This window comes from Elephas maximus, chromosome 12, assembly GCF_024166365.1.
Source record: "Elephas maximus indicus isolate mEleMax1 chromosome 12, mEleMax1 primary haplotype, whole genome shotgun sequence".
In the NCBI taxonomy this organism is placed as follows: Eukaryota; Metazoa; Chordata; class Mammalia; order Proboscidea; family Elephantidae; genus Elephas; species Elephas maximus.
Window position 1 is genome coordinate 72,317,276 of NC_064830.1, and position 265,061 is coordinate 72,582,336.

A 265,061-nucleotide genomic window follows, 5' to 3' on the forward strand; every position below is an offset into this window, starting at 1 on the left:
ACGTCCAAATTATGTAAGATGAAGTCTCGCCATCCTGGCTTCTAAGAAGCATTCTGGCTATACTTCTTCCAAGACAGATTTGTTCCTTCTTTTGGCAGTCCATGGTACATAGAGCTGAATTAGAACCCAGGATTGTATGATCCATAAACCCATGTTCTTTCCAATACATTGAACCAGTTGCTATTGAATTAATTCCAACACATAGCGACCCCATGTGTGTCAGGGTAGAACTGTTCTCCATAGAATTTTCAAGGCTGACTTTTCAGAAGTAGATCACCAACTCTTTCTTCCAAGGTGCCTCCAGGTAAACTCAAACCTCTAACCTTTCAGTTAGCAGCCAAACACATTAACCGTTTGTACTGACCAGGGACTCTTTAATACCTTGCCCTTTCTTTAAACCTGCAGCGTCTCTTTAAGAAAAGAAAGGAGGGAAAAACAGCAGCTCCTGACTTCTGAATTCCTGCCTGTAATACCTCGGATGGGGGGGAATCTATGGAGCATTATTGTTCTTGGACTAACATGCCAACTGGCGTTTACCTCCGAGGAAGCGGTATCCAAGCTAATATCCTGAACGGGAAATGTGTGCCCAGAAGATTAGCTTCATTGTGTGGGGCTGGACGCTTTCCACTGGCTTTGTTTATAGGACAGATTGTTTTTGCGAAGTTGTTTGCTCCGGTGAGTCTCCAAGCTCTTGGGGCCCGCTGGCCGTTCAGAGGGTCAGATTTACCGGTAGGCCGGAGCTCGGGCAGGAAAAGCCCGCCAAGGACCAGGTCCCTTGTGGGGTATTTCTGGAGTCTTTCTGAGCCTCCCTCAAAAAGCAAAATCGTGGCCCTATGTTATTTTATTTTAAAAATTGGATATATAACTGGGTGTTGACTTTTCTCCCTTCTTGGCAGTTGGTGCTGGTATTTTGGTGTTACCGTTTATGTGCAACGGCACTCGCCTCTGCACACTTCCATATGTGTTGCTTGGATTTTGAGGGAGTTGTTCTCCCAATTCTTTCCCCTGGAAGCATCATGCGCCTAACAGCACCAGCTCCCATGTGCCCATTTGTTCCAAATCAGTTAGCAGATGGTGCTTGTAGAGCGAGCTGTTAGCACACCCTGATTTGAGGCCACTGGGCATTTCTCCTCGGGTGGTCTCAGCACTGTGGTCCCCCTGTGCAGGAGAACACATTGTGTGTGGCATGCAGCACAGATGCCAGCTGCTAACATGTGCTCTTTCTTCGTTGTTCCATCTTCCTACCCACCCAACTAGCCAGCCGGCCAGACCACCACATCACCCTGGGTTTGCTGACTGTTCCCAAACCTCAAGAATTCAGGCCAGGCACTCTGGCAAGGGAGAAGGTAGAAATCAGGGAGAGACAGCAGGCTCCTTAGCTTCTTCAAGCCTCAGCTTTCTTATCTGTACAATGGCATGATAACGCCATCTGGCTTCTGAGGTTGAGGAAGTCAAGGACATTGGTAGCTAAAGCACTAACTGCGGTGACAGGTACATCGGAGCCCTCAATAAATGGTTCCTAAGAATCCGTGGGTGGTTGGTCTCTATTTGCCTGGAGCAACAGAGAAAGAAGGGTCAGGAATAGGAGGAGGAAATGGAATGTTGGCTAATTGCCTCCATGAACAAGTGCCCCCTTTGCCATGAGACCAGAAGAACTAGATGGTGCCTGGCTACCACTACTGAACGTTTTGATCAATGATTGATTCTATAGAAGAATCCTGCTCAAAAGAGGGAAATGCAGAACACAACTTCAAATTCTCATGAAATCCAGACATTCTGGAACTGTGGATAAATCCCTGAAACTGTTGCCCTGAGATCATCTTTAAACCTTAAACCAAAAATATCCCCTGAAGTCTTCTACAAACCAAGCAGTAGTTTAGCTCAACTAATAAAGAATGTCTGCCTTGAACATTATGCTTGTTTATGAACTGTTTACACGGGATCAACCTGACAGTAGCAACTTGAAAGATTAGATAGAAACTTTAGGGGGCAGTGAGTTTATGTTAATGGGGGAGGAACAGCTCACACAAGGAGGGTGAGGATGGTTACACAATTTGAAGAATGTAATCAATGTCACTGAATCGTACATGTACGAGCTTGTATTGGTGTACTTTTTGTTGTGCATATTTTCAACAACAACAAAAATAAAATAGTTTTAAAAAAAAAGAATCCCTGGATGGTACAAACAGCGAACATGCTCAGCTGCCAAGTGAAAAGGTTGGAAGTTCAAGTTTACCCAGAGGTGCCTTGAAAAAAAGTCCTGACAATCTATAGGCAGTCCCCAGTTTACGAACGAGATTCGTTCCTAAGCCTGTCTTTAGGTTGACTTTGTAGATAAATCAGGGCAAGCACATATGATTCTTATTTAATGTCAGTTAGTCAAATGTTTGTCTTAGTATATAGTATATATTTTACCTTCCTATGCATATAAAATGCTTAAGAAAGACTTCCAAACCACTCAATGATTTCATGAGTGCCACAAAGTAGTGCCTGCATTCATTCCTAAGAACCATTGTATTTAACTCAGATTTGTAATTAATAGGCTTTATGGCAGTCCACTGTGTAAGTCGGACATTTGCAACCCAGGAACTGCCTATACTTCTGGAAAAGCAGCCATTAAAGACCTTATGGAGCACAGTTCTACTCTCACACACATGGGGTTGCCATGAGTTGGAGCTGACTCTACGACAACTTGTATGTATAGTGCAATGATAGAGAGAAAAACATAGCAGGCCCCTAAACCAGTCTGGGGGTACTAGAGGAGTCTTCCTGGAGGAGGTGACATTTGAACTGAGTCTTAAAAACGACTTCCTCTGCTATTTGGGTTTCCTACGAAAGCCTCACATGACACCACTCAGTGTCCTTGTCCAATGGAAGGTCTTTGTATCTGCTCTGGCCCTTGCTGGCCTCCATGATGGGATCTGCTATGAGTAACCAATCAGTTGAAAGGGATTTTCCATGGGGGTGTGGCCTGCACAGAATATAAATGGACTTTCTGGCAAAGCTTTTGGGCTTTTGCTTGCTCTGGATCCTGCAGCTGGCTTCTGTTCATCTGACCTCTGGTTCTCAGAACTTGAGCTAGCAGCTTACCTGCCATCTTGCCTGCCAATCTTGGGATTCATCAGTCTTCACAGCTTCTGAGTAAGAGCCCTGCTGTCTGACTTGCCAATCTTGGGTTCACGAGCCATTTCCTTGACTATAGGGTCACTATGAGTTGGAATGGACTCAACGGAACCTAACAGCAACAACAAGCAGATATTTTATGTGCTTTACTGGTTTTGCTTCTCTAGAGAACACAGCCTAAGACACTGACCTAACTAATTTTCCTCCCAAGCGTCATCCACTGGGTGATCCTTGGTTGACTGCCAAGCTGACTTCACAACATGGCAGCCCCACGTGTGTCAGAGTAGAACTGTATTCCACAGGGTTTTCAATGGCTGATTTTTCAGCATTAGATCGCCAGGCCTTTCTTCTGAGCTGCCTCTGGGTGTATCTGAACTACCAAACTTTTGGTTTGCAGCCAAGCGTGTGAACCAGTTGTACTACCCAGGGATCCCAGCATGACACACAATAGGTGCTTAATAAATATTTTGCTGAATGAATGAATAAATAAATGAACGAATCCTTTAATTCCAGTGGGCTGTGTCCTCCTGTCATGGATTGAATAGTGTCCCACAAAAATATATGTCAACTTGGCTAGGCCATGATTCCCAGAATTGTGTGGTTATCCTCCATTTTGTGATCTGAATGTAATTTTCCTATGTGCTGTAAATCCTAACCTCCGCCTGTGGTTAATGAGGCAAGATTAGGTTATGTTAAAGAGGATTAGGGTGAGATACAACACCCTTACTCAGGTCAAAACCCTGATCCAATGTAAGGGGAGTTTCCCTGGGGTGTGGCCTGCATAACCTTTTATCCTACAAGAGATAAAAGGAGAGAGAAGAGAGCAGAGAGGGAGGGACCTCATACTACCAAGAAAGAAGTGCCAGGAGTGAAACACATCCTTTGGATCCATAATCCCTGCACCGAGAAGATCTTAGACCAGGAGAAGGTTGATGGCAAGGAGCTTCCTCCAGAGCTGACAGAAAGAGAAAGACTTCCTCTGGATGGGCACCCTGAATTTGGATTTCTAGCCTCCAAGACTGTGAGAGAATAAACTTCTGTTTGTTAAAGCCACCCACCTGTGGTATTTCTGTTAGAGCATCACTAGATAACTAAGGCACCCCTCCCCAGAGCACACGTTGACTCTCTGTCCCTATAACTTCCAAATGATCTCTGCGTGGCTTTTGTCGAGCACCAGTTGCATTGTGCAGTTCTGACCTTCTTCCCACGATCCACACCAGCAAAACCACAGATTAGATTTCATTTCCGGCATTTCCTGGCCTGCAGTTTGGAATACGCCAGGCTCTATACACCTTACCCTTTTGTGTATCAGTGTCTGCCTCCCTCTCCACCCGCTCCTCCCACCCCAGGTGTTAATCTAGCAGCTCACTGTAAATGGTATGAATTTCTTCCAACTGCCATGGTCAAGTTTCTTAATCAATAGCCTGACAGGTAAACACAGCTTTGATTTGAGGGGAAGGAGGAAGCCAAAGGACACCACTGCAAAAGCACACAGAAGAAGAATCCTTTCTTCCATAAATTAATTACTTCATTAAGTCAACAAATAACAGCAACTATTTGAGCAATTATTATGCACCAGCCCCTCTTCTAAGCACTACACGTGCATCATCTCATTTAATCCTTACACTCTTTCAAGGTAGGGATTGTTATTATCCCTATTCTATATGGGAGGGAACTAGGGCACAGACAGGTTAGTAGTTGTTGAACTCTACTATGGGTCATGCCCTGTGCCTAGGGGATGAAGATGTAGTAATGAATAAGACATATGAACTTAGAGTCTTGTAGAGGGATAGGAACAAAAAGCAAGCAGCTAAACTGACACAATAATTTCATATAGTGATTCAATTAGGGATGCTTTTGATTACAGGTGACCCAATTACAGTGACTTAAACTCTAGGTGTTTATTTTTCTCCCCTTAGCAGTTGGTAAGAGGGTGCTGGTGCTGGTTCTATGGCTCAAGTGTCAGCCATTTGTGTGGCCTTTCCCTATGGTTATTGGATGTCTAAAGAGCTCCAGCCAGCATCTCTGTAATTCAGTAGGAAAGTAGAGGAAGAAGGAGCAGGGCCTGTATCAGGCAGTGCCAGCAGATTTCTGTGTCTCTCATTGATCAGGTCTGCGTCAGATGCTGCCTCTGCCTGGGTGGTCACTAGGGGGAAGGGGGCTACCAGCAGTGGTCAGGTCAGCCAGCCAACAGTGTCTGCCCCAGGTAGTGCTGTCAAGGAAATCAAACAGGATAAAGAGAGAACCTTTACATAGAGTGGTTGGGGGAGGCGACATTTGAACAGATACCTGATGACAAGAAGGAGGCAGCCCTGCAAAGATCTGAGGACACAGCATTCCACACCGAGGACGTTGCAATGCAAAGAGCCTCATTTGGGAACAGCCTGATGAGATATTGGAAGGGAGGGACTGGGTGGCTGGAGCACGTGAAAGATGTGGAGCAAGACAAGAGAAAGCCAAAGAGGAAGACAGGGCAGGTCCTATAAGGAGTTTGGGTCTTACTCTAAGTATGATGGAAAGTTTCTGGAGGCTTTTAGCCAGGGGAGCGACATGATCTGATTCATGTTTTAAAAAGAATTATTGGGGCGGAAGAGCTGTTGTGAAAGTCTTGGGACTTAAGAAGACTTAATTCTGGGTGATGGTATAGTTTTTCCCAGGTCCTTCATCTTGAGTTTACTTTTTCTGACTCTTGGACATATCCCACCCCTTTTTTATTTCACAGAAGCTCCTGAAGAGCAGGGGCTATGTTGTGCTCATCCCTCTCTCCCCAGTTCCTAGCAGAGGGCCAGGCACATGGCAGAACTTGGAGAACATCAGTTGGGCTGAACTGGACAGAGGTGAATGCTAAAGTTGGAATCCAGGGTTCCCAAACTTCCATCCCTCACACACCACTCTCATGGTTTTTTACTAGATCGGTGATTCTCAACTAGAGGCGAATTTGCCCCCAGGGGACATTTGGTAATGCCTGGGGACACTGGTTAAGAGCTCAGTGGCTAACCAAATAGTTGCCAGTTCGAATCCATCAGCCACTCCTTGGAAACCCTATGGGGCAGTTCTACTCTGTCCTATAGGGTCACTATGGGTCGAAATCGACTCAACGGCAGTGCGTTTCTTTGTTTTTTGTGTGTTTTGGGGACATGTTTAGTTGTCACCATTGGGGAGGAGGTGCTCTTGGTATCTAGGGGGGAGAGGCCAGGGATGTTAAACATCCTACAATGCATAGGACAGCTCTCGTCGCAAAGAACTATCTGGCACCAAGGAACCCTGGTGGCACAGTGATTAAGTGCTCAACTGTTAAATGATGGGTCGGAGGTTCAAAACCACCAGTGGCTCTGTGGGAAAAAGACGTGGCAGTCTGCTTCTGCAAAGATTTACAGGCTGGAAACCCTATAGGGCAGTTCTACTCTGTCCTGTAGGGTTGCTATGAATCAGAATCGACCCGATGGCAACAGGTTTGGTTTTTTTGGTTTTTAAATGTCAGCAGTGGTGAGGCTGAGAAACCCTGGGTTGGATCTACATATCAACTCTTCTATTATTTCCTTTATATCTTCCTTTAAATTAGTTCACTTTTTAAATTAAATCTTTTTTAAAGAAACCATGCATCACTACCATAAACAAGAGACCAGTGTCACCTGCCATGAACAGAAAATAATTAGAAATATAAGCACTTAGAAACCAAAAATGTATAACATCCTAGTTGAGTATTGTTCCTAGTTCAAGGCTCCCAGCCTGAAGCTTGCTTGCCCTTTACTCAAAAGGCAGTTGGTCAATGTCATGAAAGGTAAGAAAGATTGAGGTACGGTTCTACATTAAATGAGAGATAAGAAAGATGGCAGCTCAATGCACTGTGTGATTATGGACTGAATCCTGGATTGGAAAAACTAAAATTAGTGAAATGGACTTCATTGGGACAACTGGCAAATTTTGGTTACGGATTGTATATTAGATAATTGAGTAGTATCAATATGAAATTTCCTGAATTTGACAACTATTGTGTTTTTAGTTGCCGTTGGGTGGGCTCTGACTCGTGGTGACCCCAGGTACAATAGAATGAAATATTGCCTGGTCCTGTGCCATCTTCATCATAGTTGGTATGTTTGAGTCCATTGTTGTGGCTAATGTGTCAGTCCATCTCATTAAGAGCTTCCTTCATTTTTGCTGACCCTCTACCAAACATGACGTCCTTTTCTACTGATTGGTCTTTCCTGATGATGTATCCAAAGTAAGTGAGCTGAAGCCTTCCCATCCTCACTTCTAAGGAACATTCTGCTTGTATTTCTTCTCGGACTGATTTGTTCTTTCTTCTGGCAGTCCATGGTATAGTCAGTATTCTTTGCCAACAGAGTTGTTATATAAGGGAATGTCTTTGTTCTTAGGAGACACATGAAGTATGTAGGAATCAAGGGTCATGATATCAGCAATTTACTCTCCAATGTTGGAAAAAATGTGTATGCATGTATATGTATACATATGTATGTTTGTATATATGTGTATATACGTATATATGTGTATGTGTTTACGTATGTTTATGTATGTAGAGTATGCATGTATGTGTGAATGTATGTATGTATGTAGAGTGAGGGGTTGAGGGAGAAAGAAAGCAAATGTAACAAAATATGAACAATTGGTCAATCTAGGTAAAAGTATATGAGAGCTTATTGTATTGTTTGAAAACTATTCTGTAGGTTTGAATTTTTTGCAAAATAAAAATTAAAAACAAGCAAACAAAAAAAGGAACTTCTGATATTACCTGTAATATCACAAAAGTCTTGAATTTTATAAAAGCTAGGAGGGCTTCAATGTTAAATAGTTTCTAATGAGTTGAATGCTTCATATTTTACTCCCCCAAAATAATTAATAAGAATTAAAATGTCTAACAAATGATATCTTCCATGGCATCATATTTATGTAGATAAAATAGCCAAATTAACCAAGCAATGATCCTAGAATTATTTTCTGGGCATTCTATTATTGTCGTGAAATCACACGTCTGGCTGCAGAGCTATAGTCACTTGGTTATGTGTCCATAGGAGAATACATACCAGTGACAGTGCCTGAGGTTGTGATGCTCTTAAGAGATGCTGACTGACACCAAAGAAAAATATATTTTGTCTTTAAAAAAGATTAGCAAGTGTTAAAGAGGCGTTATAGATAGGCTAGTACCAACCAGAGGCTTTCTCCTTGAACTTAGCAGAAGGATTGAAAGCAAATCGAAACGGGAATGATTTTCTCATTCTTTGATTCAGCTAAGGGTCAGTTGATCTCAGAGCCTCTGGTAGGTCCTCCGTCATTGCTTCTCTGCAGTCTTATAAAGTACTAGCTGTGAGGCCTGCTTTTCTCAGCAGCGAGACAAAGATAATACTGTGCCACCCAGGTGCTGATTTGGGGGCAGGTCATCCTGCCCTTTCAGGTCTCCGAGATAATGCGGCTTGCCTCACCACCCCTACCCGCATTCCAAGTCTTGGGGAGATTCCAACGCCCTTGCAAAGATGTCACTGCATTCCTGGGGCCTTACATTTTCACTGTTACCTAGTGTGCTGACTGCCTCCTGTCTTGGCTGAGTGCTTGTTCTCCCTCTGGATCTTGTGGTCATTTACTGGTCTTCACCCTGGCAAAAGTTCAGTCCCTTGCTGTGGTTTCCAGCACACATACAAATTTACCTAGACAGAAACAGACACAGACACACCCAGGTACAGACACATGCAAACTCATAGACACAGGCACAGACACAGACACGCTCAAACATAGAGAGCAATACACACACACTCAGAGAAAGAAATACTCACAATTACAGATACACAATCACACACACACAGATGCATACAGAGACACACAAAAACACAGTCAGACAGACCACACAGACACCGAAACAGACACACACACCCTGACACACACACTCAAACACAGACATAGTAATAAACACAGACTAAAGCAGAGGAAAATATTCACAGTCGCAGATACACAATCATACACACACAGATCCACATAGACACACTCACGCACATACACACCAACACATAGACATACACATACAGACACACTCAAACATAGACAGACGCAGCAATGCACACAGAGACGGAAATATTCGCAGACACTCACAGATACACAGACACAAACAGAGAGGTGCACACAGGGACACACACATAGAAACACTCATACAGATACAAACACAGATACAGGAACAGACACACGTGTGCACAGAGACACACTGTATACACACAGACACCAAATGCACTTACACACACATACATCCCTGTGTGTGTTGCAGACTTTATGAGATTCTAGAGCTATGGAAGGAGTTGGCAATGCGAACAACTTACAAATGAGCATTAAATACCTTCTTCAAAGTCCCCTGGACCTTCTGCCATCCTCCTTTTCTGCTTCTGTCCTCTTGCCCAAATATTCTTCTCCACCTTTTTCTTAGCAGAGCAATTCATTTCTTTTCAACTTCCTAATTTCAGACTCTGCTCTGGACTTCTCTTTGCATATCTCTGCTCCCACTGATGTGCTCTGCTAAGAAACAGGCCTTCCATTCTCTCCCCTTCCTTTCAGGCCAGGTTTTACAAGGGGAAAGAAGCACACTAGAGATTTATTTCCCCCACTGATATGCCACAAGGAGCCCTGGTGGCACAATGGCACAGCTATGGCTGCTAAACAAAAAAAGTTGGCAGTTCGAATCCATCAGCCACTCCTTGGAAACCCTATGAGGCAGTTCTACTCTGTCCTATAGGGTCTCTATGAGTAGAAGTTGGCTTAATGGCAACAGGTTTGTTTGCTTTTTTTTTTGATATGCCACATGTCCTCGCAACAACCTTAAAATGCTGGTGTGGTTACACTCCATTTTGTTATTACTATTCAGAGAGGTTTTTGTATTGGTGGTGGTGGTGGTTTCATTTATCTTTACTGGTAGAACTGTTGGGAGAACTACACAGAACATGGTGGTGGTAATGGAGGTGGTGGTGATGGTGATGGTGGTGGTGGTGATGGAGGTGGTAGTTGGTGGAGGTGGTGGTGGTGGAGGTGGTGGTGGTGATGACGCTGGTGATGGTGGTGGTGGTGATGGAGGTGGTAGTGGTAGTGGTGGTGGTGGTGGTGGTAGTGGTGGTGGTGGTAGTGGTGGTGATGGTGGTGGTAGTGGTGGTGATGGTGGTGGTAGTGGTGGTGGTGGTGGTGGTGGTGATGGTGGTGGTAGTGGTGGTGATGGTGGTGGTGGTATGTGGTGGTGGTGGTGGTAGTGGTGGTGATGGTGGTGGTGGTATGTGGTGGTGGTGTTATGGTGGTAATGGTGGTGGTATGTGGTGGTGGTAGTGATGGTGGTGTGGTGGCGGTCATGGCATGTGGTGGTGGTGATATGTGGTGGTGATGGTGGTGGTAGTGGTGGTGATGGTGGTGGTGGCATGTGGTGGTGGTGTTATGGTGGTAATGGTGGTGGTATGTGGTGGTGGTGGTGGTGGTGGTGTGGTGGCGGTCGTGGCATGTGGTGGTGGTGATATGTGGTGGTGATGGTATGTGGTGATGGTGGTGGTGGTGGTTTCATTTACTTGGTAGGTCTACTGGGAAGACTACTGAAACGTAGTAGTAGTAGCAGAGGTGGTGTATACTATGGATTTAGGATTCTATTCTAAGTCAACTCATAGAGTAGTATTCACGGCGATTGTGCTACATCTCAAACATGCCAAACTCTTTCCTGGCTCAGGGCTTTGCCCATCTTGTTCCCTCTGCCTGGGATTCTCCTTCCTCCACTCTTGTTACGTTTAGTTCCTTTTCATTTCTCATTTCTCTAGGTATCACCTTAGAAATACTTTTTCTGACTTCCTTATTGATTTTTTCCCCAGCATTTATCACAGCTCACAATTATTTTATTTTTCTTTTCCTTTTTTACTTATTTTTGGTCTGTTTCCTCCCTTAGATAGTAAGCTCTCTGAGGACAGGAACCATGCCTGTATGTTCACCACTATATACTCAGAGCCCAGCACAGTACTTAATAAGCATTTGTTATTAAATGAAACTACCCTTCAAAACTTCCCCCAAGAAATGGATAGCTTTTGAAGGCCCTGGTGGCACAATGGTTAAGGGCTTGGCAGCTAACTAGGTCAGTGGTTGAAACTCACCAGCCACTCCTTGGGAGAAAGATGTGGCAGTCTCCGTCCATAAAGATTACAACCTAGGAAATCCTATGGGATAGCTCTACTCTGTCCTATAGGGTCACAGTGATTCGGAATCAGCTCGCCAGCTTACGGGTTTAACAGATTAAGGACCCTATTTCTCACACTAGTTTTAGAACCAAGTTCTCGCTGCTTCTGGAAAATCCTATCAGCAATAAATAGGTAAATTCAGTACTTTGGTGTGGTTTTTAACTTTTTATTCTGAAATAATTTTAGATTTATAAGAAAGTTACAACAGCAGCTGAGTATTCCCATATATACATTCTTTACCCAGCTTCTCCTAATGTTATCCTCTTCCATAACCATGTACAATTATCAAAGCTAAGAAATTAACATTGCTACAATACAACATTTGGGTTTCACCAGTTTTTCCTCTAACATCTCTTTTCCATCTGGGATCCCACATTGCCTAGTTATCATCTCTCCTCGAACCTATGGTCATTCCTAGTCTTTCCTTGTCTTTCATGATCTTGACTCTTTTGAGAAATACCAGTCAAGCATTTTGTAGAATGTCCCTCAATTTGGATTTGTCTCATGTTTTCTCATGATTAGGCTGGGGTAACAGGTTTGGGGAAGAATGCCCCATTGAGAAAGTGCCCTTCTCATTATGTTATATGAGGAATACGAATCAACATGACTTATTGCTAGTAAAATTAACTTCAATCACTTGGTTAAAACAGCATGTTGGGTGTCTAGGCTGTAAAGCTTCTATTTTTCCCTCTGTAATATATATTTTTTCTAATTAGTAAATATCTTGGGCTAAACACTTTGAGACGATATGAATCCTTTTTCTCCTCAAGCATCCATTGGTGGATCTTGCCTGTGGCAATGATTACTGTGCTGTTCTAATGGTGATTTTTTTTCTCTCGTTCCTTCTGTAGTTATTAGGTGGAATTTTTAAATAAGAGTTGGCCTTGCTTCCCTTCCCTTCCTCCCTCCCTCCCTTCTTCCCTTTCTTCTTTTCTTTAGATCGGTATAGACTCATGAATACTTATTTTATTCTATGGTTTATAATCCAATACCATCACTATTTATTTTGTTACTCAAACTGTTCCAACTTTGGTCACTGGAAGCTCTTTCAGGCCCCTGTGTCCTTTGACAAGCCTCTATCCTTTTCTGAGTACTCACTTTTTAGTTGAAGAGCTGATCTTTAAATCTTGACAAATTATTTTAAAAATCTCCCCTTCTAACTCCTTCCCTCTTCCTTTCTCTCCTAGAAATGGCTGACACATGAACACAATATTGAACGTTAGATGTTTCTGTCAGACACTGGACAAAAGAGAACCCAGCAAATTTCAGTGCTTCTTAGTGCAAAAAGCACTAATTACACACTTTATACTTCATCGGCAGTGAGGTGCATGAAGGTCAGCACAGGGTCTGGAATGTGAGCTCATTGTTCCAGCCAAATGCATCAATTGAGATGGGAATGCAAAATTTATTTGAGCAGTTGTGTGTCAACGGGGCTTTGGAAGAAAAAAAAAAAGGCCCATTTTTTGCAACTACTGTGCTTCCTAGGGTTGCAGGGCTGTGACCTTTTAGAAGCACATTGCCTGCCAGGCCTTTCTTCCAAGTTGCCTCTGGGTGGGTTTGAGCCACCAACGTTTCAGTTTTAGTTGAGTGCTTAACCGTTTGGCAACCCAGGGACCTTCTTGCCTCTTACCTGTGCCTTTTTCTTTCCTTATTGACTTCTGCCCTCCCCCCATCTGCCCCCTTTTCCTCTGACTTGCCATCTTTACTTCCATTTTCACAGACCCTGTGAATTTTCACCTAAAAGAAGATCCTAGCAAACACCTTCCATGACTAGGTCTTCAGAGGCTTTTCAATCAGAAAAAGCCAAGTTTATGTCTTCCTTTATTGTGTTGTCTGAGGTTTGTTTTTTCTCTCAGGTTCCCTGTTCTTGTAACACTTGGGGTGTGGGGAAAGTTTCTGTGTTTCCTTCCTTTCATAATAGCTCGGAGCTATTCAGCATGAAACCTCAAGGAATGTTCTCTGAAAACCCAAATGTTGCCCACCGTACTCCGGATGTGTGGAAGATAAGTAAGAGAAGGCCAAATTTGCTCACTCTGATGGCAAATGGAGCACTTGTTATTTGAAACTCAAAAAAAAAAAAAAAAAAAGCCTGACTTCTGGCTCCTGGGAAGAAAGAAAATAAGCCCATTCCAGGTATTATTCCTTGTTGCGTTATCAATGATTTCAGAAGCCCGTGGGCCTGTTTGGCTGGAATCCTGACATTTCCGTAGCTAGAAGAGGGGGCCACCCTCACAGTGTCCTGGGCTGACCAGGAATGAACCCAGAATACCCCACAGGGGGAAAAGTCAATCAGTAAGAGAAGGAGCCTCAGGAGAGCCCAGTTTTTCTTAGCTGTATCCAGGAAGCCAGGATATAAAGGCCTTGGCAGCCACAAACTTCCCGAGGAGCCATCTGGGCAGCTTCCCGGGGGTATCAGGAGTGCTAAATCATTGGTGGGGCACCGAACCGTCACCAGACAATGAAGAACTCATTCCGAGAATTCCAAGAATACTATCCATTCTTGGAAGGAATGTTTAGCAAAGACACTTAGGCTTGGTGGGAAGGGAGGGAGGCTGTGGTGAGTAATAGTAATAATAATGATAGCTGTGGGGGCACGCTGAGTAGTAGCAGTGAAGAGGAGGAGGAAAAGGAAGCATCCGTGGCAACACTGGAATTTATTCAGTTCTTTATGAGCCAGGCTGTATGGGTAAGTGCATCACACCTTCTCCTCGCTTATCAGCTACCTTGTTATCCGACATTTCATATTTCCAACAATAGTAAAAAATCTACTATTTGACAATTTTACACATTGACAACGTAAGTCTGGTAGTAATAAATGCTGAGGTGCTGGCTTTGATGGTTAAGGTTATGTGTCAACTTGGCCAGGCGATGATTCCCAGTGGTTTGTCAGTTATGTAATGATGTAACTTGGCAGTTATGTAATGATGTAGTTATCCTCCATTTTGTGATCATCCTCCATTTTCACATAACACTGATTTTGCGTAGCAACCTGATCTTTGGAAGCTAACCATGTTTCTAAGTGAGAGGAGGGTGTACACACATTATATATCATTGAATTCTCATAACAACTTTGCGAGGTAGGTACTGTCATTATTCCCATTTTACATCTGAGAAACTGAGGCTCAGAAGAGATTAAGTACGGTGTTTATGAGGTGTAGGGAGGAGGGGAGATAAGAACTAAAGCTGGGGAGAGAAGCAGGGGCCTTGCATGAACCATTGAGCCCATGGGTTAAGAAGTTTGGCTCTAGATTCAGACAGACCTGGGTACGAATTTCAGTTCTGCCGTGTATTAGCTGTATGACCATGGGCTAGGTTTTAGAACTTCACTGAGCTTGAAATTTCATATCTGGAAAATGGAGAGACAAATCATACTCAATATGTTAGGATGAGGAAATGGAGGCTCAGAGAGCTTAAGTATCTGGTCTCAGGTAACACAGTTGGTAAATGGATTTGTCAGGATGCCCACCTCTTTCTATTACACATAAAGCTTTATAGTTCATAACCAAAAAAAGAAAAACTAAACCCATTGCCATCAAGTCGATTCTGACTCATAGCGACCCTATAAGACAGAGTAGAACTGCCCCATAGGGTTTCCAAGGAACGCCTGGTGGATTTGAACTGCTGACCTTCTGGCTAGCAGCCTTAGCTCGTAACTACTATGCCACCAGGGTTTCCATAGTTCATAAAGCTCCTACATATTCTCACTTGACTTTGTAGATTTCAAATCACTTTTTACTATGTTTGTAGGAGTCTCTGGGTGGCACAGATGGTTAAGTGATCAACTACTAACTGAAAGACCAATGGTTTGAACCCATCCAGAAGCACCTTGGACAACAGGCCCGGTGATCTGCTTCCAAAAGGTCACAACCTTGAAAACCTTATGGAGCAGTTCTGCTCTGCACACATGGAGTCATCAAGAGTCAGAATGGACTTGATAGCAGTTACTTTGGTTTGTACCATGGTGTGATAACGTTTGTATTGTAATTTTTCTGTCTCTGCGTCTGTCTTCCTCCAGTCTATGTGGCCATCAAGAGTAGGGATCATGCTCTACTCTTCTATCACATAATTGGCCCATAGTAATGAAAGTGGGCACGTTATCAGGAGGGAGCAGTTCCTGGAAAAGGACATCATGCTTGGTAAAGTAGAGGGTCAGCGAAAAAGAAGACCCTCAACGAGATGGCCTCACACTGGCATTAAATGCTCTGGCCAGGAAGTGACACTCACTCTCTCCGTTTGCACTCCGTGGCTAGAACGTGTCACATGACCCTACCAAGTGGAGCAGGAAGTGTAATCCCACATGTGCCCAGTGTGGGGGGTGGGGGGAGCCAGAAAGAATTGGTGGACAGCTGAGATGACTACCAAAAACAAAAACAAAAAAACCCGTTGCCGTGGAGTCGATTCTGACTCATGGTGACCCCATGTGTTACACAGTAGAACTGTTCCATAGGATTTTCTTGGTGGTAATCTTTATGGAAACAGATCACCAGGCCTTTCTTCTGTGGTGCCACTGGGTAGCTTCAAGCTGCCAACCTTTAGGTTAGTAGATGAGTGCTACCCAGGGACTTTTAGATGACTACCAGACACTATGAAGCTGGCCTTATTAACTCCATTTCACAGTGATATTTAAGAAGCTTGTTTAAGGCCATATACCAAATATTTGGATTTGAGCTCATTTTTTTTCCCCCGGCTCAAAGCCATACATTAGAAAAACAAATATGTAATGACACTGGATGGCACATGGCATTAAAGTTTCGTTGTTAAAGTCTGGGATTTGCCTTCAGATCTTCTGCTTTGCCGCTTACCAGATGTGTGAGCTGGGCAAGTAACAGAACCACTTTATGCCCATCAAAGAGTAAGTCAAAGGGTAGGAAGGCTCCAAGAAGGATGTATTTTCAGAAGCAAAGTGCTTGGAACTGCGTAGGACTAACCTGTGTATCATAATGGTCCGATTGGCAACTGATCATGGAATAGCACAGGACTGGGCGTTTTCCTTCCGTTGTACATGGGGTTGCCATGAGCTGGGGACTGACTCAACAGCAGCTAACAACAAAGAGCTTACATGGGGGCAGGGGTGGTTCAGTGGTGGAATCCATGCCTGGAGACTCGGGTCTGAATCTCCACCAATGTACCTCATGCGCAGCCACCACCCATCTGTCAAGGGAGGCTCGCGTGTCGTCATGATGCTGACCAGGTCTCAGGGGAGCTTCCAGACTAAGACAGACTAGGAGGAAAGGTCTAGTGATCTACTTCCAAAAATCAGCCAATAGAAACCCTATGAATCACAGCAGTGCAATCCACAACCGCTCACCGGGATAGTGCAGGACCAGGCAGCATCTTGTCCCATTCCATTGTGCATGGGGTTGCCATGAGATCAGGGGATGACTCAGTGGCAGCTAACAACAACAACAACAGAGTTTACCTGAGAAGAACTTATACGGGAAGAAGGAGGGAGGTTGAAAGAGTTGCACAGGATTTGGGGCTGGCCCTTGACATAGCCAGGGAGCAGGCACGTTTGTGCCCTCTAAGTTGCTTCCTTCCTCCGTGTACCACTGTGAATGTTGGGGCTGCAAGGAACAGTGAGCCCAGCTCAAGTTGGCTTAAGTACCGCCTTAGCTCAGGGAAGGGGAGATCCAGCGCCCTGTGGGTCTGGGGTAGTCCAGCAGCTTGGTGATGTCAAGAAGTCAGAATCTATTGGCTTCTCTGCTTTCCTCTCTGCCATGCATGCCCTCACCTAAGACTCGGTCTCATCACAGTCCTGAGAAAAGCCATTGGTGGCAATTGATGCTCCATGTAGGCAGGGGAGAACGAGCTGGCTTCCTGGGACTCTCTTACAGTAGAGAAGTTTTCCCTCCCAGCAGGTCCTTCTCGAGTCTTGTTGGCTCCGATTGGCTTTGGCCTTTGAGGGGTCCGCACTCTTGCATAGCAGTACTGGTTAGTGTAAGCAGAAAGTGGAATATATGAAAGGTTGCTAGGCATCCCACAGAATCATTGGGAGGGCTGAAGAAAAGAACTTGAGGCTAAGCTTCTAGGAAAAATGCCCCAAACCACACTGCTGGCCTGGCAGAGTGAGCCAACCACCACGGCTGCTTTTGCCACCCTGATGTGTAAGAGCCAGGAGCTGGCCCCACCACAACCACTGCTGCTGTCAGTGCCAATGCCCCTCTCCCTTGGGAGCCTGGCCCTGCATCCGCCATCCCAAAGCTGCTACTTCTACCACTGGTCACATCAACAGAGCGGAGGCCTGCATTGCTCACTTCCAAATCCAGTCCTCCTGTGGTGCCTCCAGCTGGCAGGGCTTGCGTCATATCCCTTCTCCTGGTTGCTGATTTCTATTCCAGGGTGCTGGGGCTTATAATGAGAGACTTCCTCAAATAAATATATTTGTCCAGTACAGCCTTCCCATCCTCAGAGAAGCACTGGTGGGGTAGAGGGGGGAACCAGTTGTTATGGAGTCGAATCCGACTCAGGGTGACCTTACATGTGTCAGGGTAGAACTGTGCTCTGTAGGGTTTTCAATGGCTGATCTTTCAGAAGTAGATCACTAGGACTTTCTTTCGAGGTGCCTTTTTGTTAGCAGCTGAGTGCAGTAACTGTTTCTACCACCCAGGGACTCCAGGGCAGAAGTGGTAGAATTCCATAACGAGCTTGGATTTATCCACAGGGCAGGATGAGTATCGCCAACGGTATCTTCCACAACACATTTTGCCTCCATTTTTGTTCTTTCCTCTCCACTTGTTTCCACGTGCTAAAGGTGCATACCTGTCTGAGAGACACCTCTTAGGTCCTGGTTCAGGCCTCCCCTCCTTGCATGGTGCAAACGGTTAACAGGCTTGGCTGCTAACTGAAATGTTGGAGGTATGACTCCACCCAGAGGCACCTTGGAAGAAAGACCTGGTGATCTCTACTTTCAAAAAACCCAGCCATTGTGCCTATGGAGCACAGCTCTCCTCTGAGACACATGGGGTCACCATGAATCAGAGTCAACTCGACAGCAACTGGCGTTGGTTAGTCCTCACTGATCCGTGCCCTCCCCATGTACGGGAGTGCCCTCCCCTTTCTTCTTTGCCTAGTCCCTGCCAAGGCATCCTTCAGAACTCAGTTCAACCAGGTTGCTTCCTGGTCCTCCATCTAGCTTTTTTTTTTTTTTTTTTTGTCTTTTTCTCTTCTTTTTCATTTTATTATCACATTATATTTCAACACTTATTTGTTTAACATCTCTCTCTCCCACTAGGCCATACATGCAATGACAACATGGATATATCTGTCTTGTTTACTGATACTAACATAATAAAAAAAAAAAACTGTTACTTAAGTGCTTAAGTGTAGGAGACCCGGTGGTGCAGTGGTTAAAAGCTTAGCTGCTAACCAAAAAGTTGGCAGTTTGAATCCACCAGCCGTAACCATGTGGGACAGTTCTACTCTGTCCTATAGGGTCATTATGAGTCAGCATCGACTCAACAGGAATGGGTTTGATTTTGTTTTTTGGAAGTGCTTAATAAGGAGCCCTGGTGACACAGAGGCTGCTACCTGAAAGGTCAACAGTTCGAACCCACCAGTCACTCCAGGGGAGAAAAATGTGACAGCTTCTTTAAAGACTTACGGACTTGGAAACCCTGTAGGGCAGTTCTACTCTGTCCTGTAGGGTCGCTATGATTCGGGCAACAGCTTCGGTTTGATTTGGTTAAGTGCTTAATAAGTTTTTATTCAATGAAAGAGCATTACAAAAACCCTATTACAGGCATTTATAAAATTCCTGTTGAATTGACCGGCCTTTCCATAGTGCTTTTTGAAAACCATACCTTAGGGCCTTAGGAGCGTGAATTTGAATTACCTTATTTTTTTGTCAAACACTAATGCCCCCTATGGATTCTCCTATGCCTACGCCTGCCCTGGGGAGACTCATTTTCCCAGCGAGCCATTGCTATTGATGGGAACATATAACATGCTTTGTGTCAGGGTAGAAGCATGAACTTGGGGTACATGGCCTGAGGGTGGTAGCAGCTGCAGTTCCTATAAAAACCGTCCTCCCAATCATGGTATCACTGTGGTATTAACTGCCCCCATCTCGCCAAAATTATCTTAAAAAGTTTCAGCTTAGTTATTATTTTCTTTGTCTTTGTTTTTGCCTATAAAGTGACTTTCAGGAGTCACATCCTCAGAAACTGTTTGGGTGGCTTTTCCTATATAAAGGGAACCCTTTATAAAACAGACTGCCAGTCTCCCAGAAAAGTGAGAAGTGACTGCCCATCAGAGCTTCAGAACGGTCTCCTTCCACAATTTGGAAAAAGTGGTAGGGTAATTTTTTCCATTTAAGAAACATTTATTGTTTGCAGGATGTTGGAAACATATTATTTCCCATGTCTGAGCAGATAAGGTCACATCCTCCAACTTGATTTGGAGTTTATATTGGGAAATGGGGAAAGAATAAAATACCACAAAGGACCCACCCATGGTAATAACAGCTGTAATTTACTGAGTGCTTAATCTGTATCAGGCACTTTTCTACATGCTTCACATATATAGTAAAACCTGTGAGATCCGGAACTCAAGGGGACTGTCTTGTTTTTACAGGTCTTGCAAGATTTCTGCCTTTGACAGGGTGTAGTCACCACTTTTCTGTCGCTCTCTATTAGTGGAAAATATTTGAGTTTTCCTTCTCTGACAGGTTTCCGTCTTACACAGGTTCTAGTTTTTACAGGTTTTACTGTGTTAACTCAGTTAATCCTCCCCCAAACCTATTAATATCCTTATTCTAGAGAGGGTGCTGAGGCCAAGTCCTCCAGATGAGCACATACAGTACCTTAGGCTGGAGTCCTGACCACAGCGAATCCCTAAGCTTTTATAGCTTCACGAAGACATAGGCTGTCCTGGCTGGGAAGAATCTTGGAGGTCACTAAGGCCAAAGTTGGTGGTTTTGGGGGCAGGCTGACCCGGGGTCAAACTCCAACCCTGCCACTTACCAACCCTGTGCCCTTGGGCAAGTTATTTCACCTCTTAGGCCCTTAGTTTCTTCACCTATAAAATGGCAGTGCAGTGGTTAAGAGCTCAGCTGCTAATGAAAAGGTCAGCAGTCCAAATCCACCAGCCGTTCCTTGGAAACTCTATGGGGCGGTTCTACCCTAGGGTCGCTACGAGTTGGAATCGACTCAACGGCAACAGGCTTGGTTTGATTTTTTTGGTACCCCCCACATGAGTTGTTGGGAGGACTAAATGAGTTAATATGGATAGAACCTGGAGCAGTGCTTGGCACCTTGGAGCTGGCCATTCAAGGGTGTTGTTTCCCTTCTTCTCTCATTTCTCCTATGGGGGGGGCGGGTCAGGTGATGTTGGCACATGCAGGGCACCCGTAGCTCTGGTCTGTAGAGAGTGGGATTGTTTCTGGAGGGAGTGAACATTTTAAAGTGGGGCGGCCAATGTTTGCTGACATTGCTGTGACTGTCAGGTGGGCTGATAAGCCCTTACGGACCCTGGTGAAGGGATAAGTACAACCTCCAGTGCTCTCAATTTGACAGTAGCTTGTCAGCCCTCATGAACTAGCCGGCTCGTGGAAAATTAGTGCAAGGCAGTGCTGGGCTTGGGACTCAGACCGAGGTGCAAATACTGTCTCACTCTGGAGTCCTTGGGTGATGCAAACAGTTAATGCACTTGGCTGCTAACCAAAAGGTTGGAGGTTCGAGTCCACCCAGAGGCACCTTGGAATAAAGGCCTGGTGATCTACTTCTGAAAACTCAGCCATCGAAAACCCTATGGAGCACAGCTGTACTTTGACACACACAGAGACATATGAATCAGAATCAACTTGATGGGTGCAGGTTTGGTTACGGAACCTTAGGTCAGGTCCTTCATTTTCCTGAGTCTCTGTCTGCCTATTGCTTAGTGGGGAAGAAGATTGGTAGCAATCTTGATGGGCCCTCAATAAATGCCAGCTTTTCTTTAGAAACAATTATTTGTGCATATTATAAGATTCTACTCCCAGAAGGAAGTCACACCTTTCTCTCTGGTCCCTACCATCATGTGCGTCTGGTTCCATTCTGTGTCCCATTCTATTGTTCTCACTACCATCAGTCTGAAGTGGGGGACAGAACGGAATAAAAATAGTCACATCATTTGTAGGGGCCTGCATAGGTCTGGCACAGGGAGGCCTTACGAAGTTGGTGCAGAGGGATTGTAGACCTTTGTGGAGAAGTGAGGATCAGGGCCGAGACACCGCGCTCTCAGGTGACAAGGGACAGAGCTTGGGGTTGTCAGTGGAGGCGGGAAAACAGGGGAGCATTTGGCTAGGGCGTCAGACAACCCCGGATTCCAATCCTGCCTCTGTCAACTCCTAGCTATGTGACCTGGAGACAGTTACTTAACTTTGCCAAGCCTCCGTTTCTTCCTCTCTGGAATGGGGAGGATGTTAAGGGGATGGTGAGCACCAAAGGAAATATGTAAAAGTGCAGGGCGCGCTGTAAATCCTCAAAGGCAGGCTGCTGCGATTACAGTTGTCATTGTTGTCAAAGCTTTTGCAAAGCCTCTCAGGTCCCAGGCCCCGGGCATGCGCATGCGTACCCCGCCGGCCAGGTGAGAGGAGGCGGCCGTCTCGCACCTGGGTTTTAACCCTTTGCTGTCACGGGGGTGGGCAGAATGGATGCAGGGGCGAGAGCGGGGTGTCGTCGGGCCGGCTAGGCCTGCCGGTGAAGCTGGAGCGGCGTCTGAGGAGAGGGCAGAGCCGACTCCAGGCCGGGGTCGCGCGCGCCGCGCTGCGGGGAGAAAGGGGGAGCGCGGGGGAGCGCCGGGGAGCGAAGTCTCGCGAGATCGCGCGGCGGCGGCGGTAGCGGCGGCGGCGGCGGCGGCCCGGGAGGTGAGCTGCGGGAGGCGGCGGCGGCCGCGGCAGTTGGGGGCTGAGTCGGGGGTGAGAGCGGCGGAGACCGAGGGGCGGACGGGGAAGCGGGCCGGGCGGGCGGCCCGTGTCCTGGGCGGCCGCCCCAGCTCGCCCTGCGGCGCGGCTGCAGCGGAGCCGCCCCGTCCGCGCCGTCCGGGACCCGCGCGGGGCGGGGCGGCCCGGCCGGGGCCGCAGGGCTACCCGGGCCGGTCCCCCTCGCAGACCGGCCCGCGCTCGGGGGCGACCCGGGAGCCCACCTCAGTGTCTCCCGGCGGCGGGGTTAGCGCCGAGGAGATGGTGCTGCTGGCCGTGGCAATACCACTTATTGAGCCCTTACTGTCTCCCAGGCACTTTACTTGCTCGATTTCACCCTAATGCTGCACAGAGAGGTCAAGCGCTTTGCCCAAAGTCACACTGCTGGGAAGTGGTGGGATTGGGGTTCAAACCCAGGCACACTGACTCTGGAGCCTGCACCCATTCCTAGCTTCCCATCCTGCTCCCCACCCCCACTCCGAGTCTCTCAGGGCTGGAGTTCTTTTCTTGGGAATCCAGTTCTTTTCCTGGGCTGCAGAGGGTGTGCCTGGGAGCCCCATGAAATCGGATGCGACATGTTATGTGAGTTTCATGGTGGTGGGTCTGCGGCTTTTGTCAGATTCCCAGAAGGGTCCCTGACCCCAGAGTGCTCAAAAACCATTGTTTCGCTCTGTGCCAGAGCAGAGGTGGGCTTAGAGCAGTAGGTGTGCGCAGTGGGTGGGTGTTTGGCCCAATGCAAGTGGGATCACTGGAGCCCAGGGCTTGCCTTAAACAAAGGGAACTTTTAAGTTTGATTTGTGTTAAGCACTGATTTCGTTCTTTAAAACCATGGTTCTCAACCCTGTCAGAACTCCCCCCCACCAAGCCTACTTCTTACCCTGAAATGAAATTCACAAATAATATAACCTAGCTGTACACATAATTGGAAACCCTCGTGGCGTAGTGGTTAAGAGCTACAGCTACAAACCAAAAGGTCGGCAGTTCAGATCCGCTAGGCGCTCCTTGGAAACCCTATGGGGCAATTCTACTCTGCCCTATAGGATCACTATGAGTTGGAATCGACTGGACGGCAATGGATTTGGATATTTTGGATACATATAATTGGGAGGACATCGGTGGTTCAGTGGTAGAATTTTCCCCTCCCATGTGGGAGACCCAGGTTCCATTCCCAGACAGTGCACCTCATGGGCAGCTACCACCCATGTGCCAGTGGAAGCTTGTGTGTTGCTGTGATGCTGAACAGGTTTCCTTGGAGCTTCCAGACCAAGATGGACTAGGAAGAAAGGCCTGGCAATCTATTTGTGAAAATCAGCCAGTGAGAACCCTGTGGATCACAATAGTCTGATCCAAAACCGATCATGGGAATGGTGCAGGACTGGGCAGTATTTTGCTCCGTGGTGCTTGGGGCCTCCATGAGTTGGGACCAACTCTGGCAAACTAACCACAGTGCAGTGTGCCCATAATTAAAAATCAGTATGATAATTAAAACCCACAGCGGTCAACTTGATTCCGACTCACAGCAACCCCTTAGGGTTTCCAAGCCTGTAAATCTCTACGGAAGCAGAGTACTACATCTTTCTCCCAGAGAGCCGCTGGTGGTTTCAAATCGCTGACCTTTCTGTTAGCGGGCTGTCGCTTTAACCACTGCACCACCAGGGCATCTAACTTAAATATAAGGGAGAAATAAAAGGAGAACAATATATAGCGTGCATTGCTGTATGTAAGTGGTTAGCACCACTGTGGTAGAAGACAACATGTACTAAGGTGCTTGCGTCAGCTTTAGTGAATATGTTTGGGTTGAAGAGGTAAAAACTATTTCAAACAAGAACAAGAAGATGAAAGAGCAGAGAAATAGACACTGGGGGAAAAAACCTGGTGTTGCAATAACCCATTTATGATAATTTTTTTTTTGAAAAGGAACGTAAGTTGAAGTAGGGATAACATGTCAAGATGAATTACAGACTGTCTCAAACAGCACATAAATAATATTCATAATAAACCACCCATGGATGCCATATTTCATACTACATTGTAGAGCATCTTTTTGTTTTGTAAACTTTACGGGGCTGTGCTACTTTGAGGGAATTTGCTGAATTCCTACTGCCTATTTTTTTTTATTGTCAGTAACAGTGAATAAACAGTAGTTTATTAATAATAAATAATAATAAACAAGATTGAAAATTTTGGATGCAGTACCAATATCTCACTCGTTTATATGTACTGTAACAGTTTTGCACTTACAACGTTGATTGAGCAGAAAATGTGGTGTGGCAAAATGGTCACTAATTTTCAGTTTCCTTTTTCTGTATACGCTTCCCATGATTTAGCTGCTGTTACTGTTTGTTCCTGTTGAACGAATTCCAACTCATGACGGTCCCACGTGTGCAGAATAGAACTGCAGATCACTAGACCTTTCTTTCGAGGCTCCTCTGGGTGGGTTTGAACCGCCAGTCTTTCAGTCGAGCGCTTAACCGTTTGCACCACTCAAAGATTCCTCGCTTTAGCTACCTTCTCCTAAATTACTGGGGCTTTCCCACAATTTCTTGTAAAGACTTTCCAGTTTTCTAAAGTCGGAAACCCTGGTGGCGTAGTGGTTAAGTGCTACGGCTGCTAACCAAAGGGTCGGCAGTTCGAATCCGCCAGGCGCTCCTTGGAAACTCTATGGGGCAGTTCTACTTTGTCCTATAGGGTCGCTGTGAGTTGGAATCGACTCGATGGCACTGGGTTTGGTTTGTTTTTTATTCTAAAGTAATGCCAGTTTGTAGTGGGCTTGATCTGGCTGGACATTCGAAGGACTCTCAGGACTGGATGAGTCTTCATTATGCAGATGAGTCCTATGCAGTGTATGAAGTCTAGCATCCTTCGCTCACCAACGCTAAATGCCAGGGGTCCCTCAGTCATTTGATGACTAAAAATATCCCTTAGGAGACAGTACCAGCCCCCTTGAGAACCCCTTTACAGAATAATCTCCGTTATTTAGCCAGGTATAAAAGGAAAGGGGGCAGAATTTAATGGACGCTAAAATTTGTTGGCGAAAAAAATTTTTTTTCCTATTCTTTCTGAAGTGTCTGACATACAAAAAAGGCAGGCTCTTGTCTAGTGACATTTTTATTGATTATTCTACAATCACAGGCGGAAAGGCAAGATTAATACCCTTCCTGAAGCCTTTGATGTGTTTAATGGAAATTCTTATTAGAAATGTTGACAACTCAACACTTGAAACAACTAGCAATTTGAGATTAGCGTGGAGCTGAAAGCGACAGCAGTAACGTGTAGAATAACTGAAAAGTCTGAGTTCAGTATGATGCAAATTAGTATAATCACTTTTTAATTGCTAGCGTTCATATTAGAGAATTTGGGAAATGCAGGTATGTACAAAGATGAAAATTAAAATAATCTATAATCACATATGCCCTCAGTCTTCCTGACTTGTTAGAAATTGTCTTTTCATTTAAAACTTGCCTAGTCTTGCTGCTTAGGGGAAAATGAAAATTGAGTTAAGGTTTAACTTATGGTATGATATAGACATAGTTTAACATTATATGTTTCTTCAACTCTTGTTTAAATTTGGAAAGGAAGTTTATTTTCCCCCTTTTTGTTGAATGGATAAATTGCTTGTAAGATGTTTGTTTATTGTTCATTGCTTGTTATTTTTGAAAGGTGCTATGGAAATAAACATGTAATTAAAAGGCTGTTGTCAAAGTAGAAGAATATATTGTCCAGAGATAGATATATCAAATACTTTGGAGTTGGAAGGCTTTCTGAAGTAAGAGTAATTTTTATTACTTTGATCAAGTAGTATCATGTTTCAGGGTAAAAGAGGTCACTTTTTTTTTGTCGCTATTTTATTTTACATTCACCTGTATAAAAACGAACCAATTATGTATGAATTTCATAAATGCCAAAACTGTTCCAGTTTTCTAGGCATGGGGGATACATTGTTGAATGGGTAACGATCTTTACCTTTATGGAGTTTGACACTTGAGAGGCTCAAGACCTTAACTAGAATAAAAATAAATCCAATTAATTTACTACACTGTTCTCTCTGGAAAACCGCGGTGGTGTAGTGGCTAAGAGCTCCAGCTGCTAACCAGAAGGTTGGCGGTTCGAATCCGCCAGGCGCTCTTTGGAAACTCTATGGGGCAGTTCTACTCTGTTCTGTAGGGTCGCTATGAGTCGGAATTAATGAAAAGGCAATGGGTAGTAGGTAGGAGTATACTCTCTGATTTGTACCCAGAAAACCCAGTGCCATCGAGTCGATTCCAACTCATAGCGACCCTATAGGACAGGGTAGAACTGCCCCATAGAGTTTCCAAGGAGCGCCTGGCAAATTCGAACTGCCAACCTTTTTGTTAGCAGTCGTGTCTGATTTATAGTTAAGGTATTTTGTTGATTTTTAAGATGCACATCTGAGATGGGACGGTATCTTAAAATTGGCATGTTGTGGTTTAATTGGCAGCTTTTCTTTTTAACATCACAAAATAATAGTGTGTCTTGAAATCGATGGCATCTTAGAATCGGTGAAATGGGGTATATATGAAATTTTCCACACGTTGATTAGTGTTTGACCCCAAAAACCTTATCCACTGGATAACTTTCAAAATGGAGATATACAGTATTTTTAGATACTTGCATCTAAGGTAGAATGCTGTACTCAGAAGATTTCTGTAGAGCACTCCTCCCGCTCTCCGCCCCGGGTAAAACAAGTGGAGACTCAGTGTTTGTAAATATAAGGACCATTTTTTGAAAACGTTCAGAAAGAAACAAACTGCTTCGTGATTTTTTGTGGCGAGCAGATGGTGTGGTTAACGTGTTCGAGGTAAAATTAATCAAACAGTATAACCAGGCAGTTTACGAATATGGTTTGGTTTTTATTTTCATTCCGGGAGGCTTGTAAGTCCACATGTAAATGAAACTTTTCTGAAATGGCACATCCTTGAATTAGATTTTAGCAAATCAGAGTTGTTGTTTTAATAAGAAACGTGTTTGAAAATATATTTACTCTCTGTAAAGCACGCAGTTTATATGGGAGGCTACATAGTATCTCTTTAGGAGCCCTGGTGGTGCAATGGTTAAAGCGCTTCTCTGCTAAATGAAAGGTCGGCTTTTCAAACCTACCAGCCACCCACGGGAGAAAGATATGGCAGTCTGTTTCCATAAAAATTACAGCCTTGGAAACCCTGCGCGGTCGAAATTGACTTGATGGCAGTGGGTTTGCTTTTTGGACTGACATGGTATCTCTTAATATACAAGGAAACCTGTGTAAGGAGTTTTTCAGAGTGATATTGAGGGTAGGTTTTGTAGGCAGCTCAACCCCATGAAAGCTGTTTGCGTGCCTTCGTCCTCAGGTGGGTTTCAGCTTTGCCCCTCCAAGTGTGGTCCCCAAATCAGCAGCAAGTCAGCAGCATCCTGGGGCTTCTTTGAAATGCAGACTCTGGGGCTCACTCGGGTCCTATTGAACGAGAATCTGCATTTTCACTAGGTCCTCACCCAAGCAATTCATATGCTTGTGAAAATTTGAGAAGCGCCGACCAGATCAGTGGCTCTCAAACCTGACTATTAGAATTACCTATAGGGTCCCTGTGAGTCGGAATCAGGATCCACTTGATGGCAATGGATTTGGAGGGCTTGCTAAAACAAGGATCGCTCGCCTACAGAGTTTCTGCTTAAGTAGGTGTGGCTGGGGCCTAATAATTTGCATATTCTCCAAGTTCTCAAAACCCACTGCCTTCCAGTCGACCAAGTTCTCAAGTGGTGCTGATATCTGCTGGGCCTGGGACCACACTTTTTTTTTTTAATAATTTTTATTGAGCTTTAAGTGAAAGTTTGCAAATCAAGTCAGTCTGTCATACATAAGCTTATATGCACCTTAGTACATACTCCCATTTACTCTCCCCCTAATGAGTCAGCCTGCTCCCTCCTTCCAGTCTCTCCTTTCGTGACCGTTTTGCCAGTTTCTAAACCTCTTTATCCTTCCATCTCCCCTCCAGACAGGAGATGCCAATACAGTCTCAAGTGTCCACCTGATACAAGTAGCTCACTCTTCATCAGCATCTCTCTCCAATCCATTATCCAGTCCCTTCCATGACTGATGAGTTGTCTTCGGGAATGGTTCCTGTCCTGGGCCAGTAGAAGGTTTGGGGACCATGACCGCCGGGATTCTTCTAGTCTCAGTCAGAGCATTAAGTCTGGTCTTTTTATGAGAAATTGGGGTCTGCATCCCACTGTTCTCCTGCTCCCTCAGGGGTTCTCTGTTGTGTTCCCTGTCAGGGCAGTCATCGGTTGTAGCCGGGCACCATCTAGTTCTTCTGGTCTCAGGATAATGTAAGTTTCTAGTTCATGTGGCCCTGTCTCTTGGGCTCGTAGTTATCGTGTGACCTTGGTGTTCTTCATTTTCCTTTGATCCAGGTGGGTTGAGACCAATTGATGCATCATAGATGGCCGCTTGTTAGCATTTAAGACCCCAGATGCCACACTTCAAAGTGGGATGCATAATGTTTTCATTTATTTTGCCAATTGACTTAGAAGTCCCCTTAAGCCATAGTCCCCAAACCCCTGCCCTTGCTCCGCTGACCTTCGAAGCGTTCAGTTTATCCCAGAAACTTCTTTGCTTTTGGATGGGACCGCACTTTTGAGAACCACTGGACTAAACCATCCTTCCCATTGTATCTTCATACAGTCTCTTCTAATTCCTCACCCCTCTAAATAGCTTTGTTATAACCACATGCTTTAGCTTGATTGAAGGGAAAAAATACATGGCGGGGGCGGGTAATAGCGACCCCATGTGACAGAGTAGAACTACCCCATAGGGTTTTTCTAGGCTGTAATTTTTACGGGAGCTGATTGCCTGGTCTTTCTCCCATGGAGTCACTGGGTGGGTTTGAACTGTCAGCCTTTCAGTCCAGGGCTCATTATCATTTTGTATAGGTGTAAGTATGTCTGCAGAATGCATTCCTAGAAGTGAGATGGCTGGGTCAGTGGCAATGCATTTATAAATTTTTTTAAAAAATTTTATTGTGCTTTAAATGAGTTTACAAATTAAGTCAGCCTCTCATACAAAAATTTATATATACCTTGCTGTATACTCCTAATTGCTCTTCCCCTAATGAGACAGCCAGCACCTTCCCTCCACTCTCTCTTTTCGTGTCCATTCCGCTAGCTTCTAACGCCCGCTGCCCTCTCATCTTGCCTCCAGGTAGGAGATGCCAACATAGTCTCAAGTGTCTGCTTGATCTAAGAAGCTCATTCTTCACCAGCATCTTTTTCTCTCCCATTGTCCTCTCCAATCCCTGTCTGAAGAGTTGGCTTTGGGAATGGTTCCTGTCTTGGGCTAACAGAAGGTTTGGGGGCCGTGACCACCGGGGTCCTTCTCATCTCAGTCAGACCATTAAGCCTGGTCTTTTTATGAGAATTTGAGGTCTGCATCCTACTGCTCTCCTGCTCCCTCAGGGGTTCTCTGGTGTGTTCCCTGTCAAGGCAGTCATCAGTTGTAGCCGGCCACCATCTAGTTCTTCTGGTCTCAGGCTGATGTAGTCTGTGTTTCATGTGGCCCTTTCTGTCTCCTGGACTTATAATTACCTTGTGTCCTTGGTGTTCTTCATTCTCCGTTGCTCCAGATGGGTTGAGACAAATTGATGCATCTTAGATGGCCACTTGCTAGCATTTATGCATTTATAGTTTTGATAAATTCTGTCAAATGGCCCCACTTCAGGGCTGTACCGTTTTGTATTCCCACAAGCAATGATAGCAGCTCTTTCTCTATAGCCTCTCCAGAAGACTGTGTTTCTTCTCGGTTGGATAGGTGAAAAAGGAAAACTCAGTGTAGTTTTCATGTGCATTGCTCTCATTATGAATGAGGCCAAGCATTTTTTTCTGTGGTTACAGGCTACTCGTGTTTTGTTTTCTGTGAGCTGTCATGCCCTTTGTACATTTTTCTTTTGTATTGATTTTTTCTTATCAATTTCTAGGAGGTTATAAACTAGGGAGATTAACCCTTTGTAATGAGTTGCAATTTCCCCTAGCTTGTTGGGTTTTTTTTGTTCGTTTTAATTTAATTTATTTTGCCATATAGAAAGTTTATCTTTTTTTTCTTTAAATTTTAGGTAGTCAAAATATTAATCTTTTATAATATCTGAATTTTGAGTCATAGTTAGAAAGGCCTCCAACATTTTTTGAGCCCCCCCTTTTTCTTTTTAGTGCTTTTATAGTTTGATTTTTGTACTTAAGCCTTTAATCCATTTAGAACTTATTCCTGTGGTCAGGGTGATAGATACAACTTTATCTTTTTCCACATGGCTACCAGTTGTCTTTACACATTTGTTTCAAAGCCCATCTTTTGGGTATGCTTTTCTATGATACAAGCAGTCCCAGACTCACGGTGGGGTTCTGTTGCAGTGGCTCTTTCGTAAGATGGTTCTGATGTAAGTTGAATACCACATTTTTTTTTTTAGTTTGTATTGCCTTTTTTTTTTTTTTTAAATCAGTATCTTTATAAATCTGGCAGTGTTTTGAACAGTAAATCATAAAATTGAAAACCTGTATCTGAGAATGTGACATCAGCAAATGATGTGCTGCAGCATATTATTACTGATAAAATGTACCAGCAGCAACAACAACAAAAACCACTACGTTCATAAGTGCGTTCGTTATAACTTGAATATGGTGTAAATTGGACTGCCTATTCTGAACTTCTGGATGTACTGGGGTACACCTATGGACTTCGCAAAAATGGCATGGTGGGGGCATCTGACCTCTTCTGACTTTATGAGGAGGGGAGAGAATCACTGTCAGCATCAGCCCAAAGTGGATCCCTATGAGGTGGCGGTCACACACACCTCCCTCCACCTTCCAACCTTTTTACCAATTCTGATCCCAGCCATCCCTCCCATGGCACTGTCTACATCTCTCCTGGGTTTGATAATTCCTTGCAGTGGCCACACAGAACTCACAGACAGTTCTCACCATTATGAGGTTTATTAGGGAAGTAACAGGTTAACTTCAGGATCAGGATACAGTACTTTGATTAGGACAGCCTCTTCTCAGCCATGCCTGTAGGCAGGCCTCTCTCTGACCCTCAGCCCTCAGGCCTGGCCTCTGCCTTGCTTGGGCAAAGGTTAGAAAGCTCTTTAGCGCCACCGATAAGTGCCCAGAGGCACCCCATTCTTCCAGTAAGCCTCCTGCCCAAAGGCGCTCAGCTCTCTTGCTCCGTGAGACCACAAGCCTAGCCCTCCTGACAAGTGCCCGGAGCCACCCCACTCCACCAGCAAGCCTCCTCCCTGAAGTCTCAGCTCTCTTGCTCTGTGGGTTTGCACACCCACTGTAACTGATTTGCACCATGGGTGGGGAAGCCCACTGTGCTGTCTCTCACTGGTCACTTGGTTCTGCTGCTGCTGTTTCTGTGTTGCCACTTCTCACTGTCTTGCACAGTCTCTGCTGTTACAGCTCTGTCTCTCTCTGTCTCCAGGGTCTGGGAGGTTATCAATGCAGGGACCCCAGTCCAAAGGACGTGCTCCACTCTTGGCTCTTCTTTCTTGGTGGTAGTGAGGTTCCCCCCACTTTCTACCTCTGGGGTGACTGATTTTAAGCCTGGTGTGATGGCAGAACTGACCAGTTCCCTCATTAGGATTCTGTACACCTTATTTGTATGGTTCTATCCCCACAAGGATGCCATGCACTTAATTTGCGTTATTAGCAAGCTGTCCAATCCTGTTGGTGGGCCACAAGCACCTTATTTGCTTAGTCCCACCTAGTCATTTGGTGGGAGTTACAGAAACTTTGTCTAGAAGGGTCATGTCTTAGGCTGGGTTCTCTAGAGAAGGAAAACCAGTAAAATGTATAAATATAGAGAGAGAGAGGTTTATATCAAGGAAATGGTTCACATGGTTGAAACATCCCAAGCCTGTAGGTCAGCATAGAGGCTTCTCCTGATTCAAATAGCTGCAGGGGCTGGCGAACCCAAGATCAGCAGGTCAGAGAGCAGGGCTCTTGCTCACAGTCTGCGAAGATCGACAGATCCCAAGATCAGCAGGCAAGACCACAGGCAAGCTGCTAGCTTAAGTCCCCAAAATTGGAGGTCAGACGAACAGGAGCTAGCTGCAGGAACCAGAGCAAGCAAAAGCCCCTGAGCCTTGCCAGAATGTCTACTTATATTTGATGCAGGCCATATGCCCAAGGAAAAACCCTTTCAACTGATTGGCTGCTCACAGTAGATCCCGTCATATATCAGATCCCATCATGGAAGTGGTCACAACATCATAGAACTGCCAGATTACATCATAACTGCCAAACCACTGAGAATCGTGGCCCAGCCAGGTTGACACACAATCTTAATCATCACAGTCCACCCCTTATCAACTTGGCACCTGTACACATCTCCTGAAACCATACATAATCTCTGAATAAAGACAATTATAAATTCATACTTTTGCCTAACACGATACAACAAACATACTTACAACCAAAAATGGACTAGCCTTGTTCACATCTTGTATTCTGTAAGTGAAGAAAACAAAAATATTTGATGAACACACTGGGTATACAAAGCAGACACACTTGTAACAGGCCACATTAAGTAATTCACTGCACCACAGACTTTCTGTTCAATTCCATTAGTCTTTCTATTCATATGCCAGTACTACATTATTTGTTTTATAAAATGTTTTAATATCCTTTAAAACTACTTTCCTCTTGTTGCTCTTCATTTTCCTGCCAGTTCTTATTTATTTTTCCGTGTGAACTTTGGAATCATTTTGTCTAGTTCCAGAAAAAAAAAAAAATGGGGAGGGGGAATCATGTTAAATTTATAAATTAACTTAGGGAGAACTGATATCTTTCTGATGTTGAGTATTCCTAGCCAAGAACATTATATATCTTTTCATTTGTTTCGTTTAACTCTTGAGTCCTTCTGGAGCATTTAAAATTTTTTCTCATATAGATTTTGCCTATTTCTGGTCAAATTTATTCTTATGTATTTTATCTTTTTGTTCCATTTGAAAGTGGGGTCTTTATCTTATCAAAATCACAAGTGGTTTTGATTGTGTGTATGAAGGCTATTTATTTCTGTATATATACAGAAATTTATATACCCTGAAGTTGTAAGTGGTTTAAACAGACTTTATATTTTGCAAAATCTCATGTCTGTTTTTGCTAAGAGGAAGAAAGCCTTGGGAGTCAAGCTTGCAGTTTAATTCTCTGTCTGCATTTCTAGCTCAATGCGCATCTAATAGGAGCCCTGGTTGTTAAGTGGTCAGCTGCTAACCGAAAGGTTGGCGGTCAAACCCACCAGCCATCCCGTGGGACAAAGATCTGGCAATCTGCTCCCAAAAGATTACATCCTTGGAAACCCCATGGGGCAGTTTTATTCTGTCCTGTTAGGTCGCTGTGAGTCTGAATAGGCTTGATGGCAACAGGTTTGGTTTAGGTTTATAGGATGGGCATCAGGGAATGTATTTGACTACTCTGAGCCTCAGTTTCCTAATCTGCAAAAGGAACAATACTGTCTTCATGAGAATGCTGGGAAGATGAAGGGAGGAAACATGAAACCTATCACATGGTACCTTTTCCCATCTCCACCACCTTTCCTCCCACGGCCATCAAGTTGGTTCTGACTCATAGCGACCACCATCATTATTGCACCCGTGCCAACATGAGTCAGGTTGCTGTTTTCATTTCCTTTTTCCTACTCTTAATCCTCTTACCTTTACAAGAGAAAAAAGGAAAGACAGAAACCATAAAGAGTAACAAAAGATATTAGAATTGACCGTTAAAAGAAGCTCTTATTCAATTTAAGCAGGGTAATTAATGTACTTGAGAATAGAGAACAAACTAAGCCTGGCATTCAAGGCCTCCCACCTACTTTCCTATTTTACTACTTACTGCTCTCTTGGATGCATCCTAAAAAAGAGGCTACTTAGCATTCCCCAAAAGCCCTGTGTTCCCTGTAACTCAGTTCCTTCTACCTGGAATATTCTGCCTAATTCTGCCCATTCAGATAGGTACCCAGTGTCCCAGTCTAGTCAAAATAACATCTGTCTTCTTGTGTAGCTTGTGTGTCATGTAGCTTGTGCCTTGATAGCCTAGAAACTTTTTGAAGAGAGAAACGTTATCTGTCTTGTGCACGGAAGAATCCCTAGCGCCTAACAAAATACCTGGCAAAGAATGGGCATGCAAATATATGTTAAATAAATTAATGAATAATTGACATTGACCTTTCTTCTGCCTTATAATACATATCTCATTATCTCTTATCACACCCTGTAAATTGAAAGCACTTTGAAGACAAGGATTATGCCCCATTTCAATAATAATGGGTGATGAGAGGCATGGGGATTTATTATTATACAATAATAGCATATAACAATAAAAAATAATAGTTAACATTTACTGAGCATTTATTATGTGCCAAGCACTGTTTTAAAGTCTCTGGTGTGATTACCTCATATACGGTGGTTCTCATAAGAACCCTTTGAGTTGGGTACTATTATTATATGTATGGGGAAACTGACTTGCCCAAAGTCACACAACTAGGAAGTGGTAGAGCTAGGATTCAGATGGGCATGTCCTGAGTCTAGCGACTCAACTCTTAACCTTCTGCGGAGCTTCAAATATATTTGTCAAATACAAGCATTTATAGGTCCTTGAACAATTAAGGAAACGTTATTTGCTTAAACTTTCAACTTCTCACTTTCTTTCCCAATCATCCCATTTTAGTGACTTTTCTTTTGTTCTTTATGATTTATCTGCGTCTTCACATTCTTCAAGGAGCCTTGGTGTCACAGTGGTTAAGCACTTGGCTACTAACGGAAAGGTCAGCAGTTCGAACCCACCAGCCGTTCCACAGGAGCTTCCTTAAAGATTTACAGTCGTGGAAACACTTCAGGGCAGTTCTTTGTCCTATAGGGTTGCTATGAGTTGAAATCAACTCAATGGCAATGGATCACATTCTTTAGAAGGCTTTTTCTGACCACTCGGCCTGACATGAAGTAGTTGTTTAATACAAAGTAACTATTTTTATTTTTATTGTCCTTTAAGTGAAAGTTTACAAATCAAGTCAGGATCTCTCATATAAAAATTTTTTATATACCTTGCTATACACTCATAGTTGCTCTCCCCCTAATGAGTTAGCACACTCCTTCTCTGCATCCTGTATTCCCCGTGTCCATTCAGCCAGCTTCTGTCCCCCTCTGCCTTCTTATCTCCCCTCCAGACAGGAGCTGCCCACATAGTCTCGAGTGTCTACTTGAGCCGAGAAGCTCACTCCTCACTAGTATCATTTTCTATCCTGTAGTCCAATCCAATCCCTGTCTGAAGAGTTGGCTTTGGGAATGGTTCCAGTCTTAGGCTAACAGAAGGTCTGGGGATCATGACCTCCAGGGTCCTTCTAGTCTAAGTCAGACCGTTAAGTCTGGTCTTTTTATGAGAACTTGAGGCCTGCATCCCACTGCTCTCCTGCTCCCTCAGGGGTTCTCTGTTGTGTTCCCTGCCAAGGCAGTCATCAGTTGTAGCCGAGCACCATCTAGCTCTTCTGGTCTCATACTGATGTAGTCTGTGCTTCATGTGGCCCTTTCTGTCCCTTGGGCTCCTAATTACCTTCTGTCTTTGTTCTTCATTCTCCTTTGCTCTAGGTGGGTTGAGACTAATTGATGCATCTTAGATGGCCGCTTGCTAGCGTTTGAGACCCCAGATGCCACTTACCAAAGTGGGATGCAGAATATTTTCTTAATAGATTTTATTATACCAATTGACCTAAATGTCCCCTGAAACTGTGGTCCCCAGACCCCCGCCCCTGCTACTCTGGCCTTGGAACCATTCCGTTTATTCAGGGAACTTCTTTGCTTTTGGTTTAATCCAGCTGTTCTGACCTTTCCTGTATTGTGTGTTGTCTTTCCCTTCACCTAAAATAATTCTTGTCTACTATCTAATTAGTGAATACCCCTCTCCCTCCCTCCCTCCCCGCTCTCGTAACTATCAAAGAATATTTTCTTCTCTGTTTAAACTATTTCTTGAGTTCTTATAATACTGGTCTTATGAAATATTTGTCCTTTTGCAACCGACTAGTTTCACTCAGCATAATGCCTTCCAGATTCGTCCATGTTATGGAATGTTTCACAGAGTCATCATTGTTCTTCAGTGATGCATAATATTCCATTGTGTGAATATACCATAATTTATCCATTCATCCATTGATGGGCACCTTGGTTGCTTCCATCTTTCTGCTATTGTAAACAGTGCTGCATTGAACATGGGTGTGCACATATCTGTTCATGTGAAGGCTCTTATTTCTCTAGGATATAATCCAAGGAGTGGGATTGCTGGATCGTATGGTAGTTCTATTTCTAGCTTTTTAAGAAAGCACCAAATCGATTTCCAAAGTGGTTGTACCATTTTTACATTCCCACCAGCAGTGTATAAGTGTTCCAGTCTCTCCACAGCCTCTCCAACATTTATTATTTTGTGTTTTTTGGGTTAATGCCAGCCTTGTTGGAGTGAGATGGAATCTCATTGTAGTTTACAAAGCAATTTTTATTTTTTTCAGGTTCACAATAAAGGTGCTAAGAAAGAGAATGTAAGACAGAAAAATAATTAAATACTTTATCGAGGTAAGTTTTCTTTTTATGATTCAATTAAAAAGAAAAAAGAAAAAGATTTTTTTCCGTTCCATGGCCTTCTTTCTTAAGATGTAAGAGAATGGTTGTTTTAGGAGCATTTAAGTTCATAGGACCTAGAATTATTAAGGTGTATGCCAGTAACACAGGCTATTTGAGTAAGGCCACTTGGCTTTCCCATCCTCATTGCCTCTAATCATTAAATTCTTGCTATCTCTTTATTTTAAAACATGGTACTGAGAAGGAGGTCTAGCAAGTAGAAACCCATACGGTGTTTGGTGGTATATACATTTGAATATGCTTTCAGCGAATACTTTCTTTTTAAAATAGGCAGTTGAAAGAACTTAAAACCACTTCTGGTAAATTAGTAACACTTCTTTTTCTTAAATGAAAACTGTCTTTTCTTATAATAATGAGAAAATTTTCCATCAATATAAAACAACATAATGAAAAAAGTAAGTACCCGAATCTGCCATCCAGAGATGACTGCCATTAATACTTTGGCGAGCATACTTCTGACTCATAGCCACCCTGTGTAGAAGTATTTATATACAAAATTTTAAATAAATTGGATCACACTATTCATGTTATTCTTTTTTTTTAATTCAATAATATGTTTTGTGTGAATTGAAAAGACAAGCATAGTCATACATAATGACTTTACCTGCTGTATAATATTTCATTGTAGAGCGGCACCATACATTATTTAACCACTCCCTTAATGACCATTTAGATTGTTTCTAGTTTTTCTTTCATGTGGATAATGGTGTGTTGATCAACCCTGTATTTAAATCACCGTAACTTGTTTGTTTGTCTTCTTAGAAGTATAATTGCTGGGTCAAAGATTATACACATTTTAAATGTTGGTACGTGTGGTTAAACTGTCCACTGTAAGAACTACCAACCTGTACTCCTACCCAAAGTCCATGAGAGTCCTATTCCAGACCTCTGCCAACACTGGGGTTTGTTGATTTGTTAATCTTTGCCACTCCAACAGGAGAAGAATGGTATCTTTTTGTGATAGCAAGATTTTTGATTGAAAGAAACCTTTTATGTGTACAAAGGCCTCTTTCTCTTGATGTTCTCACTGACGGAAGAATTTCCTTATTGAACATGCCTGTGGTTCTCATGTGTGAGTGAGATACTTCCTTGAACTTTAAATGCGCTGAAAATGTTAAAATATGTTGATTTATTTGTTTTTAGGTCTATTGCCCTGATAACTCATTTTGAATATTTAAAAATTATTGGTCAACTAACAGCAGTTGTTTTGAATACTGAAAGTTTTCCTCTATAGAGAACAAGACCTTTGTTTTTTATACATGTATAGGGGGAGCTCAAAGAAGCATTAAAAGCAAATTTCTTAACGTCTTTCAGACACGCATGTTGTCTTAATTATCTAGTGCTGCTGTAACAGAAATACCACAGGTAGGTGGCTTTATCAAACAAATTCATTTTCTCACAGTTAGGAGGCTAGAAGTCCACATTCAGGGTGCTGGCTCTAGGGGAAGGCTTTCTGTCTCTGTCAGCTCTGGAGGAAGGTCCTTGTCTCTTCTGAACGTCTGATCCTGGGCGACCTTCATGTGGCTTGGCATCTCTCTTCCCTCATATCTACTCTGCTCATTTGTTTAACCTCTTTTATATCTCAAAAGAGATTGACTCTGTTAGGGTAGGGTGTATCTTGAGTCAGTCTCTTTTGAGATACAGTAAATCTGGGAAAGCTGGAATCTGTGTAAGGCGGAAACCTATCAGAGAAGGAAAACTCAGATTTTTTGCTAAAACAAGCAATAGAAACGTGGTAAGACTGCATCCCGTCAAAGGCAAAAAACTTTCGAGACCGAGAAAAACAAGGCAGCCCCCTTGAATTTCGGCTCTCACAGTTTTCACTGTATAAAAGGAGCAGATTAAGAAAGGAAGCAGAGAAAGAGGAAGATAGATGCCAAGCCCCATGAAGATCAAAAAGGAACCAAGGAACAAGGACCTTCCTTCAGAGCCAACAGAGAGAAAGCCTTGATCTAGAGCTGGTGCCTTGAATTCAGACTTCTAGCCTTCTAAGTGGTGAGAAAATAAATTTCTGTTCTGTTAAAGCAGGGGGGTGGGGGGTGGGGGTGGTGTTGACTCAAGATACACCCTACACTGATCCTGCCTCATTAACACAACAAAGACAGCCCATTCCCATGTGGATTATAACCACAGGCATAAAAGTTAGGATTTACAACACATATTTTGGGGGGACATGATTTAGTCCATAACAGATACCAGTTTCAAAATAGCATATAAAATATGACTGACAAACCTAGGAGTTTATGGAATATTGTGAAGTATTTGAGTTCGCGTGTAAATTTATGTATACTGACCTTGAATCTCTTCTTGCCAAACGATTTTACCATTTTCTCATATGAATGATCTCTAATTTTATGTTTTAGATTTTATTTCAATCAAATAAGAATTACTTAAGGAAACTCTCACACTTGTTGTCGACCTACTGTTTGTTCTTTGACTTAATAAAAAGTCAATTACAATCGACCTCTTTTTCCCAGACATAAAATACATGTTATTATAATGTAAATTAACCCTTCGTGTGGGTGCTTTTCTTTTCCCTCCAGGTTAATACTGTAGATGGAATGGTACTGAGGCAGGACCAAGTTTATTTATTTACCAGTTTATATCCAGTGCCTAATACCGTACCTGGCATGTATATGGCAGATATTCAAATCATTTTTGAAGGCATAAATGGTTGGTATATATTGTATCATTGTTAAATTAAAATTAAGATACACTTGAACTCACTAATTATTTTTGAAATGCTTTTAATGTAAATTAAAAGTGTTTAATTTTTAATTTGGAGGAGAAAACTAGCATCTGTGATTTTTTTTTTTTTTTTTAATAGGCACCTACATCTAGACATATGTAGTTGTAGTGACATTTGCCACCATAACAGCTTTTTATGATATTCTGATTGGACTGTTGGTTTGGACTACATCCCATTTATTTTCAAAATCATGTGTTTAAATCTGCTTTGTTTGTTTTTGTTGTTGCCGTTAAGGGTAAAGTAAGAATCTGAACTAGGTAAGATACTAAATCTAGTTAAAGAGTTCTATGTGTGCTTCATATAGGAATTGTTTTCACAGTTATTTGCAGCCTAGGAAAAGGGAATGCCCCAAAATATATTTTTATTTTTAATGGAGAGAAACTGAGCTATATTTTAATTACATGGTTCAGCATTTATTAAAAATAAAAGTAGAGAAATAGGCTGCCAGCCCTTGAGAAGGATGTGTATATTTTTGTCCAGTACCCTGTCCATTAAGCTTTTCTGACTCCCAAACCAGTTTTTCACAGCCAAAATAAGCAGAGCAGAGGGAACAGTTATCTGGTAGATTTTAAGCAGTGTCGTGGTCTCTTGTTTAATACATTTTGTTTCCTCTGGATGCCAAGGAAGGCGTGAGCTAGTTTTAGTTAGTATTTTAGCAGCAGTTATTTGCATGCAAAATTTTTTGAGTGGCTTAAATAACCTGTTAGCAATTTTTATTTGCACTTTAAAGTGCTTGGCAGCTCCTTTCTTAATAGACAGTCCAAAGTTAAGCCTGGGCAGACGTGAAAGACAATCACGGAGTCTTCATGAGTAGGGTCTAAATTAATGAGGTTTTCCTGGGCTAGTCCTCTGATACCATATTTTCTGAAATACCCGAAGTTCTGGGTTCTTGAATCTCTTTTGCAGCAGTATGGGAATTTGCCTATATGTTGTTGTGGTAGCATTTATTTCAATGATGAGTTAATTTCTCCAATCACTTGCTTTAAAACCCAGGCTCTAAAACTATTCTTGTAAAGTAAAGAATTGCTAATAGTAGTTGAATAGAAATCTTCATTAAAACTGAGGCTTTATCATTTATTTCTCCTCTAGCTTATATTAGTAAAAGAAATTCTATGCTGTATTTAAACAGAAGATTTTAAGACATTCTTACATAGGTTAATGGGTTGGAATTGGTACATTCATAGCAGTTTTTTCCTATTTTAGACATAAAGCTTAAAGTTTAGACTGGCAGTAGAAGTGGTTATTTGATTGGAAAGTTGGGCAGAGGGAAGAAGTTCTGTCTTCGTGTAAAGGCTTTGTGGTGGTAGAATATTCAGATGAAACTGTTTTAAGATCAGAGTGAGAGTACTGAACTGGAATAGGAGGGAAAAAATTTTAAGTGATTTTATGCAATATAGATGATATATTGTTAGCAAAGCCAACACTCAGGTTTTTCTTCTATCATATCTGTAACTGGGTTGATCTCTTCCAGGGGTATCATTAACTCAGAATCTTAAGGGTAAAGTTTTAGAAAGAGGGCTGAAGAGTAACCGCTGTGAACCACAAGTTCCATAATAAGCTCAGTGCTTGGTGAGACTCCCTAGAGATATCCCCAACCTCTGGATGTCCCATTCCCCTTGAGGAAATTTCTGTTTTCCTAATCCTGAGAGCTTTGCCTGATGTTGTGGCATGATGGAAATTTCTCTGGAGCTGGGCAGAGTGAGTCTGACCCTGTCTGTTACTGCGGAATCTGGACTCTTTTTAAATAGACATCAAACATGTAACTATGTAAAGGAGCCCTGGTGGCTCAACGGTTAAAGCGTTCGGCTGCTAACCAAAAGGTCAGCGATTCAAACCTACTGCTCTGCAGAAGGAGAGACCTGGCAGTCTACTCCCGTAAAGATTACAGCCTAGGGTGGCACAGCTTATTAATGTAATTGCGATCAATAAGTTGTATACCTATAAAAGGTTGAATTGACAAAAGTGTGATATATTTAAAACAACGAAAAAAAAAAAAAAAGGGTAGCTGCCGAGGCTGCTTATGTACAGCCAAACACCTCATGGGATTTGGTTCCTTGGTTTGGCGGTTTAGGGTCATGGTTTCAATACATCCCAGTTAATTGGCCTAATAATGTGTTCAGTGCTTCTGTTCTACCTCTAGTTCATTGTACAGTGTCCAGAGTCTTAAAAGCTTGCAAGTGGCCATTCAAGGCACAACAATTGGTCTCTATATTCCTGGAGCAACAAAGGAAGGAGAGTCAGAAATAGGAGGAGGAAATGGAATGTGCCGCTACTTGTCTTCATGAACAACTGCTTGCTCCACGAGACCAGAATTGAATGATGCCTGGCCGCCATTACTGAACGTTTTGATCGAAGACTCCCTAGAACAATCCTAATCAAAAGGGGGAAAAATGCAGAACAGAATTTCAAATTTTCATGGACTCCAGACTTTCTAGAGCCATGGAAGCTGGATGAACCCCTGAAATGACTGCCCTGAGACAATATTTAAACCTTACACCAAAGATATCCCCTGAAGTCTTCTTAAAACCAAACAACAGTTTAGCTTAACTAGTAAAGAATGTCTGCTTTGAGCATTGTGCTCTTTTAAGAACTATTAGCGATCCAATTGACAACAGCAACTTGAAAGATTAAATAGGAGCCTTAGGGGGCAGTGGGTTTATGTTAATGGGGGAGGAACAGCTCAGAAAGTGAAGGGGAGAATGGTGGCACAATTCGGTGAATATTATCAGCGTCAGTGAATTGTACATGTAGAAACTGTTGAATCGGTGTATGTTGTGTATGTTTTCAACAACGACACCAGAAATAAAATATTTTAAAAAACAGCTACTGACAGATTATAGTTACTCAGACTTGAGTATGTAGCAGACATCTTCTTGAAAATGAGAACAAAGTGAGGCTAGATACACTTCAGGGAAAACAACTGAAATGTTTGTCACCTGCTTTCAAGCTAAAATTGTCTGTTGGAATGCTGTGTCTCCTTCTCTGAGCTTGATAGCTCCTGTGAGCTTAAAGACTCTTCTGATGAGATCAGTGATATTAACAAATGTAATACTTTGCTTTGTTAAATGGAATATGTCAATATTTGGAAGACCTGCATAACTCAAGGAAATAATATTTTCCATATGACCAATATATAAGGTTACAAAGTCATGCACGAGTAAAAAGATCCATTCAAAATGTTCAAAAGAAAAAAAAAAAATTATTGTGATCTAGGAAACCCTGTGGGGAAGTTCTACTCTGTCCTGTAGGGTGCTGAGTTGGAATCAACTTGACGACAGCATACAACAGCAACAACATAGCTATACAATGGTGACTATTGGAATTTCACCCAAGCTTTTCCTTCCTGTCAGTTTGTTCAGAGGGGACACCTGTGTTCATGGTGTGGGTTAAGTGTTTGTGTATGTTAAACCCAGTAAGTTTTTGTTTTAAATATACCCCAGTCTATTCTAATGTAACAAAGTTCTTCACAGTCTGAATGTTCGAGCAGCCATCACTCAAATGTTAATTGCTGTCAGTAGGAAAGGATATCCTCCTACATCTTTTCTGGAGTGCTCAAAACCATCCCACTTCCTTTTTCTTTTACCTTAAGAACTGATTCCTGACACTTGGGAATTACAATCAGATTGCATCAATCTTTATGGAAAGGTTACCAATTACTGCGCTGCAAAATATGCATTTGCCTCTAATAGTAAGTGTTTCTTTGTGTCATGCCCTGATTTAATACGTTTAAAAGAGACTTTATTGATGGCTTTCTCACCTTCGGTTCTGCCTGGAGAGGTGAGAGGTAATTTATTTAAAATGAAATCTGCAGAGGATTTTTTGATTGTTTAGATGTCTTTGGGTTAGAATAGGAATGGCTGATGTCAGTTACTTATACTTTGATGCTGTTGTTGTTGTGTGATGTCAAGTCAGTTCTGACTCATAGCAACCCCATGTGGCAGAGAACTGCCCCATAGGGTTTTCTAGGCTGCAGTCTTTACGGGAGCAGATCGCCAGGTCTTTTCTCCTGTGGAGCAGCTGGTGGGTTTGAACCTCAGACCTTTCGGTTAGCAGCTGAGCACTTAACTATTGTACCACCAGGACTCCTAAAGGTTACATTATTGCACAGTTAATGAAATGGTAAGGGTATGGAGGATGGGAACCAATCCTCAATCACATTAAATATGAATTCGTGTTATGTGGTTTCACTGTATTGAGCACAAGCTCAGAAATGAGCATTTGCTTTGTAGAGTTAAGAGCAATGAGAATTTTTTTTTTCTAATTTTATTTTTGATGAAAATACACATAACAAAACCTATACTCATTCAACATTTTCTTTTTGTACAGTTCAGTGACATTGATTGCATTCTTCTCATTGTGTCACCATTCTTGCTCTCATTACCCATATTGTTTCACCATCATTAACTTAGACTCTCTGTCTCCTTAACTTCTCCTCTGTGTTACAGAGTTACTGTTGTCAGTTCGATCTCATAAAGATAATCCTTTAAAAGAGCACACTGCTCAAGGCAAACATTCTTTACTAAGTTGAGCTAAACTGTTGTTTGGTTTAGATATGACTTCATGGACTAGTTTCGGTTAAAGGCTTAAAGATTGTCTCAGGGCAATAGATTTGGTGGGTTCCCTCAGTCCCAATGGGTCCAATAAGTTTAGTTTATATAAGAATTTCAAGTTCTGTCCCATGTTTTTTTCTTTTTTTTTTTTGATCAGGATCCATCCATTGAGTCCTTGATCAAAATGTTCAGTCATGGTAGCCAGGTGCCATCCTGTTCTGGTCTCATGGCAATGGTGGTAGTAGTTAGCAATGAGGATTTTTATGGGGGCAGAGGGGGGATGCACACATTGAACTTTGCATGCATTACCCAAGTTCATCCTCAGAGTAGCCCTGTGTTGATAGTTATAATTACCTCAATTTCAGAGAATAGAAGGGCTGGTAAGATTGTGAAATTTGTTCTTGGGCATGCAGCTAAGAAGGTAAAAAAACAAAACAAACAAACAAAGAACATCTATGGCTTGGATCCAGATCTTCCTGGCCCCAAAGTCTATGTTGCCTTTTTATTCACACTGATAGAGAAAAGGGTCTCATAGTTGTTCGAATTGTCGCGTTATTGTAGATAACTGAAATATTGCCTGGAGTGAAGACAGAGCTACTTCATCCTGCTCATCACCCTCTTTATTTTGAACGCTCTTCGGCATCGACCGAGGGACCTTAGAAGCCTGCCGGGTGTCTGGCTCACTGTGTTCAGCACAACATAGGCTTGTTTAATTTAGCAGAGATCCTAGATGAAAGGTCTGTTCGTGGCTGCCAAGCACAGACAGACCTTCTGTGGGCTGTTAATTTTGTTATAGGAGAGAATGCTTATTTTTCCTCGCTCTGTGCTAATAAAGAAGCTGGCACATTTTCTCATGAGTAAAAAGGACTTTGACTTGTTTAAATCTGTGTAATCAAAGGGAAGTGAACAGTTCTGATAAACATTTTTCTTTGTGCAGCCTTTGCTTAATTCCATTCCGTACCTGCCAAGTAATTGCAAATTGTGTGCTCTTTTGTTCTTTCAAGGAGCCCTGGTGGCACAGTGATTACAGCACTCAGGTGCTAACTGAAAGGTCAGGAGTTCAAACCCACCAACCACTCTGTGGGAGAAAGATGTGGCAGTCTGCTTCCATAAAGATTTATAGCCTTGGAAACCCTATGGGGTAGTTTTACTCTGTCTTGTAGGGTCGCTATGAGTCAGAATTGACTGAACAGCAGTGGATTTGGTTTGGTTGGGTTTTTGTTCTTTCTTCTTTTTACTTTGGATTTGGTGTTACGATTGGTCACTGTAGGGATTTAGCGGTAGGGAAAGCTATCATTCCCATGTTTGAACGGATGGTGTGTTTTTATAACAGATTGTCCTATAGCAGGCAGAGTGATTCTACCAGGCGCCCGCCTGGAGGTGTCACTGTATGACTTGGTGCGGTCATTTTTTTTATAACAGCCTTGTTGAGATATAATTTGTATACTGTAGAGTTTACCCATTTAAAGTGTGTGATTCAGTGGTTTTGAGTGTATTTACAGATAAGTACAACCATTGTCACAGTCAATTTTAGAATATTTTTATCATCTCACGGAGAAACCCCATACGATTTAGCTATCACCCCCCATCTCCCTGTCACTCCCCGCAGCAGCCAGTAATCTACATTCTGACTATATAGACTTCCCTATTCTGGACTTTCATGTGAATGGAATGATGCAATAAACATGTGGACTTTTGTGGCTGATTCCTTTCATCCAGCATAATGTTTCTAAAGTTCATCCAAGTTGTAGCAGGTATCAGTACTTCGTGCCTTTTTGTGGCCAAATGATAGTCTGTCATATGAATAGACCACATTTTGTTTATCCATTTGTTTGTTGGTGGACATTTGGTTCGTTTCCACCTTTTGGCTGTTATGAATAGCTAAAAAATTCTTGTACAAGTGTTTGTGTGGACATATGTTTTAATTTCTATTGGGCATATGCCTAGGAGTGGAATTGCTGGGTCATATGGTAACTCTGTGTTTAATTGTTTGAGGAACAGTCCTGCTGTTTTCCAAAGAGGCTGAAGGATTTTACATTCCCACCAGCAGTGTATGAGGGTTCCTTTGCTCATTTTTAAATTGAGCTATTTACCTTTTTACCACTGAGTTGTAATAGTTGTTTCTGTATTCTGGATACTAGACTCTTATATATGATTTGCAAGAATGTTCTCCAATTCTGTGAGTTGTCTTTTTGCTTTCTTGATATCTTTTGAAGCACAAGTTTTTGCTTTTGATGAAATATAATTTACTTTTTTCTCTGTTTGCTCATGTAGTTCTGTATTTGTGTGAAATTTTCTATAAGTTAAATCATATGTTATCTCTAGACATCTCTCATTTTAAAAAATTGATGCAAAATTAACTGTGCAGTAGATTAGAGGCATTAAACATCTTTTGTCCTTTCAAATAGTCCCACCTGATTCAATGAGGGAAGAGCAAGTTTCGTGACCTAATACCCAATGTGCCTTTTTTCTTTACTAGAAAAATGTCTTTCAGTGTTTTCTGCCCAGCTCCGGATGAATGCTTCATTCCACAAGCTTTTATAAGTACTATACAACAATAAAGCAGGTGTGTTGGTGCAGTGGTTAAATCGCCCAGCTGCTAACTGAAAGGTCGGCAGTTCGAACCCACCAGCCACTCCGTGGGAGAAAGATGTGGCAGTCTGTTTCTGTAATGATTACAGCCTTGGAAACCCTGTGAGGCAGTTCTGCTCTATCTTACAGGGTTGCCATGAGTAGGAATCGACTTGATGACGGTGGGTTATACAATTATAAATATGTACTGAGCACTGCTTGGTTTTGGAAGTCCAGAGGTGAGTAGGACATGGTGTATGTGCCGTACTGGAAGCTTCCATAGAGGACAGTGGAGGTATACAGAAGGGAGGAAGGAGTACTCTCTCTGGTAAAAATGCCTCATGAGAGGGTTGGTGCTGGGACTCAGTCTACAAAGATGGGTAGGCCATCAGAACTTTTTGCTAGGGTCAGTTCTCTTCCAGTTACTTGCTGCTGTGTATGTCATGTGCACTGGCACCAAATACCTTATAGCATCCATAGGTAGAATTATTGGTGCAATAAAATGTAGGCATAGGTGAGATGACTCTGATGTCTAGAAATATGCCTAAAGAAAACTGAAAATTTCTTCAGGTTTTCAAAAAAGAAAAATTTCGTAGTTACTAATCAGCTCATCATGGTGTGTGTGTGTGTGTGTGTGTGTGTGTGAGTGTAAGCCTGAAAAACCAAAACCAAACCTGTTGCTGTTAGTTCATTCCAACTCGTAGGTATGTAAGCCTAGGTAGTTCCATAACCTGTTGCTGTCAAGTTGATTCTGACTCATAGCGACCCTATAGGACAGAGTAGAACTGCCCTATAGGGTTTCCTAGGAGTGGCTGGTGGATGCCATAGTTACAGATAAAGCATGAGGCAGGGGATGATAACAAGCTTGGCTGGAGAGGAAGGAGCCCTGGTGGCGCAGTGGTTAATCCTCTCAGTTGCTAACCGAAAGGTCAGTGGTTCAAACCCAGCAGTGGCTCTGCAGGAGAAAGATGGAGCTGTCTGCTTCTGTAAAGGTTACAGCCTTGGAAGCCCTATGGGGCAGTTAGTTATCTGTCCTGTAGGGTCGCTGTGAGTCAGAATTGACTCGATGACAACGGGGGCTGGGGAGGAAGAGTGATTATGGAGCATTGATTATGCCCTGTTAAGGAATTTAGATTTTGTCCTTCATGGCACAATACAGGCTAATACAACAGTGTTTTGAACAGTAAATCATAACATTGAACATCTGCGAGTGAACGTCCGAGAAATTACATGCTCCAACATTGTGTGTAGTATGTATTACTAGCGATAAGCTGTACCAAAAAAAAAAAAAAATCACACAGACGGTCGTAAGTGCAGTTCGTTGTAATTCGAGTATGTCTAAGTCCAGGACTACCTGTATTTAGTCAGGACTCTTGGCTGCAAGTAATAGAAACCCTGATCAAACTGTCTGAGGTTGAAAAAAAAAAAAAGAAGGGGGGATTAGTTGGAAAGTCATTAGATAAACTGGCAAAAGGAATGAAATCCCGCAGAAACCAGAGGAACTTCAGGGACAGGGACCTCAGGGATTGGAAGTGGTACTTAAAATCGCTAGGACCCTTTTTCCTATCGCAGTTCCCTGAGGCTTCTTCTTGGGGCTGAGGCCATCCTCACACTCCAGTCAAGAGGAAGGAAAGAGCTTCTCCCTCCCAGCTTTAGTTTTTAAAATCTCAAGGGCAGCTTGCCTGTGATTTGTACCCTGCGGCCAGGCACCAGGGTCTTTGTTGGAAGATCACTGCCACCATCACAGAGGGAATTCCTAAGAAATAGGGAAGCATTTTTTTGGTAAAGCCAGCTATGCTTGTCCACTTAGGTAATACAGGCCTTGTCGGTGATTGGCAAGACCTGAGGAGAAAGGGAGAGGTCTAGAATGCCCCCAAAGGGTGTGGCTGTGGTCACCTGGGGTGGCATTGTTTCTGTCTGAGAGCAAAGATTCTGGGGACAGCAGGCTGGATTGTAGTGAGTAAACTGAATTTGGTTTTAGACAAGCTTAGTCTGGGACATAGGGCTAATCACAATCTGTATGTTAGGTATTTTGTGTGATTGGTTGATCACTGTTAAGCTCCGCGAGGGTACACTGTACTTGGCACGTAGTAGATATTCAGTAAATATCTGTGTGGATGAATGAACTCAGATGGACATGTCTAGCAGGCAGCTGGATCTCAGATGAGCCTCGGAAATACAGACTTTGGAGTTATCAGTGTAGGGCTAGGTGGCAGACAGCCTTGAGAGTTATTCTTGTTGGCAAAGGGAGGTTTATAATCGAAAAGTTTGGATGTTTAGAAGATTATTATTGTTTGTTGGCTTTCTTCCTAGGTCTGTCTGAAGTGTGGAAGCTCTGGTGAAACCTGTCTACCATGGGTGACCTGCTGGTATTTGAAATACTGGTGGCATAGCTACCAGCATCATAGCAACATGCAAGCCACCACAGTATGACAAAGTGACAGACAGGTGGTGGGGATATTGTATAGACCTATAATTTTCATGTCAGGTAATGAAATTGTACCTTTTTTTTTTTTTTTGCCTTGCCTTGCATTTAATGCCAGTATCTGCTGACAATCATGCCAATGACTTTTTCTTTTAATTTTGTGACAGATGAGAATTAGGCTTGTGATAAAACAAAACCAAAAACAAACCCATAGCCGTCGAGTTGATTGCGACTCATAGTGACCATATAAGACAGGGTAAAACTGCCCCATAGGGCTTCCAAGGAGTGGCTGGTGGATTCAGACTGCCGACCTTTTGGTTAGCAGCCAAGCTCTTAACCACTGAGCCATCAGGGCTCCGGGCTTGTGATGGGTAGGGAAATAAAGGTGATAAAGAGAGGGAGATTCTATTTCCTTTTAAGAATTACTGACTCATAGGATGAAACCTTGGAAATGATTTCAGATCACTCCTGTAAACTCTCAGAAAAGATGTTTATAAAACACTCGGAACAATACGGATTGTACTAAGAAAATGTGCTTTGATCAGCTCTGAAGATACAAGGCAGGGAGCTTAGTAAATCAAGTCCTGTTTGTGAATGGAAAGGATTTAAAGTTCCTCTTAAAAGTAAGAATTCAGTTAACGTTGAGACTTAAGTTTTGTATTCTGAATACAGATATTCACTTGGTTTCGTCTTTTATATAAAAATAAATGAATTGGCAGATTTCAAATTTTGGCACCTTGAAACTTGCCTCCTGTTTCCTATCTCTTAATAACTATTGGAACACTAGTCAAGAAATGGAATTTGACTTTGAGTTTTTACCCTTTCATTTTGAGGTGAGTGAGCTTCCTGCTATGTCTTCCCTATGTAGTCAGGAAAACCAAACCACTGGTAGCTTGGATATGCCATAATTTGTATTATTGAAATAGTAGAAAAACATAGAAACATAGTGGTGTTTATATAAAGTAATAGTATGTTCACACTTGAGGGGTTTTTTTTGGTAATTTTAATTTGTTAAGGGAGATTTTTCATTTCTAGTTTTTAAAAAATTTAAAGGCATAAATACACTTGTATTACTTTTGTAGACTAAACATGCTTCTGTCCTATCCCCCGTCATACGACAAGACATTGTAGTACATTGTGCATACTTTTAGTGTCTTGTTTATTACGTAGGGTTTTTTTTTCCTGCAACAGAGATATGAGTCATCTTTATTTATTTATTTATTTTTTTCACCAAAAAGCTTTTATTAAATTTGCCTGGCTCAGGATGCAGGCCAATGTCTTCTAGCAGGTTGTAATTTAATGGAGTACTTCTCCTTATCTAAGAAATCAAATTGAGTAGATTATGGCACCTCAACTTTTTAAATTACTGTAAGAGATATATAGATGTAAATGATTAGTTAAAAAATAACTGTTACTTTTCAGTTGGATTTTAGATTAATGCTTCTTTCAAGTAGAGCTTCAACAAGTATTTATGTACTAAGATTCTGTGTATTCTGAGTTTTATCCATAAGATGGGGAAAGAGAATGTATTTTGCATGTTGATGCTAATGAGATCAAAATCATGAGTTTGATTCCTACATAGAGTAGTTAAGTAATTACATGAAAAATCCCTGTACCAAGGCCATAAACCCCTGTGAATTACCTCACGTTTGAAATCTGTTGTTGTTTGTTGTTAGTTGCTGTTGGGTTGGCTCCTACTTAATGGTGACCTTATGTATAACAGAACGCCGCATTGCCTAGTCCTGTGCTGTCGTCGTTATCGTTGGTATGTCTGAGTCCGTTGTGGTGGCTGTTGTGTTATTCTGTCCTCTTTTTCCCTGACTGTCTACTTTACCAAACATGATCTCCTTTTCTAGTGATTAGTCTTTCCTGATGACGTGTCCAAAGTAAGCAAGCCAAAGTTTCACCATTCTTACTTCTCTCGAGCATTCTGATTGTGTTTTTTCTAGCAGAGCCCAGATGAAGGAACAGTGAGTTCTCGAGCTACCTTTAATCAGCACCTGGGGAAAGAAAATGAAAGTGCCTCTGATACGGTACAGCATATTCTATATTCTGAAATTATTACATTCTTTAAGAGGCGGTCAGCTCCATTCTTTCCTAGCTAATTCTTTAAAGGTAATATCTTTCAAAATAGAGAGAAAAGTTCACAACTTGGACGTCGAGGGAGAGAGTACACAGATCTTACAAATAATGGTGAACCATGGTCCTGATGGAAGCAGCCTTCACCCCTCAGGCCCTTGGTCACTGAGCTTGTCCTCTGTTGCACTGCCTGCAACGCAGGATCACGTTCGCACACCATGGCTGTGTTCATTTAATTTTTGGACATTTCGGTGACTGGTAAATATAATTCAAGAAGGATCACTAAATAATGGAGGTGGAGGAATGCAAGCCCAACTGTTTTATCTCTACCTAATTGAGGAAGAAATTTGTCTGAATTACGGAAAGTGTAAAGCAATTGAAATGCACTTCCATTTAAATGTGTGTAGAATTTAGGCTAATGTGTTGCCTAGCAGATATAAAAACACTGATAAGTGATTCTAAGTAATATATACCTATTCTGTATGTAAATAGGCATTTCTAATGTACTTCAACCATTTCTGTAGTTTAAATAGGTAACAAGTCTTGTTTATGCTTTCTACTGAATAGTCTTTGTTAATGGACAAAGAAAATGCAAAGCTATTCAACCAGCTCCAGTTCTTATAGTTCTCATGTTAGTAAGATCTGAATTTAAGTTTTATTCTACATCCAAAGATAGCAAAACAATGTTTAAAAATTCTGTAAAAATTGGAAGTGTGCAGTTTGTAAACGTCTTTTATGTATGTGTTATCCATGAAACCCCAGTAATGTAAAGCAGGTAAGATAGGGGCTGTGGCCAGAGAGGCAGTGGAAGGCCGGGCAGGCACTCTCCCCTGGGGCTCCAGGAGTACTATTTGAAAACCACTGTTTCATGCTGACATTAGTGAAACAGAATCTTTTTGGAGGAGTGAAGGATAAGAATAAATTCCTCATTTATGTATCTTGTTTGTTTTAATTTTATTCTCCATTATTTGCTTGTATGACAAATACCGATATAGTTTTAGCCCATATCGTGTTAAATATTTAAAGCCACTTTAAACCTGATCAGGAGCAATAATCACACTACTGGTTTGGCTCCCTCATAGCTCTAAAGTAGCCTTTCTCTTCTTACAAAAGAGACTGGGCCTGACTTTACAAGATGAGGGTCGCAAAGGTGCCTGAAAGCCAAAGCATGGAAGATACGGTGAATTGTGCTGTACACCTAGTCCTGTTAACTGTCTCGTTTCTCTTCCATGTTAAGGCGTACGGTTAGATTAAAGTGTATTAGAGAATAATCACCACAGTGAAAAGAAATAAGCACAAAGTACTCATGGTCAGATGAGTGCACATTCTTAGGCAGGTATGGTCCCACTTGGGGTCTGTCTTGGAGACTCGCTGCAAAAGCGTTCAAGATTACCTCTGTGCTTTTTTTTTTTTTTTTATTAGCATTACTACCACTTCCCGCTGAGTCAGTTTCAACTTATGGCGACCCTGTGTGTTTCAGAGTAGAACTGTGCTCCATAGGCTTTTCAATGGCTGATTTTTTGGTGCCTCTAGGTGGACTCAAACCTCCAACCTTTTAGTTAGCAGCTTAGCACTCTAACCATTTGCACCACCCAGGGATGCCTTTGTGCTGTTAGTAATGGGAAATAGCTCTGTGACTTTAAGGAAATTACTAAAGTCATAAACAGCCCACCCAACTGTAAAATGCTCCATCATAGGGTTGTTGTGAGGGTGAGCTGGGATGTTACCTACAGAGTGTCTAGCACAGATAACTGGCACATTTTAGATGGCCAGTAGATGTCAGGCAATGGAACGATATCTTCCTCCAAAAGGAAATTGAACAGTAGAACCATAACTGACAGTGAAGGTGCTATGAAGAAACACGCATTTGGTTCTCAGTTTGAGTTGGCCTTAAGTCACAGCAGGCGTCATTTCACCAGCTTAGTTAACATAAATATTGTAGGAAAAGATCTCTGAAATTGACTGTTAGCTGTTGACTGTTTCTGCTTTTTGAGTACTTTTACCATTTTAGCTAAAAAAGAATCATTTTCTTCTGAAGAACAAAAAGCAGAAGGTGAAATGACTGAATACTGTGGTTTGTTTTTTCTTTTGCTCTAATGGTTATGGCTTCTGTATGGGAATGAGAATATCTACAAACGCTGCTGGCAGAACCCATGGTCTGAATGCTATGGTCACGGGATACTTAGAAGATTAACAGTGTTTAATGTGGATGTGAATTTGGGCATGATATGTTTAGAACATGTAACAGGGAGTCATTATGTCAGTCAAAATTCACTAAAAGCTTATAGCTTAGTAAAATTTTTCCTTTGAGAACACAAAACATGACAGTTTGGAGGCAACCTGAAAATTTAGAAAAGGAATAACAAGTTCTAAGGGAACCTGAAATACAATGGCATCAACAGTTATCTCTAACAAAGGATATTTATGGGTCTTGTATATCCATTGATCAGATTCTTTTATAGAAAACATCTAAAAATGAACAACCACTGCAGGGAAAAAGATAGTAAAGGGGTTTCAAATGGACACCTTTGATGAGCAGTAAAATACCCTGTGTATTTGTGGAAAGAGATGTGGGCCTTTGGGATCTTATTTGTGATGAGTAAATAAGCTTGTTGTTAGTTGCCATTGAGTCGGCTCCAACTCATGGCAACCTTCTATATAGCAGAATGAAGTGTTGCCCAGTCCTGCGCCATCTTCATGATGAGTCCGTTGTTGTGGCTATTGAATACGCTTACATCTTCTATAAAATATAATTACCTGACTTGATTTGTAAACGTTCACTTGAAGCTCAATAAAATGTTAATAAAAAAAAAATGTAATTACCATCCTAGTTCAGTTAGCATAGAATTCTCTAAGATTGGCAGTGAAGACTATGTATGCTATGGCACAGAATGTTATATTTGATACCAACCTTTATGGAGTTCACTTAATACTTCCTAGTGTGTCTGTTACTTATTTTTTTCTTAATCATTTTGATTTGGTTTACATAAGCTTTTCACATTCTTTTCTATTTCCAGAAGAACCTCTTGGGAGGTGACAAGCTCCACTCTTTTGGCCAGGCATGGAAGTCCCTTTTTTAAAATATTTGTCCTGAATTCATCAAGGTTCCAAGAATTACCTTTTATCAGTGTACAAGTCTTTGGTCATCTTACCATTTGGCATTTGTTGTTTAAACTTTGTATTAGAATCACTGTTTCAGTCTGTTTCCATTGATATTCTTTAGTTATGTTATATGTTTAAGTGCAATGGCTAAAATCTTAAAAATTATCCCAAGAGTAGATGCAGAATGGTTTTGTAATTTGCTACTGACCATTCTGCTTGAAGTCCAACAACAGTGCCAGATGCAGAGAACATGTGCAGTGTTTATTTGAATTAATGAATTGCTGTTGGACAGCTTGTGGTTATAATATTTTCAATATTAAGTGACCAAGCATTCAGTACTGGTAGTTTAGCTAAACATTCAAGCTTCATTTGAAGCCAGTAAACAGACCACTGTGCAATCCTGGGAGACCAGTTTGTTCACTTTTCCATCTAATAGTAATTTACTTCTACAGTTGTGTTTATATAGAGTAAAGGTCAAAGGAAAAGGTGTGTTGGAGGCAGTTACATCAGTTGCATACTGCAGTAAAGATTTTCAGTATGCTGATTAAAAAGGGATAATTTAAGATGCATATTATAAAATTGAGGCAGCTTTTTTTTTAAAAAAAAATAATTTTTATTGTGCTTTAAGTGAAAGTTTACAAGTCAAGTCAGTCTCTCACATATAAACTTATATACACCTTACTACATACTCCCATTTACTCTCCCCCTAATGAGTCAGCCTGCTCCCTCCTTCCAGTCTCTCCTTTTGTGACCATTTGGCCAGTTTCTAACCCCCTCTACCCTCCCATCTCCCCTCCAGACAGGAGATGCCAACATAGCCTCAAGTGTCCACATGGTGCAAGTAGCTCACTCCTCATCAGCATCTCTCTCCAACCCATTGTCTAGTCCAATCCATGTCTGACGAGTTGGCTTCGGGAATGGTTCCTGTCCTGGGTCAACAGAAGGTTTGGGGACCCTGACTGCCAGGGTCCTTCTAGTCTCAGTCAGACCATTAAGTCTGGTCTTTTTATGAGAATTTGGGGTCTGCATCCCACTGTTCTCCTGCTCCCTCAGGGGTTCTCTGTTGTGTTCCCTGTCAGGGCAGTCATCGGTTGTGGCTGGGCACCATCTAGTTCTTCTGGTCTCCGGATGATGTAGTCTCTAGTTCATATAGCCCTTTCTGTCTCTTGGGCTCATAATTTCCTTGTGACCTTGGTGTTCTTCATTCTCCTTTGATCCAGGTGGGTTGAGACTCATTGATGCATCTTAGATGGCCACTTGCTAGCGTTTAAGACCCCAGACGCCACACTTCAAAGTGGGATGCAGAATGTTTTCTTAATAGATTTTATTATGCGAATTGACTTAGATGTCCTCTGAAGCCATGGTCCCCAGACCCCTGCCCCTGCTTTGCTGACCTTCGAAGCGTTCAGTTTATTCAGGGAACTTCTTTGCTTTTGGTTTAGTCCAGTTGTGTTGACCTCCCCTGTATTGAGTGTTGTCCTTCCCTTCACCTGAAGTAGGCCTTATCTAATCAGTAAATAACCCTCTCCCACCCTGTCTCCCTCCCCCCTCTCATAACCACAAATGAATGTGTTCTTCTCAGTTTGAACTGTTTCTCAAGATCTTATAGTAGTGGTCTTATAGAATATTTGTCCTTTTGCATCTGACTAATTTCACTTGGCATAATGCCTTCCAGGTTCCTCCATGTTATGAAATGTTTCACAGATTCCTCACTGTTCTTTATCAATGCGTAGTATTCCATTGTGTGAGTATACCATAATTTATTTATCCATTCATCCGTTGATGGACACCTTGATTGCTTCCATCTTTTTGCTGTTGTAAACAGTGGAGGAAGCTGTTTTTTTTAAACAGCTTTATTGGAGTATAATTGTTGTGCAGTAAACTGCATGCATTTAAAGTGTGCAGTTTAATCAGTTCTGACATATGTACGCACCCATAGAACTATCACCACAAGAAGGATAATGAACATATCCATCATCCCTTTGTACCCCTTTGTAATCCTATTCTCGTGTCCCTCCCTATTCCCTCCTCGGGCATCTCCCCACCTCGTCTCCAGGCAACCACTGATCTGTTTCTACCACTATAAATCAGTTTGCCTCTTCTAGAATTTGTATACAGGAAATCATACAGTATATATTCTTTTTTGTGTGACGTCTTTCACTCAGCATAATTATTTTGAGATTTGTCCATGTTGTTGGGTGTATCGATAGATTATTCCTTTTTTTTTTTTTTTTTGTGTGCTGAGAAAGATTCCATTGCGTGGATATACCACAATTTGTATATCTGTTCACTGTCACGGCCACTTAGGTGTTTCCAGTTTTTCATTACGAATAGAACTGATCTGAACATTGGTTTCTAAGTCTTTGTATGGACAAATGCTTTCTTTTCTCTTAGCTAAGTACCTAGCAGTGTAATGGCTAGATCATATGTGGTAGGTACGTGTTTAACTTTTTAAGAAACTGTCAATCTATTTGCCAAGTCATTGTATTCTTTTACATTCCTACAGTAAAGCATGAGATTTCTAGTTGTCCCACATCCTTGTCAACACTTAGTATGGTCAGTCTTTTAAATTGTAGCCGTTCTAATAGGTACGTAGTGGTATCTCATTGTGGTTTTAGTCTACATTTTCTTAATGACTAATGGTGTTATCATATTTCATGTGCTTATTTGCCATTCTTTGGCGAAATGTCAAATCTTTTTGCCTGCATGTTTATTGTAATGCTTGTTTTGTTTTTACTGAGCTTTGAGAGTTCTTTATGTATTCTGGATACAAATTCTTTATCAGATATATGATTTTTGCAAACATTTTCTCCCAGCCTGTGACTCATCTTTTCATTCTCTCGACAGTGCCTCATAAAGAGCAGAAGTTTTTAATTTTGATCAAGTTCAGTTTATTGGTTTATTCTTTGATGGATTGTGGGTTTGGTGTCATATCTAAAAAGTCTTTACATAACCCACTGTCACAGAGATTATCTCCTATGTTTTCTTCTAGAATTTTTATAATTTTACTTTTAGGTATGTGATCCATTTTGAGTTAAATTTTGATTGTGATATCTAAAAAGTCTTTACCTAACCCACTGTCACAGAGATTATCTCCTATGTTTTCTTCTAGAATTTTTATAGTTTTAGGTATGTGATCCATTTTCAGTCAAATTTTGATTGTGATACAAAGTATGGATCAAAGTTAGTATTTTTTATACATGGATATCTAGTTTTCCAGCACTATTTGTTGAAAGGACCATTCTCTCCTCACTGAATTGTCTTTGCAACTTTATCGAAAATCAGTTGTCCATATATGTACCAGAAGTCTTGAAATCAGGTAGTGTTTGTCCTTTTGAGAGTTGTTTTGGCTATCCTAAACTCTTTGCATTTTCATATGAAGTTTAGAATCAACTTATTAATTTGTACAAAATAGTCTGCTGAGAATTTAAGGTTGTATTGAATCTATAGACCAATTTAGGGAAAATTAATTTCTTACTGATATCAAATCTTCCAATCCATGAACATGTTATTTCTCTCCATTTATTTAAGTCTTCTGTAATTTCCCTTAGCAGTGTTTTATAGTGTTCATAGTACAGGCTTTGTACATCTTTTGTCAGATTTGTCCCTAAGTATTTCATTTTTTTTGATGTTTTTGTAAATGGCTTTAAAAATGTTGATACACAGTTGTTCACTGTTAGCATATAGAAGTACAGTTCAGTTTTGTATGTAGGTCTTGTATCCTACACGTTACTAAAATCACTTTTTAGTTCTGTAGCTTTTTTTGTAGATTCAATTTGATTTTCTACATAGATGATAATGCTGTTTTGGGGTCTGGTCTATCCTCTGTGGGGTTCATTGAGCTCCTTATATAGTCAGCTTTTCGTCTTTGAGGATATTTGTGAGGTTTTTTGCCAGCAAACCTTCAGCAGTCTTCTCTGTGTTTTCCATCTTCTCCCCCTGCTCTGGAACCTTGATCACATGCAAATTTTTGCTCTTGATTGTGCCCCACGTAATTCTTAGGTTTCCTTCATTCTTTTGTCTGATTTTCCTCAAAGTGGCATCCATGAATTAGTCTTCAGTCTCGCTGATTCTCCCATTGTTTCAAATTTGCTCCTAAAACCTTCTGTTGAGTTGTCCATTTCTGAAATTTTGTTGTTTATCTTTTGGGTTTCTACTTGCTACTTTTGTATGATTTCTGTTTTTTTATTTTGACATTTTTGTCTTGTTTTATTTCTCTGAGTTCTTCTATTGCTTTATGTTTTCCTTCATTTTGGCTGTTTTCAATGATTTTGCCTATTTTTTCCATTGGTTTTGTCTGTGTTTTAGTTGATCTCTTGGAGAGCCCTAAATATCAGTCTTTTGAATTCCATATCAGGTAGTTCCACTGCCATTTCTTCTATAGGACAGTTATCTGATTCTTTGTTTTGGTCACTTGCTGGAGCCATCTTGTCCTGCTTTTTATATGTGTTTAAATAGTGTCTACTGTCTCTGAGACATTAAGGTATTTTCTTTATTTACTGATTGTATGTTCATCTTTTTTATCCTGATTTTTTGTTTTGTTTTGATATGTCAGTGCAGACAGGCTGGGTGAGCTTTACTGCTTGCTCATCTGTGGGCACAGTAGCTTTCACCGTCTTGTCTGAGTGGGCAAGGCAGAGGGTAGCAGCAGTAAGGGTGAGCCTGCTTTGCGCTGTTCACGGGTTTAGTGAGGTTGCCGAGAGCGAACTGGGCACGTGTTATCTGCCTCCCGATATTGGTGCAGCAGCGTGGGAGCATTCACAGCCCCGTGTCAGATGGACGGAGGTGTCAAATGGGGAGTGATACGGGCTCAATTCCAGTGTTCAGCAGCTGGTTGAGTGGGAGAAGCAGAGGGGCGGTGCAGATGTGGTATGGCAGCAAGCCTGAACACCGGGGATGCTGTAGGCGTGGCAGTGTGGCAGAGGCTGGCAGGAAGGGGGGAAGTTGGTGTATGGGGCTAGGTGGGAAGAAGAAAGAAAAGAGAGAGAAAGAAAAAAAGGGGCAGCTTGGTGGTAGCTGCTGGGTGAGGGCAGGGCAGACTTGGAGGAAGTGGAAAAGGGAAGAAGGTGGCATATGGGGCTAGGTGGGAAGGAGAAAGAAAAAAATGGCACTGTGGTGGGGGGTGGCAGGTAGAGACAGGGTGAATCAGGGCCAGCGGCTGACCAGTGTGCTGGTGGCACTCTTATCTGCAACAGCACAATGGGGACCGTTGGGAAGGGGAGGAGGTAGTGTATAGGGCTAGATGGGAGGAAGAAAGAAAAGTAAGGAAGGAAAAAAGAAAAATGGTGGTGCGGTGGGGGCTGGCAAATGGGCACAGAGTGGATGTAGGGGCTGGTGGGAAGGTAGGGGAGGTGATGTACGGAGCTAGGTAAGAAGGAGAAAGAAAAGAAAACAAAATACAAAAAAGAAAGAAAAAAATGGCACCATGTGGGTCAGCGAGTGGTGGCAGGGTAAAGCTGGGGCAGTGGAGGGCTGGTGTGCTGGTGGATCTCTAGCTGCGGGGGCTGGTGGGAAGCGGGGGGAGGTGGTATATGGGGCTAGGTAGGAGGGAGAAAGAAGAGAAAAAAATGGCAGCACTGTGGGGCCAGCGAGTGGTGGTGGGGCAGACCTGGAGCCAGTGGGAAGGGAAGGAAGGTGACGTATGGGGCTAGCTAGAAGGGAGAAAGAAACGAGTGGGAAAAAAAATGGCAGTGCAAAAGGAGCAGACACATGGGGTGGGGGTGACCCAGGGTGGCAGCAGGCTGGCGATTCTACAGCCATGGCAGTGTGGCAGAGGCAAGTGGGAAAGGGGAGGAGGTGGCGTATGGGGCTAGGTGGGAGGAGGAAAGGAAAAAAGAGAAAGAACGGTGGTGGCCATCTGACCAGAGCTGTAGCAGTAGTGGCAGTTGTTGCTGACAAGATTATTTTCAATAGGAGGTGTTATGGATTGAATTGTGTCCCCTAAAAATGTGTGTCAACTTGGCTAATCTGTGATTCCCAGTATTGTGGGATTGTACACCATTTTTGTCATCTCGTGTAATTTTCCTATATGTTGTAAATCCTACCTCTGTGATGTTAATGAGGCAGGATTAGAAGTAGTTATGTTAATGAGGCAGGACTCAGTCTACAAGATTAGGCTGTATCTTGAGTCAGTCTATTTTGAAATATAAGAGAGAGAAGTTAGCAGAGAGACAGCATACCACCAAGAAAGTAGTACCGGGAGAAAAGCACGTCCTTTGGACCTGGGGCTCTTTCACTGAGAAGCTCCTAGACCAGGGGAAGATTGATGACAAGGACCTTGCTCCAGAACCAACAAAGAGAGAAAACCTTCCCCTGGAGTTGGCACCCTGAATTTGGACTTCTAGCCTCCAGACTGTGAGAGAATAAATTTCCGTTTGTTAAAGCCATCTATTTGTGATATTTCTGTTATGGCAGCACTAGATAATTTAACACAGGGAATAAACAAGCAAACAAACAAAATGGCAGCACAGCGGGAGCCAGCAGGTGGGGGAATGGTGGACCCAGGGGGCGGCGGCCTGGTGGCTTTCTGGCCACAGTGGTGTGGTGGGGGCTTAAGGAGGGGGGAGGTGGTTTACAGGGCTACATGGGAGGGAGAAAGAAAAGAGGGGCAGGGGGAGGAACCATGCACTGGGAGAGGACAGGGTGGCCCAGGGGTAGGGAAGCTCCTATTTTGGACTCTGATGGTGGGTGCTGCTAGAGGGGTTCTTGCTGTTACTCAGCAGAAGGGTGAGGGGTGGGAAAGTGTGTTTCTGTGGTTACTGGGTGCTCTGTCTCCTGTTGGGAGCTCCCTGAAGTTGCCTTCCCACACGCCCTGTCTGTGTTTGTTGTTGGCTATTTTCCAAGATGACGATGATGTGCTGTGTTAGTTGGCAGGGGACTTCTATATCTGTACCTCTCCTTGTTCTGTTTTCCATCAGTTTCTTCTTTCATTTGGTGTTTGATCTAGTTCTTTATCCCTTCATTTGATTTTTAGGGTTCCAGGGTTGACGTTTGTGTCTATTTTACTTAGTTTTTCACTTCTTTGCTGCAGACGGATGGCATGGTGTGGCTGTTTAGGGCTCCATGTTCAAAAATCAACTTTCTCTGCCATTTTTGAATAAAGACAGTTTTACTTCTTCCTTTCCAGTCTGGATGCCTGTTATTTCTTTTTCTTGCCTTATTGCACTGACCAGAGCCTTGCTGTAATGTTGAGTAGAAGAGATGTCTTGTTCTTCATTTTAGAGGGAAAGCATTCAGTCTTTCACTCTCAAGTGTGATGTTAGCTGTAAGGGTTTTTTTTTAGAGGCCCTTTGAAGAAGTGTTTTCCATTCCTAGTCTGCTAAGAGTTTTTATTAGGTATGAATGTTGGATCTTGTTAGGTATTTTTCTTTATCTATTAAGATGATTCTATGGTTTTTATTTTTAGCTCATCAATATGGTCAGTTACATTGATTGTGTTCCAAATGTTAAATGAGGCTAATACTTCTGGGATGGACCCCACTGGTCATGATCTGTTATCCTTTGATTTGCTAAAATTTTGTTTAGAATTTTACATCTGTGTTCGTGGGAGATGTAATAGTCTCTTGTAATATCATTCTCTGGTTTTGGTGTCAAGTTAACACTGGTTAACACTGGCCTCATAGAATAAATTGGGAAGTATTCCCTCCTGTTCAGTCTTCTGAAAAAGTTAGTGTAGAATTGGTTTTATTTTTTCCTTTAATGTTTTTTTAGAACACACCAGTGAAGCCATCTGGACCTGGAATTTTCTTTGAGGGAAAGTTTTAAACTACAAGTTCAATAACTTTAATAAATTTAAGGCTCTTTAGATTATTTATTTCTTTTTGAATAAGTTTTGGTAGTTTGTCTCTTTTAAGAAATTTGTCCATTTCACCTAATTTGTTGAATTTATTGCTGTAAAGTTTTTATGACATTCCCTTTATCCTTTTCATATCTATGGAATCTATGGTGATGTCATTTTTCTCATTCCTGACGTTGGTAATTTGTGTCTTTTCTCTCTTTTCTTGATCAAGCCAACTGGAGATGTATCAGTTTTAAATTACCTTCTACCAGCTTTAGTTTGATTGCTTTTCTGTCTCTTTTTTTCTGTTTCATTGATTTTCTGCTCTGATCTTCGTTATTTCCTTCTACTACTTACTTTGGAGCCCTGGTGGTGCAGTGGTTAAGAGCTTGGCTGCTGACCAAGACGTCGGCAGTTCAGATCCACCAGCCACTCCTTGGAAACCCTATAGGGCAGTTCTACTCTGTCCCGTAGGGTCACTGTGAGTTGGAATCGACTTGATGGCAACAGGGTTACTGCTTACTTTGTGTGTGTGTAATTTTAATAATTTTTTTCTTTTGCAAAATTCCTGTAATTTTAAGGGTAAAGTAGGTTTTTGAAAGGTCTTGATTTAAACTGTTTCCTCCCCAAGACAGATGAGGATATTGAGACTCAGAGAAGTTAAGATAGACAGTTAAATGCATAGCCTTACATCCGTTTCTGACAATGCTGTGATAGAGACAGGTGAGAGTACAAGGAGGATATTTAAGAAATGTGCCTAGCCTGTAAGGAGTGGGATAAGAGGCCTTCCTTGGGGAAGTTGATGCCCGAGGTATCTTATTTTGTCAGATTCTGTGGATAGATCTGAGACGAAACCCAAAATGTTAGTTCTTAAAGTTTTTTTGCGTTGCCTTCAGAACTCTTTGTTACTGTATTGTGAAAAACGAGTTAGAGTATTCCAAGAGTAATTCTGCACACAGTTAAATGTTACCTTGGGTATGATAGACAGATCCACTTTTTATTTATGTTATGACTGTTTGTGGCAGTCACGGTGACCAGAGCTGTAACCGTAGTGGCAGGTGTTGCTGACGAGATTTTGAATAGTAGGAAAATCTGGGAGCAGGATATGGTAGAATTGTTATAAAGATTTACGTCAGTGTCTTATTGAAAACTTTATATTTCTCTAACAAACTGTTTCTTGTTTAACCCAAGTTCTATGATTTGTTAAGTTTTAAAAAAGTATTTTTTAATCGTTAAAAAGGCTTAATCCTATAATTATTTTATAGATGGATCGAAACAAGCAAAATGTAATAACATCTTCTCAATGTCCAAATTAGAAGGTTGAGTTCCTCTCCAGTCTGTATCAAGACACTATATTTAGGGATTTTGAAAAATACATAACATCCGTTTGCTGGGAGGCACTAATATGGCTGGTGGTCAGTTGCAAAGAAGAAATAGAAAAAAAAAAAAAAATTAGAGGAATTATTTTCAAGTGGCCATGAGGGTGAAGAGTTGTGTGTATTATTATAGTTCTACTCTTTTTTTTTTTTTTTTAAGGCAACCTGAGCTTCTTTTAAAACGTTAGTTGGAAAAGCAAGCTACTCCTTTGACTGTTCAATTTTCAAATTTTAGCCATCCCTCCTGCCCAGCTGTGTTAAAGCCCTTCCCTCTTCACCTCCCGCTGTGCTCCCACAACACCTTACACTCATCTACTATTCTTTACCACACTATGTTGTGGTTGTCTGTTTTCCTAAAGAAACCTTAAAGTCAGGAAGAGGTCTTATTCATCTCTGTATCCCAGCACCCAGCAATGCTCTTGATTAAAGGTCCTCAGAAGCCTTGAGCTCTGTGCATTAAGTTCAGAGAATGCCATAGTAGTATTTCTTCTACTTCTAATTTTTTCCCTGAGGAAACGCATGAGCTACAAGAATGAGCGCAGGGATTTCCTTAGTGCCATTGACACTGTTCATGGCATTGCTCGGTGCTTATTAGATCCAGGGACTTTTGTGAAACCCTGGGATACACCCAAGGATTCCTGTTTTCACTGCAGAAATCGGAACAAACACAATCTCACAGTAATGTGACTACCAGTAGCTACGCTTTTGCGTTAGACACACCGGCCAGTTGACTATAAGTATAAAAAAAATAGTCTGCTTTAAATGCTTTTACAAAGCCAGTCTAGCAAAAAAAAAAAAAAGCTGGAATAAAATAATTATTAGAATTGAAGTTGAAATTATCAAAATTCAAAGAGTAGCAGTGGAGAGGCAACTGGTCCCTGCTTCTCCTTTCTGTAATACAGAATATAGTAGAGAATTTAGGCTATGTACACAGTAGAATATTTGCTGAAAGCGGAGAGGACTTGAAGCACTTAATGACGATGTATTGCATTGGGCAAATCTGCTGCAAAAGGCCTCTTTAAAGTGTTAAAAAGCAAAGATGTCACTTTAAGGACCAAGATGTGCCTGACCTAAGCCATGGTTTTCTTCAGTTGCCTCATATGCATGTGAAAGCTGGACAGTAAATAAGGAAGACCAAAGAATTAACGCTGGTGTTAGCAAAGAATATGGACTATACCATGGACTGCCAACAGAACAAACAAATCTGTCTTGGAGGAAGTACAGCCAAAATGCGCCTTAGAAGCAAGGATAGGAAGACTTTGTCTCACATACTTTGGACATGTTGCATGTTATCAGGAGGGACCAGTCCCTGGAGAAGGACATCTTGCTTTGTAAAGTAGAGGGTCAGCAAAAGAGAGGAAGACCCTCAACGAGATGGATTGACACAGTGTCTGCAACAGTGGGCTCAAGCATAGCAATGATTGTAAGGATGGCACAAAACTGGGCGGTGTTGTGTTCTGTTGTTCATAGGGTCGCTGTGAGTCAGAACTGAGTTGGTGGCACCTAACAGTGGCAAACAGAATGCATAGATCACTTAGGCTCTGCTGCAGTCGATCAGGTAAATACTTCTACTCTGGAGAAGCTCTGCCTACTTACTGGCTGTTGAGGCATAGAAACCATGATTCAGTATTGGCTGATATTGGAGGAGAAAAATTATCATGGAGTTGTCGTTAGGTGCTGTCAAGCTGATTCCAACTCATAGTGACCCCATGTGACATAGTAGAACTGCCCCATAGGGTTTTCTAGGCTATAATCTTTAGGAGAGCAGATGGCCAGGTTTTTCTCTGTGGAGCTGCTGGGTGGGTTCAAACCACCAAGCTTTTGGTTAGCAACCAAGCACTTAACCATTGTGCCACCAGTGTTACTTGTGATGACATTACGTATGTATTAAGGCGTAATCTACCTAGTTAATGGATGACAGTTTCTTTTCAAAGGATGCTTTTGAACCAGAATGAAAAAACTCGTAGAAGACAAATTGCAAAAGAATTTTGTCATGGTGTAGAGTAGAGAAGGAGCCCTAGTGGTACAGTGGTTAAGTGCCCAGCTGCTAACTAAAACGTTGACAGTTTGAACCCACCAGCCACTCTGTGGGAGAAAGATGTGGCAGTCTGCTTCCATAAAGATTACAGCCTTGGAAATCCTACGGAACAGTTCTCCTCTTTCCTGCAGGGTCACTATGAGTTGGAATTGACTCAAAGGCAGTGTTTTTTTTTTTTTTTTTAATAGAGTAGACAGTTCAGGTATGAGTTGCTAAACTGAACTTCAGCTAGAAAGACTGAAGGCTGTCCATTTATTCAAATAGGAAGGACTTATAAAGACCTAAATCTTTTGAATGCTCGAACCAAGCATATTTTTTCATTCTTTTCCTTTTCACCATTTCTTAGAGTTTCTCATAGAGACATCAGGAAGCTATGTGACATCGTCTCCTGGTTCATTTCCGAAGTTCATGTCACCAGATGCCGCTCCAAAGCAGCAGCAGCACTGACAAGTAAACACGATAAGGGGAGCTCATGAAATAGATTGACGTCTGTCGATTTTGCGCTCAGGCAGCGTAACATAGTGAAGTTCACTTAGTCTATTCTTCTAGCTGAATCTTACCTTTTAAACCTGCCAATTAATCTAGTATTATTTGAAGGTTTCATTATCTAAATTTTTGAACTTTCACCTTACAAGTCAAAGAACGTTCCATTTATCGTTAAGAATCAACCCCCACCCCCCCCCAAAAAAACCCTGAGAATTACTTCCAGTACTAAATTTTGAGAAAGATATTTGTTTTTTTAAATGTGAGCTTGAGATACTTCATAAATTTCTAGTAAGACGTTCTACTTTAGGATTTACTTAGTTAGCCTAGCGACTTCGTCACCACGGTCCATTTTCACTGAGTACCTCCCTCGTTCACTGGACAGCTGTTCCCAGGAGGATGTGTGGTATCTGTTTTGTTGGCCTGCCATGCTGAAGGACTTACAGCTGGGCATCATTGCCCTACGTTTGAGCTGAGGCCTATTTCCATGTCTACTTTTTTATCCTTATAAGAACTTGGTGCGGTCAAGATGCTCTCAGTGTCTTTTTATTAGCCTTATAACTGGGAGTGGAGGAAGTTCATGGACAAAAGGAGGCCATCAATTTTAAAAATGTGAACTAATTCTCAGATTAAAAATTGAATATCATGGAAATCAGTAAACTTTGAGAGAGTGAACACCTAATTAGGAATGAAAAGTTGAACCATTTTTACTTTCCTTTGAGTTAAAATTAGGAAGCTGGTAGAGGCTTTAAGACATGTTGCTATGATGCTGAACAAGCTTCAGCAGAGCGTCCAGACTGAGATGGCTAGGAAGAAAGGCCTGATGACCTACTTTGAAAAATCAGTTGATGAAAACACAGTGGATCACAACAGTCCAGTCACAGGGATGGCACAGGACCAGGCAGCGTTTTGCTCCATTGTGCACGAGGTCGCCATGAGTCAGGATCTGCCATGATGGCAGCTAACATCAATAACAACAGCAAAAGGCCTTGAGAAGTTGTCTATACCAGGCCTTACCCGCCCCCCGCCCTCCACCCTTCGCCAAATTTAGGGCACATTTTAAATTCACTAGAGAGGTTTCCCCTCTGAGCCCTTTCTTATAGAACTGTTCATAACATCTTTTATCAAAGGTCAGTTGTCAGAAAGGAGTGATGTTTACTTTAAAAAAATAAAACGTCACAATTTATATCTTTAGGGCTGTCAGTCTCTGAGATATATCTATGGGCTGATTAGACATAATGCTCTCTTACGGATAACTTGGATTTGTGAAGTAATATGGTACCATCCTTTTATTATAGGAAGTTGCAGTCTAGTTATGGTTGAAAAAATAAGTTTTAATTTATTGGTATTGGTAAAGTTAGAGAGTTCTTAAAGAGAAAAGAAGTTACAGAAAGTTAAATGCTGTCATTCTGTCTCTTCATACTAAGAACAAAAGCAAATGATTGTGAAGTATTTCAGTGGGTTGAACGTTAAGTTAGAGCTTGCCTTTCTCACCATTATAAGGAGCACTTTGCCTAGTTGCTATGGAAACAAATTTAAATTATCAAGTTGAAAGTTGTGAAGTAGTTCCTGATTCTGTGCTGTGAAAGATAGGAGATGTTGCAACTAAAAATCTTAATGCTACTCCAACAAATGTTTCAGGAACAAATACCGTTTATGTGCTGTGTGCTAGATAGATACCATGCTGGAGACTTGAGGCACACAGCTGAAAAGACAGGATTCTCTGCCTCAAGGAGCTTAGATCCTCATGGAGCAATAATAAACAGACACATGGTCTGGAGCAGCACAGTCGATATAATGACAATATATGTGAGGTGAAATGGATGTTGAGGAAGGGAGTTAGGGAATACATGAGGTGGCTTCAGGGATGCGTAGGAATTGGCCAGATAGACAGGGAGGTGGGACGAAGATGCTTTTTCCACAAAGGGAGCCACATGGGTAAAGGCTAGGAGTTGAAGACTTATTTTAAGCCAGTTCTTTAAAAGAATCACTAGACTCTCTCCTAGCCTTATCATTAGGAAATAGCTGGAGATCTTCAATTTTTGAGTTCTTGTGCCAGTTGAGTGCAGACTGCCAGCTTCTCCACTAAATAGCTGTGTAACCATGAGTGAGTTATTTCGCCTTTCCAAACCTTACGGAGTTGTTAGGAGGATTAAATGAGAGTCTCACTCCAACTTTGGCATTTAGTTAGCTCTAAGCAAAATGTGAATTACTTTTTCATCATCATTCATTTTAGCTTTCTGATCATTTTGAGTGCTTTTGTAAGAGTATACGGAGTATACGTACTGTGTTTTTTAAAATATGTCCCATGCTTGCTGAATGACAAGTCTTATTTGTAGTAGCCCATTGAATACCTACTGTGTGCTCCACATGTACATAGCTCTTATCCTTGGGCAGCTTCCAACTTAGCTGAGAGCAAAAATGGACAAATAGGGCGTAGAGTAATTATATGCCAAACTGTACCACACATCTTTGTGTTTAGTTGTTCAGTGTGTTGATTAAAGTTGTGTAGTTGCTTGTATGGCTCAGTTAGCGTTTTCCAGGGGGTCTAGGTATAAGTTACCAGAGAGAGAACCAGGGAACAGAGATAGCAATTAGACAGAACCAAAGGAGCCGAATACTCAGGAAATAAATAAATAAAGAGGTGGAAGCTTTGCACTGTGGTAGGCCTGACGATGTACTAGCGAAGCGGTTGCCCCTGTGGTGTGATTCGGGCCTGCTGCCTCGATTATCTCTTCCATTTACGTCCAGGCAATTGAAACACCATCATCTTCAGGATCATTAAGAGAGATCAACCACAGCCATCATCTTCCTTTTAGAATGAAGGGGTTTATCAGGTCCTTTCCTGGTGGCAGTTTTTGATTGGATATAAGGAATGAGAGCACTAGGCATAGAATCCAAGTGGGCACAGTTGGAAGTGGTGGACATTTTAGAAGACAAACTTTGTTTTAGTCTGACATTCTGCAACAAATGCTGAAGGACCACCTGTGCTAAGTATTTTGCTAGAAACTGGGGATAGATACCTAGATGAAAAGATGAACTCCACCTCAGCAAGCCTAGAATCTCTTGGATAGGTGAAAAGAACATAAGCAGATAAACAACGCACTTGGGGTGGCAGTTGCTGGAGAGGAGGGGGTGCAGAAAGGCCAGTGGCAGTATAGTGCAAGGTGCACTAGGGAGCGTGCACAGGAATGCTTATCGGGAACTCTAGAAGTCACACCTACATCTGGTCTAACTCAGCTTCCTGGTCTTCTGTAAGTGTCCACATCTCAGTAGTCCAGATACCTGCCTCCACTACCTGCTGTTCTCACTATGACTTTTTCTCCAAGGACCTCTTTATTTCACTGGGTCCAGGCCACATCAGTGAACTGTGGTTTATTCCCAAGGTTGGAGCTTACAATGAGTCGAGCTATTTTCTGCCTGGCTTTGGTCTTCTAGACAGGGTCATACACTTCTCTGAGCCCTGAGTTGGAGGCAGCTGCTAGGCTGGGTTAAAGGACATCCAGGGAACCTGGAAATATCTGTAGTTTTGTTTTTTTATTGCTGTTTCCTAAGCAGCGCAAATACGTGGAGTTCTCTAAATAAAAGTTCTCTAGCACACTTAAATCTTGAACACTTGAGTACAGTTTAAGATGAAACCGTGAGAACGAAAGGTTGAATTTAATTATAAGCTTAAAATTAAGTTCATTTAACGACTCTTGATAGAAAATGTCTAAATACTTAATAGTAACACACTGAATTGTCCACGGAGAAAATTTAGAGCCTCCAGACAGCGTAACCATCTTTCTGGCTGTGCGTCTGCTAGCTATTAGGTAATCTGTATGATGAGAGGTGGCAGTGGAAGCGGACTGCCTGGGTAACTTGGCCACCTTGTAGCAGTGTAGGAGAGGACATTATTTAAGGCCTGTAACTCGAGGAGGTTAATTCTCTGTCCGCTGAGATTCAAGAATCTAGATGCTTTTTATTTTTTTAAGAGTACTGATTATTTCTGTTTCAGTTAGAGTCTAAAAAGCTGTGTTTAATGACAAACTTGGTGTGTGTGTGTTTTCTGAATTTTATTTATTTTGATGTGTTGTTGAGACTATACGGAGCAAAACACACCAATTCAACAGTTTCTACATTACAATTCAGTGACATTGATTACATTCTTCGAATTGTGGAACCGTTCTCACCCTCTTTTTCTGAGTTGTTTCTCATTAACTCACTGCCCCCTAAGCTTCCTATCTAATCTTTTGAGTTGCTGTTGTCAATTTTTAATTTGTTTTAGGTGAAGTATACAGAGCAAGTTAGTTTCCCATTCACCAAATAGTACACAAAGTGTTTCATGACATTAGTTGCAGTCCCCACACTGTGTCACCACTCTCCCCATTTCTGCCCTGGGTTCCCTGTTTCTTTTCGTTGGTTTTCCCACTCCTTCCTGCCGTTTCATCTTTACTTTTGGGCAGATGTTACCCTTTGGTCCGTATAATTGTTCTGTGAAGCACGTTCTTTTTGTGTTGTTATTGTTTATTTTATAGGCCTGTCCATTGCTTGGCTAGAAGGTGGTTTCCAGGAATGGCTGCAGTTTCAAGTCAGAGGAGTGTCTGAGGGCCATAGTCTTTTGGAGGTTCCTCCTGTCTCTGTCAGGCTAGTAAGTCTGATCTTCTTTAATGAATTTAATTTTTTGCTCTACACTTTTCCTACCACTCTGTTTTGGGACCCACTATTGTGATCTCATTCAGAGCATTTGGTAGCGGTAGCTGGGCACCATCTAGTTCTTCTGGTCTCGAAGTCGTATAGGCTGTGGTGCATGTGATCTGTTAGTCCTTTGGACTAATTGCTCCCCTGAGTCTTTGGTTTTCTTCACTCTTCTTTGCTCCTGACGAGAAGAGACCACTAGTTGTATCTTAGATGGCCATTCACAAGCTTTTAAGGCCCCAGATGCTACTCACCAAAGTAGGGTATAGAACATTGTTTTTATGCACTATGATATGCCAATTGACGTAGATGTCCCCCAAGTCTATGGTCCTTAGCCTTCAAGCCTAGTATGTTCATCCTGGGAGTGCCATTGTCAGTTTGATCCCATACAGAGAGTTCTTGAAAGAGCATAATGCTCAAGACAGGCCTTTTTACTAGTTAGGCTAAACTACTGTTCAGTTTTAAGATGACTTCACGGGATATTTTTGGTTTAAGATTTAAAGATTATCTCAGGATAATAGTTTCAGGGGTTCATCCACCCTCCATGGCTCCAGAAAGTCTGGTCATTGTTAGGTGCCATTGAGTCAGTTCCGGCTCATAGCAACCCTGTGTGCAACAGAACGAAACACTGCTTGGTCCTGTGTCATCCTCACAGTCCTTGTTATGCTTGAGCCCGTTGTTGCAGACACTGTGTCAGAACATCTCATTGAGGGTCTTCCCCTTTTTTCCTGACCCTTTACCAAGCATGGTGTACCTCTTCAGGGACTGATCACTCCTGATAACATGTCCAAAGTATGTGAGACATAATCCTGCCATCCTTGCTTCTAAGGAGCATTCTGGCTGTACTTCTTCCAAGACAGATTTGTGTGTTCTTTTGGCAGTCCATAGTATATTCAGTGTTCTTCACCAGTACCACAATTCAAAGGTATCAATTCTTTGAGCTTCCTTATTCATCATCCAGCTCTCACATGCATATGAGGAGGTTGAAAACACCATGGCTTCAGCCAGGCACATCTTAGTCTTCAGGGTGACACCTTTGCTTTTCAACACTTTAAAGAGGTCTTTTGCAACAGATTTGCCCAGTGCAGTGTGTCTTTTGATTTCTTGACTACTGCTTCCATGGGTGTTGATTGTGGATCTAAGTAAAATGAAATTGTTGACAACTTCAGCATTTTCTCCGTTTATCAGGTTGTTATTTATTGGTCCAGTTGTCAGGTTTTTTGTTTTCTTTCTGTTGAGGTGTAATCCATACTGAAGGCTGTACTCTTTGATCTTCATCAGTAAGTGCTTCAAGCCCTCTTCACTTTCAGCAAGTAAGGTTGTGTCATCTGCATATCTCAGGTTGTTAATGACTCTTCCTCCAATACTGATGCCTGTTCTTCTTTATATAGTCCAGGTTCTCAGATTATTTGCTCAGCATACAGATTGAATAAGTATGGTGAAAAGATACAACCCTGACGCACACCTTTTCTGACTTGAAACCATGGAGTATCCCCTTGTTCTGCCTGAACGATTGCCTCTTGATCTATGTACGGATTCCTCATGAGCACAGCGAAGTGTTTTAGAATTTCCATTCTTTGCAGTGTTATCCATGATTTGTTATGAAAGTCTGGAGTCCATGAGAATTTGAAATTCTGGTCTGCATTTTCCCCCTTTTGGTCAGGATTCTTCTGTGGAATCTTTGATCGAGATGTTCAGTAATGGTAGCCAGGTACCATCCAATTCTTCTGGTCTCATGGCAGAGGGGGCAGTTGTTCATGGAGGCAATTAGCCACACATTCCATTTCTTCTTCCTATTCCTGACTGTCCTTCCTCTGTTGCTCCAGGTGAATAGAGACCAATTGTTGTGACTTGGATGGCTGCTTTAAGCTTTTAAGACCCCAGGCACTATGCCAGGAGCTAGGAGGTAGAACGGGAGCAGTAAACACATTATTAGGTCAGTTAACTGGGATGTCGCATGAAACCATGACCCCACACCTCCAAACCAAGAAACCAAATCCCATGAGGTGTTTAGTTGTACATAAGCAGCCTCAGCAGCTACTCTTTTCTTTCTTTCTTTTTTTTTTTTGCCATTGTAAACAAGTCTGTCACACAACTTTTGTCAATTCAATTTTTTACAGCTTATTGACGGCAATTACAATAATTGCCTGTGCGATACCCTTAATGTGATTTTTCCATCACTATCAACTCCCTTTTCCTCCCTCCTCCAATCCCTGTTAACCACTAATAAACTTTGGCCTCTGTGCATTTGCCTTTTCTTGTCTTTTATTGTAAGTGAGATCGTAATATTTGCCCTTTTGTGATTGGCTCATTCACCCAGCATAATATCTTCAAGCTGTATCCATACCATAGTGTGTATCAAGACTTCATTTCTCCTACTGGCTGAGTAGTATTCCATTGTATGTATGGACCACATTTCTTTTATCCATACCTCTGTTGGTGGAAACCCTGGTGGCGTAGTGGTTAAGTGCAATGGCTGTTAACCAAGAGGTCGGCAGTTCAAATCCGCCAGGTGCTCCTTGGAAACTCTATGGGGCAGTTCTACTCTGTCCTGTAGGGTTGCTATGAGTCAGAATCAACTCAACGGCAGTGGGTTTTTGGATTTTTCTGTTGATGGGCTTTTAGGTTGTTTCCACCTTTTGTGTGTTTGTATGTTTTAATCAAAAGAAATTAATAACAACAGTAGCAGCAGTAACAGTAACAAAGAACATCCACCCTCCTTCCGTTATCTCTCGTACCATATACCATAGCTAGAAATATGAGACTTTTAAAGCCCAAGGTCTTAATGTCTGCCATTTACTGGAAGAAAATGTGCACCCACCCTTCCATAAAGCAATGTAAAAATTGTATAATCGATCTTAAACTTTGTACCATGTTTCTATTTTATGTTATTAGTCTTTCTATTTCTAGTTCAATTCAATATCAAAGTTATTTGGAAGAAAGTGTTTGCATTTTAAAGGATGAAGCTTAACTGTCTAAAGGCTTAAGTATAATTTCTTCATTGTTTCTTAGCAATTCCTATAAAAATACAGTATTATGTTCATACAGGAAGCTGAAAAAGCAGGCTGTTCTAAAGGAAGCCGTTGTGGAGTTCCTTCCTTTCCAAACTTTAAGCCGAATGCTTTTCCTCACTTCAAGTTCAAGGGCTTAGTTTACGTGCATGAAAATAAACTGAATAGCACCTGCAGCTTAGTCACAAAAGAGGATGTCTTGAAGCTGCTTAGCAAACAGATGTACCCATGAAGCAGTTGAAGCTTTTGAGATGCTCAAAGCATGTGGTAGAAAAATTAAATTTCAAAATGAACACTGTGTCAGGAAATACAGTAAGAAGGAAACATAAACCAAAGGTCCAGGTTTGGTGCCTGAGCTTTGTACATTTTAATCACAGTGTTGTCATCACTGTGGTGACAGTTATGTTGAAGATTTGTCCTTGAAAACACGGAATTGCCAGTGTTTTCCCAAAGAAAAATTTGGTGTATTTTATAGGCTTATTTACTTATTTATTTTTAATTTGTTGTTTCAATTCTTTGGAGTAGCAAGAGGAGAAAAAGTCAATAATACTAAACACTTCTGTTATCAAACTGGTCAGCGTTACCTTTTGCTTTGATTTAGGCAGCTATTAAGTTCAGATAGTTCACGACAGACCACTCTACATACCTGTTTTAATGTGGACAGTTGGCCCAAGTCAGCAGTACCTTGTTGACACTGATGGAGGAAATGAGATTGCCCAGTGGTCCATTTTTATTCAGTGTAAATACAGTAGCCCCTCCCTTCCCCCAGGGCACAGTTTCATTTTCTCTGGTTTCAGTTACGGCTTGAAAATGTTAAACGAATTGCGTCGCATGATGAAACCTCACGTTGTCCCGCTCTGTCATTCACATAACTTTTATTACAGTATATTATAATTACCCAACCCACTGCCGTTGAGTCGGTTAAGTGCTACAACTGCTAACCTAAAGGTCGGCAGTTCAAATCCTCCAGGTGCTCCTTGGAAACTCTATGGGGCAGTTCTACTCTGTCCTGTAGGGTCACTATGATTCGGAATTGACTCGACGGCAATGGGTTTGGTTTGGGAAACCCTGGTGGCATAGTGGTTAAGTGCTATGACTGCTAACCAAAGGGTCGGCAGTTCAAATCTGCCAGGCGCTCCTTGGAAACTCTGTGGGGCAGTTCTACCCTGTCCTATAGGGTCGCTATGAGTCGGAATCGACTCGATGGCACTGGGTTAGTTCTGGGTTATATTATAATTGTTCTATTTTATTGTTATTGTAGTTGTTAAACTCTTATTGTGCCTAATTTAGAAATTAAACTTCATCATAGGTATGTATAGGACGAATCATAGTATATATAGGATTCGGCACTATCCAAGGTTTCGATCATCCACAGGAGGCCTTGGAACGTATCCCCCGCAGATAAGGGGGGACTACTGTAATCCTGCTTGGTTTCTATAAGAACAGTGGAAGCTATGTTTGTGTACCCTTCTGTTAAGGCTCAGGGTTCACTAGGACATTTTCTAGAAACTCCTCTATTTTACTAATGGATGTGTTCGGGAAAAAAAGGTAGAATCCCTCTAGAAATTTATAGATGACTTTATGTTACCAGCAGAGTATCATGAGCTGACAGTATGAAGAATGGCAAACACACATATTAGTCTTTGCTGGGGAATCACTCACGGCTCAAGATTTTCATCAGCAATGAGCCAGACAGCATTTTAACTTCTGCAACTGAGCAGGAATAGGAAGAATGAAACAGGCAGAGGTCAGTACGGATTGCCCTTTAATCTCAAGAGGATTTGATTGTTAGAGTAGAGCTTCTGTTTTATTCTATTGCCTTGGGGCATGGGCTTATTAGAAACCTCAAAACAGCTTCTGGAGTGGTAATGTCTGGGCTGGGCTCCCATTAAAGGGCAAAACAGGCCGAACTCCAGGAAGGTCCAGGGGTCAGTCCTGCAGTTTTGCAGCAGCATTGTTGATGGCAGACTCCTGGACCGGATGCTTGCAGAGGCCAGAAAACAGGTGGCCAGTTCCATGGTTTATTTTTTGTCAGCGGAAGTGCGGCACCTGAGGAGCTGAGTGGGTAAACTGGACACTTAAAATGGATTCTTGGAAAGGCAGCAGAGTGGAGGAGAAGGCACTCTGAAGGCAGTCAGGAGGCAGGGCTCTAGCCTTAGCTGTGTTGCCAGCTTGCTTTGTGACTTTGGACAAAAATCACTTCTTTGGGCCTTAGCTTCCTCATGTAGAAATTGAGAGAGCTGAGTCACGTGATTTTAAATGTCCTGTCCCCTTCCAGCCTGCAAGTCTTATGGTGCTAAGAACTTTACCGGCAGTGCAGTGGCTCCCCTCTGGTTGTAAGGATTGCAGCGCTTTTCCCTGGGACTCAGCCTTGAAGTTCACCCACACTATGCTGTCAGTCGCCAGGTTCTGTCCGGTTTTCTCTGGAAATGTCTTCCGCCTTTTCTTCCTTCTCACTCCCCCCACATTTGACCAGCTCTTATTATACCTGTGGGGACAATTGCCTCATCCTTTTGTCTTCTGCCCTTCCTGCTCCCTGCACCCATCTTGTCCTCGTTCCAAGTGTAAAACCCTCCTTTCCCAACCCAGCCCATGTCCTGAGTCTCATCTCCCTTAACCACTGCCTTTCATCATGAGTATTTCTTTGTCCAGAAATCAGCGACGACTCTGTGTGGCTTTTAAGATACTCTGTCGTCTTGTCTCAGCCTATCCATCTTACTGTGAGTCAGGATTGACTCGATTGCAACATGGATCCATCTTACTTTATTTTCTGTCACCTTCCAACACATCCTTCACTGTAACAATGCCATTTTTGTCACTGTTTTATAAGCATTCCATGTGTTTTCTTTTCTAACTTTGTTCATTTTGTTTCTTTCATCTGGAGTACCTGTTTCTCCTCACAACCTACACATGTAAGAAAGTCAAGATGCAAGAGAGATAGGGTAACTGAAACTCTGCAGATTGGGGAGGTAGTGAGTGGTAGAGACGGAGGTAGGGTTAGCCACAGAAAGAAGGGAGGAATGTTTGGGAGCTACCAGGGAAGGGCAAGTAGGTGTTAAACATGCAGGAATTTTGAATCATAGAGAAAGGGAGTTTTTAAAGAAGCTCTCTTGTATTAAATGGTCTTTGCCCTCAATAAAGTAGAAGTCAAGCTCATCTGTACAGAGTGATTGGGGATGGTGTTAGGGACATGAAGAAAGTAGGAAATCCCCACTTGCTATGGGCATTAGGATGGGTGTTAACCAGAAGTTAATAAAAAATTTAATAAGAAACATTGAGAATCCAGTTAAGTGATCTAACATGAGTTTACAATGGACTCATCTCAGTTTTCTGAAATTTGTTCAGGAGTGCTTGGCTTTGGGGATTTGGATAGGGAGAACCAGATGGTGAGTTTTACCCAGAGTTGGGGATTGGTCTTATTGACTTCCCTATAAGGGAAGGCAGGAGAGGACACTAAGAAGAAATTTGCTAAGGCGAAAGAGAGGTACCAGGTCCATTCATTCTTCCATGCTCCTATTTTCCCCTCAATCCTCTAGCCTCTCCTTTCCCATCTCACACTTGCTGATGATCTGGCTTCCCAAGCCCTGAGAAAATAGAAGCAATCAGAAGAAAACTTCCACAAGTGTCTGCTGCATCCTCCATCCTGGCTAGATGTGTGCCCATGTTCTCAGTGTTCTCTTCTTGTACTACGGACAGGAGTTCTCTGCTCCTATCTAAGGCATCTCTTCTGTATTGGACACCATCCCCTCTTACCTACTTAAGGACAGTGTTCCACCTACTTTCTCCTTCCCCTCCATCACATCACTTTTCCCTGTGCCAAAGCAGGTGTGGAGTAGGGGTAGGGTAGAATTTAATCAGTGTTGAGGTTCTGCCAAGCAGGTCCACAAAAGCAATGGAATTTAAGTGATTGACCATGAAACAGAAGAGGGGAGAGGGAGATATGAACAGGCAAAACACACCCCATCAAGGGCTAAGGGACAGTAAAACGGTGATAGGATCAGTGATTTGGAGACCCTAGTGGGTTGAAAAATGGACTGTTAGATTCAAAATTTGAGAGAACAGGAGCTGGGAACAGAGGAGGCAGTGATTCCAAGGGTAGGTGCATGAAATTGCAATGATGAGGTAGTTGTTGGTTTAAGGAATGACTAAGGGGGCTAGCAGCTGAGGAAGGGTGGGGGGTTGTTGGATGATAGCCACAGTGAGGAGTGATAGAATCTAATGACGCGAGCTTCAAAGTTGAGGATTCGGAAGAGAGGAAGGAGGGATAGAAAATGATTTGGAAACAACAGGGATGACACCTACCCCACCTCCAAACCCAGTAGTACGGGGTTGTGGGAGAAAAAAAGCACCACCATTTGAAAGGGCTGCAAAGGAAGCAGTGTGTTCAAGGTAGGAGTCAGGTTTTCCTGCTTCTGCTCTTATTTCCCTACCCAGCAGCCAGAACGATCGCTTTACAAAAGTCAGATTTTTTTCATCCATCTCATTCAGAGTAAAAGGTCTCTGTGATCTGACCTCTCGCCATCTCTACTATGGTCTCCTTCACTCCTTCTGCTCAAGGCACACCTGCTGCCCTGGTATTCCTAGAATGCAACAGGAATGAATATTCCTGCCTCAGGGTCTTTGTCTTTGCACTTGCCATGGCCTCTGCTTGGAATATTCTCTCTCCAGATATCTTTATAGCTTGTTCCCACACTTTAGGTCTTTGTTCAAGTGTCTCCTGCTCAGGACTTCTCTGACTACCCTATATAACTACTTCCCTTGCCAACCACTGTATAACTCCCTTCTCTGCCCTGTATTTTTTTATAGCACTTATCACTGCTTGACATAGTATATATTTTACCTATTTGTATATTCATGAGGGCAGAGATTCTGTCTGAGTTATTGTATATTTATTTTTTTAATATTGCTCTTTCTCCTGTACCTAGAACAGAACTTGACAAAGAGTGGGTGTGTAATAAATGAATATTAGTTGACTATAGAATGGATGAATGAGAGAATGAATGGATGAATGAGAGAATGAATGAGTGAAAGGACCAGCAAACAGGTACAGGAGGCATCAAGAAGGAGGAAACGATGTATTCACAGTACGTCATTTCAGAATTCAGGGTCTAGGATGAAGTCTAGGATGTTGATCATTGTTGTGAGAGGTTGAAGTGGAAAGAATGGGAATGTTCCTCTTGCTGAGGAAGTTGGATTACTGGAACACGTTGGGTAATTAGAAGGAATTTTGACTCCTCTAGCATGAGGTAGGTTTTTTTTTTTTTTTTAGCATGAGGTAGGAGGTTATGTAGAGAGGAGAACTAGGAATCAGGCCCAGAGTCACTGAGGAATTTATGAGAGTGTCAGGGCTATCATAGCGGACTCTAAAAAAAATTGAAGGAGGAAATGGTTAAAAAAAAGATGACTATGTCCATGAAGAAAGAAAGTACCAGTTGTGTACCCCTTACATGAAGCTTGGCTCTTTTCCAAACTCTCTGGGGTGCATTTAATTGAATATGAGCTCTTCTGGTTGAGAAGTAAAATGTGCTAACACTAGTTTTTAAAAGTCTGTTACTCTGGCACGGTATTAACCACAGTCTGTCAATAAATATAGTTGCTATGGATTGCTAGTTCCTTCAGATGGGGGGGGGGCGGGTAGAGCATTTGCTTTTCAAGCTGCCATGGGTTCAAAATATGGAGTATGATTTATACTGATATATTTGTGGTTGGAAACTTTCATGTTGCCAAAATCTTCTCCATTGACATCTAAATATCTCAATTATGTTTCTGGTAAATTTATTATTTTAAAATACCCTGCCAGACCATAGTACTTTACGAAGTTGGCAGCATATTGCTGATGACCTAATTTATCGTTCAAAGCCATGGTAAGAGTTCTAAATGTCTTAATATTAGCTATTCATTTTATCCATTTAAAGTGTGTAAAAATGACGTGGTGGAGGCGTCTGACCTCCTCTAACTTCAGAGGAGGGGAGGAGAATCAAGATCAACAGCCCAACGCTGATTCCTATGAGATGGAGGTCAGACATACCTCCTCTCTCCGCTGTCGTTACCGATCCTGACACCAACTGTCCCTGCCATGGCACTCTCTACTTCTCTGCTAGGTTTGATAATTCCTTGCAATGACCACACAGCACTCATAGACAATACTCAAGATTATGAGGTTTATTAGAGAAGTAACAGGTTACAATTTCATGTTCAGGAACAATTCAGTTTACAGTTCTTATACCTTATTTGCATGGTCCCACCTCCACAAGAATGCCATGCACCTTATTTACATTATTAGCAAGTTACCCAGTCACCTTGGTGGGCCTTAGGTGCCTCATTTGCTTAGTCCCACCCAGTCATTTGGTGGGAGTTACAAAGACTGTGTCTAGAACGGCCATATTAAGTAATTCACCGTACTCCAGAGTACATTTAGGTATGTTTTATTACATGGAAAGATTGTTTTTCCCCAGCCTAAATAAGCTTAAAGTACATTTTTAAGCATTTTAAATCCCACTTCCCACATTTATTCTATTTTTATGTGTGAAGTACCTTCCAGAACATCAGAAAAAGTAGTCCAGTTGCAAGGAAGATTTCTTGCTGGGTAATAGCTCCTTTCCAGCCTACACTTGAGGCTGTGTTCCACCATATTTGTGCTGCTTCTAAGTTTCAGTAAACTTTACCTCCCACTCTTAGCTTTCAATGGTTATTTTCTCCTATTGTCTAGTTACCTTTAGTTCACTTTCTTCCTCTCTTTCTAGTCCCTAATTCCTAGTTATGCTTTGTTGCATTGTTGTTGTGTGCTGTTGAGTTGATTCTGACTTATAGTGACCCTGTTGGACACAGTAGAACTGCCCCACAGGGTTTCCAAGGAGCAGCTAGTGAATTTGAACTGTGGACCTTTTGGTTAGCAGTGTGAACTCTTAACTGCTACACTACTAGGTCTCCATTTGGGCAACCAAAACTGAACCAAACCCATTGCTGTTGAGTCGATTCCAACCAGGGCTCCTTAATTATCCTTTATACCTCTGTTTAAATATCCCTTTCTCAGGGAGTTCTTCCTAGAGTCTTTCCCTCCTGTTGCATTAGGTCCCTCTTCTGTGTATTGTCGTCGTTATGCTTTCCCATCATAGCTTTTCGCACCTTGTTGTAATTGTATGCTTAATGCCTGTGTGCCCCTGCAACCCACACCTTCAAGGAGCCATGTCTATCTGGGGAATCTCTATATTCTCAGCACCTAGGATAGTGCCTGGCACACAGAAAATGCTTCACAGATATTTGTTGCATGAAAGAATGAATGAATGAGAGTGAGTTCTCAGCCCTTCTTCTTGCTGCCGCAGTCATAGCTGCTGCTGCTGTTGTGTGCTGCTAACTTGATTCTGACTCATAGCGACCCTGTAGGACAGAATAGAACTGCCCCATACAGTTTTCTAGACTGTAATCTTTCCGGGAGCAGATTACCAGCTCTTTTCTCCCGTGAAGCAGCTGGTGGGTTCAGACTGCTACCTTCTGGTTAGCAGCAGAGCACCTAACCATTGCACCGTCAGGGCTCCTTATAGCCATGGCTAGTGACCATTTTTATTTTCAGCACCACCACTTAGGAGGAAGAGACTTGGCTTTCTTATTCCCCGACACAAGTAAAAAAAGGGCCAGGTCTTATCTTCCCAGAAAGCTTCCCGTCACTGACATGTTTATGGTTGTGGTAACAGTGATTGGTAGGGTGACAGCCAATCCCATTCAGCTCCTAACTGGCTTTACTTGGAATTGAGAGGAAGACCTGGACCTTGATGCTGTTGTACCTCTTCCCCCCCCGCCCCGCCCTTCTATGTAGCCATCTCTGGAGCAGGAATTAATGAAGTAAATAAGCAAATTTCTACAAAATAACTTTTAATCTTCCCTCCAATCCCACTAATGCTGGGATCATATGCCCAATTTCTAGGTTTTTAAGGGAAAGGTCCATACAATAAATCATGTGGTATGTGAATATGTAGTATCTATAAGTTTCGTACCATTGTTACTACGGGTGCTGTTGCTGTTAGCTGCCGTAAAGGTGGCCCCGACTCATGGTGACCATATGCACAGTGGAACAAAATGCTATCTGGTCCTGTGCCATCCCCATGGTCATTTGCGGATCAGAGTATTGTGGTCTGTAAGGTATTCGTTGGCCGAAGTAGATTGCCAGACCATTTTTCCTATTAGTAAGGATACTGACCTAGAAAAAAACTTGGAACAAAGAATCATTCAGTAACCCACTTTGCCCAATTCAACCCAGTTCAACCAAAGTTTACTCAGTACATTGTACAGGTCTTCAGTCCCTAACCTTGGGCCCAGCTGCGTTTTGGAATACAGAATTTCTTGAATTTTAAAAAATTAATATGTTACCCAGTGAGGCCTGGAGCAGCACCCCATGATGAAACATTAATATTGCTGCTTTTAAATATTCACATTAAATAGGATCAATGTACTACAGATAACTTCAAGTCAGTTCCGGTTCTGCTACCAAATAATTCTGGTCAGGGTGGGACACAGATGAGTTATAAAAAAAACTTAGGTTTTGAAGGTTGTGTACTTTGGAACTGCTGTGCAGAGAACTGCATAGGCACAAATCCTGGTGTGATGACTACCGTCTGAGCACCTCTTGAATGCCTCCCTTCTTTCTGTCCTCAGAACCACCATCAGGTCACTTCATGGCTCTCTGTTGATTTGATCACCGCAGGAGCCTTCTCCTGGCTAGTCACCTTGTTCCTTAGCAATCCATTCTGCACACTGATTGTCCTAAAACAAGTCTTGATCATGTCACTCCCCTGTGCACATCCTTTTAGTGGCTTACTATTGCCCTGAAGATGAGGTCCACATTTCTTAGCCTGGCATACAAACATCGTGATCTGGGCTGGTTATTTCTCCAGCCCTTCAATAGCCACTCCCCACTTTTCCATCATACATAAGATTTCTGTTCTAAATTCCTACTTGCATATTACCTACACTTTCTGTCTGGAATAGCCCCTTTTTTTCTGGCTCCATCCCACATCCCTTTTCTAACTCACTTATTTTCAGGTCTCGAATTAGATGCCACTTTCAAGGAAACGTTGCCCACTTGTAGTTCTAGATGAGGCACCCCGCCTTTGTATTTGGGTAGCACTTTATGCTCTGTTGCACTATGATGTAATTGCATTGCTAATTCTCTCCCAGCTGGTTTCCCAACCTCAGCATTATTGACATTTCTTTTTACATGCTTATCTCATGCTTTCATGTTTAATACCCTGCTGGGTCTCTGACACTTGATCTGCTTTGGCCTCTGACTCTTGGCCTCTGATATTTGCCCTGCTTTAGCAGTCAACTTCTAGACAAGGTTCTAAATAATCCAGATCAAGGTTTCTCCACCTTGGCACTATTAACATTTTGGACAAGATAATTCTTCTTGTGGGGATTTGTCCTGTGCATTGTGGCACGTGTAACAGCATCCCTGGTCTCTATCTACTAGATGCCCTTAGTGACAGTAGATACGTGTAGATGCCTCTCCAGATATGACAACCACAAATGTCTCCAGATACTATCAAATGTCCCAAGTGGGGGGTAGTGGAGACAGTGAACCCTTGTTGAAATCCACTGCTCTAGAAAGAAAGCTCCTTGAGGCAGGGACTCTGCTTGTGCAGTTCTTCATATCCCCAGCCAGGCACACATTGGTCCCTTTAAATGTATCACATTAAAATAATAAGGTGGAGATGAGGGTCTGGGCAGGGAAGGTGAGAATGGATGAATAGACAGACGGCGGGATGATCAGGCAATGGTTGGGAGGACAGAGGAACAGATGAAAGGAGAGTCTGGCTTAGTTAGCTCTCTTTGTCATGACGTGGGCATGAGAGAATTTATAGCAAATGATTGTTAAGAAATTGAAAAACCACACACAATGGGCTCAATCTCTTCTGCCCTTTGACTGGCTACTCCTTTTGCCTGTTGGGCCAGCCCCCAAGGAGTTCTTTCTACCTTAGAGCTTCAGGTCACATAATCTGATTGCTTAGAGGCTGCTGTGGAATCAGCCTGAAAGCATTTGTTGAAGTGCTGTACAAGTAGTGGACACATATGAATCCAGTGCAGTCCCTGCCTTCAAGGTGCTTCCATTCTAGTGAGAAAGGCACTTGTGTGCAGACGATTATAATAGAGGTCAGGGTTTTTCTCTCTGTCTAGAAGGCCCATCCACCCTCCCCTCCCTAGCATGCTCCTACTTGGGCTACCTATCCATTTGAGACTAGGCCTTCCTCTTATATGGCCCCATAGCACAGACTCTTTCTTCATAGCATTCCTCATGATTTTAATTATATAGTTTTTTTTTTTTCCTACATTTGCTAAGTATTTCTGTTCCTTGAGACTCAACTCCATGAAGGAAGGGACTGTGTCTCTTTTTTTCGTTTGTGTCACTTGCTGCTGGCACTGTAAGTGGCACGTGGTAGGCATTCAGTACATAATTTATATAAATGAAAATGCATGTGGTAGTCCCTGCAAGACCCCATATCCACAGGAAGAGACAACCTCTACTGCAATGCCAAGTCCTGCACCAGAGGAACAAGAGAGTGCAGTGCTGGTTTGAGGAGTAGGATGGGAGGATAGTTTGGACTGGAGGTATCTGGGATAGTTTTATGGAAAAAAAAAATTTATAAAATACAGAAGAGTAAAAAGGAGAAAAGCTACTCACTGTCAGGCTCAATATTAGGAGACACCTGTTTTGGTAAATATCAGCCTTTTTCTTTAGAATAGAGATTACTTCATACTTTGAAATATTTCAGGAATACAGAAAAAATGTAGAGAATAATATAATTTCTGCCCAGCTTAGTAAGAATTTAACATGTGTCTGCTTTTCATTCATATTAAAAGATAAAAATAATAAAATAAATCAACACAGTGCACATATAGCTGATGTTCTCTGTGGACCCCTCCCAGGTGCCACTGACCTATCTTCTTTCTTCTGCAGAAAAACCATCCTCCTCGAGTTGGTGTTGTCATTCCCCATGGCTTTATACTTACACTACATGTATAGGTATTTATAAATATATTTAGTTTGTGGATCTTGAACTTTGTACAGTATGATGATGTCATACTGTCTGCATATTTCTGCAGCTTGCTTTCTTCAGTTAACATTATGTCTGAGATGTGTTCACGTAGATGTGTGTAGCAGCAGTTCCTCATTTTTGTTGCTATCTGTTATTCTAGGGTTGTACTACAGTTTTTTATTCTTCCCTCAAGGGGAGTTTTGGTTATTTCCGTGCTTTGTTATTAAACAATGTTGCTGGCAACATTGGGGTACATGTCTCCTTGTGTGCATGTTTGATACTTTCTGTAGGGTTTGTACCTACTCCTAGAGGTAGAATTACGGGTGCATAGGATATGTGCCTTCCTCGTCTGCACTAGATATTGCCAGGTCCTGCTGCAAAGTAGGTGTACAAATGCCCACCTTTAACAGCACTGTATGAGAGTTCCTGTTACTCTGTATCCTTGCCAAGCCTCAGCATGGTCAGACTTTAGAATTTTGCCAATTTGAAATATTTCATCTCCTTAGTTTCTAGTGAGTTTGAGCATGATTTTTTATGTTGATCTGGCTATTTCTGTTTCCTCTTTTGTGACTTGCCTGTTTGTCCTTGGCATGTTTTTCTATTGTATTGTTTTTGGTTTTTTGTTATATATGTTTAAGTCTTTATGTGTTCAGTTCTTTATATATCCTGGATACTAATCTTTTGTTGATATTTTACATTTCAAATATATTTTCCTAACGGCTTATCTTTTCACTTTCTTTATGGTGTATTTTGTTGTGTATAAGATGTACGTTTTAATTAAGTCATACTTATTTGTTCATTTGTTCATTTGTGGTTCGTACTTTCTGTATCTTGTTTAAGAAATCCTTCCATACTTTGAGGTTATAAAGAGCTCCTGTCATGTTTTCTTCTAAATGTTGGTTCTGCTTTTCAGCTTCAGTCTCGAATCCACATGGGATTTATTTTTGTGTGTCAGTATGAAATACAGGGTAATTTTCATGTGAATAAACTGGTTAATAGCAGCCCATGTAGTCCACCATTCCCCCTCACTGATTTGTAATGCCACCTTGTCATGTATTGGGATTGCCCACACACACGAGTTCTGTTTCATTGGTCTGTGATCTATTCCTGGGTCATTTCTACACTGTCTTAATTATTGTGGCTTTGTATTAAATCTTGAGTGTCTAAGGCCCTGTGGGAAGAATCTTGCGTAGATGATCATGCTTGGAACTTAGGATCTGGAATCAGAATAGTGAGTGGTGGCATCAGAAAGTATGTGGACACGATGTTGTGGAGAGCTTTGAGGAGAAGTTCAAGGGTACTCAGAAGGGGTCGCTGGGTCCTGTGGTGATGGTAGAAGCCACTGTGGATGTGACCTTTCGGCCATAGTCAGTGGTTTTTTCAGAGGTGGCTGAGGATCCTGGGATGTTACTTGTGCATTCCCTATAAACTTGTATATATACCGTATAGTTCTTCTAAAGACCTTTCTGTTAACTCTTCTTTAAAATGTTACCCTCTAAAAACCTCACCAGATGCTCCAAACTTCTATTACATCACAAAGCCTTTAGGAACTGGTTATTAGCAACACTCTTTGCTTCATTGTTAAAGTCTTCATCTGAAAACTGGTTTTTAACATTACCATTTTCTTTTTCAGTTAATGTGACTTTTTTTTTTTTTTAAGCTTTAGGCTTAATTTTTTTCCCCTACTTTGTGCTGAATTGAATCAGAAAAAAAAAAAGAGAGAGAGAATGCTATTTTTAAATGCTATTATTCTTTTGAAGAAAAGCCTCAGTTTAAAGTGTTTGTCTAAACCATGAGGGCTTTCTATCAACAGCGTTTGCTTCTACTAAGAATGAGTAACATGACCTTTTTCGATTTTAGAGAACGAGAGCAGATGTCACAATGCTCCAAATGTATGTCGTTGTCTTTCTTAGTTTGGTGGCATTTGAACTCTTGTTAGGTAGAACCGAGTTAGTAAGAATCAAACAACTTAGAGGAAAATGGGCTAGTAGATAGGTCATTAAGCCCTTAGAAAACCTCTGTTGTTTCTGAGATGTTTGAAAAAGAAGTATTAAATGAAATGCAGGATGGGGGAAAAAACCCTGAAAACCTTTTTTTTTTTTTTGTCAAATTGAGAATGTCTTTATTCTCTTTGCAGACCATAAAAGTACTGGACTCTGTAAAAATTTTACACAATACAAAAGGGTATGGAACAGCACTCCCCAGTAGAAGTTTCTGCAATGACGGAAATGTTCTGTTGTGCTCTGCCCCAGACAGTAGCCATAAATACTTGAAATGTGGCTAGTGTAACTGTGCAGTTGAGTTTTTAATATTGCTTAATTTTAATTAAACTAAACTGAGGTAGACACCTGTAGCCAATAGCCGCTGTATTGGACTCTTACAGAGATACCAGTTATGTATTTTCTTGTCTCTCTCCACCCCCCGCCCCCGGCTCCCTCTGCCTTCTGCCCATTTCCTGTCTTTGTCTCTTGCCTTATCTCTTTTTCTCTCACCTTCTCTCTGTCTCTTTGGCCTGCAGCCAGTCACGTGTACACTTTCCCTGCCAGCCAGCCTACCTGCCACCCTCTCTGCCTGCCTCTGCCTGCCACTTTTCCATGCTTGCCGCATTCTTTCTCATAGTCCTGTATATACACATTCTGTTCAATAACGAAGGGTATCTACTTAGTTACGTATCACGGACATTTTCTCTTTTCAGTACATACACCAAAACTATCGTCAGGCCGATTCCAACTCACGCCAGCCACATGTATGCCAGAGTATAACTGTGCTCCACAAGGTTTTCAGTGGCTGATTTTTTGAACGTAGATTGCCGGATCTTTCTTCTGAGGCACCTCTAGGTAGACTCGAACCTTCATCCTTTCAGTTAGCAGCCCAACGCATTAACCGTTTGCACTGCCTAGGGACTGAGTACATGTAGGTCTGTCTTATTTTTTCAGCCATAGCATAATTCCAGTGGACTGACTGTACCTACATTTACTTAACTTACTAGTGGTTAGTAGGTTGTTTTCAGTTTTTCTCTGTAAGTATTTATTTTAACCACTACACTTTTCCTGCTATATTTTTTTCCTGGTGTTCTTTGAGTGCACTACTGATGTCCCCTGGGCTGGGTTGTTAGAAACCTGCCTTTCCTTTCATATTGACCTTCAGATAAAGACCCCACCAGAATCACTTGCCTGCAACCTCAAGGACCACATTGAGGGTGGAAGTCTTTTCACAGTGCAGTGATGTGGTTCTGACCACTTGCCGTCCAATGTGCTAAGGAGAAAGAGACTGGGATTTTTTGTTAACATGAGTGTTGCCAGCTGCTGTCTATCCAGACAGCTCGGCTGGGTGCAGTTGCCTCTACCATTCTTGTGGCCATCTTGGTGAGTGCGTACGTGGTGGCAGCACTAACCTCACATGCCGCGTAGGCTCTCTGGAGATGCCATCTTTGTTTCATGGTCAGAATCCCACTGGGGAGGAATACTTTGGGCTTGAGGTCTCTCTTAGTTTCAAAAAGAAATCGTAATTCCTGCCCAAGGTTTAATGGAAATCTTGGCCTAGCAGAGAGAACGGTCATGTCAGCCAAAGGGAGCAGCTAGGAGGAGAGACCTCGGAGGAGTGGAGGGTCATGCTGGGGGGGGGGGGGAGCGGGGAGCAGAATTTTTCTCCGGCTCACTCCTCAGTTCTGTCCAGTTGGTATCCCCCAGAAATTTTCTAAAAAATTCTGTCTCCATTCACCCGATAAAAACCCATAAATCCTTTTCTTTTTGGAGCATCCTGTTTATTGAAATTCTGTGTCATAGTTGCTTTTCTTGTTTGGTAAATGGTTTGCCATGCTTTAAATCTGTTTTAGGAAGTTTATAATATGCTGAGGTCACTTCCAAGTGATGTCCCAAGTGATGGTTAAAGGCCTTTAATCTTTATCTGAAAAAATATCTTCTTTAAGGATAATGATGTATTTATAGGAAATAATTAAAGTAATAAAACCAAAAACCAACCCATTGCCATTGAGTTGATTCCGATACATAGTGACCCTATAGGACAGAGTAGAACTGCCCCATAGGGTTCCCAAGGCTGTAATCTTTACGGAAGCAGACTGCCACATCTCTCTCACCAGGGCTCCTTATTCTTCTTGAAAAACAAAGGGTTTACAGAACACAGAAGCCTGAGTTGCCTTCCTCTTCATTAGTTAGTCATTTCCAGCACATAAATTGTAACCTTCCGTAGTTACTTTCAAGGACTACATTAAAATCCTGAATGTCTCTGGCTATTTAAGAAAGAGCTAAAGAGACAGATATGTAATAAGGAATAAAGAGTACATGGAGAGATTTTATTTTACTGATTGAACTTAAAAAAAAAAAAAAAAAGCAACCCTTTGGAACATCCTTATAATCCACTGAGATTGATGTGAGTACCTAATTTTTAAGGGGCCCTGGTGGCGCTGTGGTTAAAGCACTCATTTGTTAACTGAAAGGCGTATGGTTCAAACCCAACAGCTGCTCCACGGGAGAAAGATGTGGCTTACAGCCTTGAAAACCCTATTGGGTGGTTCTGTAGGGTCGCTATGAATTAGGAATAATACCTATTTAAAAAAAAAAAAAAGATTTTGTTTTTTAGAAAAGCTCAATTTATACATATAGCCATATTATGTTGCCAAATACTTAGAAATTAGAATGTCTGTTGAATCCTAGATGTTAGAAAAAACAGTGTGACTATAAATGTTCATTTCAAGCTCTGTTACTTTGGGAGTTAACCTGTGTTATGCCTGTGTTAGAGAAATTTAAAAATCCCATCATCGTTTCTTCATCAGAATATTTCTGTATGTGTGTCAGAACAGTTGGTAGGAATAAATTTTATTTGGAAGTTTGAAGTATAATTAGAAAGTCAAGGCAAGCTAGAAATGAGGTTTTAAAAAATTTTTTTTTAAATAATTTTAATACTTTTTATGTTATTTCACATAATAGATACAGGGAAGCAGGGAATGATGTAGACGGAATAATAACACTAATTGGCGACGTTTATTGACTACATACCATGTGACCAGAGCTCTGCTGTGCGCCTTGCATCCGTGAAATAAGTACAGTTGCACTCCATTTTCCACTAAAGGTCCTGAGGCTGTGAAAGGTTAAGTGGCTTGCCCAGCAGCTAAAAAATTTCAGAGCTGGAATTTGAACCCAAGCAGCCCGACAACAGAGTAGGAACTCTTCACCGCAGTTCTTACTTGACAAGGTCTCCCATGAAATACGGGCTGAATAGCATGAAATACGGGCTGAATAGCATCACAGTGAGGTGAATACATCAGCCAGGAAACAACCAGACCTGGAAGATAAGTCAACAAGGAATTCTTTTTTCTTTTTTTTTTAGTTTTTATTGTACTTTAAGTGAAAGTTTACAAATGAAGTCAGACTCTCATACAAAAATTTATAAACACCTTGCTGTATACTCCTAATTGTTCTCCCCCTAATGAGACAGCACACTCCTTCCCTCCTCTATTTCTTTTCGAGTCCATTTGGCCAGCTTCTGACCCTCTCATCTCCCCTTTAGATAGGAGATGCCAAAATAGTCTCATGCGTCTACTTGATCCAAGAAGCTCATTCTTCAACAGTATCATTGTCTGTCCCATAGTCTAGTCCAATCCCTGTCTGAAGAGTTAGCTTTAGGAATGGTTCCTGTCTTGGGCTAACAGAAGGTCTGGGGATCATGGCCTCTGGGGTCCTTCTAGTCTCAGTCAGACCATTAAGTCCGGTCTTTTTACAAGAATTTAAACAAGCAATTCTTGAATGTCTTCTCAGTGCCAGACATGATTCCAGGTACTTGACATGTCTCATTGAATTTGCACACTGCAAAGGAGATATTATTTGCGCCCATTTACAAAGAAGCTCAGGGAGGTTAAGTAATTTACCCATAGTCATGCCTCTTGTATCTCGAGAAGTTGGGATAGTGCTGACTAATGGCTTATTAACACCAGTGTAAAGAAAGATTTGTATTAGCTTATTGATTTCTCTAGTTTGGTTCAGTTTAATCTTCTGCTCAATGACTAAGATAAATACACAAAAGGCAAGCAAATTTCAGATGACACAAAACTGAGAGAGTAAATATATTAGAGGATAGGACAATATTCAAAACAGTCTTTTTGTTTTGATCTGCTTCCTTTTTGAAAAATAAGTAATGTATCTACATTTTCAAAGATAACACTGTAACAACACTACAAATCCACTTTGACCTCTGCCAGCATCCACTCCTTCACGATACCCCCTCCACACACACACAGATTGAGAACTGCTGTACTACTTTCTCGTGTCTTTATCGAGAGGTTCATTTTAACAAAATTGAGTGTATTCTTCTTTCCCCCTTTTCTAATTCACTGTTTCACTTAGCAACATATCAGTATTACATAGAGAGCTTCCTCATTCTTTCTTATAGCTGCGTAGTATTATATTGTATGGATGTATAATAATCTCATTAGCCTAGCTCCTATCAGTGGTAACTTGGGTTGTTTCTAGTTGTTTGCTATTAGGAATCATAACTACAGTGGATAATCTTGTACAGTGTCATTGTTTTACATTTATTTTTAATTTGCTGGCTTTGGTGTACAGGTCTGAGGTTTGACAAGTACATGGAGCCATGTAACTACCACCACAACAAGAGACAAACAGTTCCATCACCCAAAAAATTGCCTTGGTTGCTCCTTTGTAACTACTTCTGCAACCACTGAGCTGTTCTTTGTCCCCGTAGCTTTGCCTTTTCCAGAATCAGACCATGTTGAAGGCCTTTGAGTATGGCTTCTTTCACTTAGCAAAACATATTTGAGACGGACATTTCTCCAGAGAAGATGTACAGATGGCCAGTAAGCAATGGAAAGATGCTGAACATTGTTAGTTGCCATTGAATTGATTCTGACTCATGGCGACCCAATGTGTGTCAGAGTAGAACTGCTCCATAGGGTTTTCAAGGCTATGACCTTTCAGAAGCCTATCACCATGCCTGTCTCCCCAGGCGCCTTTCGGGGGTGGGGGTGGGGGGTTTGAACTGCCAACCTTTCAGCTTTAGTCAAGCACTTAACCCATTTGTGCCACCGAGGGACTCTTTCATTAGTCATTAGGGAAATGCATATCAAAACTACAATGAGATACCACTTCACAACTACTGAGATAGCTATAATTTAAAAAAAGGAGGATGTGGAGAAATTGGAGCCCTCATATAGGGCTGGTGGACATGTAAAATGGTGCAACTATTGTAGACAGCAGTCGAGCAGTTCCTCAAACAAACATTGAGTTACTATATGACCCAGCAATTCTATTCCTAGGTATATATACCCAAGAGAATTGAAAATATGTATCCTACACAAACAGTTGTGCACCAAGGTTCATAGCACAAAGGTTCTTAATTGTCACGAAGTGAAAACAACCCAAATATCCATCAACCAGTGAATGGATAAGTAAAATGTGGTACATCCATTCAATGAAATATTGTTTAGCCCTAAAAAGGAATGTAGTACAGATACACGGTGCGATGTGGATGAACCCTGAAAACATGCTAAGCGAAAGAAGGTAGACACAAAAGGCCACATATTGTATGATTCCATTTATAAAATTGTCCGGAATAGGTAAAATCCATAGGGACAGAAAGAAGAATAGTAGTTTTCCAGGGACAGGAGGGAGGGCTGAATCGGAAGTGACTACTGATGGATACAGGATTTGATTTAGGGGTGAGGAAAATGTTCTGGAATCAAATAGTGATGGCTGCATGCCTTGTGAGTGTACTGAATTGCGTACTTTAAAATGGTGAATTTATGGCATGTAAATTATATCCCAATTTTAAAAAAGAATACCTTATTCACAACTATAGTACAACTAATAAAATTTTCACAGGTGATTGAAATTGCCATTTTATAATATATGCCAAAGTGTGTTCAATGTAGAGAATTCACAGATATTTTGAAGGGCTGTGATAAAATCAAAATATGTGATTTCCTATTTAATTAAAGCTCTTAGAAACATATTTATGGTTGTACTGCTTGCTGGGGTGCTGTTACAAAACTCTCAAGGTGAACTCTTATTTGTTATGTTACCTATTTGGTATGTACTCTGAGCTGTTGTTTCAGAGTTCAACATTAATGTATTTTGCATGAAATTTAAAAGTACTGAAATAATTTTAAACTTATAATCTGTATTAACAGATTCCAGAAAACTTTAAAAAGACTCAGCTGTCTAATTTGAGATGCTCTTGGCATCAGCATGGAACTTGAAGACGCTCTGTGGTACAGCCCCTGCCCTCCTCCTCCACGTAATCAGCTTGGTAGATCACCTGCTTTCTCCATTGCCTTTGTCCCCGGCGTCCTGAGTGATTATGGCTACAAGGCGACATTGAAATCTGCTGATGTGTTTCTGTTCTCACTAGTTGAGTTGTTTGCCAACCAAAAGCCAGCTGTATTTGTTCCTGAATTTGTTTACAGCAGTCGTAGTAGTTATTATAATTGTTTAGTTTAAGTATTTTACAAACTGATGAAATACAAGTGCAAAAAAAGTTAAATGTTTGAAAACATATTACTTTTTAAATATGCAGAATGCATACTGCTTAAGCAATCTACTGAGTAGAATATGGGTGAAAACAAAACAAAAAAAAATTGGGGTTAAAACTGTAAAAATGTAGATGCATTCTAGACTCAAAATCCTGTAAATTTTTGCTCCGCTTTAAGAAACAGAACCTGGAAATCATAGGCAGTGGTCGTTTATACCAGAAGTGCCACGGGCAACTACAGACAGCTGACACATCCTCAGAGACGGACCTGTGTCAGACCTAGTGATCCTATATCAAAAGACTAGCTAAAAGATTGACATTTGTGGACTCTAATTTAAAAGAAGTTGCTTTAAGATTTATGCATATCGTTTTTAATGACTCTTGAGTTTTTCTTTACCAACTAACTACCTGGCATGGCTGCCTCAGATGATTAACTCAGGGTTTCGTCTCTGGTTAAGTACAGAAGAGCACGCTTGGGATTGTTGCTGAAAAATTCTGTTACAAATTAGGAAACTCACGGCCCCAGCTGTGCTCCTTCACTAGTCATGATGTCTTGAAGAAGTAAATCAAACTTCAGGGTTTTTTTATTGTTTTTTCGTTTTTGTTTTTTATGTATTTTGGAATGCTTTTGAATTTAGCACATTATCTTTGTTTAAATTACGTTGATTCCTAATATCAAGAAGAGGTGTTGTTAGGTGCCTCAAGTCAGTTCCAACTCATAGCGACCCTACGCACAACAGAACGGAACACTGCCTGGTCCTGCGCCATCCTCACAATTATTGCTATGCCTGAGACCATTGTTGCAGCCACTGTGTGAATTAATCTCATTGAGGGTCTTCCTGTTTTTCCCTGACCCTCTACTTTACCAAGCATGATGTCCTTCCCCAGGGACTGATCCTTCCCGATAACATGTCCAAAGTATGTGAGACGTAGTTTTGCCATCCTTGCCTCTAAAGAGCATTCTGGTACTTCTTCCAAGACAGATGCGTGTTCTTTTGGCAGTCCATGGTATATTCGATATTCTTCGCCAACACCCCAATTCAAAGACGTCAGTTCCTCTTTGGTCTTCCTTATATATTGTCCAGCTTTCACATGCATGTGAGGCAATCGAAAACACCATGGCTTGTGTCAGGCACACCTTAGTCCTCAAGGTGACATCTTTGCATTTCAACACTTTAAAGAGGTCTTTCAAGTCTATAAAGTGTTGAAGTGAAGAAGAGGTAAGAGTTAGAAAACAAAAAGAAAAGGCTTCACCCATTTTAGTATCCTTTTCCTTCCTTTCCCTTTTCCTCTTCCTTTCCTCTTTCCTCCCTCCTCTTCTCCCTGCCTAAGAGATCTTGGAAATATATATGTTTTGTCTGTTAAATGAAAACATTTCTTGTTAAATCTGATTACAAATATTTAGTCGTTATAATTTAAAGATAAATGCTAATTATGCTTTGGCAAAATTAGAGTTTAATTTTTTTTTAGTATTTTATTGTGTTTTGATGAAAGTTTACACAGCAAATTAGGCTCCCATGTAACAATTTCAATGCAAATTAAGTGACAGAGTGGTTACATTTTTCACAATGTGTCAGCATTCTTGTTATTTCCATTCTGGTTGTCCTCTTTGCATTAATCTAGCTTCTCTGCTTCCCCCTTACCTTCTCATCTTTGCTTTAGGGCGGATGTTGACCGTTTGGTCTCATATAGTTGATTTTTTTTTTTTAAAGCAGTATTCACAGGGGATGTTGTTTATGTTATGAGCTGATCTGTTATTTAATTGAAAGGTGACTTCTGGGAGTGGTTTCAGTTCCAGGTTTAAAGGGTGTCTCAGGGCAACAGGATCGGAGGTTCCACTGGTCTCTACTGGTCCAATAAGTCTGGCCTTTTTTTAAGATTTTGAGGTTTTTTCTACATTTTTCTCCCATTCTATCTAGGACCATCTGTCTATTGTGTCTCTGGTCAGAACAGTTAGAAGTGGTAGCTGAGCATCATCTGTTTCTTTTGGTCTTAAGACAGATGAGGCCATGGTTCGTGTGGGCTGTTAGTCCTGTAGTTTCTTGAGTCTTTGATTTCCTTCTTTCTCTTTTGCTCCAGACAAGTAGAGACCAATAGTTAATATCTTAGACGGCCACTTTCAAGCTTTTAAGACACCAGATACTACTCATCAAACTAGGCTGTAGACCATAAACTTTATGAACTACGTTATGCAGTTAGTTGACCATGTTATCCCACGAGACTATGGTCTTAAGCCTTCAGATCCAGTAAACCAATTTTGTGAGGTGTTTGGTTATATCTAGGAACTGTCTGTAACTGTGCCCCCTTTTTGCTTTATTATATGTGTAATTATGTATGCAGTACAGACAAGCACGTATATGGCTATGTCTGTGGGTACACCTATACATGCACATGTATGTATACGCATACACCTTCCTATACACATATATGCATACTTATCTACCTGTGTCACCACACATATCGTTTTTGGTTGATATTGCTGTTGTCGCAAAATTGTATATGTTATAGCATTTACAAAAAATGTCCCTTAAGGCTATTTCCATCTTTTTGCTATTGTGAATAATATTGCAGTGAACATAGGTGTACATATGTAGAGTTTGTTTTTAACGCAGTGTTTGCTAAATATGGAAATCATTCCCATTTCAAATTAATTCTCCAATCCTTGTTCTCTGAGAGTCATTCATTATAAATAAACTTGGAGAAGGAAAACCCAATCGTTCAAGCTAAAATGACTTAGTTTTGACCATTTTACTTGCAGAACAGATAAAAATTTCTAAATGTTTATGTCTTTTATATAGTGATTTAAAAGCCACATGTATTTTAAAACTGCTAATTCAAATTTTTTATTTATAAATGAATCATAATGAATATTTCAGAACTGTTTACTTAAGTAGTAGAGTACCTATTTAGAATGCATCCTTTTGGAGGGTGTTGAATCTATAATTCGTTCCATGTTATGTTCATTTGAAACAAATTTACTGTAAACAAGGGGAAAAATTAATCATCACATTGACATTTTTAGAGCTGTAGCAGCCACTTGCAACATGGGGAACAGTTATATAACTTTTCTATACAGTGCGTTGTCAGTATTTGATGTATTTATAGTACATTTTTGTTATGTGTTTAATGGCTACACATAAAAAACCAACTGCTACAGATAACACTGCTTAGAGGTTGTTTATTTGAAAGAATTTTAACCTAGTGTCAAAAAGATGTCCTGTTTATGTTTCTATGAACCTGCTACTGTAGATTTGATTTTCTTCTGGCCTGGAGTTGAATTCCAGTTACACTTCTAACGCGTTGCTAAAACCGAACAATAGGAGGAGCGTGTTCATTTACATCTGCCGTGAAGCAGGCATGACGTGCTTGCTGCTGTTTACAGCACTTACGTTGTAGTTGCCTGTTTGACAAGGCCATTACCTCCTTGAGGGATGGGGTTGTAAGTGATTTGACATTGGAACCCTGGAGCCCAGCCCTGTGCCTAATGCGTATGGGCCTTCAGTACAAATGTTAAAGAAGTGTATGAATGGATCTTTTCACAACTTCGTCTTCCCCATCCCCACCATTCCCCCAACCCCCACATCTGTCTCTTCCAATTTTTTGCTCCAACTCATTTCCATTTGGGCACATAAATGTCGTGTTATCATGGAAGGAATATGGGCTCTGAAGTCAGACAGACCTAAATTTAAATCCTGGCTTTGATGCTCGTCAATAATCTTCTCACAGAAAAGTCATCAGGGCAAAATTAGGGAACACATAGAGTGAACTTAGTGCCAGGAGTAGAGATGCAGCAAATATTCTTCCCTTTTCTTCCTTTCCTTTGTTATTAAATTAGGAAACTGGGTGCACAGGAGGTTAAGCAATTTGTCTGAAGTCAAATAGCTGTCTCACAAACCATACTCTTTTTTCAAAGCCCCTACCTAGGGGACCTATGTTGTTATTGTTGGGTGCCCGCGAGTCCATTCCGACTCATACAGCCTCCCTGTGGCAGAATAGAACTGCCCCACAGGGTTTCCTAGACTATAGTATTTACGGGAGCAGATGGTCAGGTCTTTTTCCTAAGGAACCGCAGGGTGGGTTCAAACCACCTACCTTTTGGTTAGCAGCTGAGCACTTAACCGTCGTGCCACCAGGGCTCCTTAGGGGACCTAGCCAAAAACAAAAAAACCTGTTGCTATCGAGTCAATGACAGAGTAGAACTGCCCCATACGGTTTGCTAGGAGCGCCTGATGGATTCGAACTGCAGACCTTTTGGTTAGCAGCCATAGCACTTAACCACTATGCCACCAGGGTTTCCTAGGAGACCTGTAGTTTCTCAAAATGAACAGTCCTCACCTTCCCCTCACTATTCATCCCTGACCTGTGTAATGATACCAGCAGCCTTTTGAACCCCCAAATCTAGAAACCTCAGTCACCGTCATTTCTTTACCTTTCCAATGAGCCAGTCATCAAGCCTTTACGTTTTGCCTCTTAAATCTTACATGAATTCATTCTCTTCTCTACGTTTCTGCTATCTTAACTCAGTCCCTTTACCATGTCGTCGTTAGACTTCATCAGTATTGGCTTTTGCCAGAATTATCTTTCTAAAATACAAATCTAATCACATCACTATTTTTTAGGGTTCATGATTACAGTTGCGCTTTAATTTCCCACCTTAGCCTTAACTTCTACCACTCCATCCATGCCATCTCTCCACTAGCCCCCGTCAAGGTTTTTGCTCTTATCTGATAACTGTTCATGCTGCTATGTTCTTACTGATGAGAAGAACTCTTGTGCCTGGCAAACTCCGACTCATCCTTGAAGATTTTCCTAACTTACCCAACAGAATTAGACGTTCAATTCTCTAGGGTCTCCTAGCACCTTGCACCTACCTGTATTGTTCTGTTTTTCATATATGCTGTTATAATTTGCTTGTTTTCTGTTCTCGCTCCTTGACATGAGTTTATCCCCTCTATAAAATGATAGGATTCCACTAGATGAGTGATTCCCAAGCAGGTTACACTTTAAAATCACTCTACCCCGGACCAATTGTATCAGAATCTCTGGAGATGGGGGCCCCCAGCATCAGAGGTTTTTTTTAACCCCCTCAAATGATTATTGTGCAGGTAGTCCCCAGCTTAACGACGGGGTTCCATTCTGAAGACTCCATCATAAGTCAGTTCTGACTAAGTTGGATACCTCATTTTTTTTTTTTTTTTTTTAGTTTTCATTTTTAGTGCCCTTTATTATCGGTATCTTAATGTATCTAATCTTTGTCTTTTGAGATTGGAAACATGACATATAAATTTACAGATACATTTTAACATTGTATGTAGTGATCTGTATGTTTTTACATTGTATATAAAATTACATTGTATATATAGTTTAACATTGTATGTAGTAACATTGTATGTTGGAAACCTCAGTGGCTTAGTGGTTAAGAGCTAAGGCTGCTAGCCAGAAGGTCGGCAGTTCAAATCCACGACAGGCTCCTGGGAAACCCTATGGGGCACTTCTCCTCTGTCGTATAGAGTCGTTATGAGTTGGAATTGACTGGACGGCAGCGGGCTTGGTTTTTGTTTTTTTGGTATGTTGTACATATTGCTAATGATAAGCTGTACCAAAAAAACTCTGACAGCCCTAAGTAGCTCATCACAACTCGAATATGTTGTAAGTCAGGGACTATCTGTATTATAAAACTAGCGGTGTATTTTGTTTATGTAACAAAATAAATACATTTAATACTGAATTCTTAATACCCTTAAGAAATTTCATTTAGAATAGGATAATAAGAAATACCAATATGTTATTAAGAAATATTTTAATATATACTATTGACAATTTTGTTCTTACACTAGTAAGTACATCTCGAACTGTAGCATCAGATGCTTAACAAATTGCCGTCCAGGTGTTTTGGGGGAAGAACAAAGAACAGATAACATAAAGTAACCCAGGATTGACATCATTAATTTACCTAATCCGGTAGCACGAAGTTCTGTTTCTCCAAAGTGCATTTGACTTGAAAATTTGGTCTTGTTTGATCATAGGACTTAAGGATATACCATAGTTTTACGCAAATGATGCACACTTTGTACGTTTGTTTGCCAACCACACTCTCCCCCATGAGGTATTTTCGTAAGCACCACCATGCCAATTTTTTTTGTGTGTATGTTGCTGTAAAAAACAGCGTAGCACATTTATGAAAATATCTCATGGGGGGGTAGCATGGTTGGCAAACATATGTACAAGGCACACGTTATTTGTGTGAAAATACAGTAAATACTTTCAAGTGTAGGGGATTACTTTGGGTGTATGATTAACTTTGTCTTTGAACTTCTTGATCCAAGTCTGCTGTTTTATCTTGTTTGAATTTAGAAATTTATTTTCACTGGCTGTTAGCCAGGTGTTTTCCTATTTGTAATTCAGTGGAGCTTTACAGGTAGGGACAACAGTTTTACTATCCTAAAACATTATTTGTTGCGTATATTTGGATAATCTGCATTTGGCCAATTATGTATTAAACTTTGATGTTTGTCAGTGATACCCTCTGAACTCTTTGATTACTTTGAGTCTCTTGTATATAGCAGTGATTGTATTTCATCCCTTTCCCTAGAATTCCATGTAAATTAATTATTATGGGCAGTAAGATCCAGTGGAAAGAGATTTGGCTTTGGACTTACATTTGGTTCAAAATAAATGTTAGCACTAATTTTTGGACAACCTTAGCCCAATAGCCTAGCATTTTTTTTTAAGTATAAATTATTAATCTTGATATTATCTTCACTCTATTCAGAAAAAAATGAATGACGAAATAGATGAACAAATGAAAGTGTGATTCCTCTTTTTTTTTTTTTTCTTTTTCCTTGTCTCTGGTAAGATAATATCTGACAGTGAAATGGCTTGATTTTTGAGAGCAGAAACTATATCCCAGGTTAGTCCAACTAGTATTGTGCCATGCTTTTACTTAATGCTGGATAAATGTTGGATTAGTTTCCCTTTGGAATGTAATATGTTATTGGGATTTGTAAGGTGTTAACATCATACTAACATTAATAACGTATTCATTCTATCAAATTTGGACAAAATAATATTTGATCCTGGGTCTTCCAGTTAAAGCTAAAATGATTGCTTTACTTTCATAACTAAATTATGACCCAGTGAAAGAATCAGTTCCAATGCCATTTCTTCAAAATCTCAATTAGAGACTACTGGACAGAGAGTGTTTCTTTATGTTTGATGTTGGATTTCAGTTTCAAAAAATTAGCAAGCAGCTAAGAAGACTTGAGGTGGGAGCATGCAAATTTTGTAGTAGAATTTCAGAAGATATAGTCTGTAATCCATAAAAAAAATTCATGAATAATAAGTTACATTTTTTTGAGCACTTACTCTTCTCCATTGCTACATTTTATAAAAAATTTTCTTAGCTTATAATTTTCTTAATTTGTAGAGATGTGTAGGAGTTTAAGGTGAGCATAATGCCAACACATAATGGGTTGAAAAAAATTCTTTAATATGAAGAACAGATAATACTGCATGAAAATGTTTTAATATTGTATGCATAAAGGATTTTCCAAAACATTATCACTAATGTGCAGAGTTTGTACATTTTTTCATGATAAGGGTATTATGGTACTTGTAACTTAGAATAAATCTGGTGTGAATAGATTTTATTTCGTATGAATGAATACTTTGAAATAAAAATTCATAGTTTTGAAAATATCTGACAGTCATATTTTAATATTCCATGGTGAAAGAAATCGTTTTACATGGAAATTCACCCACCTAAAACTACTTTTCTCTTCTTTTTTATTTTATTGTGGTATACCTAACACATCTTTTTAAAATCTGTCTGATATTAATATACTCATCCCAGACTTTTTGGGCTTACTGTTTGTATTCTTTATCTTTTTCCTTCCATTTACTTTCACCCTATTTGTATCTTCATACTTAAAATATGTCATTTGTAGACATACTTTTTTTAAAAACCCACTCTGCCACTCTTGCCTTTAATCAGATTGTTTAACCCATTTACATTTAATGTAATTATTGATAAAGTTGGATTTAGGTCTACTATTTTACTATTTGTTTTTCCATACGTCCTGTCTCTTTTTGGTTCCTTCCTCCTTTACATCTTTTGGGTTGAGTATTTTTATAATTCCATTTTGATTTCTGTAGGGGCTTTTCAGCTATAACTCTTTGCCTTTTTTTTGTTTTTTTTTTAGTGATTGTTCTAGGGATTACAGTATGTGTCCTTAGCATCTCAGTCAACTTAGAGTTAAAATTGTATTACTTCCCATAAAATGTCAGTGCCTTGCAACCATATAGGTCCATTTACCCCTCCTTCATCCTTATGCTATAGTTGTCATATATAGCACATCTGCATACGTTATTAACCCTACATTACAGTGTTATATTTGTGCTTTGAATGGTCATATTAAAGGAATTGAGGGAAAAGCTAGTCTTTGATATTTATCTGCATGTTTTGTATTTCTGATGCTCTTCATCTCTAAGATCAAGTTTTCCTCTGATATCACTCCTCTTAAGCCTGAAGAGTTTCTTTTAATAGACAGTGTGTGTGCTACTGATGACCAGTTGTCTTACTTCTCTTTTATCTGAAAATGTCTTTACTTTGCCTTCATTGTTTATGGGCATTTTCCTTGGATATAGAATTCTGGAGTTACAGTTGTAGAGACTCTGGATTCTGTTAAGTTCTTTCACAAGGCTTCATCTGCTTCTCACTTATCAACTGTCCTGGTATCCAACATTTGCATTTACAGCAATGGTAAAATATCTACTCTCGTACTATTTTGTGTATTAACAAGACGGTGGGCATAGCAGCAACAGCTGCAGAGCATCCCCTCCCTTGAGGAATATCTCCCGGTGGCCTCTGGGGAGTTGGGCTGTGCTGCCCAACACCACTGCTCCCTCCTGCTGGTGGGGGCACTGCATGGGGCCGGTTTCCTCTGTGGTCACAGCATCGAGGCAGTGGCTGCCTGTTCTGGCTTCCCAGCTCCTATGTGGCATGAGGCCCTGCAGCTCACAATTGCTGTGGGGTGGAAAGGGAGGAAAGAGGCATTGGAGAGGGCATTTGGAAGAAATGCGTGCGAGTTTAATGACATCCCAAAGTAAGCTGAACTGGACCTGAAGCCTCTGCCTTGACAGAGTTGAGTACTTCTCCAGCCTCCCAGCACCCTCAAAAGAAGCCCTGAGGAGGCGGAGCCAAGATGGCGGACTAGGCAGATGCTACCTCGGATCCCTCTTACAACAAAGACACGGAAAAACAAGTGAATCGATCACATACATAACAATCTACAAACCCTGAACAACAAACACAGATTTAGAGACGGAGAACGAACTAATACGGGGAAGCAGCGATTGTTTCCAGAGCCTGGAGCCAGCGTAACAGTCAGGTACGGCACAAGCACAGAGAGCTGCTCCACCCCCCTGAACTAACCCCGGGAGGGGGACCAGCCGGTTCCACGGGCGGCGTGGGACACAGCCGGTAGGAGAAGTCCACGGGAGGCAGTGACTGGTCTTGGAGCAGAAAGAGCAGCATCCGAGCCGGGGAACCGTCCCGCAGGGATTTGGACTGGACGCAGCGGATTTTCTGGAAAAACTAGTTTCCCAGTGATGGCTCGGAGACAACAATCCATATCAAACCACTTAAAGAAGCAGACCATGACAGCTTCCCCAACCCTCCAAACAAAAGAATCAAAATCTTTCCCAAATGAAGATACAATCTTGGAATTATCAGATACAGAATATAAAAAACTAATTTACAGAATGTTTAATGATATCACAAATGAAATTAGGATAACTGCAGAAAAAGCCAAGGAACACACTGATAAAACTGTTGAAGAACTCAAAAAGATTATTCAAGAACATACTGGAAAAATTAATAAGTTGCAAGAATCCATAGAGAGACAACATGTAGAAATCCAAAAGATTAACAATAAAATAACAGAATTAGACAACGCACTAGGAAGTCAGAGGAGCAGACTCGAGCAATTAGAATGCAGACTGGGACATCTGGAGGACCAGGGAATCGACACCAACATAGCTGAAAAAAAATCAGATAAAAGAATTAAAAAAAATGAAGAAACCCTAAGAATTATGTGGGACTCTATCAAGAAGGGTAACCTGCGGGTGATTGGAGTCCCAGAACAGGGAGGGGGGACAGAAAACACACAGAAAATAGTTGAAGAACTCCTGACAGAAAACTTCCCTGACATTATGAAAGACGAAAGGATATCTATCCAAGATGCTCATCGAACCCCATTTAAGATTGATCCAAAAAGAAAAACACCAAGACATATTATCATCAAACTCACCAAAACCAAAGATAAACAGAAAATTTTAAAAGCAGCCAGGGAGAAAAGAAAGGTTTCCTTCAAGGGAGAATCAGTAAGAATATGTTCTGACTACTCAGCAGAAACCATGCAGGCAAGAAGGGAATGGGACGACATATACAGAACACTGAAGGAGAAAAACTGCCAGCCAAGGATCATATATCCAGCAAAGCTCTCTCTGAAATATGAAGGCGAAATTAAGATATTTACAGACAAACACAAGTTTAGAGAATTTGCAAAAACCAAACCAAAGCTACAAGAAATACTAAAGGATATTGTTTGGTCAGAGAACCAATAATATCAGATATCAGCACAACACAAGGTCACAAAACAGAACGTCCTGATATCAACTCAAATAGGGAAATCACAAAAACAAATTAAGATTAATTAAAAAAAAATACACATAACAGGGAATCATGGAAGTCAATAGGTAAACGATCACAATAATCAAAAAGAGGGACTAAATACAGGAGGCATTGAACTGCCATATGGAGAGTGATACAAGGCGATATAGAACAATACAAGTTAGGTTTTTACTTAGAAAAATAGGGGTAAATAATAAGGTAACCACAAAAAGGTATAACAACTCTATAACTCAAGATAAAAACCAAGAAAAACGTAACGACTCAACTAACATAAAGTCAAGCACTGTGAAAATGAGGATCTCACAATTTACTAAGAAAAACGCCTCAGGACAAAAAAGTAGGTGGAAAAATGAAATTGTCAACAACACACATAAAAAGGAATCAAAATGACAGCACTAAAAACTTATTTATCTATAATTACCCTGAATGTAAATGGACTAAATGCACCAATAAAGAGACAGAGAGTCACAGACTGGATAAAGAAACACGATCCATCTATATGCTGCCTACAAGAGACACACCTTAGAGACACAAACAAACTAAAACTCAAAGGATGGAAAAAAGTATATCAAGCAAACAATAAGCAAAAAAGAAGAGGAGTAGCAATATTAATTTCTGACAAAATAGACTTTAGACTTAAATCCACCACAAAGGATAAAGAAGGACACTATATAATGATAAAAGGGACAATTGATCAGGAAGACATAACCATATTAAATATTTATGCACCCAATGACAGGGCTGCAAGATACATAAATCAAATTTTAACAGAATTGAAAAGCGAGATAGATACCTCCACAATTATAGTAGGAGACTTCAACACACCACTTTCGGAGAAGGACAGGACATCCAGTAAGAAGCTCAACAGAGAAAAAAAAAAAAAAAAAAAAAGAAGCCCTGAGCCTCTGTGACTCACCAGGCCTGGAGAGCAGAGCAGGCTCCAGGATTGTGAATGCAGGGCTTGCGGGAATGAGAGTAGAGCCCTCAAGGTGGTTTTAGGAGGCAAGAAGCTCTGACCCAGCGCAGGAGGAAGGTGAAGTGGCTAAGCCGTGGGCCCCCAGTCACACAGCCCAGCTTTATCCAGCTTTGTCTCCTCTAAGCCTCCTTCTCTGCAGAAGAATAATGTGTAACTGGACTTGTCACAGGGATAAGCACATCAGTAAATCTTAGCTCTTATTATTTCTATGTTCATATTTTGTAAACTAAAAAATTCAGACACACAGATTGAAGACAGAAAAAAAAATTCTCTGTTTTTGTATAATGCCAATTTTCACATATCGATCTGGTCTTTGGAACCTAACCACGCTGATAAGTGAGGAGTAGGTGTATTTTTGTTTTGTTTTAGCAGGCAGTGAACTTTGCTGAACTCAAACAATAAGCTCTCTATTTCCTACAGTGGGCAGTAGCTGAAATCTCAATTCAGTTCTTTTTGCTTTAGCTGGATTACTTGGAGTCTGCCTTGCACTTGTGTAGTTTAGAGGTCAGCCAGGGATTTGGGCAGAGTTTATACGCAGAATTTAGGGCAACCCCTCTCTTAGTCTCTCCTCTCTGGGGACAGAATAGAAAGTCAAGAAATATATCCACGTATACATGGTCAACTGACTTTCAACAAAAGTGCAAAGAGTTCAGTGGAGAAAAATACGAGTCTTTTCAACAAATGTGCAGGGCAATTGAATGTCCATATGTAAACAAAACCAAAGCAGAAACTTTGATCCAAACCTCAGAGCATATACAAAAATTAACTCAAAATGAATCATAGACTTAAGTGTAGAACCTAAACTATAAAATATCTAGAAGAAAACATAGGAGATAATGTTTGTTACTTCGGGTTAATCAAAGATTTCATAGCCACAATACCAAAAACACTATCCATACAAGAAAGAAATTGATTAATTGGACATCACCAAATTGAAAACGTATCTGTTCTTCAGAAAATTACCGGTAAGAGCATTTTTAAAAAGCTGTGTTGTTATTGTTAGGTGCTCTCGAGTTGGTCCCAACTCATAGTGACCCTATGTATAACAGAACTAAACACTGCCCAGTCTTGTACCATCCTCATAATTGTTGCTGTGTTTGAGCCCATTTTTGCAGGCACTGCGTGAATCCATCTCCTTGAGGGTCTTCCTCTTTTTCGCTGACCCTCTACCCTACCAAGCATGATATCCCTCTCCAGGGACTGGTCCCTCCTGATAATATGTCCGAAGTATGTGAGACAAAGTCTCACCTTCCTCACTACTAAGGAGCATTCTGGCTGTACTTTTTCCAAGACAGATTTGTTCATTCTTCTAGCAGTCCAGGATGTATTCAGTATTCTTCACCAGTACCATAATTCAAAAGCATCAATTCTTCTCTGATCGTCTTTATTCATTGTACACCTTTCGCGTGAGGTTGAGGTGATTGAAAATACCGTGGCTTGGGTGAAGCTCATTTTAGCCCTCAGGGTGACATCTTTGCTTTTTAACACTTGAATTAAGAGATCGTTTGCGGCAGATTTGCCCAGTGCAATAGGTTGTTTGATGATTGCTGCTTCCATGGGTGTTGATTGTAGATCCAAGTAAAATGAAATTCTTGGCGACTTCAATGTTTTCTCCATTTATCGTGATGTTACTTATTGGTCCAGTTGTGAGGATTTTTGTTTTCTTTATGTTGAGATGTAATCCATAAAAAAGCTGTAGATTGGAATAAAATATTTGCAAGCACATATCTAATAAAGTACTTGTGTCCAAAATATGTAAAGAACTCTCAAAATTCAATAATAGTAAAACAACCCAATTTAATGAATGGACAAAAGATAAGATCAGATACTTAAGAAGACGTATGGGTGGCAGATAAGCACATTAAAAGGTATTCAACATTATTAGTCATTAGAGAAATACAAGCGAAAACTGCAATGACAAACCACTATAAGGCTATTAGAATGGCTAAAATTAAAAAGACTGGCCATGTTAAGTGTTGGGGAGGATGTGGAGTAACTGGAACTCTCATACCCTGCTGGTGGGAATGCAAAATGGTGCTACCGCTTTGCAAAACAGCTTGTCAGTTTCTTAAAAATTTAAACACATACCTGCCATGTGATTCAGCTATTCTACTCCTGGTTTTACGCAAGAGAAATGGAAGCACATATCCATACACTTGTACAGGAGTGACTTTCTTGGTAATACTAAAAAACTGGAAGCAATCCAGATGCCTGTCAATAAGGAAATGGATGAACAAACTGTGGTATGGAATGCTATTAAGCAGACAACAGTTTTTTACAAATGTTTTGCCTTTTAGCTTCTGATGAAAAATTTTCTTGCTGACCACTGCTCAGCCCCTAAGTCGGTGCCACATATTTATGGTTTTTATTGTATCTTTGGTACTCTGGGTATCAGCTTCTGTATCAGTCAGAATGGGCCAGGTTACTGTGGTAACAAACAGCTCCTAATCTCAGTGGTCTAAAGTAAAATTTCTTCTTTGGTGTACGCCGTATGTCCATAACAGCATAGCTGAGGGTTCCGTTACCTGTTCTCATTCTGAGATTCAGGCTGATGGAGAGTTATTATCTAGGACATTACTGATTGCTGTGAATGTTGACTGATTTGAAGTTGTTCGGTATATAGGCATTAAGATGGTTTTTCAAGCCAGATTGCTTTATTTGCATCAGTATTAGTTGGCTTTCTTCTCATTTTTGTATTCATGAAAACTTTAAGTAACGACACCAATAGCTATAATTTTCTTTAATCCATGGCATAAAAAAATATACAGAATAATTTTGAACTTCTGTTTACCCTTTATTTGCTTTCTGTAGATAGGAAATATGTTAGTCCTGTATTTTCAGTAAGGAACCTGAGATTGAGAGAGGGTAAATTAATTGGTAATGGCCACACAACAGCGAAACTGGTCTAGAACCTGGGGTTCCCGTTTTAATACTTTTGTGCAATATGGAGAAAAAATAAACATACCATCTAATTACCCATTCTTTGTCTTGACAGTCTCTTCAAAAGGCCACATTTAAGAGGTGTCTTATACTACCTGTTACCAGTGGCCGGGACACAATGGATCACACAGGGGCAGTAGACACGGAGGATGAATTGGGACCGTTAGCCCATCTTGCTCCAAGTCCTCAGAGTGAAGCCGTTGCTCACGAATTCCAGGAACTCTCCTTGCAGTCCGGTCAACACTTACCGCCTCTGAACGAAAGGAAGAATGGTGAGTTCTCCAGCATGTGCTGTGGGAACTTTGATTTAAAGACTACCGCTTTGCAGCCCAATTTATCCCTCTTTAATTTTCGTCAGTTACATTTTTCGTTAGTTAGATTTGGCCGTTTGTCACCAAGGAGAACCTCACAGAAGTACTGGCTGGTTTGATTGATAGGCAGAATTTCATGTTCTCTCCGTTTTTTTCTCCATTAAGAATCTGTGGTAGCAACATTGTCTTTTTTATTTTTAATATCTTAAATTATCAGTAATATCTTATTGATAAAGGTTAGTTTTAATGGATATAAAATTGCTGTGTAAAATAATTGCCTTCAAAATACATATCTAACCCTGGTGGCGTAGTGGTTAAGTGCTATGGCTGCTAACCAAAAGGTCGGCAGTTCAAATCCTCCAGGCGCTCCTTGGAAATTCTATGGGGCAGTTCTACTCTGTCCTGTAGAGTCGCTATGAGTCGAAATCGACTCGATGGCACTGGGTTTGGTTTTGGCTTGAGGTAGAGATTATCTCAGTAAAAGAACAGTTATCTACTAGCAAAAGTATATATTTAGATTTGGATGGCAAAACAAAAAGGGATTTAAAAGTGTAACTGTGTAGGCCCTTTGTCCCCCGTATCCAATATTGGGTGGCAGATCTCCCTAATCAGCACTTTTACTCAAATATACACAGGGCTGATATTGACCACTTACAAATACTTTTTCTCATTTTTACAGTTTTCGCTAGCATAGTTGATAAATGCCAAAATAACCCAAATAATTGACCTTCAAGTAGAAAGCATTATAAGGCCCTGGAGCACTTTTTCGTGGTAAAAACTTTGCTGTCCAGCTAAACATACAGCTTTGGACCCCTCATAATTGTTCAGCAGTAAAGGGGCAAAGTTAGTGAGATCACCGGATTATTTTTTTAAGTAGCAGACCATCATAACTAATACATTGTGATGAAATCATTTTATTTTTTGTCTGGCCCAAACAAAAATTAGAAAAACAAAGCCACCCTGCTCACCCTCAGATTAATCATTTTCTCTATCTCAACTCCTCCCCCACCAGCTGTAGTAAAATGAAAATAGGGAACCAGCACCCCCAATCCCTCCCCTCACGTTGTTGTTATGTGCCATTGAGTTGATTCTGATCCATAGTGACCCTACAGGACAGAGTAGAACTGCCCCATAGAGTTTCTAAGGCTGTAATCTTTACGGAAGCAGACTGCCACATCTTTCTCCCATGGAGCGGCTGGTGGGTTCAAACTGCTGACCTTTCGGTTAGCTGCCGAACACTTAACCACCTTAGCACCAGAGCTCCTACTAATAGCAGTCCCATAACCCATTGCCATTGAGTCAATTCCAACTTAATAGCGACCCTGTAGGACAGGGTAGAACCAACCCCATAGGGTTCCCAAGGCTGTAAATCTTTATGGAAGCAGACTGCCACATCTTTCTCCTGCGGAGAGGCTGATGGGTTCAAACCGCTGACCTTTTGGTTAACAGCTGAGGGCTCCTTATAATAACAGTCCCACAACCCGTTGCTGTTGAGTCAAATCCGACTAAGAGCAACCCTTTAGGACAGAGTAGAACAGCCCATAGGGTTTCCAAGGCAGTAATCTTTACAGTAGCAGATAACCAGGTCTTTTCCCCCACAGAGCAGTTGGAGGGTTTGAACTGCCAGCCTTTCAGTTAGGAGCCAAGCGCTTACCCACTGTACCACCAGGGCTCCCTTCACCCACAGTACTGTCCTTTAATGTATTACTTTCTGGGGATGAGTTACCCAGCATCAGTAGAAATGTTGAAGAAAGCAACCCCGTGGGTATCAGTGCCCTTGGTCAGACACTGCAGGGGGACACCTTTGGAGGACGAGTGAGGCCAAGGCTGCAGTGACAGAGGGCACACCCTGTGCAGCTTCAGCTGCTGGAGCGCATCGACCAGCCTGTTGGTATAGATTTGAAACATCTTTCATTATCATATGGAAAGATATGTATTACACAAAATGAGAGAGATGGCAATGGCTGAAAATAGATGAGGTAGTCTGCACATTACAAAATTATCACTACTGTTTGCCTCCCATCAAAAAAAAAAAAAAATCCAAAGATAGAGCAGTTAAAGGAAACACAAATCTGGAAAAACTGGTAGGTATTCGGGCTTCATGGGGCCAGCGCCTCAGAGTAGGAACACTGACCAGTGACAGTTCTGGGTTCACGGAGGTGCACCTACCAGCAACATTATTTTTGGAAATAAACTTTAGATTCATCCATTTTAGCACAAGCATAAGATTCCTGCTCTGCAACATAGGAAGCATGAAAATAGCTTCCTGTATTGATTCCAGGGAAAATAGATTGTAGGTATGATTAAATTCTCTTCCCACTTTTCTCTCCCCACCTCTAATGTGTTATGTCTTAATTTCAGAACTGGCAAAATTTAAGCTATCTGAATGATCACTAAGAAATCAAGAACTTGAGTTCTTTTTTTTTTTAATATTTATTTGTTCTAGGGTATGACTGTATTCTCAGTTTGGCTGGTTCATCCCCCTTGCATATATTAAAATGATTGTTTTCTATTTATTCTGTATCTGTTCTGGAAATTTGCCTTGATCACAGAGGCATCCCAGAACAGGGGTGGATTATCCAATAAGCAAGGTAAGCACAGGCCTACTTGTGCTTACTTACTAATCTGTAGTAAACAATTTCACATGAGTTTTACCACACCACATCAAGGTGAAACCCGTGAGAAATTGTTCACTACAGATTAGTAAGTAAGCACAAGTAAGCCTGTGCTTACCTCACTTACTGAGTCCATCCGCCCCTGCCAGGGATTGTAAAATTGAAAAGAGGCTTCGATTCCATAGGAAGGTGCTGTGGAGTTGAGAGAGAGACAGATAGATGCCAGCCATACCTAGAAGCAGAATCTCTTTGATGTGGGGGAAAAAGTGTTAAATTGTTCACTACAGATTTGTAGGTAAGCACAAGTGAGCCCGTGCTTACCTTGCTTATTGGATAGTCTGCCCTGACCCAGAGTTTCGAGAAAATACAGCATTGTTCGTTTTTAACATAAATGAATATAGATGGTATACAGTTATTTTTAACTTGTAAAACATACAAACTAACATACAAAACAATGGTAAAATTTACAAATACACTAAGCTGCATAGTAGGAAGGCAGATTTAAGAATTTCAGCTGGATTTTTTGTGCTTTCCAGAGTTCTAAAGTGTCTTAAATTCACAAATATAATTTTTTAAATTTCTGTTTTAAAAGCCAGAAGTAATGAAACAGTTTCCCTGAAGAATACTTTCTTATGTATTTTGTTACTTACTTTTCTGGGTTCTGCATTTTCCCCAGTCATTCTCATCATTGGCCTTAACTTACTCAAGAACGTGAATAAAAGACATTTACTACTAACCGCAGTCCTTTAGTACATGCCTTTGGAGGGTATTTGTTCTCCCTTCAGTTAAGTTATGTTTTGATTTGTACCTGATACTTGCCAGGCACAACCTTGACCAGTTCGGTTGGTACAAAGCAGCATCTTAGCTGAGGTGCTGTCAAAGCCTTTGGGAGGTTGTGGGTGAGTGGTGATGGCTTTAGAACTTTCTATCAATTAATACCTAGCCGTATCTTAGACAGTTCCTAAGGGAATACAGCCACGCTTAGCAACACGTGACTGCATGTGATCAGATTTGGGTAGTACACTTAGACTAATATAATGTTCAAATTATCCTTCTCAAAGAAAATAAGAGTTGAGCTGATATAAAATTGGAATATCCACTTGCTCAAGAAAATGGCCATATGTAGCAAGGGAGAGAAGTGTGTAGGGAGGGAGAGAAGTGTGTAGGGAAAGTTGAAATTATGGTCATTTACTTCATACAACTCACCACATTCTCTTGCAGAAGCTACTGTGTGTGCCTGGGTATAAGGTATACCTGGCTATCAGGGTGCCTCCCCATGTAAACTTTTAGGGAGGTAGATGAAATGGCCCAATTTTTAATTTAGTTACATGTACATAATTAAAAGCATGTTTTATGAAGCAACGTGAAAGTATACAAGTATTAGCTTTATTCACTCTCATATTTCATGAAACCATTTTTTTTTGTGTGCCCAAATTTTTACACATGAATTTTTATGGCCAATGTTTTTTTATCATCAGTAGAACCACTTTGAATCACCCATCTAAACTAACTTCTAGCGCGTATCTTCATTTCTATCTCTTGTTTGAGTTACAGCAAGTACTAAATGTATGTATGATCTGATACTGAACATTTTACATCAGCACCACAAGTACCCAATCACAAAACAGTAGGACCAGTTTTTGAATTGTCTTACACTTATATGCATAATGTGTACAACATAATCACTTATTTTTTATTTGTTGTTTGTTGTACCATTGTATGGGGGTATGGTTTCTGTTTTAGAATTTATCCTATTTTTTAAGCAGGGAATACATTCACATGGTTTAAAACTTAAAGTATGCAAATGGGTCACTCTCCCAGCCTTGTCCCCCAACAACCCAGTTACTCTTCCCCAGAAATAACTATTGATACTGGTGTCCTTTCTGACAGAGTAGAATATTTAAGAGCAATTTTTAAAAGACTTCTTTTGTAGCAACATCCAAGACTTCAATTTTAAGTTCATTAATGTGGAAATAATTAATGTATTTTTTCTCCCCTCTTTTTTTTCTGAGTCTATTAGGACATTTCTATAAATAGCTCCAAATCCTTTGAATGAAATTTGTTTTTAAGTTAATGTGTTTTCCCCACTTTTTATTTTTTTGTTTAATATAAATAAAAGAGCATCTGATAATAATGGGATACTGTGGAAGGGCTCAAATATGAGACAGTTTCCTATTTTCTAATGAATAATTTCAGAAGATAAAAAATTTCATATTTGAGTATATACTCTAGATTCAGACTTATGATAATCTGCATACACATTCCAGCCATAAAAGGAATCCTTGTTCAGCTTTCAGAAATCTAGGTCTTTTATGCAGTTATGTGAGCACAGTATATCCACATCAAACAATATATAGACGAAAGAAACTTAAACTTTCTTACCTTAATGATTTTTTCATTTTATTTATTCTTTTTAGGTCTTCCTAATGCCATGTTTAAACAGATCAAATACAGAATAAAGGTGTTGGCCTCAAAATTAATGAATACTAAGTACTATTTCGATGTCATGAAATAATTGAATTTAGATATTTTCTTGGTATTTGTGTTTTATTGTTATTCCTAATTGTTTGAATTGCACTTGTTAAAATTATCTCCTTTTCTGCTAGGGGGAAATGGAGATGTTTCACCTTGGGGTTAGTGTGTAGAAGTACTGCCACATTAAATAGTTTATAAACAAACCTCAACAAGGAAAATGAAGTTTATATTTAAGTCATGATTCCAGACTTTCCCTAATTTTTTTTTTTAAACATTTATTTTAGAAATATTATTGAAGTGGCAAAATATTCCCAGTACTGGAGTAAAAGTAAGAAAGATGTTTTAGTAAAGATAAATGAGGACCTTCCTTTACCCTGAAAAGTAGTTAAAATAATTCTATAGCTAGTAGCACCTTAAGAGTAAGGCAAACATTTAGGAAATTAATTTTTCCCGACAAGTTAGGCCTTCATAAAGGAAAGTGGATATATAGAAACACATAAATAATCTACCTATACTAAAACAATGCATACGCAGGGAAATGGATTTTCCTTTTGACATTTTATACACACAGTAGGTCTGTTTTCATGTTCTAATATTAACATTGCTTCAAATGGTCATCACCTGGAAGAAAAGGAAACCCAGTCAAAGCTCTTTGGGTGTAAATTGGATATAGCTTTATAAATGCAGGGAAAAGCAAGGTGGGTGGAAGAGCATACCTGCAGGTTGACCTTTGCAGCTCTAGCTCTTTGCTTGTGCCTACCCTTTGATAGGGCCCTGAGGAAGAGGCTTCTCATTCACGCAGTCATTTGTGAGACTAGTAAACTGTTAGGCAGAGCAACTCTGTAAGTATGCTGCTGGGTGACAAATTTAAACTTTTAATTTATGACCAGTGCTGTTATAGCATAAGTGGATACATTGATAGGGATTTCTATTTTTAAAAACGATTTGATTTTTTAATACTTTCTGGTACATCTCCAAGTCCAGCCATTATTAAGATGAGGATCAATCATGTTTGTCCATCGACTAAGGGGTCACCGATACACAATAGACAAGTTGTCAGTAGTACCGAGTGGGCATAAAATGAGTGTCTGCAGCCTTTCTCTTCCTACATTAAGAGGCTTTTTGAAACTGTTATTTACTATGAACTACTCAGCCTGGTTCTGACCTCATTAAAGAGGAGAGACTTGTTATTCTCATTTTGAAGCCTTGATTTTACTAATTATTGCCGTTGTTATACTTTTGACCTTAGAATCCCACCTGAAAAATCTTTCTCTGAGATATCCCTAAATTGATGATGGTGCAGTGGTTAAAGAGCTTGGCTGCTAACCAGAAGGTCAGCAGTTCAAATCTACCAGGCGCTCCTTGGAAACCCTATGGGGCAACCTTACTCTGTCCTATATGGTCGCTGTGAGTTGGAATCGATTCGAAAAGCACCTAATGACAACAGTTGCAGATCGAGGAGACTAAACAATTTCAGACTACCTCTTGTTTTGTTCCTGAATGATCATTTACTTAAAGAGGAAATAATTTATTCAAGAGTTTGTAGCACACAGAGAACACGAGGTGGCTTTTTGCCCTGGATTCAGTACCTGTGTTAATGTATTTAGGAACAGTCAGGTAAACTTTGCCTAGCCCTGGAACCCAGCCAAAGAAAACTGCTTGCATTGCACCATAGAAAATAATGATGTATATTCATAGCTGCTCTTTTCAAAAGTTTTGAAAACATTTCTCCTCTCCTCATTAACCTGTCAGGCCAGGTATTTGGCAGTACGCAAGGTGGTGGGTGTCCTGGGTAAAGATGTGTTCCTTAGAATGTGCGTAAGTTTGTGTAACCTAATGGAGATAGGTGAGAGAAAGAGAGGAAAGTTCCAGCTGTCTCCTGTACAGTCAGACAGAGGATTCTTAACAGTGTCATAGATGGAAAGGAAATAAATAGACGTTAAATAGCCAAGACATAGAACTATGGAATTCTTGTTTTCCTGTTCTGTTACATGTATAATTCACTGCCAGATAATCTTGTCATTCACTTTGCTGTTAACATATTTAGGATCTTGAATATTTAATTCTCGGGGGCATTAAGACACGTGTTCTAGTGACGCATGTAGATCATTTGTTTTGATGCTTTAGGAGTTACTTTAGAGTATTTAGACTAAGAAGGGGAATACGTACTCCTTGAATATAATTTTCTTCAGTCAAGTTTCTAATGTATTTTAAATTTTTTATTGTAAAAACATAATGAACACATTTGCCAATTCAATATTTTTTACATGTATAATTCAATAAAACCAATTACACACAAACACACACATATATATAAGGCTTTAGGACTCACACTAAACACAGTTGTAAAGTTTAAAAGCTGTCTGTGAACCTCCTAACATCTCAGACGAAGTTCATGATTAGTTGTGGCAGCTGTCATGCACTTTTTGATTGTGACAATCTCTTGAACCCTTCAAAATGAAAAAGAAGCCTTTTAAGTGGCTTAAGGGTGAGGTACTCTGTTTGATAATGACCTTTATAAAATCTCCTATTAAATAGCATGCTGTGTTTCACAATGTAAATAAGCACCTGTAACCCTGTCTGCCTTCTTTTTTCAGCTCTGGGTTTCTTATTTAGATATTTAGATAGTTTCGCTGTTACTGAGAATTTTCTTTGCTTCAGTGCATTACTGAACACACCCAAGGAGCATTTGTTGGAGCGGGGGTCGGGGAAAGCTCTGCATTAATTTACATTAGCCCATCTGTAGCTGGTAACCGAGTCTGATCTGATGAGGAGTATGAGAACGCTAACATGAGCGTGCTTTAGTTACCACTGGGGGTTGGATAGAGTGTACGGTTTCAGAATTGCATCAACAAGACCATAGCTCTGAATTATAGCACCTTTGAAGCCTCATTTTGAGTTATTTATCCAGTCTTTAAAATGTGTCCTCTTTCCAGAATGCCCTCAGAGTCAACAATTAATATATTCATTATAAGAGTTAAAGCCTAGTAATAATTAGCAGTTCAAACCAGCATGAGACCACATTGTCTTAAACTTACAAAAGTGTCTACCTAAACTTTTTACAAGACTTTTCTAAAGTTACTAGAGTCATGCTATTATTTCTTATATAGATTACTTGGGATACTTTTCATAAAACTAAAGTCCATGGTATGATTTATTTTAGACACTCAACCAGTGAATAAACTGAAACAAATTTACTTAAAAAAAAGTCTTTTTCACCCCCATAAAGCAATTATAAAAGATAACATATATGATATAAATGATTAGTTTATAAATATAATTCAGCTATAACCCCCTAGCTACTTAGACCTCTCAAGGCCACTTGGAAATGAATAGTTTATAGTCAGTCCCTCTGCTGGGACTAGAGATTTAGTTAAAATTAAGTTGGGGGCTATTTTTACTTATTTCTGTCACCTAACCCAACCACAAAGACCTTTTGTAGCTAGAAAGGAAGAGGAAAGGATAGATACTTGACACCTCCTTTCTACCATATCTCTAATAAAAAACAAAAACCAAACCCATTGCCACCGAGTCAGTTCCAATTCATAGTGACCTTGTAGGACGGTACAGCTGCCCCATAGGATTTCCAAGGAGCACCTGGTGGATTCAAACTGCCGACCTTTTGGTTAGCAGCCAGGCTCTTAACTGCTATGCCACCAGGGATCCAGCCTCTAATAAACCAAAAACAAAACCAAACCCAGTGCCATCGAGTCAATTCCAACTCATAGCGACCCTGTAGGACAGAGTAGAACTGCCCCATAGAGTTTCCAAGCAGTGCCTGGCGGATTCGAACTGCTGACCTTTGGTTAGCAGCCATAGCATTTCACCAGTACACCACAATAGGGCCTGCTAAATATGGGAAATATACTAGAAAAAAGTGATCTATGGGTTTTTTCCTCCCTTTGTTATTTAGGTTATATTTTCAGGCATCTATAATAAAGGGTTACTGTAACAAGAAGCAATAAGACAAATACGGCAGAATAACAAACATGTTGGAATTTTCTTTTTGGTGTGTGGTTAATAATCACCGAGACTTATTAGCAAATATCATATGTAATGTTTTCTGACTCCTTTAACTTAATCCATACTGTTGGCTCTTCTACCCTCACCTGCTGCCCTCACTACTATTAACAGGAAGTGTAGTCATTTGGGAGTCAGGACTCCAGTCTCCTCCGCTGACTCAGACTGTGAGCATGGGTAAGTCTCAGAAGCTCTCTGTGTCACAGTCTGCCCGTCCTAATCTCCATATGGTAGCTTTCAGCCCTTGTGTCTCTCTGGCTGCCCTTGCTCATTACATCATGTGTTCTTATATCTCATTATCACTTTTGCCTTGCGCTGTTCATTGGGCGGCAGAAACAGAAAGAATGGAAGATAACGTCCACCTCAGTTAACTGATGAAGTTTTCCATAGATACAAATTAGTAACATTGCTATTTAATACGTTCTTCATGAATGTATTACTATACATACATGCCAGCTCTCTCAATTAGTCGGACTCTTCCCCCACCCCAATTTTAAAAGGAAAAAAAGATGTTGACTCGAATTATGTTATTCTCAAAAGTAATGTATTTAATTTGGAATATGCAATATCTTCCTATTTTTTCAAGGGTTGGCAGGTATGCATTAACATGTTCACAGCAGCATCAGATTATCAGCTAAAAGACAATATTTCAGTTTTTTTTTTAAAGCCCAAATTATTCCTATTCTTTTCTGGTCATTTATGTCATTGTTTTCATTAAGAAAATGCTGATAGCTGCATATCTGTTTTCACCAACTTAAATTTTTTACATATGTACTCTTTGTTTAATAAAGACATAACAAGAAAAGCCAAAAGTCTGACTCACAACTTGCCTTTGGTTCTTGTAGGCTAAATTAAAAAACTGACAAGTGTTAGAATTTGTCAGTGCTGTCTGCAGACTTGAGCAGCAAAATAGAAGACCCTGTTTGACAGAAGCCTTGATCCTGATTGCAGTTAAGAAGTATATCAATTGCACTGTTTGATCAAACCATCGTAGCCTGTTATATAAAAGTTTGCATTATCAGACTACTCAGCTCTCCCAAAATATTAAGAAATCGGTATTTCAAGGGTGGAGATGGGGATACAATTTTTTTATTGTTAGCAAACATTTACGGAACAGTTATTATGTGTCATAGCTTAAAATAATTCCTAGATTTTAAGCCTCTAGTACAAAATTGGCAGTTCAAAATGTTGTATATTCTCATAAAATGGTTCGACGCATAGACCCATAAAAGTAATTCCCCCAGTGATACACAGAAAATTAATTTAGAGATGATTCTTGCAGATAGCTGAGAGGCAGAAGAGCCTAGTTGTAAAGAAAGAGGGTTGCAGAGTCAAGCCTGAACCCTGTTCCACCATGTTAGATGTGTGACGTCACGCTACGCAGAGCCTGTGGGTCTCATCTATAAACAGGAATAGCGTTAGGTGTACCTCACAGGTTGTTGGAAGTACTAAATGGAATAAAGTATCTAAGCACATACGTGCTACACCATAAGCACTTACTGCACATCCCAAACCCATTGCTGTCGAGTTGATTCTGACTCATAGTGACCCTACAGGACAGGGTAGAACTACCCCATACAGTCTCCAAGGAGTGCCTGGTGGATTCGAACTGCTGACCTTTTGGTTAGCAGCGGTAGCTCTTAACCACTGTGCTACCAGGGTTTCCCTTACTGCACGTTGTAGGTACTCAAATTGAATGTTTGATTAATACATGGTGATTAATAGCACCAGCTGCTATTAATCCTGTCTGCATCTGGATCCTGGGTACACCATCACTAGCTATGCAAATGTGGGCAAATTAGTTATCCTTCTTTGCCTCAGTTTAATCATCTCCAAAACGGGGATCATACTAGTACCTGCCTTTTAGGGTTGCTATGAGGATCAAATGAGTTAGTGTTAGTATTTAGGCCATAGCACTTTATAACTATTCGCTAATAGTACACATATTTGGAGTATACAGTATTTTAATTCATATTAAGAGTTTTATACTGAAATATTTCTTTCAATAGCTCCGGTAGTTTTTGCCCGTTTTCTGGAAGTATTTCTTTGTAAAGAAGTCAAAATGGCATGGAATTCCTTAATGTCTCACCATGTACGTCCATAACATTTGAAGAGTAACTTATCTGATGAGAGCTGAGAGGGCAAATGCAGTAGGCACTGATTTCCCATGAAGTTTGTCCCTCTTGTTGGTACTGCCAGTTCCCACAATCCTCGCATTCCCTGGGCATCAGTCAGTGTCTACAAGGAATGATTTTCAAATATTAAAGCATGTGAAAAGACAAACAGGCCAAAACTCAGAGCCCTCTAGGGACCATGACCTCCAAAACAGACTCCATTCTGACATTTTCACAAGCTTCTTGAAGGGATTCCAGCAGGGTCATTCCATTTGGTAAACTCCTAAACAAACCCTCTGTCATCAAGGGCTGATTTATAGGTTTTTCTTCTTCTTATGTACTTGTTCTGACGAGATTAAGATAGTAGATAGGATTGCTGAAACTCTTTTAAGGCATCTGATGTATATGATAAGTATTATGCAGAAGACTTTTGGTATTTTCAAGTAATAAAACAGTTATTTGTTATGTTTAAAGCCATTTCTTGCTCTGTGAGTTGTCTTTTAAATTCTTTTTCTTTTTAGTTTTGATTCCAGGAAATCTATGTCATAATCATATTTCTAAGTTTAAAAAAATTCCTTATTAGCCCCATTTATTTAACAAATAAATGGCCTAAATTCAGAAGTGATCGTTTAAAAAATATACACACTAAATATGTATGTGTATGTGTGTGTGTAGAAATATATATATGGTTACTTGTTTCACAATGACCTCTAGTGTTCTAGAATACTCTTCTATGAAATCTTGGTATGATAGCAGTTAGATAATGCTTTAAGGTTATTAGAGGGAGCTTATCTATAAATTTTTTTTAATTAATCTGAATCCCCTTAAAATATTTTATTGTGCATTATTGTACATTTAAAAAAAGAATATAGTGCTAAAAATAAATGAGCAGGGCAGAACCCAAGAGAGTTGAAGCCTGGACAACTTAAGGAAATGGGCAGTTAGGATTTATTTGGTTTTCAGTTAGCCTTAAATGCTAACATCCCTCATGGTATCTCAGTCTGAGGTCTGTGAGTGGCATGTATGAAATTACCATAAGTGAACAACATTCCACATTTGAAGGGTCAGGGTTGTTGGGGGGATTTTGTGTGATTTGTTTCCTACTTTGCATGATTCTTTTCAATGAGTTAATCTTTTAGATCCACAAAGCTTTGCCTATTAAATAGAAGAGTCTTACAATATAAAAAATTCCATATCTGATTCTGTTGTAGGAATATGTTTTGAACAGATTTAGTAATGGGACATGGGCAAGTAAAATTGGTTTATGATCTCAACCAAGCTTCTAAAAATTAGTAGTAAAAATAACACCAATTTTATCATATTCTAATAACCTGTCAGAAATCCAAGATATTAGAGAGGTCTCCTTAGGAGAATAAAATGAATACTAAAGTAAAATGATAAAGCGGTCACTGACTGTACTGGAGAATTTTGTGGCTCTTGATTGATACTTAAAATATAAATAAAATATATGGTGAAAAAGATATACAGAATGTATGTGTTACCTTTTTTCTAAAGCCAAGACTAAGAAAGTGATATTTAACTGGAGATGCTCTTAATTAATATGAGAAAGTATTACTTTCCTATCTAATATAGATTTTTCTCTATTTTTTGTTAGTCTTGATTTTTAAAGAAATGAAATTTGGTTAAATTACTAATAATTTGCTGGTGAAACAGTGAAACTTCTGGTTGCGGTGACTTTGTGCTGAGAAGCCAGGGTGGGCGTTAGGGGACAGAACAGATCAGAATCTCTACTAGTAGCTGTGCTAACGAGGCTTGTGCAGGGCTCGCCTGAGCAGACTGGCCCCAGAGACCCAGAAGAACTGAACCTGGAACAGATGTGCAGTTCCACCAAGTTGCTGTCAGGTTTGGATCTCACTCTCACTGGTCCAGGTGACCTGTTGATAGTAACAGATGGAAACCAAATAAATAAGATACTGTTGAATATGAAAAGTAAAAAGACTTATTATATTTTTGAAAATTAGAGTCATCAATATATTCATATACTTTGTACTTTAGAGTATATCATATTTGGTTTTTATCAAATGAGCCTTGTATGTGATACCCTTATATTGGCCGAGATGTTTGAAAATGTAATTATTTGAATTTAATGTGTTGTTTAAATATGCTGATGTAGAATCTTTTTCCAATAGAAGTTTTATTTTAAACTACGTACTTTGTATAAGATGCTGTTCACCTACCTTTGCTTTTCTAAGAACTCAGAACTATGATAATGTGAATTAAATGCCTAACACTTATATTTTCACCTTCTTTGTTAACCGTGGAAACCCTGGTGGCTTAGTCATTAAGACCTATGACTGCTAACCCAAAGATTGGCAGTTGAAATCTACCAGGCGCTCCTTGGAAACCCTATGGTGCAGCTCCACTCTGTCCTATAGGATTGCCATGAGTCAGAATCATCTTGGCAGTGGGTTTGGTTTGGTTTTTTTTTGGTAGTTAACCCTGTGCCTTCTCACAAAAACCAACGACCTTTAACAATGGTGGAATAATTTAGAAAAGGTTATCGAGAAAGGTGGCACAACATGAAGACTGTAACCAGTGTTACTGAATTGTACATATAGAAATTGTTGAATTGGTATATGTTGTGTATATTTCAAAGAAAGACTTTTTTTTCGCTCTCCCATCTATACTTTAACCTGTCAACACTTATCTTTTTTAGTTCCATGTATATAAACCGCAGTGTGCTGGGTTTTCCATAGGTTTCTGCTTATTACTATATTTTTCCCCCTTGGTCACACAGTAGACCTGGAGCCCAAATAACCAGCCAACTTAAAGTACTAAATTCTACCAGTAGAGAGAGGTTTTCATCCGTGACTAGGTAAAGGCACTTTACCTATGAGGTAGATTTTAATTGTTTCTATTTTATAAGACCTGTAAGCAGAAGGTCAGAGAGATTAATGCAAGGTCACAAAGCTATTAAGGAATAAAGTTTTAAAGATATGTTTGGCTCTCAAGTTATCTGCAAAGATTATAAAGAATGCTATTACAATAAAAAAAATTTTTTTTTTTTTTTAGGTAAGGTTAATTTTTTTTTTAAAGAAAGGTAGTTAAGATACAAGTAGTTTTTAAGATACACTATTGCTTTTTAGAGCAAGGGAATACTGCATGGTTTAAAGTCACCATACTTGTTTACTCTGTATGCTGAGCAAAGAATCTGAGAAACTGAACTACAAGAAGAATGGGGCATCAGGATTGGAGGAAGGCTTATTAACAACATGTGTTATGCAGATAACACACCTGGCTTGCTGAAAGTGAAGAGGACTTGAAGCACTTAACTGATGAAGATCAAAGACCACCGCTTTCAGTGTGGATTACATCTCAACATAAAACAAAAATCCTCACAACTGGACCAAGAAGCAATATCATGATAAACAGAGAAAAGATTGAGGTTGTGAAGGATTTCATTTTACTTGGATCCACAATCAGCACCCATGGAAGCAGCAGTCAAGATATCAAAAGACACATTGCACTAGGCAAATCTGTTGCAAAAGACCTCTACAAAGTGTTGAAAAGCAAAGATGTCAAGGACTAAGGTGCACCTGACCCAAGCCATGGTGCTTTCAGTTGCCTAATATGCATGAGAAAGCTGGACAATGAATAAGGAAGACCAAAGAAGAATTGACACCTTTGAATTGTGGTGTTGACAAAGAATATTGAATATATTTTGGACTGCCAAAAGAATGAACAAACCTGTCTTGGAAGTACAACCAGAATGCTCCTTAGAAGCAAGGATGGCGAGACAACGTTTCACATACTTTGGACATGTTACCAGAAGGATTAGTCCCTGGAGAAGGACATCATGCTTGGTAAAGTAGAGAGGAAGACCCTCAAGGAGATGGATTGACACAGTGTCTGTAACAGTGGGCTCAAGCATGGCGAACAGTTGTGAGTATGGCACAGAACCAGGCAGTGTTTCATTCTGTTGTGCATAGGGTCACTGTGAGTCAAAACCAACTCCACAGCACCTAACAACAGCAACAATGTTGCTTTTTAACTTTTATATAAAAAAGGGCATAAATATAGCCATGCGTAAAAGATACAATAAAAAATGTTAAGATTTTATTTGAAACTCTCAGCAAAACAGGAGTAGAAGGGAAATTCCTCAACTTAATTAAGGGCATATATCCAAAACTAACAGCCTCTTTTGCTAAGACTCTTTTGATCATTAGCCATTAGAGATATGCAAATCAGAACTATGATGACATACCATCTCACCCCTGGAAAAATGGCACTGATAAAAAATAATAATAACAACAAATGCTGGCAAGGTTGTGGAGAGATTGGAACTGTTATACACTCTGGTGGGATTGTAAAATGGTATAACCACTATGAAGAATGGTATGGTGCTTCCTCAAAAAGCTACAAATAGAATTCGTTTATGATCCAGCAATTCCACTCCTAGATAAATATCCTGGAGATATGAGCAGTGACATGAATAGACACATGCATACCTATGTTCATTGCAGCATTATTCACAGTAGTAAGAAGATGGAAACAACCTAAGTACCCATCAACGGATGAGTAGATAAACAAATTGTGTACATACATACAGTGTAATACTTCGTAACTGTAAAGAATGAGGAGTCCGCAAAACATAACATGGGTCAGTCTGGAGGACATTATGCTGAGTGAAATATGTCAATCACAGAAAGGCAAATACTGTATGGTCTCACTTTTATAAAAAGTCAAGAATAGATGTACATGCTGAAAGCAACGTTCTTTGATGGTTACCAGCAATGGGAGGAGGAGGGAGGGGAAATCACTTTCTAGATAGTAGACACTTGTTATTTTTGGTGATGGGAAAGGCAGTAAATACTCAATATGAGTGAAGTCTACACAACTAGACCAAGGTAAATGAAGACCCTAAGAAGAACACAAGAATATGGGACAGTTTCAGTAAATGCTTTAGCATATACAATTTTGCAACAACAGTACTGACTATCAAAAAATATGAGTGTGGCTGCACAGATCTAGGCGTATGTATATACATGTTTGTGTGTGCTGCACGTACACTCATATATATATAATAAAGTACATAGGGGGCACAGTTAGAGATTTCCTAGACATATCCAAACACCTCGAAGGATTGGTTTGCTGGGTTAAAAGTCTTAGGACCATAGTCTCATGGTACAGCTCAGTCAGTTGGCATAACATAGTTCATAAAGATAATGTTCTACATCCTAGTTTGGTGAGTAGCATCTGGGGTCTTAAAATATTCATGAAGACCGATGCTGTTATGAGTGTTCTGGAATGATAATGTTTAAAAATAATTGATACCTCCTGGTGACATTGGTGGAGCCCTGGTGGTGCAGTGGTTAAGAGCTTGGCTGCTAACCAAGGGGTCAGCAGTTCAGATCCACTAGCTGCTCCTTGGAAACCCTATGGGGCACTTCTACTCTGTCCTGTAGGGTCGCTCTGAGTCGGAATTGATGCAACAGCTGCGGGTTTGGTGACTTTGGTATTGTTGTATGGTGCATTTGTTTAATTGTACACAATTTAATATCTTAATATACTCTTTGGATGCAGCTAATATCCACTTCTTTTTATTTTAAATATTTGTTTTTATTTGTATTCTGTGTATTAATAGTCTCTAATGTTGTGACTGGAAACCCTGGTGGTGTAGTGGTTAAGTGCTATGGCTGCTAACCAAAGGGTCGGCAGTTTGAATCCGCCAGGTGCTCCTTGGAAACTCTATGGGGCAGTTCTACTCCGTCCTATAGGGTCACTATGAGTCGGAATCGACCCGATGGCACTGGGTTTGGTTTTTTGTTTTGGTAATGTCGTGACTAAGAAAATGTTTCTCCTTGACAATGCTTTGGTAAATTTGTGCTATTTCCTATTTTCTTTCCTGTTTCTTCCGTGTTCTAAGCCCTCTCCCTCCTCTTTGAGTCTTTAAAAATTCCTAACTCCTCTTAAGTTAACCTATAAGTTTTGTTCTCTAAGGTTAAAAAAAAGGTTATGTTTCCAAAAATAACATTTAGAAAAAAATTGAAGGCACAACACACCCAATACTCTGGAGAAGAGGCCGTTGTGGTCAGATATAGATGAATAGCTGATAATGGTTTTTATGAGAAGCATTTTCATTGTCAGCCATTGTTTCCACTTCTGATTCTTGGTTTTGCATTTTCTGTGGCCTTTTTGTGCTGCCCAAATACTAAGCCTATTCGTTCTTTTAAAGGTAGCTTGATTTTTCATTATAAAAATAGCAGTAATACATGCTTACAGCAAATTTGTGAGGAAGAAAAGGAGAGATAAAAAGATGAATACATGTTCTACTAGTCAGATATCACTGTTAAATTATTGTAGTATCTTTTACATCTTTTTTTCTGTATAGTTTTTTTTTAGTTTTACGATGTCATTTATGTAAATTTGTTTTCTGTTTTTTTCTCATTTTTTATAACTTTTTATTTTTATAATTGCTTTATAAACCACAAGCTAATGATTGCATACTAGCTCAAATGACTACATCAGATATAGTTCAGTTATCCAAATCCTTACTCTTAAAGACTAGATGTAAATTGTTTTTCTCTTTTTTAATAGTAAATAGATTAAAAAATTGATACTAACACAATACCACTTTTGAAACTATTAAATACATTTTAATTCTATTTGCTAAAGTAGTTCCTCTTTACTAACCCGTGTAAACTCTTGAGATGTATCCTGGTTATGGGCGTGGATTTCGGACACAGATAATCCTGAGTTTAAAAATCCCAGCCATTTACCTGCCGCTGTTCTGGTTCCTTCATTTGTGAATTGGGATGAAGGTACAATAAATGAACTTGCCTTCTAGGGTCATTTAGAGAATTAAATTAAGTTATACAGAAAGGTCTTAGCACAGTGTCTTGAACACAGTGCTTTTATTATTGAATTGTTTTTATTTTATAGCAAAAAAGGAGTTATAACAAAATTTAGCCTAATTTATCTATTGTTCCTAAAATGCCATCTCTTGTATATGAATGGATCACCTAAATATGGGTACAAAGTGAACAAGAGAATTTTGGTTTTAAGGTGGCAAAAGGCCTCTTGTTATAAATTAACTTTGTAGTTGGAAATTCTGAAATGCTTGTTACTCATATATCATAGGCTAAAATGTTTTTCTCCAATTAGCATTATTAGACTGCTTTATGAAAAGGTGGCTTTGGGGTTGGTAGTATATTATGTCATCTGGCTCCCTCAGACATTCGAACTAGGTAGAATCTTTGTTCTGTACAATTTTTCTTTTAATCTTCTTAATTCTTTTCAAATGACCTCATTCTTAAAATGTCTTAAAAGGAATGTCAGACGTAACTCATTTTCCAAACAATATAGAGAATGGCTAGGGTGTGTAATATTTCAGAGCCATTTCCTAGACAAATATCATAATCATATGAGTTAAGGAAACATCTAGTTTGCAGAGAGTTGGAATATGATTATTTGCTGACAGATGTGATTGAATAAATTACTCATTTTCTGTTTTAAATCTGTACAAACGTTTTAATATTGTTAAGTTCTCTCTTGGTGACAGTTTTTCGTTTTTTATGATCAAGGCATGTATTTGTTTACTGACATTATAATACCTTAAAATTTGTTTAAATGAAACACAGGCATTTACTCTGAAAAAAGAGTTTAGATTACCAATTCAGGAAGTTTTCGTATAGGAAATGTCTTTTTAAACTTTGGTCTTTTTTTTTTTTTTCCCATCATAAAAGTAATGCGTGCTTGTTGTAGACCATTTTTTTAAATTCAGAAAGGTAAAAAGTAGAGAATTTAAATACACTGTAAGTCCTACCACTCGGCAATAACCACTGTAAGATTTTGGAATATTTTGTTCTGATCTTTTTTTTTTAATTCATGTAATTTTTTAGAAAAACAATATACAGACCATACTGAAATACATCTTTACGGCCTCCTCTTCTCCCCTCACCCTTATAGCAGTCGTTTTACCATGTTATTAAATACGTCTCTTGAAATAATATTGGCTCTTCTTTTAATGGTTTTAAAGCTCTTGTTTTCAGTAGCTATATAGTATTTCTTGCTGTATGAAAGAAGAGAAGGTTAGCACTTCCCTTGACAAGGATGGTAGAAGCCCTTGGGCCTTACAACACGCATAACAGTTAAGGCATTGCCACCATTTTTTGGAAACCCTGGTGGCATAATGGTTAAGTGCTACGACTGCTAATCAAAAGGTCGGCAGTTCAGATCCACCAGTCAGTCCTGGGAAACTGTATGGGGCAGTTCTACTCTGTCCTATGGGGTCGCTATGAGTTAGAATCGACTCGGTGGCAGTGGGTTGGGTATACGATATTTCATTATATATGTGTTATAATTTAATCATTTCCTTATTATCATTTAGCTTGTATCTCCTGAATTTTGCTGCTATAGTTAATGATGACATTAATAGCCTTGTACATAAACCATTGTATATACTCTAGAATATTTCTTTAGAATAAAGGCGTAGATACGTCATTATCAGTTCAAAGAGTTTAGGGCTCTTTTTGGGTTCTTAAACATATTCCCAGTAGCTTTCTAGAATATTATGCCAATTTATACTTTTATTAGCATTGTTTGAAAGTATTTATTTCACAGCATTCTTATCTATTTGGGAAAAAAGTCATTAACTTTTTTATTGAGTTATATTTTATATACACTGAAATACGCAGATCTTAAATGTACAGATTGACAAGTTTTTAAAAACTTTATTTTGAAATAATTTTTGACTTATAGGAAAGTACAAAGAATTCCTGTATATCCTTCATCCAGATTCCCCAAATGTTAATGTCTGAACCGCACTTGGCTTTATCATGCTCTTCCCTTCTCTACACACGATGTTTTTTCCCTGAACCGTTTGAAAGTAAGTTGCAGACATGATGCTTTTTTACCCCTAAATACTTTGGTGTATTTTTCCTAATGATAGGACGTTTTCTTACATAACCACTGTACAATTATCAAAATCAAGAATTAACATTAGTACAATACCGTTAGCTAATCTACAGACCATATTCAAATTTTGCCATTTGACCCAATAATATCCTTTATAGCAAAATAAAATAAAAATTTGTTTCCCTGTCCCACAGTCCAGTCCAGGATCACATGTTGTGTTTAATCGTCAGGTCTCTTGGCCTTCTGTCAGATGGAACAGTTCTGTAGTCTTTTTTTTTTTTTTCCCTTCAATGATATTTTTGATGAGTACAGATCAGTTGTTTTGTGGAATGACCGTCAGTTTGGGTTCATCTCTTGGATCCTCATGATTGGATTCAGCTCACACACACTATCGGCAGGAAGAGCATAGAGTAGATGTTGTGTCTTCTCAGTGCATCATATCGAGGCATGTGTTATCTGTTTGTCCCATTACTATACCAGTGTGTCACAGTAGAACTGTGCTCCATACAGTTTCCAGTGGCTGGTATTTTTGGAAGTAAATCACCAGGCCTTCCAAGGTACCTCTGGGTGGCTTTGAACCTCCAGCTTTTCAGTTAGTGGCCAAATGCTTTAATTGTTGCACCACCTAGAGACTTCGTTTGTCCCGTTACTGGTCATGTTAACTTTGGTCAGTTGATTAAGGCAGTTTCTCCACTGTAAAGTCACTGTTTTTCCCATTATAATTTTGAGATAAGTATCTTGTGAGGAAATACATTGATACTGTGTAAATACCTTATTCCTCATGAAACTCTGGCCTGCCAGCTTTAGTATTCATTGGTAATTCTTTGCCTAAAACAGTTATTACTCTGGAAATTGCCAAATGGTGATTTTCTAACTCCATTACTCCTACGTTTATTTCGGTGACATTCTGCTTTAAAGACAGGGTTTCCTTTCGCCCTTATTTATTTATTCACTTATGTCAGTATGGAATCATGGATTCTTATTTTATTCTATGTGTTATAATCTGTTATCAGTATTTATTTTGGTGCTCAAAAAATTGTCCCAGTGGGAACCCCTTGTAGCTGGCTTCCATGTCCTTTTGACAATCCCTATCTTTCTGTGAGCATGTACTTACTTTGTGGCACAGCAAGATGTTCTAGGCTCAACTTGTACTTTCCTCACCCAGCCCCTGAATCAGCCATTTCTCCAAAGAAGTCTGGTTCCTTTTTGTGTGGTATTTAGAAACCAATATCTGGGAACTAAGTGTATTAATTGCTATTGGGATGTCATTGCTTCTAAACTTTCTCAACAGACAAATATGAAATACATGTGTGCTTAGACATACACACATCTGTATCTACTTCTGTCTGTATCTCTCTATATATTAAAAAGCAGTCATCCTTACTGGTACCTCTAATTTTAACCCAGTATCGTAGGGTTCGTTCTAGCCTTCCCCCTTTCTGTAATTGTAACTCCCTCTCTGATAGTGAGAAACTTTGCTCCTATTGGTCATACTATATTTTCTTACGTGTTCAGTACTAGAACACACATTTCAGGATTGCTAATCCATGCAACTGTAAAAACAAATGCTACACTTTCAACAAGTGAACTTTATGGTATGTAAATTATATCTCACTAAAGCTGTTTAAAAATCTCCTAACTGGAGTTTTTGTTTACATTGTTTTTGTTTTGGCCTAAAGGTGTATAGTTTATTGTGTTCAAACCTTGCTAAGGTTGATTCTAACCTATCTTCAGTGTGTCCATTTTAATTCATTTGAAATACTCGAGGCCGTTGCCATTGAATCAGTTCCGACTCATAGCAGCCCTATAGGACACAGTACAACTGCCCCATAGGCTTTCCAAGGCTATAATCTTTACAGAAGCAGACTGCCACATCTTTCTCCCACAGAGCAGCCAGTGGGTATAACTCCCTGACCTTTTAATTAGGAGCCAACCACTGGGCCACTAGGCTCCTTATTTGAAATACAGCTGGGTTCGTTTGTTGTTATTTATATTCAAGTTTGGGTTTTCCCACATCCTTGCTGATTTCATTTTTTTTTTTTTAATATGTGAAATATTAAGGTTCTAAAAGGCAAAATCATACAAAAAAAGGTGTCCTCAGAGAAGTGTCTCTCTTCACCTCTTACCCATCTCTCCATCCTTCCCACCCTGTTCCCCTTCATCCGCTATAGGTAATCAATCTCAGTAATTTCTAGTTTATATTTCCTTTGCTTCTTTCTGCACAAACAAGCAGCTATATTATCTTATTTCCCCTTTTTTTTACACAAAAGGTAACATGTGGGTGCTGTTTTGCACTTTTGGCTTTTTTTTTTAACAACATACTCTGAAAATCTCCTTGCATCGGTTCATACACATCGACATAATTCCTTTTTACAGCTGTATAGTATAACGTTGCATGGATGTAGTATAGTTTATTCACCCAGTCTCCTGTGTGTGGGCATTTAAGTTGTTTCTAATATTTTGCGGTTATAAAGAAATTCTATAGTGAATCACTTTGGGCGTATGTATTTTTATAATGTTGGAGGTGTACCTTTCAGGTAAATTCCTAGAAGTGGGGTTGCTGGTCCAAATGTAAATTCCTATGTAGTTTTTTGTTAGATATTGCCAAATCTCTCTCCCAAAGAGTTGCACCAATTTGCATTCTAACTAGCAATGTGGGAGAACATTGATTTTCCCCACAGCCTCGCCAACAGAACGTATTGTCATACATTCTACCATCTGATAGGTGAGAAATGGTAATTCAGTGTAATTTTAATTGCATTTCTCTAATTATGATCGAGCATTTTTTCGTATGTTTGCCCTTTTCAGTTTTGGGGGGCTGGGTGGTAAATTTTTTTTTTCCCCTCATTTCTCTATTTTGAACTTAAATCGATTTTTAAGGACCTATTTATGCTTTGGGAATATTAGCCCTTTATCTTCAATACATGTTATAGATATTTTCTGCCAGTTGTCAGTTATCTTTAGATTTAGCTTTACTGGACTTGGTTTGTTGCTTGATTGGTTCTGTGTTTTGTTTGTTTTTCTATGCAAAAGTGGGTCCCTCCCCTTTTAATGTGACCAGAATTAATCAGTCTTATCTTTTATTGCATTTATTGCATTGGGGCCATAGTTAGAAAACCTTTTCCTATACCCGGGTTATGGAAAAACCCTGTCATGATTACTTAGAGTACTCTTATGGTTTAATTTTTTACATTTATATCCCTGATCCATGTGAAGTTTATTTTTCCCTGGTAAGGCTCCCCTCTCCCTCGCCCATAGCTTTGCTTTTTCAGTGTTTCCCTGGCTTGTCTTGCTTGCTTGGTTTTTTTTTTTTTTTTATGAATTTAAGTATCAACTTGTCTAGCTCCATTAAAAAGCTCGTTGGTATTTTTATGGGGATTACAAATTAACTTAGAACTGACATCTTTGTGATGTTGTGTGATCTTATCCAAGAACAAGGACTGTCTTTCCGTTTGTTCAAGCCTACTTTTATGTTTTTCAGGAGTTTTGCACATTTTCTGTTAAGTTTATTCCTAGGAGTTTTGTCTTTGTCACTATTATTAACAGGGTTTTCTCTGCTGTTATATTCTGCAACTGCTGATTGTTTGTATATTTGAAGGCAATTGATTTCTGTGTGTGTATGAATTTATCCTGCAGGAGCTTTGCTAAGTTTTTTGAATCTGTAAATTTATGTATTTCATCAAATATGGGAAATTTTCAGCCATTATTTTTGCAAATATGGTTTCTGCCCTTCTCTGGGGCTCCCGTTGCACATAAAATAGACCTTTGCTGTCACCCTATGGGCAACTGAGGCTCTGGTCTTAGTATTTGTTTTGTTGTTGCTGTTGTTGTTTTTAAATCTCTTTTTCTCTCTGGTGTAGAGTTTATTTTTATTATTTCATTTGTATTGATATAACAAGTAAGGCTGGTAAGGTTGTGGATTTGAATTTTTTTCTGCTTCGCTGCTTTAGATGCATACCATAGTTTCTGATATATAGTATTTTCACCTATAGTTTTTAGAAATTATTTTATTTCGGTTTGTATTTTTGTTCTTTTCTGTGAGTTCATAGGCGATATTACTAATTTCCAGGTAGACGGGCTTCTTTTATTATTTAATTAATAATTTCTAGTTTTATTAAATTGAGATCAGAGTGTTGTTTATAATATTTTATATTTTGTGGAACTCACTAAAGTTTTCTTTTTGACTAATATGTGATTCATTTTTTAATATCCAGTGTATATTTGGGAAAGTATTCTCTATCATCAGAGTATAAAGTTCAATACATACTGACTAGATCTCCTTGTTGATTATGCTGTTTAGGTCTTTGTGTGTGTATATATATGTACACACACACATACACACTTATTTTTGCTTATTTGATCTGTTTTATACTGAGAGAGGTCTTCTATAGGGTCGTTATGAGTCGGAATCTACTCGACAGCAACAGGCTTGGGTTTTTTTTTTTCATGTTTAAGGAGCCCTGGTGACACAGTGGTTAAGCACTTGGCTGCTAACCTACCAGCCACTCCTCAGGAAAAAGCTGTAGCAGTCTGCTTCTGTAAAGATTACAGCCTTGGAAACCCTACGGGACAGTTCTCCTCCGTCCTATAGGGTCGCTGTGTTTGGGGTTGACTCGACAACAGGTTTTTTGTTTTGTTTTTTTAGTTGTTTGTTTCCATCACTGTCACATCCTATCTCCTGTCATTTTTGTTTTATAATGGTGGTGGTTGTATCGTTTTGCATATAGTCCTAACTGTAGTATCTTCATTGTCAATTATGGCATTTAGCATTAAGAAGTGTCATTCTTTGTCAGCTTCAATCTTTTCTTACTTGAATTCTATGTTTTCTGACATCAAGATCCCCTCCCTTCACCATCCAGGCAGTGTAACACAGATTAGTCCACCAAGGTAGGATAGGCCTGTCCATCACAGCTTGGTGAATTAAGCCATCACCATGCACTTTGGACATCATTCTTCACTTACTACAGATTGAGATTTATTTTAGCGGATGAATAGTTTTTTGTTTTTTCATAAGATTCTTTAGAACACTTTTACTGTTCTGTTGTTTTCAGGGTTTAGACACCCAGGTAAATAATCTTCTACTGCATTAAAGTTTTATAAATAAATAGGCTGTTTCAAGGTTATCATATTCCATAAAGGAATTTCTCTGTTTGTTCTCACAAGTACCATTGCGGTTTAAAAAAAAAAAAAAACAGCTTCACTGAAGTATAACTGATATGCTATATAATGCACGTATTTTAAGTGTTTGATTTGAGAAATTTTGGCATGTGTGTATACCTGTGAAACTGTCACCGCAGTTAAGATAATAAACGTTTTCATCACCCTTAAAGCTTCTTCATGGCCGATTGTAATCCATTCCTCTTTCTACCACGGTTTCCAGGCAGTCATTGATTGGCTTTGTGGCACTGTAAATTAGTTTGCATTTTCTAGAATTTTAAATAAAGGCACTTACATAGTATGTATTCTTTTGGGTCTGGCTTCTTTCCTTTAGAATAATGAATTTGAGATTCATCCATGTTGTTGTATGTATCAGTAGTTTATTCTTCTTTACTGCTGAACCAGTCCGTTGTATGGCTATACTGACATTTGGTTTTCCATTCACGTAAGGGTGGACTTTTGGGTTGTTTGCAGTTTTTGGCTCTTACAAATAAAGGTGCTGTGAACATTCTTATTCTTGTACAAGCCTTTGTATGGACATACACTTTCATTTCTCTTGGGTAAATAGCAAGGAATGGAATGGCTCAGCAGGCAAATGTTTGTTTACCTTTTTAAAGAAGCTATCAAATTGTTTTCTAAAGTAGTTGTGTGTGACGTCCACACCAGCAGTATATGAGAGTTTGACTGCTTCACGTCGTTGCCAGCACTCCTTCTTGTTAGTCTTAGTCATTTTAAGTGCATTGTCTGAAGCTGGACCAACCTGAGGTCTAGCCTAGCCCTAGTCACTTGTGATTGTTATTTTTGTTATCTTCATTTTTCCAATAAAGTCAAAAAAGTCTTTCTTATAAAATTATAGATGATTAAGAATATAGCATATAATCTTAAAATCAAGGCTGTCTTAACTCCAGAAAGCAAACTCATTTAAAAACTACCGTTTAGAAAGCAAAAAGTGTATGATCCTGAGGTAGAATGTGTGTGGGGGTGTGGGTATATGTGTGACTCTGAGTATACGTGTGACAGTGGGTGTGAGCGTGTATGTGGCTGTGCGTAAGAGTGTGGGTGTGTGGGTATGTATTAGTGGGTGTTTAGGCAGGGGGGAGTATAGTCTGAAACAAAATGTCTGGGTTCCCCACAGCAATAAAAAAGATTACTGTTTCCTCGAAGACGGGAGGTAGGACGGGAGTGGAAAGGTGGAGTGGAGCTTATGTCTGAATATCTCAATACTGTTAGTAATCTAGGGATCCGAGTTACTTGCAGAGAAAAGTATGAGGGCAGTAGTGTGGACTTGGGAAAGAGGGAATGCTTTAGAACACTGGTGCAGGCAGTTGAAAGTGGAGTGAATAAGAGAAAAAGGAACATTTTGGAGCTTGTGTAAGGGCATGTCATGACTATATATTGCATTTGGATAGCCACCTTGGCTCCCTAATTTCTCTAGCCATGCTTGGTGTTATCTCCACCTTTGTCTTGAATCTCAACGTGCAAAACAGGATACCCAGTCATATTAGATTAACAAAGGCAAATGTTTAATCCCCACTTCAAGATAACATTCTGGGGCCACACTGTTGTTGTGTGCCGTCAAGTCAATTTTCAACTCGTAGTGACTCCGTGTGATAGTAGAACTGCCCCCATAGGGTTTCCTAGGCTGAAATCTTTATAGAAGCAGATGGCCATAGAAGGCAGGAAAAGCTGACTGTGGAAGTGAAGTAGCAGATTAACTAGGTCCCCACTTCCCATTTGATTTAGACAGTGAAGTAATATTTCACAAACTTTAGTAATATACAGACCCTTTTAATAAGAGTTAGTGGAACCCACAGGATAACTTCATTTTTATCAGTAAAATGTTGTCTAATTATGTACAAACATAAATATAAACTCTGCTTAGTAACACTGACAGAAATACAAGACAAAAACATTTGGGGATATAAAAATTTTAAAACTATGAAATTCAAATTAATACTAATTTACCGGGAAATTATGCTTTTTTGCATAAATGTGATTGCTGCTTGACGCCTGCCACTGGTACTTACTGCTCCTGCATGGCTCAGAGTCTGTACTGCCATATGCCATGATAACTCACTTCTCTTGTCCATTTTCTATATTCAAACTACTGCAGGCTGGATGTCATCATCACAATGTCCAGCTCTATTTTTCATTACTATATGGTCGTGCTTGATTGAGAAGCCCTGGTAGCACAGTGGTTAAGCGCTCAGCCGTTAACCAGAAGGTCCACAGCTCCATGGGAAGAAAATCTGGTGATCTCCTCCCATAAAGATTACAGCTAAGGAAACTCTATGGGGCAGTTCTGCTCTGTCACATAGGGCCGCTATGAGTTAGAATCAATTCTGCAACACACAACAGCAACAACAAAGTGCTTGATTATAAAATAGTCATCTAGGTGATTGAAAGGTTTCCATTTTTTTTCTAGTTTAAACAAGTTAAATATACAAAATTTAAAAATTTTCATAAAGAACTCATGAACACCCAAGAATATATCCTTAGACTCCTGAGACTTATGTCTTAGTGTTTGTTCTACCCAGTTCTCACACCCTATGGTTGATGTGATGGTTAAGATTGTGTGTCATCTTGACTGGGCCATGATTCTCAGTGTTTATATGTGATCACTCCCATGATGGGATCTGCCCTGAGTAGCCAGTCAGTTGAAAGGGAGTTTTCTTGGGCATGTAGCCTGCATCTGAACATAAGCGGACGTCAGGCTTTTGCCTGCTCCGGATCCTGCAGCTGCCTCCTGTTCGTCTGACCTCTGGTTCTTGGGACTTAAGCTAGCAGCTTACCTCTTGACCTTGGGATTTTTTTGATCTTCACAGCCTGTGAGCAAGAGCCCTGCTCACCAACCTGCCACTGATCTTGGGTTCTCCAGTCCCTGCAGTTACGTGAATCAGGACAAGCCTTTCTCCTGATCCACGGACTTGGGACGTTCCCAGCCTCTACAGTCACATGAGCCATTTCCTTATATAAATCTCTCGCTATATGTATTTATACACTTTACTGCTTTTGCTTCTCTAAAGAACCCAGCCTAAGACAGTTGACTGCTTGGCCATAATTAGGTATTTAGAGGCAGAGTCAATTCTCCCAGATCAAATCAACCAATAAATTTTATTGCAATTCCAATAAGAATCTCAGTGGTTTTAAAGTTCAACAAGAAGAATAAGTGAGAGGGAAATTTTGTAGTAACTCCTCTCTATTCCCTCTCAACACACACGTACCATCATCTGCATTAAAAGATAAATGACAAATTTGAAAAGCATTAATTGTCACCTAGGACAGACATTTAATGCTGTCCTGAATGTCCTTCATACATAAAAATAACACCCCAGTATCAAAATGATCAAGGGACACAATCAGGCAGATTACAGAAGAAGAAACAAGTGGCCAGAAAACATTTAAAAATATGCCCAAACTCATTAGTAATTTTAAAAGAGCAAATTAAAATATGACATCAGATTGGTAAAGTTGAAAACAATTCATAGTATCTAGTGTCAGCAAGGTATGGTGAGAGGACATTCTTCCACACACTTGGTAAGAGTGTAAATTGGTGAACCTTTCCAGAGACCGGTTTCCATAAGGTCAGTATTTACCCTTAAAAAGTAGCTGGGAAAGTGTATATTCACCCAAAGATCGTTACAGCATTGTGTATAGTACTGAGCGGATAGACTGGAGAGGCCCCTGCATGTCAGTCAGCAGAGCTTTTGTTAAATCAGTTAGGTGCCACTGTGTGGTAGAACACTGAGCCGCGCTTTATGCTGGTGATCGCGAGTTGTATGTTGGCATGCAGTTCACGTATCCCCCAAGCCTGAAGCTTTAGGGGATGTGGTTGGGAAGTGTAGAATGTGTGTATGGTATAGTGTCTAGTGCCTGAGTCTGTGTTTGTGTTTTTTACATGCCAGAGAAACCCAAATCTAGTGAGCGCGCAGCCCTAGAGGATACCCCATAACCCGTTGCCGTCGAATCGATTCTGACTCATAGCGACCCTGTAGGACAGGGTAGAACTGCCCCATGGGGTTTCCAAGGCTGTAATCTTTACAGAAGCAGACTGCCACAGAGTGGCAGAGTGCTGCAGGGTGGCTAGTGGGTTCAAACCGCCAACCTTTTGGTTAGCAGCTGAGCGCTTAACTGCTCTACCACCAGGGCTCCTGTGGAGGATTCTAGGCAAGGGAAACCCTCCCAGAAATGAGTCCTGACAAACCACCATTTTGGGCGAGCCCAGCGTGCCTGTGCAGGGTATTTTGTATGCATTTTCCCAGTCATTGAAAACAGCTGCTATTACTATTACCGTTACATTTCTATGTGAGGCAGCCTGCTTTTCCAAGATCTCACAGCCATTAAATGGTGTAACCAGGACTCATGCCGAGTTATTTTTAACTCTAAAGCCCGTGTTCCTTCTACAAAACCATCCTGCCTCAATACCTCATAAATCCATCTGTGGTGTTATCATCCCCCTGAAATTAACTAACTGATTTTTAATACATGTCTTTGAAAATGATGTGTAAAATTAGTAAAACAGAAAAAACATGTACAGGCCTTTCCTTTTGGTGAAAAGAGTCCTGGAGTCAGAAGACCTGGATTAAAGAGATATACTTACCAGCAAAGTGACTTGAAAGCGTGTCATTTCATTTCTGAACTGTAGTTTATTTAATTCTTTTATAAAAGCATAAGTATCATTACATGTTGTCCCATTCCTCAGAGCTGCCGAGGACTTGAAACCTGTACTATGAAACCTGTGAGAGCCGGAGCGCGATGGGGCTGCTTTGTTTTCCAGGTCTCGAAAGTTTTCTGCCTTTGACACAATGTAGTCACCACTTTTCTGTCGCTCTCTATTTAGTGGAAAATATTTGAGTTTTCCTTCTCTGACATGTTTCCATCTTTACAGAGATTTTAGTTTTGATGGTGAACAGTTGTTGGCTTCTTATTGAGGGTTTCTTATATACCAAACGAAAAAAACCATTTGCCATCAGGTCAGTTCCAGCCTCGTGTGCAGAGTAGAACTGCGCTGCGTAGGATTTCCAAGGCTGACCTTCCAGAAGCAGATCACCAGGCCTGTATCCCAAGGCACCTCTGGGTGGGTTTGAACTGCCAACCTTTCGGTTAGTAGTCGAGCACTTAACTGTTTGCACCAACCAGGGACACTTTTGCTACATTCAGTTCACTCTTATTATCTTGCTGTTTTTTTCCTCAAAAAAAGAAACATTGGCTTACCATCTTGCAGATCAGGCATTCTCAATGGAGGCAAAAATTGGTTCAGAGGTATGCTTTTTATGTATAAAGCTCAGATATACATATACAGTTTATCTGTGGTATTAAAATTTCATGGGAGGCAATGTGGACAAAACGATGTAAAAAGTCTCTGGGGGGGCAAAAACGTAAAAAAGGTTGAGAAACACTATTACAGATAGTTTTCTTGTAATTGGCACTGCTGACCTCAACACCACACTGACGACACAGTGTGGTGAACTCTATGTAGAATCGATGCACATTCCAGTCTTTGTTTGAATGTGACCCTCTTAAGGAGCCCTCGTGGCACAGTAGTTAAGCACTCAGCTGCTAACCAAGCGATCAGTGGTTCAAACTCACCAGCCGCCCCACAAGAGAAAGACGCGGCAGTCTACTTCCGTAAAGATTACAGCCTTGGAAACCCTAAGGGGCAGTTCTCTGTCCTGTAGGGTCACTATGAGTTGGAATCCACTGGACAGTAACAAGCAACTTTTCACTCCCCGCCCCCCTTCTGTCTGTGCTAAACCTTCAGAGCTGTAGTCATTGCATTCCTGCTACATTCCATAAGTAGGGAAGTCATCTCAGAATTCAAGGAAGGCTGATCCGAAGATACATAATCTAAGGAAAGGTCTTTATTATAAATCTTCCAGCCAGCTTATCTGTATTGATATGTTTATAAATAACCATAACATTGGAAGCAGAGAAGGGACTTGAATGACGGTTTTTAAGCTGATGAAGTGTATTCTGCCGTCCCTCAATTTGGTACCAAGAGAGTGGGGCACTGCTCTGACAGATACGTAAATGTGGAAGCCGTTTTGAAACTGTGAATGGGTAGAATTGCAACAGCAGCAGAGAAGTGGTGACAGCAGAGAACCAGCAAAACAAGGAGACCAGTGCAAGCAGACCCACAGAGCGAGACAGCTGAGTACCTGTGTGCAGGAGGCTTCCTGGCAGAGTGGGGTGCCTCTGGGCACTTATTGGTGGAGCTGGCCTTGCTGACCCACAGAGCTAGAGAGCTGAGTGCCTGTGTGCAGGAGGCTTCCTGGCGGATTGGGGTGCCTCCAGGCACTTATCGGTGGAGCTACAGAGCTTTGGAACACTTGCCCCCCAGCAGGGCAGATATAGGCGTGAGGCCCAAGGAGCTGAGGGGCCAAGAAACTAGGAAGCAGAAGCTGAAGAGACAAAGAACACAAGAAGCCGAGCTGCCTCAGTCTTAAAAGGTATGGCCATGACCTCAGGGGTTTCAAAGGGTGGAGCCCTGGCCTCTGGTGTTCCCAAGGGTAGAGTTGCCGCACGTATGGACTAGGAGAATGGTGCGCCTAAAGCCAGGGGAGCAGAGTTGCTATCTCAGTGGGCCAGGAAGGCAGAGGTGAAGCCCAGGGCCCAGGGGACCTCCACTCAGAATTCAGAGAGTGTGGCCAATACCTCGAGTCTGGAGGGCAGGGCCATTGTGTAAATTGTCTCAGAGAACAGAGGATTATTTTCAAAGCTTTCAGGGTTAATGTAATGTGTTCTGCTGATTTACTTGGTGCCTGTTATGCCTTCTTTCCCTTTAGTTTCTCCCATTTGTAATGGAAATGCCTAGCTTGTGCCTATTGTGCCATAGTACCCTTGGAAGCAGATAAACTTGTGTTCTAGGTTTCACAGATGAAGAAGAATTTTTGAATTTTGGACTTGGAGTTAAGATTTTTGCTATGATATGATGGGGTGAATGTTTTGCATTTTGCAAGGATGTGATTTTGGGGGGCCAAAGGGTAGAATGTCATGGATTAAATTATGTCCCCCCAAAAATATGTGTATCAACTTGTTTAGGCCATGATTCCCAGTTTTGTGTGGTTGTCCTCCATTTTGTGATTGTACTTTTATGTTGAGAGGATTCGGGTGGGATTATAACACCATCCTTACTCAGATCACCTCCAAGGTAAAGGGAGTTTCCCTGGGGTGTTGGCCTGCACCACCTTGTATCTCTCAAGAGATAAAAGGAAAGGGAAGCAAGCAGAGAGTTGGGGACCTCAAACCACCAAGAAAGCAGCACGAGGAACAGAGCCTGTCCTTTGGACCCGGGGTCCCTGCACCTGAGAAGCTTCTCAACCATGGGAAGATTGAGGACAAGGGCCTTCCTCCAGAGCCAACAGAGAGAGAAAGCCTTCCCCTGGAGCCGACACCCTGAATTTGGACTTTTAGCCTACTTCACTGTGAGGAAATAAATTTCTCTTTGTTAAAGCCATCTGCTTGTGGTATTGCCGTTATGGCAGCATTAGATGACTAAGACGGAATGGATTATCCTCACTAACGATTTGGGCTGGAGGGGACATATGGCCTCAGGCACATTTACAGAGTCACAACACTTCAGTGGAGTGGTGCTACTATGACTTGAAGACCCGACTTGGCATGGGCTCTGAAGTATGTCCTCTGCTCATCCTGCCAGTTGCCCCCATCCAGCACGAAGTTCTTTTCTCTCAGTCTAAGCAGAGGATAATCAGCAAACCATCAAATAGTAAAATTACAGTCCCCAAAAGCCTTGCCATGGTGGCAGTTCACATCTTCAGAGAAAGCAAGCACAAGAGCGTATACTGTACATGCCAGTCATGTCTGCCTGTATTCTAGGATGCAGGATAATAAGCACAAATTACAAACTAAATAATTAGTTCACTTATTAAGCTGATTTGCGCTGTTGCAGTATTTAGTTATGCTACAATACTTAATTACACAAATTACTGTTGCTTTCCTTTAAAATCTTACAACTTTAGAAATGTCAGAAAAATTTACTCCTTATGAAACAGTGGTTTGCTCCAGGGGCCCATTTGTTAATCTGTTTCCATCTTAAGTACAGTATTTTAATATGTTTGTATTTAAAAAGTGATAAAAATGAAGGACTGTTAAGGTATAATGTCTGATTTCAGTGCTAGTACTCTTTCTCATTGTTTATTGAAAAATTTTTTTAATTAACTGTTGGGATTTACCGTAAGCATTGAGGAACGCTATAAAGGCATGATGGTTTGTACTGGTGCTTATAATGTTAAAAAGGAGAAAATTAAGGAATAATTATGTATTTTATTAAAAATATGGTACCCTTTTACACAGGGAATACAGGACGGAGAGGAGGAGCGTGCTGTCGCATTAGGGGGGTTTAAGCTAGGGTTACATAGCAAGATATGTGTAAGTTTTTATAGGAGAGATGGCCTTGATTTGTAAACTTTCACTTAAAACAGTAAGTTAAAAATACAGTACCCTTAAAAAAAAAAGTTGGTGTAACCTAGACTGGAATTCCTCCCCCCCCAAAATGTATCCAGCCTAATTGTGTGCATGAATTGTGTAATACTGGGGCTCCCGAGTCATATGAAGGAAGCCCCAGCATGTACCCTCATTCACTTCAGCAACTAGCTGCTGAGCACCTGTTACAGACGAAGTGCTGAGATGGAGAGGGTGAAAAGGAGAGGTTCTCTGTCTCAATGTCAGTGTCAAGAATAGGACTCAATACTTAACACTCATTACTTTTGAATGTTTTCACCTCGGTGAGACATTGCCCAGTCGGTAATATTCTCAGGTTTTTCCTTATTCAAATACAGTATCATCAGAGCAATATTCTTTTTATCAGTACTGTTGTAAGCATATATTGACTCTGCCAAGTTTTTGTGTAGGTCCCCTGAGTCGTGTTTGTTTGTGTTCTAATTCCCTAAGGCCTTTTCTTGGATTGTTCGTAGTCTCTAAGCCATACCGTTTTTCTCACGCTTGTTAAATATCTGTGCTTGGGGTGGTGGGAAAATTGACTTGATTTATGATAGTCTCTTTCATACTAAAACAGCTCTTTTGAAACAGCATACGCATTAACACTGTGGAAGATTTATCATAGCAGAAGTGACTTTAGGCGCGTATCATTGGAAGTTAAATGTCACTCATGAAATAGAGCCAAATGACAGTGAGGATGACATAGCACACACATATAGTAAAGAACAAGGGCAAATCCACTGGAAAGCAATTCATGCGACAACTGTAGGGCTTCTCTTATTCTTTTTAAAATTTGGGTCCTGCATGTCTCCTCCCTCTCGCCCTAATTCAACCCAGAAGACATTACACTGCCCATTCAGAGTGGGAGTAGGGGTGGCAGACCAGTATAGGGCTTCAGAGCCCACGTAGGGTGAGGAGGGTTTGGCTATGGCAGTGGCAGCGGTGGGATGAATAGTATGTTTGTGAGTCAGATGGCAGGAGACCATAGGAGACAGGTTTCTCACTGTAGAAGAAGGAAGTTACAGTAGAGCAAAGGGAGAATGGGCCTTGTGGTATTAGATTGGAATTGGAGGCATCTGAGTGAACTCCTGGTTTTCAGTATATATATATAGATCTGTATCTACATCTACAAACATAGATATGAATGTGTATCCATATGTTTATTATAGACACACACACATATGCTCACATGCATATACCCTAGCGCTCTCTACAGGGAAGGCCTGGGAACAGTGATACCATAATAGCAATGAGCACACCTAGCATTTACGCTTTGGTTTATAAATACCTTTGTCTAGTAAAAGGAGCCAGGGCTACTTGGAGAAATGGCTGGGACAGGAAAAATACGAGATGAGCCTGGAATATCCTGTTGTGCCAGAAAGTAAAAAAGTACTCAGAGAATGATAGGTAAGAACAAGAAGCTGAAGCCAGCTTGAAGGGACTCCCACTGGCCAAATCTGGGATAACGTGAGCACAAAATCGATAATGATAGCATTAATGATATAATAGGAATCCATGAGTCCATGCTGATATAAATAAATAAACAGGGTGAAGAGAATTCTTTTCCTTGCAGTAGGATGTGTCACCAATAAATGTAGCAGGAATGATGGCATTTTATAAATCACCATTTGGCAACCATCATAGCAATAAATAATTCAGCCAAGAACATCAATGCATTAGTTTCAGAGTAGCTCGACACACAATACTGGATTACAAAAGAAAAAACTTGAGAAACCTGGCAGATCCCATCTTCATCAGTTGGTGAAAATGAACTTCATCAGTACCATGGGATCAGTTGAATTTCTACCACCTGGTAGAATACATCATCACTTCTGTGGGAGTCCTGCCAAAAATGCATAACCAGAATCTAATCACGAGGACACAGGAGACAAACTCACATTGAGGGTAATTTACTACAAAATAACTGACCTGTAGTCTTCAAAATTCAAGAAAAGAAAAGTCAGGGAAAGACTGAGAAGCTGTTCAAGATGGAAGGAAACTAAGACTAGACAACTCAGTGCCGTACATGATGTGGGCTTGGATGCTTTCGCTGTAAACGATGTTGCTAGAGCACCTGGTGAAACTTGAGAGCAGCCTGTGAATTAGATGGTAGTGACATATCAATGCCAGCCTCCTGACACTGATGGTTCTACTGTGGTTATACAGGAGAATATTCTTGTTTGTAGGAATTAGCACACCAGAGTACTTGGGGTAAAGAGGTCCCATGTCAGGACCTGCTCACAGATAGTTCAGGAAAAAAATGCTCTGTGAATTTGGAATTATTTCAGAAATAATAGCAAAGTAAATGTTCTTTCAGGCATACTCACTGCTAGAGAAATTATTATTTCCTTTCAAAGCTATAAAGGCAAGACTCTTTTGATATAAACCTACAACAGAACAATGTGTTTCTTTATTGGGATTTTGATACTTACCGGATATAAAAATAATCAGCTTGCTAAAGATCCTTAAAAGAGAACTTAAAAAAAAAAAAAAACACTCAGCACACACATACGCGCACGCACATACACACCCACGCTGATATTAAAGTGACTGATGTAGTTGTGTGGCCACTCAGGTTTGTAGATTTATGGCCTAAAAACAGTTGGGAAGGATTTAAAAGCAACATCCTGAAAAAGAGGATGTTGGAGCTTACTGTTTTTGCTGTTCTTTTTGCAAAGTAATTTAGAATATAGGCCTGGAGTTGGGCTGCCTGCTTTGGAATCCTTGCCGCCACTTATGAGACTTCGGACAAAGTATTTGATTTCTCTAGTTCTTAGTTTTCTCATCTGTAAATCAGGATAATAATATTGAACTCACAGTCTGTCAACAGGGTAAATAAAAAGCACTTAGACTGTGCCCATCACACGTTGTTATTGGGTACCACAGAGTTGATTTTCAACTCGTAGCAACCCCATGTGACAGAGTAAAACTCCCCCACAAGGTTTTCTAGGCTGTAAACTTCTGAGAGCAGATTGCCAGGTCTTTCACCCACGGAGCTGCTGGTGGGTTTGAACTGCCAACCTTTTGATTAGCAGCTGATCGCTTAACTGTTGTACCGCCAGGACTTTAAATTTGACTGCTCTTAAAAAAAAAAAAAGTTGATGGCTATTGTTATTGTTAGTTCATGAAAAGTTAAAAGGTATTCTAGTATGATTGTTAGTTTCCTTATCTCTCATCAGGAGTATAATTACTAGGAGGCTATAAAAGTTATGGCCTCTACTGTTAAACCTGTCCTAAAATCAAGCTACAGCCTGGAAATGGGGCCTATCCTAGAAGACAGCCGGCTGAATGCCACGCAAGTGAAAGAACTTGGGGTTTGGAGACCTAAGACTTTGGTTAAATTCCAGACCTTCACTTACAAGCTCTGTGACTTTGGTTTGGCCTGTAAAATGTCTATAATGTACAAGTAATCAGAGAGATCACAAAGGGCTGTTAGGGATTAAATGAGATAAATTTCGCAAAACAGAATAAAGTGACTGATATCAAGAATGTCGTCAAAAAATGATGGTTATTTTTATTACTTCTTTAAAAACGACGGGAGTAGTTAATTTACAAGAATAAAAGCCTTAGGATCAGATATAGTAGCAAAAAATTTGAGGGCATTTTTGAGAAGTGTGATAAGCTCGTCACTATTTGTTTCTGCAGAGGTTTGGACGACCAAGGATGGGCTTAAATAGCTTCAGAAGGAATTTCCGTTGACAAGAAGCATGTCGTGTGTTACGTAATCTTGTTCTCCAGAGACGCTGGAGAAGAGTAGATAAGTGTCCTTCTGGAACAGCACGGGTTTAGTGCACACCAGCCTTGGAACCAGGGACAGAGGACAGATTGCCTCACCCGGTCTCCTGCCTCCTTCCCATCTATGTTTAAACGGTGAAAAGAATACTGATTTTCCAGGGTGTAAATATGTAAGCCTTTCTTTATTCCACAAGAGGATCCTGTCAGGTTCACATTCAAAACAGACCTGTAGATTTTCTTTTAAAGAAAATTTTCTTCCTTTCGAGAACATCAAGTTGTCCATCTAAAATGAGTAGCACTTGGTTACTGACCTGGGACTTCTTTCGAACACTGAGTATTACAAGTTTTGTACCTTCTTCTGTTTTAATTTCATTCACTCATTCATCCAACAAATATTGACTGCGAATTCCCGAATATCCCACGGTGAACGTGGCCGCTGTGTAACCCCGTGTGTTTCAGAGCAGAACTGCGCACCATAGGGTTCTTCAGTGGCTGGGATCTTTTACAAGTAGATCACCAGGCCTTTCTTCTGAGATGCCTCTGGGAGGATTTGAACTGCTAACCTTTCTGTTAGCAGCCGAGAGTCGGAATCACCTTGATGGCAGCTAACAACAACAACAATATTCCAGGCACTCTGCTAGGTCCTGGTTTTAAAAAGTGAACAAAGTGAATCCTTCAGGGAACAGGATTCACAGTCTGCTGCCCCTCTAATCTCTGATGGGTGTAATGGAATCTCTTTGAACCAATTAAAAAAAAAATCAGATGCTGTTGGCTACAGCTACAGATAAACATATATTTTGTGTATGTGAAAACTGAGGTTTGCCTCCACATTTTCTAGAACCATACCTCGGGATTTCCGTCATGCAGCATCCCTCGTGTGTGAGCAGCGCAGTCTGTGACTTGCAGGAGAGGTGCCCGTTGCTGGCTGAATGTTACAAAATAGAGGCTCTCTGGGTCTCTTATGTGCAGGAGAGATTTTTCCTTAGAAAACCACGGCAATGCTGACTCTCTCAGCCGACTAGTGGCACAGCGGAAAACTGCTGCTCAGAGCTGAACTGCCAGAGGAAGCAAGCTGCAGTTACAGTCCATTGCCCTATTACAAAGAGCAGTGCCTTCGCTGGGGAGAGCCGTGCAGAGCAAAAAGTACAGCACAACAGAACTTTGGTGCTGAAATGACCCTGTTTCTCTCCCAGTATGCTAGGAGCGTGTTTATTCGGTGTGGTACCTCTGCTAAGACCTGCTTCCTTCAGATGCCCAAGCCTGCCGCATGTTTAGCTGGAGAACTTAATGAGTAATGTGCTTGTCTGGCTGGTAGAAAGTATTTCCACAGCCTGTGGCTGTGTTTATAGAGAGCCCGAGAGACCACAGGCAGCAATTTGTCTTCTTCGGTATCAGCAGAGTCTTCTCTCTTAACAACTCGAGGATTTATTTTTAACTGCTTGACTCAGTGTTTGTCAGATGATTCGGACCATCAAACTGCAGATTGAAGTCCTCAGCGCGGGGGAAGCTGGAATGGCACAGGAAAGGGGGCTGGCTGGGAAAAGGGGTGGGATTTCAGAGTCGTGCCTCCAAGGCTCTGCCTCCCAACGTGGGAGAGAGTTGAGGGCTTCCAGCAGCACGAGTGTATTTGCAGGTCAAGCTGGGAACTAGAGGGTAATGGCTGCCTTCTGCTGCTTAAAGACATAATTGTCCGATGATTGGGATATTGTGAGCAGGAACCAAGGACCCAGGGACCAGGATTCTCAGCACTGTTGTCTGCTGTTCGGCAAATTGAGCTTCTCTTCTGCTTGATGCTGCCTGACTCTCACCATGATCGATAGCTCCAAGAAGCAGCAACAGGGCTTCCCAGAGATTTTAACTGCTGAGGATTTCGAACCATTAAAAGAAAAGGAATGCCTTGAGGGGAGCAACCAGAAGAGTCTCAAGGAAGGTCAGTGTGTTTGCGGACAGGGACAAAACCGCCGAATCCATGTCCCTGTCTCCCAGGCTGAGCGTGTCTGTCTGCTTAAATCCTGCTGTGTGTCTGCTCTCTGCTCAGTCATATACCTTACGCGGGCGAAGTTCTTTGCAATGAAAGCTGAAGGCTGCTTGGGATAGCTATTACTAAAGATTCATTAAGTGATAGAGCTCTGGGGATTTTGCAATAATTAATACAGTAGGGGGACATAGGAAGCCAGTCCTTGTTTCAGTAAAAATCCTTCATTTTGTATATTTTCTCATGTCCTCCAGTTTTGGGTTTTTTTTTTTTTTGCCTCCTGCCTCCCCACTTATTTTAGGAGAAGCCATTTCCTCTTCAGTGTTAGTCAGAACGTTGCTTAATTTAGGCTTAAAAATATAATACCAGCAAAATTCATTTATTCTAATTAACTAATTTATGGTTTTGATTGTTTGAAATCAGAACGGTTTTTTCTGAATTAAATCTTAAAATGATTGATTTAATTGATTTAATTGGTTATAAAGCACATTGCATAGTTTTGGGTTTGTTTGCTTTAACAAAGCAAAGAATAAGCCTGAGAATGCTGTCAATTATTATCATTAACGACCACCATACAGGGACCTCACGGACTCATTTAAGAATCTGGCCAAAGGTGCAGGCATTTCTGTCCTCTGCCCTGGCATCCCGAAGTGTGGCACGGCCAGGGGACAGCTTGCTTTGCTGCAGCAGCTAGAGATCAACGGTCATCATTTAAGAAATTCAGGATCTACAGAGAATAAGTTTTACCTAAATTTGAGACATGAAGGTCACCCCTCTTCTATTTCTTCAACTTGAAAACTGATTTTCTAGTCCCTTTTGGGGGAAAAACCCCTCAGTAACCCTTTTTCATTTCATCTGCCGTCAGCTTCTGCCATCAGCCGCCCCCTCACTTTTCCCCTTGCTCTTCTCATAGAGACGCAAGGAGTAAATGTAGTTATCAGCCTAAGTAGCAGTTTGAGCGTCTTCCAAAAGGGTATTCCTCCTCTTTTTTCCCTCAGACATTTAGAATATGAGAACATGATGGTAGCTTGTGACAGATTTAAATGTTAATAAACAATAGTTGGACTTGCTAGAGTTAAACTACTCTTGGGTATGGGTAGAAAAAAACACCTATATGGAACCAAATGACACACAATGAAGTATAAATAGCTGTTGCTAAGAACCAAACAATGGGTTGCCTCTGCTTGTGCACAATAAGGCTCGTCGTAAATGTCTTAGAAGATCAATCCCAGTGGAATTTTTAGGATACCTTTCTGGAGAGTTGGAGGAATAAGGAAAGTTTATTGAGAAGAACTTAAATTTTTTTACGTTAGTTCAAGAATTATCTATACGTCATTTAAGTCAAGTTCAAGTTTTAAGCTCCTGTTAATACCATAAATTTAAAACAATTTTTGTGTTACTTGAAAATCTGGGAAAATAGAATAGGAAAAATTAAAAGATGTCACAGCAGTGGAGTGTGCCAAAGAGCATAGAAAGCAACGATTAAAAATATAAAAACAGGGTAGGAGAATTATCAACAGGAACAAGGAAGTAGAGTTGAGATGATTACATAACGTATAGATGCTTGCCCTAAAAATTCCAACCATGCTTTCAGTTTATACATGTACAATAGTATAATGTCAACAGAGCATGGACTCAGATATACTTCGGTATAAGTCCCAGCTGCAGCATTGACTAGCTTTGTGACTCTGGACACATTTGTTGCTATGAGCCTTAACTCCCTCATTTGTACAATAAGGATAAATAGAACCTGCTTTGTAATGTTTTCTGAGGTACCTGGCTTAATGCCAGTTTCTCATCCCCCGTCTTATTTTTTTTAAGCCTTTGTTGCCTTTATGCATTTACAAAATACAGATGTGTTCTGTACATTGTTATCATGTAAACTCATGGATGTGAAGTGGTAGGGAGGAGAACTTCCGTATTTCAAAACGCTCCACAGAAGTGATTGAGTGATGAAATCCATCCATTTTATCACAGTTGCATTGAACTGGGGTTTTACTTTATGTCTTAATAGAGTATGTTTCTGCTCATTTCGTGCTGTAGAGAGGGCTGGGGTTAAAAAAAAAAATGTAGGTATCAAGGGTGCTCTGTTACCTCAAAGTAAGTTAGTGACACTGAAAGAGGGTTACAAACCAGTTGCTGACGAGTCAATTCTGAGTCATGGCGGCCTCCCGTATCAGAGCAGAATTGTGCCCCATAGGGTTTTCAGTGGCTGATTTCTTGGATATAGGTTGCTGAACCTTTTTTCTTAGATGCCTCTAGTTGGACCCAAACCTCCAACTTTACGATTAGCAGCTGAGCATGTTAACCGTTTGCAACACTCAGGGACCCAGGGTTTAACTAGAAAAGGAAAAATAAATTTTGTAGAGAGCTACTTTTTTATTTGGAATAGTATGAAAGTAACTCGGTGCCCTATGAAAAACAGAACTGTCGCATTTCAGAATGTCACAGATACTGCCTGCAGGTGAGCACCACTGGTCAGCTTATCAGACTGTTAGAATATGACACTGGGACAAGCCACTGGTGAGCTCATCTGCTTTAGGTGTGGGGTCATAAATCAGTTGTATTTAATACGGGAAAATTGAGTAACAGCTGTTGTTCAAACACCTTTGATTATCACTCAAACTCCCTCGAGTCTAATTAGATCCTCTGTTTATCGAAAGAGACAAGCATATGAATGACTGTTAGTAATTCCTCATGTGTTGTCACTGTGTGTCGTCCAGTCAGTTCTACCTCCTAACAGCCCTATAGGACAGAGTAGAACTGCCCATAGGGTTTCCTAGGCTGTAACCTTTATGCGAGCAGATTGCCAGGTCTTTTATCCCAAGGAGCCTCTGGGTGGGTTGAAACCACTGACCTTTCAGTTAGCAGCCGAACGCCTAACCATTGTACCACCAGGGCTCCTTCCTCATATGTTAAGGGATACTAATTAAAAATATTTATTATATTTTATTTGGTTTTCCATCGGTTTTGCAAAAGTTGGGGTTTATTTGTTTTGTTTTTGCTTGTTTGAAGGAGCAATCTCTGGAGTTTATGTTGGCAGTTCAAACCTATCAGTTGCTGCATGGGAGAAAGATGTGGCAGTCTGCTGCTGTAAAGATTACAGTCTTGGAAACCTTACAGGACAGTTCTACTCTGTCCAACAGGGTCACTATGAATTGGAATCCACTTGATGGCACTGGGTTTGGTTTGGTTTGGTTTTAAGCATGGTCAGCAATAACAGAAATCCCAAAATATTCCAATATAAGCAAAAAATAAAACAACTACTTGAGAATCCCTTGCAGTGGACACATGTCGTGTCCGTATGATTAGAATGAAACTGACCAAACTTTATCCCTCCTTCATTACATGAATACTTATGATACAGACATGAAAAAGAAATAGAGGAGGGGAGGATTGTGCTGTCTCATTAGGGGGAGAGCAATTAGGAGTACATAGCAAGGTGTATATAAATTTTTGTATGAGAGACTGACTTGATTTGTAAACTTCGACTTAAAGCACAATAAAAATAAAAAATAAGTATTTTTAAATGCAGCTCCTCGATCACACTGGCCACATTTCAAAAACTCATCTGCTTTTAGGTATGGTGTCATAAATCAGTTATATTTAATACAAGATAATTGATTGCTGTGACAGCTATTGTTCAAATACATTTGATTGACTTATCATTCTAAGCACTACGCTTTCCTCCTCAATGCTGTTGCTGAAAGTATTCCTCTCTCCCAATCTTTCCAGGCCCAAAATCTATTAAAAATGAAATTCCTGTGCCATTTCCTGAAGAAAGCCACTTGACCCTGTCAACTAAAAGTCATTTCTTCCCTGCTGTATATTCCAGTGACTTCCCCTACATTCTTTATGGCGTTCGTTGCATATCACGTACGCCACTGTGATAGAGATCTGTACTGTTCACTCAGACCATAATGTACCTTGGAGACAGAACCATCATTTGGCTAATTTTTGCACCTCACCCCTAGTGTCTTGCATCCCATAGTCACATTATTATTATGTAACAAGTATTTAAAGAGTATTTTACCCTACCCTGCCGTCCTAAACATAATATAAAATTTGGACTGTTGTTTTCAGACATAGTTTGTAATTCAGTTAGAAATTAATAGGTAACCCAAAATGGTGCCTTTAAGGGACTACTGAGGGGCGTAGGGTTTTTTTTTTTTTTAATTGTGCTTTTTTTTTTTTTTAGGTGAAAGTTTACTGCTCAAGTTAGTTTCTCATTCAGACATTTATACACATATTGTTTTGTGACATTGGTTGCAATCCCCACTATATGACAGCAATCTCCTCCTTTCCACCTCGGGCTCCCTGTGTCCATTCGTCCAGTTTCTGTCCCTTCTTGCCTTCTCATCTTGCTTTTGGGCAGGAGTGGCCCCTCTAGTCTCATATATTTGAACTAGGAAGCATCTTCCTCACATGTGTTACTGTTTGTTTTATAGGCCTGTTTAATTTTTTATCTGAAGATTGGGCTTCGGGAATGGTTTCAGTTCTGAGTTAGCATAGTGTCTGGGGGCCATAGTTTCAGGGGCTCCTCCAGTCTCTCTCAGACCAATAAGTCTGCTCTTTTTTTGCGAATTTGAATTTTGTTCTCCATTTTTCTCCTGCTCTCTCTAGGACTCTTTGTTATGATCCCTGTCAGGGCAGTCAGTGGTTGTAGCCAGGCACCATCTAGTTCTTCTGGGCTCAGGCTGGTGGAGACTCAGGTTCATGTGGCCCTTTAGCCCTTTGGGATAATATTTCCCTTATGTCTTTGTTTCCTTCTTTCTCCTTTGCCCCTGATAGGATGGGACCAATAGACACGTCTTAGGTGGCCACGCGCAAGCTTTTAAGGCCCCAGATGTTACTCACCAAAGTGGGATGTATGACATTTTCTTTATGAACTATGTTAGGGGCATAGGATTCTTTGCCATGCGTCAAATGATCCCTAGATCATTACTAGATTACTAGAATTTTTATTTCTCCTTTGGTTTTTGTCATCTGCCACTTTGGGCTGCTCTTCCTTTTCTGATTGGCAACTTCTAATTTTCTTTAAAGTAGGCAACAAATTAACAAAATATAATAGTGGCATCCTAATTCTATTGTTGATTCAACTAAAATTTATTGAGGCATAGTGGGAAAAACAGACAAATAGTTGAAGTAAAGAGTGCTTACAGAGTTTTCTGTAATTAAAATGTGTGCATTTGGCAACATTTTAAATTTTCTTGGAATTTTTTCTCCTTTGTTTTCTGCCAGGGTTCTACAAAACTGAGGATGTTGCACCAGAGCGGTGTTACTAAATTTTTATGTTAAAAATAAATAAATCAGGAGAGTAAGATACGGTCCTTAAAAGAAGTCCAAATAATGTACAGATATAATAACAAGGGTCGGAATTGACCGTGCAGCAGTTGGCTGTTTTTTAACTAGAAAAGGTAACAGACCCCTCTTCCTGGACGTGCTTCAGGTTTTCTTTTTCTTAATGGGCACGTGTGTCTTTGAGATGAAATTATATAGTTTAATTTTTCATTAGAAACAGTTCGATTTAGCAGAAATTTGAGTGCTTCTACAGAGCATCATGCCAGAAGTTTTAAACCTCTGTACTCCTCTGCGTCCAAGAAGTCACAGCCTGAGGAATGAGAGACTCAGCGACAGATGATACAGTAGTTTTAAAAAAAAAAATAGTACGAGATAGCAGAAGAAAACCATATATGCTATGGTCCAACTGAGCAGGGTTTACAGGATTACAGACCATGAGTGTTGGGCCTGTTGTGCTCCAGACCTACACAACCATCGCCTTCCTGGTGGGTCCAGCGGCCTCTCATCCTCCCTGGAAACATGCTCCTCCAGGGCCTCCCACCTCAACGAATGTCCACCCACTGGCTAAGGCCAAAAACCTGACTAGGAGCACTCCTCGACACATTCCTTGACCTCCTTCCTCATCACTTATATTCCCCCAGGTGACAAATCCTATCACCTTGGAAACCCTGTGGGTCAGTGCTACTCTGTCCTGTAAGGTTGCTATGAGTCGGAATTGACTCAAAGGCAATGGGTTTTAATCTTTACAGAAGCAGACTGCCACATCTTTCTCCCATGGAGGGCTGGTGGGTTCAGACCACTGACCTTTCAGTTAGCAGCTGAGCCACCAGGGCTCCTAAGTTCTATTTAGGGGGATAAAAAACATTTGAAAATGGATAGTGGTGATGGTTGCACATTGTGGGAAATGTAACTAATGTCACTAAATTGAACACTTGAAAATGGTTCAAATGGCAAATGGTTTGTTATATATATTTTACCACAATACAAAAAAAAAAAAAGTGATCATCTTAAAATGTAATCTTATTCCATTGTGCCACTGCTTCTCACCCTGCAATGGGTTTCTGTTGCACTTGGGGTAAAGTCCAAAATCCATGTTGCATTACTAGCCCTGCCGATGTCTCCAGAAGCATCTGGGACTTCTGTCTCCTTCCATCACCATCCTCTCCCAGGATGCTCTCTCTGCTCACCCACCCCTCCTTGCTGGCCTGGGTGACTGCTGCTTGTCTTTTCAATCTCAGTTCAAGTCACCTCTCCCAGAGGACTTTCTGTCCTACTGCTCTCTCCTCAAACTAAATTAGGTTCCTCTATTCATCGTAGTATTTACTACGATTATTTTATTGAATGGTCGTCTTCCCTCTTCGACTGTAGACTCTATGAGGGCAGGGGCTGCGTCTGTTTTGTTCAGCACTGTGTTTGCAGCAGAGTCCCTGAGTGGTGCAGTTAACATGCTCAGCTGCTCACCAAAAGGTTGGAGGTTTGAGTCCACCCAGAGGCACCTTGGAAGAAAGTCCTGGTGACCTACTTCTGAAATATCAGCCATTGAACACCCCACAGAACACAGTTGTACCCCGACATGCATGGGGTTGCCACAAGTCGAAAGCTACTCAGTGGTGACTGGTCTCACTGGTGTTCACAGCCCATAACCCATGGTGTACGGTCCTCACTCAACAGATGTTACAGGATTTCACAGGAATCTCCTAGGTTAGAATAGTCAGAAGAGTCTTTCTATGGCTGCTGTGCTTATCCTGAGTCCGTCATCTCAAAGGGAAAATGTGTATCAGAACTACCATTTGAAACCATTTCAAAGTCTGTATGTGGCAGTGGAGTGAGCAATGATTGCTGTCATATCAGTATCACAGCAGTAATGAATGATATGGTATCATGAGCATTCTAATTTTTATCAAAAGATTTCAAAATTATAGATAAGTTTAAAATATTGGGTTTGCAAATGTTTCCTGATGATAGTCGTATCAGGTTTTTTTAACAGGCTTCAAAATGGCAAACAGGATAATTTCTTTGTATCTTCTCTGAACTCTTATTGATGTAGGTAACATTTTCAGTTAAAAATATAACAGAGGATTACTTATAAGATAGAGGCAGTGTGATCAAAAGCATTACTGAGGTTACTTGGCACAGTAGCCAACACTTAACAAAATATCTGGAAATATTTTTTATGTGCTAAAGGATGTTTGTTTTTAGAAAAAGTATCCTGTGGAAACTGTATGCTCTTTCTTTACTTCATTAATTCTGACCCTGCCTCTCACTAGCTGTGAGATCTTGGATAAGTGCTTGGTTTCTCTGTAAAAACAAATATTGGTACCATCTTCTGGGATTGTAGTGAAGGTTAAATGAGGTGATGCATGGTAAGCTCTCAGGATGATGCCTGACGGACTTGAAGCCCTCAGTAAATGTTAAAGAGAAAAGGAGTTCATCTCTTTGCCCTACTTAACTTTCGTTGCCAGTTTGGGGCAAAGTAAAACCAATTTCAAGGTTGTTGAAGCAGGTGAACACACAGGAGGCTGGCGGTTTCCCAGCTCAGTAAGACGCCTGAGAAAATATAATGTCCAGTCTTTACCTGTTGGCTAATATGGATCCATTTCTCATCTAGAGAATTTCAGAAGCTGTGAGTTCTGGCACAAGTTCCTCTGCTGGGGCTGCACTTTTTCTTATTTCGATGGAAACGGTCATATTGAGCCAATAGATTATCCATCTTGGAGTCTAAACACTAAAAGTATCCAAACATCATTCTACGTGTTACTACTTTTATAAAGCATGCCATTGTAGTAACTCAAGAATGGCTAGCTGTTTTACGTGGCAAGGGATAATGGCATTGTCTTAGTTATCTAGTGCTGCTGTAACAGAAATATCACAAGTGGATGGCTTTAACAAGGAGAAGTTTATTCTCTCACAGTCTAGGAGGCTAGAAGTCTGAATTCAAGGTGCCAGCTCCAGGGGAAGCCTTTCCCTCTGTCGGCCCTAGGGGACAGTCCTTGTCATCAATCTTCCCTGGTCAAGGAGCTTCTCAGAGCAGGGACCCTGGGTCCAAAGGACGTGCTATTCTCCTGGCTCTTGTTTCTTAGTGGTTTGAGGTCCCCATGTCTCTCTGCTCACTTCTCTCTTTTATATCTTAAAAGAGATTGATTTAAGACACAACCTAATTTTGTAGATTGAGTCTTGAATCGTTAACATAACTGCCTCTAACCCTGCCTCATTAACATTATAGAGGTAGGATTTACAATACATAGGAAAATCACACCAGATGACAAAATGGTGGACAGTTACACAATATTGGGAATCATGACCTAGTGAAATTGAGACACATTTTGGGAGGACACAATTCAATCCACGACAATCATCATCCTCAGTTCAGTTCAGCCAGTAACAGGCATGATCCTCCAGGCTATGCGTGGCTGCTTGGTGCAGTTCATCTGGACCGTAATGCACAGTGGCTGTGATATTAGAATAGCACATGGGTTGTGACAGTTCGTAGTTGTCTTTATGTTTGGGTGGGCAGATTGCACGTGTGTACATGATTGAGCCCTGGTGGCACAGTGGTTAAGAGCTCAGTCTGCTAAGCAAGAGGTCAGCATTTCAAATCTACCAGCCGCTCCCTGAAAGCCTTATGGGGCAGTTCTACTTCTCCTATAGGGTCGCCATGAGTCAGAATCAACTTGATGGCAATGGGTTGTATAAAGGAGCCCTGGTGGTGCAGTGGTTAAGTGTTCAGCTGTTAACTGAAGGTTGATGGTCTGAACCCACCAGCCAGTCTGAGGGAGAAAGATGTGGCAGTCTGCTTCTATAAAGATTACAGCCTTGGAAACCCTATGGGACAGTTCCACTCTGTCCTGTAGGCTCTCTATGAGTTGGCATCGACTCAGCAGCACACAGCAACAGCAGCGACATGTATATTTATGTCTATGTGTGTGCATGTACACACACACATGCACACACACACATATCCATCCCATTCCTGAATCTACAAACTGGGAAGGAAAACAAAGATATCAGGCCTGGGTCCAGTGACTTCATGAGATTAGCATGTGTTTACTATTCTGGGAAAAACTGCAGGTGAACAGCATTCCACCGTTTTCCTGTTTGATTGTTGATTGTTCTTTTATTCAGAGATTCGGGCTTTTCAGACTTTTTTCACACAACTTAATATTTTTCCGTGATAGAGGGATTAGGAAGCAGAGCCTTTGCCCGTAAGCACGTCTACCTGTAGCTGCACGCTGAGCGTCTGATGCAATGGTGGAGTGTAGCATTTCTAACTGCAACAAAAATAAGGGAGAAAAAATTTTCTCTCCTTTTAGAGCCACATGGAATAAGAAATCTACAAGTTCAGGCACCAAGCCAACATGGTCCTACAAATTTAAAATTATTTGCTTGAGAAGACAAATCAAATACTGGTTTAACTAAGTCTCTGCATTGCTGACAATCAGGCAACTAAGTGGGCGATTGCGCTCTTGAAGTACCTGTGATTTGCGTGGCACTTCCGTTTATCTACTACTTTTTTTCCTTTTTTTTAATGAATTCTTTTATTATTTTTATAATTTATTTCTCTCGTTATTGAGAATATACAGAGCAGAACATACACCAGTTTAACAATTTCTACACATACAATTCAATGACATTGATTAGAGTCTCTTAGTTCCAAATGAGTCATTTAATATGCAGGTATGTACGTTTCTGTATGTCTTTCCACACGTCTGACACAAGCTGATGTTACTCCTGCTGTCCTGGAGTGGCTTGACATCATACTGTCACCCCATGAAGAGCATACTTGAAATTCATTCCAACTTTTTTCAAAAAAGAGAAGGGGATTTGTGTAAAGGTATGATCAGTTTAAAGAAACATGCCCCATTTTTAGCAGTCTGTTTCCATGGGAACAGAAGCAGCAGCCAACCACAGAGTTATCAAAGCTCCTGTAAATTTCCAAGGCTGTGTGTTGAAAACATCGTCTTCCTGACCTCATACTGCAGATTAATGCAGGAAACCTACAGTGTGTGAGCCCAGAATCATAATGCTGTCCGCATTTTCAACTTTACCTCCTCCCATCGCGGAACCCATTGCCATGGAGTCGATTCCGGCTCATAACGACCCAAAATGCTGCATTCTAGACTGTGCCCCCCTCACAGGCAAGGGCCCGTGTCTTAGAATTCCAGACTGCGTACCACCTGCCTCTTCCCAGGCTCCACCACCCCAGTGTACTTAATAAGGATGCGTTAGATTCTTAAATTGACATGAAAGGCAGCATTTCCCAATTACTTTAACGCCTCACTTTTGTATCAAACATTGATTTGTACAGTTTTTCAGTTAACTTGATATTGTCTTTCTTTTTTGAACTGAAAATAGACATAAAAATCCCCAAACGCTGTTTGCTCTTTGTACTGTCTGGACTTTATTTAGATTTATGTGAATACTGTGTAACTCTGGTTTTGTTTCAGACAGGAAGTGGTGATAAAACTTTGCTTAATCAGTCCATATAGCATGGTTTGTACAGGACAAACTGACATTTTATTTTTGGCCTCTTTGCATTGCTTTTTTTTTTTTTTTAATTAGTTTAAGAAGAGCTTTATTTTGTGACTAAACCTATAGCCGTTGAGTCCATTCTAACTGATACCAACCCTGTAGGACAGAACAGAACTGCCCCATAGGATTTCCAAGGCTGTAAATCTTTACAGAAGCAGATAGCCACATCTTTCTCCCACGGAGCAGCTGATGGGTTCAAACTCCCGACCTTTCTGTTACCAGCTGAATACTTAACCAGTGCACCAAAATGTAACCAAAAATACCTGCTCTTTGGTTGCTACTTTTTATTATCTATGCGAATACTTATGTGCTTTGTCTCCTCTTTAATGCGGCATGAATTTCACATTAATTGTAAGTGGAGATGAAAAGAATTTAGTGTAATGTTTTTACTCATTTGCGCTTGGTCTTTTTTGTCTTCTGTTACTCTCAGAACAACATAATTAGATGATGTTTTCTGTTCCTGCCACCAACACTAATTCAGAAATAATCCCAAATTCACACAGTGTAGGGAAACAGCTTTGATTTTTCCTCATGATAAATCATATGTCCATAGAAAATCCTTTTGGTAATTCTTCTTAAATTTAGCATGGTTTTCTTTTTTCTTGCAAAATACCCTCGGGTGTATGCCTCTAAGCATACCATGCAAAATGAAATAAAACAAATGCTTATTAAAACTTCTACGTACTAAGTACTGTGGACGGTGCTAGAAATGTAAAGATGAAGTCTAGTCAAGAAAATAGAGGCAGAAACAAATACCTAGAGTTCAGTGTGACAGGGGATGTATAATTGTAGCTGTTCTTGGAGATATCAGATCATTAAAAGATGAAGTCACCAATAATGGCTAATGGAATTATGTGATGGGGCTGTTAGGGGTGGGTGGGAAATAAGAAATTTGATTATTGAGAAATTAGTTGCTTAAAATCTGTTTTTCTGCTGACTGTTCTTAACTATAATTTTATATAATGAGCTTTGAAGAGAACAGCTAAATGCTCGAGTTTTGTATCTTGTAGGCTTTTTTCTAATAAAAATATCATTGAGAGCCACTATTAGTTGGAGCATTTCAGTAATATATAACTATGTTTCTCTTTTCAGCTTGCTGTTCACCTTCGTCAATAATTATTTCAGCTTTCCATCACTCCCCTCAAAACTAATTTTCCCTTCATTCCTCTTACTTTGAACAGATGACCATGCTTACTCTCTCTGAGAAATAAAAGCCATCATCTGGGAACCCCATGAATGCTCTGGGAACTGCCACAGAAAATCTGTAAACCTAACTGCAGCTGTGTCCATCCTCATTGCCCTACTATTATAACAGAGGAAGGGTATCTTATCAAAGACTTTCTTGCAAGCCCTGAGGCCCCTCCTTACTGTCTTCAAGGGACCTGCTGTCTCTTATCCTCTTGTTCATTCTAACCTTCATATTCATTCATTCTTATTCATCTCCCACTTTCCCCCCTCCCCAGCACTCCCTTCCAATTCCTTCCCTTCTCCATTTCTGCTTGCTCTTCATCAGTTATAAACTTGCTCAAGTACCTTCAAACTTAAAGTTTCACATCCTTCAAGCTTTCACCTCTCTTACCCTTCATGGACAACATCTTGAAAGCATAGCTTCAGTTAACTACATTTACACTCTTGCTTCTCGTTTACTCCTTAATCTCCTCCACTCTGACTTCCACCTGCCACTCCGTGAAAGTAGCACTTTTGTGTATAAAACAGCAGTATTTGACCAAGTTGATCATGCCCCTTCTAGAAACACTCTAACACACTCCCTTCAGGTTTCTCTTCCTTCTTAGGCCTCTTCCTCTGGCTTCCTTTTGATGGCCCTTCATCCTCTATCTGACCTGTAAATGGACTTTTAATTGTTGATTTTCCACAGTACTCAGTTTTTGTTTTGTTTTGCCTCCTCCATCTATATGGTCTAGCTCAGCAAACTCCCATGGCTTCAAATGCCACATAAGTTATGACTTCCAAATTTCAGCCTCTAGCCAAGACCTACCTTCTGAAATCTGGACCCATAGAGCCAATTGCCACTTTAACTTCTCCACTTCCAATTCAAACATCTCCAAGACTGGATTCCCTAATGGCCAACTTGTATTCTTTATCTCAGTAAAGCTAGAAACACAGGAGCTATCTTTGTTATCTTTTTCTCTTTCAAACCCAATATCTAGTCTCTTACTAAGTCCCATTGATTTTATTTTACATGTATCTCAAATCTGTCCATTACATCTCGCAGCCATGTTGGAGTTGAAGAAGGAAAAATAACAAGATGTCTTGTGCTTAAAGCTTCCACCCTGAACATCAGAAAAATTCTACCAAGTTTATAAACAAGTTTGTGGTTTATAAGAGAAAGTCTAACCTGAGCTTTGGACGACCATTGTAAATGTCTCCCCATTCAGTCAAAAGCCCAGCTGCATCACCTCACTAATTCATTTGGTTCCTTACTGCTTATTATGCCAAGTTATGCTTTTTTTTTTTTGCAAGATATTGTCAGTACTCTTAGATAAGAGTAGGTAATCTTTGTTTCTGAATGTAAAGTTACCTAAATACATGAAGATGTACATTGGGGAGAAGGATATGAACAAAAAGGTACTCTCTTACCTTATAGTAGGAATATAGATTGGTGCAACCTTTTTGGATGATGTGGCACTATCAAAATTTTAAATGCACATTGTGTTACTAGGACATTAATCTATAGATACATTGTTTAAAAAAAAAAAAAAAACCTGTTGCCATCGAGTTGATTCTGATTCATAGCAAACCAACAGAACAGAGTAGAGGAGAACTGCCCCATAGGGTTTCCAAGACTATGAATCTTTATGGAAGCAGACTGCCACATCTTTCTCCCATGGAGCAGCGGATAGATTCAAATTGCCAACCTTTTGGTTCACAACCCGAACAAAGGAGGATGTTCATTGCAGGGTTGATAATAGCAAAAAATCTAGAAACTTAAATGTACTTAAATTGCTACATCCATATGGTGGATACAGCCAATAACACAGCCATTAATAAAGAGCTTTGAAAAGCAGAGTGCCAAACTGCATGAATAGCATGACCCCCACCTTGTGTGTTTCCATTTCCTTTGCGTGTTATATATATGAAATATTGCTAGAAGATGCACAAAACATTTCCTGAAGCCATAGAAATGTAACAGTGGTTACCTTTGGGGACTAAAGGCCTAGGGTGTGAAGAATTGGCTTTTATTTTTCTTTATAATGCCTTTTTTAAATGCACGTGCCACTTTTAATCTAGCAAAGAAACAGAAAAAAAAGTATTCCAATACATACATATTTAAAGAGGTATTCATTATACATGTAATGGTCCATTTCTGAGTCCCAGGTGCAGAACGAACCCCTTCTGGAAGGAACTTCTTACCCTTTGACTGCAATATAAACTATTCACAGCAAAGAACTATACATATATGAACCTTTGTAGAATTAATTTTTTTTAATCTTTATGGTTTTATATTTGAAAAGAAATGCAGTTATCTTCACCAAGTATCTAAAGTAGTAGTACTAACAATAACAACAACCTTTGAAAACATTTATCTAAAAGGGGGAAAAAAGGTAGTTCATCAGTCCTCTGCCCTGTCAATATAAATTTTCTCAGGGTGGGGTTTGCCCTTCCCTGAGTGAAAAATTAAATTCTAAGCTTTTTAACACCTAAATAGTTGCTTGATGTAACACTGAAGCCAGAATTAAGTGAGATCCACAGCTTAATTATTCTAAAGTGTTACTTGATAATTAATTCCTACTGTATAGAAGCTCAAAAGATAATATGAGATTGTTGGATTTTCTGAGTTGTCTTATTTTCATAGGATCAGGCCTCCTACTTAACACTATTTGAACAATACATAGTAAATGTTTGCCAAAGTCCAACCACTTCATTCTCTTAACTACTCAAACATCTGTTTGAAAAAAATAAAACACTGAAACCAGGATTTGTTTTGTGCCTAGTATTGATTTTATAGTCATCACATAGTCAATTTTAAAGTATTCTTTAGTTTTCCATCTTTGCTTTGTCGTTTTAATTGTGTTTTAGGTGAAAGTTTATAGCACAAATTAGTTTCTCATTCTAAAATTTATACACATTGTTTTGTGACATTAGTTGCAGTCCCGCAATGTGTCAACACTCCCCCTTTCTACCCCAGGTTCTTCATTTCCATTCCATTTCCTGGCTGTTCCTGCCTTCTTATATTTGCTTTTGGGTAGGTGTTGCCCATTTGGTCTAGTAGACTTGATTGAACTAAGAACCACATTCTGCACATGTGTTACTATTTGTTTTTTAGGCCTGTCCTATCTTTGGTTGGTCTTTGGCCAAAAGGCAGATCTCAGGAATGGCTTCAGTTCTAAATTAGCAGGGTAGCAGGGGGCCATGGTCTTGGGGGTTCCTCCAGTCTCTGTCAGACCAGTAAGTCTGGTCTTTTTTGTGTGTGTGAATTTGAATTTTGTTCTACATTTTTCTCCAGCTCTGTCCAGGACCCTTTATTGTGACCCATGTCAGAGTGGTTCGTGTTGGTAGCCAGGCACCACCTAGTTCTTCTGGGCTCAGGCTGGTGGAAGCTGTGGTTCATGTGGTATATTAGTCCATAGGACTAGGGATTTTTTTCTTGTCTTTGGTTTTCTTTATTCTCGTTTGCTGTGGATGGGGTGGAACCAATAGATGTATCTTAGGTGGCCGTTCCCAAGCTTTTAAGACCCCACACACTACTCACCAAAGTAAGGTATAGGACATGTTCTTTATGAACTCTGGTATGCCAGTTGACCTAGATGTCCTCCAAGACCATGGTCCCCAGCCTTCAGCCCCAGTAACTTGGTCCCTCAAGGTGTTCGGATGTGTCTAGGAAGCTTCTATGACTTTGCCTTGGTCAAGTTGTACTGACTTCACTATATTGTATATTGTCCTTCAGTTCACCAAAGTTAACACTTGTCGACTATCTAGTGATTCTCCTCCCTACTCACCCCCTCCCTTGTAACATCAAAAATTGTTTTTTGCTGTGTGTAAACCTTTTCTTGAGTTTTTATAATAGTGGTCTCATATATTTGTCCTTTTGTGATTGACTTATTTCACTCAGCATAATACCCTCCAAATTCATCCATGTTGTGAGATGTTTCACAGATTCATCCTTGTTCTTTATTTTTGTGTATTATTGCATTGTGTGTATGTACCATAATTTGTTTATCCAGTCATCTGTTGAGAGGCATTTAGGTTGTTTCCTTCTTTTTGCTATTGTGAATAATGCTGCAATGAACATGAGTGTGCATATGTCTGTTCATGTGATGGCTCTTATATCTCTAGGATATATTCCTAGTAGTGGGATTGCTGGATCATATGGTATTTCTATTTCTGGCTTTTTAAGGAGGTGCCATATCATTTTCCATAGTGGTTGTACCATTTTACACTCCCACCAGCAGTGCATAAGAGTTCCAAACTCCTTGCAACCTCGCCAACATTTGTTATTTTGTGTTTTTTTGATTTGTGCCAATAATGTCAGGGTGAGATGATATCTCATTGTAGTTTTGATTTGTATTTCTCTAATGGCTAATGATCATGAGCATTTCTTCATGTGTCTGTTAGCTGCCTGAATGTCTTCTTTGGTGAAGTATCTGTTCATATCCTTTGCCCATTTTTTACTTGAATTATTTGTCTTCTTGTATTTGAGATGTTGAAGTACTCTATAGATTTTAGAGATTAGGCCCTTGTTGGATATGTCGTAGCCAAAAATTTTTCCCAGTCTTATTGTTGTTCAGTGCCATTGAGCTGGTTCCAACTCATAGTGACCGTATGTACAACAGAATGAAACACTGCCTGGTCCTGCGCCATCCTCACAATCCTTATTATGCTTGAGCCCATTGTTGCAGCCACTGTGTCAGTCCATCTTGTTGAGGGTTGTCCTCTTTTTTGCAGGCCCTCTATCAAGCATGAGGTCCTTCTGCCAGGGACTGATCCCTCCTGATAACATGTCCAAAGTATATGAGATGTAGGCTTGCCATCCTTGCTTCTAAGGAGCATTCTGGTTGTACTTCTTCCCAAGACAGATTTGTTCGCTCTTTTGGCAGTCCATGGTATATTCCATATTCTTTGCCAGCTCCACAATTCAAAGGCATCAGTTCTTTGGTCTTCCTTATTCATCATGCAACTTTCACATGCACATGAGGCGATTGAAAACACCATGGCTTGGGTCAGGGGCACCTTAGTCTTCAAGATGGGATCTTTGCTTTTCAACACTTTAAAGAGGTCCTTTGCAGCAGATTTGCCCAATGCAATGTGTCTTTTGATTTCCAGACTGCTGCTTCCATGGCTGTTGATTGTGGATCCAAGTAAAATGAAATCATTGACAACTTCAGTCTTTTCCCCTTATTGTTCATCGGTCCAGTTGTGAAGATTTTTGTTTTATTTCTGTTAAGGTGTAATCTTCATCAGTAAGTGCTTCAGGTCCTCTTCAGTTTCAGCAAGCAAGGTTGTGTCATTTGCATATCACAGATGGTTAATGAGCCTTCCTCTAATCCTAATGCCCCATCCTTCTTCATATAGTCCAGTTTCTCAGATTATTTGCTTGCCATACAGATTGCATAGGTATGGTGAAAGGATACACTTTCCTTGACTTTAAACCACGTAGTATCCCCTCGTTCTATTCGAACAACTGCCTCTTGATCTATGTACAGGTTCCTCATGAGCACAATTAAGTGCTCTGGAATTCCCATTCTTCACAATGTTATCCATAATTTGTTATGATCCACACAGTCAGATGCCTTTGCATAGTTAATAAAACACATGTAAACATCTTTCTGGTACTCTCTACTTTCAGCCAGGATCCATCTAACATCAGCAATGATATCCCTAGTTCTACATCCTCTTCTGAATTCAGCTTGAACTTCTGGCAGTTCCCTATTGATACACTGCTGCAGCCACATTTGAACCATCTTCAGCAAAACTTTACTTGTGTGTGGTATTAATGATATTGTTCAATACTGTCCACATTCAGTTGGGTCGCCGTTCTTGGGAATAGGCATAAATATGGATCTCTTCCAGTCAATTAGATGAGTGAGCACTTCCAGTGCTGCGTGCATTTGTTGAAACATCTCAGTTGGTATTCTGTCAATTCCTGGAGCCTTGTTTTTTTGCCAGTGCCTTCAGTGCAGCTTGGACTTCTTCTTTCAGTACCATCGGTTCCTGATTATATGCTGCCTCCTGAAGTGTTTGAACTTCCACCAATTTTTTTTGGTATAGTGACTCTGTGTATTCCTTCCATCTTCTTTCAATGCTTCCTGAGTCATTTAATATTTTCCTCATAGAATCCTTCATTATTGCAACTCGTGGCTTGAATTTTTTCTTCAGTTCTTTCAGCTTCAGAAATCCTGAGCGTGTTCTTCCCTTTTGGTTTTCCACCTTCAGGCCTTTGCATGTCATTACAATACTTTACTTTGTCTTCTTGAGGCGCCCTTCGAAATCTTCGGTTCTTTTACTTCATCATTTCCTCCTTTCGTTTTAGGTACTGGACATTCAAGAGCACATTTCCCAGTGTGTAGATTCTCTTTTTACTGTTTAGATGAAGTCTTTTGATGAGCAAAAGTGTTTAATTTTTAGGAGCTCCCAGTTATCTAGTATATCGTCTGGTGTTTGTGTATTGTTAGTTATGGTTTGTATTGTAATTATGCCATGTATTTGTGCCCCTAATGTTGTCCCTATTTTCTCATCCATGATCTTTACCATTTTAGGTTTTATATTTGGGTCTTTGATCCATTTTGAGTTAGTTTTTGTATGAAATATGGGTTCTGTTTCATTTTTTTTTTTACAGATGAACATCCAGTTTTGCCAGCACCATTTGTTAAAAAGAGTGTCTTTTCTCCATTTAATGGACTTTGATCTTTGTCAAAGATCACCTAACCATTGTTGTTGTTGTTAGGTGCCATCAGGTCAGTTTTGACTCATAGCGACCCCATGTGCAGCAGAGTGAAACATTGCCTGGTCCTGCACCATCCTCACAATTGTTGCTGTTCTTGAGCCCATCGTTCAGCCACCGTGTCAGTCCATCTACCTGAGGGTCTTCCTCTTTTTTGCTCACCCTCTACTTTACCAAGCATGATGCCCTTCTCCAGGGTCTGGCCCGCCCCTCCTGATAACATGTCCAAAGTATGCGAGACGAAGTCTTGCCAGTCTGGCTTCCAAGGAGCATTCTGGATGTACTTCTTCCAAGACAGACCTGTTCATTCTTTTGGCAGTCCATGATATATTCAGTGTTCTTCACCAGCACCATAATTCAAAGGCATCAATTCTTCGTTCTTCTTTATTCACTGTCCAGCTTTCAGATTCATATGAGGCAATTGAAAACACCATGGCTTGGGTCAGGCGCACCTTAGTCATCAAAGTGACATCTTTGCATTTTAACACATCAAAGAGGTCTTTTGCAGAGGATTTGCCCAATGCAGTACATCGTCTCACCTGACCATGAGTGGATGGGTTTATGTCTGGGCTCTCAGTTTTGTTCCATTGGTCTATGCATCTGTCATTGTACCAGTACCAGGCAGTTTTGACTATCATGGCTGTATAGTAGGTTCTGAGATCAGGTAGTGTGAGGCCTCCTACTTTGTTGTTGTTTTTTCAGTAGTGCTTTGCCTATTCTGGGCCTCTTCATTTCCATATAAAGTTGGTGACTAGTTTTTGCATCTCATTAAAGAATACTCTTGGTAATTTGGATTGGGATTGCAGTATATCTGTAGATCATTTTAGATAGAGTAAACATTTTCACAATATTGACTCTTCCTATCCATGAGCATGGTATGTTTTTTATTTTTTAGGTTCCTTTTGATTTCTTGAAATAGTGCTTTGTAGGTTTATTTGTATAGGTCCTTTACCTCCCTGGTTAGATGTATTCCTAAGTATTTTATCTTTTTAGGGACTACCATCTTTGCTTTTGCCTCTGGGTTATCCAGCCTTAACTTGACTGCTCAGGTTTTTTCACCCCTTGTGATTCAGCAGTTTTTTTTTCCTATTCATTGTTCTACAATGAATAGAAAATATATACATTGGATATATATATATATATATATATATACACACATTGGATATATATTGGAATAATATACATTGGTTCTTCTCCTAACTTGCAGGCAGCTTTTCATCTCCCCTCCCCTTCTCAACTCACCCTCCTGCGTATCCCGTATCTGAAATCTAGTTATTTATAAAGAATTTCCAAGACCATGGCTGCCTGCCATTCTGTTTCCCAGAAGATGTCATTTCTGCCTTGTTTTTGCAATGTGCAGTCCTCACATGTCCCCTTGAAAACCACCTGGCCCAAAGCTGTGCTTTGTTTTAGCTTGTTTAACTCATGCTAAACTGCTGTTATTAAAATACTGCATTTTTTTTTTTAGACTAAAAAGGAACTTTAATTACATCACATTAAGAAAAAGTTTAATAATATAAACATATCATCTTGGTTTGAAAAATAGCTGGAAATTTTGAAGTGAGGTATTAGTATTACATGAAAGAAGTTAGTTGTTGTATTTTAAGTTTTTTTTATGTTGTAAAATTAGATTAGATTGCATATCAATCTTAAAATTTTATTCTAAAAGCACTTTAAACTAAGAAGCACGGAGAGGGAACTCAAAAAGGAGACTTTTAATGCCTATACTTTTGTGGTGCTGACTGAAAATGATATTTCCAGTTTGTTATTATATAAGCTACCTTTCGTTGTTTGGAATGATGTTTAAAATCAAACTTTTACCTTTCTTATATAAAAATAGAACAGATTCAAAACACTTCTATTGATATATTTTTTATCTGCTATAAAAAGGAATAAGCATTATAAATTTTTCAAAATCATATGTTTTTCTCTTTGTTGAAATGAGCTAACATGAATATTAGCCCTGAAAGAGATAATATTGGAAGAATTGAATAATTAAGTTTTTTTCTCAAAATGAAAAGGAAATAATCTGTACCCATGTTCTCACACGTCTACTGTAATTTCAAAAGGTGATTTTTTGCACACAAAGAAATTAGTCTCATTTCTTTATGTATATGCCTTGTAGAGACCACACGGGTATTCTTTCTTCTAGGAATTTGAATTAGCTAAATAACCAGAAATAAGGAATGAACTTTATGCACAAAAATTTCACCACAGCATTATTTATAGTTGCCAATATTGGAAAAACCTAAGTGCCAAGCAGTAGGAGGATATTTAATAAACTATGGTATGTCCACCCAGTCAAATATTTTGTAACTATTAAAATAGTAAGAATGTTTATTGTTGTATGTATAGTATGATCATACTATGTAGAAGCAGAGACTCAAAAATAAGTTTAGAAAAATGATAGAAGAAATTTACCAATATGGTAAGAGTAGTTGTGTCTCAAAGAAATTTTTTTTTTTTTTTAAATAAAAAAATAGCCATGGGCTCAGGCTGGTTAAGAGAGATGTGATACATGTATGTTATAGATTGAATTGTGTCCCCCCCAAAATGTGTGTCAACTTGGCCAGTGTTGTGTGGCTGTCCACCATTTTATGATCTGATGTGATTATCCCATGTGTTGTAAATCCTAACCGCTATGATGTTAATGAGGCAGGTTTAGAGGCAGTTAATACAGCAGGACTCAATCTACAGGACTGGGTTGTATCTTTTTTTTTTTTTTATTGTGCTTAAGTGAATGTTTACAAATCAAGTCAGTCTTGCATACAAAAATTTATATACACCTTGCTATATACTCCTAGTTGCTTTCCCCCTACTGAGACAGTACACTTCTTATTTCCACTCTCTATTTTCGTGTCCATTCAGCCAGCTTCTGACCTTGGGTTGTATCTTGAGTCAATCTCTTTTGAGATAGAGAAAAGGAAGCAGATAGGAGGGTGACCTTCTACCACCAAGAAAGAAGCGCCAGGAGCTAGTATGTCCTTTGGGCCCAGGGTCCCTACACTGAGAAGCTCCTAGACCAGGGGAAGATTGATGACAAGGACCTTCCCCCAGAGCCGACAGAGAGAGAAAGCCTTTCTCTTTCTTTTCTCTTCCTCCAGAGCTGACACCCTAAATTTGGACTTCTGGCCCCCTAAATTGTGATAGAATAAATTTCTCTTTGTTGAAGCCATCCACTTGTGGTATTTCTGTTATAGCAACACTGGATAACTAAGACAATGTGGTAAGCAGGTGGCTGTGGTAACCTCATCTTCCTCCAGTGAGGGGCGTCCTTTTCTCACCTCCTATCAGTTTTATTTGCAAATACACAGCTATTGTAGAATGCTCAACTTGTGGTAAATGTTTTTGAACAAAGACAATAGTGCTAGTTGTACAATGAGATATACTTATTTATATCTGCCAATTGTTTTTCTTTTTGAGACTATCAAACAGGCTTAAACTCAACCACTTTAAACTTAAGAATTTCTTAGTACTGTATGTTTAATGATTTTGGTTTCTACGTTTGCCAAAGAGAAAGCCATTCTTTAAAAATGTTCATGTGTGAGCAACTGTAACACAATTTGTTTTATTCTATCACTTACATGTTTTCTAAGAGGATGTACCACTTACTCACTGAACTGTTTTTTTTGTTTTAACTCTTTTTTTCCTCCTGAGAATTCTTTGGATTTACCTATATTCTTTTCTTACATGCAGTTAATTTGGAAATGGCTGGGGCCATGGAAGAACCTGAATTTTAGCCAGTTTACTAATAGGGTAGAGGCTGAGACCTAAGCCCAATAGCACAGTTCATCAATTTAGTTAGGCACCAGCGGAGAATGCCCTGTGGTTCAGTTTTCAGATGTGAGGCTGTTTCCCAGGAGACCGACCACTTAGGCAGCAAGACCCCCGCCGCCACTACCACCCCTCCACCGCCACCACAGGAAAGCAGTGTTGGACTAGCGTCTAGCCATCATCATGTGGCTACAGAAGTGCAAGCTTGTCAACACATCCAGGGTGAATCAAGTTTTCCAATGATCACCCATCCTACCAGTCCATTCATTTATCTTGAGAACTATAACTGTGCAACAGGTCCAGTAACCTGTGTTCAGTGACCTGAGCCTTCCCTTCCTACCCACAGGTGTGAGTGAACACAGGCTGCAAAGGGAGAGACATCCTCTCCAGGCTTAATTCATAAAGGTACCAGAGAAACTTGGCAGGGGGGTCTTGATCCCACAAGCACAAATGCCTCTCTGATCATTAAGAGTCAGGTCCTCTGTTTTCAGGGTACTTTACCCATTTCACAGCCCTGGATAAACACTGCCAAATTCTGTCCAGCTCCAGTTTTCTGATGTTGCCTGACAGCTAGATGTCCGTATCATTCAAGCCTTGTTCGTCCTGGGTTCAGACATTCTGTCTTTAAGGTGCAGGTATCTCTTGTCGTTTATTATACATTTATTTGGTGAGTGGGAAGTTTAATATTTTCTAAAAGCATGAGCCTGTATCTTTTTGATCACTACTTTTTATAACGGATAGTTGTTCTCAGAGAAACCTTTGTCAAGGTTGTGAGTGACTGGTTTTATTTGATATGAACAAAGGCTATAATTGTGTTTTAATACTGACCAAAAGGAACGATGTACTCAAGTCTCTTGATGGGGCATTATGCCTCATAGTCAGTATAATGTATCCAGTACTGTCCACTTACTGATGGCAGGTGAAAACTAAATCAGCCTGGATAATCTTTGTTTGTTTTGTTTTGAACATTTTGTTGTGGTTTGGACAAAGTTTACAGAGCAAATTAGTTTTCCGTTCAAAAATTTATACACATTTTGTTTGGTGACATTAGTTGCAATCCCCTCAATGTGAGAACAGTCTACCCCCTTCCACCCTGGTTACCTGTTTCCATCCCATCTCTTTTGCCGCTTCCTGCCTTCTGAACTTAGTCTTTGGGCAAATGCTTCCCTTTTGGTCTTGTAATGGTTGACTGTTCTGAGGAACACGTTCCTTATGGGTGTTATTGTTCACTTTATAGGCCTGTCTGTTGTTTGGCTGAAAAGGTGAGTTCCAGGAGTGGGTTTTATACCAGATTTGAAGGGTGTCTGTCATGGACTGAATTATGTCCCCCCAAAAATGTGTGTATAAACTTGGTTAGGCCATGATTCCCAGTATTGTGTGGTTGTCCTCCATTATGTGATTGTAGTTTTATGTTAAGACGATTAGGGTGGGGTTGTAACACCACCCTTACTTGGGCCACCTCCCTGATCCAGTGTAAAGGGAGTTTACCTGGGGTGTGGCCTCCAGCACCTTTTATCTCTCAAAAGATGAAAGGGAAGCTAGCAGAGAGGGGGTACCTTATACCACCAAGAAAGCAGAGTGGGAGCAGAGTGCATCCTTTAGACCTGGGGTCCCTGCACGAAGAAGCTCCTAGTCTGGGGGAAGATTGATGAGAAGGCTGACAGAGAGAGAAAGCCTTTCCCTGGAGCTGACACCCTGATTTTGGACTTTCAGCCTACTTTACTATGAGAAAATGAACTTCTCTTTGTTAAAGCTATCCACTGTGGTATTTCTGTTATAACAGCAGTAGATGACTAAAACAGTGTCTAAGGGACATATTCTTAGGCGTTCCACCAGTCTCTATCAGACCAGAAAGTCTGGTCTCTTTTATGAATTTGAATTTTGCTCTATGTTTTTCTCACACTCTGTCCAGGTCCTTCTATTGTGATCCTAATTAGAGTGGTCAGTAGTGGTAGGCAAGCACCATCTAGTTCTTCTGATCTCAGGCTGGTGGAGGCTGTGGTTCGTGTGGTCCATCAATCCTCTGGACTAACTGTTTCCTTGAGTTTTTGATTTTCTTCACTCTTCTTTGCTTCAGATGGAATGCAACCGATAGTTTTATCTTAGATGGCTGCTCGCAAGCTCTTAAAACCTCAGATGTTACTCACCGAAGTAGGATATAGAACACTGTCTTTATGGACGTGTTATGCCAATTGACCTAGATGTCCTCTGAGATTATGGTCCTAAGCCCCCAAGGCCAGTGACCCAGTCCTCCAAGGTGTCTGGTTATGGCTAAGGAGTTTTCATAACTTTACCCCCGGTGGGCTCTGCTGTATACATGAACCTGTTTGCAGCACATACAGATACCTATGTAGAAATATCATCTGCCAAACCTATATATGATTGTGGCTGTACTCCTATACACCATTCCACACCTGTTGAGCTTACATATCTACCTATGTATCCACTCATATGTTATTGTTTGCTATTACTGTTATTGCAGAATTGCATATTTAATAGTATTTACTGTTGTTCCCTTTTACTCTTGCATGCTTCACAGTGTCTTCCTTTGCTTTGGTCGTGTTGTGCTGACTTCTGCCTTATTGTGTGTTGCCTTTCCCTTCCCCCAAGTTAATATGTGTGTACTCTGTAGTTAGTGATTTTCTGTCCCTCCCTTTGCCATCCCTGGTAACCATTAAAGAATGTTGCTTTCTGTGTGTAAACTTTTTCTTGACTTTTTATAATAAGGGCCTCATACAGTATTTTTGCTTTTGTGATTGACTTATTTCACTCAGCATAATATCCTCCAGGTTCGTTGATGTTATGAGATATTTCATGGATTCATTGTTATACTTTAACATTGTGTAGTACTCCATTGTGTATATGCACCATAGATTTGTTTATCCATTCCTCTGTTAATGGGCATCTAGGTTGTTTCCATCTTTTTGGTATTGTGAACAATGCTGCAGTGAACATGGGTGTGCATGGCTCTTATTTCTCTAGGGTACATACCTAGTGGATTGCTGGATTATAAGGTATCTCTATTTCTGACTTTTTAAGGGAGTGCCATACCGTTTTCCACAGTGGTCGTACCATTTTACAGTCCCACCAACACTATATGAGAATTCTAGTCTCCCCACATCCACACCAGCATTTTTTTTTCTTTATCATTGCCAATATTGCCAGGTGAGATGATATCTCATTGTTTTGATTTGCATCTCTCTAATGGCTAATGATTGTGAGCATCTCTTCATGTATTTGTTGGCCACCTGAATGTCTTATTTGGTCAAGTGTCTGTTCATGTCCTTTGCCCACTTTTTAATTGGATTCTTTGTCTTTTCGTTGTTGAGATGTTGAGTTTTCTATAAATTTTAGAGATTAGTCCCTTTTCAGATATGTTACTGCCATTTTTTTTTTTTTCAGTCTGTAGGTTCTCTTTTTACTTTTTTGGAGAACCTTTTGATATGTAAAAGTGTTTAATTTTCAGGGGGTGCCAGTCATCTAGTTTATCTTCTGTTATTTGTACATTTTTTGTTATGCTTTGTAACTATTTTTTCTCCCATAATCTTTATAGTTTTAGGTTTTACATATAGATCTGTGGTCCATCTTAATTTTTGTATATAGCGTGAGGTATGGATCCTGTTTCATTTTTCCGCCAGCACCATTTGTTGAAGAGACTGTCTCTTCACCATTTAATGGGTTTTGACCCTTTGTCAAAGATCAGCTGTCCGTAGGTGTTTTTATATGCTTCTGGGTTCTCAGTTCCGTTGCATCGGTCTATATGTCTGTCATACCAGTACCAGGCCCTTTTGACTACTGTGGATGTATAGTAGGTTCTGAGATTGGGAAGTTTGAGGCTGACTACTTTGTTCTTCTTCTTCCGCACTGCTTTGGTTATCTGGGGCCTCTTTCCTTTCCATATTAGTTGATGATTAGTTTTTCCACCTCTTTAAAGAATGTGGATGGAATCTGAATTGGGATTGCATTATATCTATAGATCACTTTGGGTAGTATTGACATTTTTACAATGTTTTCCTATCTATGAGCATGGTATGTTCTTCCATTTATGTAGGTCTCTTTTGGTTTATTGCGGTAGTATTTTGTAGTTTTGTTTGTTTAAGTGTCTTAGGCTGGGTTCTCTAGAGAAGCAGAACCAGTAAAGCATATAAATATATATAGAGAGAGATTTATATCAACAAAATGGCTCACATGATTGTAGAGGCTGGAACGTCCCAAGTCCGTGAACCAGGATAGAAGCTTTTCTTGATTCACGTAGCCACAGGGGCTGGTGAACTCAAGGTTGGCAGGTCACGGAAGAGCAGAGCACTTGCTCACAGGCTGTGAAGGTTGATGAATCTCAAGATTTGCAGGCAAGACCACAAGGCTTCTCCTGATTCACATAGCTGCGTAAGCTGGTAAATCCAAGATCAGCAGGTCGGAGAGCAGGGCTCCCACCCTCAGGCTATGAAGATAGATGAATCCCAAGATTAGCAGATAAGCTGATAGTTCAAGTCCAGAGAGCCAGAGGTCAGACAAACAAGAGGCAGCCTCAGGATCCAGAGTGAGCAAAAAAGCCAGAACATCTGCTTATATTCAGATGCAGGCTACACCTCCAAGAATACTCCTGTTCAACTGATTGGCTACTCACAGCAGAGTCCATCATGGGAGTGATCACATATAAACGCTGAGAATCATGGCCCAGCCAAGTTGACACACAATCTTAACCATCACAATAAGGCTTTTACTTCCTTGCCTAGGTTCAGTCTAGGTAACGTTAACATATCTTAACAACATGACTAGTTCTTTGTTAGTTGGCCTCCTCTTTCCCTCAAATTCTTCATAATGACCTTCCATTCCCACTGCTGCTGCTCTTTCCCATGTTTGTATCCATACAGCACCCTGCACACAGTCCGTACACTAATAGATATGCCCTAAATAAATTAACATAATGGTGGAAAGCTCATGGCCACACTGCTTTGAGTAATGCTTTCAGCATGATATTGTTTTCAGAAAAATTGTAGAGGCAGTGGAGAGACATTTATTGGGAAGATTATTCTCCTACCATCTAGCAGGATGACATAAGTAGGTTTTTTTGTTTTTGTTCTGCCATATATAAATTGGATGAATAATGATTTGTGTTTTTTTTTAATTGGTGATTAGCAACATACATCCATTTTGTGTGTTACCCTGTGGTAGTAGATACCTTTAGCATGAAAGTGTAATTTGTAATCAAAGATGAGATAGGTGACCGGGATTCTCTCATAGTGATGAGGGTAGCTGAAATGACCGACGTACAATCAGGAGATGCTTCCAGGTCTGCTGACCGGTTGTCATCAGTGTTGGCTTGTAAATCAAGTTGTTACAGATGTATACAACATTCAGCGATGCCATTCAGCCATAAATGCATATTGTGTTTGATAACATTTGTCTCACAATTATGGTGCTTTTGTTGTTGTTGTTTGTTTGTTTGTTTTAAACCAAAGAAGAGGGCTATTGATGTTTTCATCACCCTTTCTTTTTCACTCCTTTCTCTAAAGACTCTCTTGGGAGAAAGGAAAGATACTACTGCTAGAGATTATACAACAGATATGGACCATCATATTCCAGAAGGATCCACCTTTGAACTAGAGAATTGTTCTAGCTCTTTTCTCCTCTCAGTGTCCCTTTTCTTGGGATTCTGTTAGAGTATCCAAGCGGTTGGGTGCTATCAGATGCACAGGTCATCTCCTTGGTTATTTTTTGTTCCTAGTAAAGTACAGTGAGAACATACTATGCCCAATAAACTACAGGTTATCAGGCAAGAGATCTTTGTGTTAGAGCACAACTGGTTCAGAGTATCACAAAACATTTTAATATGAGAAACATGTGCATATATTTTTTTTAATTCCTTAATTTTTCTTTTGCTTAATGTAACAGAATCTTATGTTATTTGCTTCCTTTTTAAAGGGAATATCAGCAAAGCTTTGTGACCCTATGGCCCTCAAAATACCAAAACCAAACCCATTGCCACGGAGTCAATTCTGACTCACAGCAACCCTGTAGGACAGAGTAGAGCTGCCCCATAGGGTTTTCAAGGCTGATTTTTTTTTTTTTTTTTTTAATGTTTACAAAAGTAGACTGCCACATCTTTCTCCCAAGGAGCTACTGGTGGGTTCGAACCACCGACTTTTTCGGTTAACAGCTGTGCAGCCGTGCATTAAACCACTGTACCACCAGAGCTCCTCCCAAAAGAACCGCCCGCCCCCCCAAAAAAACCTATATTATTTCAGTACTCAATACTGAAAAGGGATGTCATTCATATCTACCAATATGAATAAGAGAATATGTTTAATAGCCATGTTGCAGTTTAGACTCTTTGAAGTCTAAGATCCTGCTCTGCTTTGCTCTGCGCTCAGCCCAAGGCCAAGGGCTGTGAGGACCACAGTCTCTGCATCTTCACATCTCAAGGTTTTATTCCAAGTAGAAGATGCCATGTGCATTGCATTTGAGCCTGGGTAAGAGACTAGTCAGAGCCAGCCTCTTTCAGCCATCACCCTGTCTTCCTGTCTTCCCTCCCCACCTAGCACTCGTCTAAAGTTTAAGAAATATTCATAAGTAATTTTTTTTTAGCATGTTATCAACCCATAAGCAGACTCTTAATAATGTAACATTGGTTTTCATCCATAGTTAGAAACAAAAATCAAAATGGAAACTTAAAATTGAATGTAAGGTAAATCAAGAAAAATGTTTTTCGAAGTTATTTCATATTGTCCTCTTTTTTGAAATACTCATTTTTCAATTAAAAATATATAGGTGCTATAGCAAAGGAAGGAGAAAATATTTGCTTGAGAGATCTATGAGAAAGTTTATTTTGCAAACTGAATTTTCACGTTTTGTGATGTATATGCCGTTCTCTAGCAGTTCTGAAAATTTCTCTTTTTTATTAAAATGATGAGGTGTCCACTGGTTTGTGGCTTTCTTAGAACTTGTAGGATGAAGTAGAGTGTTGTGTTTCTGCAAAGGTTATTAAACTTTAAATTTTTAATTTAAAAGTTTTCCTTTGGATCATCTTAATTCCTCATAGACCTGATTTTTATTATTCAGTTAACCTTCATTAAAGCTATTTAAAATTTGTTACAAATGGAGTAAGTCTCTCCAAATAAGTCAATCTTTTCTTAAAATAACTTCTTTTTACAAAAAAAAAAACCTAAAGAATGTCAAGGAATCTGACATTTCTATTTCTTCTTTATTAACAAATCTTAATATATAACCCAACACCTTTTGCTTATTTGCTGGGTACTATCTGAATGTATTTAAACCAGAAATACGCAGTTTTATTTATCAAATTAAGATTCTTAGCTAACTATACAAAAATACACTGAGTAAACTCCAGAGTTCACTAAGCAGCCAGAAACCACAATATAATTTTCTTTTTACGAGTTGGATATTGCCAGGTAATAGCCATCCTGTTCAATTATGAAACAATTATGAAATAGAAGGTGTTTAATAAAGCTGAATTGTATTTTCTCTGGAATTTCTCAAGCTACCATTCATTCTTAACGGTGATGGTTCCCTTTTACAGTGCTCCAGCTGAGGCTGCAACAAAGGAGGACAAGAGAACAACTCGTGGACCAGGGCATCATGCCACGTAAGATCTACAGTGTCATTGTCATCTTTAACCTTAGATAACAAGATGGGCATTTTCAAGAAAAGCCTTTATCATATTCCACTCTCAAAACCCATTGCCACTGACTTGATTCCAACTCACAGCAACCCTAAAGAACAGAGTAGGACTACCCGTAAGGTTTCCATGGAGTGGCTGGTGGATTCAAACTGCTAACCTTTTGGTTAGTAACTGAATGCTTAACCACTGTACCTCTTCTCCACTCTCAGTTGTATCCATTTAATCAATATACAGTTGCCAAGTGAATTTATAATAATCAGGCATTAGCATTGCTACCTTAAGAGAATCATTTAGAATACATTTTTTTAATGCCACTGTAAAGATGGACTTGAGTTTTATATTATACAAAAAAATATACCTTTAAAGCTGTATAATTAGGCTAACATCAGTTTTTACTTCAAACTTCAGTATTTGTTTCAGTTTTAAAATGATTGAAATAATCACTGTACATAATGGATCCGAGATTAGCTAGACTTGCAAAAATAACCTGATAAAAGTGATTCACAGCCTTTTTCTATTTTAACTTCTTGAGTTAAAATTAGTTATCTTTGGTGCTATAGTACAGCCGATATAATTAAGCGTATCTCAGTTACAGGACTTATAAACATTCTATTTATAATTAATAAAACCTTCCTTGGCCAAGTACAGGTCTTTTCCAATAGCCCTAGGATTCATTCCTCTGCGAGATTTTTGAAAGTTTATTACTTTAGGATATTTGTTCAAATTGCTGCTTTACCTTGTGATGGCTTGGCGGTCTTTATATATTTTAGAAGGGAAGACCGGTGGTTTTGTGTAGGGTGTTAGGATTTTTTATCTGGATTTTGTCTAAAGATTGACTTCCCTAAGAAATAACTTATTCAGCTTTAAATAATAGAAAAAAAGTACAAAATGAATTTATGCTGCCCGTACTATCTTCTGAATCATTCTATTACCTTTTCTTGGTTTATGATAAGAAATATTTTTCCTCTGCAGTGCATCTTTTTCCAAATGATTTTTTTTTTTTTTATTCTGGGCTATTGTTAATTGATTAACTAAATATTTTAAACCTAGCATTGTAATAATAGAGTCAAAAGCTGCTTTAATAATCTGCCAAGTTTTTCCACCACCACATTCCTAGGTGTGAACCAATCAAACAGGATCAAATTGTGATGTTTTAAGACATCACTGCCAAGCCAGCAGCCAGCTCTAGTCTGCTTCTGGGAGCTGGTCCCTAGCCAGACCTGATTGGGCTGGGCTCCTGGGAGTCTTTGCAGTGCCTCAAGCACCAGAGTTGAGAATAGTGCTGATGAAGTGCTAATTGGTCAAATCTTGTAGGTGATAGCCCAAGCAAGCCTGGTCCCGTGTCCTATTCAGGTCATCTGACTCCCCGTGTTTATAAGTGCAGTGTGTTAATCAGGCAGTGTGGAGAAACACACACACACACACACACACACAATTTTGTAAAGATAATTGGTAGAAATACGGTAGTAGGTGATGTTTTCGTAAACATTTCTTACTTTCAATCTGAGATTCTGAAATATTTAATGGACTAGCAGTTAACGTATTAAAGAATCTCTTTGTCTTTAGAGTGGTAAACAGTAGAAAGAGCATGGACCTTTCAAATTCAGAATTTCTAGATTTAAATCCCACTTTGACCACCATCTAGTTATATGACCTGAAGAATTCATTTACCTTCTTTGAGGCTTTCACCTGTACTGGTGCAAGTGGCTAAGATGAAGAGGAACCTTGAGCACGATCTACTAGAACGTTGACTGAAGTATTAACTCCTCTGTTTATACTGTGCAAACAATTTTTCTTTTTCCTCTCACAGCTTTGAAGAGCCCAGCGGCATTCCATGAACAGATAAAAAGCTTGGAACGAGCCAGAGTAAGAAATTTCAGTTTAAAATACTCTACTTCTCTGCTTCCCTCTTCTATTCTAATGTACCTGTGTACAAGTAGCAGTCTTACTCCTAAATATGTCAATAGAGCAAATATAGTGCATTCTTGGGACATATGGCATATAGAGTAATATATTCTAGGGTAGTTTTATCTTGGAGGTTTGTAGAAAATACTTGACATTCAAATTTTGTTCTTCAAAACCAGTAACTAGTTTTGTATGTAAAGGACAAATCACATGTCTTCATTTTCGTGCTCTCCTGGGCATGAACAGTTTTTGGAGAAGCATTAAGAGGGTAATTCTGCCATCTGTTACCCTGTAGAGGGACAGTCCAAGTGATGTCCTGATACCAGGTCCTTAGGTGGCTTCCCTGCTGGGCTTGGGTTACCTGTGCATCAGATCAAGGGTAGGAGAGTTGGGTAAATGAAAGAATATTGGTTATATTCGACTCTGCTTATTCTTTGAGATGGCTGCATCATAGTTGCACGTCGAATTATGTTTATTATTTTCCTTTAAAAGTGCCATTATGCGTATTCATTTTTATTTTATTTACTTGTTTTGGTGAAAACTTCCATTATGCAATATGGAAATAAGCATGTCCCCAAAATTCCTTATTAATGGCATCTAAGATTTTCCCCAGATGCCATTAATGATCTTTTAGCATCTTATGAAATGTAAACTCCCTGTTAAAGGCCTGTGTTCAGAATTGAGTATAGTTCTGATTAAGAAAATATGAGCAAGAATGTGAGCTCATCAAAGAAAATACGTTAGGGCTTTTAGGAAATTTCTTATCATCTAAGTGGGTTTTGACTTGACCTGAAGTGTATATTTTAAAGATTGTAGATATTTCAATCATCCAACTCCTACGTCTGTTCACGTATCATCTTCAAAATTATCCTGTGACTTTGCCCTTACTTTACACCAATACAATTCAAGTACCTATTAGATTTTGAATGCCACAATTGAAATCCTATATCACATAATAGTTTTTCTTAGCACTAATATCTTCTCTACTCAAAGTCATGACAGAAAGGACATACAATTTATTTAAATAGAGAACCTTGAGAAAATTTTTCAAACTATAGTAAGTCAAAGAGTTTATGACAAGACTTTTTCTTTTTTTTTTAAGACTGAAAACTTTCTGAAACACAAGATTCGGAGCCGACCAGATCGTTCTGAACTTGTCAGGATGCATATTTTAGAAGGTAAAGATTTCTGCTCATTTTGCTGCATTTTCTCAAGAAAAGAAGTGAGAATTCTACCACTTCTCTTTATTCCCATTTTAATGACTTTTTACCCCACAGGCTGACATCCTCCAAATTGGATAGCAACATGAAGCTAAAATGTTTGTTAGATACATGGGGAAGGTTTTATTCTCCAGATAACACATTGATGGACTGACTCTTCCCCACCAGTTGGTATCTCTCTACCATTGCTGTTCTGGAAAAACATTCTTGGTCCAGAGGATTTCTTCATCAATGAGGGACGTGTGTTCCTCTCATTAAGGGTACAGTTGCCACAACTCTAACCCTAGGTTTTTAGCTCCGTACACCTTATTATGCCTGCCGAGGGCATCGACTGCACCCAGCATGTTCTCTCTGTTCCACAGGCCCATGACGATCAGCTTGATCTGACTGTTAGTATAAATACCATCCTCTTTACCCACCAAGGAACACTGGTAGCACAATGGTTAAGTACTCAGCTGCTAACCAAAAGGTTGGCGGTTTGAACCCACTCAGCTGCTCTGCAGGAGAAAAGACCTGGTGATCAGCTCCCTGAAAGTTTTCAGCCTAGGAAATCCTATGGAACAGTTCTGCTATGTCATGCAGGATTGATATGAGTCAAAATGGACTCAGTGGCACTCCGCAGCAACAATTCCATCCATCATGGACTCAGTGGCACTCCACAGCAACAATTCCATCCATCATGGACTCAGTGGCACTCCGCAGCAACAATTCCATCCATCATGGACTCAGTGGCACTCCGCAGCAACAATTCCATCCATCATGGACTCAGTGGCACTCTGCAGCAACAATTCCATCCATCATGGACTCAGTGGCACTCCGCAGCAACAATTCCATCCATCAACATTGCCTCGATGATCTAGTCTCATCACTTACAAAGCTGGTAGGGGCAGTTCCATTCCATCTTTGGGAAAACACATGGTTCAGGCCAGGATATTTTTCCCCTCTAAAGAAATAGCATTCTTGAAAGCTGGTACTGCCACCGTAAGCTCCCAGGTTAAACTGAGAAGATACATAAAGAATCTCAAAACTTCTCAAGTATTTATAGACAATAATCGGGCAGAAAGAAGATTAGATTTGTCCTCTCTGGGCCTAAGGATAGAATGAGGAGTAGAATTAATATTAGAAATAGGTCGATGTTACAAATACAAAGTATTAGGTTGTACCTCAACAAAAGGAATAACATCCTAAAGGTCATACATGTCAGAAATGGAATCTTCAGGAGGCGATGTGGTCACCTTTATGGAGGCATATGTTCATTGACCATTGACCAGCATGCTGGGTACCAGAGACCTGAAGAGTGAGCAGGACAGACAGATGCCTGCCTTCATGGAGCGTACATTCTAGTGGCAGAGACAGATGATAAACGCGCAGGACAGATGAATCACAGATTGTGAAAAGGGCTCTGGAGGAAATAAACAGGTTACTGTGATAAAGAATAAGCACAGGTAGGCACCACAGTCAAGATATAAAGAAGTTTCAAGTATCAAATTGGGCTCCACAACCCTTAGGGGTTCTTCTGATCCAAAGAATCTGTGATTGTGTGACTATCTTCGTGATCCCAGGGGTAGGGGGAGAGAGGCATATGCGTTTCCCCACTTAGGGTTGTGCTCTCAGAAATCTAAAGGACTAAAAAAACTTTTCCAGAACTCCACTGGTAGGGTGGAAGCAGCCACCAGCTGTCAGGGATAAATGAATCTTCAGAGAAGCAAGTTTACTGGTAAGTATTAGTAACTGGGTACATGGCTCCTTCTGTGCCTGAAAACATCTTGACTTATAAGGGGCATTTTTGTAGGAACAATGCTGTCTATTTCAACTTGCCCTCTAACTTTAGCAGGGTTTATTAATGTAATTAAAACCAAGGCAAATGCATTTAACTATCAAGAGTAGTCATACTTGCCTTTTTAATAAAAAGTGTACCCAACATTTAAAGACCTATTAGTATGTATGAATGAACCACAAGTGATGTTTTTAGGACATCTATTCCCAAATTGGGTTTTTCAAGTAAGAAAGAATGTGCCATCCACAATTTTAAGAATACCTTGAAACCACCCCCAACTGTATTTTAACGCTAACCCAATTTAGATTGGAGTGGATGTTTGGCAGGCAAAAGCCTAAATTACTTTCTGAAGTTCCGTGGCTAAAATCCAGCCCCAGCTTCGTGGAGATGGGGGGATAATAAGACTGGGAGCAGAAACATACCAAAATCTCAGCAGGCTCTAATTATTTACTTTTGGAGTATTTTCTTTGCCAAATACACTCCTGCTATCACTGGGATGGAGTTAGTGGGAGAGCGGGGAAAGGCAGAAGGCTGTCCTACCTGGATCTTAACGAATGCATTTAAAAATCAACCTAAGAGTGATTTGGATAATCTAATTCTCCCCACCTGTCGTCTCCCTGTATGCTTAAGATACTATTTAGACTAGGGCCACAGTTTGTGTGTGTGTGTGTGTGTGTGTGTGTGTGTTTTAAAACAGGAAAATTATGACAATAGGTGCATACATTTTATTTTAATTTATACCATAGAAGTGTGCATTTATTTCCAGTATTCCACTATAAGGCTAGGGTCTTCTCTTTGGGGATGACTTCAATGGATGGAGTTTATGTCATCGTTCTTGCATAAACCACAGTCATTGTGCATCATCTGCAGTTTCCACTTATGGTAGAACAAAAACGTAAAGACACTTGAAAAGCAGTCCGGGTTCTAAGATCTTAGATTTTGCCATCTTTTTCCCAGATCTCTTACAGTTGTCTTGCTCTAACTAATTTGACAACAATTTTTTTTAATGACTCACCTTTACTGAGTCTTTCCAAAGCATTCAGCCTAAGTTTCCAAGAAATAATTTTACTTATGTAATTTATCATTTTCCCGTAACATTTAGTTAAATCTTGCAAAGACAATAATTACAACAGATATGACCTATTCTGTGGACAATCAGGGTTGACTTTTTGTAAGCATACAACTCACCTGATGGAAAGAGAAGTGCACAGGTGTGCTGGAGAATAGCCGACAGCCATGAGCACTCAGGGAACCTTGGCTTCAGCCAGGACATTTTCCCTCAAGAATGGAGGGAATCAGTTAATGCTGAGATTACTCAAGGGCAAGCTTCTCAAAAGACCTACCATATAATTTAAGAGGCAAGCAATTTTCAGATCGGAATTTTGGCTTGACACCTCATCATTATTTTTAAGCTAGATTATAATCGTTACTTAGAGCGGCAGAAACAAATGTTAGTGTAAGTTACCAGAAACACAAGTAATTGACAGAACAAAATGAATGAGTTTTGGTATTTATAGTAGTTTCACATCTCTTATACCAGCTTTATGTGTTTGTAAGCAGATGATTTAATGCTGCTGTATGACCATTACGATGTAATTGAATGTTCCTACCAGATCCAAGTTGATTTATTCAGAAATAAATCCAGATGCTTAATTATGATGATTGATTCTGAAACGCGTGGGGCTCAATCCAAGAACGTGAATTATGGCTCTTCCCATTGACCCTGCAGAGAAGCTTAGCCTAAGATACAGTATCTCGCCTCCTAGGAATTGACTTTTCAGTGAAGCCAAATCTAAACCTGTAAACTTGTTGAACCAGGGACCACATCTGTCTTGCTCATCAGTAGTACCCCTAATACCTAAACCCATTGCAGTCAAGTCAGTTCAGACCCCTATAGGAAAGAGTAGAACTGCCTTATAGGGATTCCAAGGAGTGGCTGGTGGATTCAAACTGCCTACCTTTTGGTTAGCAGCCAGGCTTTTAACCACTGTGCCACCAGGGCTCCATCCCCAATACCTAGTAAATGCAAATTTGACTTCCACCATGAATGAACAAGAGCAATACCCCATTTCGGGCTAAGTTCTTGATAATTGAGTCTGTGGGTATCCGTATTATACAGACAGTATAAAGCTACCCAGTACTAAAAATATAAAATGTATCCTGGAGCATTCTTAAATAGTTGTTTTCTCCTCCATAAATATGTTGAGAACACATCAGTATGTTAAATTAGTCAGCCTGAAATAACATTATGAAATAGAAATAGTTATTCAAATAACGGTTAAAATTCTGTTTCCTTTTTTAGAAACATTTGCAGAGCCATCCCTACAGGCTACTCAGATGAAGTTGAAAAGAGCTCGACTAGCTGATGATCTGAATGAGAAGATTGCTCAAAGGCCTGGTCCTATGGAGCTGGTGGAGAAAAACATCCTTCCTGTAGACTCCAGTGTTAAGGAAGCAATTATAGGCAAGACTAAAAATTTACTATTTTCTGTGAGAAAGAGTATTTGAAACTTGGGAGATTTAGACAGAGCAAATTAATAGCACGCAAAGCCAGCATCAATCATGGATATTCTTTTCTGGGTTAATTAGAAATTGATTAACACTTGCAACAATTCTCACTACGGTTATTGTTATTGTTGACATGACATTACATGTTGTTAGATTAGCATCATTTACCTTAATTAACACAAAGGTTCCCCTAATTACATTTGAGTTTAAATGTTATGTTCTGATTTCATTATCCTGTTTTCTGAGGTTTGTATTGTACTGCTTAATTTCTGTTTAATATTTTTACAAACTTTTCACTGCTTTATTTCCCTACTTTTAGGAAAGTAAAAATAGCTTGTTCAGTGTTAGTTTAGGAAGGTGAATAGCAGGTGAATATAGAAGTACTTATTAAGAATGCTAATACTGTCCATTTTATCATAGTCTTGTAATACTTAATTATTGATGTCTATTTCTCTTCCTGATCTTTTTTCTTTTTTTCTGGCATAAACTTTAGCAGAAAAAAAATAATGTCAAGGGTATTGCTGTTTATTTACCAAGCTAATTTGGAAAACTTAGTATCCTGTTTTGAAAACTAATACAGTTTCTATTACTCATGGGAACTTCATATTTTGTGTTAATATGAATTTAAATCTTAAATAATCTGTATTCAGCATCCTAAGTAGTACAATCAACCATGATTCCATTCAGTCCCAAAGAGATGGCCCCAAAAGGTGAGATGTCATTATGGCTAGGCTGGCCCTTCAAGTGGAAACTTAACAGCAAATACCCCATCATGGTCCCATTTCCTGATTGCCTCAAAATGGTTTTTAATAGTTTGGTCCCGATTCAGGACCCAGACTGGGTCCACATACTACCTTTGGTTGTTATGTCCCCTTTTTCCTTACTGTTTATTTGTTGATGAAGTGGGTTTGTGTCCTCTAGCATTTATTTCCCATGTTCTGGATTTTACTGTGGCCTTTGCATCCCACTTTGTCATTAAAAGTGTTACTCCATCTCCAGTACTTCTCCAACTGGCAGTTGGATTCAGTGGCTTAAGCAGATTCAGATTCATATTTTTTTGTTTTTAAAGAGTACATCCTAGTGGTAGTGTGTTTTTCCATTGGCAGATACATAATGTTCAGTAACATGTTGGGTTTTTTTTTTTTTTAAACCAACTTCTTACAGAAAACATTGTTTCTGTATTTGCATTTTGAGTTTGGTATTCCAGGGCCAAAACCAGTTAAGAATCATTTCTTCCTGTAGGCGTTGGAAAGGAGGATGACCCCCAAACTCAGGGCGATTTCTCATTTGACGAAGACAGCAGTGATGCTTTGTCTCCGGACCAGCCGGCTAGCCAGGAGTCGCAGGGGTCAGCTGCATCCCCAAGTGAGCCAAAAGTTAGTGAATCGCCATCTCCTGTGACTGCAAACACTCCAGCCCAGGTATTCACTTTCTTACTTTTACCCTAAATCGAAGGAGAGCTTTAATTTTTTTACGTCAGGGCAATCCATTTTCACTAGAAAAAATTCTGAAAGTGCTGAAAAATAGAAAGTTTTTCACCTATAATCTAACCACTATTAACATGTTTTTAATATACCTTACATGTAACTTCTGTTCTACTTATGGTTTGTAACTTGCATTTAAAAAATTTTTATATAACTTATTTTTTATTGAATATAATTCACATACCATGAAATTCATCCTTTTAAAGTGTACAATTGAGTTTTCCTAGTAAACCATCACCACCATCTAATTCCAGAACCTTTTCATCACCCAAGAAGAAACCTCATACTCTTAGCAGTCACTCCTCATTTTCCTCTAACTGTCCCAGCCATGCTGTTGTTAGGTGCCACCAAGTCGGTTCCAATTCATAGAGACCGTGTGTACAGTAGATGATGTCCTGCACCATCCTCAAAGTTGTTACTATATTTGAGCCCAGTGTTTCAGCCACAGTGCTATCTCATTGAGGGTCTTCCTCTTTTTCATTGACCTTCTACTTTACTAGCCATAGTCAACCATTAGTCTAATTTCTGTCTGTATGTACTTGCCTATTCTGGGCATTTTATATAAATAGAATCACATAATATGTGGCTTTTTGTGACTGATTTCTTGTACTTAGTATAGTGTTTTCAAGGGTCATCCATGTAGTAGCATCTATCAGAGCTTCATTCCTTTTTATGGCTGAATACTATTCCATCCCATGGGTATACCACATTTTGTTTATCCAGTCATCAGCTGATGAACATTTGGGCTGCTTCCTCTTTTTAGTTATTATAAATAATGCTTCTGTGAACATGTGTGGACATAAGTTTTCAGTCCTCTTGGGTATGACTAGGAGTGGAATTGCTGGATCATATGGTAACTCATGCAGCTTGCTTTTGTAACTTAATCATCATCAATAGCTTTTCTTGTTATAAATATATACCCATACCACTTTAAATGGCCGCATAGTATTCAGTTGGACTGATACAGCATCTCTTTTAACCGGTTTCCTATTGTTGGTCATCTAGATTTGTTTCCTGTTTTTCACTGTTAACACCTACATTTTTATACTAGCCTCTATTCCATTCTTACACGTTTACTACACTCTGGTTTTTTATATATGTATTATTAGGCGCTTGTCTGATTATTCCTTCGGATAAATTACCAGATAAATTGAAACGGACTTGATAGGCAAAAGGAAGGCATTTTGTTAATTTCCTTCCAGAGAGGTAATACGGATTTCCACAGTCACTGTGCCTTTACCACAAGTAGGTAATAAACCATCGCTTTCAACTTTGCATACTGTTTGGAGATTTGAATATATTAATTGGCTCTTTGGTGGTGAGGTTGAGTTCAGTTGTTGAACAGATATTTATTGAGCACTTGTTATGCATCAGCTTGTGTTAGGAACTAGGGCTCTAGTGCATGCAAGTGTATCTAATAAATATTTTTTTGATATTTACTTTGGAAATTTGCATTTCTTATTTTTTACTGGGTGTTCATGTTGTTCGTCCACATTTGTGTTGGTTTTAGAGGGCTTGTGTGCTGTACATAACTTCTAGTAGTTGGCTGTTTTTCCTCTCTCCCTGTGGCATTTTTGCTTTAAGTCAAAACTATTGAACTATTTAATGGGAGTGGTCCAGTTCAGCAGAAAATATTTCTTTTAAAGCACAGCATCCTGTAAGTTTTTAGTTAGAAAGGAATTTAGCAGTTAATCTGTTTTAACACAAGAGGAGACCCCGGGCCCAGAGAGAGGTGGAAGTTTAGGGATGAAAACCATCTGCATATTTTCTTATAGCATTCCTTCTCATTCATAAACATGTGTTAGGAACCATGTCTTTTGCATTAGTTTCATCACTCATTACCACCTCTGAAACATATTAGTTTATTTAGTTGGTGTCTCCATGCCCCCAACTAAAACGTGAGCCTTTGAGGACAAGACTTGGACTTCTAGAGAACCAGAGCTGTTCTGTTTTGTTGGTTTGTGTCCTCAGCATCTAACACAGAGCCAAGTACGGAAAAGGTGCTGGGTCCGTGTTGAATTGAATGAAGCATCACGAGCAAAGACTGGTGTGGAATGTTTGTGTGAATAGTGCTTGTTTTCTTCCAGCTGAGAGTAGTGTCTCTCCAGCTTAGACTCATCAAAGGTAGTGTGGGTGGCTCCAGGTCACATTCTCCTGTCAAGAGTCTACCATCTGCCAGGGCAAAAGTGACTCCGGCCCCTCAGCTTTGCTGGACCCTGGCCTGGAGGAAGAATGAGGGTCAGGGACCAGCCCATGATCTGAGCAGAGAGAAAGGGAGAGTGAGGAAGTCCAGCCCCTACTGTGTTCTCACACATTTGCTGCACCCTGGTTTTGAGCTTTAAAAATAGGGCTACAAAGAATGTCAAGTATGCAAGTAAATACCATTTAAAAACAGCTCTTATCCATTTGGATTGGTGGTTCTCTGCTTCTATCTGAATGAGTCAGGATACCAGACAGCTATTAGCATGGCCTAAGCTTTTCATTAGTAAAGGAGAATTTTTGTCACCTCAGCCACGTACCTGTTAATGGCTTCATGGCAGTTCCACCTGCATAAGAAGTTATCATTCTCCTTTTTCCTGTATTGCTTGTACTACTGTGTTTTTATCATTTTTCTCCTGACACCTGGTCTCCAGCTAAGTTTGCAAATGAGAATGTTAACCAGAGGCAGTCGTACCCAGTGAGTTGACATTCCAGAATTCCTTGAAGAAAAATAGGAATAACAGTATTTCTCGAAGAATAAATATGGTCTATTTATTGCCAGCGCAGCACACACAAACTCTCAGGTCACTTCTGAATTTGGGCGTTTGTTTTCATGATACCCATTAGTGTTGTGGCAGCACGAGTTCTGCCTGCTGCCCGCAGACCATCAGCAGGCTGTCTCTTCTCTGTCAAAAGAGCCCTGGTGGCACAGTTCTTAAGCGCTCAGCTGTTAATCAGAAAGTCACCGGTTCAGACAGGGAACATAACAGAGAACCCCTGAGGAAGCAGGAAAGCAGTGGGATACAGACCCCAAATTCTCATAAAAAGACCAGACTTAATGGTCTGACTGAGACTGGAAGGACCCCAGTGGTCATGGCCCCCAGACCTTCTGTTGGCCCAGGACAGGAACAGTTCCTGAAGCCAACTCTTCAGACGTGGATTGGACTGGACAATGGATTGGAGAGGGATGCTGGTGAGGAGTGAGCTTCTTGGATCATGGGGACACTTGAGACTATGTTGGCGTCTCCTGCCTGGAGGGGAGGTGAGAGGGTAGAGGGGGCTAGAAGCTGGCGAAATGGACACGAAAAGAGAGAGTGGAGGGAGAGAGCAGGCTGTCTCATTAAAGGGAGAGTAATTGGGAGTATGTAGCAAGGTGCATATAGGTTTTTATGTGAGAGTCTGACTTGATTTGTAAACTTTCACTTAAAGCCCAATAAAAATTACATTAAAAAAAAAAGAAAGTCACATGTTCAGACCCACCAGCCACTCCTCAGGGAAAAGTCTGCTCCTGTAAAGATTAGAGCCTTGGAAACCCATGGGGCACTTCTACGCTGTCCTATAGGGTTACTATGAGTGGCAATAGGTTTGTTTTCAGGTTTCTTCTCCATCAGCAAGGCCTATGAGCAAAGACCTACGTTAGAAAATGTTAAAAAAAAAAAAAAAAAAAACCTATCTATGCATTCAAGAAGAACCTAGAGTCAGATATGGCTCCACTGTGGCTTTACCTGTTAGGTAATTTCTGTACTGTTTTCCTTGAGACCTCTTTAAATCGTGTGTCCTTCTTAAAATTCCATTGTATTAAATGTTCTAGTATTTATAAGGAATTTCACAAAGATTCTTATGTATTTGACTTTTACTCATACAGCTAAAGAAGCAGCTCTTTGAGAATTGTGCTGTATTGATGTTGAAGAAAATCCTGAAGAAGCAATAGGAGTTACATGGATTTTAAGTATATTGTAGGTGTTTTGGTTTTGTTTTTTGAATTGACTGTAGAGGCAAGCTTTGTGATTTCTGGGCAGTCGTTGACATTGTTTTGTCATCTGAAAGTGATAATTAGGTTAAGTTTTGGTGAACTGTGTAGTTAGTTATTTTTGGTGTTGTCCAGTATTTGTTTGTAGAATTTGGCCAGGCATCTCACTTATATATGTAAAATACAACTGTCTAGTTTTGCATTTGTAGCTCAAGGGGAAGGTACTTTAAAACATTGCTTCTCAGTTAGACAAGAAGTACCTAGAGAGCAGGGACTTCCCATCATTTTATCTTCGTAACCTCCTACCAAACACACAGGGTCCAGCAGGATGCTTGCTGATTTAATGAATGAAAAACGCTAAGAGATTATCTCTGCAGCTTATTTATTTTTCCTGCTTTAGAATTAACATTACACCCGCAAAGGGCAATCTAATCTATCTAATTAGGTAGTCCCTATAAAGCAAAAAATAAAAGAACAATGTAAACTTTTTGTAGTTTGGGCATTCTTTGAGGCTCTTAATTTTTAATTTTTAAAACGGAAACTCAGTATAAGAGTTCAATGGTGAATTTTGTTATTATAGGCCAGCATCTTGGAAGCTTCCCATAATGACTAGTGCTTGTTTTTTTTTTTTAACTTTAATTTCCAACCCATTGTGGACTAATCCCCCTATAAAGTACAGTAAAAATACTGGAATAACATCAGATTTCTACAAGCCTTTTTATACTGGTTACACACCAGTACTGGAGGTCCACAGGCCTCATTTGGAGTCGTTCTGCCATAGACTTCACTTGTCTTCTTCTTCACCTGAGCCAGGTGTTTCACAGGTTGATTAAACATCATTTTGTGCTGCACGTTTCATTGTGTGATTTAAACACATTTTTCTAGTTTCCCTGTTCAATTTTTTTTTTTTTAATATACTTAGCTTAATTAAAATTCATGGTCAGTGCAGAGAATTTTTTCTAGGTTCTTTAAAAGTTATATTTACAGATAATTAGTTAAGAGAACGGTAGGTTCAAGACTTCTTTATGCCTCGCTTTATTCCAAAAATGTTTTATGACCTTAATTCTTTTTCAGAATACACGGATACTAGAGGCTTAACTGCTACAGAAAAGTATTCAAATATAAGAGATATTCTTTACAAATTATTATAGCACATAACATCTAGGTAAAGAACAGATTTTTTTAGGAACTTCTCTTGCAATCCCAGTGCAAAATGCTAATGACTTTACAAAGTAGGGAGTACAATACACCACCACCACGTCCTCTTTTCAAAATGTAAATGCTAACAGTGAAAAAGTTCTTTGTTGAAGTGTGTATTTCTGTGTGGTCTGTAAGAGACAAAAGCTGCTTCTCCTTGGGTTTTCTCTTGTCTTTTCAATTCTGATCAAAGTGCAGCTGGAAAGGAATTTGCCAAAGTATTAATGGGACACACATCACATGTTGGAGCTCTACTTATTTTATGCTAAGCAACTCTTGAACAATGGAAAGCTGTAAAAAATTAAGAACAGCCAGCCATACGTGGGCACCAGGAGCTGAAAACTTCTTTCTCTCAGTCATTTCTTAAGCCTCTTAATTGATCATTTATTATAAATACCCAGATGCTCAACTGCAAGCATGGTCAAACAGACCTGTGTTAAGTTTCAAAGCCTGGCAGTGCTAAAAGGAACCTTATTGGTCAAGCACTCTGTGTATTTCAGGAAGACAAGCTTAGGAGAATTTGGTAACTACATATTTTTTTCATGTTGTTATCAAGTAACATTGAGCTACCTGATCTTTCGTCAAAAGTTTCAGAAACCTCAGGTTTAAGCTAGCAAAGAGAATGATCAAGATCTAATAGGAAGACCATATACAGATATGTAAATAATCAAAGCAAACTTTTATTGTGAGTACTTATCAATGAAATCCTGATTGGGGCATCAAAGATATTGACTCTGATTTTTGTTGTTACGCCTTCAGTTATGTTTCTATAACTTAAATGTCAAGAAAACTCTGCCATTATTAACTCATTGAGTTGGTTTCCAGCAGTAACTGAATTTGTGTTCCATCCCGGTTCTTGACTTAATTCTCCAGTGACCTATAGCAAAATGCATAAAATGGTGGATTAAGCAGAATAGGCCTCACCTGTTTATTCACAGGTAAATATTTATTGACAGAGGATGATAAAAAATTGGCCAACATTTGCTGAGCACTTACTGTGGACCAGGCACTGAGCTACATGCTTTATGTGTATTACGTGGGATAGATGCCACAAAAAAGAAGCATCTGTCTGGCCCACATAGGGTTTGAACTAATGACTTTGTTCTCTTAGGTCAAGAGTTTGAAATTCTCCTTGAGATTATTTTCCAACACATCATCCTGTGTCATTCTGGTATTACTCCTAGTGACATTATTACATGTGTTACTTAAGCACAGATAACATTTTCCCTGACTGCATGTGGTCTACTTAAGTATCATAGCTCAGTTACCAAAAATGAATAATAGTAATTCTAGTACTTATTATTCTTTCCCGTTCTGGCCTATAATGGTCACTTTCAGTAACTTGTGAATCACCAACATGGTCATCCTGGGCTTAGAGGGGAAATTTCACATGTCTACGTTAATTCTGGAGATTATAGCAGATGATATGTATCAACTTTTTAAAGGAAACTTTTTTATTTAAAAGAAGGTGGACGTGGGCTCTGAGGTTTCCAAAGTCGGTTCACAGTATTAGTGAACTTTTTGTGTTGATCCATCTGTGAAGTTAGCACCAAAAGTAATAGACTCATTAATGGTTAGAGTAGGTTGATGGCACTCTAAATGCCTAGTACCTTATGGCACCGTTTTAGTTGAAGTAGTATTGGTTATAGTAGAACTATTAAAAATTAGAAGCACTAAATGAACAGACTCACATTTTGAGATTTTACACATGTATTCTCATGCCTAACACTGTCTCATAAATGATAGAAAATCTTCCTACAAAAGATAATGCATTTTTGAAAGTAGAAATACATGTAAACCCCCAATAATAATCAGGTGATCCAGTACCGAATGTCTACTGAGTATTGTGCCAGTGGATTAATTCACTTTTAGTGTCGAATAGCTTGTTCTAAAAGCACCTGAGCTTACAGTTATATATTATAGAAACAGATGGTTAGTGTTAGGTGATACATTTTTTAGCAGAGCTAGGGTTTTACATAAAGTATTCATGTATTAAACATGCAAAGCATGTGTTTTTCATTTATATTCAGCTCATTCATTGACAAGTGTTCATTTTATTTGTCTGGAGATTGGAATGTGGAAACAATATTTAAAGACTAATTGCATTTTGAAATCCTTCTTATTTGCAGTTGCCATCTTAATTAAGAACTCAGCTGCATTCTAAATTGGAAACACATATATTGTAGATTTAAAATCTGCAATACAAAAGAGCTCTGTTATTAAATATGTTTAGTACAGTAGAGTTTTCTTTTTCTATTTTCTGCCCCTCAGGTCTGGACAAAAAAATTCTTAAAAAAAAAAAAAAAAGAAAGGAATTTACTGAGACCATGCTTGGCCCTTGGCAAGTGTGCCATGGTCTTCAAAGAAACCAGTGCCAACGTGACCCGAAACATTACAAAACTTGAATCAACTCAGACATTTGCTCTGACGTTTATTTGTTCTTTCATAGCAGAACTTTCCAATAGCAATTTTTAGTAAGAGAAAAGTCAGCCTTTAATACTGAGCTTTCTTAAAAGCATAAATACCCATCATTAAGTGACAGTGTTTTTCTGACATTTTCTTTAATAGTGTTTTGGTGAAAATTAAAGAACTGGCAATCATGAGACCTGTAACTTGTGAGGGAGAGACCAGTGACCAGATCCAATAAAATAGAGCAAAGCTTGCAACTTCTTTGTTTCTTTAGGGAAAAGATTGAGTCATTTTAAAATTAAATTATGATGGTACATACGGTAAATTTCGGTCTTGGTGACAGTTTAAACATATTTGGCATAGCATTCTTTTAAGATTTTTAACATATTGCTCAATTTACTGTGGAACAAAATTAATTTAAATATGCTTTATATCTGGATACTCTTTTAATCCTTCCTGGAATACCGTAATTTCAGATGTACTAATTTTTAGATTCTTTCGATAACTTCAGACAACAGGATCCTAACACCTAGATGCGATCTAAGTTTGTTTTGTTTTTGTGGTCCATTCTAAGACACATAAAAAAGGCTTGGAAAATGTAGAGAGGGGTTTAGATTTTTCTCCTTTTTTAACCAGAATTTGTCTTCAAATTAAGGAAAGTTAAAAGTCATGTCGTGTTACCCTTGTGTTGTACTAGAGTCTGTGGTTTTCTGGATAGCAAAGTCATACTGAAATCCCAAAAGAACTAATGAGACAGCAGCATCAGAAATTAACACTGAAGTCAACTAGGCAGGGTTTTAAAATATAGGCAAAACATTTTCATAAATATCACAATTGATACCCATCTGTACTTGGGTTCTTTTTTGGATTGTTAACACTGGCTGCTGTCAGATGCATCATTCCTAGTATATCTGTCATTCAGTCTGGACTGGTAAAATAGCATGCCAGCTTAGTAGAATCTATCTGGAAGGAAATATACATACAGTTCAAAATTCAAACTTTTGATTCTCCTTTATATACTATTTATATAATTAGCCAAGGAATTTTTCCCTGTGTGAAAACTGACCTACAGATAGGTATCTTCGTTTTCTAAAACTATGCAAAGTGAAAGGAAAACAAATAACATAAAACCATATCCCTTAAAGAAGTGATCAGCCAGCCCTCATCTGTCACTCAAGTATGAAGTTGGCTAGTCAGAGGATCACTGGGGAGATGGCCGGCTCAGGACTAGTTGGGGACAGAAGACTAACTAGAACGTAGGTGTCAAGAGTCTGGGATGAGTGCTCTCCGTTCGTTTCCGCTGGAAAATTAAATTGAGTGTGGCCATCTTTACAAAGTTAATAAGAGCTAGTCTTTTATATCGTCAGCACTTCCCGTTACTAATGATAACTTAAAAATTGGCCATGATGGCAGAATGAAAAAAAAAAACTTTGAGGAGAGAGCAGACGTGGGCACACACAATTAATTGCACACCCACATGTATTCACAGACTCTGCTGGGCTTTGGGAGCGTGACCCAGCATGAGCAAAGCCAAGAGGAATTTCCATTCACCCATTAAGCAAATATTTATTGAGGAACTAGTATGTGCCAGGCTTCATATTTCTTGCTGCTAATGGCCTTTTGAATTTTCAGGTCATTTATTTTAAGGAAGGCAAAGTACGGTTTGCTATTTTCAAACCCAAACACTTCTAACTCGAGAACTGATGTTGATTATTGGCCTAATGAACTTAAGAATTGTTCAAAGAAGTGGAAGTGATAAAGGAAGAAATTTTTCCTTATTTTAAGACTGATAATGAATCCAAACAATAACCAATATACAAAATTCGGCTGATTTATTATAATTGTAATATCTCTTTCCAGTAAATGGGTACTTAAAATCTGTTTAAAGGAGATAGCTAGTTTTTGTTAAATGCCGTGGGATCAGTTCCAACTCATAACAACCCCATGCACAACAGATTGAAACACTGCCCAGTCCTGCACCATCCTCATAATTGTTGCTATGTTAGAGCCCATTGTTGCAGCCACTGTCAGGCCATCTATTTGAGGGTCTTCCTCTTTTTCACTGACCCTCTGCTTTACCGGGCATGATGTCCTTCTCCAGAGACTGATCCCTATCAACAACAACATATTCAAAGTACACGAGACGAAGTCACACCATCCTCACTTCTAAGGAGCATTCTAGCTGTACTCCTTCAAGACAGATTTGTTCATTCTTCTGGTAGTCCATGGTATATTCAGTATTCCTTGCCAGCACCATAATTCTAATGCATCAATTTTTCGACCTTCTTTATTCGTTGTCCAGCTTTCGCATGCTAGTGGGACTTGATAAAACCTAACAAAGTCCCCTATAGTAGCGTCTTTGGTTAATATATAATTCCAAATTGAAATTCAGTAATAGCTTTTTTTCAGCCTAGGTAACAAATTAGCTACTTGTTTTAAGTGAGGCGGTACTGTCAGTAAAACAGATCAATTTTATCAGGGTATATTCTTCAGATCTTCTCTTGTTGTAAGAAATGGGAAATGGTTAACAAGAGAGAAGAGTGCTCATCAGGTTTGGAGAGAGTAAGATGAGCTATGAGGCGGCACCTTGAGGACCTGTGTACAGAGGGAGCTTCCAGGGGGCAGCAGCACCTAACCACTAGAGGGCACCCATCCTGCTCTGTAATGAAGACTAAATACCCTGTTTGAATGAGCTAGGTTTAGCGTGACAAGGCAAGGAAACCTTATGAAAACCATGTGTCTTAGTTACCTAGTGCTGCTATAACAGAAATACTACAAGGGTGGCTTTAACAAACAGGAATTTATTCTCTCACAGTTAAGGAGGCTAGAAGTCTGAATTCAGGCTGCCAGCTCTAGGGAAAGTCTTTCTCTGTCAGCTCTGAAGGAAGGTCCTTGTCTCTTTGAGCTTCTGCTCCTAGACAGTCTTCATGTGGCTTAGCTTGTGTCTTCTCCCAACTCTGCTCTGCGGGTTTGTTTATTCACTTTTATATCTCAATAGAGATGGACTCAAAATATACCATCCACTAATCCTGCCTCATTAACATAACAAAGACAGCCCGGTCCCAAATGGGATTATAATGGCATAGAGGTTAGGGTTTACAACACATATTTTGGGGATACATAATTCAGTCCATAATACCACATATAATTTTGATCATTTTTTAAAATCTTGGCCTTTTTTTTTTTTTTTAATTCCTACCAAAAAAGGATCCTTCTGACCATATTTTAATGAAAACACTACAGTTTAGTTGGTCCAACTTCATTTAGCTTTAGCTTTCCATTGCTCTTGGGGCAGAGACTAAATAATTGCCTCCACTGAGGTAAGCATGTTACCCCACCATCTGGGTCTCAGACATAATAGTGTATTTTTCTTTTGTTTCTTTTCTTGAGAACTTAAAAAAAAAAAAAAGAACACATAAGACTATGTTGGCATCTCCTGTCTGGAAGGGAGATGAGAGGCCAAAGGGGTCCAGAAGCTGACTGAATAGACTGAAAAATAGAGAATGGAGGGAAGGAGTATGCTGTCTCATTGAGGGGAGAGCAATTAAGAGTGTATAGCAAGGTGTATATAAATTTTTGTATGAGAGACTGACTTGATTTGTAAACTTTCACTTAAAGCACAATAAAAATTAATTAAAAAAAAAAAAAAATGAAGCCATTCCCTTGTGATTCCAGTTTTTCTTCTCTTACGTTTGTTGATCTCACAGACTTGTTCCCTCTCTGTCTTTTCCACCAGTTTACTTCAGTGCCCCCAGCAGTTCCTGAATTCTTGAAAACTCCTCCTGCGGATCAGCCTCCCACAAGGTCCTCAGCTCCCATCCTTCCCACAAACTCTGTGTCCTCAGCAAAACCTGGGCCAGCACTGGTAAAGGTGGGTACCCTGGACACACGCTGGCTTGAGTGTCTTCACTGGTAACTGTGGTCAGTAGCCCTGTGAACCGAAAGCAAATCTTCACGTACTTATCTAAGTCACTCAGCCTGCCTTCTAGCCTGCAGCCCTGAAAACGGAGCCACAGAAGAACTTGCTAGAACTCAGCATTAATGTTTGAAACTGCCACCTTACAACAAACGATCTATTGTGCTGTTGTCACAGAGAAATGCCACAAAATTTGGTCCAGATAAAATGCCTGGAGCTCTGCAGAGAGGTTTCTGGGATCATTTTATCAGCCGTTCCCAATTCTGCTACCACCGCAGCCACTAAGATGAAACAGGAGAAAAAAAGTAAGATAGTTGCTTCAGCACAGCATTTATGACTCACGAGTCTCACAAACACGTCTTTAATGGTAACATGGTTTGGGGATTATAACAAGGTCATACTCAGTGGTATTCCGGATATATTGCGTGACAGGTTAAAGGTTTTAGAGAAGCAAGTACGTTTTCCGATTTGGCAGATTTGGCCACATGAAGCTTGGTTTGTTCTTCAGATAAGCTTCAGATCTGTGGCACTCTTCCTTACATTTTTCTTGGTGGATATAATTCACTTAGAATAATTCTAAAGGAAAATTAAAAATTTTAATATATAGTACTTTTTTTAAGTTTTTATTAAAAGCATATTTAGAACTGCTATATAAACGGGGAGAGAAACAAACTGACGAATAGTTTAATCATTTCAGATGTGGTTTTTGCCAAAACTAGGAGAACATAGAACTTAAGCTTTTGGAACTAAGAAAGGACATTAGAGAGCTAGCTAGCCCTCTCAGCTCTTAGATGAGGAGACTGAGGCCCAAGGAAGGTCAGAAATAACAAAGCCAGGAGGGACCCCCATCTCCCGATTCCCAGTCCAGCCTTCATTCTGCCTTCTCCATCCATCAGTTGCAGCGCTATTCTGAGGCAGGGGAGTGTCTTTTTGTTAGCCTGGTGAGTACCACCCACTTCTGTCTACTGGGATCTGTCCTTGCCACTTGACCTCCCTGGAGAGATTTCTACTCCAGGCTCTTTTTGTTTTTAGTGTGGCCAAGTGTATGTGGCCTCAGGTATATATCACTGTCTTCCCTTGGCTAGCAATGGAGCGGGAAATTCCAGAGAGTGACAAGTGGCAACAGTGCCAAGAAAACAGCCCTCACTTCCTCTCCCAACCTTCCCAGGTATGCCCCATGGGTGGCAAAGAGGGTTTGAATGCCAGCTACCTTTCCCTGCTGGCACTGAGAATCTGTTCCCTTCTGCTCCTATTCTCTGAATTCCTGCTCTTCATTAATGTCTTTCTTTAAAGAGGAGAGCGCTTTGGTTCTAGAGGAAGAAATATTGTTTAAGAATGTGAAATTCAGGTATGAAATTCTAGAACTCTATCAGTAGAGGCAGGAAACCCTGGTGGCGTAGTGGTTAAGAGCTATGGCTGCTAACCAAATGTCGGCAGTTCGAATCCACCAGGCACTCCTTGGAAACTATGTCCTATAGGGTCACTATGAGTCAGAATCAACTCGACAGCAGCAGGTTTGGTTTTGAGTTTATCAGTAGAGGAAAGACAGGTACGTATGAGAAAACAGACTACAATTCTTTGGACTTTTCTATGAAGATGGCTGTTTCCCAGCATCATGTCCTGAGAGAAGACTTATGCCAATTAATAGGTGATAGCTTTTTTTTTTTTTTTTTTAGCAGATTTTAGTCTGAGGAATACTGGTTCTGTTTGCGTCCCCGTCCCCTTCCCGGTAGGTGATTGTGGCTGTGTCAGTTGTTTTGTCATTACATACCAATTGGCTCAAACCTCCTTAGCTCACACTCCATTCTTTATTATGATCAGTTTGAAAAGACTGGAAATAAAATTTATTATGGACAACAAAATTAACAGATGACAGTGAGTTGATTATTATTGTAAGATTGTAGAGAGATGATTAGCAAGTAAGAATATTTTCTGGCAGTGTGATATATGTTAAGTATCTGATAATTAAAGTGATTTCTAATTAGTATGCATATTCCTTATTTATTTATTCAACAGGTACCTATTCGGCACCTTCTATATGTCAGGTCCTGTTCTGGGTGCTGTTGTTGTTGGGTGCCACCAAGTCGATTTTGACTCATAGTGACCCTGCATACAACAGAAGGAAATGCTGTCCAGTCCTGCACCATCCTCACAATTGTTGCTGTGTTCAAGCCCATTGTTGCCTCTACTATGAGGAGGCAGCTCTTCCCCAGTCATATTTTGAGTGCCTTCCAACCTAAGTGGGGGTGGGGGAGGGGTGGACATCTTCCAGCACTATATCAGACAATGTTCTACTGTTGTCCATAAATTTTTCACTGGCTAATTATTTTTCAGAAGTAGATTGCCAGGTCCCTCTTCCTAATCTATCTTAGTCTGGAAGCTTCTTAGAAACCTTTCTACCATGGATGACCCTGCTGGTATCTGAAATACCATTGATATAGCTTCCAGCATCACAACACACAAGCCCTAGCAGAATGAAACTGATAGACAAGTGGTAGAGGAAACAGCAAAGCAAACAGCACAAATCCCCACCCATGGTTAGGCGTAGAGAGGTAAACATAACAAAATAAAGGGCAAGTCCCTGGTGAAGAGGAAAGCAAGACTAGGAGATGCTGGGGAGACACCCCTGTTTTAAACAGCCGGTTGGTAAAATCAGCAGATAACATTTGGGCAGCTACCTGAAAGAAGTGAGGGAGGGCACCATGAAGTGACTAGGGAAAAAAAATTTGAAGCCTCCGAGCACGGAAGCCAGTGATAAAAAGTAAACCATGAGGCCAGCACGCAGCCTGAGCCTGGTAAGAGGTTAGGCTTTTTACTACAACTGAGGTAGGAAGCTGCTGGCAGGGTTTGAACTGATGTGTTAAAAACAAGGGAAGCAAAGGTGGAAGCAGAGACCAGTCAGAAGGTATAATCTACTGCAGGAGACAGGTTAGCAGTCAGGGGAGTGAAATGTGGTTAGCTCCTGACTGTATTCTGAAGGGTGAGCCAACAGGATTTGCTGACAGATCAGACGTTGCCTGTGAAAAAAGGGAGGAGTCATGAACCAGTCCACTGTGCTTTGTCTGAGCAACTAGAAATTGCCGTTTCCTGTACTGGGAAGGGGCACGCCTGGAGTTTGAGATGCTTATTAGACAGGAGTAGGGATGTTGAGGTGGTTGGATAGATGAGTGCAGACCTCAGGAGAGAGGTCTAGACTGGATTCGTAAATGTGGAAGTTATCAGTATGTCAGACTCAGTAAAATTACCTCGGGGCTAAGTGTAGATGAAGAAGAGGTACAAGAACTGAGTCCTTGAACACTCAGACATTTGAGGAAGATAGGAAGAACCAGTGAAGGAGACTGAGAAGAAACAGCCACTAAGACAAAAGAGTACGGTGGCCTAGAAGCCAAATGAAACATTTCAAGGAGCAGAGAGGGCGAGAACAACCGTGTCGAGTGCCGCTGTGGATCAGTTAAGTATTAATATACTGGGAGCTGACCTTGGGTTTAGCAACATGGATGCTGCAGTGATCTTGACAAGAACAGAACTGTTGAGTGATAGAGGCAAAAGCTTGGGAGGAACCGGTACAAGAGAGATTGAAAGGGAGAAACTGGAGACGGTATGCATAGAAAGCTTTTCTGAGGATGTTTGCTGGAAAGGGACACAGAGAAATGGGTTAGTTGCTCGGTCCAGATGTGAGGGCAAGGAAGGGTGGCTGTGAGCCAATGGGAATGGTCCAGGAGAGGGGGGAGAATTGCTGGAGCAAATGACCATGTGCGTGCAAGAGGGGTAGATTCTAGTGCAGGAGACCTCCTGGCCCTGGGCAGTAGCTCAGACAGTTCGTCCATAGCGGCAAGAAGGAAAGCCACATACAGAGCTCAGGTACAGGCAGGCGGTTAGATACCAAGGCAGGAACTTGTGGAAGCTCTTTGCTAATCACTTTTATTTTCTTGGTGTGTAGGAAGCAAGGTCATCAGTTGGAGGTGAGGAAGGGGGAGGAGATATTCAAGGTTTAATGAGAGAGAAGGCATGAGGTAGCATTCTAAAAGAGTAGGAAAATAAGTACCTACCTGAATGGCCACGTAGCATTAGAACCACTTGAAGTTGGTAGTCATGTTTTAAAGTAACACTTGTCAGCATGGTTATGTATTTTTTTTCTGCAGTCACTTTCAGCCCCATAAGTACAGGCATGGAATAGACCAATGATTCTCAACAAGGGATTTTGCCCCTACTCCAGGAACATTTAATAATGTCTAGAGACAGTTTAAACCCTGGTGCCATAGTGGTTAGGAGTTCAGGCTGCTAAGCAAAAGGTCGGCAGTTTGAATCCACCAGCCATTCCTTGGAAACCCTATAGGGCAGTTGCTAACCAAAAGGTTGGCAGTTAGAATCCACCAGCCGCTCCTTGAAAACTTTATAGGGAAGTTCTACTCTGTCCTTTAGGGTCACTATAAGTCAGAATGGACTAAACCACAGTGGGGTTCTTGGAAACCTGGTGGTGTAGTGGTTAAGAGCTATGGGTGCTAACCAAAAGGTCAGCAGTTCAGATCCACCAGGTACTCCTTGGAAACCCTGTGGGGCGGTTCTGCTCTGTTCTATAGTGTCGCTATGAGTCACAATCAACTCAACGACAGTGGGTTTGGTTTTGGGGTTTAGAGACAACTTTGGTTGTCACAGTGGGGGCGGTGCTACTGGCATCTAGTGGGTTAAAGGTCAGGGATGCTGCCAAACATCTTACAGTGCACAGGGCAGCTCCCCACAACAAAGAATGATCCAGTTGAAAATATAAAGAAAGACACATTGAGAACCTGGAATTGACAGAGTTGGGTTGGGATGTGCTGGGTAAGTATGGCAGAGGGTGGGCCATGCAAGTGAGTGGACTGTGGGACATGGTTGGATAAGGAGGGCAGTGAGGGACAGTGTGAAAGTAGTAAGATTGTAAATCCCAGTGGCATCAAATAATTGCTGGAGATGGGATTCTGGGTGGAGCAGGTTGAAAAGACAGGTGGTGGCTGCCCGATAATAGGATGCTGGAAAGTGAGAAGGTAGTTATGGGTAGGGACAAGGTCTAGGTTATGACTCAGACAGTGAGTGGCTGAGGTAGAGGATGAGATATGTAGAGAAAAAGAGGTCAAAGAAATGAAAGAGCAGAATATTAGAAGGATTGTGTGTGTGTGGTGTGGGTATTAAAATCACCAAGAGCAATGACCAGAGTAGTGTTGGAGAAAGTGAGGAGTGGGGAGGAAGTCCTGGGAGTAAATAAAGGACTAAAGCAAGGATTGTCCTGATGGTTAACTCTGAAGCCATGAGATTCACAACGGTAAGCCATTTCCAACACGCTTCTCCTTTTTACAAATCCTCACTTAAAAATGTTCAGAAATAGGCTACTAGTTAAGTGGATTATGCTGACTCAGGGAGAGGGGTGGTTTGTAGCCTTTGGAGATTCCTGTGGTGTAAATATTCTTGCTGTGGGCAATTTCACACTGCTATCACGATGTCGCTGAATGTAGAACTGAGAGAAGATGCACAGAACCGGCTGTCAGAGCCAGTTCGAATCAGCCCTAGCACCCCATTGGAATGTCCATAAACTGTCAAGCAATGCAGCCATCAAACATCTGGTTGCAGAATAATTCTTATAAGGGAAGAGGTTCATGGTGTATTAAGTGAAGGGTGGGAAAAAGCATATTTCTGAGAAGCGTATGGTATCGGCCCAGTTACATTAAATCTTAACATATGCAGAAAGGGCGTACAGAAAATGTTAACATTGACTATTTCTGGTCTATGGAATTGGGGCAGTTTTTGCAATTTTTCTTCTTTTTGCAATTTCCTAGTTCTTTGAACGTGAACACTGATAACATGATCACATCAATAGCTATATTTAGTGCTTCTCAAAGTGTCTTATTAAGTTGGGTATTTTACCTAAAGCAGCTTAGGTATAATTTCTTAATCCTTTTCTTTTTGGATGGGCTTATTTTTCAGATGAAGTTATTTTATGACTATATGTACTGAAAAAGTAAAAAATGACCTCATAATTTATGAATTTAGAAAAAGAAAAGGATGCAGGGGGAGGGGAACATCGGATTCTTAATCACAAGATAAGGTCTTATGCCCCATTTTCAAAATAAAAATGTGTTGCATTTTTTAAAATATTTTAAAGATCCATGTTCACATTACTCAGTATTTTCATTCTTGTGTTAGTTTCCATGAAATACATAGTTTTATACCCAGCTTCTTCCTCTTTAGGAGAATTTTTATGTTTTTACATGTTCTCCATAGATTCTTTTTATTTAAATTTTTTATTGTGCATCAGATGAAAGTTTACTACTCCATAGTTTTTAATGACTGTAAAACATTACATAGTTATAGTGAAATATACTTAATCTTTTTCCTATTGTATATTTAGTGTATGGCCTGTTTTTCACTTGAGATAATATATTAAGCCCTTAGCAATGTGTCTACACAGGAGACCCAAGGTAAATGTTTCTTGAATTTGAGTAGGGAACTCTGGGCTCAGCATCTTGCCCGTATCCTAAGATAACAGTGCAGCAGGAGAAAATCAGTTCTTAGGAATAGGCTCTTGCAAGGTGTTTAGTATATTGCTTTCCAAAGTGGCTATACAAGTTTCTAAAATGCATTGCACATGTAAACTAGATTATCACGTGGGGACATCTCTTAAAATGTTCTTTACTTCCTTCTCCTCAAAAACAGCAAAGCCATCCCAAGAATCCAAATGACAAACACCGTAGCAAAAAGTGCAAAGACCCCAAACCACGGGTGAAGAAGCTGAAGTACCACCAGTACATTCCACCAGATCAGAAAGGTGAGAAGAACGAGCCGCAGATGGATTCCAACTACGCCCGCCTGCTCCAGCAGCAGCAGCTATTCCTGCAGCTGCAGATCCTGAGTCAACAGCAGCAACACTACAACTACCAGACCATCCTACCTGCACCACTCAAGTACGGGCTGGGGTCAATGCTGTCTTCATAAAGGGGATTTTACTGTGATGCTTTATGAGGAGACATAAGTTACTAAAGGTCAGATGTTGTGATTTATTCGCACTCAACAATTCTTTTCATTTTATTGTCTCAAAGCTTATCCTACAATGCCTGAAGTCAGCATAGTGAGAGTGGCCCGTGTTCCAGTCCAGTGTCTGCCCTCCAAAATAGGTTCTGAACTTTCCAAGTGAGAAATGCCTTTTGAAATTATACACCCAAGAAAGATTTGTCTGTTATATACTCAAAACAGTACTAGATACTAGGACAGAAACATAAAAAGTATAAAGCTTGGTATAAACAAGGTAAAAAGACGAATGGGCATAACAGCTGGACAGGTAGAGAAAAGCTTTGTGAGAAAGGCAGAATTTAAAGGAGCCCTGGTGGCAGTAATGGTTAAGTGCCCAGCTGCTAACCAAAAGGTCAGTGGTTCAAACCCACCAGCCACTCTGCAGGAGAAAAGACCCTTACCCCTCCCCACCCCACCCACCATAAAGATTACAGCCTGGGAAACCCTGTGGGGCAGTTCTGCTCTGTTTTATATGGTCACGATGAGTTGGCCTCGACTTGATGATACACAACAACAATCTAACTCTTAGACCTTGAATCCCTGCAAGAGCCAGAACTTCAAAAAAAAAAAAAAGGCAGAATCTGTATATGTGGAAGGGCTGGGAAGTAGCCTTCCAGGCAAAGGGGAATGATATGAACGTAAGTACAGATGAAGGATGGTGAGATAAAGAGCCCAAATGAAGAATATGATTAATTTTTAAGAAAAGTGGAAAGCAAAATTGAGTAGAGCCACTGTCTGGAGGAACTTGAAGTTGGGCAGAAGAGTTTAATCTTGATGTGGTAGACAGCAGAGTGCTTCAGAGAGCAGTAGTTGTGACATGGTGAAATTGAAGTGCAGGAAAGAATAGTTGGGCGTTGGTATTCAAGGGGAGTCTGGAAAAGGAAAAAGTGGCTAGAGCTTGTGCAATACGTTAGATGTGATATGGTGAAAGGACACTGGTAGTGGAAAGTAGGTCATAGATATTTCAAAAGACAGAAGGTCCTGGTGCCCAAGAACTGTGGAGAAGAAAATGCTTCCAGAGTTTGGCCACCAACAACCAGGAGGATGGTGAGCCACAAGCTACCAGGACAAATCGGAAGGGACAGAAGAGAGTGAGTTCTGATGATTTCGAGACTGAATTCATAGCAAGACATCCATAGCAAATTTTAATATGTAGTAAAGGAAATTTCTAGACATACATCTCCAGTATGCTGTTTCTGAAACCTAATTGAAAATGCAAAAACCCCGGCCTTCATTTCCCCCATTTTTAGAGGATAGATGCATTTGCAGTCAACTCTAGAAAAGATCCCACCCCATTGCCATCAAGTCAAAGTAGAAGCAAAATCCCATTACAGGGAAAAGTTATTCTCTGTGGTGAAGCTATTCAATTTATAATCAATTTATAATTTTTAGGAGTAGAAAAGCTGGCGTAGGATAAACCAGTAAAACCCAGTTGCCTTCGAGTCAGCTTTGACCCATAGTGACTCCGTATGTGTCAGAGTAGGACTGTGCTCCACAGGGTTTTCAGTGGCTGATTTTTTGGAAGTAGGTCGCCAGGCCTTTCTTCCAAGGTGCTTCTGGGTGGACACAAACCGCTAATCTCCCAGGATTCTGGTGGAGGATAAAGACTTGCTAGTTTTTTTTTTTAAAAAGCTTCTCTGTTTAGAAAAAAAAAAAGATCTGCTCACATGCTAATGATTATCAATTTTTTTTTTTCATTTATGATTCAGATAGCTCAAGAAAGATTAAACCTGTTAGTAATTCAGACCTTATCGTGAAGCACTTAAATTTAAAACATTAGGGCATACAGACAAAGAAGGGACTGATTTTGTAACATGTTACTAAGAGCAAGCAGGCCTGAGTGAGCTATTGACATAGGAAGGGAACCAGGGAAGGCCAAAGAGAATTGGAAGAGTATCAGAGGTAAACTGCCACTGCTCTGCAGCTTTGTCCAGGACCTAGGGAGATGCTCTTCACTGCCCCCACTCCTTTGACATTGGGCACCAATAATAATAGCAATAACAGTAGCAGTGCCTCATGTTTATATGTAATTTACAAGGCACCAAGCAAGCACTGTGCTTAACACTTAACATCATCATCCTCACAGTAACTCTAGGAGGAGTTGATACTATTGACTCCATCTTATAGTGAGGAAGGAGCCCCGGTGGCACTGTGGTTAAGTGCTCAGCTGTTAACCTAAAGGTAGGCCATTCGAATCCGCCAGCTGCTCTGCGGGAGAAAGATGTGGCATTCTGCTTCTATAAAGGTTACAGCCTTGGAAACCCTATGGGGCAGTTCTACTCTGTCCTAAGTCTGCTATGAGTCGGAATTGACTCAACAACAGTGAGTTTGGTTTTGGCTTTTTTATGATGAGGAAACTGTTAAACTGAAAGTCCCACAAAATAATTTTTTTGTGGTGTCTAGGGTCACCATGAGTCGGAATCGACTCGACGGCATCGGGTTTGGTTTTTTTAGTATCTATTCAAGAGTCTTCTGTGTAATGAAAGAATTTGGCTATTTGGGCCAATGGGAAGAATATATCTAAGGTATTTTTTTTATGTGGTAGCTAAACTATTTATCCCCCCATTCCATCTCTTTTGTCCTTCCATTAAGCGTTCTGCTCCTCTCGCTTCCTCAAAAATTCCCACCACTGAAATAACCCAACCACCCACCCAAAGAAAGCATCATGCATAAAGATCCAGGAACCAAGAGGAGGAAAGAACACTTGTTTTTGTGTATTATTTTACCACACAAAAATGGAACAGAAGTTCTTTTTCATTTCCAGGTCCTAACAATGGAGACATTTTCTAACCTATTTTTTATTTTTACCAAAATTCCATCACAAGAAACGAAATTTGGAAGTCCTGTAGAGCTCATGGAGCCCTGGTGGTGTAGCGGTTAAGAGCTCAGGCTGCTAACTAAAAGGTCGGCAGTTTGAATCCACCAGCTGCTCCTTGGAAACCCTATGGGGCAGTTCTACTCTGTCCTGTAGGGTTGCTGTGTATTGGAATCAACTCAGTGGCAAGGGGGTTGGGGCTTTTTTGTTTGTTCGGTAGAGCTCATAGGAGTGAAATTTTACCCACCAGCCCCTCCTCGGAAACCCTATGGGACAGTTCTACTCTGTCCTGTAGGGTCACTATGAATCAGAATTGACTCAACAGCAATGGGTTAATATATCCTTTTGAAGCCCTGATCGTGCAGTGGTTAAAGCATTCGGCTCCTAACCAGATGGTTGGCAGCTTCAGCCCACCAGCCACTCCGTGGGAGAAAGACGTAGCAGTCTGCTTCCATAAAGATTACAGCCTTGGAAACCCTGTGGGACAGTTCTACTCTGTCCTTACAAGGTTGCTATGAGTCAAAACAACTGGATGGCAACAGGTTTGGTTTTGGGTTTGGTACCATGAAGAGAGCCAGAACCAGGAGAGGCCGGGCTTTCGTCCCAGTTGGGCCACACAGACCTGAAAGGTTGTAGAAGGTCACATCATCTCTCTGAACCTGATCTGGGGAAAAGTAGATTAACTTATTTTTGTTATTTTAAAAGTTAAACACTAAATTGTTAATCTTGGGAAGAAGTACAATATTATAAATTTTCGACCAAAAAGGCAGCATGAACAGATAATTAAATCATGAATTCTCAACAGGGGTGATATTGCCCCCAAGGGGGCAAAAGTTGATTCTGGGGGAATGAAAAAGTCTTACTCAATTTATGTATAAAGCACAGACACATATAAACAGATATAGGTAATAAATCTGTAGTATGAAAATTTCATGAGGAGGAAGATTAGGAAAAAAATGTCTTAAATGGCTCCTTGGGAAGACAATACTGAAAATAAGGGTGAGAAACTGATTTAAATAATAAGTTTCCATAAATCTAACATGAAATTTAAAAGTTGAATTTGTAAGGGAATAGTGAGTGATACATAAAATATTTGTCATTTCATCCAAACGTCAAAAAACTTCATTTCAAATACTTCAGGTATTTAACTTCAACAAAGTTTAGGCAGATTTTAAAAGACCCCAAAATGAATGTCGGGAGTTAACCGTTGACAAGGCCAGAATTGGCTTCACCACAGGCTTTCTGAAACTCATTTGAGAAAGCCCATCCCATGACGGCTCTCACCCCATCAGCGCTGTCATTTCAGACCCCTGTTTCAGAACGTGGAATTCAAGGTCTCTGGTTTTAGCACCAAGGCTTTGTAATGACAGTAAAGCCCAAAACCACAATGGGATTGGCTATAGGATCAACCATCATGTGTACCTTTCTTGAACAGGCATCAATCACCCAGAAAAGGAAATGCCATTGTTGCCAGGGAAACCCTGGTGGCATAGTGGTTAAGTGTTATAGCTGCTAACCAAGAGGTTGGCAGTTTGAATCCACCAGGCACTCCCTGGAAACTCTATGGGGCAATTCTACTCTGTCCTGTAGGGTCGCTATGAGTTGGAATCGACTCGACAGCAGTGGATTTGGATTTTTGGATTGTTGCCAAGAGTTAGAAGTTGGAAGAGGTTAGGGAGATGCTTGGCTTGGACATGGAAAGGGGTTTGAAGAAATTAGTACAAAGCACCTAACTTTTGGACTTGACCACTGGTTCACCATCCTTTTTTTTATTAACTTTTTTAATTGAAGTACAACTTAGAAATAGAAAGGTGTATAAGCCATAAAGTGAAAACTAATTCCAAAGTAAATACACCCCTGTGGTCACCACCTAAATCAAGAAACAGAACATTATTACTACCCCAAAAGCACCCGCATGTACCCTCTCAGCGACTCTCCTGACTTCCATCCCCATAGATTAGTTTTACCTATTTGTCGACTTCGTTTAAATGGAATCTTACAACACCACTCTGTGCATCTGGCTTCTTTTGCTTAACATTGTTTTCTAGATGCAACAAGCATCTTTACTGTTGCAAATACCCACTGCTGTTGAGTCAATTCCGACTCATAGCAACCCTATAGGACAGAGCAGAACTGCCCCATAGGGTTTCTGAGGCCGTAAATCTTTACTGAAGCAGACTGGCACATCTTTCTTCCTCACAGCAGCCACTGAATTCAAACCACCAACCTTTTGGTTAATAGCCAAGTGCTTTATCTGCTGTGCCACAGCAGTAGCTAAGTAATTTTGTATTTCTGCTTAGTATTCCATTGTATAACTACACTATAATTTATCCATCCATCATACTCCTGATGGAAAGCAGGGTTGCAAAGTAGTTCAATTGGAGCTATTATGAATAATGCTGTATAATAAATAATCTGTGCCTTTTGGGACACATGTGTTTGTCTTCCTGTTGGGTGTCGAGGAATGGAATTGCTGGATCATAGGATCAAAAAAAAACATAGGATAGGTATATGTTTATCTTTAATATATCTGAAGTTTGTCTAGTTTATCTAAAACTATGAAACCATTTTCCAAAGTAGTTGTACCAATTTACACCTCTACCAGCAGTCTGTGTGAGTTTGTGTCTCTCTAAGTACTTGATATTATCACTCTTGTTCATAATTGTAGCAATTCTGCTGAGTATGCCGTACTGTTTCGTTGTGATTTTAATTCTTACTTTTCTCATACCTGATGGAGTTGTGTACTTGCTCATATAGTTATCAACCATTTGGGTATACTCTCCTGTGATATGCCGGTTCAAATCCACCCCCTCCCCATTTTCCATGCATTTTCTTTTTGCTTCTGTTTTTGTTTTACTGATTTGCAGTACTTCTTTTTATATTCTAGATATGAGACCTTTGTCAGAATATGTATTACAAGTATTTTCTCCTTTTCTCTTGTTTGACTTTCACTGTCAAAAGTGAAAGTCCCTTTTAGTTACTGCTTTTTTATGTCCTGTTTAACAAATCTTTGCCTGTCCAAAGGCCATTAAGATACTATCCTATGTTTTCTTCCAAAAGCTTTATTGCTTTATAATTCACATTTAGATTTTGGGGGAATGATGTGAGGTAGGGATCAGTCAAGAGCCATTCCCCACCACCCCCCCATAGGGATATCCAGTTGGCCCAGCAGCACGTATTAGAAGGACAGCCTTTCTCAATTGCATTGCATCGTTACCTTCATGGTAACTCAAGGGCCCACGTACGTGGACGTATGTTTCTGGATTCTCTAGTCTCTTCCATTTGTCTGCTTTTCTTTGCTTGCACCTGCAGGGATTTTTGTTGGGATCTTATTTAATTGACGTCTTTATGATATTGACTCTTCCAATCCATGACCATGGCATTTTTCTCTTCATAAATAACAGTCAAATTGGTAACAGCAAGCAGTGGCAAATCCAGATATCATTTTATTATAAACTCTAATTTTCTTTTTCTTTTAAAGGCCACTCAATGACAAAAATAACAACAGTGGGAATTCAGCTTTGAACAATACCACGCCTAGCACACCAAGACAGAGCACATCTGTTCCTGTGAGAAAGCCAGGCCCACTGCCTTCCAGCTTGGATGACTTAAAGGTGATAATTCCAAATAGAGTACCTCAAAAATGTAAATGACTTGCCAGCTTTGTCTAAATGTGGAAATTTTCAATATATGTTCATCTTTACTGAAAATGTGATAACCTTTATAGAGGCACTTTCTTTTTACTTCCATTGCTTTAAAGCAATCAGTATTGACCAAGTACCGTGTGCCTGGCACCATGGCAGTTCTGTTTGACTCCAGAGGCTGTGACTTTTGTTTTTTGTTTTTTCCTTCTCTGCTCAATACCAACTTTGGGAGAAATAAGAAAATGTAACAGCCAAGAAAATGAGCTCCAGGGCCAGCCATCTGAGTTCCTTTCCTAGCTCAGCCTTCTATTATCTGTGCTATCTTGAAGAGTGATTCAACCTCTCTCTGCCTCAGTCAACACATCTGTAAAGTGGGGATGATAATAATAAAGCCTCCCTCGTGGGGACATTGTGAAGATTAGTTTAGAGTACATGTAAAGTACATGGTAACTGTTCAAAAAGCATAGCTGTTACCATCATCCCCATCCTTAGTAGATTTTTTCTTTGACATAGAAGAGGAATTACCCCCTAAAAACCCTTTATCACTGGCCTCTCAGGTTCTTCAGGTCAGGTCTGTAGTTGTATGTGTTTCTATATGTTAAAAAAGAAGAAAAAAAAACTGTCCCACTTACAGGTATGCAGCAATTCACAGTTACCTGACAGACACAGGCACTGTTTCTGTCACAGAAGTTTCCTTGAGATTTGTTAGAAAGTTGCAATACCTGAAGCAGAGACCTGATTTGTTTGTGGTATTCCTAGGTATCGGAACTGAAGACAGAACTGAAGTTAAGGGGCCTGCCAGTGTCAGGCACCAAACCTGACCTCATCGAACGCCTGAAACCCTACCAGGAAATGAACAGCAGCAGTGTTGCTGCTGGCAGTATCGTGGCAGTGTCCACTCCTGCTATCGTTACCAGTAACCCAGAAGTCACCATGGCCTTGCCGGTCACAACAGTACACAGCTCTGTGACTAGCTCAGTCTCCACACTCAAGGCAGAGTTACCATCCACGGGACCCAGCAACACAGCCCACGTGGAGAGTGCTAATTCGCCTCTGCCCATCTCGCCGTCCCCCTCCGAGCAGTCCAGCCTCAGTACCGACGACACCAACATGGCAGACACCTTCACCGAGATCATGACCATGATGTCTCCTTCGCAGTTCTTGTGCTCATCGCCCCTGAGAGTGACAAACGCTGAAGACAGCTTAAGTCCCACCAGCAGCACTCTGTCCAGTCTGGAACTGGATGCTGCTGAAAAGGACCGCAAGCTTCAGGAGAAGGAGAAGCAGATCGAAGAGCTAAAAAGGAAACTGGAACAAGAGCAGAAGCTCGTGGAAGTACTGAAAATGCAACTTGAGGTTGAAAAACGAGGGCAGCAGCAACAGCAGCAGCAGCAGCAGCAGCAGCAGCGGCCACTAGAACCCCAGCCCAGTGCACCAGCTAGCTCTGCCAATAAGTTAGATCAGAAGCACGCCAGTGTTGCTTCTGCCGTAAAAGACGAGGCCTCGCTCCCTGACTGCTCAAGCTCCAGGCAGCCCATCCCTGTCGCCAGCCATCCTGTGGGCCAGCCCATCTCTACAGGTGGCCAGAGCCTTGTTGCCAAAAAGGCTGTAGTTATCAAGCAAGAAGTCCCTGTGGCCGCGGCGGAGCAGCAGAGCCTGGTCTCGCAGTTTTACGTGAGTTCCCAGGGACAGCCGCCACCCGCCGTGGTCGCTCAGCCCCAGGCTTTGCTGACCACACAGACTGCTCAGCTGCTGCTCCCAGTGTCCATCCGGGGCTCGAGTGTCACTTCTGTGCAGCTCCCAGTTGGCAGCCTCCAACTCCAGGTGTGAAGTGTATCTCTAACGGCCTCACCTCACAGCGCTTCCGGCGGAAACTGCCAGCGATGGAACCGTACCTGAGCGTTTTCACACATGCGTCCAAATTAGGCTTCACAGTTGGAGAAAGCTTGCAGGGAGGAGGGAGGGGTCTTCAAAAATGTGAATAGCTAGCATTGTTTACACAGTAAAAACAAATGTGGGGCCTTTCCCATTTCTGTTACCTTTTACTTTCCAGTGAACATACATGTAGACATTTTAAAATATCAGCGACATTATCATCATGACAATAGCTGTTGCTATTACGTACTTTTTATGTGTAAGCAGCAAGTACTTTAAAGGTCTCACTTCTTGAGTCCTCCCAGGGAATCCCAGTGACAGGCCCATTTCTAGATAAGGAAACTAAGGCCTAGAAGTTTAATTATTTGCCCCGCGACACAGCTAGCATGTAACAGACCTAGCATTTAAACCCAGGACTTCTAACCCCAGAGCTCTTACTCTTTGTTGTTAGGTGCTGTACAGTCAGTTCCAACTCATAGTGACCCTGTGTACAACAGAATGAAGCACGGCTCCATCATGCGCCATCCTCACAATCATTGCTGTGGTTGAGCCCATTGTTGCAGCCAGTGTGTCAGTCCATCTTGTTGAGGGCCTTCCTCTTTTTCTCAGACTCTCTCTACTTTACCAAGCATGATACCCTTCTCCAGGGACTGTTCCCTCCTGATAACATGTCCAAAGTACATAAGACAAAGTATCACCATCCTTACTTCTAAGGAGCACTATGGCTGTACTTCTTCCAAGACAGATTTGTTTTTTCTTCTGGCAGTCCATGGTATATTCAGTATTCTTCGCCAACACCATAATTCAAAGGCATTGGTTCTTCTTTGGTCTCTTCTTATTCATTGTCCAGCTTTTGCGTGGGTATGAGGCGATTGAAACTACTGGCTTGGGTCAGGTGTGCCTTTTTATACCTGCCTCCAAAATTTAGCTCTTGAAAGGCCCCACTAATGTGAAGATACCTAAACTAAGGAAAAAGGGACTACAAATTTAGGACTGAGGATGTTATTGAGAGAGATTATAAAATGGCTAGTGAGCATAGAATTTCCCTTTATGCCAACATATAACCTGTGTATTTACCCGCAGTGGTTTTTATGTAATGTGTTTTGGGTAGGTTTTAACCAGTTGTGGACCACAAGTAAACACAGGATGCCATTTGAACCAGTGCGCCTCAGTCTTGACTACGCAGATGCCCTTAACAGCAGAGAGGAATAAACTTGAACCCCTGGGGTTAGGAGGCACAACCCAAAGCCCTGTGACATGTGGAAATTCTAATTCTGTTGTTTTAGCTTTAAAGTGTCTGAGTTTTCAAATCTCTTCCATAATATGTCTTTAAATATATATGTATAACTTTTTTTCTGATCCAAATCTTCCAATAGAGTTAATGTTCCAGGACCCAAGAAGCGCATTTTATTCTGGGGCTGTTTGTCCCCCGGCACACAGGGGCCTCTCTCCAAAGAATGCACAGTCTGCAGTTGAAAAAGCAGGACTTTGGATAATTGGCCCTCATGAATTTCCTTGTTGCTATTAAAAGTATTATAGCTCCTGACCTATGTGTATAGAGCTGTTACACCCTGTTGCTGTCGAGTCAATTCCAACTCATAGCAACCCTGTAGGACAGAGTAGAACTACCCCGTAGTGTTTCCAAGCCTCTAATCTTTACAGAAGCAGACTGCCACATCTTTCTCCTGCAGAGCGGCCAGTGTGTTCAAACTGCCAGCCTTTCAGTTAGCAGCCAAGCGGTTAACCACTGTGCCACCAGGGTTCCTTAGAGCTGTTACAGGTCCTTTTTTGTGTGTGCTTTAAGTGAAAGATTACAAATCAAGTCAGTCTCTCATACAAAAATATATACACACCTTGCTATACACTTATAGGTCCTTTTTATTGCAGCTTTCTATTTTTACAAAACTTTCAAATGAAAATCTTAGTCACTTAAGAAATGAGAGCATGAGAATAACTGGTCTAGTATTTAATTCTGATTCAGGATTGTTAACATTCAAATTTATGAGCATGTGAAGTCAGTTCATCTAGAATACCAATCAGCAATCTATTCTTAAGCGTTCTTAGGATACACATGCCTGTCTCTATCTAAAAATTCTAAATTTAAGTGTTCACTGAAATCTAAAGGTGCCCTTGAATGCCATCTTATTATGTACATTCAGTGTAAACATTTGTCTTATTTCAAATACAATCCCCAAGTGACCAGCTATTCTGCATCTAAACTCTTGGTTCAACTTTGATTCTAACAATTAAATTGATGCTTTTGATTCACCTCCTAGACTCCACCACAAGCCGGAATCCAGCCTCAGCCTCAAATAGCAACTGCTGCACAAGTACCAACCGCTGCCTTGTCGTCAGGCCTGGCCCAGCCTGCTCTTCAGAAACAAGACACTTTCCCACGGCACGTGCTTAACCAGCCTCAGCAAGTTAGGAAGGTCTGTGAGCTAACGAGTAACAGCAGGCTGCAGCTTATTTCTGCTGTCATCTACGTACCCGTTCCACAGGCATCTTTATAGGGGCTGCTCAGTGGGAAGGGCCCTGTTTATTTTTTTCCATGTTCAGCCTCTCATAGGATGAGCCTCAAGTCCCCTGCCATATGGCTGCAGGTTATCCAGTTATTTGGAGTAGAAAGAGCTCTCTGTTACAAAAAGATTGCTCATCATAACACTTAACTCTTTTTTAAAAAGTATTTTTCGGTCCTCGTATGTTGAATTTACTGAGTTTTAAAAAAAAAAAAATTTTTTTTTGAAATTATTAATCTATGGGAAAAAAATTTGATGCTCCCAGAGAAAAGATATTTGAAGATGTCAGAGATACTTCTGAACTTTTTATCTTGGGTAAGATCTTTTTATATATACATATAAACATAAAGAAAACAAAAACCTTTACAACTGGACCAATAAGTAACATCATGATAAATGGAGAAACTATTGAAGTTGTCAAGGATTTAATTTAACTTGGATTTACAGTCTAGGTCCACAGAAACGGCAGTCAAGAAATCAAGCAACATATTGCACTAGACGAATCTGTAAAAGGCCTCTTTAAAGTGTTAAAAAGCAAAGCTGTTGTTTTGAGAACTAAGGGACACCTGACCCAAGGCATGGCATTTTCAGTCACCTTATATGCATGTGAAAGCTGGACAATGAATAAGGAGGACCAAAGAAGAATTGAGACCTTTGAATTACGGTGTTGGCAAAGAATATTGAATATACTGTGGCATGCCAGAAGAACAAACATGTCTATCCTGGAAGTACAGCCAGAATGCTCCTTAGAAATGAGGATGGTGAAACTTTGTCTCACATACTTTGGACATGTTATCAGGAAGGACCAATCCCTGGAGAAGGACATAATACTGGTAAAGTAGAGCATCAGCAAAAGAGAGGAAGACCCTTGACGAAATGGATTGACACAGCGGCTGCAACAGTAGACTCAAACACAGCAAGGACTACGAGAATGGCTCAGGACTGGGCAGTGTTTCATTGGTTGTACATAGGGTCGCTATGAGTTGGATCCAACTTGACAATACCTAACAACTCTGTGTGTGTGTGTAATATTTAAGAGTTTGGTGACTTAGGAATTAAGAGCCAGAAGATCAAGGTCTGGTTATCATTTTGGCTCACTACTTCCTACATATTTGGTCTTTAGAAAAATTTACTTTCTCTGAGCGGCAGTTTCTTCATCTTTAAGATGAAGGTGTTGCCGTAGCTCTGTATCCTCTGTACAAACCAGTTGCCATCAAGTCCATTCTAACTCATGGCGACCCCATGTGTATCAGAGTAGAACTGTGCTCCATAGGGTTTTCAGTGGCTGATTTTCGGGAAGTAGATCAGCAGGCCTTTTTTCTAAGGCACTTCTGGGTGGGCTGTCATCTTTATGGAATAAGACTGCCACATCTTTCTCCCACGGAGCAGCTGGTGGGTTCAAACCACCAGTGCAGCCAAGCATGCTAACCATTTGCACCACCCAGGGACTCCATCCTCTTTACAAGCTCTTGTTAAGTAGACCCCAAAACCAAACCAAACCCGCTGCCGTCGAGTCGATTCCGACTCATAGCGACCCGATAGGACAGAGTAGAACTGCCCTGTAGAGTTTCCAAGGAGTGCCTGGCGGATTCCAACTGCCGACCTTTTGGTTAGCAGCGGTAGCGCTCAACCACTACACCACCAGGGTTTCCAAGTAGACCGGAAAGATACCAAAATATCCTTGTGTCCGGTAGGTGGAGCTGTGGGCACATCTCCTTGCCAGAAAAATCTTCAGGCCTCAAAAATAGGTCTTGGTATCATAAACCTTGAGAATGGTTGGTCCCAGGGTTTTGATCTTCAGCTTAAAAGAACCTAGATAATTAGGTACACCTGTCCATAGGCCTCAGGTACAGGTAACTGTTTGGGCTAAGATGACTTTAGGAACAGATAGAAACAGCCTCTTAGGTTAGCAGCAGTCATATCTGTGTGTGTGCTGTCTCTTGGAATTTCCTCTGGGGAATGCAAGAAGGGAATTGTAGCTGCATATTATTGAGTTTGGGGAAAACTCAAAATACCATTTTAGTGTAAGTAAATGTTAAAATGTTAAGACAGTTTGTGTTGGGGAGGAGAGAGAAAAACAATATATAGACAGGGTAAATACAGGCTTCAGTCTCAGAATTCTAGAATTAGGAATGATTACTTTTAGTTTCAAGGAAGCAATTTTTTATGAAATATAAAAGAATGGGAATAAATTTATAGAATCGTCACACAGGTTGTACAGACTTTCACACTTAAGAAATATATATATTTTTACAATAAAAAATATACAGGGAAGGTTTTTCTCTTTCAGAATATTATAAAAACCAACCCATTGCTATTGAGTTGATTCTAACACATAGTGACCCTAGAGGACTTTTCTACTCTTGTCCTGTAGGGTTGCTATGATTAGAATCAACTTGGGGCAGTGGGTTTGGTTTGGTTTTAGTTTAGGACAGAGTAGACCTGTCCCATAAGGTTTCTAAGGCTGTAATCTTTATAGAAGCAGACTGCCATGTCTTTCTCCCGAGGAGTGGCTGATGGATTCAAACCGCTGGCCTTTCCATTAGCAGTAGAGCGCTTAACCACTGAGCTACCAGGACTCCTTATTAACAGTATAAAGTGTATGAGATATTTTTATGAGCAAACCAAGTTCTGTGAAATATAATTGAAATATCAATAGGAAATATCAGAGGAAAAACCCAGTTAAAAAAAAAAAATCAGTAGTATGGCTATATATTTCTAAAAGGCCCTAAAACCTTTGGATCTCAGTGTGGCCTAAACAGAACATTTTGGGGTTTCATAGGAAGCAATCACCACCTCTGCCTGATAGAGCAGATTCTCAGAAGGGGATGGATCGTAAATGGGGCCTCGCAAGGATTTCAGGAAGTGATGGAAAGCTCAGTTTGACTACAGCCTGTGTAAGGTTTAGGGTGCGGTGGAAAGGGGGCCAGGTAGGAAGGTTGACGTACTAGCCAGAGAGTTAAGGATTTTATCCTAGAGATAGGGGTGCCAGGATTGTGGTAGTGATTCCTTCGGGTTCGTGTGCTGAGAATCTAATTTTGGTGGTGGGACGATAGGCAGGGAGCTTGTGGCGGTACTTCAGTGGGTGAGGGCATCGCAGGGCAGAGAACAGAGGCTGATTCAGAGACTGTTCTAAGACGTGCCAGTGCTGAGAGGGGAAAGCAGAGCTGATCGACGGCTCCATTTACTGAAGTTAAAAAAAGAAAAGACAGAATCAGGAATGGTTTTCCCTCACAGGTTGAGGGCAGCAGAAGGAAAGGGGAAAGTTTAGTTTGGAATGTATTAAATTTAAGATGGCCAGGAAGGTGTTGTAAACATGGCTTTAGCACTTAGGATAAGGTTAGAAGTAAGGCGGTGGTGGCGGTGGTTGTTAGATGCTGCCAAGTTGGCTCCTACTCATGGCGACCCCGTGTACGACAGAAGGGAACACTGCCCGGTCCTGTACCATCTTCACAGCCATTGCTGTGTTTGAGCCCGTTGTCTCAGCTGCTGTGTCAGTTCATCTCATTGAGGGTCTTCCTCTTTTTCTCTGACCCTTTACCTTACCAAGCATGATGTCCTTCTCCAGGGATTGGTCCCTCCTGATAACATGTCTAAAGTATGTGAGATGCAGTCTCGCCATCCTCACTTCTAAGGAGCATTCTGGCTGTACTTCTTTCAAGACAGATTTATTTGTTCTTCTGTCTGTCCATATTACATTCAATATCTTTCGTATGATTTCTTGGCTGCTGCTTCCATGGGTGTTGATCATGGATCCAAGTAAAATGAAATCCTTGACAACCGCAATCTTTTCTCCGTTTATCATGACGTTGCTTATGGGCCCAGTTGTGAGGATTTTTGTTTTCTTCATGTTGAGGTGTGAGAAGTAAGAGAAGTTGATTTGGGATTATTACCTTAATCATGAAAATTTAAAGCATGAAACTCTGTGTCTTTAAAAAATCATCTTCTGGGACCAGTCAACATTTTCTCAAAGGCAAAGAAGAAGAGGCAAGGGGGCAAAGAAACTAGATTACTGGAAAAGGAACAGCCAGAACAGAAATAATGGAAAGTTGACGCACTGAGAAAAATGTAACCAATGTCACTGAACAAATTGTGTAGAAATTGTTAAACGGGAACCTAATTTGCTGTGTAAACTTTCAGTGAAAACGCAAGAAAATATTTTAATTATTAAAAAAAAAAAAGGACAAAAAAAAAAATTAAAACATGACAAGGGATGAGAGCACCCTAGTGAGGAATAGCACAAACTCTGCTGTGACTTAAGGGGAAACTTAAACTGAGCAAATGCTGTGCTTCCCCACAGGATGCTGTCCCCGCTGCCCTCACAGGGCAGCTACTGAGTAAAGGGACCACTTAGGTTCGAAAATGGGGTGGCCAGCCATAGCCTGCAGCCCAAATTCAGCCCATTCCCTGTTTCTGTAAATAGTTTTATTGGAACACAACCACGTATTCATTTACTTCTTGTCTGTGGCAGCTTTCACACTAAGACAGCAGAGTCAAGTAGTTGAGATAGACCCTATGACCCTCAAAGCCAGAAGTATTTACTGTCTGGCCCTTTGCAGAATAAGTTTGCCACCCCAGCTCTAAATACTGATTTTCTTTACTTCATTAAACCCGTTGCTGTCAAGTCGATCCCATCTCATAGCAACCCTATAGGACAGAGTAGAACTGCCCCATAGGGTTTCCAAGGAGTGCCTGGTGGCTTCGGACTGCCAGTCTTTTGGTTAGCAGCTGTAGTTTTGTTTTTTTTTAATTGCGCTTTATGTGAAAGTTTGCAAATCAAGTCAGTCCCTTATACAAAAATGTATATACGTCTTGCTATGTACTTCCAGCCGCTCCCTAATGAGATAGCACACTCCTTCTCTCCACCGCGTATTCCCTGCGTCCGTTCAGCCAGCTTGTCTGCCTTTTCATCTCCCCTCCAGATAGGAGATGCCCATATAGTCTCATGTGTCTGCTTGATCTAAGAGGCTCAATCCTTACCAGTATCAGTTCAGTCCCTGTCTGAAGACTTGCAGCCATAGCTCTTAACCACTATGCCCCTAGGGTTTCCTTACTTCATTAGGAGAACAAATTGAAGGGGAAATATTTATTCATTTCAGGTTTTCACAAACTCAGCATCACCTACAGTTCTCCCATACCAGAGACAGCCTGCTCCAGCAGTCCAGCAGCCTTTTATTAGTAAGACATCCAGCAGCCTTCTCCAGTCCAGAAACGCTCCACTCCCATCAGTGCAAAACGGACCTAACCCTCCCAGCAAGGTAATCCTGGGACAGTTGTGCAGCAGTGACAGCACTCATGTGGGCATAAGATCATTCCAAAGCCTAGTGCTTGTTGGCTGGAATGATGGGGTAGCAGTATTAATTGGGTAAAAGAGCCGGAAAGACCATGATAATAACATGGTAAGGGGCACATTAGCCTTTCCATGTGGAATGGTCGACCAGCACAGCCAGCCTCACGAGTGTTTTTTAAAAGACTTCTTATGAAGAGCAGAATTTGGTTACAGCGGAGCAGCGTCTAGCCAGGGCACAAGAAAGCTTGTTGCCGAAAGCTAACATGTGCTCCATCTTTGTTTGACAGCCTAGTTCACCCCCGCCACCTCAACAGTTTGTTGTCCAGCACTCCCTGTTTGGTAGCCCGGTCACCAAGACAAAAGACCCTCCCCGCTATGAGGAAGCCGTCAGACAGACTCGCAGCGCACAGTCCTCCCTTCCAGAGGTGAGTGATGACATGACTGATACCACTGAGGCAGGTCCTCCCTCCAGAGGTGAGTGAGGACATGATGTGATGTCAGTGAGGCACACTTCTCCCTGCAGAGGTGGGTGAGGACATCACTGTGATGTCAGTGAGGCACGGTCCTCCCTCCAGAGGTGAGCGAGGACATCACTGTGATGTCAGTGAGGCACACTTCTCCCTGCAGAGGTGGGCAAGGACATCACTGTGATGTCAGTGAGGCACTGTCCTCCCTGCAGAGGTGGGCAAGGACATCACTGTGATGTCAGTGAGGCACTGTCCTCCCTGCAGAGGTGAGCGAGGACATCACTGTGATGTCAGTGAGGCACGCTCCCTCCCTGCAGAGGTGAGCGAGGACATCAATGTGATGTCAGTGAGGGACGGTTCTCCCTCCAGAGGTGAGCGAGGACATCACTGTGATGTCAGTGAGGCATGGTGCTCCCTCCAGAGGTGAGCGAGGACATGATGTGATGTCAGTGAGGCACACTTCTCCCTGCAGAGGTGGGCGAGGACATCACTGTGATGTCAGTGAGGCACTGTCCTCCCTGCAGAGGTGAGCGAGGACATCACTGTGATGTCAGTGAGGCACAGTCCTCCCTCTAGAGGTGAGCGAGGACATCACTGTGATGTCAGTGAGGCACGGTCCTCCCTCCAGAGGTGAGCAAGGACATGATGTGATGTCAGTGAGGCACACTTCTCCCTGCAGAGGTGGGCGAGGACATCACTGTGATGTCAGTGAGGCACGGTCCTCCCTCCAGAGGTGAGCGAGGACATCACTGTGATGTCAGTGAGGCACGGTCCTCCCTCCAGAGGTGAGCGAGGACATGACTGTGATGTCAGTGAGGCACGGTCCTCCCTCCAGAGGTGAGCGAGGACATCACTGTGATGTCAGTGAGGCACGGTCCTTCCTCCAGAGGTGGGCGAGGACATCACTGTGATGTCAGTGAGGCACGGTCCTCCCTCCAGAGGTGGGCGAGGACATCACTGTGATGTCAGTGAGGCACGGTCCTCCCTCCAGAGGTGGGCGAGGACATCACTGTGCTGTCAGTGAGGCACGGTCCTCCCTCCAGAGGTGAGCGAGGACATCACTGTGCTGTCAGTGAGGCACGGTCCTCCCTCCAGAGGTGAGCGAGGACATCACTGTGATGTCAGTGAGGCACAGTCCTCCCTCTAGAGGTGAGCGAGGACATGATGTGATGTCAGTGAGGCACACTTCTCCCTGCAGAGGTGGGCGAGGACATCACTGTGATGTCAGTGAGACACGGTCCTCCCTCCAGAGGTGAGCGAGGACATCACTGTGATGTCAGTGAGACACGGTCCTCCCTGTAGAGGTAAGTGAGGACATCACTGTAATGTCAGTGAGGCACAGTCTGCCCTCCCAGAGGTGAGCATGCTCAGTGGTCACAGCTTGTCAGCCTGGAACAAAGGCTTTTATGTGATGTGTCGTCCCCCCATTCTGACCAACTATATAATGAATCCCTTGTCTAAGATTGACTTGCCTCCAAGTGGTTATTTAAAATCAAAACATCATTTATTTTGAAGAATCCTAAACAACTTTCTGCAGCTATATAATCTGCCATCACTACTTATTCAGAAATTCAGGTTTTGTCTTTTAATTTTTCCTTTGGGTCAGGGGGAGCCCCGGTGGCGCAGTAGTAAAGAGATTGGCTACTAACCAAAAGGTCAGCAGTTCGAATCCACCAGCCGTTCTTTGGAAACCCTATGGGGCAGTTCTCCTCTGTCCTACAGGGTCCGTATGAGTCAGAATCAACTTAATGTGTGGTACAACATTAAATAGACGATGAAGACTTAAAGATGTGTATTATAATATATATAAAAACCAAACCAAACCCACTGCCGTCGAGTCGATCTGACTCATAGCGACCCTATAGGACAGAGTAGAATTGCCCCATAGAGTTTCCAAGGAGCGCCTGGCAGATTTGAACTGCCGACCTCTTGGTTAGCAGCTGTAGTACTTAACCACTACACCACCAGGGTTTCCATAACACGTATAGTAAAAACTAAAAAAAAAAATAATAATGCCAGGAAGCATAGCTACATATAGTAAACATTAAAAAAAATAATGCCAGGAAGTATAGCTAAAAAAGAAACAATAGAAAAATTGAGCTAAAATTAAAATAGTTTTTTTTTTTTTTTAAGAAAGGAGGAACAGAGTGACCAAAAAATAGGATGAATAGAAAACAAATAAAATGGTAAACCCAAATCCAGCCATATCAATAATTTACGTTACACACTAGTGGACTAAAAAATAAAAAAAAAAAGACTAAATACTCTAAAATGCAGAGATTGTCAGATTGAATTAAAAAAACCGAGAACCAACTATATGCTATGGAGTGATTGTAAGATATGTCTGCAGATTCTTTGACAGTCCTCCATGGGCTAGATTTAGTGACTTGCTTCTAATAAATAGAATTGGCAGAAATAATGGTGGGACGTCTAAGCCTGGGTCATAAAAGGCATGCCCCTTCTTCCTTGCTGTCTCTTGGATTGCATGCTCTGGGGAAAACCAGCTGTCATGTCATGTGGACACTCCAGCAGCCCTCTGGGGCCTCCCATCAGCTGAGGCCTCCCTTCAACAGCCAGCATCAACTTACCAGTCATGTGAGTGAGCCACCTTTAAAAGTACATCCTCCACCTAAGCCTTGAGATGGCTGTAGCCCAGCCAACATCTTGACTCCAACCTGAGAGACCCCAAGCCAGAACCACCCATCTAAACCATTCCTAAATTCCTGACCCACAGAAACTGTGAGATAATAAATGCTCAGTGTTTTAAGCCACTAAGTTCTGGAGTAATTAGTTATATAGCAATAGATAACTAATGCATATGTCTACGAATGGCATATTTTAAATATAAAGATGTAGGTTGAAAGTAAAAGGTTGAAAAAAGATATAACATGCAAACAGTAAGCCTAAGAAGGCTGAATAGGTGAAATATTTAACAGACATTTTGCCAAAGAAAATATGCAGATGGAAAACATGTGAAAAGATGCTCAATATCATTACTCATTATAATAATATGATATGATATAATAAGTCATTAGAGAAAGGCAAATTAAAACCACAATGTGATACCACTACACACTGTAAGAATGGCTAAAATTAAAAAGGCTGACAATACCAAGTGCCGACAAGGATATAGAGCAACTGAACTCTCATGAACTGCTGGTGGTGATGTAAAATGGTATGATCACTTTGGAAACAGTTGAGACATTTCTTTAAAAGTTAAATATATACCTAACCTATGATCTAGCCATTCCACTCCTAGGTATTTACCAAAGAGAAATGAAAACAGGTGTCTGCACAGATACTTGTACGTGAATGTTCATAGCAACTTTATAATAGCCCACAACTGGAAATAACCCAAATGTCCATCAATAGGTGTTTGAATGAACAAACTGTGCTATTTCCATACTATAGAACACTTCCCAGTGATAGATGGCAAGAACTGTTGGCACACAGTACAACATAAATGGATCCCAAAGTAATTTTGTTGAGTTAAAGAAGCCAGACCTACAATACATACTGTATGAATTTATTTATATATTTTTTTAAACTCCAGAAAATATAACCCCACCTATGTGTAAGAAAGCAAATCAGTGTTATTGCAGGGGGCATGAGGAAACTTTAAAAAGGCATGAGGAAACTTCAGGATATGTATATTTTCTGGATTGTGATGATGGTTTCTTGGGTGTACACTGTGTCACAATTTATTTAATTGTATACTTACAGAAACCCTGGTGGTATAGTGGTTAAGTGCTACAGCTGCTAACCAAAAGGTCGGCAGTTCAAACCTACCAGATGCTCCTTGGAAGCTCTATGGGGCAGTTCTACTGTGTCCTATAGGGTCACTGTAAGTTGGAATTGACTTGACGGCAACGGGTTTGGTTTAGTTTTTTTAATATGTGTGTGTATATACATATATATATATATGTGCTGTTTATTGTCAGATAAAAATCAAGCTGGAAGTATGTATAATCTGATCACATTTACACACACAAATGTTTCCCAAAATGCAAATGAATAAAGACATTTTTAAAATAAAGTACTAGAGGGTTCTCAAAATACAAACAGTGAGAGAAGTGTAAAAGTCAGCCGAGCTCAGTACTTGCTCTGTCCGCTAGCCAGCTGTGACACCTTGGGTAAATTGGCTTAACTTCACTTAATTGAAGTAATCTCAGTGTTCTCAAAATTATCAAACAACATGCTAGAACTAGGTGCACTGTATGGTCCCTTAGTGCTCCCAACTGTATTATGCTCGCAGGATTGCATGAGAGAAAACTAATTCCTGTTCTTCATTGTAGATTTCCAATGCACACAGTCAGCAGATGGACGACCTCTTTGACATCCTCATCAAGAGTGGAGGTAGGTCAAAAGTCCCGTGAGACCTCATAGGGAGTAATCTCTTATCACAAGTGCACAGATGTTTCTTCCTGGACATCACAGCGTACCTTTGCGTTCTGAGAAACATATTCTACTTCTAACTGAATTTGCTGTTTTAAAATCTGTTAAATTTAGGCCAATAAAACAACTTAAACTGTAAATGGAGGAAGCACTCAGAATGGTAATGTAATGTTCGAATTACCCATAGCTATGCTCCTGCTGAAAGAGAAAAGCCATGTCAAAATAGCAGGGTAGAACCAGATTAAATTTCCACATTGAAAAACTCCAAAATTGTTCCCTGCGTATCAGCCATTATAATGGGATAAAACTGTTCCTGTGTATGCATTCATTTTGTGACAAACTGCTTACCTAATTTGGGCTTTAGTATTATTAAAATTCAAAGGTAAGGCTAAAATACTTTCTACATGCAATATAAAATTGTAGGTATTACCATATTTAATCTTAAAAAGGGATAAAGGAAGAAAGGGGGAGAAAGGATATTAACCACAAAAAGTCAAGAAAATCTCTGCCTCAGTTTACATATCTTTAAAAATAAGTATAAAATCAATATTTCAAAATTTCAAATGCTATTTTGGAATATTTTAAAGCACTTTTAAATTACCCCACCAAAAGGAGTTTTATTTGAAGCTTCAAACAGCAGTCAAAATTTCTCCGTTCATGGCAGCTACTGTCTGACATGGAGACTGATGCTCTGGTTGTGATGTCTGGTGTAACAAAGATAATTACTGACATTTGCCAACAGATGTACCTGTGCAAATAGCATTTTTTGCTGAGAACTCTATTGGCCTTGCAAAATAATTTAAGGTCATGGAAATTAAAGAAATAGACATTCCATACCCTGATTTTAGGGTTTTTTTTGTTTTTTTTTTTTTTTTTTGCCAATCTGATGAAGATAAGAAGACTTTTTATAATAATTAAAAAGAATAATTTTTACAGCCTAAACTTGAAAAATGTCACAGATTCACCGGTTTTGAGTTATTTTTTAAAATGAATGTTTCTTTTTTCTGGCAAAGGATCCGATAAGTATATTATTCATCTTATTGTATGCTGCCACCAATAAACATGAGAACCAAGATGTAAACAGCTGATAATAGGACTAGGCACTTGGATTGCATTTACAGCTTTCAAAAGGTTTCTAAAGGTGACCACAGATAACTGAAAAGTGACAAACTGCCCTAACAACTCATGCAGTATACACAGTTGACAATTCACATACGGAATCAGAGCATTCGTTCTTTCTCGCACCTACTTACCCATCCCAGTCACTGAGCTTTACAAGCTATCCCTCAATCCATTTTCCTAGTGTAGCCGCATACTGTAAGTATACATATAAATGCAACCAATGAGATAAAAAAAGATACTTTATTCAAGTATAGGTATCTAAGTGAACACTGGTATCTGTAGCAGGTGGTCCATTAACGTTCTACTTGATCCGGCAAGGAATAATATGTAATTAGCACTTACTAAGATACTTACCAGATTCTTACGATTTTATACAAACTCAAAAAGCAAGTCAAAAAAGAGACAAATAAGCAGGTGATCCACATCAAAGAAAATTGTCAAAGGAGCCATGTGTTAGCTTAAGTGCAGAAATGACATAGGTGGGTAGTACCTTTTCAGAAATTTATACACAATGTATATGGCTAAATCAGGCATATGGTTTAACTACAATGATTAAAAAAAAGTAATGTATAATCAGGTCTTTCATAATATTAAGGATATACTTCCTATATATACTTCTGTCTACAAAAACTGAGAATATACATTTCAACATTAACTTTAAAGATGTCATGCTGCTATGATGAAAAACCTGTTGCTGTCAAGCCGATCCAACTCAGAGCAACCCTATAGGACAGAGTAGACCTGCCTCATAGGGTTTCCAAGGAACAGCTGGTGGATTCGATCTGCTGACTGTTTGATTAGCAGCTGAGTTCTTAACCACTTTGCCACCAGGGCTGCTATGATAGTAGATTCATATTGTAGGTATAAGATACTGGCCCTGTCTTAAGCCTTCAATGACTGAGAAGAAGGACCCAAAGATAATGTAATTTAAAATCATTGATTCCTGCCTAGTGGGATATACTGCTTTTAATGCCTAGCCTTATTTTAAAAAATTGAAAACATATCAGAATGTTATAAACTTACATGCATTTAGCTAAAATGATCCATCATCCCAAAGGTTATTTAGAATTATACCTGTCCGAGAGCATTCTCTTCCTAAGGAATCACAGTAGCAAAACAATTGTCTTGATAACTAATAATTGTTTTCCATAGTAGTGAATCTTTACTTACTGATTACTTGATTATTTTGCACAGAGATTTCTCTCCCTATAAAAGAAGAACCTTCTCCAATTTCCAAAATGAGACCAGTGACAGCCAGCATCACCACAATGCCAGTCAACACAGTGGTGTCCCGGCCGCCACCCCAAGTCCAAATGGCACCACCTATGTCCTTAGAACCTATGAGCAGTTTATCTGCCAGTTTAGAGAACCAACTAGAAGCCTTCTTGGATGGGACTTTACCTTCAGCCAATGAAATCACTCCACTACAAAGCAGCAATGAAGACAGAGAGTCCTTCTCTCTGATCGAGGACCTCCACAATGACCTGCTGAGTCACTCAAGCATGCTGGACCATTCACACTCACCCATGGAAACTTCTGAGGCCCAGTTTGCTGCCAGTACTTCCTGTCTGTCACTTGACCTTTCTGACACAAACTTGGACAACATGGAGTGGTTAGACATCACAATGCCTACCACGTCATCAGGACTCACCCCTCTCAGCGCCACCACTCCAAGTATGTTTTCTGCTGACTTTCTAGACACACAAGACCTGCCGTTGCCCTGGGACTAAAGTCACAGATGTCCAATCTTAGAGTTCATGAGGTTTAAGAACATGAAAACGATTCTCCAAGGTCAGTTCTTAGAGATAGATCCATAGTTGCATCGCTGCAATTAAAATGTGTTATCACAGAAAAAATGAGATAGAAGGTCATAGCCTGGAAACAAGTCTGAAAACGTTGCACTGCACTTGGCAGTGAACTTCTACGATTTAACATAGCAGAGGGCCTTCTGAAAATACATGAGTCAAGGAGGACTCATCTGTTGCTCCAGACTTCAGTAAAGATGAAAAGTACCTTTAGATGAAAACATAGAGAAGAGTGATGTATGCAGGAAAATGACATTAGGATTCTCTAGTAATCAACTACATTTAAACCTCTGTGGTCACTTTACGAAAGACAGACAGCTCCACTCAAAACCTAAGGCTGGTGTGAGGGAGGTGAGAGATCACTACACTTGATATTTTCCTAGAGGTGGCCTGAGCCGAGCCCAAGACCCAGCGGGGCCAGAGGCAGTGGAGAGCGCTGGCCGGTTGAGTGACATGACACATCCAGCTGATGACTTTGGGTTCCATTCAGAAACTTGTGTACTTTTTGTGTGTGTGTTGTAGTTTATCTTGTGATTTTTGGGATCTTCCTTTAGATTCCCAAATTTAAATTTAAGTGGAAAATCTTTCACCATAAGCAGAAGGTGTCTACAAAATACTGTCATAAGCAATCCACTGTAAAAAGTCCAGGTATATTGGTAACACTGAAAATTCTATTAACAGCCTTCTGGGTTGATTAGTTTGATTTTAATGTGTATATTAGACATTTGTATGTACACTCGGATATTGTGATTTGTACAGCCTACATTGGGGTAAGGAAGTGGGTGTCCATTAGCCCTATTTCTTTTACTAACTCGAGTATTTCTAGAGTTCTTGAGCCACATGTATTTCTGTATTTAAAGACTTGCTTGCAGACTTTCAGGTAACCAGACCCATCTCAAAAAACCAAGAAAAGGCTTTAGCATGGAATATCTTTTTGAGCTGGTGAGTTGCAAATAGAAGGCAAGGGGAAGTCTATCATCAACCCAGGACATTCCCACGTGGTCACAGGTTAGACCATGCCACAAGGTTGGCTGCCAGACCCAGGTCTGGCTGTCCCTCTTCTCTGGCTAGTCCCTGGTTATTGTTTTACAGGCTTGTACCTGGGTGTCATACCCAAGCTCTCACTATATTATCAAGCCTAAAACTGTAAAACTGGAGGTTTTATTAGTAGTTTTTTTAAATATATATATATAAAAAAAAGTTATTACATATTTGCTGAGTAGTTTCTTAAGAATTTTCTAAAATGCCAACTATGGTGGGACATCCAAATTAATTTCAGGCTACTCACATAAGTATATAACAAAATGTAAATAACTAAAAAAAAGAAAAAAAACTGAAGTCTACCAAAAGAGCCTGGGGGGAGGCGATTATTAAAGAGTACTGTCGTGCCCTCCACCTCACCCTGTGTCAGCCCAGGGGTCAGGCTGATTTCCCTGGCAAGTGTTGCTTCAGTGACATGCAGGAAGGCAGCCTGACCCATCATTTGCAAAGAATTTTCTCATCATTTCTGGGGTTGTGTTTTACCTAAGAGCTGAGCTTCTTTCAGTTTTCATGTTTGGTTTTGGCTTATACGTTTTACTCCAAACAGAACAGTCTGTTTTCCGGCATCTAGTCAGCCGGACACTGGAGCCCCGTCCTTACTGGCACTTGCTAACTTGAAGCGCTGCTGTACCCTCCGACCTGTTCGAGGCAGAGGCTGTCCTGCTCAGTGTAGTCTGTCTTGGAAACTGGTAACCCGATGTGTGGGATTCAGTAACTCTGCTAACCAGGACATTGTCATCTGACCAAGTCCAACCGGAGCATGCATCATATTGGATGTGATGTGAACCCTTGAGTCAGGTTCCGTGGAGGGGATCCTGTCTCCTGGGGCAGGAGTATTTACTTGGGAAGGTACTTTCTTTTTGGTAGACGTTGGCCATGGGTTTTTGGCGGAAGATTTGGTCAGGGGTTTATCAGGTCCATCCTTGGCCTCTGAGCACCATCTTCATTCAGATCTGAGTGGCTTTCTGAGTTAACACCACTTATCATTGGGACTGTAGGGGGCAAGTGAACAACTCGTGCTGTTAACTCCTGTTGAATCACTTTATATTTCCGTAATCCTGAGTTGTGTACATAGATAGCTTTCTAGCCCTCAGGTCCTCGTATTGCTTTTAAAATAGGGTTTGAAACATGTCACAGGAAGGTTGCTCTCCAAAAATACACAGTGCAGTGCAAAGAACGCTAGCTCAGTAGCCTGTCCTCTCTTGGCTATGAGTTGCCTAAGTGCCCACTTCACGTATATGTTCAAACCTGTATGTATTTATTGTTTAAAAAAGCAAGGCGTCTCTAGTTATTAATCCTAAAGCCATCCCACTTGTACCATTCCTCGTGGCCCTCACTGCCCAGCTCGAGTAGCGAGCCCCAGGCTCTGTGACGTCCGCGCTGCTCTCCAGGACGTTAACTACGCGTTCCGGTCTAGAATCAATGTGCAGGACGCGTACAGCACACGGTATGACCAAAGATGATCCTCTCTGATCAAGGCCCCTGTGACCTATCTCAGTGTACATAATGGTAAGTGCAATGGGGAATGGTGTGCATTTACTGAAGAAAACAGTGTCTTTATTTGTTTAGGGTTAGCCTCACAGCTATTAAAGCACAGGTCACAACAGCCCGGCTGAATTTTCAGGCTGCATGAGTGTAGCTTAGGAGTAGCTCTGGTATATATCCTATTGCAGAATATCTTACATTGCCAAGAAAATAACTAACTCCTAGAAATGTATTCTCTCACTCCCCGGTCTTATTTCCCTTTATATTCTTGAAACACAGTAGTAACGACCGTAGCTTTCTGCTATGTCTAGGTATCAGATCATGGTATTGGGGGTGGGCTGAGTAAAAAGTCACACCAAAGCTTATACGAAGTCTTTGGAAATCTGGCGGTATGTGGTCATCTTGTACATTTCAGCAAAGCACCTACTAGGAAACCTCCTAGGCAGTTTTAGTGGTTTATATTCTAGTGTTTTTTCTGAAATGTGCAATCTACTGTATAGTATTTGCCACATATTTGTACATAGATGTATTCCGAATTTGTGGAATTTCTTGCTCAGATACTATTTGTGTTTGTTTTCTATGAATATTTTTGTAATACTGAAGAGCTTATTTAAATTTCCTGTTGAAAAGCTGCATGGTTCTGTGACCCCCATCACTGGCACTTTCTGGTTTCTAAGTGCAGTTCACCAACAGTGGCAAAGACAACCTGGGGTTGGCCCCAAACTGCTGCCTGTCAAAGGCAAAGTCATGGTCATAAGACAGTGCCACTGAGCTGTGTGGCAGGCGACAGTCAGTGATGCCTCGAGCGTGCCAGCCCCTTTGTCACCACAGCTGACTCAGGCTTTGTCTGCCCTCACTCAGACCCTTTCAGGCTCCGCAGACTGAAACCCGGCCCCAACAGCTGACAAGACAGCAGTCCCCACCATGGTAGGATGGCCCCTTTACTGACCTCAAACGGACTTGGCCTTGGAAAAGGGGTGAAGCACTTTGGCAGGCTTGCACATGTTTTCAGGAGCCCCCAGTGGAGTGGCCGCCTTCGTCAGCCTCCCAGAAGCCCCGGGCATCAGGAAGGTAGGGGCCTCCAGGCACCACTGGGGACTTTCTAGGGAAATTCAGAGAGAATTGCTAATCCAGGTCTACCAGCAGAGCAGCACAGGTCAGTTTAACCAAATTCACAAATAACCCTCCATTTTTTGCTGTCTGCCCCTGCAAACATGAAAGCTGAATATCGGCAACAGAGCAGAATACTGCGCACAAATTGTCCTGCTGCCCTGGAGGCCAGCCACACGTTGAGCCCAAAATTGTCAGAGAACATTAACTGGAAGGTCAGTTTTATCAATAAACACAGCTTAAGAGTAAGTAAATGTGTATTTGGAGAGCATCCTAACTGCGTTTCAGCTAATCGTTTAAGTGATTTCAGTCAAAACTGGAAAATAACAATTAAGGTGTAGACATTTTTTCCTGGCTCAAGCCTTCAATAACTTATTCATTTGACAGTCTTTCTGGGCTGGGTGGTAATCAGCAGGTTCATGTTTTTCGTTTTTGTTTTTTCCCCCCACTTCACCTTTTCTTGCAGTATCCGAGGAAATGTATCATTGCAGGGGATTTCTTCCTAAAATCTTTCATTTGAGGCCTGTAATTCAAAAAGCTGCACACGTTTACAAAAGAGCTCTTATCAGAACTCCGCTCTGTGACTCATTATTGGAAAATGTCACAATTTTTTGACAACAAGTGGCAATCTCAGATCTACACGGTGCTGTCTGCAGTCCAATAAAACACGTTATTGGAGATATCAACATAGCTGTAGTGTTCAACAGAGCTTTATGCCAACTCCTGAGATAAGGCTTTGACAACGTTTATAGAGTCACTGAAACTCCCAACAGCTATTACCTCTCTACGTTACGCTGTAAGTACACTTGCTGATTTGGTAGGAGGAGGAGGAAGTGTTTAGGGAAGGGTTGAGTATCCACCAAAAGTACTGAACATCAAGTAACCAATACTAACGCAAACTTCGCTTTAAAGGAACCAAAGGCATTGCCAAGTATTTGCCAAAAGGAGGCACTTTTTATTTAAAAGTTGAGACAGATGAGATCTCAAAAATCAGTCCCAAAAAGGTATTATCCACTTACGGTTATAATTTTCACCAAGGTGTAGATATTTCTCTATTATTTTCATGTAAAATAGTATAGATTCGTTTTGTTGGTTTAAGGATAATTCATAGTTAGTAGTATTACAACTTTTTTTTTTCCTTCCTAGAAATTAGTTTCCTCCTTTTCTTGCTTGCAGTAGACATGCTTAACGTGATCGGTGTTTCTCTTCTTATTTTCATTGTCAGATTATGTCTTAGCATCTCACCTTATGAAAAAAAGGAGAAAGATACCAATCCACAGAGCCCTCCTCGTTGACGCACTAGTTTAGTAAACAAAAAATTATGGCAATCGGGGGTCCATTCTTGTATTGCCTTTATGTTGTTTTTTAAAAAAGAAAAACCATGATGCCTTTGTATTTGCTGTTTGCACCCCTGAGATCAATTCCATATCATGTTTGAAATGCCATACATTTTGCACATGTACTGTACATAGGTAATGCATATGTATTTTTATATGTGTGCCCATTTATCATCAGATCTTTTGTACATAGTGGCAGTATCATAGCTGATCGGGAAATGTTTGATATCTCAGCAATTTTGCATTTTTGTGTCTCAAATAAAAAAACATTTTGACGTACTATGATTCTTGCTATGCAGAGCCTTTGTAGATTGGGGGGTAGAGGTTTAAGGCAGAGGCACCACCTTTAGAATGACCACTCACAGCAGAGAGCCCCCAGACAGACGAGCTCACCAAGGCGGGGCTTTGTAAATCACAAAGAAAGTGAAGAACCTTCCCCAAGTCCAGGACCATGACATACAAAATAGAAACCCATAGGTACCAGGTGAACTTGAATACACCAAAATTTACACCGAAATGAGAATTCTCATCTCCCATGCGGGAGACCTGTTCAGTTCCTGGCCAATACGCCTCCTGCGCAGCCACCCTCTTTCTGTCAGTGGATGTTGCTGTGATGCTGAACAGGTTTCTGCGGAGTTTCCACACTAAGACAGACTAGGAAGAAAGGGCTGGTGATCTACTTCCAAAAGTCAGCCAGTGAAAACCCTGTGAAGCACAACGGCCGGTGGGTTTTGTTTGGTTTTGCTCCTTGCAATATTAAATGTTCCTCCTTGCTTTGGAAAAACAGAATGGTAATGAGTGAACTTGACTGACAGCCATAACTTTTATATCAACATCTGATTAAGAAGATGGGCAAAGTCCAGCTTCCACACACAGACCTGGGTCTCCCTGCTGCCCCGGCTCCCCAGAGCTGGACGCAGGCGAGTTGCAGCATCCTCAGACCATGGCCTGCTGTTGCCCTTGGGGCCAGGACCAGAAAACAACTGCCTTCTCGGGAAGGGAAGGCAAAGGCTGAAGGGAAAGGCCTTTTACAAATGGCACCAATAAACTGCCCTGGAAGGAGCATAACCAAACAAACCCAGAGCCAAGCTCTCAACCACTGCGCCACCAGGGCTGCAGAAGGAACATAGGTAGGGGGAGGAGGAAGATGAGCAAAGCATGAACCACAAAAAAGGGAAAAGAACAATAATTGATTACCTAAATACCACAAAGTGTTCATTATCTATGGCATTTAGGGAGCAGGAAAGCAGCCTCAACAGATAATAAAAGTAGATGAAGATTCAGAAAAGGCTAAAACATACGTAATGCATCACGTTAGCAGACATAGATCTGTCCTCAGGAGAGAAAATGTGGACATTAACTACCCATGTGAGAGAAAATGACATCAAAGGGAGCATATAACATGCTTCAGGAGTTCAGAGGAGCGGGCAAGGGGTATAGCAGGTGGCTTTAGGGAAGGTGTCATGAAAGAGATGGTGTTTGAACATGGAAAGGACCTTCTAAGCAGAGAAAACCACTTGGGCAAGGTCAGAGTTAATTGGAGAAGTTTTTTTTTTTTTTTTTTTTTGCAATGACTTTTTTTTTTAATAATTTTTATTGTGCTTTAAGTGAAAGTTTACAAATCAAGTCAGTCTCTCTCACAAAAACCCATATACACCTTGCTACACACTCCCAATTACTCTCCCCCTAATGAGACAGCCTGCTCTCTCCATCCGCTCTCTCTTTTCATGTCCTTTTCACCAGCTTCTAACCCCCTCTACCCTCTCATCTCCCCTCCAGGCAGGAGATGCCCACATAGTCTCAAATGTCCACCTGATCCAAGAAGCTCATTCCTCACCAGCATCCCTCTCCTACCCATTGTCCAGTCCAATCCGTGTCTGAAGAGTTGGCTTCGGGAATGGTTCCTGCCCTGGGGCAGCAGAAGGTCTGGGGGCCATGACCACCAGGGTCCTTCCAGTCTCATACCATTAAGTCTGGTCTTTTTATGAGAATTTGGGGTCTGCATCCCACTGCTCTCCTGCTCCCTCAGGGATTCTCTGTTGTGTTCCCTGTCAGGGAAATTTTGATTAAGTTTTTTTTATGTGCTAGGCAAAGGAGTCCCTGGGTGGTACACACAGTCAGGCACTCTACTACTAACAGAAAGTTCAGTGGGTTGAATCCACCCAGACATACCTCAGAAGAAAGGCCTGGTGATCCACTTTCCAAAGACCACAGTATTGAAAATACTATGGAGCACAGTTCTACTCTGACACACATGGAGTTGCTTTAAGTTGGAATTGACTTGATGACAACTGGTTTGGGTTTTTTGGTTGGTTGGTTGGTGGATGGGTAGGTTAGTGGGTTGTTTTGACTGCTTGGCTAGTTTTTTTTATGTCCTAGGCAACAGGCTGAGTACTGGATCCTGGCTGCAGGGCAGTCTTCACGAAGGGAGTGGTAAGAAAAAAATCTGGAATAATAGAGGCCTGCAAGGCTCTCCAGGCCAAGGACCAAAGACATAAGGGCCTAGGAAACCGGTTGATGGTAGTGCCTCAGTGTACTCCTACTGCTGTTGCACTTGTCAAAAGCACCCAAACTCCAAACAATTCAAACACTGGCATTGTCGTGTTCAAAGCTGAAGTTTGATTGGTGGCAAGAAGAGGTGTGGCTTTTGTTTATGTTGATAGTTAAAAATTCAGTGCTTCCTGTCCAAGATTCAAATGTAGACCTTTGAGAGCTTTGATGTGTTTTCTCACTCATACCTGCATGTAGTCCAGGTCATGCTACTTAGAATCACAAGCAAAGATTATCTACAAATGAAGTTCTGTAGACAAATAGGTCAGTTACAGTGGTTTTGTTACAGTACTTTTTTAAGCACTAGAAAAGGCCTTACTTTCTTAAATTGTGTCTATTAAGAAACCTGGAAAATTGACCAGGACATCAAATTCACTCTGTAGCTATACAGAAACTACAGTATTACTAGTTGCCATCCAGTCGGCTCTGACTCTTGGTGACCTATGTATAACAGAATGAAATATCACAATACCAATATACAAAATTAATTCAAAATGGATCATACACCTAAGTATAAAATCTAAAACTTCTAGAGGAAAACAGAAGAGAAAGTCTTTGTGAGTTTAGGTTAGACAATGATTTCTTAGGTACAACACCAAAAGCATGATCCATAAAAAAATACTATAAATGGAATTTTATCAAAGTTTAAAGCTTCCCCTCTTCCAAGGACATTGTTAAGGGAATAAAAAAGTGAAGCCATGGACTGGAAGAAAATATTGGAAATCATATATCTGATAAAGGACTTATATCTAGAATACATAAAGAGCTCTCAAAACTCAATAAGAGAACAAACAACACAATGAAAAAAAAAAAAAAGGATTTGAACTGACATTTCACCAAAGAAGATATACAGGTGGCAAATAAACACAAGAAAAGATGCTCAACATCACCAGTCATTAGAGAAATGCAAATTAAAGCCACAATGAGATACCACTATACATTATTAAAACCCAGTGCCGTCAAGTCGATTCCGACTCATAGTGACCCTATAGGACAGAGTAGAACTGCCCCATAGAGTTTTCAAGGAGCGCCTGGCGGATTTAAACTGCTGACCCTTTGGTTAGCAGCCGTAGCACTTAACCACTACCCCACCAGGGTTTCCATACATTATAATAAATAATAATAATACATTATTAGAATGGCTAAAATGTAAAAACCTGACCATATCTAGTATTGACCAGGACATGGAGGAAGTGCAACTCTCTTACCCTGCTGATGAGAATGTCAAATAGTACAACCACTCTGGCAAACAGTTACACCTACTAGATGATCCAGACATCCTGCCTCTAGGTATTTACCCAATGAAAATGAAAGCTGGTGTCCATTCAAAGATTTACACACTTGTACATGAATGTTCATAACAGCTTTATTTGTAATAGCCAAAATTTGGAAACAAATGTTCACAAACAGGTGAATAAATAAGCAAACTGTCGTATTCCATACAATGAAATATCACTCAGCAATAATAAGGAATGAATTCCTGGGACACAATACTGTACAGCATGGAGGAATCTCAGTTATGCTGAATGAAAGAAGCCGGGGGGAAAAAAAAAAGTACATACCACAGGTAGTCCCCAACTTAGGATGGGGGTTCTGTTCCGACAAGTTCTGCTTTAAGTAGAATACCTCTTTTCTTTTCTTCTTCTTTTTCGTTGTTATTGCCTTTTATTATCAGTATCTTTATAAATCCAATCTTTATTTGTCTTGGGGTTTAGAAACATTACATATAAACTGACATTTTAACATTGTATGTAGTACATATTACTAACGGTAAGATGCACAAAAAAAAGTGTGATTAGTTGTAACTCAAACACATTGTAAGTCAGGAACTACCTGTAATTGATTATAGAAAATTTTAGGATATGTGAACTAATATATAGAGACGGTAAGCAGAAGGGTAGTTGATGAAGAAGAGGGAGAACACCAGGGAGGTGTGGGAGGGCAGGATTATAAAAGGGCGTGAAGAAACTTTGATAGTGATAGATATGTTCATTACCTTGATTGTGGTGATGGTTTCACAGGCGTATAGGCAAGGCTTAGAGAGGACTGCTCACCTTTGCTTACTCTGCGTCAGCTAGGGCAGCTTGAAGGCTGGTGGCTAGAACCATCTGGTGGTAGATGCTGACAGTGGAGCTGTCAGGCAGAACACCTACATGTGTCCTCTCCATGTGGCTTGGGCTTCCTTACAACATGGTGGCTCAGGATCCCTAGGGAAGCATCTGAGCGAGAAAGAGCCAGAGAGAAGTTACATCACCCTTTCTAACTTGGTCTCCAAAGTCACACAGTGTCCCTTCTGCTGCTTTCTGTTTGTTGAGGCAGCAGGAGCCCTGCCATATTTAAGAAGAGCAGGATGAGGCTACACCTTTTGATAGCAAGCGTGTCAAAGGATTTGTGGACATGTTTCAAAACCACTGCATCCTCGGTGCCATAATTTTATCAGGTAACAATTCTCCCTGGGTGAATTTAGTTAAATTTACACAGAACGCAGCAATAAATGACGATGTCAATGCCTACATTAGCCTCTGCCTTTAATGCAGTTCTCAAAAAGATGTCTGACACAATCTCCCCTTAATTCTGCTATTAAAAAAGAGATAAACACTATCTCACCTCCAAATCAAGTTGCATGGTGACCACCAAAACCAAACCTACCCGTTGCCGTCAAGTCGATTGCAACTCCTAGCGACCCTATAGGACTGAGTAGAACTGCCAGATGCCTTGTATTTCAGCAGATTCATAGCAGACAAGTCAGAGAAATCTCAGATAATCCAGTAGTTTTTTCCTAAGGCAATTTGACATATATGACAAATGATAATTTGACACATTCATCAAAATCACAAGAAAGAAGAGGTGTTATAGTAGACTTTATCGGAGCATCCCAGGGGAGAAAGGCCCTAAGTGGATGGAGCCCAATGTTTGGGATGGGCAAAGGAAACGTGGGTGGGAGGAGCAGGCCTGTGGAGAGTTACAATAATGAAGTGAGGCTCCAGAAATAGAAATGGTCCCACCAGCAGGTGATGGGCAGCGCTGGGAGTCATGTAGGTGGGGGAGGGGAAGGGGGGGCGACAGCCGGAAAAGCTAAATGTGGAAGTCCAGAAAAAGCCTTTATCGGAAGAGTGTGTATCATCATCATCTTCACCACCATTGTCAAGCATCTCAGGGACATCCACCACCCTAGGATCAGCAGAGACGTGGCGAGAACAGGTGAAATTGTGCACTACAGATTAGTAAGTAAGCACAAGTAAGCCCATGCTTATCTCACTTATTGGGTAATCCATCTCTGGTCGTTAGTTGCTCTCAAGTCCATCCCATGTGTACAGAGTAGAACTGCTCTGTGGGGCTTTCAAGGCTGTGACCTTTCACCAGGCCTGTCTTCCACCACTGAGGAACAGACTATCCCCCTCCCTCCCTCCTTCCCTCCCTCCCTTCCTTCCTCCCTTTTCTTTCTTTCTGTCTATGCATATATATCCTGTGTCTGCGTATGTATCATGTCTATAGATATCCTGTATGGATATCTTCTCTCTGTGTGTGTGTATATATATTATATACATCCTGTGTATATGTATCCTGAATTGGACCACACTTTACCCTCCCACCTAGTTCAGACCATCTGCAACTGCCTGCCTCTCCAATCCACTCTCCACACAGCAGCCAGAGCAACATTTTTAAGGCATAAATCAGGCCACTCTTCTCTCAGAAAGCTTCCAGTGACTTCCTGCTCCACTCCTTACCATGATCCCAGGGTACTCACAAACTCATCTCTACCCACCTCTCTGACCTCGTCTCTGGCCATCCCACCCTACCTCCTGTTCCTACAGCTGCAGAGGGCTTCTTGGTTCTGGAGAAACACAAACCTTACAACCACTTAAGGCCTTTCACTTGCTGTTCCCCTGTCCAGTTAACACTCACAAGCACACATACATGGCTAGCTTCATTTTACCTTCAGGTTTTAGCTCCAGTGTCACTCCCCTCACGCCCAATGTAACAGTGACCCACATCCCACCCCTCAGTCCCGGGTAAACGGGTTGATTGGTCACCCTCCCACCCCCACCCCACCAGGCCCCGTCCCGCCCCACGTGCCTGTCTGTCGCTCCACTTACCACAATTCACTGACCTCACGGGTGTTCAAGAACTACCACAGCAGGCATCAGGGCACTTCTCTTGCCCTGAACTAATTCTGGGTGGTGGCTCATCCCCATTACAAGTGCTCCACCAAAGCAGTCCAGCCTATATTTTTGAAAAGTTAGATAGGCTTTATAAAGCAGTCAAAACTCAAGGACATAGACAATGGAATACTGTGCAGCGATAAAAAGCAATGATGAATCCAGGGAAGGTTTCACAACATGGATGAATCTGGAGGGCATTATGCTGAGTGAAATAAGTCAATCACAAAAGGACAAATACTGTATGAGACCACTATTATAAAAACTCAAGAGAAGGTTTACACACAGAAATAATCTTTCATGGTTACGAGAAAGGGGAGAAGTAGGAGGGGAAATCGCTAGATAGTAGGTAAGTATTAACATTGGTGAAGGGAGAGACAATACACAACATAAGAGAAGTCAGCACAACCTGACCAAGGCAAAGGAAAAAAAAAAGAGGCAACCAAAGTAAATACTTTGCATATACAACCCTACAACAACAGTAAAAACAAATAACTTACAAGCAGATACATAGGCAAATACATATGCTGAAGAGGGGAAGGAGGGCTTATAGGTGTATACCCAAGTATAGGTATGGACATTTTTACAGACATATTTGTATGTTTTAAAAAAAAACCTGATGCTGGTAAGTTGCTTCCGACTCATAGTGACCCCATAGGACAGAGTAGAACTGCCTCATAGGATTTCCAGAGAGCAGCTGGTGGATTTGAACTGCTGACCTTTTGGTTAGCAGCCGAACTCTTAACCACTGTGCCACCAGGGCTCCATATTTGTATGTACAGCATATGTATTCATATATTTACTAGAACACAAAAGGGGCACAGTCATAGATGCTTCCTAGACACATGCAGACACCTCGAAGGACCAAGTTACTGGGGCTTGGGGACATCTAGGTCCATTGGCATAACATAGTTCATAAAATGTTCTACATCCTACTCTGGTGAGTAGCTTCTGGATTGAGTGCCCATTGGTCCCATCCCATTCAGAGCAAAGGAGAATGAAGAAAACCAAAGATACAAGGAAAATATTAGTCCAAAGGACTAATGGACTACATGAACCACAGCCTCTACCACCCTGAGCCCAGAAGAACTAGATGGTGCCTGACTACCACCAACAACCACTCTGACCAGTATCACAATAGAGGTCTGGACACAGTGGGAGAGAAATGTAGAACAAAATTTAAATTCCCAAAAGAGACCAGACTTACTGGTCTAACAGAGACTAGAGGAACCCTTGAGACTATGGCCTCCGGACACCATGCTAACTCAGAACTGCTACCACTCCCGAATTTCACCTTTCAGCCAAAGATTGAACGGGCCTATAAAACAAACAGTAACATATCACTAAGAAGTGATGGACATGCTTCTTCGATCAATCAAGTATATGAGACCAAAGGGACAACACCTGCCCAAAAGCAAAGATGAGACGGCAGGAAGGGACAGGAAAACTGAACAAATGGACACAGGGAACCGGGGGTGGAAAGGCGGAGAGTGCTGACATATTGCGGGGATTGCAACCAATGTCACGAAATAAACTGTGTATAAATTTTTGAATGAGAAACTAATTTGCTCTGTAAACTTTCACCTAAAGTAAATTAAAAAAAAAAAAAAACCTCACGGGCACACTCCAACAGCAGTGAGCTCTGGTATCATTTTCCATCTAGATTGGCATTAAATTTAGAGCTTTTGATAACATCAGGCGCTGGAAAAGCTTCAGAGAATCAGGTCCTCTCAGGACAAGCTGGGACAGCTGCCAATGAGGGCAATTTGGGGGCATGCAATAGCTTTAGGAATGGGTACCAGCTGGAGACACGCCCACGACACCGCACAAGGAGGCACGTGCCGGGATGTCTGCGGCAGCCTACAGGTCTGCTTAGAAGGAATGGAGAGAGAAACTTGTACTTCCCCCATGGAGAGCTCCAACACAGCAGCCACAAAGGGGCAAGTCAGAGCAGCTGCATTCATAATAGCCCCAGACTGGGAACTACATAAACACCCAACGGTACAATGTATATAAATGGGGCATATTCACACAATGGAGAACAAAGCAGCAATGCGAATGAATGATCAACAACAATGTAGACGAATCTCACAAAAGTCAAGAAAGGCAGCCACAGAAGGGACATACTGTGCGATTCCACTTACAGGGAAAACAGGTAAACTAGCCTGTGATGTTAGATGTCGAGGCAGGCGCTCCCCTTGAGAGGGAGCAGTGACTGGTAAGAGACAGGAAGGCAGGCTGCTAAGGCGCTGGTAATGCTCTGTTTCTTGATCAGGGTGCTAATGACACAGGAGTGTTCAATACACGGAAGTTGTACATTTACAATGTGAGCATTTTTTATATGTGTGTTATACTCAAAGGTTTTTGTTTTAATGATTAAAACTTTAAAAGAAGAAGGAAGAGAAGGAAAAGAAAAAGGAGGAAAAGAAAGAAGGAAGGAAACCTGAATTGACAGACATGCAAAGATCTCCCACACATAATGTTGTGGGGGGAATAGCACATCTCAGAAATGACAATCACAGTATGGCAGTCCTGTTAAACACACACAGTAATGCCACAGATCGCCAGTGGCTGTCTAGAGAGATAATCACCTAAAGTAGAGGCTGACAAACGTTTTTCTGTAGAGGGCTAGATGCTAAATTTTTTTTTTTGGATTTACTGTCTCTGTCACAACTACACAACTCTACCTCTGTAGCATCAAAGCAGCCATAGACAATACATACGCAAATGAGCATGGCTGTGCTTCGATAAAACTTTATTGAATAAAACAAGCAGTGGGCCAGATTTGGCCCATAGGTCATACTTTCCCAACTGCTGGCCTAGAAGATATTCTAGAAAGGCAGGCCAAACTGATAAAACAACCAACTGGAGAGCTGGGGGTGGTATCCGGGGCACTTTTACACTACTTGCAATGCTTTTACTGTTTATGAGAAAATGTATTCATGCATTACGTGTGTGACCAAAAATTAAAATCTTAAGCGAGGAAAATGACAACCAGAAGTTAGAGACTTGGAGGGGAAAAAAAAAAAAAAGCCACCTGAATTTCTACAGATTCTTTCACATGAATGGAACTGGTGGCTTTTATTTAAGATGGGGCCTGAATATTAGCGTTTGTACTGCCTCCAAATATTTTCCCTTGTGTAGTTTTTTTTTTGTTGTTGTTGTTATTTTTCAAGATAGCATCAAATTGGATAAAAAGAAGAAAAAACCCTGTTGTGTTCAAGTCGACTCTAACTCATAGCGACCCCATAGGACAGAGTAGGACTAACCCAGAGGGTTTCCAAGGAGTGGCTGGTGGATTCAAACTGCCAACCTTTTGGTTAGCAACCAAGTGATTAAATAGCACCTGTAATATACTGTGACAACTGGCAAACACCAGAGAAAGACCATTGAGACTTTTCCAGTGCATTAAGCTGGCGTCCAACAAGCAGCTAAGGAGACAAAGTGTCACAAAAAAATGCGAGGCTAGCTTTTTAGAACCATGAAATGAAAGAGAACAACAACAAAAAGATTTCCGATAAAATCTTACTCATGTTTGCATAAAAGAAGTTCTAATGTGTCCATAATGGAATGAGGAAGAAGGGAAAGGTCATATTTCATGTTCAACATTTTTATCCCTGAGTTGTCTGTATACATTTATAGTTTTCCAGCACAAAAGCAAAGCCATGAGGGGAAATGCAAAAAGCACGTTCAGCTGTGTAAGTCGATTCACCTTCGTATTTCTTCTCATTTCCCCCCGTTTACCTTTTCAAGTTGCCAAGAACAGCCCTGAAACTAATCCTCTCCCACACCAAAGCTGGGAATATGATAATTGGTGTCTGATGACAGGAGATGACATTTTTAAATAAGTCACTTTAAACTTCATAACATATTCTATCTTTAACCATTTATATACTGCTTCAACTCCTAGATTCAAAACTGGGGGAGAGGGATGTGGCAGTTGACAAGTATAAGTTCCCCAAAACTTTGTATGGGTTTAAAAAAGAAAATGCAACCCAGATGATGGTTTAACAGTGATCTCAAAATACAAGGTCTAGAAGAGAGGTGGTTGCTAGTTGTTAGGTGCCGTCGAGTAGGTTCCGACTCATAGTGGACAACAGAACAAAATACTGCCTGGTCCTGCGCCATCCTCACAGTTGTTGTCAAGCTTAAGCCTATTGTTGCAGCCACTGTGTCAGTCCATCTTTTTGAGGGTCTTCCTCTTTTTCGCTTTACAAAGCACTATGTCCTTCTCCTGATAACATGTCCAAAGTATGTGAGAAAAAGTCTCTCCATCCTTACTTCTAAGGGGCATTCTGGCTGTACTTCTTCCGAGACAGATTTGTTCATTATTCTGGCAGTACATAATATAGTCAATATTCTTCACCAAGACCATAATTCAAAGGCAACAATTCTTCTTCCATCTTCTTTATTCGTTGTTCAGCTTTCACATGCATATGAGACAATCGAAAACACCACAGCTTGGGTCTGGCACATGTTAGTCCTCAAAGTGACATTTTTGCTTTTTAACACTTTAAAGAGGTCTTTTGCAGCGCATTTGCCTGATGCAATGCATGTGTGTGTGTGTATATATATATATATATAAAACAGGTTGCCGATAAGCCGATGCCAACTCATAGTGACCCTACAGGACAGAGTAGAGCTGCCCCATAGAGTTTCCAAGGAGCCCCTGGTGGATTCGAACTGCCAACCTTTTGGTTAGCAGCCATAGCACTTAACCACTACGCCACCAGGGTTTACACAGAGAGAGAGAGAGAGTTGTTAGGTGCTGTCAACTCCAGCTCGTGGCAACCTTACGTACAACCGAATGAAATGTTACCTGCTCCTGAGTCATTCTCACAATCCCCAGTCCATTTTCAAGTCCATTGTTGCAGCTGTTGTGCCAATCCATCTCATCAAGGGTCTCCCACGCCCTCACTGGCCCTCTACTTCACCAGACATAATGTCCTCTTCTAGCAATTGATCCCTCCTGATGACATGTTCAAAGCCAGCAAGTCGGACAGTATTCTGTTGTGATCCATAAGGTTTTTATTAGCTGATTTTTGGAAATAGATCTCCAGGCCTTTCTTCTTAGTCCGTCTTAGTCTGAAATCTCCACTAAAACCTGTCTACCATGGGTGATCCTGCTGGTATTTGAAATACTGGTGGCATAGCTTCCAGCATCACAGCAACATGCAATCCACCACAGTATGACAAACTGACAGGTCACAATGCTGAAAAGAACCAAAGGAATTGGCTTAGTTTGGTACCAACACACTCAAAACCAAAACATACATCTCAACCAGTTGGATAAACCTTGGCCACATCGTCGCACAAAGCGTGGCTGATTATTTCTGTCTCCTACCAGCCAACTAACTCCACACAAAGCTGAAAATGAGAGACTCAAACAATTTTCTTTTGTTGGTCCTGTAACTCAATGGTGATTCAGTGATAGAATTCTCACCTCCCATATGGGAGATCCGGTTTGATTCCCGGCCAATGCGCCCTATCCACAGCCAGCACCTGTCAGTGGACGCTTGCATGTTGCTGTGATGCTGAACAGGTTTCAGCGGAGCTTCCATACTAAGATGGACTAGGAAGAAAGGCCTGGCCATCCACTTCTGAAACTTGGCCAGTGAAAACCCTATGGATCACAATGGTCTGATCCCCAGCCAGGAAATGGTGCAGAGCTAGGCAGCATTTCATTCTGTTAGGTATGGGGTGACCGTGAGTTGGCGTCCGACTGGATAGCAGCTGATACAGCAGTAAAGTTATCTCAGGAAAGCAGTGCGCCCTTACATCTACCATAAAGAAACCCCTACCCCAACACGTGTGTATAGGGAGGTACTACAAGGATGCAAGAACAGCTCTGTAATGAAGAAAAATTGGAAATAACCCAAGTGTCCAGCAATGGGGGGATTATTAAAACTGCGACATGGTCATCCAGTTGACTAGAATGCAACAGTTACAAGAAATGACCTACAGTGAAAAAAAGACACATTGAAGAAAAACGCATGCACTCTGATACCATTTGTGGGGGGACCAAAACCCACATACATACCCAAAACATTGTATTTCCTATAGCTAAATCTTATGGCTATATCCTACGGATATATATCAATGCAGGAGCCCTGGTGTTGCAGTAGTTAAGAGCTCAGCTGCTAACCAGAAGGTCGGCGGTTTGAACCCACCAGTTACCTTACAGAAAAAAGATGTGGCAGTCTGCTTCTGTAAAGATTAAAAAAAAAAAAAAAAAAAAACCCAAACTCATTGCCATTGAGCTGATTCCGACTCATAGTGACCCTATAGGACAGGGTAGAACTGCCCCATAGAGTTTCCAAGGAGCGCCTGGTTGATTCCAACTGCAGACCTTTTGGTTAGCAGCCGTAGCTCTTAACCACTATGCCACCAGGGTTTCCTCCATAAAGATTAAAACCAAACCAAACCAAACCCACTGCCGTCGAGTCAATTCCGACTCATAGCGACCCTACAGGACAGAGTAGAACTGCCCCTTAGAGCTTCCAAGGAGCACCTGATGGATTCAAACTGCCTACCTTTTGGTTAGCAGTCGTAGCATTTAACCACTACACCACCAGGGTTTCTGCCCATAAAGATTATTATGGCCTTGGAAATCCTATGGGGTAGTGCTAGTCTGTACTTACATGGTCATTCTGAGTCAGAATCAACTTGATGGCAATGGGATATATCAATGCAAAAACAAAGAAAAATATCGATACAAAAGCAAAGGATTTGGAAAGAGACAGACTAAACTCATAATAGCAGTGGCCTCATAAAGGAGGGGCAGGGAACTGGGGTCCAGGAGGGTAGGGCCCTCTGCCTGAGGCAGGAAGAACAGTAAGAGAAGAGCACTTTTCATTCTCTGTTACTTTCTATTGCTTTTTTTAAATATACAAATCCATTGCCAACTCTGCTTGCTGATGTCTGTACCTCAGATAATCTGGTTGACCTTTTAAGAGCTTATCTGGAAAAAAAAAAAAAAAAGAACGAAGCTTTTTATTATTCATAGCTGCCAAGTTGATCATGCTCTGGCTCAGGAATGAACCGATTTAAACATACTTTTCCAGGGTTAGAGGTTTAAAGATTGATTTGATGGGGTGATACCAGGGCACTCTGTACGATGGTAACTTTTCTGCAGGAAAAGTTTACTTTTCGTCTCTACAATATACCCATTTGCACCACCCACCAAACCAAAAACCAAACCCATTGGAGTTGAGTTGATTCCGACTCATAGCGACCCTATAGAACAGAGTAGAACTGCCCCAAAGGACGTCCAAGGCTGTCATCTTTACCAAAGCAGACTGCCTCATCTTTCTCCCATAGAGCTGCTGGTGGGTTCGAACTGCTGACATTTTGGTTAGCAGCCGAGCACTTAACCATTACACCACCAGGGCTCTTTTTTCACACCACTCAGGGGACACATATCCCATCTCAAAAACCAAACCCACTGCTGTCAAGTCAATTTCTACTCACAGCAACCCTGTAGGACAAACTAGAACTGCCCTATAGGATTTCCGAGGCTATAAATCTTTACTGAAGCAGATGCCACATCTTTCTTCTGCAGAGTGACCGGTGGGTTAGAGGCTGACCTTTTGGTTAGTAGCCAAGCACTTAATTACTGCACCAGGAGGGTTCCTTATATACCCACTAGAATAACCAAAATTAAAAAGACTAGCAGTCTGTAAAAGACGCAAAGTAACTGGAACTCAGATTTCTGATGGGAATGTAAAACGGTGCATCAACACCTAGCCCTAGGCTCCCCTCTTTCTATGTCCTACCCTGGCTCAATTAGCAGGTTTACATAACCTGCCCAGCCCCACTCAGGATTTGAGGTGCCAGCCTGCTGGGACACTGACAGTAGCTAAGCAAACTTTCTTTAGGTGAAATCTTTATTTAGGGCATTAGTAAAAAGCCTGTCTGTCATTACCTCTGGTGACCTAAATATCCAAGCCTGAGGGATTTTTTCTTTTTCACAAGCAAATGAATCTCTCCAATACTTTAGGGCAGTGGTTCTCAACAGTCCAGGACCATGAGCATCAACATCACCTGGGAGCTTGTTAGAAACACAGAACCTGGGCCACCCTACTGAGTCAGGTACATTTTAATGAGATCGCCAGGTAGGTCATGTATAAGGATGAGAAGTCTGTGAGGCCACAGCTGAGCCTTCAGTGAAATAATTCAACTGAAAGCACCTCATAGATGTGAGGAGCTGCTCGAATGAAGGCAAGAGGCCATAGCCCTTGTTGTCCTGTCGTTGTTCTATGGAGGGCAGCAGGTTGAGGCAAGGGGAACCAAGATGGCGGCCCAGGCCGAAGCTTTCTCTCCCTGGAATGGGAGAGTGTCCTGGATTCATCTTTGTGGAATTGGTTGGAAATGGCTTTTCAAGCAATCTTAACTGTGGTTAAGCAACGTTAAAAATTTTAGTTCAGCAGGGTTTGGGAAAATCATGACCAAAGGGAACAAGGAAGTAAAAAGACGTCAAGGTTGGGCTCCTAAAACCTTCCAGAGGCCTTTTTGAAAGGCTGATAAAAACTGTGACACCCATTTCCCAGAAAAACACACATACATTTTACAGAAACTTTTGGGGAGTTCAAGGTTCCTAAGTGGCACAGTTTGCCCTTGAGGTGATTCCAACCCACTCAGTGGCGATTCAGAAAAAGTCTTGGTGCTCTGCTTCGGTAAAGATTGTCGTTGTTGTTGTTAGTTGCCATGTCAACTCATGGTGACCCCAAGTGTGCAGAGAAGAACTGCTCCATAGGGTTTTCAAGGCTGTGACCTTTGAGAAGCAGGACCTGTCTTCCAAGACACCTCTGGGTAGATTTGAACCAATAATCTTTCATTTAATAGTCTAGCACTTAAACATTGATGCCACCCAGGGACTCCCCGTAAATCCTGTGGAGCAGTTCTACTCTGTAACACATGGGGTCACCATGAGTCTGATGTACTCCACAGCAGTGGGTTTTTAGGGAAGTTCACAGATTTCCTGGTCTTGTGTGGATGGGTCCCAGGTTAAGAATTCTTATTTCGTGAACAGACACAGGGAAACAAAGAGTTTCAGAAGAAAAGACTTTATAGATTTTTTTCCCTGAAATAGAAAAATGTGACGCAGTTTCAACACAAAAGAAATGTAGATGCTGATAAACTATTCAGATTTAGGCAACTTAATTATACAGATGAAACAAAAAGATCAAAAGTATTCCATCACGTCGTATGGTTTTGTCCCCAGATCAATTTGACACTTTCTCAGTGAAAATGTCACCTCCCCCAGATTCTTCAAAGCACCGTCTGCTTCAGCCAACACTGAGCTCTAGCATTTAGATTCCCTGGGGAGACCTGGGATCGAGACACATTTATTTATAAGCCATCAGGACGTGCCTGCACCAGGGACCCTGTGAGGGCTCAGGGATCTGTGCTGGATTTGAGTTCATTCCTTAAAGGTGAAGAATGGACAATTCCTGCTCACTGAGAAACTGGAGGCTTCTGCTTGATCAGGGAGGGACTTGCTGGCAGTTCAGCATAAGAACAGTGGCTGGAAGCCACAAAGCCAAGTTTCCCTGGAACTGCCTTAAAGACCCCTCCCACACTGAAGGGAATCCCACACATTGAGGCCTTCAACAATATTTATTGAGGGTCTACGGCAACGGGTTTGTTTTTTTTTTCTTTTTTGGTACCGTGTGCAGAAGGAGCCCTGCTGGCCCAGTGGTTTAGCACTCAGCTGCTAACCAAAAGGTCAGCAGTTCAAACCTGCCACTGCTCTTTGGGACAAAGATGTGGCAGTCTGTTCCATAAAGCTTACAGCCTTGGAAATCCTATGAGGTAGTTCTACTCTGTCCTATAGGGTCGCTGTGAGTGGGAATCCACTTGGAAGAAATGGGTTTCTGGGTTTTACTGTGTGCAAACCTTGGGGCCAGGACAGATCCCCCATGTCGGTATCTTTTCTACTCACCTGCCAAGAACTTGACACTTGAGCACAACTTCCTGGTGTTTTGAAGTTTTCTATTTGTCTATGGAAGCCCTGGTGGCACAGTGGTTTAAGCATTTGGCTGCTAACCAAAAGGTCGGCAGTTCAAGTTCCCCAGGTGCTCCTCAGAAACCCTATGGGGCAGTTCTACTCTGTCCTGTAGAGTTGCTATGAGTTGGAATTGACTCGACAGCAACAGGTTTGGGGATTTGCCTATACACCTGCATAGTGGGCTATGGAACATTCTTAAAATATGTTCTCATATACCCCACTGCATTTGCTGGTACCACTAGGCGAGGACATGTGGCAGAATGTTCTCTGTGGCAAAAAAGGCTTCAAATAGCCCAATGCCTAACTCCCAGAAAATGGCTGAAACAGTTATGGCACTGCCAGTCAATGGAAACCATGAAGCTATTAAAGAGAATAACCGATCCATGCATAATGATCACATTAATTACAGTATATAATTTATTACACCTAATGATCATAGTATATAATTTATTACATATTATGCACTATAGGAAACCCTGGTGGTGTAGTGGTTAAGTGTTACAGCTGCTAACCAAAAGGTCAGCAGTTCAAATCCACCAGGTGCTCCTTGGAAACTCTATGGGGCAGTTCTACTCTGTCCTACAGGGTCGCTATGAGTTGGAATCAACTCAACGGCAATGGGTTTGGTTTACTGTACTATAAAATATTGCTAATATTATATATTACACTGAGTAATAGAAATCATTAATTATACTTATCAAATAGTACCCAAAAAACCCAGTGCCATCGACCTTTGACCATTGGTACAACTCAGAGCGACCCTATAGTTGGAATCGACTCGATGGCACTGGGTTTTTTGCGTACTATTTGATAATTAATGATTTCTGTTACTCAGTGTAATATATAATATTAGCAATATTTTTATGTGTTATTATTTATTGTGTGGAGCCCTGGTGGCCCAGTGGTTAAAAGCTCCACCACTAAGGAAAAGCTCAGCAGTTTAGAATCCACCAGCCTGCTCCTTGGAAACCCTGTGGGGCAGTTCTACTCTGTCCTATAGGGTCTCGCTATGAGTCAGAATTGACTCAAGGTCAACAGGTTTTTCTTATTTATTGTGGTGTTTATACTGTATTATGTACAGCTCTGGTGGCACAATGATTAACTGCTTGGCTGCTAACTAAAAGGTCAATGGTTTGAAACCACCCAGCAGCTCCACGGGAGAAAAACCCGGTGGTCTGCTCCCATAAAGATCACAGCCTAGGCAACCCTAGGGGACAGTTCTAGTCCCTAACATCGGGTCGCTGTGAGTCCGAATGGACGCCACCGCACACAACATGTATCACAAACCACTGTGTTATTAACACAAATCGAACCAAACCCACTGCCATGTAGACTTCAACTCACAGCGACAGGGTTTCTTTTTTAATCTTTACGGAAGCGGACTGGCGGACTGCCACATCTTTCTGCCCAAATCGGCTGGTGAGTTCCAACCGCTGACCTTTCGGTTAGCAGCTGAGCGCTTTAGCCACTGCGTCACCAGGGCTCCATAATTATTAACACATCATTCATGAAAAATCCAGGTGCAGAGAACCATAGTCAGCCTGTTTGTGTAAAGGCGCACGTTGGAATGTACAAATGTGCATATAAACTGTGATGTGCACTACGATCACCTGGACAAACCCAGCGCCGCCTGGAGAGCTCGTTAACGCCCGGGCTGCCGGCCGCTTCCCAGGTTTCCCCCAGCTGGTCAGGCGCGAGCCCCACGGCGCGGTGCCAAGTTCCCCGCCGCCGCGCGTCCGCCCTGCGCAGGCGCAGACAGCCCGAGTCGGCCGTCCCCGCCTCGCCGAGGATCGCTAGGGGTCGGCCTGATAACGAGGAGCGCCACCCTTCCTCCGCTTTCCTGGTGCCCAGCGCTCCTCGAGCTGCAACTTTTTTTCTCTACAGAGGAAACTAAGGCTCCGAGATGCGCCTCCCCAGCTCGCGCACGCAATCGCCGGCGGAGCTGGGATTCGAACTCTGTTCTCTGAGACTCCAGCAATCGCCCCACCCGCCCTCGAATCCCGGACACGCCTCCTGACGAGGCCTGTGGGGACTCCGGGGACGCTGCCCAGGTCGCTTCCTCTCAAGACAAGGCTGGAGCCCGCTATAGGGGCCGGGAGACCCCACGGGCCGCACTCCCGCGCTTCCCGAGTCCAACCGAACCTCCAAAGGCTGCCGGCGGTGCCTTGGAGCCCCGCCCCCCGGCCGCGCGAGGAGGAGGAGTCACGGCAGCGCGTGCTCGCGGGAGGAGCTCACGGGAGTGAAGCCAGCATAGAGGTTCATGGGGCCGCCATTCTAACGCAGGCGCGGTGGCCAAGTGGTAAGGCGTCGGTCTCGTAAACCGAAGATCACGGGTTCGAACCCCGTCCGTGCCTAGCGTCGGCTTCCCCTAGTGGGTGGAGACTTTTTAGGGGTGGAATCACTTTTCAAGTGTGATATAGTAGTCCACTCTTCTGGGACTCCGAAATTAGGTCTTTTTCGACGGACTGCCGACCGGCACTAACTGTTTTCACTTGATCTGACTTCAAACCCTCCTCCCTTCGTCGCAGAGGTAAGACTCAGCGTTATCCAACCCAGGCCTCTTTGCTGCAGCTTTGGCCGCCCGGCCATCTGCTCCTTGCGGACAGCGCCCCCTCCCGTACCCGGGAGCCTCTGCCTCCGGGAGAAGGTGGAGGGCTTAGGGTCCGCGGGGTCGCAAACTCAAACATCCGAGCTGGCCCCCTGGAGAATGCAGGGCCTGGGTAGAGAGGGAGGGAGTCCTGGTGGCGCAGTAGTTAAGCGCTCTGCTGCCACCAAAAGGTCTACAGTTCGAACCCACCGGCCACTCAGTGGGAGAAAGATGTGGCAGTCTGCTTCCGTAAAGATTTACAGCCTTGGAAACCCTATGGGGCAGTTCCACTCAGTCCTGTAGCGTTGCTATGAGTAGGAAATCGACTCCAGGGCAACGAGTTTTCGTGTAGAGACCGATAGTAACCCCAGCAAAGGCCCACCACGCTTCGGGCAAAAAGCTGATGATATTTGGCTTAAGAGTCACTTTCCATTTTTCTGAAAATTAAAAATCCAGTCTTATCCACTTTGGAAATCGTGGTGGTGTAGTGGTTAAAGTGCTACGGCTGCTAACCAAGAAGTCGGCAGTTCGAATCCACCAGGGGGTCCTTGGAAACTCATTGGGGCAGTTCTACCCTGTCCTGTAGGGTCGCTATAATGAAAGAACTGACTTTTCCTGATACCAAATCCACACCCAGAGCAAGCCGGTGTCTAGCGTGCTGTTTTTGGAAGGAAATACATTTGTAGGCATTGCATTCAAAAAAGAGAAAATCCTGGACATGAAAATCTGAACTTGTCTCTCTGAGCCTCCGTTTTCCGTTCTGTAAAATGGGAATGTGGTCAGCGTTTGTGAAGCAGGTGGCAGCGTCTCAGTAAATGGAGCCACCATCATACTCAGGGTTTCTTTGCATCACAAAAGGATGCACCACAGGGCAGCTCAAATGCATTTAAAGATATTATGCAATGACCCCAACGTTCGAGACTGGCCTGCTGTATAATCTGAAAACCAGCTTGGCTAAAATTGGGGAGGAAACATTAATGGCGCTTCTGGTGGGTAGCTGGAGGAACTGGACTCTCGGGGGACCTCTGTGAATGAGGCAGACCAGGAAGGGCTCTTCTTAGCTGACCAGAAGGGCGGGGAGTGGGAGGGGACCGCAGGAGCCTCCAGGGTTAAGACTCCGGACTCTACAGCAGTGATTCTCACCTCTGAGCATTCATCAGCATCACCTGGAGGGCTTGTTAGGACCCAGATTGCTGGACACCACACCCAAAATTTATAAGTCAGTAAGTCTGGAGTTGTTGGTTGTTGTTGTATGCCTTCCAGTCAATTCCGACTCATAGCGACCCCGTGTGACAGCGTGGAACATAGGTTTCCTAGGCTGTAATCTTTACAGGAGCTGATCTACAGGTCTTTCTCCCGCAGAGTGGCTGGTAGGTTCCAACCGCCAACCTTTCGGTTAGCAGGGGAGTGCTTAGCCATTGTGCCACCAGGGCTCCCTAAGTCTGCAGTGGGACCTGATAATCTGAATTTCTAACAAGCTCCCAGGTGATGCTGATGCTGCTGGCCCAGGAACCACATGTTGAGAGCGACTGCTATCCTGGGTGGTGTAAACGGTTTGCTCTCTGCTACCAGCTGAAAGGTTGGTGGTTCAAAACCACACCATGAAGAAAGGACTGGTGTCTACACCAACAAAAAGAACATCGAAGAGGAAATCACCAAATCAATACCATTTACAGTAGCCCCCAAGAAGATAAAATACTTAGGAATAAATCTTACCAGAGATGTAATAGACTTATACAAAGAAAACTACAATACACTGCAGGAAACCAAAAGAGACCTACATAAGTGGAAAAACATACCTTGCTCATGGGTAGGAACACTTAGCATTATAAAAATATCTGAGTCAGAATTGACTCGACGTCACTGGGTTTTTTTTTATTCTACCAAAAGTGATCTATACATTTGATGCAATTCCGATCCAGATTTCAACAACATTCTTTAATGAGATGGAGAAACAAATCACCAACTTCATGTGGAACGGAAAGAGGCCCCGGATAAGTAAAGCATTACTGAAAAAGAAGAACAAAGTGGGAGGCCTCACTCTACCTGATTTTAGAACCCGTTATACTGCCACAGTAGTCAAAACAGCCTGGTATTGGTACAACAACAGACACATAGACCAATGGAACAGAATTGAGAATCCAGACATAAATCCATCCACGTATGAGCAGTTGGTATTTGACAAAGGCCCCAAAGCAGTTAAATGGGGAAAAGACAGTCTTTTTAACAAATGGTGCTGGCATAACTGGATATCCACCTGCAAAAAAAATGAAACAAGACCCATACCTCACTCCATGGACAAAAACGAGCTCAAAATGGATCAAAGACCTAAATATAAAATCTAAAATGACAAAGATCATGGAAGAAGAAAAGACTGGTGATCTAGCTCTGTAAGATTACAGCCAAGAAGAGCCTGTGGAGCAAGATCTGGGGACCTTGTTAAAATACAAACTTGAACTCAGAACTGATTTTGACTAAGAACTGATTCCACGACAACAGATTTGGTTTGCTCTAAAGGCAACCATATTCTAAAGCATATTCTAAACCCAGGGACATGTGTGCATGCATAGATATAAATATGTAAGTTAATATATATAAAATAGTGAATGCCAGTGCTTCTGACACTGAACGTGGGGATTGTTTTAAAATGCAGATTCCGACTCAGTAGGTCTGGGGTGGGGCCTGAGACTCTGCATTTTTAACAAGTGTCTAAGCCATGTTGATAGTGCCAGTCTGTGGCCCACACCAAGTAGCCAGGGGATAGAAGGATACAGGCCAAATCACAGTTGTTGCTTCTTGGGAGGGGAATAAATGGGGAAGCTGTGGAGATGACATAAACATGCATCATTTGGATTTTCTACAGGGATGTTTGTTTGTATTACATGCATGATTTTTTCCCCAGAATCACCTTCAAAGCCCAGTAAACACAAAGATAACCTTTTAGAACATTGGCAAAGTGGAATGATCCAAAATTCAAACAGAAAAATGCTTGAGTGTTCTCCTCTCTCCCCTGGGACATCCGTTCATTTCTTTTTTAAAAAGTGCCAAAAAAAAAATCTTAAAACCAAACAGTAGTTTAGCTTAACTAGTAAAGAATACCTGCCTTGAGCATTGTGCTGTTTTAAGATCTATTTATAAGGAGATCAAATTGACAGCAACTGGAAAGATTAGATTGGAAGCTTAGGGGGCAGTGAGTTTGTGTTAATGGGGGAGGAACGACTCAGAAGAGGACGGTGAGAATGGGTGCACGCCTCGAAGAGTATAATCAGTGTCAGTGAACGTACGTAGAGAAACTGTTGAATTGGTGCACGCTTTCCTGTGTGTATTCTCAACAACAAAATAATTAAAAATTTAACAAGTGCCACAAAAAGCAATTATGTTCCTCCTCATTAAAAATGTCACAAAATGTTCTGCCCCATTAATTAAAAGAGAGAGAGAAAAAAAAAAAAAAAAAGCTCCCCCCCTGGACAGGTAGCCTAGTATCTGAGAAGGATGGCGTTATCCATACAAATTTTCCTGTCCTTCCCTCTTGCTCCAAAGAATGAACCAGCGCCCTTTCTTTGTGACATCACCCAAGAAAACTTCCCAGCGCTTCTTGGCTTCGGCTGAAGAGTTTACTTTAGAAAAAGGCAAGTTACATAGTGTACTGTAGATTCCACTTATAAAAAAAAAATGCACAAAATAACTGAGGGTACATAAGAGAAGTGCCTTTTTTTTTCCCCCTTGGAAGATCACACATTTAATCTCAAAACCCTCCCCTCTGATTGAGATCTGGGATGCCACAGAGCTGTAAAACCAGCTTGGCACATGCTGCAGCCTGAATACTGAGTCAGAATCAGAAAATACTGAGCAAAATCCTGAATTCGGGTTCCGTGTACGTTGGAATGGGTAAAGCTGATGACGTGTCTGAATGAGCAAGAAGTTTTTATGTTGATTTAAGCCACTTGTATTCATGAATACATGAAGCCATGTTTGGATTTCTGGAACTTTTGTATTAAGTTTATGTCTGAAAGTCACCTTGAAATCAGCTGTCTTTGTTCTGTGAAGATGGTGAAGATTGTGGAAGGGAAAGCTAAGAAGGCCCCCGATGCTGAGGAGTGGGGATGAGCGAGGGAGGGGCAGGTGTAACAGAGCCTAGAGTGATCCTCTGATACAATTGTGTCAAGATTGACCATAGGGTCTCACCCCATCTAGGGCAAGGGAGAATGAAGAAAACCAGACACAAAGGAAAGATTAGTCCAAATGACTAATGGACCACAAGTACTACAGCCTCCACCAGACTGAGTCTACACAACTAGATGGTGCCCAGCTACCGCCACTGACTGCTCTGACAGGGATCACAACAGAGGGTCCTGGACAGAGCTGGAGAAAAATGTAGAACAAAATTCTAACTCACACACGGACAAAAGACTAGTCTGACAGAGCCTGGAGAAACCCCGAGAGTATGGCCCCCGGACACCCTTTTAGCTCAGTGACGAAGTGTCACTCCTGGGGTTCACCCTTCAGCCAAAGATTAGACAGGCCCATAAAACAAAATGAGACTAACTGGGCACAACAGCCCAGGGGCAAGGACAAGAAGGCAGGAGGGAACAGGAAAGCTGGTAATGGGGACGTGTCATGGGGTTGGCAACCAATGTCACTAAGTAATATGTTTGCTAATTGTTTAATGAGAAGCTAGTTTGTTCTGTAAGCCTTCATCTAAAATACAATTAAAAAAAAAGTGAGACCTTTAAAAACCATAATAATTTTTTCATAATGTCTTAAATTGTTTACTAGCATGGTTAATATTTTCTTTCTTTGCTTCTAGAAGCAGTATACCTTCTGTTTGATTTTGTCAAAGTTGCTCTTTGATAGACTACTTATAAGCAAAAAAAAAACGACTTTGTAATAAAACCAAAGCCTTTTTTCCTTTGGGGGAAAAAAAAGATTGACCATAGGAGAGAAAGTGTATTTGCATAAGGAGCCCAGGGCTTTGTGGAAAAGAAGTGGAACTCCTGCAACCCACCTCTCTCTTATTCAAAGTTAGAACTAGAAGAAAAAAAAATAATAATTAATTAAAAAACGAAAAGGTTAGGGAGACCTGTAAGGATAGATCATGGTAGCCAGGGGCAGAAAAGGGTAACAGGACTTCTGAAGCAAAAGAGGGGGCCCAGGATTCTACAAGGATCCACACGTTAGCAGGGAAGGGCCCTTCCACTGGGCTGCGGCCAGTGGCAGAGGGCGGTGTTCAACAGTGATGCCATGTGGCAGCAGGAAGCAGGTGCAGTGCTAGGCTAATTTCACTTGGCCCCACCTCTACTAGGAACTGATGAGAGCCTCAAGGGGGGCCATGTAACCGCTGGTACCTCGATTTCTCCTTTTGTAAAACTGGAATGGCACACATTCTCTGCGTTCCTCTCTCATGGAGTTTTTCTGGTGACACCTTGTAAACATCCACCAGCAGGGGCAGTTCTGTAAACAGTGATCACCTACCTTATGGCATTTTAACCAGCTGCCATCTAGTTGATTCCAACTCAAGGCGATCCCCTGTATGTCAGAGTAGAACTGTGCACCACAGGGTTTTCAGTGGCTGGTTTTTCAGAAGTAGATCACCAAGCCTTTCTTCCAAGGGAACTCTGGGTAGACTCGAACCTCCAGCTTTTCAGTTAGCAGCAAGCCCGTTAACTGTTTGCACCACCTGGGACTCTTATGGCGTCATGGGCAGCCATTAAAAGGAATAATGTAGATATGTACTTATTGATCTGTGAGTGAGAAAAGTTGGTGTCCTGCTTTTGTAAAAATAAAAAAACATTTATCAATACACGTATGTGTATATGGGTCTCTTGAAACGTGAAGAGCACATAGCCCACGTGGAAGATACCACATCACTCTTGAGAAATCATTTTAATTGTCCTGGACTCCAGATTTCTGGGTCCATGGAGTTGGGGTGCCCCACCTAGGCCATTTGCCCTTAGGTGTCTTTTTGAACCTTGAGTCTTTAAAGGAACTGTCTTCCTTAAGTCACCTTCAGGTCAAACAATAGCCTGGTAAGCAGCTTGGCGGAGATCCTTTTGTCTTAGATAGTGGGCTCTTCTGGTGAATTACAGTGACCTTCAGGAGACTACCCTGTTCAGACCTGCCCATATATAACCTGCTTTCACTGTCCCCTCTTTGGAGTGCCTTCCCAATACCTTCAGGTTGACGCTGCCTGATTCAAATCGTATCTACTCACAATAAACACATTCTGTTACACTAATTTCTGGTGTTTCTCCGCACATTGAGGCTTTTGACACGCTGTTGACGAATACCGCCAGGTGGGGTGTGAGGTGGAGAGGAATTGAAGGGAAAATTATTAATTTTTTCCTAATATCATGGCATTGGCAAAGAAGCTGTGTTACTTTTGGATTTACTACTTTTGTGACAGAAACGTACCAAGTTGACAACAGCAGCAAAAAAAGGAAGATGTAACGAGTGAACAGGTGTGAGGGCTCTGGACAGCAGAAATGTTAACGGGGGGCCGACACTACCATCGATAAGATGCCACGTCTCGATGAAAAAGCTCCCATGGTCATCTGAGGTGACCCGTCCGAGGACAGGCCCACCTGGTGGAAGCCGGGCAGTTCTGTGCCCTCGGAGTCCAGCCCACAGCACTGGCACCTCTGCCATCCAAGCTGACATGATGTGCTTAGAAAACCGACATTAAAGAATAAAAAATCAAACTCTTAATAAAGGAGGGAGTAGTGTGTATACGTACGTGAGCTGAGAACCACATTTCAAAACCAGAATCAGGCTGAGTAGCACTTAAAAGAAAATATTGTGGCGGGCCCCTGGAAGGAGCAGACGTTGTCTGTATCACATCAACTTCAGTTTTGCCGAGCAAATCACCAGGCTGGTGTTCCGTGAGCGTTTCCCCTGACTCTGTGCTCCCTTCTCCTTCAGCCCCATCCTTCTCACACTGGTGAGTGTGGGTGATTTTTACTTGCTGTGGATATAAAAAGGAGCCCTGGTGGCACAGGGATTAAAGCCCTCAACTGCTAACCTAAAGGTCAGCAGTTTGAACCCTCTAGCCACTTCACGGGAGAAAGACGCAGCAGCCTGCTTCCGTAAATATTACGGCCTTAGAAACACTATGGGTCAGCTCTACTCTGTGCTATAGATTCACTATGAGTTGGAATTGACAGCAATGGGTTGGGTTGGGTTGGGTGGGTAAAAAAAGAACCCCCAAATTTGAGACCTCTCTAGATGTAAAATCTGTCACGGTTCTTGGAACAGACCCAAATAAAAAGCTCCACCTTCGAGAAGTGTGGCGGGCAGACTCTAAGATGGCCCCTAATTACCTCAGGTGGTAAGAATTGAGTAACTTCTATTCCAGGTCATGAAGGTAAGGGATGGCTGAATTTAACCTCAGCTCTGCATTAGAAGAAGAGAGAATTTTAAGTCAGGGTCAAAACTCAAATACCTACATGGCCAGGCAGGTGACCTAAGTGAAGCCCGCCGGGTAGGGACTATGCTTTTATCTGTTTCAATGTTGTACTCTACACGGAACAGAACACCCATCCCCACCCCATGCTCAAACTAGCTTAAACAATAAGGAAATGTACTATGCATTTATCAGGAAGTCAAGAGGTAGGATGGGTTTCTGGGTTGGTTAAGCACCTCCACCAGGCCACCACAGACCCACGTTCCTTCCATCTCTCTTCTCTGCCATCATAGTGTTGGCTTTGACCCAAGGCTGGTCCCAAAATGGCTGCTGCAGTTCCAGGCATCACATCCAAATATATCTCATCTCATTGGTCAGGACTGGATCACATGCCTCTTCTCCAACTAATGACTGGCAGTTTCCTCTGAACCACCTGGTTGAGCTGGGGAGGGATTGAGGAAGAATCATGGAAAGAATGGAACTACCATGGCCAACTGGAGAAAGAATTTCCCATCTAGGGCAGCCACTTGAGGCAGAGATGCTGGTGCTTAGCAGCCTCTGTGTTCTCTTCCTCCTTAGCCCAGAGCAAGGTATCATATTTCACAGCCCCGTTGTGTCCCATGGGGCCTCATGACTGGTTCTCACCAGTGTGGCCCATTTCCTAGCTGATGTGGCTAAGAATTGATGTGCCTTCCCCATACTCTCCTCCCCTGTCCTTCAGCTCAATATAAAGGATAAAGCCCCAGGAGGTGTCAGAGCCATGAGATGAGAGAAGCCTGGGTCTCTGAATGCCTTGTGGAGCAGGAAATGAACTTACACTGTGTTAACTATTAGGAGCTTGGGGGTATTTGTTACAGCAGCTAGCCTACCCTGACTGTTGTTGAGTGTCATCAAGTCGATTCTAATTCATAGTGTCCCATGGGACAGAGGAGAACTGTCCCATAGGGTTTTCTTGGCTATAAGTGGTACAACAGTTAAGCGCTTGGCAGCTAACCAAAAGGTTGATGGTTCGAACCCACCCAGCGATTCCACAGGAGAAAAACCTGGCAATCTGCTCCTGTAAAGATTAAAGCATAGGAAGCCCTGTGGGGCAGTTCTCTTCTGTCATATAGGGTTGCTATGAATCGGAATTGACTCGACTGCACATAACAGCAGTCTTTAAGGAAGCAGATCTCCAGACCTTTCTCCGGCAGACCCGCTGGGTGGGTTTGAACTGCCAGCCTTTCAGTTAGCAGCCGAATGCTTAACCGTTGTGCCACCAGGGCTCCTCCTCCCTGACCAATACTCCACTACTCTGCTCCAGCTGACTGTTGCTCTGTAGGAATGCAGACCCACTGCTGCCAGATCTGTTTTTTAAAAAGCCAGAAATTTTGGGTAAATATGAAATTTCCCGATTTAAAAATATAGGCAATGGAATCAAATTTATTATTATTATTTTAAATGTCCTGCAGGCCAAATGAAATACATCTGTGGGCTGAACTTGGCCTGTGGGCAGCAGTCAGAAAAACCCAAGTCCAAGAGCATTTATTTTTCAGCTGGTCCTCTGAATGGGTCTAAGAGGTGGTGCTATCTCCACAGTCATGTGGGTTCCAGAGAAGAATTCTATGCTGATGGGGGGAAGTTGATCTTTTTTTTTTTTTTTTTTTACTTTCCGTCAGGGTTGGACTTCCTAGTGTTCTTCTGGTTTTTTGACACACTTTGTCCACTCCACTGAAACTCTAAGAAGCCAACTCTGAATTTCTGGATGACCAGGTGCAGCAGGCCAGGCTGACCCACCCACCAAGAAGATGTTGGGGCTGCTTTCCCTTTGGTTTCACTGGGCCGAGGTGCAGAGTCCCTGGGTAGTGCAAATGGTCAAGAGCTTGGCTGCTAACCAAAAGGTCAGTGGCCACCCAGAGGCACCTTGGAAGGAAGGCGTGGTGATTTCCTTCCAACGGTCACAGCCCAAAAACCCTGTGGAGCACAAACTCTACTCTGAAACTCCATGGTGGTTTTTTGGGTAAGAGGGAGAGCTAAGGGGCAAGCATGAATCTGACACCAGGGCCAAACAATCACATCTTAAAGGAGAGAAGGGCAAACCCTTTGAACTTGTAAATCTATTCACAGGATTGTTGTTGTTGTTCTTAGGTGCCGTCGAGTCGGTTCCGACTCATAGCAACCCTATGCACAACGGAACGAAACACTGCCCAGTCCCGAGCCTTCCTTACAATCATGGTTATGCTTGAGCTCATTATTGCAGCCACGGTGTCAATCCACCTCGTTGGGGGTCTTCCTCTTTTCTGCTGACCCTGTACTCTGCCAAGCATGATGTCCTTCTCCAGGAACTGATCCCTCCTGACAACATGTCCAAAGTATGTAAGATGCAGTCTCGCCATCCTTGCTTCTAAGGAGCATTCTGGTTGTACTTCTTCTAAGATAGATTGGTTCATTCTTTTGGCAGTCCATGGTATATTCAATATTCTTCGCCAACACCACATTTTAGAGGTGTAAATTCTTCTTCGGTCTACTTTATTCTTTGTCCAGCTTTCACATGCATGTGATACGATTGAAAATACCGTGGCTTGGGTCAGGCGCACCTTCATCTTCAAGGTGACATCTTTACTTTTCAACACTTTAAAGAGGTCCTTTGCAGCAGATTTACCCAATGCAATGCGTCTTTTGATTTCTTGACTGCTGCTTCCATGGCTGTTGATTGTGGATCCAAGTAAAATGAAATCCTGGACAACTTCAATCTTTTCTCTATTTATCATGACATTGCTTAATTGGTCCAGTTGTGAGGATTTTTGTTTTCTTTATGTTGAGGTGCAATCCATACTGAAGGCTGTGGTCTTTGATCTTCATTAGTAAGTGCTTCAAGTCCTCTTCACTTTCAGCAAGCAAGGTTGTGTCATCTGCATAACACAGGTTGTTAATGAGTCTTCCTTCAATCCTGATGCCCCGTTCTTCTTCATATAGTCTAGCTTCTCGGATTATCTGCTCACCATACAGATTGAATAGGTATGATGAAAGAATACAGCCCTGACACACACCTTTCCTGACTTTAAACCTGTCTAAACAACTGCCTCTTGATCTATGTAAAGGTTCTTCATGAGCACAATTAAGTGTTCTGAATTCCCATTCTTAGCAATGTTATCCGTAATTTGTTATGATCCACACAGTCAAATGCCTTTGCATAGTCAATAAAACACAGGTAAACATCCTTCTGGTATTCTCTGCTTTCAGCCAGGATCCATCTGACATCAGCAATGATATCCCTGGTTTCACCTCCTCTTCTAAAACCAGCCTGAATTTCTGCAGTTCTCTGTCGATATACTGCTGCAGCTGTTTTTGAATGATCTTCAGCAAAACTTTGCTTGCATGTGATATTAATGATATACCACAAAACCAACTGCCATCGAGTCGATTCCAACTCATAGTGACCCTATAGGACAGAGTAGAACTGCCTCATAGAGTTTCCAAGGAGCGCCTGGCAGATTCAAACTGCCCACCTTTTGGTTAGCAGCCGTAGCACTTAACCACTATGCCACCAGGGTTTCCATTAATGATATATTCGAATGTAGAAATTATAGAACAATTAATGATATATTGTTCTATAAGTTCCACATTCAGTTGGATCAGCTTTCTTGGAAATAGGCATAAATATGGATCTCTTCCAGTCAGTTGGCCAGGAAGGTGTCTTCCATATTCCTTGGCGTGGACGACTAAACACCTCCAGCGCTGCATCTGTTTGTTGAAACATCTCAATTGATATTCCATCAATTCCTGGAGCCTTATTTTTCGCTAATGCCTTCAGAGCAGCTTGGACTTCTTCCTTCAGTACCATCAGTTTCTGATCATATGCCACCTCTTGAAATGGTTGAACATCGACTAATTCTTTTTGGTATAATGACTCTGTGTATTCCTTCCATCTTCTTTTGATTCTTCCTCCATCGTTCAATATTTTCCCCATGGAATCCTTCACTATTGCAACTCCAGGCTTGAATTTTTTCTTCAGTTCTTTCAGCTTGAGAAACGCTGAGCATGTTCTTCCCTTTTGGTTTTCTATCTCCAGCTCTTTGCACATGTCATTATAATACTTTACTTTGTCTTCTCGAGACACCCTTTGAAATCTGTTCAGTTCTTTTACTTCATCGATTCTTCCTTTTGCTTTAGGTGCTTGACACTCGAGAGCAAGTTTCAAAGTCTCCTCTGACATCCATCTTGGTCTTCTCATTCTTCCCTGTCTTTTCAGTGACTTCTTGCTTTCTTCATGGATGATGTCCTTGATGTCATTCCACAACTCATCTGGTCTTTGGTCACTAGTGCTCAA

The 265,061-nt window shown here is 41.0% G+C and overlaps 1 protein-coding gene, 1 non-coding gene and 1 pseudogene across 11 annotated transcripts; all 3 read left to right on the forward strand.

The window, feature by feature from the left end:
* The first annotated feature begins 13,915 nt into the window (after window positions 1–13,915).
* Window positions 13,916–234,404, forward strand: MRTFB (myocardin related transcription factor B). Of its 10 annotated transcripts, none has more exons than XM_049904747.1 (18): window positions 13,916–14,004; window positions 36,749–36,812; window positions 65,892–65,995; window positions 107,910–108,126; window positions 177,635–177,700; window positions 179,547–179,602; window positions 180,744–180,819; window positions 184,941–185,102; window positions 186,389–186,567; window positions 197,922–198,056; window positions 204,789–205,036; window positions 211,439–211,571; window positions 212,361–213,425; window positions 215,753–215,908; window positions 221,095–221,253; window positions 221,573–221,710; window positions 226,048–226,108; window positions 228,464–234,404. In XM_049904747.1, exons 4-18 carry the CDS (start codon window positions 107,973–107,975, stop codon window positions 228,997–228,999), a joined length of 3,324 nt encoding a protein of 1,107 aa, XP_049760704.1. In that variant the 5' UTR covers window positions 13,916–14,004; window positions 36,749–36,812; window positions 65,892–65,995; window positions 107,910–107,972; the 3' UTR covers window positions 229,000–234,404. The 10 variants fall into 10 exon arrangements, with proteins under 10 accessions (XP_049760704.1, XP_049760700.1, XP_049760702.1 ...); XM_049904743.1 differs by lacking the exon at window positions 65,892–65,995 and adding an exon at window positions 92,905–93,023; XM_049904750.1 differs by lacking the exon at window positions 13,916–14,004 and adding an exon at window positions 22,119–22,161.
* LOC126087625 (uncharacterized) lies at window positions 127,419–127,551 on the forward strand (annotated as a pseudogene).
* An 18,644-nt stretch (window positions 234,405–253,048) lies between the features above and the next one.
* Window positions 253,049–253,120, forward strand: TRNAT-CGU (transfer RNA threonine (anticodon CGU)). The gene has a single exon. It is a non-coding gene; the product is annotated as a tRNA-Thr (tRNA).
* Window positions 253,121–265,061: the final 11,941 nt, after the last annotated feature.

Coding starts and splice junctions, on each gene's coding strand:
- MRTFB (XM_049904743.1), top strand. CDS start 92,946: ATGCTCTTGGCATCAGCATGGAACTTGAAGACGCTCTGTGGTACAGCC. Junction 205,037..211,438: donor ATCCTACCTGCACCACTCAA/GTACGGGCTGGG, acceptor TTTCTTTTAAAG/GCCACTCAATGACAAAAATA. Junction 226,109..228,463: donor CATCCTCATCAAGAGTGGAG/GTAGGTCAAAAG, acceptor TATTTTGCACAG/AGATTTCTCTCCCTATAAAA.